Raw genomic sequence first — 280,465 nt, 5'->3', positions numbered from 1 at the left:
ATAAATGGCCACGGCAGACATTTAAAACGATTAACTGCCATCGAGCATTTAGTCTGGTCGAGTTGAAGACTGAACATGCTTTATTACAAGTATTCAAGAAGCTGGTCTTGGTGTCATTATGCCTGAACCTGACATATTTGGTTAACGATGTCAGAATAAAACAATCACCACATTGTCAGAATCCAAAGGAAGTTCACCAGAAACAAGTGATCCAAAGTGCTTTGCTTAATGACCCAAATCGCTTATCTAGGCAACAGGGAGGGAGTCTCAATTATGAGGCCTCAATACAACACGGTGAAATTGTAACCCAAATCCACTGCTGCTCAGGGTTTCTCTTTCACTTCGATGATTTCCTCTATTCTCGCCAGGACACTCTCCATCATGTCAAACGAGTGCAGTGCTGAGTGCAGAACCTAGAATGACAAATGGCAAGCATGAGATTAAAAATACATGTACATACAAAGTAGGGAGAGATGTATAGATCATGCTAATTCTCAAATTACCCAAAGACAGACAATATTTTTTTATACAGATGTAATCTAAATGTTTTACCTGAAGCTGCATCTCTGGCGTCATGTTTGGCATCTTCTCGTTCCCGACTGTCAGAGAGCACACTGACTCCTGGGTCTGGGGCTCTGCTCAGACAAACAGAAGTTACTATCACATGAAGAAAACATGGATCGAAAGCCAATTCGTTCCCTAAGGAACCAAAATAGACACCACAGAAGTAATGTCGGCAAAAAAATAAATGTCCTCGCACTGCCAACTGCGTTTATTTTCAGCAAACTTAACGTGTAAATATTTGTATGAACATAAGTTAACTGAACAAGTTTCACAGACTTGGCTATGAGAAATTGAATGTGTCCCTGAACAAAAGGCCACCAGCTACATTAAGTACTGCAGTGCATCTCATTAACTGCACCAGATTTGCGGTGAAATGTTACCCTACTTTTCCACCAAGGCACCTGCAAGTTCCCGGACATGTCTGATGGGAATGGCCCTAGCCCTCACCTTCCGATCCAACAGGTCCCAGACGTGCTCAATGGGATTGAGATCCGGGCTCTTTGCTGGCCATGGCCGAACACTGACATTCCTGTCTTGCAGGAAATCACGCACAGAATGAGCAATATGGCTGGTGGCATTGTCATGCTGGAGTGTCATGTCAGAATGAGCCTGCAGGAAGGGTACCACATGAGGGAGGAGGATGTCTTCCCTGTAACGCACAGCTTTGAGATTGCCTGCGATGATGCTGTGACAAACCGCCCCAGGCCATGACGGACCCTCCACCTCCAAATTGATCCCGCTCCAAGGTACAGGCCTCGGTGTAACACTCATTCTTTCAACGATAAATGTGAATCTGACCATCACCCCTGGTGAGACAAAACCACAACTCGTCAGTGAAGAGCACGTTTTGCCAGTCCTGTCTGGTCCAGCGACGGTGGGTTTGTGCCCGTAGGAGAGGTTGTTGCCGGTGATGTCTGGTGAGGACCTGCCTTACAACAGGCCTACAAGCCCTCAGTCCAGCCTCTCTCAGCATATTGCAGACAGTCTGAGCACTGATGGAGGGATTGTGCGTTCCTGGTGTAACTCGGGCAGTTGTTTCCATCCTGTACCTGTCCCGCAGGTGTGATGTCCGAATGTACCGATCCTGTACAGGTGTTGTTACACGTGGTCTGCCACTGCGAGGACGATCAGCTGTCTGTCCAGTCTTCTTGTAGCGTCCCACAGTAAGGACATTGCAATTTATTGCCCTGGCCACATCTGCAGTCCTCATGCCTCCTTGCAGCATGCCTAAGGCACGTTCACGCAGATGAGCAGGGACCCTGGGCATCTTTCTTTTGGTGTTTTTCAGAGTCAGTAGAAAGGCTTCTTTAGTGTCCTAGTTTTCATAACTGTGACCTTAATTACCTACCATCTGTAAGGTGTTAATGTTTTAACAACCGTTCCACAGGTGCATGTTCATTCATTGTTTATGGTTCATTGAACAAGCATGGGAAACAGTGTTTAAACCCTTTACAATGAAGATCTGTGCAGTTATTTGGATTTTTAGGGACGTTTCTTTTTTTGCTGAGTTTAGGAAGTTATACCAGCTGGCACTAGACGAGACTAAGTGGTTGTGTCTCACCTTTAGCATTGGTCTTCTTGCTGTTGTCTTTGGTGTTCTGGAGCTCAGCCTCGTAGTGTGCTTTGGACATGTTCAACCCTGTGCGTAGTGGCTTCATGTAGTAGTCCTCAATCTTATACAGCTCAGTCCAGATCCCCGTCTGGACACCAGAGAATGATTAGTGTGTGCATTCAATTAACTCAAAGGCAATAGTGTAAACATCCTCACTATATCAAAATTTCACTTTTTGTGTTCATAAACATTGCATGCATCCCTTCTGCAATATGGATAAGTGTTGTGGTTGAGGCAGTAGCTACCTGGTTCCTCCACGCTTTGTCTCTGATGAGTAAATAGCGCAGCAGGTTCAGAGACTCCATCACCCTGTCAGAAAGACCAAGGCGTTGAGTCTCACTACACCCTACTACTGCTCACTGGGCTAAACTTGTTTGAATCGATCAATTATTGTTGTGAATATTGCCTGGAAGGTGGGTGGAAAACATTGCATCAATCAACTACTGGTAGTTGGGTGTGGAGTGGACTGACCTGTCCAGGTTCTGTAGGAGGTCGGTCTCAGGACCCTGGGGGAGACACAGCACCTGACGCAGGAGAGGGAACAGGTGTGCCCCCATGAACCACTCGTTACCCTTGTCCGGCTGACGAGGAAAGATATGTACATTTACATAGGTAATATAGCACCATTGGTAAAGGTATAGTTCACTTTTTTGAAGTTTTAGCCCAAAAATGTAAAATCATTTACATTTGCAATCCATGTAAATCTGAAAAGGCACAAAACCATGAGCACCGTACCTTAAAGGCAAAGTCAATCTGGTTTTTGATGTTCTTGATGATGTAGCCCTCTACTCCTGCATGGTGACTTGTCTTCAGCATGCACCTAAAATGACATGAAAAGTTATCAGAAAGATGTCAGAACAAAAGAGCGGCCATATTGTTCTACAGGGGTGAACTTAACTGGAAGAATTTGTATTTGGCTTCCGTGTCAAATTTATCGATGCTCAACTGCAGTACTTTTAGTCCTTTAATTCTCTGTGAACAGAAAATAACATTTGACCCGCTAATGTTAGTAATACAGTGGGGCAAAAAAAGTATTTAGCCACCAATTGTGCAAGTTCTCTCACTTAAAAAGATGAGAGAGGCCTGTAATTTTCATCATAGGTACACTTCAACTATGACAGACAAAATGAGAAGAAAGATAATCCAGAAAATCACATTGTAGGATTTTTTATAATAATATATAATAATATAATAATAATATATGCCATTTAGCAGACGCTTTTATCCAAAGCGACTTAGTCATGTGTGCATACATTCTACGTATGGGTGGTCCCGGGGATCGAACCCACTACCCTGGCGTTACAAGCGCCATGCTTTATGAATGTACTTGCAAATTATGGTGGAAAATAAGTATTTGGTCAATAACAAAGGTTTATCTCAATACTTTGTTATATACTCTTTGTTGGCAATGACAGAGGTCAAACGTTATCTGTAAGTCTTCACAAGGTTTTCACACACTGTTGCTGGTATTTTGGCCCATTCCTCCATGCAGATCTCCTCTAGAGCAGTGATGTTTTGGGGCTGTTGCTGGGCAACACGGACTTTCAACTCCCTCCAAAGGTTTTCTATGGGGTTGAGATCTGGAGACTTTCAAGGTCCTGGAGTGGCCTAGCCATGCTTCTTACGAAGCCACTCCTTCGTTGCCCGGGCGGTGTGTTTGGGATCATTGTCATGCTGAAAGACCCAGACACGTTTCATCTTCAATGCCCTTGCTGATGGAAGGAGGTTGTCACTCAAAATCTCACGATATATGGCCACATTCATTCTTTCCTTTACACGGATCAGTCGTCCTGGTCCCTTTGCAGAAAAACAGCCCCAAAGCATGATGTTTCCACCCCCATGCTTCACAGTAGGTATGGTGTTCTTTGGATGCAACTCAGCATTCTTTGTCCTCCAAACACGACGAGTTGAGTTTTTACCAAAAAGTTATATTTTGGTTTCATCTGACCATATGACATTCTTCCAATCTTCTTCTGGATCATCCAAATGCTCTCTAGCAAACTTCAGACGGGCCTGGACATGTACTGGCTTAAGCAGGGGGACACGTCTGGCACTGCAGGATTTGAGTCCCTGGCGGCGTAGTGTGTTACTGATGGTAGGCTTTGTTACTTTGGTCCCAGCTCTCTGCAGGTCATTCACTAGGTCCCCCAGTGTGGTTCTAGGATTTTTGCTCACCGTTCTTGTGATCATTTTGACCCCACGGGGTGAGATCTTGCGTGTAGCCCCAGATTGAGGGAGATTATCAGTGGTCTTGTATGTCTTCCAATTCCTAATAATTGCTCCCACAGTTGATTTCTTCAAACCAAGCTGCTTACCTATTGCAGATTCAGTATTCCCAGCCTGGTGCAGGTCTACAATTTTGTTTCTGGTGTCCTTTGACAGATCTTTGGTCTTGGCCATAGTGGAGTTTGGAGTGTGACTGTTTGAGGTTGTGGACAGGTGTCTTTTATACCGATAACAAGTTCAAACAGGTGCCATTAAATACAGGTTACGAGTGGAGGACAGAGGAGCCTCTTAAAGAAGAAGTTACAGGTCTGTGAGAGCCAGAAATCTTGCTTGTTTGTAGGTGACCAAATACTTATTTTCCTTCATAATTTGCAAACAAATTCATTTAAAAAATCCTACAATGTGATTTTCTGGATGTTTTTTTCTCATTTTGTCTGTCATAGTTGAAGTGTACCTATGATGAAAATGACAGGGCTCTCATCTTTTTAAGTGGGAGAACTTGCACAATTGGTGGCTGACTAAATACTTTTTTGCCCCACTGTATATATATGTGTTATAAATCCAACCTCCAGAGGACAAAGTAGTCATAGTATATGTATACAGGTTACTTACCAAATGCTGAATTGGACACAATGTCATGACTTTCACCAAGTTCTAAAATGTAAAGGAAGGATAAAATGTCATTCTGATTCACACAGCGAGATGGGATGAAGCAATTCCTCTCTACTGACTGATAAAACACAAACTATCGCAAGTATTTGCGGCATTACATCAATATTGGATGTTTTGTTTTACCTGAGGGACACTGAAGAAAGATTTGAGCTCCATTAGCTGGACTGGGAGACTGTTGTCCTCAACCCTAACCAGGCTCTTTTCATACAGGTCCTTAGCAAAGGACAAACAAGCAATTAAGAGTTGTAGAAGGTCAATGAGAAAGTGTTACATGTACAGAATTGCTAGTCTTCCGACTTTTAAACAGAGGATCCTTACCAGTCCTTTCTGCAGTCTGGATTCTTCCGTTCTGGGGGGGGGGGACCAAATATATTGTTTGGATTTAGACACAATCAAAACCAATTTTCAATACTTTACAGAAGTCTATAAAATGCTATACTTTGTCATTTACATCAATTGGAAAAGAAAGTCAAAAGTAAATGAATATGTACCTGCTCAAGAAGAGGTTGATGTATTCCATATTACACTGAAGAATAAACACTGAACTGAAAGAAGAAAAGAGTGTTAGGACAATCAATACTGTTTTAGCAATACATTAAGAGCCAACCAACCCCAATACCACCGAGGCATACAATACAAATTGAATAAAAAAACTTCTTAGCCAGATGCAACAGTACTTTCAGAGTAATATGAACTGAAAACACACAGTTTTTATTCCCTACCTGAAGACTGTGGGGAAAGTATCCATGGCAATGTGCTGTACGAACAGCAGGTAGGCCAGGCAGGCCAGAGACTCTTTGGGGTAGCACACCTCTTCCTCCAGGAACCCAGGCACCTCTCTCCTCCTCAGCAGGCTGTGAGACAGTAGGTCAGGGAGGGACTCCCCGATGTCTGACAGGATGCCCTGCAAAACACACACACACAGGAGGAGCAGGGTTAACCTAAGTATAGAGAAGAGAGGGTTAGCCCTTTATTAGTTAGTTACCCTTATACAGGATGAAGTTTCACCTAGCTGTATGAGAACTCAGGTAGCCTAGCGGTTAAGAGCATTGAGTCAGTAACCGAAAGGTCGCTGGATCGAATCCCCAAGCCGACTAGGTAAAGAAATCTGTTGATGTGACCTTGAGCAAGGCATTTAACTCTGATTGCTCCTGTAAGTCCAAAGTGTCTGCAAAATGACTAATGTAAACACTTAAATGGAAGTGAAATATAATCTTCATGAATAGTATAAAAAGAGCTAGCTTGTGCTGTATTAACAGTCTCCTATAGTCGTTGTCAATGCCCATAGGATTTAGATATACAACACAAACAGATCTGGAACCAGGCTAGCTCTAGGAGCAATGGTCACAATCTGAGCAGGCATCTTACCAGAATCTCTGTGGCAAAGTTCCTGAGGGGAGATTCTGCTAGGGTTTCAGGATCCTTCAGCTGCACCTCCAGAAGAGGCTCACAAAGACTCTTCATACTGCTAGGGTGACAACACACACACACACACTCTATACACATGTTATAGACACACTCTATTCATGCACCTAGACACTTAATGCACCGTACTTAAACGTTAGAGCTCGGAGCCAAAGAATTTCGCTGTACCCTGCAATCACACCTGCAACCCTGTACATGCGACTATTAAACAATCAGAATCCAATTCTCATCTGCTAAGCTACAGTATGATGGTGTATTGTATCTGTCCCTATGTAAAAAAATATATATATATATATAAAAGAATACACATGCTAACTCAATAGCTCCCCAATAAAACATGTAGACCTACAACTTGAGCAGCTCAGTCCTCAGCTCATCCTCTTTGGGCGTCCTGCTCTGCTTGGCCTCCTCCACGAAGGGCCTGACAAAGACCAGCAGGGCCGAGCAGCAGCGGCACAGGCTGAACACGTCGTCCTCCTCCTGCTCCTTGGTCTGGGGCACGGGCAGCCTGGCCACCTGGTCCAGCAGAGTGGAGAGAGCCATGCCCACTGAGGAGGCCTTCCGGCTGCCCAGCCGCAACAACACTGAGGGGGAGGGTGGAGAGGTGGGGACAGTAAGGGAGAGGTTCAGTGTGGGGAAAAGGGTGGGAGTAGACAGGGAAATGTGAGTAGGGGCAAAGGGCATTAGGGTGGGAGTAGAGGAAGTGGGTGGGAAGGTGGTAAGAGAGTGGATAGGTGATAAGGGGTGTGTAGATTGAGAGAGTGGTAGCAGAGAGTAGGCATTAAGGCATGGGAAAGGGATACAGAAACTTCTTAATGGTCAAGAATGTGAAACAATATTGAGGGTTTTCCATTTAGCGGTGGAAAGGTGTTCCTCACCTTTCTGTAGTGGCTGCAGCAGGAGGATGACGGTCTCTGCGATGGAGTCAGGGTGAGCCTCCTCAACCTGCTCCAGCAAGCCAACCAGTAGCTCCTTGGGACTGCAAACCTGACCAATCACACACAAGAATATAGGGTTCCTTTTTCTGTGTCAATGCACTTCCGTGTCTGGACATGCAAACATGTAGCCTAATCTCAGATCTGTTTGTAATATCTTGCCAACTCCTATGGTGATCTGGGGCCAGACTAGCAAACATTTACATTTTATAACCAAAACAGCAATATGGCTACGTTTAGACAGGCAGCCCATTTCAATCAGATCAGCTCGGAAAAAGAGCTTATGTGAAAAGTTCTGATATGATTGGTCAAAACGCAGAGTATTAGACCTTTGTAATAACGTATAATAATTAGAACATGTCAACAGACCTCCAGCAGGTGTGTGAGGATGGCGAGGCAGTGAGGAAGATTATTTTCCTCCTTCTTCAGCAGAATCTGAACCAGAGGACCCAGCAGGTTCCAGCCCATACATCTCACTATGTTCTACAGAAAAACAATGGCAGAAGTAATATTACTTCACTATGTAATAACTAACATATACCATCATTATGACCCAGAGGTTTTCCTGGTCAGATCATGTGGTTAGGAAAACCTCAGGTTCCAACCATACATCCCTATAAAAGTACATATATAGGCTAATTTAAGAGAGAGAGCCTTTCAGCTGAGAAGCAGCACACCACATCCAAATGACCATCTGTTGATGTGCAAGGCACTTCACCCTAATTTGCTCCCTGGGCACCGTACTACTATGACTGACCCTGTAAAACAACACAACTCTTTTTCAACACATTTCACTGCACCTATCCAGTGTATATGTGATAATACAACTTGTATTTATTTTTTACTGTACACTTGGTATAGATGTCTGGTACAATCTTTAGTTCACCTTATTATCCTCATCTAGGACGATACTCAGAACCTGAGCACTCTCTCCATCCTCTAGACAGGTACGTCCAGCTATCTGGAACACAGAATAATCCTCAGTCGTATAGTTGTCATCCTGGATGGCTTGCTGCATGAGAAAGGGGTAGAGAAAAAGAGAGAGAGGGAAAGGGGGGTTGGTAAGTCTGTCCTTTACTAACCTTGTCCCCAAGCTACTGTGCACATGCTATACTAAGCATCTGAGCTTTGGGAGGACGTCTGGGTGAGCGAGACCAGCTTGGGGAGGATGCCTGGGTGAGCGAGACCAGCTTGGGGAAGACGTATGGTGAGCGAGACCAGCTTGGGAGGACATCTGGGTGAACGAGACCAGCTTGGGGAGGATGCCTGGGTGAGCGAGACCAGCTTGGGGAGGACGTCTGGGTGAACGAGACCAGCTTGGGGAGGACGTCTGGGTGAGCGAGACCAGCTTGGGGAAGACGTCTGGTGAGCGAGACCAGCTTGGGAGGACATCTGGTGAGCGAGACCCGCTTGGGGAGGACGTCTGGTGAGCGAGACCAGCTTGGGGAGGACGTCTGGGTGAGCGAGACCAGCTTGGGGAGGACGTCTGGTGAGCGAGACCAGCTTGGGGAGGACGTCTGGTGAGCGAGACCAGCTTGGGGAGGACGTCTGGTGAGCGAGACCAGCTTGGGGAGGACGTCTGGTGAGCGAGACCAGCTTGGGGAGGACGTCTGGTGAGCGAGACCAGCTTGGGGAGGACGTCTGGTGAGCGAGACCAGCTTGGGGAGGACGTCTGGTGAGCGAGACCAGCTTGGGGAGGACGTCTGGTGAGCGAGACCAGCTTGGGGAGGACGTCTGGTGAGCGAGACCAGCTTGGGGAGGACGTCTGGTGAGCGAGACCAGCTTGGGGAGGACGTCTGGTGAGCGAGACCAGCTTGGGGAGGACGTCTGGTGAGCGAGACCAGCTTGGGGAGGACGTCTGGTGAGCGAGACCAGCTTGGGGAGGACGTCTGGTGAGCGAGACCAGCTTGGGGAGGACGTCTGGTGAGCGAGACCAGCTTGGGGAGGACGTCTGGTGAGCGAGACCAGCTTGGGGAGGACGTCTGGTGAGCGAGACCAGCTTGGGGAGGACGTCTGGTGAGCGAGACCAGCTTGGGGAGGACGTCTGGTGAGCGAGACCAGCTTGGGGAGGACGTCTGGTGAGCGAGACCAGCTTGGGGAGGACGTCTGGTGAGCGAGACCAGCTTGGGGAGGACATCTGGTGAGCGAGACCAGCTTGGGGATGACGTCTGATGAGCGAGACCAGCTTGGGGATGACGTCTGTTGAGCGAGACAAGCTAGGGGAGGACGTCTGGTGAGCGAGACCAGCTTGGGGAGGACGTCTGGTGAGCGAGACCAGCTTGGGGATGACGTCTGGTGAGCGAGACCAGCTTGGGGAGGACGTCTGGTGAGCGAGACCAGCTTGGGGATGACGTCTGGTGAGCGAGACCAGCTTGGGGAGGACGTCTGGTGAGCGAGACCAGCTAGGGGAGGACGTCTGGTGAGCGAGACCAGCCATAACACAATGCTCTGGTGAACTCAGTTGTCATAGGACACGTGTCAAACTCATTCCATGCAGGGCTGAGTGTCTGTGTGTTGCTCCTCCCTTGTACTTGACTGATACATTAAGGTCACTAATTCATTTGGTACTCTCCTCGCCTGGTTGTCTAGGTCTTAATTGAAAGGAAAAAACAAAAACCAGCAGACACTAAGCCCTACATGGAATTTCACACCTCTGTCTTATGTGTACTCTTATAACTTACACATCTCTGGACGACATCACTCAGTTGTTCTAGAGCCATCCTCGTTGTCTCGGCTGTTCTCCAACAGAGGGTATCTCTTCACTAAACACTCCTGTGATGGGGAAAAAAATGTGTGTTCAGTAGTACGGGTTATTAAATAACACGTTTCGAATGCAGTCATCACAGTTTTGTTTTATGTATGAAACCGTGGCACACAAAACAGAGAGTCAAGGCAAAGTAGGACTATTTAGTATGCACCAGCTGATTTGCTGTGAGTGAGTGGCACACATAATGGATGTAACGTCAGCAATGTATCTTGGTTTATCTCCATCATTAGTGATTTAATAAAACTGTATTTTGTTTGTTTATGCTAGTGGCGTAGCTAGCCTAGTCTAAATCGCACATGAAATAAGCAAGAACGGAAGAGTCAAATCACTTCATTATTGTGGCTGCTTTGCCTTGAGGCGAGAAATCGAGGCAACAATAGACTCTAAGTGTAATTGTTTCATAAAGCTACATAGGATCTACAGCTTAATTTACACGATAAAGAATATAAGGCCATAGTTAAAGTATTAATCGGTTTAATTTATTAGAGGAATTGCTACTTACATGTCAATTATCTGAGACACTGTCAGTCGCGTGGATTCGGAAGTGTTTCTGCAGCGTTGACCCTGATGAATTGCCGTAGATGTAATACGTCACAGGTCAAAGTTGAAATTAGTACAAAACATTGGACCAGCATGAAGAAGGAGCAATGTAAAAGGTTTCGTTTTTATAAGGCATCATCAGACCGGTATTAATGTGTTTGGATATTGTTGGGTCTCTGTAGGTTCTCAAAAAGTAATGAAAATGGAGATATCAATCTTGCAGCTACAGTTGTGTTTACATATAGTTAGCTAACATGTTTCATAGCTAACCATACAACGTTAGCCTTTAATACTTAATTACAGTATAAGTTACAGCTAACTGTCTTATTACGTTCTGTCATGAGCACGGACACCTTATGTCACTTGTTCGACAGATGGGAAGAGTGTCAAAGCACAGACCTCTGCAGAGGAAGCAAGAATGTATCCCCCTGGAGAAGAGACCTCTGCAGAGGAAGCAAGAATGTATCCCCCCCTGGAGAAGAGACCTCTGCAGAGGAAGCAAGAATGTATCCCCCCCTGGAGAAGAGACCTCTGCAGAGGAAGCAAGAATGTATCCCCCCCTGGAGAAGAGACCTCTGCAGAGGAAGCAAGAATGTATCCCCCCCTGGAGAAGAGACCTCTGCAGAGGAAGCAAGAATGTATCCCCCCTGAGAAGAGACCTCTGCAGAGGAAGCAAGAATGTATCCCCCCTGGAGAAGAGACCTCTGCAGAGGAAGCAAGAATGTATCCCCCTGGAGAAGAGACCTCTGCAGAGGAAGCAAAGAATGTATCCCCCCTGGAGAAGAGACCTTTCTATCAGAGGAAGCAAGAATGTATCCCCCCTGGAGAAGAGACTCTGCAGAGGAAGCAAGAATGTATCCCCCCTGGAGAAGAGATCTGCAGAGGAAGCAAGAATGTATCCCCCCTGGAGAAGAGACCTCTGCAGAGGAAGCAAGAATGTATCCCCCTGGAGAAGAGACCTCTGCAGAGGAAGCAAGAATGTATCCCCCTGGAGAAGAGACCTCTGCAGAGGAAGCAAGAATGTATCCCCCTGGAGAAGAGACCTCTGCAGAGGAAGCAAGAATGTATCCCCCCTGGAGAAGAGACCTCTGCAGAGGAAGCAAGAATGTATCCCCCTGGAGAAGAGACTCTGCAGAGGAAGCAAGAATGTATCCCCCTGGACCTAGTCCTTCTGCAGAGGAAGCAAGAATGTATCCCCCTGGAGAAGAGACCCTGCAGAGGAAGCAAGAATGTATTGGAGAAGAGACCTCTGCAGAGGAAGCAAGAAGAGACCTCTGCAGAGGAAAGAATGTATCCCCCTGGAGAAGAGACCTCTGCAGAGGAAGCAAGAATGTATCCCCCCCCTGGAGAAGAGACCTCTGCAGAGGAAGCAAGAATGTATCCCCCTGGAGAAGAGACCTCTGCAGAGGAAGCAAGAATGTATCCCCCCTGGAGAAGAGACCTCTGCAGAGGAAGCAAGAATGTATCCCCCTGGAGAAGAGACCTCTGCAGAGGAAGCAAGAATGTATCCCCCTGGAGAAGAGACCTCTGCAGAGGAAGCAAGAATGTATCCCCCTGGAGAAGAGACCTCTGCAGAGGAAGCAAGAATGTATCCCCCCCCCTGGAGAAGAGACCTCTGCAGAGGAAGCAAGAATGTATCCCCCTGGAGAAGAGACCTCTGCAGAGGAATTGATAAGAATGTATCCCCCTGGTGAAGAGACCTCTGCAGAGGAAGCAAGAATGTATCCCCCTGGAGAAGAGACCTCTGCAGAGGAAGCAGAATGTATCCCCCTGGAGAAGAACCTCTGCAGAGGAAGCAAGAATGTATCCCCCTGGAGAAGAGACCTCTGCAGAGGAAGCAAGAATGTATCCCCCTGGAGAAGAGATCTGCAGAGGAAGCAAGAATGTATCCCCCTGGAGAAGAGACCTCTGCAGAGGAAGCAAGAATGTATCCCCCCCCTGGAGAAGAGACCTCTGCAGGTGGTGGAGTGTCTCTTGGAGGATAGCGTACTGGAGGACTTCCTGGTTGACTGTGTGAGTACCATAAAGATTGAGGTCTACAAATACACTGATCCAAATACAAGATTGCTCTTTTTATCTGTGGTTGGTGGCTAAGATGGTGACATGCGGATTTGGAAAGGTTCCACTTTTGAGTATTAGAAGAGGATCTATGACCTCATGGAAAGATTTTACAGTTTCTGTCAATAGATATCAGTTGATCGAGGAGCACCACATCGCTATTTCAGGTAGTGTGGGGTATCTGTCATGTATTCATGATGTTGTCCTTGATTTTCAGGAAAGCTTGATCACTTCTGCCAATTACAAAGTCAATGACATTACAGAACGCAAGGTCAGTGTACAGAATCAGATATTCTGTTGTGTTATGAAAGGCACCATTGAAGAACGTGACTCATGTAAGACTGAAACAATGCCCTTTTCGTCTCTGACCTAGTCCTTCTGCAGTAATTCTGCTACAAAGCCTCCAAGTCATTTGAGCTGCAGATTTCAAAGAGCCCTCTATGATTGAGGCAGCACAAGAGGTAATTATGTTCCGTTTCACTTTACATTGAGTCATGGTTAACCGCAGATATAGCCGTGCTCAGGTAGGCCGCCATTTTCCTATAGGTCCAGATATGACCAAAATGTTGACTCTCCTCCTCTTATGACCATGTTTTTCCTCTTTTTGCTTGCAACCCCCAGATGTAAACTTAATGAATAAAAGAGATTGGTATGTACATTCTTTTTTTTTTTTTTACAATTTCATATAGTCTCAATTAATTGATAAGATGTGTAGCTGTCATTCAACTGATTTATAAGGGATGGAGGGATGGATCCATTTATCAATCATTACAGCATAATAATTAAATAATTCACAGACTGTATACATCAAATTAAATTATAGATCCATTGATTTATTGATTGATTGGTGGCTTGACTGACTGACTTCCCCCCTGATTCCCTCTGTCTGTCTGTAGCGGTAGCACTGGAGAGGAAGAGAGGCTGACTGGGGTGTTTCAGAGGAGGATGTGAGGAACCTTCCCCTGTACTCTGTGGCCCCAGAGAACCCCAGATGATCCCGTACAGCCGGTCACAGCGACACAGAACAGCACTTTGTTTCCAGCGTAGTCTCCCAGCAACAGGGACCCAGGGTGCGCTGGGGCAGTCTGCCCAAGCACACCAATGAAGGGGAGGGGAGAGAACGAGAAAAGGGAGAGAAGGTCGGGAGGGAAGGACACAAAGATGCCAAAACAAACAAACAAGGCTGAAGCCAAGAAGGAAGGAGAATACAGAAGAATCACAGAAAGAACCAACAAAGACAATCAATGACATAGATGGACCCCAACAACACACAACAGATACAAACCACCCCAGTAAGCAGCAGCCTTTCCTGGAAGAGAGAGGCTCACCAGAGGGCCGGTCTATGGAGGATGTCGCAGCACTACTGAGCCAAGTCACAATGCAGGATAGAGATCCAGTCACGGTTACATCTTCTGTACTAACAACCGTCAACACAATGCAGTGTACAGAATCAAGATCCAGCTCCAACCCCCAACCCTCAGTGGGACTCAACCCCAGCACAGCCCACCCAGCCGGGCCTCAGGATCACCCAGTTGGGCATGAGCAGGAGGGGGACCCAGGGGCTCCTCAAGGGCCACGAAACTACTCCAAAACCTGGCTCGGTCTGACTGAACCTTCTAGAAGTCCTATGGAGTTCCTTTGACGAATGGTGGACTGAGGAGACTATGAAGTTCCTATATGGCCCAGACCACTTTAATAAAACAACAGTAGAAACGAAGAAGAAAAAAGAGGAGAAGAAGAAGAACTGGATGAAGATAACCTGGAGGATGTTGTAGAAGGGGTTGGGGATGGAGGGGACGGCGGGTCCCCAGAGGGTCAGGGAGTTCTACAAAGGGGAGGAAGCCCACTGGGTGTCAGGAAAACAGGCCCTGAGACTCAGAGGTGAGTGGGGGATAAGTGTAGTGTAGTAACTGTCAGTGTCCAGATGGGGGCACTATATATAAGCATTGGAGATGTTAAGCGTGATGATGATGGTCTTGTTTTTGAAGTTGGCTTTTACCATGAAGATGTTTTTTTTATGTCTCACCTCACTTCTTTCTCTCACTCTGTGTCTCCTCTCCTTTCCCATCTACGCTCTCTCTCCTTCTTTCACGCTCTCTCTCCTTCTTTCACACTCTCTCTCCTTCTTTCACACTCTCTCTCCTTCTTTCACACTCTCTCTCCTTCTTTCACACTCTCTCTCCTTCTTTCACACTCTCTCTCCTTCTTTCACACTCTCTCTCCTTCTTTCACACTCTCTCTCCTTCTTTCACACTCTTTCTCTCATGCTCTCTCTCCACCCCCCCCACCCACCCAGGACCAGGGTGGTTGGTTGATTCCCATGCCTAGCACCTCATACAGAAACACATAACGGTTGAGAAGCTCACTAAAGGGTGTGTGTGTCTGTATGAAAATGCTGCTACGGTTTTATGCAATGGAAATGTGGTCACTGATGTGCTGATAGTTGACAACCAGCAATATTACAGAAGCATTGGTAAGTACTAGCTCGGTCTTGTTGAACTTCGCATCTCAGCAACTTAAGAGATTAAATAAAGTTCTGTGTATATGCGTGTGTATTTATATGTCCGGTTTTCCTCATCTTGGGAAACGTCTCACCATGACTGACATCTCCAGTGACCACAACAGCCTGGTCAGGACCTTCAGGTCAGTGCCAATGTCAACTCTGAGAGTTAAAGGGCCAATCCTTAATTGAAACAATAAAAAACAATAAAAGGATGGGCCTGGAGAAATGTAACTCTTCTCAAATTCATAGACAGAGCTATGGATGCAAGGCCTGAGCGTCCTAGATTAGAGTTTCAAGCATGATTTGAGGCAATACAGTGTTTGTTTATATTTGAAATCTAATTGTATTGGTCGCATACACATATTTAGCAGATGCTACTGAAGGTGTAGCTAAATGCTTGTTTACTAACATTGGAGTGAAACAAGCTTATATTTTGGGCTCTGATGGGGTATGACATTTGAACTTAGCTAATAAAGCAATTTAATAGTTATATTCTTCAAGAATCAATGGGTATGTATTGTTAATTTATAAGTCCAAAAATGGATGTATTACACTGCAGATTGCTGTTTCAACACACCATTTCCTACTACAGTGTCCAATAATGTCTGGTAGAGAAACTGGACATTTTACACTTTTGTTTCAGTCAATATTTACCTGGTCCCGTAGTCATAAACCATCTTATCTGAAGTGCTGATCTAGAATCAGTATTGGCTTTTTGATCATAGTGAATAAGATTACATGGACGGGAGACGAGGACACACATGATCCTAGATCAGAACTACTACTCTGAGACTATGAATACATGCTCTGGTATTTATGGAGAAGTTATGTGGTGACAAGGCTTCCACGAACTGAGTGAACTTTTCAGGGTAGCCCCAAACTGCCAGAGGTGAACTCTGTTCCTGTCATGGGCACTAAACTGGGCTGTGATTGGCTGATTGAGGTGCAGTCAACAGGAAGTAGTGATTGGCAGAGTGCTATTGACTTCCTGTAGCTCTGATTTAATAGCGAGGCACTTGAGTCACACCTTCAGCAAGAGGCCTGTTTCCAGGAAGTATCTGCTAGCTACTAAGGCCTGCTGGAACAGCAGCCAGACATTACACTGCAAACTGTCAAATAAACACCTATAATTGTTCAATCTATATGATGAGGTGTCTCTGATATGGTTGGACATTAGGCTAATATGATTTAGAGTTTTTCAGTGCCAAGTTGAAGCAAAGGACAGAGACTGTTGTGTTTTCTCTTTCATGGAAAATCTGCGATGTCTGGCCTGGTGGCAGTGCGATGTCAGGCCTGGTGGCAGTGCGATGTCTGGCCTGGTGGCAGTGCGATGTCAGGCCTGGTGGCAGTGCGTGCGTGCGTGCGTGCGTGTGTGTGTGTCATGTGCTGTTGCAGGAACAGCTGGAGAGCCTGTGCCTCAGTAGGATCCGTCAGGGATCAGCAGAGGAAATCAGAGAACATTGTTTTACCTGGGGGAACACCCTCTCAACAAACTTAACCTAGTGATTTATCTCTACTTGTGTGTATCCAGGGTGCACTGCAATGTGTGTGTTCTTTTGGATGCTCTCTTTGGTACATTTTAAACATCACAAAAGTGAATGCCAACCTGTTAAAACTCATAATTTCATTAAGATATGCATAGAGTTAGAAATTGTATATTCATTGTTATGAAAAATGCATTTACATAACCACAGGCACAGCAATTCAAAGGTTTCCTTGTGTTTTATGTTGCCCTGTGAAATATACAGTGGTGTGTGTGTGTGTGGCATCTCCAATCTGCATTGTGTGCTTGCCCTTGCATTGTTTGACCTGTGCCAGATGGCGTGTGTGTGTGTGCACTACTTCCCCAGGCAGGTCGGTGGCAGGGCGTGAGCCTAGCAGGCGCTGTGTGGGACAGTTCCGTGCTGCTCCCGTCTGTGTACACACAGACGCCTCTCGGGCCTTATCTCCTCCACCTGATTACCCCCCCAACCCCAACCCTCTCTAGATCCGTGATGCAGCAGCCCGGGGCGACACACACGCCCTGGGAAACATTCCATTTGGTCCCTAACTGATCCACTGTGTACACCACCCCAGAGAGGAAACAGGGACATAACTTCAGCTCTGATTTATAGCTGTCTAAATAAATGTGAGATGACGCTTTCTTGAGCTGATATCACCTTATCAAGGCTACAGATGTTGTCTTCATCCAATCTGATAAGTAGATGGTAAAGAACATGCCTTTTTGAGTGAGGTTCTCAACAAATAATTGAACGTTGTACCTGGCTGTTGGCTGCAGTATGGTTTCAACTAACTCAAAATGTCTCGTATTTAGTCCTGCTCATAATGATGTATATTATAAGAAATTATAAGTTAGTCTTATGACAAGTCTTACATTGCATTATAAGCGCATCACAAAGCATACATACTTATCCGAAGTGTTATCCATATGTTTTTTTTTTACTTACTAATATATCTGCAGGACCATAGAACAGTACCAAGCCATTAGCATTTGAGTCAACTATCCAACTATCCATCTCATTAATAATTTGCAGTTGAGGCCTACCTCCTGCATGGCAGCTGTGTAATTAGTCAGGCCTCTGTTGTTGTTGTTAGGTGAATCATGTGAATAATGGATGGGCCTCATGCAACACTAGACCCAGGTAGCAGCATTGCCCCAGGAGACATACTCACTGTGCTCCTGTATTCCTAAAACATATTCACCAGCCCTCTGGTTAGCCTATTTCTGAGATACTTTTCCCATCACCAAAGGCAAATATATAATCTGGAATGCCTTACCCATCCCTACTGGCTATACAAAATAAAGTGTTCCCTTAAACACACAGCTTTGTAAACTTTACAAACATGTGCATTGTGCTGCTGAAGAGATTAGTCCTATTGCCACCCAGAAATCATATACATATTTACTATAGATGCCTGCGGAGATCTGCATGTCACGTCGGTGGCGATGAAACAACAGAAGCACGTTTATTTTCAATGACAGAAGCGAAGTGGGCGGTACCGTTGGGCAATAAGAACGTTGGCTAGGGACTTGAAAAGGGCGGGACCAAAGTTGGGGAATGTGGAACTTTATGCAAATACTCAGTGACATCTCGTTACCGTTGGCCAATCGAAGCTCATTAGTTTCAGCCCCTTCTGGATTGTCTGTTGATACCTAGTCTGCTTGCTACCACCAAAGGTAATTTACTATTGAGCCGACAGATGTATCATTTATGGAATGCGGTCCCAGCAAACGTGGGAACATTGCCTTTAATGTTTTTATTATTTAATCTTTGTTTAACTAGGCAAGTCAGTTAAGAACAAATGATTATTTACAATGACGGCCTACCCCGGCCAAACCCTAACCCGGACGAGGCTGGGCCAATTGTGAGCCGCCCTATGGGACTCCCAATCACGGGCAGTTGTGATACAGCCTGGAATCGAACCGCGGTCTGTAATGACGCCTCTAGACCGCTGCGCCACTCGATAACTTAACAGACCTCACTTTAAATTAATTTGCCTTGTTGCAAAAGTTGACCCATCACTTTAGAGTGGATTGCAGTCAAGAAGATTCCGTTGAAACTTTAGACCGCTGCGCCACTCGGGAGCCCAAAGGGTGCATAGCCGACAAGGTGCGATCTGCTAGAATCCAGGGGGGAATCCTATGAAGCAAGCTAGATCTACTCAGGGTTTTCTAAAGCTAATCAGCTTCAATTAGCTTCGCATTTCATAGGCTTCGTCCGTACTATGACGGTGGATATTGCTCGTCCGTCTGCTGCTAACTCTAGCAGGCTTGTAACTACGCGTGCATGTAGCACATGGTTGGTCGGACGATAAAACTCTTCAGTGACTTAATACTGAAACGTCAATATATGGGCGAGTAAGTGCCACATTTTCATTTGTGCTGAAATCAAAATTAAATAATATTTTTCTTGCAAATTCAGCAAGCTATGGCGTGAAATAGGATTTTCGAAGTGCCTTCTGTATTTTATTGTTAGTGCCGACTTTGGTTTGCTTTGGTGTGCTTATCAATGCACAAACACCTTTCCCACCCCTAATGCTTTCTGCCATTACTAAATGGGTAATGTGATATATTTTAACATTTTTATTTTTAAACACAGACATTTTAATAAAATATTTAATCAGTTGTCTTCCTCAAATGAAGGAGGGAATCTGATTTCATTGGTCCTCAACTCGTGGCTCAGTCATTTCATTCAGGGTAAATGGCATTGGCCGTGAGTTGCTCTTCCCCAGAGCAGGTTATAGTTCTGATTAATTCGTTGCATATACATTTACCAGACTTAAAAGGTGAGCCACTTTTGAATGACGGTTATCCCGAGTTGAACTCAAGAGTTGACCAAAGTTACCTCGCTAACTCCTCAAACCTGCTTTGTAGGATAACCCTTGGTTTTTTCCTGACCATGTTGTGTTTGTTGCAGGTTATCCGTGGTGTACGGGAGGCCCTGAAGAACCCGACCTCAGTCGAATACCTCTCTATTCTGATGTAGCAGCTGTCACTGCAGGACCTACAGAGCCTAGTCTAGCTACTCACAACCATAGCCATCCAGTATCCTCTACTATATACTACTTTCTTTACTGTTACAGCCAAATCTTTACATGTTTCCTATCAGAACGGCAAGGGCTTGGAGGTAATCGCGCTTCTGATATCATTGATTTACTTGTATTTGAAATCACTATTGGAGAACCTTGCCTTGCCTTTTTTGTATTACTTTGGTTTGGTTGATTTTTCAATTTTATTGATACAACTATTGAGAATTGAGAGAAATTACTTTTCATCTTCACTCGGGATATGGACAGTGCTTGTTGAGGCTTTAGTGCTCTGAAATGAAGACTGTAATTTCCAAGAAGATTCTGCAGACGTACTGTATCATCGAATTGGCTTGTTATTACACAGGTGCATAGTTTACAGCTTCATGGCGGAAATGTATACTCGTATTATGCCTCTCCTAATTTTCAAACAAACACTGATATACTGAATCTGATGATACTGTAAATGTCTAAATCAAATCTTCAAAGTTACAAGCCTCCCAATGTTTAACCCCATGCTTCTATACAACCAAATAAATCACACTCAGGTTTTCCACTGTGTATAAAAATGTCATGTGATCGACTATATTGCCATACTGGAAGAGGATGGTGCAATAAATGTGTCGCTGTTTATCCCGGCTTCCTTCACAGGAAGTTTATGGTGTTGTAATCTCATTTGTTCCAAGTGTGACAAGAAAGTTGTGTCTGAAAATATTTGTTTTGGACCAGGTGGCTCGCGCGAATTGAAACATTATCTGAGGAGCATTTTGGAGGGGATAAAAATATTTGATCGTGATTCTTTATGGATATTTTGTGTATTTTATTATTAAAAGATTTTAGGATGATGCGGTTACAGATATAACCTTAGTATATTATTTCTAAAGATTTTCGCGTGAAGCCAATAACATGTTAATTTTGTTGGTGCGAGTTTTCATTTTTTCCTTGTTCATTTAAACATTTGTGGAATTAAAATACTGTGCAATGGAATTGTGTCGAAGTTGTAAAAGCCTATAGGGTGAATTCAGAAAGTGGAACATCATATAAACTGGGACAGCTTAATCCTGAAGCATATATTTATTGGTCTGACAAGAGAACATCTAAATTATTGTTATGCCACGTTAAAAACAACTTGGAACTCGGAAATCTCCGACATCAGTGCGTTCAAGACAACTGGGAACTTGGAGGGGGTGAAACGTTTTGAAGGGTCATCAAACTCGGAATTCCAAGTCAGAAACTCTGGCATCTTTCTCGAGCTCTGACTTTCCGACCTGAAGATCACTGATGCCTCGTTTTTTTCTGAGTTCCCAGTTGTCTTGAAAGCGCCAACACTAATGCCACGTTCAAATATTACTAGAAAACTCGGAAATGCCACACTTGCAAACTGGTTGTAGTTATGCACGAGCCATGTTTAACTAGTTAGTATAGCGGACATTTCTAAGATTCCTAGTTTCGATTAATTTAGTTGCACAAATAGAAAGACAGTTTGTAACAGTAAATAAATGCCCTTGCAGAGAAACCATCCACATGATAAAAATCACATCACTTCGTTGGTGTGACATCATAGAGGGGGCAGATGCCACGTTCAAAACAACTGGGTACTAGGCCGAAATCTCCGACGTCAGTGAGTTCACATCAACTGGGAACTCCCGAAAGAAACTTGCTCTGAGTTGGGAAAATCGTTTTGAACAGTGATTCAACTCGGAATTCCAAGTCAGCAACTCTAACCTCTTTCTAGATATCCGATCTGGACGTCGTGATTTGACATATTTTTTTCTCTGAGTTCCCAGTTGTCTTGAAAGCACCAAGAGCAAACTTCAAACAGGAAGTTCACCTTACAATGCACAGTGACATATAGCTTTTTTCTGTTGGCCATACAACTCATAATGAACAGTGCCAAGTTGTGATGTAAATGTGCATACTACTGGTGCATCAAATACATTTTTTTTTAAAGTTGCCAATATTATGTTTACATTTTGTAATTCAGCACTTTTTTGTTGTCCCGCTTTAATAAACATAGCTAGCTAAAGTAGGACAGGCTTCTAGGCTTTTCCAATGGAGGAAAGATCCGGTTTACATTAGGGAACACCTGTACTTAGGTTAGGCAAGGTTCTGGTTCTTGTAGTACAATTTCTTGTTCATTTTGTCTTGTAGAATTGTTATTAGTACTGTTATTCGAAGGAATTCAGAAAAAATGTGACACTTTATCTTGCCAACATATACAACACATGATATATTTCTGAAATTCTCAGATGTTTCCTAATCACACAACATTGAATTGTTTTTAGGGTACAATTAGGACTGTAATAATGGTGTCCCAGTTTATCTAACCTGCTGTCTACCAAGTGAGAACTGAAAATAGGGTTTTGACTCAGTTTACACAAATGGGTGTGCCGCCTTCTGTGATAAAAATGTGTGTTTGTGCTGACAACAACTTTGGATGAAGGCCTATTATATATATATATATATATATATATATATATAGGCCTTCATCCATATATATATAGGCCTTCATACATATATATATAGGCCTTCATCCATATATATATAGGCCTTCATATATATATATGTATATATATGTATATATGAACATGTTTGGTTTAGATGTCTTCACTTATAAGCCTATCATTGTTTTTTTTTTTTTACAAAAGACAAGGGAACATTTAAAATGTATATTCAGACAAAAGAGCATAAATTCATCAACTCATGGATTCGGTATACACAGTAGATTGTAAAGCGACTGTGTTGGATAATTAAAGGCGTTAATTAATTAAATAGGCATTAATATTAAAATGTTCCGATATATAGCCTACTAAGCTATAGCATTTAACCAGCCGGTTTCTTCTCGAGAAGAAAACAAATAGGCTAGGCTAAAACGAATTATGCGCAAATACAATCCTTGTGGATCACAACCAAAACTTTTAAATCCTGTATTTTGTTGTGTGAAACGATATTCAGAATTTGCCTTGTAGCTAATGAAAATCTATAGGCCTATTTAATAAATACATGTTTAATTTTCAAAACAAGAATTCAAGAAGGAAAACAATTAGGCATAATATAGCCAAGCAATGATAGAATAACATAAACGTATTTTGAAAGGGACATATTTACGCTACATGTATTTAAAAAATACAATTCTCCAGCACAGTTTTTCGGTGTTGACAGTTTTTCATTTCAATCCATGTTGTGTTTCCTTGTGCCTCCTCATATCCACTTTCCTTTGGAATCCTTTGCCGCAGAGGCCGCAGCCGAAAGGTTTGAAGCCTGTGTGCTTGCGGCTGTGCGTGATGAGGTTGGAGCTCTGACTGAAGGCCTTCCCGCATACCTGGCACTTGTGCGGCTTCTCACCTGATAATGTAAACAAGTTGCATTATGAAAGTGTCCCTTTGAGCTTTCCATATCTGCTGTGATTGTTCTCGTGCCTAATTATCTGACTTTTAGAAGCATAATATGCATACCCACTGGGCACCGAGGTCAATTCAAGGTCTATTCCACGTTGGTTTAACGTAATTTAATTGAACTGACGTGGAAACAACATTAATTCAACCAGTGTGTGCCCAGAGGGAAAAGTTACTTTTGGTTTGGTTGACACTTTTAAATAACAGGCGTCTGTAAAATATTTTATATAATCTTTTAAAATCAGTAACTTATCTTTTGTGGTTGGTGCGGGATCTCTCACCTGTATGGATAAAGGTGTGTTTCTTCATGTCGGACTTCTGATGAAATCTCTTCCCGCAGTACTGACAAGGGTAGGGCCGCGTGTCCGAGTGGATAAGCAAGTGCGTGGACAGCGTGGACGAGCGCTTGAAGCTTTTGTCACATATTTTACAGTTGAAGCTCCTCTCCTGTGAACCAGGTAAGATGTGAGTACATGTGACATGTGGCCGTCTGCACCTTTTAATTTCATCCATTGCGTTTTTGTCGTTTACGCATGCATTACACGTGGTATTGATTCCCAATAGGCATAGGAGAAAGTAGGCCTAAAGGTCCAAATATTAAGTGACATGGGCATTTGGGCCTTACCTGTGAGTGAACGCCCTTGTGTTGTTCGAGGCTCACTGCATGCCCAAACGTTTTCCCACACAATCCACAGGCAAAGGGGCGAGTACCGCTATGCGACCGACGAACGTGAACCTCTAACCCGTGCGGCGTCGAGAATACCTTTAGGAAAGGATGAAAGAGATGGTATTATGTGTTAATAAGTGACAATCACCCAATTGAAACCGAACAATTGTTTATCGTTGCCATACGTTTTGATAGATGAGTGTGGCTAGGCCCACCTTGCAACACTTGATGCATTTGTACGATCCACTTGGTTCTATACGGGAACAGATGAGATCGGATTCAGACTTGATTTCAGAGGCCTTGGTCTTCAGCTTGAGGTCCGAATATAACTGGTCGGCGTCCCGCATTCTATAGGTAGGGAACACCGTCGACCCAAAGTCCCTATAAAATCCAGTGTTTGGGCCCCTCTGTGCGTAAATGAGGGAGTTGGTGGTACCATCCTCGGATCCATAGAGGCCCATCTGTATGTCGGGCTTCAGGGTTGTGGGGAGATTGTGTTGATATGTTCGCTGCACAAGGTGCCGGAGCTCGGAGCCAGAGTAGGCAATCCATGGGTAAGGGCGAAATGGAATGGCGAAAGGGTGAGCGTCGTCTGCTGACGGAGTGAAGCATTGTTCCGAATCTGGAAAACATTTGGACTATAAATACTATTGACAAAAATAGGTCATAGTTATTAAATAATACATCCTTTAATATTCTGGTAGCCTATATTGAAGGATAAAAGTGCTAAAATATGAAAAGGAGAGGGACAGCCTCAAATAACCATGTTTGGAGATGCAGTGCGCATATGCGTAATGATGACATCACAACAAACTATAAACACAAACCTGGTGATGCAGATGGAGATGGAGGGCGCCAGTAGTCGTCATAGTCCGAGAAGCGGTCGCACACGCTGCCCTCGCAGCTCAGCGGGTAAATGGGCGAGTGGTCAGCCGTGTGCACCAGACGGGATTCGGGGGAGAGGTTAGGTGCAACCTGCGCGTCACAGTTCCCCTCAAACTCAACCTGCAATTTGCTTTCTATAGCCACAGAGAAAGAGAGCAAGGACTGGCACTTATCTCAAGCTCACAATATTCGTCATAGTTTTATATTTTATTTGTGAATTCTAAAAAGTAAACATAAATATTTGACGCGAATTTAGACACATTTGAATCGTATCCATATCCAAACAGAGTTGTGTGTGACGTGCATAATGTATTATAATTAAGTCCAGGCCTAGGCAAGACATACGTTGAGAGCAGCATCACAGATAGACATACCTGCGCATATATGGGCTAAAATAGTATCCATTCTAATGTAGTCATCATCCAGGTATCGTGGTTGGTGGTAGCTATGTGCTCGTTTACTCTTCACCAAAAATGACCTCGGCATGGTTACTCTCTGCTGTGTGACTGTCAAGATCCCTGGTCACTTGTGATGAAATCCTCTTCGTCCACACGGACCTATTTTATCTCTGGAAAGATTTGAATACCATTGGTTGACAGGTTCATCCAGCATAGGGATTTTTTGGCAGGAGATGAAGCATGCGCATTGCCCAAAGGCACCTGCGCGTTCACCAGGTGTTGTTAGACAGGTGGCCAGAGGAACTTACTGCCCTCCACGGTCTGCGGAGTGTGTGATTGAATACCACAACTTATAATATTTCAAAAAGGTCATTAAGAGGCCATAGTAGTTGTTTCCTTTCATGACAGGTAATATTTGAGTTTCTTCAGAATCAGATGACATAATATCATTTGATACAATGATTGGTTTAAACGTGTGTGCATTGGGTTAAAATTGACATAATCTTATTGGAATTTCTTTGAGTATGATGTGGAGTCTTTAGAATATTTTTTTCGATTTAAAGTCCTAACCCTCCCTTCATTAATGGCCTATGCAGCTAGGCCCATGTCAATGTAAACGGATCCTGCGGTACCTTCTCAGAGCTCACCCACCGGCAATGATATCCCATTAATGACGCATGCACGGCAAGGTGACGAGCCCTCTCCATGCAACCGTCTGCATGTGCGGACCTGAGGTATCCCTTACTGAACCGCCGTCAGTTAACATGCTGGCTAATTCACCCGTATAGACCCAACAACTTCTTCCAAATGTATCTTATCCAAATGCGTAATGCAAAAGCATGTCAAGGCTCTATTGTTATATCAGTTCCCACTGGGCACACTGGTTTAATCAACGTTTTCACGTCATTTCAATGACATGAGACGCCCGTGCCCAGGGTTCGGCTCGCCATAGATTAAAAACAGTTGGAGTGAATTGAGATGTTGTCATTTATCCTATTCCAGAAATCACTAAGCTTCAAATTAAATCATTGCGAGGATTTTTGTGTTCAAAGTTGGTGTTCGACGTTGTCTGAAAGCAAAGTGATATCGATTTCTGGACGGTGTGGGAAAGAACGTTGTTAGTTGAACCTGCAAGTACAACTTGAGATAAGCAAAGTTGGAACACATGCTCGATACTCATAGCCAAAGTAGTTTACCCGTGCTTATTATTATTTATTTACAGAGCCTTTTGAGTAACAACTAACACCTCCAACACATTGCAACTGTAAGTAATTGATAAATCACTTGACATCAGAAGTATTGCCCCCCCCTCCCCCCAAAAGTATTTCATTCATTACCTTAAAACATTTGACACTCAATCAACCACACATAGAAGCATTAACATTTAGTCTACATTGTTAAAATTGTCAAGAAACAAAACAGTTTCAGTTACAATTTTTGTTATTTAAGTCTAATGCATTGAGACCTACCCGTACACGGTGTCCACATGCGCAATAGACGCCACTTGCAGCGTTCCTTCTCTCTCATCTGAACACAGCAGCTGTGCGGCTGTCATGACCTTTAAACAGCTGACAACTTCCTGAACTTCAGATTTTTTTGCACAACTTTCAGTAAATAGACAGTGATTAGGCCTGATCACTAATGACATAAAGGGCTATTCTAAATCATTTGTATGCTTACTTCAATTGTTCTACCTTGTTTGACAATCAAGTCATATGAAATGAATTCAACCAATTTGATTTGATGTTATAACAAAGTTATACCTCCTCATGAATTAATAACACAACACCCAATGAATCATCATTTAAAAATTCCCACAGACAACTCATGTTCCAAAGCAGCTTTTCCAGATCCCAATTTTACTCTGTTTGTCTATTTACAGCTCAAGGTAGGGCTGTGAGTTTGTAATGATGTTTCCAATATTAGACCTATGGGTTATGGGCTGGCTAGACTTATCCTTAGCTGTGACAGTGCCAATGCCCACACAGAAGCTGTGTAATGTCAGACAGATCCTAAACATTCCTTTAAATGGATCTCGCAACTATTCATTATCTGAACTATTTGTGTACTGAACTGACCAGTCATTTTGACTGACATGAATAGCTCATTGTTGTCTTCTCTCCTGGTTTTCACTTTCCTGCAGGTGGAAGTTCACTTGATTAGAGGGCCTCCACCCTTAAAACCAGACGGACTGTCACTGGATGGAGTTCACTGGAATAGAAGGCCTCCAACCTGAAAGCCAGACGGACTGTCACTTGATGCACCAATGCCTACTCTTACACACAGGGCAGGGCATAGTGGCCTTCAGTGTTTCTCTTTATGGATTTGATATCACATCTGGGTTCAAATAATTGAGTTGGCTTGATTGAGCATGCCTGGTAAAATTGAACCAATGCAATAGACCCAAGTGCAAACCTCTCCCATCTGGCACTCCATCAGACTCAATCAAACACTCAGAGGATTTGAAAGATAACAAATCAAATACTATTTGAACCCGGGTCTGTGAAATATGTATAATCTTTTGAGTTTTTGTTCCCTGAAGTTTTGATCTGCATCAAGATATCTGGAGGGAAAAATCCCATTTGCTTGGGACCTCAGTGGAGGATGCACCTTTATGTGCCTTTTAGGGTCTTGAGAATGAGACTGATTAGATAAATAGCTTGACATGTACAATACTGTACAGACTTAATATGGTGTGTGAGGCATTAAGAGCATCAAGCAAACTAAGAGCATCAAGTGCATCAAGCCCAACACTCTGTCTTGTCTATAATAATGACCATATAAGCCATTCCAAAAATTAAAAGGAGTGCAAATATCTTTGCATCCTTTTGAGCAGTCAATCACAATCACACTGCATTGAGGTAAAGGCAAAGCAGACTGACCTTGTGCAGTGTTGCAGAGTGATATCTATCTGAGCAGAGCTGAAGGAATTGGAGAGTATAAACTCAGAGCCAGAACAGGAAATCAAACACAGTGCAGAGCAGGCGCTATCAACGCTGCGGCAGGTCATCATCTCGTCAGCCGGGCTTTTTTTCTCTCTCTCCTTTTCTCACCATCCAGAGACCCTGGTGGTAAACGCTACAGTCTCTCAGCCAAATATGTGATTGAAATAGCTGCAAAGAGTCGCTGTGATAACAGCTTGTGGTTTTTTTCTTTCAACTTTCTCAAACATGCTATAGAAATAAACGTGGGCTTTGACTTGCTGTCTCTGAACCACCAGTCTATATCTGCAGCTCAAACTAATGTTCTTGAAACCATATCTGCACAGAGAGAAAGTATGTGACTACTGTTCCTGGAAAGTATATATAGTATTTTACCTGTGCAATGCTGTCGCTTCAACACCACACAGTCCCTGTGAATCTCTCAGAAGACAACTCAGTTCAAAACACTTGATTGTGCAATATGTTAGTTATTTGAGGGTTGCTTTCCAGACCCAGATTAAGTCTGCTACTCCTGGACTTAAAACATTGTGCTAAATGGAGATTCTCCATTGAAAGTGCTATTAAATCCAGGACTAGGCTTAAACTTGGTCTGGGAAACCAGCCCTGAAAGTTTCAACTGAATCGTCTTGACTGCAATCCACTCTAAAAGTGATGCAACAAGGAAAATTACTTTAAAGTCAGGTCTGTTAAGCTCTCGGGTGGCGCAGCGGTCTAGAGGCGTCACTACAGACCGCGGTTCGATTCCAGGCTGTATCACAACCGACTGTGATTAGGAGTCCTATAGGGCTGCGTCTCGTCCAGGTTAGGGAAGGCCGACGTTGTAAATAAGAATTTGTTCTTAAGGACTTGCCTCGTTAAATAAAGGTACAAAAATAAGCCTACCATTGATAGACTAATCTTATGTATCCGTGGGTTTTATAAAGCCGAGCAGGTATTCTCAGACATTATCAACAGCTCAGTGGACTGTGAGCCTCCACAGTCCATTTTGTAGCTCATAGAATATTAAGCTACACAGTGTATCAAAATAATCTCCCCAATGTACGTCAAGTAGTCAGAGGCAGATCATGGGGGCTGGAATCCAGTAAGACTGGAGTCTGTTGTGGAGCCTCCATCAGTGTTGAGACATCTCTATAAAAACCACACCGCTATCTAATCACCTCACAAGTTCCTCTGGCCCACTCACACAAACCACACAAACGTGAAGCGCTAAGGCAACACACACACACACACACACACACACACACACACACACACACACACACACACACACACACACACACACACACACACACACACACACACACACACACACACACACACACACACACACACACACACACACACACACACACACACACACACACACACACACAGCTAAGGAAAAAAACACATGGACACGCACACACAAACACACACACAAACCTTAATTTAACTTCACCCACTGCCTCCCCTCATTCAACCACAGCCCAATGGGAACAACAAGCCAAATCTGACTGAACCCCCAGCTGCCAACTGCTCCCTCCAGATAGGGCTGCAATCGAGAACACAATGCATGATTTACTGTGTCGCAGTCGAAACAAAACCACAAGACAGTTCTTCTCTCAGAGGGATAGCATCTTGTTCTCCCTTCAAATCTTGTCATCTGAACTAGTAAATCAGTGGTTGTGAGGAAGAAAACCCTATAGACCCCTTCTGTCCACACTATGTCTCATTTATTTTCCAACTGTCCTACACTCTTAGAAAAAAGGGTTCCTAAAGGGTTCTTCGGCTCTACCCATAGGAGAACCCCTTTTGGTTTCCATGTTGAACCCTCTGTGGACCGCGTTCTACCTGGAACCAAAAATGGTTCCTCAAAGGTTTCTCCTATGGGGACAGCCAAATAGCCTTTTTATGTTCCAGATAGCACCTTTGTTTCTAAGAGTGTATGATCATAAGATTTCTTCTTCAAATCAGTGTGTATCTTTACAGTTTCTCCATCAATGAGTCATGCATGCTTCTTCTTTTGTTTGGGTTCCCCTGTATTATATGTTATATAAGATTATGAATTACGAAGGTCAAGAAAGTGGACCAAACAGCAACTTGAATGTGCATTTTCCTTAAACTGCACAGAAAGCTAAACGATATACAGCTACAGACTGTAGGCCTATTTGGCTATATTTTGGCATGATTTGTCAATAATTACGTTTTTGAAAACACTCTCTCCTGGACTTGCTGGATGCTATAAACAGGTTACAAATCACCTCCTCAGAAAAGGAGTACCTCATCAATCTGATCAACAAGACCCCTTGTTAGCAAGCCGCCAGGCCAATTTCTGGTTGTAAATCATCCAAAGTGGGCAAATACTAGGAATCTCATGGAAACAGACGTGTGGAAATCTACTCAGAGCTTCCTGGTTATTGTGCCCCTCTTTAGGAGCATGTTGGAGTTTGTTGCTGAGAGGTCAGGGTTCACAACCACGCTCTCCGTGTCGTGTGATTTTCTGATACACTTGACTGCATTCAGTGCAAAGAGCTTATTGATAGGTTATTGATTTACAGCTCTGTGTTGAAGAGCAATGATTCATAGTAACATTGAAGTCTTCCTGGTAGCCACTGGTTACTGTCTCCTCAGTACATTGGTAGTTTTAATCTCCCTTGTTAAATATTCCTAACAGGACTGCTTCAGAGCTCATTGTTGATATTGATAAGATGTTTGACTTGTTTGGACAAAATAGAACCCATTTTCTACTTCATGCACGCACGCACGCACGCAGGCACACACACACACACACACACACACACACACACACACACACACACACACACACACACACACACACACACACACACACACACACACACACACACACACACACACACACACACACACACACACACACACACACACACACACACACACACACACACACACACACACACACACACACACACACACACATAGTAATGACTCCACGGATGTACTTTAATCTGTGTTTTGACTAGGATTGCAAAAGGAGGGTATAATATTGGAAAATGTCTCAGTTTACCAGTAAACCGCTAGATTTTGGTATCTTTTTAAGTTGTTTTGGAATTTTATGAAATAACATCTAGTGGCCTTTTTGGCTACTTTGGATTATCACATCTGTAACTATCTAAATAAAATGAGGAAGCTGGAAAACGTTCTCCTAAATACAGTGCCTTCAGAAAGTATTCATATCCCTTGACTTATTCCACATTTGGTTTTGTTACAACCTAAATTAAAAAGGGATTGTATTTAATACACAGAGACCCTATAATGACAAAGTTTTTTTGAAATGTTTGCAAATTTATTGAAAATCATTTACATTAGTATTCACACCCCTGAGTCAATACTTTGTAGAATCACCTTGGGCAGCGATTACTGCTGTGAGTATTTCTGGGTAAGCCTCTAAGGGCTTTGCACACTTGAATTGTACAATATTTGTACATTATTCTTTTTAAAATTCTTCAAGATCTGTTAAGTTGGTTGTTGATAATTGCTAGACAGCGATCTTCAAGTCTTTTCATAGATTTTCAAGCCGATTTAAGACAAAACTGTAACTAGGCCACTATGGGACATTCAATATAGTCTTGGAAAGTAACTCAAGTATATATTTGGCCGTGTGTTTTAGCTTATTGTCCTTCTGAAAGGTGAATTTGTTTCCCAGTGTCTGTTGGAAAGCAGACTGAACCAGGTTTTCCTCTTGGATTTTGTCTGTGCTTAGCTCTATTCTGTTTATTTTATCCTAAAAAACTCCCCAGTCCTTGCCGATGACAAGCATACCCATAACATGATGCAGAAAATATGAAGAGCGGTACTCACTGATGTGTTGTGTTGGATTTGCCCCAACATAATGCTTTGTATTCAGGATATTAAGTTGATTTATTTGCCACATGTTTTGTAGTTTTACTTTAGTGCCTTATTGCAACAACCTGCCCGCTTGACCCTATCCCCTCCTCTCTTCTCCAGACCATTTCCGGAGACCTTCTCCCTTACCTCACCTCGCTCATCAACTCATCCCTGACCGCTGGCTACGTCCCTTCCGTCTTCAAGAGAGCGAGAGTTGCACCCCTTCTGAAAAAACCTACACTCGATCCCTCCGATGTCAACAATTACAGACCAGTATCCCTTCTTTCTTTTCTCTCCAAAACTCTTGAACGTGCCGTCCTTGGCCAGCTCTCCCGCTATCTCTCTCTGAATGACCTTCTTGATCCAAATCAGTCAGGTTTCAAGACTAGTCATTCAACTGAGACTGCTCTCCTCTGTATCACGGAGGCGCTCCGCACTGCTAAAGCTAACTCTCTCTCCTCTGCTCTCATCCTTCTAGATCTATCGGCTGCCTTCGATACTGTGAACCATCAGATCCTCCTCTCCACCCTCTCCGAGTTGGGCATCTCCGGCGCGGCCCACGCTTGGATTGCGTCCTACCTGACAGGTCGCTCCTACCAGGTGGCATGGCGAGAATCTGTCTCCTCACCACGCGCTCTCACCACTGGTGTCCCCCAGGGCTCTGTTCTAGGCCCTCTCCTATTCTCGCTATACACCAAGTCACTTGGCTCTGTCATAACCTCACATGGTCTCTCCTATCATTGCTATGCAGACGACACACAATTAATCTTCTCCTTTCCCCCTTCTGATGACCAGGTGGCGAATCACATCTCTGCATGTCTGGCAGACATATCAGTGTGGATGACGGATCACCACCTCAAGCTGAACCTCGGCAAGACGGAGCTGCTCTTCCTCCCGGGGAAGGACTGCCCGTTCCATGATCTCGCCATCACGGTTGACAACTCCATTGTGTCCTCCTCCCAAAGCGCTAAGAACCTTGGCGTGATCCTGGACAACACCCTGTCGTTCTCAACCAACATCAAGGCGGTGGCCCGTTCCTGTAGGTTCATGCTCTACAACATCCGCAGAGTACGACCCTGCCTCACACAGGAAGCGGCGCAGGTCCTAATCCAGGCACTTGTCATCTCCCGTCTGGATTACTGCAACTCGCTGTTGGCTGGGCTCCCTGCCTGTGCCATTAAACCCCTTCAACTCATCCAGAACGCCGCAGCCCGTCTGGTGTTCAACCTTCCCAAGTTCTCTCACGTCACCCCGCTCCTCCTCCGTTCTCTCAACTGGCTTCCAGTTGAAGCTCGCATCCGCTACAAGACCATGGTGCTTGCCTACGGAGCTGTGAGGGGAACGGCACCTCAGTACCTCCAGGCTCTGATCAGGCCCTACACCCAAACAAGGGCACTGCGTTCATCCACCTCTGGCCTGCTCGCCTCCCTACCACTGAGGAAGTACAGCTCCCGCTCAGCCCAGTCAAAACTGTTCGCTGCTCTGGCCCCCCAATGGTGGAACAAACTCCCTCACGACGCCAGGACAGCGGAGTCAATCACCACCTTCCGGAGACACCTGAAACCCCACCTCTTTAAGGAATACCTAGGATAGGATAAGTAATCCCTCTCACCCCCCCCCTTTAAGATTTAGATGCACTATTGTAAAGTGACTGTTCCACTGGATGTCATAAGGTGAATGCACCAATTTGTAAGTCGCTCTGGATAAGAGCGTCTGCTAAATGACTTAAATGTAATGTAAATGTATGTTTTGGAATATATGTATTGTGTACAGGCTTCCTTATTGTCACCTTTTTCACTGTCATTTAAGTTAGTATTGTGGAGTAACTCCAATGTTGTTGATCCATCCTCAAAGCCATTAAGGTCTTTATCTGTTTTAGTCACCATTGGCTTCATTGTGAAACCCCTGAGCGGTTTCCTTCCTGAGTTAGGAAGGACGCCTGTATCTTTGTAGTGACTGAGTGTATTGATACACGACCCAAAGTGTAATTAATAACTTCACCATGCTCAAAGGGATATTCAATGTCTGTTTTTTTACCCATCTACCAATAGGTGCCCTTCTTTGTGAGACATTGGAAAACCGCCCTGGTCTTTGTGGTTGAATCTGTGTTTGAAATTCACTGCTCGACTGAGGGACCTTATGTGTGGGGTACAGAGATGAGGTAGTCATTGAAAAATCATGTTAAACACTTATTATGTGACTCATTAAGCAAATATTGACTTCTGAACTTTTACATTTTTTAAATGTGACCTTTATTTAACTAGGCAAGACAGTTAAGAACAAATTCTTATTTACGATGACTTATTTAGTCCATAACGGAAGGGTTGAATACTTATTAACTCAAGTCATTTCAGCTTTTAATTTTTAATGAATTTGTAAACATTTCTACAAACATAATTCCACTTTGACATTATGGGGTGTTGTTTGTAGGCCAGTGACACAAAATCTCAAGTTAACTTCAGACAACAAAATGTGGGAAAAGTCAAGGGGTGTGAATACTTTCTTAAGGCCCTGCATAAACCATCAACTTAGTGAATACCACTAATGTTTAATAGAAGTGTTTCAGCATGAAATATCATTAAAAAATGTTTTACACACTTGTATTTATTTTACTTTGTTAAAATGTCTTTAATGTAAATGTTTTGGTGTCAAACTGGTGGCAGCTGTGAAAAAAGTTAATAATTGGAAGAGTTTCAGAGTTAATGGAAAATAATGCCATTTTTTTTATTTTATTTCACCTTTATTTAACCAGGTAGGCTAGTTGAGAACAAGTTCTCATTTGCAACTGCGACCTGGCCAAGATAAAGCATAGCAGTGTGAACAGACAACACAGAGTTACACATGGAGTAAACAATTAACAAGTCAATAACACAGTAGAAAAAAAGGGGGAGTCTATATACAATGTGTGCAAAAGGCATGAGGAGGTAGGCGAATAATTACAATTTTGTAGTGATAAATGATCAGTGATAAATGATCAGATGATCATGTACAGGTAGAGATATTGGTGTGCAAAAGAGCAGAAAAGTAAATAAATAAAAACAGTATGGGGATGAGGTAGGTGAAAATGGGTGGGCTATTTACCAATAGACTATGTACAGCTGCAGCGATCGGTTAGCTGCTCAGATAGATGATGTTTGAAGTTGGTGGGGAGATAAAAGTCTCCAACTTCAGCGATTTTTGCAATTCGTTCCAGTCACAGGCAGCAGAGTACTGGAACGAAAGGCGGCCAAATGAGGTGTTAGCTTTAGGGATGATCAGTGAGATACACCTGCTGGAGCGCGTGCTACGGATGGGTGTTGCCATCGTGACCAGTGAACTGAGATAAGGCGGAGCTTTACCTAGCATGGACTTGTAGATGACCTGGAGCCAGTGGGTCTGGCGACGAATATGTAGCGAGGGCCAGCCGACTAGAGCATACAAGTCGCAGTGGTGGGTGGTATAAGGTGCTTTAGTGACAAAACGGATGGCACTGTGATAAACTGCATCCAGTTTGCTGAGTAGAGTGTTGGAAGCCATTTTGTAGATGACATCGCCGAAGTCGCGGATCGGTAGGATGGTCAGTTTTACTAGGGTAAGCTTGGCGGCGTGAGTGAAGGAGGCTTTGTTTCGGAATAGAAAGCCGACTCTTGATTTGATTTTCGATTGGAGATGTTTGATATGAGTCTGGAAGGAGAGTTTACAGTCTAGCCAGACACCTAGGTACTTATAGATGTCCACATATTCAAGGTCGGAACCATCCAGGGTGGTGATGCTAGTCGGGCATGCGGGTGCAGGCAGCGATCGGTTGAAAAGCATGCATTTGGTTTTACTAGCGTTTAAGAGCAGTTGGAGGCCACGGAAGGAGTGTTGTATGGCATTGAAGCTCGTTTGGAGGTTAGATAGCACAGTGTCCAATGACGGGCCGAAAGTATATAGAATGGTGTCGTCTGCGTAGTGGTGGATCAGGGAATCGCCCGCAGCAAGAGCAACATCATTGATATATACAGAGAAAAGAGTCGGCCCCGAGAATTGAACCCTGTGGCACCCCCATAGAGACTGCCAGAGGACTGGACAGCATGCCCTCCGATTTGACACACTGAACTCTTGATTAGATATTTTTTTCATTAATTAGGCCAAATAGTCTAACCTGTTAGACTGTTCACCAGGCGCCGAAGACGTGGATGTTGATTATGGCAGCCCCCCGCACCTCCCTGATTCAGAGGAGTTGGGTTAAATGCAGAAGACACATTTCAGTTGAATACATTCAGTTGGACAACTGACTAGGTATCCCACTTTCTCTTTCCCTATCCACTAGAAAGTAGACACAGATATTTAAAAAGATAATACTCTACATTAATATATTTAAAGGTTATTCAAGTATAAATTACCAAAGTTACCATATATTGCTATAGATTGCCTGCTAATTACCAAAATTACAGAAGATTATCTTTGGTAGATCAGTTATCTTAGCTTTGCAGACCTAGTTTTGGCAGAGAAATTTTCTTCTGAAAATAAACTCTGTCTGCTTCTCTGAATAAGGTGTGAGAAGTCTGGTCAAAGTGTCACATAGCTGACTGAGCACAAAACACTTTTTCAAACAGGAGTTGCTAGATCTCAGCACCATCTCCACTATTTCCGCTATATATTTGGCATGTAATTTACTTATTCATTGTAGGGTAATCTATCGTAATGAGTAAGCTTTGGACAAATTTGCCTTTTCCGAGCCAGACAGCCCATAGTAGGTACTGACACAAATGTGGTTTTATGTAGGCCTTTATTGTAATTAGGGCTTAAAAACACTTTTGTGTTGAATGGAAAAAACTAGGACTCCACTGAATTGACGTTCTGCATCCACAGTCATCCTATGCAAGATATGTCTGTTCTGCTGCAGCACCAGTCAACCATGGGTGGCTTCTCATTCAACCACCTAGGCCTATTACAGGCACTACAAGATGACTGGACTGTATTGGATGGGCACTCAAGGCACGTGCCCCAGGGCCCCAGGGCCCCCGACCTTCACGGGGGCTACCAACCAAAATATTTTTGAGGTTGGGGACGCCCAGATACCATAGGATAGCAAAATCTTTAGAATTACAAGAAAATTAGCTTTAAAACTACTAAATTATCACTCAGTTTCATGGAAAAATGTGTAGAATAGCAGGAAATGTGAACAATATCATGAGATAAGCTATAAAACAGCACATTCTTTCTCTCTGACCCATTGCAAAAAGTATAGAATTGCAGGAAATTAGCTTTAAAACTGTACATTTTCTCATAGCCTCTTGACAAAATGTGTAGAATAGCATTCTAAAACATTTTTTCAACACACAATTTGTTGAAGTGCATGAAGTTATCTGTTTTCACCCCCCAAAAAAGGTTGGTCCCCTGGGGCCCCAAATGGGGTAGTCCGGCTCTCCTTTCACAGTTGCTCTCTCTTGGGAAACCAGTTCTGCAGAACAGAGCTTGAGAATGGCAGTGACCTGTTCACTAGGACCCAATGTGACTGAATGACAGCAGTGATGTTCTCACTGAGAGTGAGAGAGAAAGATCTTATCAGTCATTTTATCCAGAAAAGGAGAAGACATTGGTTCCTTTTTAGGGGTTGAGTGATCTACAGATAGGGCTACATTTGAACAAACTCATAGTGCGATGAAGAAATCTAAATGTTTTATCTTTCTATATCCTGAGACCGGGGTTTGAGTCGATCGGCTAGGCAGTTGTTTATTATGTACTTGAACGGACATATCAAACTCTGGGAAACGTTATTTAATAGTTTATCCGTCATTGATGTGCTACTGTACTGTTATCTCTATATATATATAGATTATATATATATATAATTGCAAATGAGAAACACTGTAAAGTTTGCAATATAGTGCGAAGAGAACATAATTTGGCTAATCAGAATGCCGTAATGTTCTAAAAGGTTTTGAATGTTCTTCAAATGAACTGTCGACCTTTTGGATCTTATCTCAAAGTCAGTTTCACAAACATGACAAGGAGGTGTGGAAAAGGTTCATTTTTAGGAAGACGGGTAATGTGATTTTAACAATTTAATAAACAATGAATGATAGACAACTTCAATATGTATGGTAATAACATTTGTTTGGAATTTTCAAAGAGTCATCAATATTTCACCTTGTGAGTGAGGTACACACACACAATAGTGATGTTTAACATAAACATTTCAAGCACCCTGTCCTATAGTTGACCCCTGTGAGTCAGGACCTTCCCAAGGCTTGACTGCTGCATGAACTAGGTTGATTAATCAAAGCAGAGTGCTCATTGGGTGAGGTTACCACATATAGGTCAATGGTCTCTACTCATCACCACCGGCCCTACCAGGGAAGAGCTGGATCAGCAGACTGGGCATGGCTGCTTCAATGTCAAGGGAGACTCTGTCCCAATATATTCACACTAGCATACCATTTAGTATGAAGCAATGTATTGAACATGCATTCTAAGTGGTATACTTAGTATGGGTATTGCAATGTGGCCATTTTTTAAACTGCATTCCAATAGGTAACCAATTTTGGCAAACTTTAAATAATTTCTTATAGAGTTAGAAGTTACCCTTGCTTACTTAACTGGGTGTGGCTGTCCCTGACATCGGTCTTTAAGACAGCAGAGCAGATACCGTGGTTGTCCCTACCATCGCTCTCCAGGGCAGCGGAGCAGATACCGCGGCTGTCCCTACCATCGCTCTCCAGGGCAGCGGAGCAGATACCGCGGCTGTCCCTACCATCGCTCTCCAGGACAGCAGAGCAGATACCGTGGTTGTCCCTACCATCGCTCTCCAGGGCAGCGGAGCAGATACCGCGGCTGTCCCTACCATCGCTCTCCAGGACAGCAGAGCAGATACCGCGGTTGTCCCTACCATCGCTCTCCAGGGCAGCGGAGCAGATACCGCGGCTGTCCCTACCATCGCTCTCCAGGACAGCGGAGCAGATACCGTGGCTGTCCCTACCATCGCTCTCCAGGACAGCAGAGCAGATACCGTGGCTGTCCCTACCATCGCTCTCCAGGACAGCAGAGCAGATACCGTGGCTGTCGCTACCATCGCTCTCCAGGACAGCAGAGCAGATACCGTGGCTGTCCCTACCATCGCTCTCCAGGACAGCAGAGCAGACACTGTGACTCCACTGAATTGACGTTCTGCATCCACAGTCATCCTATGCAAGATATGTCTGTTCTGCTGCAGCACCAGTCAACCATGGGTGGCTTCTCATTCAACCACCTAGACCTATTACAGGCACTACAAGATGACTGTACTGTACTGAATGTGCACTCAGGGCACGTGCCCCAGGGCCCCCGACCTTCAAGGGGGCTACCAACCAAAATATTTTTGAGGTTGGGGACCCCCAGATACCATAGGATAGCAAAATCTTTAGAATTACAAGAAAATTAGCTTTAAAACTACTAAATTATCACTCAGTCTCATGGAAAAAATGTGTAGAATAGCAGGAAATGTGAACAATATCATGAGATAAGCTATAAAACAGCACATTCTTTCTCTCTGACCCATTGCAAAAAGTATAGAATTGCAGGAAATTAGCTTTAAAACTGTACATTTCCTCATAGCCTCATGACAAAATGTGTAGAATAGCATTCTAAAACATTTTTTCAACACACAATTTGTTGAAATGCATGAAATTATCTGTTTTCACCCCCCCAAAAAGGTTGGTCCCCTGGGGCCCCAATTGGGGTAGTCCGGCTCTCCTTTCACAGTTGCTCTCTCTTGCGAAACCAATTCTACAGAACAGAGCTTGAGAATGACAGTGACCTGTCCACTAGGACCCAATGTGACTGAATGACAGCAGTGATGTTCTCACTGAGAGTGAGAGAGAAAGATCTTATCAGTCATTTTATCCAGAAAAGGAGAAGACATTGGTTCCTTTTTAGGGGTTGAGTGATCTACAGATAGGGCTAAATTTGAACAAACTCATAGTGTGATGAAGAAATCTAAATGTTTTATATTTTATCTTATCTATCTTTCTTTCTTTCTGTCCCTGCCATCGCTCTCTAGGACAGCAGAGCAGATACTGATGGGCAACCAAATGGAGCAGTGGTTCAGTGTTCAGTTGCCAGAGTACAAACTGGCGGGCTCTATGAGGATGAAATCTAGCATAATTCAGCTAGCCAGCTAGATCAGTCACAGATAGAACAATGAAGCAGATTTTTCCCCGAATGATTAAATGTGAAGGATCCGGTTGGAGTTTTCACTCACCACCAAATATGGCGATGAGAGGAAGCCCAGTGGCCGACAGTGGGAGAAGATGGCGATGAGAGGAAGCCCAGTGGCCGACAGTGGGAGAAGATGGCGATGAGAGGAAGCCCAGTGGCCGGCAGTGGGAGAAGATGGCGATGAGAGGAAGCCCAGTGGCCGGCAGTGGGAGAAGATGGCGATGAGAGGAAGCCCAGTGGCCGGCAGTGGGAGAAGATGGCGATGAGAGGAATCCCAGTGGCCGACAGTGGGAGAAGATGGCGATGAGAGGAAGCCCAGTGGCCGGCAGTGGGAGAAGATGGCGATGAGAGGAAGCCCAGTGGCCGGCAGTGGGAGAAGATGGCGATGAGAGGAATCCCAGTGGCCGACAGTGGGAGAAGATGGCGATGAGAGGAAGCCCAGTGGCCGAAGATGGCGATGAGAGGAATCCCAGTGGCCGACAGTGGGAGAAGATGGCGATGAGAGGAAGCCCAGTGGCCGGCAGTGGGAGAAGATGGCGATGAGAGGACGCCCAGTGGCCGGCAGTGGGAGAAGATGGCGATGAGAGGACGCCCAGTGGCCGGCAGTGGGAGAAGATGGCGATGAGAGGACGCCCAGTGGCCGGCAGTGGGAGAAGATGGCGATGAGAGGAGGCCCAGTGGCCGGCAGTGGGAGAAGATGGCGATGAGAGGAAGCCCAGTGGCCGGCAGTGGGAGAAGATGGCGATGAGAGGAAGCCCAGTGGCCGGCAGTGGGAGAAGATGGCGATGAGAGGAATCCCAGTGGCCGACAGTGGGAGAAGATGGCGATGAGAGGACGCCCAGTGGCCGGCAGTGGGAGAAGATGGCGATGAGAGGACGCCCAGTGGCCGGCAGTGGGAGAAGATGGCGATGAGAGGAAGCCCAGTGGCCGACAGTGGGAGAAGATGGCGATGAGAGGACGCCCAGTGGCCGGCAGTGGGAGAAGATGGCGATGAGAGGAAGCCCAGTGGCCGGCAGTGGGAGAAGATGGCGATGAGAGGAAGCCCAGTGGCCGGCAGTGGGAGAAGATGGCGATGAGAGGAAGCCCAGTGGCCGGCAGTGGGAGAAGATGGCGATGAGAGGAAGCCCAGTGGCCGGCAGTGGGAGAAGATGGCGATGAGAGGAATCCCAGTGGCCGACAGTGGGAGAATATGGCGATGAGAGGAAGCCCAGTGGCCGACAGTGGGAGAAGATGGCGATGAGAGGACGCCCAGTGGCCGGCAGTGGGAGAAGATGGCGATGAGAGGAAGCCCAGTGGCCGACAGTGGGAGAAGATGGCGATGAGAGGAAGCCCAGTGGCCGACAGTGGGAGAAGATGGCGATGAGAGGAAGCCCAGTGGCCGGCAGTGGGAGAAGATGGCGTTGAGAGGAGGCCCAGTGGCCGGCAGTGGGAGAAGATGGCGATGAGAGGAAGCCCAGTGGCCGGCAGTGGGAGAAGATGGCGATGAGAGGAATCCCAGTGGCCGACAGTGGGAGAAGATGGCGATGAGAGGAAGCCCAGTGGCCGGCAGTGGGAGAAGATGGCGATGAGAGGAGGCCCAGTGGCCGGCAGTGGGAGAAGATGGCGATGAGAGGAAGCCCAGTGGCCGGCAGTGGGAGAAGATGGCGATGAGAGGAATCCCAGTGGCCGACAGTGGGAGAAGATGGCGATGAGAGGAAGCCCAGTGGCCGGCAGTGGGAGAAGATGGCGATGAGAGGAATCCCAGTGGCCGACAGTGGGAGAAGATGGCGATGAGAGGAAGCCCAGTGGCCGGCAGTGGGAGAAGATGGCGATGAGAGGAATCCCAGTGGCCGACAGTGGGAGAAGATGGCGATGAGAGGAAGCCCAGTGGCCGGCAGTGGGAGAAGATGGCGATGAGAGGAAGCCCAGTGGCCGGCAGTGGGAGAAGATGGCGATGAGAGGACGCCCAGTGGCCGGCAGTGGGAGAAGATGGCGATGAGAGGAAGCCCAGTGGCCGACAGTGGGAGAAGATGGCGATGAGAGGACGCCCAGTGGCCGGCAGTGGGAGAAGATGGCGATGAGAGGAAGCCCAGTGGCCAGCAGTGGGAGAAGATGGCGATGAGAGGAAGCCCAGTGGCCGGCAGTGGGAGAAGATGGCGATGAGAGGAAGCCCAGTGGCCGGCAGTGGGAGAAGATGGCGATGAGAGGAAGCCCAGTGGCCGGCAGTGGGAGAAGATGGCGATGAGAGGACGCCCAGTGGCCGGCAGTGGGAGAAGATGGCGATGAGAGGAATCCCAGTGGCCGACAGTGGGAGAATATGGCGATGAGAGGAATCCCAGTGGCCGGCAGTGGGAGAAGATGGCGATGAGAGGAATCCCAGTGGCCGACAGTGGGAGAATATGGCGATGAGAGGAATCCCAGTGGCCGACAGTGGGAGAATATGGCGATGAGAGGAAGCCCAGTGGCCGGCAGTGGGAGAAGATGGCGATGAGAGGACGCCCAGTGGCCGGCAGTGGGAGAAGATGGCGATGAGAGGAAGCCCAGTGGCCGACAGTGGGAGAAGATGGCGATGAGAGGAAGCCCAGTGGCCGACAGTGGGAGAAGATGGCGATGAGAGGAAGCCCAGTGGCCGGCAGTGGGAGAAGATGGCGTTGAGAGGAGGCCCAGTGGCCGGCAGTGGGAGAAGATGGCGATGAGAGGAAGCCCAGTAGCCGGCAGTGGGAGAAGATGGCGATGAGAGGAAGCCCAGTGGCCGACAGTGGGAGAAGATGGCGATGAGAGGAAGCCCAGTAGCCGGCAGTGGGAGAAGATGGCGATGAGAGGAAGCCCAGTGGCCGACAGTGGGAGAAGATGGCGATGAGAGGACGCCCAGTGGACGACAGTGGAAGAAGATGGCGATGAGAGGAAGCCCAGTAGCCGGCAGTGGGAGAAGATGGCGATGAGAGGAAGCCCAGTGGCCGACAGTGGGAGAAGATGGCGATGAGAGGAAGCCCAGTAGCCGGCAGTGGGAGAAGATGGCGATGAGAGGAAGCCCAGTGGCCGGCAGTGGGAGAAGATGGGGCGAGATTTATTTTGTACAACATTCTGCTAATTTTCTCATCGATGAAACATTTGATCTCAGTACAGTTTTCTGTTTCCAAAACTAGAATACGTTGCAAACAGAGTGGCCTAAGTTTGTAGACTTTACCCTTTGCCAAAGTTTATAAAAAAATGTGTTTTTTAGAAGGAGTGCAAGGGTGAATTGAGTTATTGCACACTCACACTTCACAGAGTTGGCGTTCCCTAATGAAATACAATTAAATCAAATGTTATTGGTCACATACACATGGTTAGCAGATGTTATTGCGAGTGTAGCGAAATGCTTGTGACCAATATGCAAATATGGAAATATGCTAATACTGTACACGCTAGAATGTGCCAATAGGCTCTTGCTAACTCATGCTTGGCTTTGCCCACCTCCTTGGTTGTTCTGCCCCCAGGGATTCATTTGCTCCCATTGGAAACTACAGGTTGGGGTCTATCTTGAGTTAGTTCTAAAAAATCCCACTTTTCATGAGTCATGATGTTTCACAATGCAGTTTACAAAGGAGCATGAGGTTGTGATTAATATCAAAACATCCTATTCAATTCAGATGGCTTATAGTCAGTCTATTTAAAAATGCCATTAACAACAAATAACTTTAAAAAAAAATTAAATATTTTTTTTACAAAATATGAATGAATTCATTTCAGAAGGCAGCATAAAAACAACTAAATCAAAGCAGTGGCAGTCTGGTCTGGTGGTAGTGCTGCCAAGTTGGGTCTACACATAAGCCCCGTTGGGCATGGGTTTGAAACCTGCTCTATGACCAGTAACTCTGTCTCCCCATCTTTATCTAATCTATACCTATCCAAAAAGGAAGAAGTACTCTCCTTTGAAACAGTACAAAGTATATAGGCTATTGGCCTCTCAAATTCAACTCATGACCTTGAAGCACTTCCACTGCTTTTTTTCATTGTTCCCCTCTAATAAGGGGGGACCTGGTTCACCAGTGGGTGCAATTACTTGTCAGGTACATTAGAAAACCAGCAGGCTTCGGACCTCGTAGGGTAAGAGTTGAATACCACTGTGTAGTAGAGGAGGCTGGTGGGAGGAGCTATAGGAGGACAGGCTCATTGTAATGGCTGGAGTGGAATCAATGGAATGGAGTCAAACATGTGGTTTCCGTATGTTCAATGTGTTTGATACCGTTTTATGGATTCCATTCCAGTCATTACAATGAGACCATCCTCCTATTGCTCCTCTCACCAGTCCTCTCTGATGCACAGCTACATCATTTTTAAACACTGTTATTGGACTTTCAGAAATGCCATGCCTAACATAAGTAGTGAGCAGTGGAGGCTGCTGAGGGGAGGACGGCTCATAATAATGGCTGGAAATTAGCGAATGCCCTCAGCATGTTTGATGTATTTGATACCATTCCACCTACTCCGCTCCAGCCATTACCACTAGCCTGTCCTCCCCAATTAAGGCGCCACGAACCCAAATGCCTCATTCCGAGATCACATACTGCAGGGCTGGGCTACTGTCCACTGGAATGGGTTGCTGCTGCCCTCTGCTGGTGTTTTGGTAAATGTCAGCCAGGACAATGACCCTTTGTTCCTTATTTCTATTTCTGGTGTGTTTTTACACTACCTGTTAATTTTTAGTGCTACATTGATATTGATTACTGCATTGTTGGGTTTTGGAGCAAGAAAGGCATTTCACTGTACCTGTGCACTTGTTTTGGCCGGTGTAGGCCGTCATTGTAAATAAGAATGTGTTCTTAACTGACTTGCCAAGTTAAATAAAGGTTACATTTGACATAAAAACTTGAAACTCTGTGATGGTTTATTATCATCACCCATGGTAAGAACATCCATGGGTGATGACTAATATTGTAGCCTCTGCCCAGTCATTCACCTGAAGCCGAGGCTAGCGATGAGATTCATTTTATTTTATATTTTTTGTTTATATTCATGCATTTCTCCTCCAATCCACTAGGTGGCGTTACAGTTTATATTCACAAGAACACATATCCTGTCTGAAACGTCAGCATATTTTACCGGCTCTCTGGAAAAGGCTGTCAACTGAGAAGTTGGAAAAACTGCAAAAATGGTAAATATACTCTCGTCATATACTGTCAACATTAAACATGTTATGCTATTACTTGTCTTGTGCATTTCTATGTCTGGTGTTTTGTTTCTTTTGAAATGGATGACGTTGGATTTGTGATATAAACTTGCATCGGTCAGCTAAACGCTAGGTTCCAGCGTGGTGATATGGTGCTGAAAGGCCTTACTTTGACATTTCCTAGTAATAAATAATTTCATGCATAACGTGTTTGTTGTTAATATATCGGCCTGCTTGTCTTCCATGCGAATGAAACTGGTCATTGTGTGAAGAAGTCGTCAGTCGATACTCTTGCTTGAAAGCCCTAACGTTACCTAGCAAGTTAAGTTTGCAAATTGGCGACCAGTCTGAAGAAAAGTGTTTCAACAGCTAGCTGTTTCATGGAGAACTTACACTGCAGTAATATGTATTGCACGTTAGGTGAGTGACACCCATGTCACCAGAAATATGCAATGGCAGCTGTCTCACCTCTCCTCTCCACAGGGCTTCGTGAAAGTAGTGAAAAGTAAGGCGTACTTCAAGAGATACCAGGTGAAATTCAGGAGAAGGCGAGGTGAATAATCATACCATTTTGTTTATGTAATGCACATTTACGAACCACGGACTCAATAGATTTGAAAAGTGTTTAATAGGCATATTTTAATGGTGAATACTAACCAGTGAACTTGTGCGTTAAATTCGCTGCTTCTTCATGATGATTCCAAGATCTCTGAGCAATATGTAGTTGGTCCTTCATTTGCGACGGCTGATGTTTTTTTGTTCTTTCAAGACGGGGCTGAGAGAAGCAAGTTAGTCTTGTAATTGTCAATGTCCTCTTGGCTAATGCTGGCATACTAACCAGTTGTGTGTTTGGTGTGATTTGTCTTTGACAGAGGGTAAGACTGACTACTTTGCCCGTAAGCGCCTGGTCATCCAAGACAAGAACAAGTACAACACACCCAAATACAGGATGATTGTGAGGTTCTCCAACAGAGATATCTGTTGCCAGGTGATTGCTGGTGGGCTGTTGTGTGCAGACTTGGTGTGATTTTCAACAACTATTTAGATTTGTAAAAAAACATCCTGGCCCTTACCACTTTCGTCAATTGCTTCAGATTGCCTACGCCAAGATCGAGGGAGACCAGATTGTCGCTGCTGCCTATTCCCATGAGCTGCTTAAATATGGCATCACCGTGGGACTGACAAATTACGCTGCAGCCTACTGCACGGGCCTTCTGCTGGCCCGCAGGGTAAGGGTAGCACACACACACACACAACCTATGACATGCTTACACATACTGAAGTCTCAAACAGAGAAGAATGCATAGCTACATGTCCTTGTACAATCCCATAGAGATGGCCACATATGCGTAAGTGTGCACACTCGTGCTAAGATTTTCTGCTTTTTCTCAGTTAATTTTTCTGATTTCATGAGGCAGATTGTTGACATCACTGTGATTCAACAGGCATGACTTCCCCTTGAGTGAAGTTGTATGTCAGGGTGTTGATTGCACCTGTGTAGCCATTCACCTGCAGTTCTGCACTGGCAAAGGATACTTCTTTTAAATGAAGGGAGAGGAATTGTTGCTGATGTTGGGTTTGGGGGCTTTTGACTAAAACCTTTCACCAGAGCCAGAACCAGTATCATTGTGCTGACAAAGCAAGACAGACCTGGGCTTTGTGGACTTTGTGTATAGATTTGATGCTAGCAAATGCTTATTTTTTTCTAATACACTGAACTCTTTGATTTTGTGGGGGTGTGTAAGCTGGTGTGGGGATATTCCTTAACTGAGTCTGATATCCAGCAGCACAGTAGTTAATGCAATGAATGTTCAGTTTATCAAGATTCTATCCATTAGACTATTTGAATTGTCAAAAGGGGTTGCTGCTAAATTTTAGACTATATTTCTCTAATTTCTCTTTGTCGTCTCAGCTGCTGAACAAGTTCGGCCTGGATCAGGTGTACGAGGGCCAGGTGGAGGTGACTGGAGACGAGTTCAACGTGGAGAGTATAGACGGCCAGCCGGGGGCCTTCACGTGTTTCCTAGACGCTGGGCTCGCCAGGACGTCCACAGGAAACAAGGTGTTCGGAGCACTAAAGGGTGCTGTCGACGGTGGGCTCTCAATTCCTCACAGGTTAGTTTGAGATTTTGGGAATTAAGTTCTTTATCTACCCCACCAGTCAGATGAACTCGTGGATATCATTTATCTTTTCGACTGAGAAATTAAAACTAGAATCCTTAATTTTTCTAGGCGCACTGGTGCTCCTAAATTAAAATTCCCAGGTCACAAAGCAAAATATTTAGGCGGATGTGCACTTTAGAGGCGGCAGGTAGCCTAGTGGTTAGAGCATTGGGCCAGTTGGATTGATGTATGTGTGGAGGAAGTTTTTAACTAGCGTTAGCGCAATGACGAAGTCTATGGGAACAGCTATTCCTGAGACCACCAGTCATTGCACTAACTAACACTGGTTAGCATTAGTCTGCAAAACTAACTCAACTTCCTTGATACTGGATGCAGAGATGTCAAAATGGTATCATGAGTTCATTGGACTCTGGGGGGGAGTAGATTAATGACTTCATGATCAAAATCACTAACTATCCCTTTAAGTGCAGCATAAAGCTGAATATGTATCCCCTTTTTTGCCCATCTAAGACTTGAAGTGTCCTATATGATCAACACAGAGGGGTAGAGGATGATAGTTCTCTCATAAACCTGTAGTGAAGGCTGAACACCTCACTGTGGATCCTGTCGGGAGATACATTGTGTCCATGTCTCTTCGCCGTGGATTTGTTTGTGTGATGAATGATCAAGACCAGACCATCGGCCCTGTAATAAGACATGGCCTTTGTCATTATACAATGTGATTCTGGAAAAACTTGTTTTTATTTGACTATTCAAAGTCATTAAATCAACCCAAGTAATCCAGTGTTGTACCACATCACCATCCTCTTCTCCTCAGCACAAAACGATTCCCTGGCTACAAAACGATTCCCTGGCTACGACGTGGAGAGCAAAGAGTTCAACACAGAGATGCATCGCAAACACATCATGGGCATGAACGTGTCGGACTACATGAGCTACCTGATGGAGGAGGACGAAGACGCCTACAAGAAACAGTTCTCGCGCTTCATAAAGAACGGAGTCACGCCAGACACAGTAAGTCCATTTGCACATCCCACTGAATTAGATATTAGAAGTGTAATGCTGCCAGACTGATGGTAGTTTCTCCTGGTGTGTGAGGGTATCAGTTGGTTTGGCAACTCCTTTCTCACAGTTTGCTGTGTAAATTTGCTGCTTCTTCAGGATGATTCCAAGATCTCTGAGCAATATGTAGTTGGTCCTTCAATTGCGACAGCTGATGTTTTTTTGTTCTTTCAAGACGGGGCTGAGAGAAGCGAGATTAATTACCAGTGCTGAAAGGTTGTCTGTGTTTTGTGACTCTCGTCCCGAAACCGTTACCCTAACTCTGTTTAAACAATGTGTCATTCTTTCAGGTAGAGGAGATGTACAAGAAAGCACACACCGCCATCAGAGAGAACCCAGTCCACGAAAAGAAACTCAAAAAAGAGGTCAAAAAGAAGAGGTGGGTTTGTCACTGTTGCTGGATTTCTGCTTGGGAACACTTTGGAGTAGTGCTTCTTTATGATGATTCAAAGTACGCTGAGCAAAATGTAGTTGGTCCTTCATTTGCAACGGCTGATGTCCATTGTCCTTTCAAGACGGGGCTGAGAGAAGCAACCTGTATACTGTATATCCACTTGTAGTATTAAAAACATTTGAGCGGTCTGCCATTTGTTTACTGTGCTGATGGTTAATGGGGGCATTGTTTGTCGCAGGTGGAACCGCGCCAAACTTTCGCTGGCACAGAGAAAGGACCGCGTCGCCCAGAAAAAGGCCAGCTTTCTACGTGCACAGGAAGCAGAGGCAGCGGACGGTTAGAGGGACGGGGACCACTGCCCGTTCCAAAGACAACCACTGCACATTGGCTTAATAAATTTATTGCAAATGACTTCACTTTGCTCTCTATGGAAATACTGCCAGTGTGGCGTGTGTGTGTTAGATATTTTGGGGAAATTCTGGTGTGGTTGAATGATAGACCTGATGGAAGACTTTATTTTTTGACAAGTAATTGGGTATGACAACATATTGGTTATTACATTTCCTTAGACTGTCACTGCATTCTACAGTCAGGATAATCCACAACTCTGACAAAGAAATTAAGATGAGACCACAGTGAGTGGTATGTGGTATCTGGTTTTGTTGTGCAAAATCATGCTGGTTCAAACCTCAAAACATACATTGTTCCCTCAATCAGCTGTGTGCTTCAGCTCCTTCAGAAACCGGACAGGGCTTCCTGTTTAAGAGTGACCTTCTCGTTTAAAAGTTGCAGAAACAGGAAGTTGAATAAAGCGAGCAGTTCATGTACAGTACCTCCTTCATACGTGGTTGACTAATTCCAAGTTTTATAGTTCTCTTGTATATGACACAAGTACTCATGAGACGCTACACGGTTAGTGGAAAACTACACGTGAAAATGTACATGGTAAACAAACCAAGAATAATGGCTCGTCATAGGCCGATTCAGCAATGCCATTAAACAAGTGAGGGTGGACGACACCTGGGTACATTCCAATGTCTCCTGAGGTGTACACTATCCGCTATTTCCCATAAATCTAAAAGCATTGGATTGGTTGAGGTACAGGGAGTTTCCACCATGTTTGTTATACCAGTCATTTTCTTTCAAATCAGAAGGGAACAAGTGCACACTGGAAAGGAGATAATTGGAACAATACCGTAGACCTCTATAATACTGTTTCGTCGGATAGATTCCTTGGTCACGTTGAAGAAACCGAAATGTGCAAGTATACTACTTCCAATGTGTAGTTCATAACTTACCACAAATGTTCCATCTGTTTTTTCCAAGAGGAAAACAAGACTACATGAGCCCTGTTGTAAAACAGCAGCTCTACAGTTATTTTCCAGCATCCTGAACAGGAATTATAATTATTATTCTTCCAATGAGTCAGGAAAACAAAACAATGTAGTACATCTTGAATGAACGATCCACCCATTTTGAATGTTATAGTATTTCTTGCCTGCTTGAACAGCAATAGCTCAGACACATGACCACATGAAATGACCCCTGGAATCAATAGAACATCACTCAGATGCACAAACACAATGTTCAAAATGGGTGAATCTTTCCTTTTAAGTATTTGAGGACTCTTGTGTTGTCCCCTCATGAGTCTTTAGTGTGGGATATCTGTCTCCACAGCAGGGCCTTGAGGTTGTTCAGAATCAGGGAGTGCTCCATGTCCATCTGTCCCGCCGAGCCTCTGAGGGCCATGCAGGCGTACAGCTGCCTCTCCAACTCCTCAATCAGCTCTGACGGCGCCCCTCTCAGAAGGTAGTCCCTCAGCGCCCCGCATGCCTTGGCCAGGTTGGGCTGGGTCACCACCTCCCTGCATCGTTTCTGAGCCATGTCACACGATGTCCGGCAGTCCGGCCCCAGCACACAGTCGTCGTCCTTCTCGCAGTGCAGCGCGCGCATGGTTCGCCGGAACGCGTCCTCAGAGACGATGGCCCTGGGGTCAGTGAGGCGGAGGTCGTGGCGGTCCGTGTAGCCGAAATGGTTGGCGCTCAGGTCACACATGATGAAGCTGCCGTAGTTGCCGTGGAAGATGTCCTCCACCAACTCCAGGAGACCCATGGAGATCTTGGCTTTGCGAGGCCAAGAGGGTGTGAACCACTGGTCCATGCTGCGTCGGGCCTCACTGGGGACCCAGGCCTCAAGTGGCCAGGGGAGGCCGAGACCGTACAGGGGGCCGTAGGGGACCCTCTCGGTCACGTACAGGTCCCCACAGAAGCCCAGCAGCCGAGGGGTGTGGCCCCGGTCCTGGAGGAGCAGGCCCAGCAGCACCTCATCCAACTGGAGAAGAGCCCAGGCTGAACGGGCCTCAGGGAGGGAGATGTGCCCGTCCTTGTTGCCGTCGGCGACGGTGAGGATCTTGGTCACCAGGCTGGCCAGGTTGGCCTGCTCGCCCAGCTTTGACTTTAGACGGAAGGAGTTAGGGAAGCGGAGGTAGGAAGAAAAGGAAAATAACTTAAGGTGATGTTCTCATGATCAATCTGGAGATTTTGGTAAAACTGATGGTGAAATAACAAAATCACTTTCAACAAAAGACAAATTTTAGTTGTAATGCTATGCTGTTGTTGCCATTGTGACACAGCATATACTAAAGTCAAAGCAGCAGGAGTTCCAGAACCTTGAAGTGATTGAAGACCATCTCTCTGAACTTCTTCACAGACGTGCCGCGGGTGGGTTTGTCGAAGACTGCAGCCTCCCTCCGGGGCTCCGGCTCTTCTCCTAGCTCATAGTGCAGCACCTCCCCCACCCGGCAGCGGATCACCCCGTCCACATCACCCCAACCACTTGTGTAAACCTGAGGGCCCAGGCAAGGGGAATGAGAAGGACAACCACACCCAAGTTAGTAGAATTACATTATTATAGAATGACATTATTATACACCTACAGTCGATAAGAAGAACCGATGGTTCTGACTTATTCTTCTGGACTGACTGCGTGGGAAATACTATAGTGAACTTCTACTGAAGACACCACATCCTTCAATAAAACCATTGGCTACATACTGGAACTTGCTAAAGTGCCTTCTTGAGTCGACATTAGGGCTGTAGGTCCCGGTTGTAGTAGGTTATCCCAAGATGCATTGATCTAAGGTTGGTTTTACAAAACCTGGATCTGTACTTAGAACAAACCAAGACTACTTGTACAGTACAGGGCTCTACAAGGCTCTACAGTGCTAACAACAGCTTGTACAGGGCTCAATAAAAAAAAACGTATTTAACTAGGCAAGTCAGTGAAGAACAAATTCTTATTTATAATGACGGCCTACCGGGGAACAGTGGGTTAACTGCCTTGTTCACTCCGCCCTTTCTCACCTGGACAAAAGGAACACCTATGTGAGAATGCTGTTCATCGACACAGGTCAGCGTTCAACACCATAGTGCCCATGAAGCTCATCACTTAGCTAAGGACCCTGGGACTAAACATCTCCCTCTGCAACTGGATCCTGGACTTCCTGGGCACCCTGTATATAACCTCCACACTGACTCTGTACCGGTGCCCCCTGTATATAACCTCTACACTGACTCTGTACCGGTGCCCCCTGTATATAACCTCTACACTGACTCTGTACCGGTGCCCCCTGTATATAACCTCTACACTGACTCTGTACCGGTGCCCCCTGTATATAACCTCTACACTGACTCTGTACCGGTGCCCCCTGTATATAACCTCTACACTGACTCTGTACCGGTGCCCCCTGTATATAACCTCTACACTGACTCTGTACCGGTGCCCCCTGTATATAACCTCTACACTGACTCTGTACCGGTGCCCCCTGTATATAACCTCCACACTGACTCAGTACCGGTGCCCCCTGTATATAACCTCCACACTGACTCTGTACCGGTGCCCCCTGTATATAACCTCCACACTGACTCTGTACCGGTGCCCCCTGTATATAACCTCCACACTGACTCTGTACCGGTGCCCCCTGTATATAACCTCCACACTGACTCTGTACCGGTGCCCCCTGTATATAACCTCCACACTGACTCTGTACCGGTGCCCCCTGTATATAACCTCGTTATTCTTATTGTGTTATTTTTTATTATTACTTTTTTTATTTTAGTCTACTTGGTAAATCTTTTCTTCATCTTGAACTGTACTGTTGGTTAAGGGCTTGTAAGTAAAGCATTTCACGGTAAAGTCCATTCTTGTTGTATTCAGCATTTCACGGTAAAGTCTATACTTGTTGTATTCAGCATTTCACTGTAAAGTCTATACTTGTTGTATTCAGCATTTCACTGTAAAGTCTATACTTGTTGTATTCAGCATTTCACGGTAAAGTCTATTCTTGTTGTATTCAGCATTTCACGGTAAAGTCTATACTTGTTGTATTCAGCATTTCACTGTAAAGTCTATACTTGTTGTATTCAGCATTTCACTGTAAAGTCTATACTTGTTGTATTCAGCGCGTGTGGCAAATACAGTTTGATTTGATTTACAGTAACCCCTGCAGGTCAAAGGTAGGGTCTGTTACTTCACCTGGTGGTTGGGGCTGGTAGAGAGACATCTTCCCAGGTAGAGGGTGTCTTTGTCACACAGACTGCTGCAGGCCGAGCCGTCAATGATGCCCCTCCTGTATTTGTCACACTGACAAGTGGAGGGTTGGTGTTAGTCTCTTCCTCTCCACTTATTTACTCAATACAACAATATGCTAGGTATTACAAAGTCAGAACCATAGCGCTTAAACCACTTGTGACAGATTTTAATCTTAGTTACCTCGCTATTGTTTTATTTCTATGGTCAGAACCAACAACACTTCACTCAAGATAAAAGTTAACTGCCACAGACTTCCCCAAAGACCTTTCACCAACTTCTTTCTCTGTTTGACGCTCGCATCTTACATGAACACTGGGTGGCAGTGTTTAGCCAAGTACGAATGAAATCAGTCTCGTGGTAGCAGTTCTGGTAACAGCAAGCGTCCGAATGCCAAATAGCTTGTCTTTGAGCCTTTGTGTCTGTAAGCTTCATAAGTCTCAGTGCTCTAACCCTCAACGGTTGAATGAGATGGATGATGTCAAAACGGTGGAGTATAAAAATGGGTGATGCTCTTTACAAGGGTCCCCCAACTGGCAGCCCGCGAGCCGAATTTGGCCCGCGTATGATTTTAAAAAACAAAAACATTTTTCGACATAAAAGACCATAAAAACACCAGCAAATCAGCTGCAAGTTATTTACATTTTGGAAATCTGTTCCAAAGTATTCCCATAAAAGAGAAACGTGATCATATACAAATGTAAGCAAGGTTTGAAATGCTGTTTCAGTTCAACATTAGGGGCTTCTTGAGGTCAATTTGCTCTGGCACCCTGACCATCCACTCAGGAAAACATAATCGTCCCGCCACTGAATCTAGTTAATGATTCCTGCTTTGCACTACATCAGTGCTAGTACAACTACTAAAAATCTAATCACATTTTATTAGTTACATAACACATATTTAGCAGATGTTATTGCGTGTGTAGTGAAACGCTTGTGTTCGCAGCTCCAACAGTCCAGTAGTATCTAACAATTCACAACAATACACACACATCTAAAAAGTAAAAGAATGGATTAAGAAACAGACACATGTTCCAGTATCACAGTAGAACTGGGTCGTGACCTGGCTGGTCCAGCAGTTAGTACCGCCGATCGGCCACCCCCATATTATGTAGTCATTCCAATCTGTCCCATAGCCTGTTTGACACACTCCTCCTGTCATTCCTGTTCCCCCTAACGACTGTCTATCAATTCAAGCATAACAATATGAAAGTCGGTCATGAATATGATATGTCAGATGTGTCTGTACTCACTATGGAGTTCTTGCACTCATGTCCTCGGCACAGCTCGGTGTAGTTGGAATACTGGACGTAGATCACCCAGCCTCCCACGAACACTGTCAGCCAGGTGAGGAACAGGTATTTCACCCGCACAAAGGAGATACGAGCCTGTAGGGATCAAACAGAGAAGGTCGGTTGGTTGATTGCTTCATTCCCTTTAAATGCATGAGCATGCGTCAACGAGTTCTACCATGTAATGTTATGAAATTATAGTGTGCCGAGCACCTACCCTACATAGTAAACATCACACCATGTGATATAACTATTTGTATATTAAGTTCAGTTGGTTGATGTTATTTGATTGTCAATGCATCAGAAACTATGGATTTTTCACTAATTTCATGATCTGGTTAAGGTGAGCTATTCTGTTATGACATTTACATTACATTTAAGTCATTTAGCAGACGCTCTTATCCAGAGCGACTTACAAATTGGTGCATTCACCTTATGACATCCAGTAGAACAGTCACTTATGATTTATAACAGTGATTCCCAACCAGGGGTACTTGGCCTTTCCACAGGGGTACTTGGCCTTTCCACAGGGGTACTTGGCCTATCCACGTACCCTATCCACAGGGGTACTTGGCCTTTCCACAGGGGTACTTGGCCTATCCACAGGGGTACTTGGCCTATCCACAGGGGTACTTGACTTATAATAATAATAATATGCCATTTAGCGGACGCTTTTATCCAAAGCGACTTACAGTCATGTGTGCATACATTCTACGTATGGGTGGTCCCGGGAATCGAACCCACTACCCTGGCGTTACAAGCGCCATGCTCTACCAACTGAGCTACAGAAGGACCACAGTAACCTATCCACAGGGGTACTTGGCCTATCCACAGGGGTACTTGACCTATCCACAGGGGTACTTGACCTATCCACAGGGGTACTTGGCCTATCAGGGATACTTGGCCTATCAGGGATACTTGGCCTATCAGGGATACTTGGCCTATCAGGGATACTTGGCCTATCAGGGATACTTGGCCTATCAGGGATACTTGGCCTATCCACAGGGATACTTGGCCTATCCACAGGGATACTTAAGCGTTGGATTGGCCGTAATGTAATAGAAGACTCGAGACATAGTTGTAAACCAATTGAGTTATGACTTCAGCTGTGGCATGTATGCAGACATAGGCTACGTTCAAATGTCCATACTAGCATACTAATGTTGCATACCCAATCAGGGATTAACGTTAAGGGCTGCCCCATTGCCATGACAATACATTGCTTCACACTAAGTGGTATGCTAGTGTGTGGATTTTGGAATCAGAGCATGTCTGAAAGGCAACTGCGACCAATAAGATCCTTATGAGGCGACAGGGACCAATCGCCTTCGACTTTCTCTGACTTGGTATTTCTAAATCAGGACTATGACCAGGGCTGGAGATTAAAGAGGTGTTGTTTTGGGATGAGAAGAATAAGCTTGAACAGTGACAGAGTTATGACTTAAAGGGGTGTGAGAGAGAGTGAGAGTCCTGAGTTGTGTCCACCAGACACGAAATGGAAGAAAGCTGTCGGACCTCTGAAACGGTGTGAAATGGAACTTGTATGAGAAACGCTCGTTTCCATTTTGTTTTGCCACTTTATGCCCCAATGAATCCGACCCACATCAGTGTTGTCCTCACAGAAAGGTGGTAACAGATAGGGATCAGATATTCCCCTCCCAAAAGCCTCACTAGCGGAAGGCACCAGGGGAGCTCACGCTGCTACACTATCTGATCTGACCCCTGTAGTGTATGTGTGTGTGTGTGGGCTAACACACACTTTAAAGATACAGGGCTCTGGTAGTCACTTAAGTATGAGGCTCCATGATGAGTCTGTGTTTGAAGACTCGAGACATCGGCCTAGTTGTAAAATCAATTGAGTTACAACCAATAGGCTAAAGCAGTGCTTGAATTGGACTGAAATAGGTGCCGGTACTGTTTCTATTCATGTGAAGTAACTCCTCAATACATTTGAGCCGATATTCTATAGGAGGTGCAGGAACTCCTTAATACTTTTGTGGTAATAATCCATAGGAGGTGCAGGAACCCAAGCAGAAGAACATTTGAGGTGCCAGTACTCAGCTCCGGTGATCTCCTGCCCAAGTCAAGCCCTGGGCTAAAGGCTATGTCACAGGGCTCATATCATCTGACAAGATAACTTTTAAAAACTTTATTTAACCTTTAACTTGGCAAGTCAGTTAAGAACAAATTCTTATTTACAATGACGGCCTACCAAATGGCAAAAGGCCTCCTGCGGGGACGGAGGCTGGGATTAAAAATATAAATAAATGTAATAAAAATATAGGACAAAACACACATCACGACAAGAGACAACACAACACTACATAAAGAGAGACCTAAGACAACAACATAGCATGGCAGCAACACATGACAACACAGCATGGTAGCAACACAACATGGTAGCAGCACAAAACAGGGTACACACATTATTGGGCACAGACAATAGCACAAACTGCAAGAAGGTAGAGACAACAATACATCACGCAAAGCAGCCACAACTGTCAGTAAGAGTGTCCATGATTGAATATTTGACTAAAGAGATTGAGATGAAACTGTCCCGTTTGAGTGTTTGTTGCAGCTCGTTCAAGTCACTAGATGCAGTGAACTGAAAAGACAAGTGACCCAGGGATGTGTGTGCTTTGGGGACCTTTAACAGACTGGGACTGGCAGAACGGGTGTTGTATGTGGAGGATGAGGGCTGCAGTAGATATCTCAGATAGGGGGGAGTGAGGCAAAGAGTTTTATAACTGCTTGTAGGCAGACAGAGGATGTCTGAAAAGTAATTGTGTGAGTGTCAGAGAGTAACTACCTCTACCTGTGCTTGTGTTTCGATGAGGAGCTGTGTGTGGGTGTGTGTGTGTTGATCGATGTGTTTGGTTTGCATGCAGTAATAATACTCCAGTCTCACAAGTTGAAACAGGTGAGATCAAAATTGCACATCTACTAGCTACCGTCTGATAAGTAAAACGGTTGCAGTCAATGAGGTGCCAAAATGCTAATTGTGTTTGTGTTATGCAACAATAATGCATATAATAACAGGTTTAAAAGACTTCACACCGTTGGGTTGCACTTTGACTCATAGACAGTTAGCGGCTGTCATGTGTGAGTAACATTTATCCTACAGCCCATTGCTCTTTGCTTCTAAGGGTCTACAGTATGCCATTTTCACGTTCCCTGACACTATTATGCAATAAAGGCTGTCATGATACCCTGCACCCCCCTACTCCAGGCCAGGGCTAGCTCTACAGTAAAAGCATCACTGCATAAGCCCGGCCTGCCACTTAAGTCACCACGGGTCACAACCACTAACGCATGTTTCATAATGCAGTGGCAGTAAAAATAGTAAAATCACCTTTTATTGTTTCAAACACCTCCTTTGCCGAGGGTTAGTCTGTGCAGCTTGCACATAGCACAGACTGTCTTTACACTGAAGGAAATAATAGCCCTTGCTATTGGCCTTGATCACTCAAACACTGCTCCTTACTATCTATTTCTCTGTTGCTCTCTCTCATAACTGCTCCTTACTATCTATTTCTCTGTTGCTCTCTCTCATAACTGCTCCTTACTATCTATTTCTCTGTTGCTCTCTCTCATAACTGCTTCTTAAGGGCAACTCTCAACTACTGAGTAAACACAGTATTTCCTTGCTGTGTTAGTGTGTTGTCAATAAACTTTTTTATAACCTTGCGTTGCTCAAAATAACTAGCCAGGTGCTAGCAAGTGGGGTTAACCTCACATCGGGGGGGGGCTCAGGAATTCACACAGGGTGAAACATCATTTGATGTGGCTGAGGACATAGGTTGTTAGATGTCATAAAGACCCTATGCCAGACAGTATTTCACTTCGCAATCAAATAGTACTGTGCCTATGGCAGCCAAACATTTAGCATTGTGAAGAACTTACATGGCCTGCCAACAAATAGCGTTGTTGCTATGACAGTCTGGCAACACAGAAAAGGGGTTTGGTACCAGCTAGGTGGTGGACTGAGTACTCTGTAAACCTCTCAACCCACTTGACTTGCATTAATAAGTAGTCAAGGATCCTTTTATATCTAAACTAGTAAAAACAACAGCTATACTCCAATCTCTCTGGCTATACTACATTTAAAGTGTCTGCAATCCTATGAAAGTACAGACAAAAGGTTGAAACTGCTCAACTAAAGTGCCTCTATGGGAAGAAATATATATAAATAGATGGATTTGCTGAGCCACGTTTACATTTCCGGTGTCTGGTCCGGTCAAGTCTGTTTGGATTTATGGTCACCTCATTAATCACTGTAGCAGGCGTATTCTGTTGACCGTCCTGCCAAGAGGCCACATTCTACAGAGAGTAGTAATCTTGTTCTAACACGGGTCTGTTCAGGAGGATGTAGTGTTACAGAACGTTCAGATAGAAATGTGTATTGTAGAACATATATGATTATCTGTCAGATTGAACAGGGAATCGTGTGTGCTCTATTCATTCTGATTATATCTGCAATGTTCAGAACATTTCCCCTCTCTGAATACACCACATGCTGTGTTTCAGCAGATGGTGGAACAACTGTTAAGTACAGCTAAACATGGAAATATAATATTATCATGTGCTATTGAATGCCCTCAACACACCCCTACAGCCAGTAGTCAGAAATGTATTCAGGAGCTTGAATAAGTTACATATTAGCTAAGTCTCCATGATATATGTAACAAAAGCAAAGCAAGCCTATCAGACATTGAGAGCAATGTCAACATTACCACAGTGATGGTTTGGGAACCATCGTGATAGGGCGGTGATGCAAAGCCTGAGTACACAAGCAACTCTATCACATCCAAGTGAGATAAACTTTTATACTATCCAACCCAAAACACACTAACAGATAGACAGAAACACATATACACACACTGGGTGGCCCCTCTCTCCCTCTTCCCACTAAGGGTTTTATGGTGTAGTGGAATTGCAGGCCCCGAGTGCCCAAAACCCTTAGTTCAGCCATATTATCCAGCACGTCGGATTATTCTTGCTGTCGCAGTGGATACACGTAAATCAAATATGCCGCTGGTGGCCTCAGGCAGGGACAAAGGTGACCCACATCCACCCCTTACTGTTGGACGTGACCTGTTGTTACGACATCACCAATTTGTAATGAAATATAAAACAATATTATGAAAATAGGATCGCAGGACTACATTGGGCCAATGAATTAGCCTACATTCAATAAGAGTGTATAAAGCTATAGTGTAGCCTATAGCCATAGTCTAAAATATCATATTACAGTCTGGCATAATTTACTTCTGACAGTTCTTTGGGGTAGCCTATTTTTCCAAACCAAATTGACGCACTTTGTGGCAGCATGCAAGAATATGCATTTCAGCAAAACAGTATTTTCAATCTCTAAATGTCTAGCTCGTGGCTGTCCTTGCATACATGGCCTTACTGTATAGGCTACTACAAAACCAACATTTGAGTCCCTTCATAATTTTAAGAGGGTGCACTGTGTCCCGCGTGCGTAAAATTGCTCGACAAATTGTAGACTGAGCCCAGTCAATATACAATTGTAAAACGATTTAGAACTGTTACCTGAAAATAGAACGATTTATTTATCCAGGCACGTGGAAACAGACGCCTCGCCATCACAAAAATAAATCATCTCCGTACGCGGAGCTGCGAAAGAGAATCCAAATAAATGGAGAATGCATTTCAGTGCATTCCTATGCGTTCGAGGCAGATTCTATTAACACTGAATATATCCGTTGCAGTTATTCTTAGTTACCCTTTCGTGTAGTTACAGCCAAAGTCTGTCTCTGAACGCATCGTTGCTGTCTTGTCCGTGCAGCTGCTGATCACCACCTCACAAGAAAGACCACAGAAAATAAAGGTGCAGGGACGATTTTTTGGCGATGCAAAAGCGTTGATCTCCTCCGTGCAAGCAATGCATAACCATCACATTTCCTATGAAATTTTCCCTATGAAATCATTTGAATTTCTATGAAATCATTATACATTTATAAATTATAACTCCTCTCTCTCACTAATTCGGAATTTCACGAATGCTTGGATTTGCCATCAAATGTAACTGTTACAGCAGCTCGCAGTCATATAAAGCAACAAGGTTTCAGCCTTTCATTGTTACACAATGTAACAAAACACAACGTTACAGGACTACTTATAGTAACAGAGGTGAATATGGTGTATGGTTCTCTATAGCGCCGACAAGTGGACGGTTGATTAATTAATATATTTGATTGGAATTAAAATAATATTACAAATATGAATAACTATAGGCTAGTCTACTACAGCTATACTTCAAAAGTATGCCAGAATAGTAGGTTGCCATGTCCACTATGCACACTAGAATTTAGTTGTGGGCTCACAAGCTGGATATGCAGTCTAGGTGGGACTAAACAATAAGTGTAGATCATAATACTTGGCCAGGTTCTGACAGTAAAACATATATATTTTTAAGTGGGTCGTGGGTGGAAAAGTGTCCTGTCTTCATTTTCAAATATATCGAGTTATATCGAAGATGATTGATATAGTGCCAAGATACATGTCTCTGCCTTTACAATGGGAGTCGTTGTCCACAAAGCGGCATTGCTGGCTGTCTCGCTCCCGCCTTATCCTTTCTTTGGATTGGTGGATACATCTCATCTCCTGTAATGGATACATCTCATTATTGTTGTCCTTTTTAAAATATTCGATGAGGGTTGTTGACATCAACTGCCTGTATTCAGTGGAGAGTGAAGCTATGCTTACAAGCCTCATTTAATGAACATGCATAGCCATCCCGAGACGTCTCCGATAATAAAGTGTTTTTTCTTTTAAGTTTCCGGGATGTCACCTTCCCTACTTATATCAGCATTATGAAACTTCTATTGGATCAAATAAATATCACGTAACAAATAAGACATACATTTGTTTGTTGTTGACCAAATTCGACTCTCTCATTGACCTCCATACAAAAACTCCTTGCTTGGTGGGCGAAACAACACTAACTGCTGGAGGGAAACAAATTTCCCGCCGAGTAGGGCCTCCCTTTCTGCCATGGTTGACCGAGCGCTTCCCATAATGCACTCCCATATCAGCGGGAAATAAAAATGGCGAATGTATTAGGGGAGAATGACCCGTTTGTTATTTTCTAAACAAAATTTATATTGTGTCATATTTTGAGAGGAGCATTTCAAAGAGATTTACCGATATTTGGACAAGACGCCAATCACCGGTTACGACCGAGCATTTCAATATATATGGCATTTTGACCCTCCTAACTGACCGAATGAGGTAGCTCGCAAACTTATCAAAATAACATGTTATTCGCTGAGGGTGCGCTCCAGAATCATTCCGTCTGTTATAGCTCGAAACCTGCGCCTGTAGACAACTGCTAAGACAAATTGCATACATGATGTATCCAGCTAGCCATTGAACTGAAAACGTATAAGTTAATAGTATCAATTCATTATTTTAGCCCGGATGCAAATGTCCAGACAGCTAGCTAGCAAACTAGCCCACGAACAAAAGGAAAAAGTGACGGTGCAGACAGTGGGATAGGGCTCTTAACACCCCAAGACTATTCATTTTCTCACAGATATCTAGTATGTTGAGTTACTTGACAGCTGAGTTGACGCAACCTGTCAAATTCTAGACAATTCTATATTGAGAAGCGTGCATGACTTGCTACTGTTACTTAAAAAAATGTGATTTGGCTTTCCAGTGTTCCCATTGAAATAATCCCCTTTTTAATATGTGTCTCAGATCTGCTGCTTTTGTCTAGCTTCAATACAATGAACTCTTGACAGTGACCCCTATTTTCTTGGGGGGGGGGGGGGCGATGTAGGAATTAATTCACCTCTCTCTTCCAATATGACAGAGACTCAACGGCATTAGAGCGCTTGCCGGTCCACCAGCAGAAAGCACATTCCCTTCGGCAGCAGTGCAAGACGCCAGTGTCCCTGACCAGCGTCCACTCTACCGAGGATAGACATGGAGGGGACACGGACACCAAGCTCGGCAACAGGTTTGACGAGGGACAAGAGGTCCTAGCCCGATGGTCGGATGGTTTGTTTTATTTGGGGACTATCACAAAGGTAAGCACCTGTAGTTACTAGGTGGAAAGTTTCAATTTGGTGTAAATGCAATTTCAGACACATCTTATGTCATTTTGCATTAAAGGATCTTGATATTTTTTTTCTCCCTCAGATAAATAAGGACAAGCACCGCTGCTTTGTTGTCTTTGAAGATCGGTCCAAGTCCTGGGTTCTGTGGAAGGACATTCAGACAGGCAAGTAGTTCTTCTGCACAAGACATGCTGCCATGTCAAGTTCCAGTTCCATATTTTTGATAGTCAATGCAATGGACTGTTTTATGCTTGCTTGATAGTATGTTGAACTTTCATCTTGTTGGATATTTGTGTAATATCTGTGTATTACACTCTAAAGAAAAAAGCCGTCTGCTAGTAAAAATTACACGCCTTTCTATATTCTCCATAGATACTGCCAATAGACCGTGGGCAGAATCCTTAGAATTTTGCTTTCAGAAAGTATAATTTCTTCTCCAGGATGTACAGTTTCAGTTAAATGTGTGTGTTCATTCCGTTAGGCTTGTCCTCAGTCATTCTATCTTCGCTTGTCTTGATATCCTTGGTTGAGATTTCTTCAATCTCCTCCTGGTTTATCTTTTGTAATTTGTCCCTGACAGTTAACAGACCACAGAATCTCCTACACCAACTGTAAATTCCCCACAGACAAGCATAGGGAAGGCACTCCTCAGCCTGTGTTACTACTGTGTTCATACAATGTTAATTTTATACATGTTAATGAGTCCCACTTCAGGGAGGGGCCTAGAAATTAATTGTCATCTATTAGCACCTATTTTTAGTTAGATGACTCATGACTGATGTTTGACATATTGGAATTGGACAATCATATTTATTCTAAGTGGCAGAAAATGTGATTGATATGTTGAACCTCAAACCCCCAGTTGTATTTGAGTAGGAATTAATTTAAGTTGGGCCTCTCAACTAAAGTCACCTAAAGTTATAAAGTTCATATTCTATGGCCTTTGCACTGATTCCCCCCCCCCCTTTTTTTTCTCGCCTTTATTTAACCAGGTAAGATAGTTGAGAACAAGTAAGATAGTTGAGAACAAGTTTTCATTTGCCACTGTGACCTGGCCAAGATAAAGCATAGCAGTTCGACACATACAACAACAGAGTTACACATGGAATGAACAAAACATATAGTCAATAATACAGTAGAAAAAAAGAAAACAAAGTCTATATACAGTGAGTTTTGTGCAAATTAGGTCAAATAAGGGAGTTAAGGCAATAAATAGGCCATGGTGGTGAAGTAATTACAATATGGCAATTAAACACTGGAATGGTAGATGTGCAAAAGATGGATGTGCAAGTAGAGATACTGTGGTGCAAAAGGAGCAAAATAAATAAACACAGTATGGGAATGAGGTAGATAGATGGGCTGTATACAGATGGGCTACCTACTCTGACCAGACTGTGCGTCCGCCATCGCCATTTTGTACACCTACACCAGACCCGATCAGGACACGCAGGTTGAAATATCAAAACAAACTCTGAACCAACTATATTAATTTGGGGACAGGTCGAAAAGCATGAGACATTTATGGCAATTTAGCTAGCTAGCTTGCTGTTGCTAGAAAATTTGTCCTGGGATATAAACATTGGGTTGTTATTTTACCTGAAATGCACTAGGTCTTCTCCGACAATTAATCCATAGATAAAAGGGTAAAAGTTTGTTTCTAGTAATCTCTCCTCCTTCAGGCTTCTTCTTTGGACTTTATATGGCGGTTGGCAACCAACTTTAAGGTGCACCACCGACTGGACTGGAGTGTTGACCTCAGTTCATCTTTCAATCACCCACTTGGATATATGCTCCTGAAAACCAATGAGGAGGTGGGACTTGCAGTGCGTCAAGCGTCACAAATAGAACCACGTTATATTTTAGCACCTTGCTACGCAGACACGCGCGAGCAGTGTGGGTGCAATGATTGAATAACATGCATTATTTTGCAGCGCACGAGACTGGAGTGGTGTGGTCAGCATGCTAGACTACGCCATTTTATTTTGTGAGGTTGCAGGTGTTGCAAAAAACTAAATAAAAGTGTTTAACTTCTATATTAAATGACATCCACTTCAAAAAAAAAAGGGTCCCTCTCTCTTTGGACTGGATATGAATGACAGATTCCTTTTTCAGTCATCTTTGGGTGAAAGTAGCATGTCTTGTTTGATTATGTTGGATTGGTAGCAGATGGGGATAGGTTTGTGGAGATAGGACTGCATATAGCACTGTGCACACATCACATTGGTGAAATGGAGACTTCCCAACATGGTCTCGCACCTCTGTTTGTCATTATAAAGTACAAAAGTGAACTGTTATGCGTTGTTGATCTTTCTGTCGTTTAGAGCAGAGTTCCCCAAACTTGGTCCCCCCCCCCACGTGTGCACATTTAGTTTTTTTTCCCTAGTACTACACCCTGACTCAAATAACCAATTCATCATCAAGCTTTGATTATTTGAATCAGCTGTGTAGTGCTATGTCAAAAAACTAGATATGCACCCAGGAGGGGCCCCAGGACCGAGTTTAGGAAACCCTGATCTAGAGGAATGACTCATCCCACCTGTGTTTTTTTTTAGGGGACGAGGGAGGAGAGGACATGGTCTGCACAATATGCCAGGATGAGTGCTCAGAGGATCCCAACGAGATTGTCATCTGTGACAAGTGTGGACAAGGTAGGGCTTAATCACCATCATAACAATGTGGACAGGGTAGGGATTAATCACCATCATAACAATGTGGACAGGGTAGGGATTAATCACCATCATAACAATGTGGACAGGGTAGGGCTTAATCACCATCATAACAATGTGGACAAGGTAGGGGTTAATCACCATCATAACAATGTGGACAAGGTAGGGCTTAATCACCATCCCAAGAGTGGATTTTCACCAACAACGAATTCGGCAAGAGATGTTCCAATCCCGTTAATATTCAATGAGGACATGCAGAGAAATTGTGGGAGGGTGAAGCCCTGCTAACAGAGGGGTGGAAAAACTTTATACAAATTTCAAGTGGAGCGACGCATTGTCAAGAGGGTTCCCCCTCTGGTCAAAATGTAACTTCTTTGTCCTGTAGCGCAAAGACAAGTTTGGGAAATTATGCTTTTGGCCAGATGTTTGTAGGTTCATATCCCATTTAAGGATTCCTTGTTTGCTATCTAGTCATTAGAGGTCCCACCTCTGGAAAAATGTATTGATACAATAGTAATTATCTCTTAACTGTGACCCGTCTTTACCTTTCAGGATACCACCAGCTCTGCCACTCACCCATCATCGACTCCAGCCTGATCGACACCGATGAGAAGTGGCTCTGTAGGGAGTGTGTGTTCGCCACAACTGAGGTACTTACGATACTATATTATTACTAACACTGAGTGTACAAAACATTAGGAACACCTGCTCTTTCCATGACAGACTGACCAGGTGAAAGCTTTGATCCCTTATTGATGTCACTTGTTAAATCCACTTTAATCAGTGTAGATGAAGGGGCGGAGACAGGTTAAAGAAGGATTTTTAAGCCTCGAGACAATTGAGACATGGATTGTGTATGTGTGCCATTCAGAGGGTGAATGGGTAAGACAAAATATTTCAGTTCCTTTGAATGGGGTGTGGTTGTAGGTGCCAGTTGCACTGGTTTGTCAAGAACTGCAACGATGCTGGGTTTTTCACTCAACAGTTTCCCATGTGTATCAAAAATGGTCCGCCACCCAAAGGACATCCAGCCAACTTGACACAACTGTGGAATGCATTGGAGTCAACGTGGGCCAGCATCCCTGTGGAATGATTTCGACACCTTGTAGAGTCCATTCCCTGACGAATTGAGGCTGTTCTTAGGACCAAAGAGGGGGGTGCAATGCAATTTTAGGACGGTGTTCCTAATGTTTTGTCAGTGTATATTGTCCATTTACTCTTTAGTGAGTTCAGCATGCAAGGTACACAAAAATAAATACACTAATTAAGCAATAAGGTCCGAGGGGGTGTGGTATATGGCCAATATACCACGGCTAAGGGCTGTTCTCTGCACGACTCGACGCCGAGTGCCTGGATAAAGCACTTAGCTATTATAAACTAGTTACCAATGTAATTACAGCAGTAAAAATACATGTTTTGTCATACTCGTGATATACAGTCTGATGTACTACTGTTTTCATACAACAGCATTCAGGGCTCGAACCATCCAGTTTGTAATACAATACAACATAATGCAATATGAAAACCCTGGAAAGTGAACACACACATAATATTCATATTACAGAACCACTGTGTGAAAAGGTTGTAGTAATAGTAAGGGAATGCTCCAACCAAATTGAGCTCACAGTCCGGTGTATGTGTTCTCTGACAGAAGGGTCCCAAAGCCCTGCAGGAGCTGAAGCAGTCTCTACCTTATTCCCTAGAGGACCTGGCGTGGGACCAGGGCCACAAGACCAACATCCAGCAATGTTACTGCTACTGTGGAGGGCCTGGAGAGTGAGTCATACACACACACACACACACACACACACACACACACACACACACACACACACACACACACACACACACACACACACACACACACACACACACACACACACACACACTGTTTTAACCCCTCTCTCTTTTAGCTGGTACCTGAAGATGCTGCAGTGCAACAGGTGTATGCAGTGGTTCCACGAGGCATGTATCCAGTGTTTTAAGACGCCCATGCTCTATGGAGACAGGTACTAAACAAGCCTCGTATGATAAGTCATCTCTCAGGAAACATGTGCCGAGTGACTACCTATGGCATGCAAGAAAATAAATCTACTCTTGTGCTTCTTTCTCATCAGGTTCTATCTATTTATTTGCTCAGTTTGCAGTAGTGAACCAGAGTACCTCAAACGACTGCCTCTTAGATGGTGAGAGAAACTTGTGTCGAATTGATTGGTGTACGAGACGGATTGATGTTATTCACTCGAGCTGTTGATCTATTGTTTCCACCTGTTGAAGCAAACAAGATACCCCAATGACACTGAATCAGTTTAACAGTAGTACTGTGTGTGTTTATTTATTTATTTATTTGATGAAACTGGAGTAGCAGTCTATCATAGTTCCCTCTAGGCAAAATGAAGTTATTCTATTCCACGTCAATCCCCATACTGAATCATTGACTTGTGGCTGTTCTGTGCTTCCTTCCTTGTTTCTGTCCAATAGGGTGGACGTTGCACACCTGAGCCTCTACAACATGAGTGTGATTCACAAGAAGAAGTACTTTGATTCTGAGCTGGAGCTGATGACTTACATCAACGACAACTGGGAGCAAATGCAGCTCGGGGAGGTAGGACGAAGCTTGACACAGTTGGGAATAGGGGTGTGAATGTTTAAATGTTAAAACGTTTAAACAAAATTGTGATCCTTGACAGCAAGAAAAAAATAGTCCCCCCCCCTAAAAAATTATCACAGTGCCGTTATCACAAACATATTATTTTCTGTGTTATAGCATAAGTAGATGATAGGCTATAAAGACCTTTTTGTTTTATTTATTTCACCTTTATTTAACAAGGTAGGCCAGTTGAGAACAAATTCTCATTTACAACTGCGACCTGGCCAAGATGAAGCTTAGCAGTGCGACAAAAATAACACCGAGTTACACATAAACAAATGTACAGTCAATAACACAGTAGAAAAATATATGTACAGTGCCTGCAAATGTAGAAGAATAGGTAGGTAAGGCAATAAATAGGCCATAGAGGCAAAACAATTACAATTTACCATGAACACTGGAGATGTATACAGAATGGTGTCGTCTGTGTAGAGGTGGATCAGAGAATCACCAGCAGCAAGAGCGACATCATTGATATATACAGAGAAAATAGTCAGCCCGAGAATTGAACCCTGTGGTACCCCCTTAGACACTGCCAGAGGTCCGGACAACAGGCCCTCCGATTTGACACACTGAACTCTATCAGAGAAGTAGTTAGTGAACCAGGCGTGGCAGTCATTTGAGAAGCCAAGGCTACAAATTACTATAAAAATCTAACTTTCATAAAATCACACATGCAAGATAGCAAATTAAAGCTACACTTGTTGTGAATCGAACCAACATGTCAGATTTCAAAAAGGCTTTTCGGCGAAAGCAAACGGTGCCATTATCTGAGGATAGCACCATAGTAAACCAAGCGAGAGAAGCATATTTAAACCCTGCAGGCTCGACACAAAACACAGAAATAAAAATATAAATCATGCCTTTGACGAGCTTCTTCTGTTGGCACTCCAATATGTCCCATAAACATCACAAATGGTCCTTTTGTTCGATTAATTCCGTCCATATACCCCTAACCCTAACTCTTCTTAACGAAGAAGTTACAGGTCTGTGAGAGCCAGAAATCTTGTTTGTTTGTAGGTGACCAAATACTTATTTTCCACCATAATTTGCAAATAAATTCATAAAAAATCCTACAATTTTCTGCATTTTTATTTTGTCTGCCATAATGTCAAAATACTTTTTTTCCCCACTGTATATCCAAAATGTCCATTTATTTGGCGCGTTTGATCCAGAACAACACCGGTTCCAAATTGTGCAATGTGACTACAAAATATCTCAAAAGCTACCTGTAAACTTTGCCAAAACATTTCAAACTACTTTTGTATTACAACTTTATGTATTTTTAACGTAAATTTTTAACATAAAATTGAGGATGGAATGATCTGTGTTCAATACAGGAGGAAAACAAACTGTAGCATGCTTTCTGGTCACGCGCCTCTATCTAACAGGACACTTCAAGTTACCCTCGTTTAAGATGGCCGTACTTTACATTTACATTACATTTAAGTCATTTAGCAGACGCTCTTATCCAGAGCGACTTACAAATTGGTGCATTCACCTTATGACATCCAGTGGAACAGCCACTTTACAATAGTGCATCTAAATATTTTAAGGGGGGAGGGGTGAGAAGGATTACTTTATCCTATCCTAGGTATTCCTTAAAGAGGTGGGGTTTCAGGTGTCTCCGGAAGGTGGTGATTGACTCCGCTGTCCTGGCGTCGTGAGGGAGTTTGTTCCACCATTGGGGAGCCAGAGCAGCGAACAGTTTTGACTGGGCTGAGCGGGAACTGTACTTCCTCAGTGGTAGGGAAGCGAGCAGGCCAGAGGTGGATGAACGCAGTGCCCTTACTTGGGTGTAGGGCCTGATCAGAGCCTGGAGGTACTGAGGTGCCATTCCCCTCACAGCTCCGTAGGCAAGCACCATGGTCTTGTAGCGGATGCGAGCTTCAACTGGAAGCCAGTGGAGGAGCGGGGTGACGTGAGAGAACTTGGGAAGGTTGAACACTAGACGGGCTGCGGCGTTCTGGATGAGTTGTAGGGGTTTAATGGCACAGGAAGGGAGCCCAGCCAACAGCGAGTTGCAGTAATCCAGACGGGAGATGACAAGTGCCTGGATTAGGACCTGCGCCGCTTCCTGTGTGAGGCAGGGTCGTACTCTGCGGATGTTGTAGAGCATGAACCTACAGGAACGGGCCACCGCCTTGATGTTGGTTGAGAACGACAGGGTGTTGTCCAGGATCACGCCAAGGTTCTTAGCGCTCTGGGAGGAGGACACAATGGAGTTGTCAACCGTGATGGCGAGATCATGGAACGGGCAGTCCTTCCCCGGGAGGAAGAGCAGCTCCGTCTTGCCGAAGTTCAGCTTGAGGTGGTGATCCGTCATCCACACTGATATGTCTGCCAGACATGCAGAGATGCGATTCGCCACCTGGTCATCAGAAGGGTGAAAGGAGAAGATTAATTGTGTGTCGTCTGCATAGCAATGATAGGAGAGACCATGTGAGGTTATGACAGAGCCAAGTGACTTGGTGTATAGCGAGAATAGGAGAGGGCCTAGAACAGAGCCCTGTACTTCTTCATTACACAAAGGAAGAACCTCAACCAATTTCTAAAGACTGTTGACATCCAGTGGATTAGATAGGAATGGCAAGAAGGTCCCTTAGAAATCTGGATTCCCAATGAAATCTCATTGAAAAGAGTGACCTCAAAAAAACAAAAAATATCTGAATTTGTCAAAATATCTGAATTTGTCCTCTGTGTTTCACCTGCTAAATAAGTTCTGTTATACTCAGAATCTCAGACATGATTCAAACAGTTTTAGAAACTTCAGTGTTTTCTATCCAAATCTACTAATAAATGCATATCTTATCTTCTGGGCATGTGTAGCAGGCAGTTGAATTTGGGCATGCATTTCATACGGACGTGAAAACACTGCCCCCTGTCACCAAGAAGTTAAGCATGTCCCAGTTTAGGTCACCTAACAGTACGATCTCTGAAGGTAGATGGGGGGGGCAATCAATTCACATATGGTGTCCAGGGCACAGCTGGGGGCTGAAGGGGGGTCCATAACAAGCGGCAACGGTGAATGACTTGTTTCTGGAAAGGTGGGTTTTTAAAAGTAGAAGCTTGAATTGTTTGGGCACAAACCTGGAAAGTATGGCAGAACTCTGCGGGCTATCTCTGCAGTAAATTGCAACTCTGCCCCCTTTGGCAGTTCTATCTTGTCGGAAAATGTTATAGTTGGGGATGGACATTTCAGGATTTTTGGTGGCCTTCCTAAGCCAGGATTTAGACACGGCTATGGCATCCGGGTTGGCGGAGTGTGCTAAAGCAGTGAATAAAACAAACTTACGGAGGAGGTGGCTTCTCATTTTAACATGCATGAAACCAAGGCTTTTACGGTTACAGAAGTCAACAAATGAGAGCGCCTGGGGAATGGGAGTGGAGCTAGGCGCTGCAGGGCCTGGGTTAACCTCTACATCACCAGAGGAGGAGTAGGATAAGGCTAAAGGCTATAAGAACTGGTCGTCTCGTGCATTCGGAACAGAGAGTAAAAGGAGCAGGTTTTTTGGCGTGGAAGAATAGATTCAAGGCATAATGTACAGACAAGGGTATGGTAGGATGTGAATACAGTGGAGGTAAACCTAGGCATTGAGTGACGATGAGAGAGGTTTTGTCTCTAGAGACATAATTTAGACCAGGTAAGGTCACCGCATGTGTGGGGGGTGGAACACAAGGGCTAGCTACGGCATATTGAGCAGGGCTGGAGGCTCTACAGTGAAGTAAGACCTTCACTAACAAAAGCAGCAATGGACAAGTCATTAGGGTAGCTAGGCAAGCTGGAGACACGGCAATTCAGACAGCTAGCGGGCCTGGGATAGCAGATGGTACGTCGCAACTGAGGAGCCTGTTGAAACCCCCTCGGACGGTTATGTTGGCAGACCAGTCGTGATGGCTCGGCTGGTCTCTGTTGGCAGTAAAAGAGTTCAGGCCAATGGCAAAATATGTCTTGAAGCACAAGAATTGGCTGATGGACCTCTTTGGCTAGCCAGGAGATGGGCCGAGCTCCAGGCTAGCTCTAGGCTAATTGGTGCTTGCTTCGGGACAGAGACATTAGCCAGGAGTAGCCACTCGGATAGCAGCTAGCTAGCTGCAATGAGCCGGTGCAAAGGTTCAGAGCTTGCGGTAGGAATCCTGAGATGTGGTAGAGAAAAAGCAGTCCGATATGCTCTGGGTTGATATCGTGCTGTGCAGAGTGGCAGATCCGTACCACATTGGGTGAGGCGGGTTGCAGGAGAGTATGTTCAGTTCGTAGATGGAAATTGAGATGTAAAAAATTATATATATTCGAAGAAATCAAGAAAAAAATGTATATATACATGGGACGGGACAAGACAACAGACTAGAGGTCGACCGATTATGATTTTTCAATGTCGATACCGATTATTGGAGGACCAAAAAAATCAGAAGCCGATTTAATTTTATTTGTAATAATGACAATTACAACAATACTGAATGAACATTTATTTTAACTTAGTATAATACATCAATAATTTTTTTGCCTCAAATAAATAAACAATTTAGTTTAAATAATACAAAAACCAAGTGTTTGAGAATAAAGTAAAAGTGCAATATGTGCCATGTAAGAAAGCTAAGTTTAAGTTCCTTGCTCAGAACATGAGAACATATGAAAGCTGGTGGTTCCTTTTAACACAAGACTTCAATATTCCAAGGTAAGAGGTTTTAGGTTGTAGTTAATATTGTATTTATAGGACTATTTATCTCTATAGCATTTGTATTTCATATACCTTTGACTACTGGATGTTCTTATAGGCACTTTAGTATTGCCAGTGTAACAGTATAGCTTCCGTCCCTCTCCTCGCCCCTACCTGGACTCTAACCAGGAACACATCGACAACAGCCACCCTAGAAGCATTGCTCCACAAAATCCGCGGCCCTTGCAGAGCAAGGGGAACAACTACTCCAAGTCTCAGAGCGAGTGACGTTTGAAACGCTATTAGCACGCACCCTGCTAACTAGCTAACCATTTCATATCGGTTACACAAGCCTAGTCTCGAGATTTGATAGGCTTGAAGTCATAAACAGCTCAATGATTGAAGCAGAGCGAAGAGGTGCTGGCAAAACGCATGAAAGTGCTGTTTGAATGAATGCTTACGAGCCTGCTGCTGCCTACCACCGCTCAGTCAGACTGCTCTATCAAATATCAAATCATAGACTTAATTATACCATAATAACACACAGAAATACGAGCCTTTGATCATCAATATGGTCGAATCCAGAAACTATCATTTCGAAACTAAACGTTTATTCAGTGAAAGTCTAAATATTGCTGTTACATTGTACAACCTTCAGTGTTGTGTCATAATTACGTCATAATTACGTAAAATTCTTCCAAATTAGTTCGCAACGAGCCAAGCGGCCCAAACTGTTGCATATACACTGACTGCGTGCAATGAACGCAAGAGAAGTGATTCAATTTCACCTGGTTAATATTGCTTGCTAACCTGGATTTATTTTAGCTAAATATGCAGGTTTAAAAATATACACTTGTGTATTGATTTTAAGAAAGGCATGGATGTTTATGGTTATGTACACGTTGGAGCAACTAGTCCTTTTTCACGAATGCTCACCACATCGATTATATGCAATGCAGGACTCGCTAGATAAACTAGTAATAACTACACATGGTTGATGATATAACTAGTGATTATGATTCATTGATTGTTTTTTATAAGATAAGTTTAATGCTAGCTAGCAACTTACCTTGGCTTCTTACTGCATTTGCGTAACAGGCATGCTCCTCGTGGAGTGTAATGAGAGGCAGGTGGTTAGAGCGTTGGACTAGTTAACTGTTAGGTTGCAAGATTGACTCCCCGAGCTGACAAGGTTGAACAAGGCAGTTAACCCACTGTTCCTAGGCTGTCATTGAAAATAAGAATGTGTTCTTAACTGACTTGCCTAATGAAATAAAGGTGTTAAAAAAATATATATATATTTTTTTTATCAGACAAATCTGTGTCCAAAAATACCGATTTCCGATTGTTATGAACTTGAAATCGGCCCAAATTAATCGGCCATTCCGATTAATCGATCAACCTCTACAACAGGCGTTTGACTGCTACGCCATCTTGGATATTTTGCCTGGGGAAAGTTGTGTAATTTAAATAAAAACCAGAGAGCAAGAGGCAAACTTTGGGCTACTTTGGTGAATTTGTGAGCCGTACAAGATATTGCGAGATACAGATTACCAAGATGTATGCACGCTGTTCTGCCTGCCCCTTCCTCTCGCTCCCTCATGCTGTTCTGCCTGCCCCTTCCTCTCGCTCCCTCATGCTGTTCTCATGCTGTTCTGCCTGCCCCTCCCTCATGCTCTGCCTGCTCCCTCATGCTGTTCTGCCTGCCCCTTCCTCTCTCTCCCTCATGCTGTTCTGCCTGCCCCTTCCTCTCTCTCCCTCATGCTGTTCTACCTGCCCCTTCCTCTCTCTCCCTCATGCTGTTCTACCTGCCCCTTCCTCTCGCTCCCTCATGCTGTTCTGCCTGCCCCTTTCTCTCTCTCCCTCATGCTGTTCTGCCTGCCCCTTCCTCTCTCTCCCTCCCTTGCCCCCTCTCTCTCCCTCATGCTGTTCTGCCTGCCCCTTCCTCTCTCTCCCTCATGCTGTTCTGCCTGCCCCTTCCTCTCTCTCCCTCATGCTGTTCTACCTGCCCCTTCCTCTCGCTCCCTCATGCTGTTCTGCCTGCCCCTTCCTCTCTCTCCCTCATGCTGTTCTGCCTGCCCCTTCCTCTCTCTCCCTCATGCTGTTCTGCCTGCCCCTTCCTCTCTCTCCCTCATGCTGTTCTGCCTGCCCCTTCCTCTCTCTCCCTCATGCTGTTCTGCCTGCCCCTTCCTCTCTCTCCCTCATGCTGTTCTGCCTGCCCCTTCCTCTCTCTCCCTCATGCTGTTCTGCCTGCCCCTTCCTCTCTCTCCCTCATGCTGTTCTGCCTGCCCCTTCCTCTCTCTCCCTCATGCTGTTCTGCCTGCCCCCTTCCTCTCTCTCCCTCATGCTGTTCTGCCTGCCCCTTCCTCTCGCTCCCTCATGCTGTTCTGCCTGCCCCTTCCTCTCTCTCCCTCATGCTGTTCTGCCTGCCCCTTCCTCTCTCTCCCTCATGCTGTTCTGCCTGCCCCTTCCTCTCTCTCCCTCATGCTGTTCTGCCTGCCCCTTCCTCTCTCTCCCTCATGCTGTTCTGCCTGCCCCTTCCTCTCTCTCCCTCATGCTGTTCTGCCTGCCCCTTCCTCTCTCTCCCTCATGCTGTTCTGCCTGCCCCTTCCTCTCTCTCCCTCATGCTGTTCTGCCTGCCCCTTCCTCTCTCTCCCTCATGCTGTTCTGCCTGCCCCTTCCTCTCTCTCCCTCATGCTGTTCTGCCTGCCCCTTCCTCTCTCTCCCTCATGCTGTTCTACCTGCCCCTTCCTCTCTCTCCCTCATGCTGTTCTGCCTGCCCCTTCCTCTCTCTCCCTCATGCTGTTCTGCCTGCCCCTTCCTCTCTCTCCCTCATGCTGTTCTGCCTGCCCCTTCCTCTCTCTCCCTCATGCTGTTCTGCCTGCCCCTTCCTCTCTCTCCCTCATGCTGTTCTGCCTGCCCCTTCCTCTCTCTCCCTCATGCTGTTCTGCCTGCCCCTTCCTCTCGCTCCCTAACATAATAATAATAATATAATATAATAATATATTCATGCTGTTCTGCCTGCCCCTTCCTCTCTCTCCCTCATGCTGTTCTGCCTGCCCCTTCCTCTCTCTCCCTCATGCTGTTCTGCCTGCCCCTTCCTCTCTCTCCCTCATGCTGTTCTGCCTGCCCCTTCCTCTCTCTCCCTCATGCTGTTCTGCCTGCCCCTTCCTCTCTCTCCCTCATGCTGTTCTGCCTGCCCCTTCCTCTCTCTCCCTCATGCTGTTCTGCCTGCCCCTTCCTCTCTCTCCCTCATGCTGTTCTGCCTGCCCCTTCCTCTCTCTCCCTCATGCTGTTCTGCCTGCCCCTTCCTCTCTCTCCCTCATGCTGTTCTACCTGCCCCTTCCTCTCTCTCCCTCATGCTGTTCTGCCTGCCCCTTCCTCTCTCTCCCCCCTTCCTCCTCTCTCTCCCTCATGCTGTTCTGCCTGCCCCTTCCTCTCTCTCCCTCATGCTGTTCTGCCTGCCCCTTCCTCTCTCTCCCTCATGCTGTTCTGCCTGCCCCTTCCTCTCTCTCCCTCATGCTGTTCTGCCTGCCCCTTCCTCTCTCTCCCTCATGCTGTTCTGCCTGCCCCTTCCTCTCTCGCTCCCTCATGCTGTTCTGCCTGCCCCTTCCTCTCTCTCCCTCATGCTGTTCTGCCTGCCCCTTCCTCTCTCTCCCTCATGCTGTTCTGCCTGCCCCTTCCTCTCTCTCCCTCATGCTGTTCTGCCTGCCCCTTCCTCTCTCTCCCTCATGCTGTTCTGCCTGCCCCTTCCTCTCTCTCCCTCATGCTGTTCTGCCTGCCCCTTCCTCTCTCTCCCTCATGCTGTTCTGCCTGCCCCTTCCTTGCGACATTATAAGCCAAGAACTTGCGAGATACAGCTTTTGATTGCTGATAGATAGGCCTAGTGCATGGTTCTGCCTATACTGTGCCCCTTCCCTCTCACTCCGTTCCTCGGTATGAAAATGCAGGTGTTTGTGTTCTCGGGAGTACGGCAACTAATCCGTCTCCTCCGATCCAAAAACACTTAATCTTAGGAGTCGATTCCGGTGTCTTGATACTCAGAAATGGGATTCGACACCGGAATTCGACTCCCCACCATTACGTCATTAACAATTGGAAAGGGGAAAGTGGGATACCTAGTCAGTTGTCCAACTGAATGTAGTCAACTGAAGTGCGTCTTTGCATTTAACCCAACCCCTCTGAATCAGAGAGGTGCGGGGGGCTTCCTTAACTTCTTATGGTATAGGGGACGCTTCCGTCCCATTCTGCCAAAAGCCAGGGAAAATTTGAATAAATTATATAAAAATCTAACTCATTAAATCACACACGTAAGATACTAAATTAAAGCTACACTCGTTGTGAATCCAGCCAACATGTCAGATTTTAAAAAGGTTTTCGGCTAAAGCATAAGAAGCTATTATCTGATGATAGCACAACAGTAAACAAAGAGGGTAGCATATTTCAACCCTGCAGGCGCTACACAAAACGCAGAAATAAAATATAAAACATGCCTTACCTTTGACGAGCTTCTTTTGTTGGCACTCCAATATGTCCCATAAACATCACAAATGGTCCTTTTGTTCGATTAATTCCGTCCATATATATCCAAAATGTCCATTTATTTGGCGCGTTTGATCCAGAAAAAAAACAGCTTCTAAATTGCGCAACGTCACTACAAAATATTTCAAAGGTTGCCTGTAAACTTTGCCAAAACATTTAAAACTACTTTTGTAATACAACTTTAGGTATTTTTAAACGTTAATAATCAATCAAATTGAAGTCGGGTCTATCTGTGTTCAATACATTAAGACAACAAACCAAGCTACTTTTCAAGTCTTGCGCAACTCTCAATAGTGTTACGCAGTTCCTAGATGGCCGTACTTCTTCATTGCACAAATTAATAACCTCAGACAAATTCCAAAGACTGGTGACATCCAGTGGAAGCGGTAGGAACTGAAAACAAATTCTTAAGAAATACCGTTTCCCAGTGAGAATTCACTGAACAGACAGAGACCCAAAAAAAACACAATTCTGAACGGTTAGTCCTCTGGATTTTGCAGGGTTTTGCCTGCTAAGTTCTGTTATACTCACAGACATGATTCAAACAGTTTTAGAAACTTCAAGTGTTTTCTATCCAAATCTACTAATAATATGCATATCTTATATTCTTGGCATGAGTAGCAGGAAGTTGAAATTGGGCACGCTATTTATCCAAAAGTGAAAATGCTGCCGCCTATACCTTAAGTTAATCGACACCCACGTCTTCGGCACCTGGGGAACAGTGGGTTAACTGTCTTGCTCAGGGGCAGAAGGACAGATTTATACCTTGTCAGTTCGAGGATTTGATCCAGCAACCTTCCAGTTACTGGCCCAACGCTCTGACCAAAGGCAAGTGACAGCAGCAAAGTGCTGTATGGAAGTACAGTACTTTGAGAAGTTAAATGGAAAAAATGTGCAAGCTGGATTTGAGGTACAAAAATGGTAGTACAGGTGCATTGCTTAACCATCTGAAAGTGTGACACCCAAAATATTGCTGGTAGCAGCTCAGCCTCTTTACACTTTTTTAATTGAAATTTCGGACTTTTTCTTATCGTTTTAATGGAAAACCAAAATAAATAAATGGGGAGCCAGGCCCAGGCAATCAGAATCAGTTCTTTTTTTCCCACAAAAGGGCTTTATTGCAAACAGAAATACTACTCAGTTTCATCAGCTGTCCGTGTGGCTTGTCTCAGACGATGTGGAGATCATGGGCTGGCGGAGTTACACATGGTCTGCGATTGTCCAACTGGCCTTACAATCTGCCAAGTTCTCTAAAATGACGTTGGAGGCAGCTTATGGTAGAGAAATTAACATTTAGTTTTCTGGCAACAGCTCTGGTGGACATTCCTGCAGTCTTCATGCCAATTGCACCCTCCCTCAACTTGAGACATCTGTGGCATTGTGTTGTGTGACAAAACTGAACATTTGAGTGGCATTTTATTGTCCCCAGCACAAGGTGCACCCGTGTAATGATCATGCCGTTTAATCATCTTCTTGATATACCACACCTGTCAGGTTGATGGATTATCTTGGCAAAGGAGAAATGGTCATTAACAGGGATGTAAATCACATTTCTGCACAACATTTTAGAGAAATAAGCTTTTCTTGCATCTGGAACATTTCTGGTATCTTTTATTTCACCTCATGAAACATGGGACCAACACTTTACATGTTGCGTTTTTATATTTTTGTTGGGTTTATTTTATTTGATACAGCAGTATATGACATTTTAACACTAAATAAATCTGACTTTTTCATTTTTCCAAATCCAGCTTTCAGCCACTCCTCAGTCGGACCGATATGAAAGTATTTTGGAAGCACTGAATAGCAACCACAGCATGTGAGTAACTCTCTCTGACCTTATGATTTCTGTCATGTTAGCATACAAATCCACACTCATTTGTCCATCTCTCTTAGGTTCATGTCAGGGAAGGAGATCAAGAAGAAGAAGCACCTCTTTGGGCTGAGGATCCGTTTTCCTCCGGGTCCCCAGAGCTCTGACCTGCTGGCCAACAGAGGGGAGCCAGAGAGGGCCTCCAACGAGATCAAGATCAAAGGCAGGAAGGCTATCAAGCCTCTTACCAACACAAGGTGGAACTCAAATTTAATAACTTCTTTTTTTTTGCATGCTAAAAACATTGGGGCAAAAACGTATTTAGTCAGCCACCAATTGTGCAAGTTCTCCCACTTAAAAAGATGAGAGAGGCCTGTAATTTTCATCATAGGTACACTTCAACTATGACAGACAAAATTAGGGGGGAAAATCCAGAAAATCACATTGTAGGATTTTTAATTAATTTATTTGCAAATGGTGGAAAATAAGTATTTGGTCACCTACAAACAAGCAAGATTTCTGGCTCTCACAGACCTGTAACTTCTTCTTTAAGAGGCTCCTCTGTCCACTTGTTACCTGTATTAATGGAACCTGTTTGAACTTGTTATCAGTATAAAAGACACCTGTCCACAACCTCAAACAGTCACACTCCAAACTCCACTATGGCCAAGACCAAAGAGCTGGACACCAGAAACAAAATTGTAGACCTGCACCATGCTGGGAAGAATGAATCTGGTTTGAAGAAATCAACTGTGGGAGCAATTATTAGGAAATGGAAGACATACAAGACCACTGATAATCTCCCACGATTTGGGGCTCCAAGCAAGATCTCACCCTGTGAGCCTACCATCAGTAACACACTACGCCGCCAGGGACTCAAATCCTGCAGTGCCAGACGTGTCCCCCTGCTTAAGCCAGTACATGTCCAGGCCCGTCTGAAGTTTGCTAGAGAGCATTTGGATGATGCAGAAGAAGATTGGGAGAATGTCAGATGAAACCAAAATACAACTTTTTGGTAAAAACTCAACTCGTTGTGTTTGGAGGACAAAGAATGCTGTGTTTGGAATGCGTGTTTGGAGGACAAAGAATGCGGAGTTGCATCCAAAGCACACCATTCCTACTGTGAAGCATGTGGGTGGAAACATCATGCTTTGGGGCTGTTTTTCTGCAAAGGGACCAGGACGACTGATCCGTATAAAGGAAAGAATGAATGGGGCCATAGATTGAGTTAAAACCTCCTTCCATCAGCAAGGGCATTGAAGATGAAACGTGGCTGGGTCTTTCAGCATGACAATGATCCCAAACACACCGCCCGGGCAACGAAGGAGTGGCTTCGTAAGAAGCATTTGAAGGTCCTGGAGTGGCCTAGCCAGTCTCCAGATCTCAACCCCATAAATCTTTGGAGGGAGTTGAAATTCCGTGTTGCCCAGCAACAGCCCCAAAACATCACTGCTCTATAGGAGATCTGCATGGAGGAATGGGCCAAAATACCAGCAACAGTGTGTGAAAACCTTGTGAAGACATACAGAAAACATTTGACCTCTGTCATTGCCAACAAAGGGTATATAACAAAGTATTGAGAAACTTTTGTTGTTGACCAAATACTTATTTTCCACCATAATTTGCAAATAAATTCATTAAAAATCCTACAATGTGATTTTATGGATTTTGTTTCTCATTTTGTCTGTTATAGTAATGTACCTATGATGAAAATTACAGGCCTCTCATCTTTTTATGCGGGAGAACTTGCACAATTGGTGGCTGACTAAATACTTTTTTGCCCCACTGTATCCTGGTAAGACTGTTTTGGTTTTTATTTCCGTACTTTTGGTTGGGTTTGGTTAGCCTGAAGTTGACTGGTAAGATAAGGGACCAGAAAAGAGAACTATCCTTTTCAGTAAACTATGATGACTCAATTTGACGGTGTAAATCTGGGGTTTCCAGTGAAGTAACCAATGGCGTGGTGAAGAAGGCCAAGAAGATGAAGAAACAGGGAGGTCACTCCCTGGCGACTCTATCCAAACGAAGTCGCTCCAGTGAACTCTTGGCCCAGGTGTGTGTGTTTAATACTACTTCTATTGATCAACGTTAACACCTTTACCCAAAGTTAAAACATTTTTAGAGTTATGTTGTTCATCCATTGAGATGTGTAATACCTTTTTATCCTCCCTGAAGGATATGAAGCCACCACCACCTCTGGATACCCAGTCCTTAAGGAGGTCAGCTATCCCCCAAAAATGTAATTTGTGAAAAGTTTGCTCAGTTTGTGAAACTGTTGAATGGTGGTGTTCTTCTTTACTCCCAGCAGCAGGAGTGACAGATCTCGTCCCTCCTCCAGTACCTCCGAGATGGAATCCATCAGTGCCGTCCGCACCACTGAAACTACCTCAACTAGCCTCTCCAGACAGTCCAGGTACATTCTACAATCGCATTATGGTACACCAAGTATGCGGACATCCCTTCAAATTAGTTGATTCGGCTATTTCAGCCATGCCAGCTGCTGACATATGTATAAAATCGAGCATGCAGCCATGCAATCGCCGTAGACATGTCTTAGCTGCGAAGTAGTAGGCCAAACAAGCTCACAGAACGGGACCGCCATGTGCTGAAGCGCGTAAAAATTGTCTGTCTTCAGTTGCAACTCTCACTTCCGAGTTCTGTACTGCCTCTTGAAGCAACACCAGCACAATAACTGTTTGTTGGGAGCTTCATGAAATGGATTTCCATGGCCGAGCAGCCTCACACAAGCCTAAGATTCCCATGTGTGTTGCCAAGCGTCGGTTGGAGTGGCGTAAGCTTGCCACCATTGGAATCTGGTGCAGTGGAAACGCCTTCTCAGGAGTGATGAATCAAGCTTCACCATCTGGCAGTCCGACGGACGAATCTGGTTTTGGTGGATGCCAGGATAACGCTACCTGCCCCAGTGCATTTAGCCAACTATGACGTTTGGTGGAGGAGGAATAATGGTCTGGGCCTATTTTTTTCATCGTTTGGGCTAGGCTCCTTAGTTACAGTGAAGGGAAATCCTACCGCATAGTGACATTCTAGACTATTCTGAACTTCCAACTTTGACAACAGTTTTTGGGAAGGCCCTTTCATGTTTCAGCATGTCGGTGCCCCTGTGCACAAAGCGAGGTCCATACAGAAATGATTTGTCAATCAGTGTGGAAGAACTTGACTGCTCTGCACAGAGCCCTGACCTCATCTACATCGAACACCTTTGGGATGAATTGGAACGCTGACTGCCCAACATCAGTGCACAACCTCACTAATTCTCTCTCTCGCCTCTCGCTCTTTCTCTTCCCTATTCCTCCCCAGCTTGTGTAGCTCCAGTAAGACGTTCACGGGTCGCCACTGGCCCATCGCCCAGCCCCCCTCTGAAGAGGAGACGGGGCCGGCCACGTCGGGCCCCCCTCCAGCCTCCCAACCCTGAGATCCCCCCTCCTCTCCAGCCAGACCCCCACCACCTCCCAGAGCCCCCCCAACCCCCTGCCGGGGCTCCACTCCACAGACATAGTGCACGGGCTGGGCCAAGGTGGTCAGCTGTCCCACCTGAAGAGCTCAATCAGTAGCTACTTTGGGGTGGCAGGCCGCCTGGAGTGCGGGGAGAAGTACCGCATCCTAGCTCGCCGGGTCACCCTGGACGGCAAGGTTCAATACCTGGTGGAGTGGGAGGGCGTCACTGCCTCCTAAACTTGTCATAGCGCTTACGTAGTTTATTACACATACGTAGCGCTTAACATGTTTATATAGCGTTTATAAAGCATTGTAAACTGGGTGGTTCTGAATGCTGATTGGCTGAAAGCTGTGGTATATCAGGCCGTATACCACGGGTATGACATTTATTTTTACTGCTCTAACTACATTGGTAACCAGTTTATAATAGCAAGAAGGCACCTCGGGGGTTGGTGGTATATGAACAGCCTAAGAACAGCTCTTAGCCGTGGTATATTGGTCATACACCACACCCCTTCTGCTTAATTGCACTCTCCTTCTGAGATCGGGCTTCCCCGTGTTGCCCAGTCTGGAACGGCACTTGCGTTTCCAATGATATGCTCCAGTGACATGGTCTTTCTGTGACTTGTCTTTTGTGTTTGAGATCTGTTTCGGTTTTGTAAACTGAAGAGGTTAAGAGATCAGCTTTGACATAATGTAAAATTAATGGTGTTTAGAGTGGCTAGGTAGGGGGTGTGAATGGTGTTTGAGTGTCTTTGCGCCTGACCTGATATGTTGAAAGTGTTTGCGAGTAGTTGATGTTCGAGAGGGACTCAAACAACAGAGATGATGTTGTGCTGCTGCAAACCCGTTTATTATTATTGTTTATTATGAATTATTATATATCTTTACTTTTCTAAATTTTTATTGATATGCCTCGAGTGTCTAGTGAGACGGTTCATTTTTTTACGATTTGGATTTGATTGCACATACTGTATCAAGTTCAGCCTGTTCTCAGCAATTCTCCTGAACCCGTTGTACCCAGGCTCATAAAATCACTTAGAGATATGAAGTTTCTCTTTTCTGTCTTGGCAGCTGAAAGCGTGTAACCTCTAGCTCTAACCTCTGCTTAATGTTCTGCAAATCATCTCACTATGAATAGTATTAATTTCACTGTGTTCTAGTCCAAATCTACACTATGTCAAGATTTTACTCAGACTTTTTCTAATGCATTATTAATGACTGGTAGAATTTGCTTTGAGGGCTGAGCTTGTGTGAAAGAACGTTAGTGACTGAATTCATGTGTATGTGGTAACTGGTACCGTTAGGCCTTGTTACATTTGAAAGGTTGAGTAATGTTCCCACATTTTTACTTGTGTTCTACAATATACAGTGGGGCAAAAAAGTATTTAGTTAGCCACCAATTGTGCAAATTCTCCCACTTAAAAAGATGAGAGGCCTGTAATTAAATAATTAATCATAGGTACACTTCAACTATGACAGACAAAATGAGAAAAAAATCCAGAAAATCACATTGTAGGATTTTTAATGAATTTATTTGCAAATTATGGTGGAAAATAAGTTGCACAATTGGTGGCTGACTAAATACTTTTTTGCCCCACTGTATGTTCTGAAGATATACATTTTTGCTGCATTTTTTAAAATATGCAATCATTGTACTTTTAGATATCTACAGTTACATTTATGAACCTTTTAAAAGGGACTTTGTTCCTTAATTTTCTTCCCTCTGTGCGGTTATATTTTATGACTTTGATCAGTGCGAACATTGAATGCTAAAATCTCATGGACCTTTTTACTTAAACAAATGAAACTGATTTCAGTTCTTAAAGCCGCCTATGCAACATAAGTCTCGAAAGACAATTGTTTTTGTATTTCAATCACTTGACCGCAAGATTGGCATCAGGAACAGACCGCAACAATATTTTGGTTTCTTCTGACTTGGGCCTTTTTGTTTTTTATTTCAGGTGCTATTTATTTCACCTTTTACTCAGAACTGCACTTAGCCAGACGTCTGCTGGTACAGTCAAGCTCACCTAGAACCCACTCAGGATATGCTCAGCAACTTTACTATATGTATGATGTACTCAAAGATTTGGAATATAACATGTTATTGATGGAACATTGGAACATTTTCTGTGGTGTCAGTATTTCATTGAAGTTCATTTTAAAGAAAATGTAGCGTTCATTTAGTCATTCCTCTGTGACTGGTTGTTTTCAAAAAGCTGCAGTTCAGTCCATTATGCTACAGGGTCACAAATGTCTTAGTTCATCTGAAAACATGATCTTCCACTTATCTCATGAAGTGTTTTTTAAATTGTTTATATTTAGTTCCTTACACCTCTGAGGGGTTAGGTTCAATACAGAAGACACATATTACATTTGAATGCATTCAGTTGTACAACTGACTAGGTATTCCCCCTCCCCTGTTTCATTGTAAGAGTTCAAGCAGTTAATGCCTCTTGCTATTGGATGTGTTTTGTTATTCTCAGAAAATGCCATTTTCCCCTTGAGGCAGTGGAGTTGGGTCTTGACGTTGATACCTCTTTATTTAAAAAAAGTTATTTTAAGCTTTTCTTCTGTATCAAACTTTATTGGTCACATACACATTTAGCGTATGTTATTGCGGGTGTAGTGAAATGCTTGTGTGTGTGTATGTTGTTCCAGTGTTAGACCCCTGGATCTTTATGTTTTCTACTGGCTTTGGGCAGGCTTCTTCAGCCAAATAATAAATATCTAAAAGCCTACTGATATCATTTATTTATTTTCTTCACATTGGCACTTTTGTTTTGATTCCAGTATGTCATCTTGCTGTTGAATATATATTTTTTTTCAAGTAAATGGATGGCATGTTACATTTCCATGAAGTAAGACAGTGTAGAGAATTAATTCAGGTCACACATTCTCACCAGCTAGTTAACATTAACCCAGAAATAATAATTCTTAGTGTTTATTTCACTCCAGTAGTTGGCTTACATCTCAGCTGTGTCATTATGGTCACGTGGTCATCTCTGGCGATCATCATTGACATGATACAAGGGTAGTGTATATGTATACGTTTTATTCCAAAGATGAATGTGTCCACCCTGAAGGGGGGGGGGGGGTCAAATCATGACGACGGTGATCTTCAGGTTGGAGATCTAGAAAGATGCCAGAGTTTCTGACTTGGAATTCCGATTGTTCCCAGTGTGGAGCTCGTTATGTTCAAGTTCCCATTGGTCTTGAACGGGCTGAAGTATGAGATTTTCGCGTTCAGAGTTGTTTTGAACGCGGCATATGTCCGAAGACACAAGGCAAGATGGTATACTATATAATAAGTGTAGCCTATTGTCGGGTGTTTTGTTTTCTTCTTTCGCCTATGACGTAATCTGGTCTAGAAATACGTCACTTGAATTTGAGCGTGACAGGCCTTCTTGGGTCAGTTCTTCATCAAGGAGTCAGTCAGTTTCAGGCCTAACTACCATCAGCTAGGAAAGGACACCCGCTCAGACTTCGTGAGGTCAAGTCTGTCACAGATGCTAATGTAGACTAATCCACGAGGTACATGTATGTTGATTGTAGACCACTGCGATTTGTCTAGCAGATGACCCGTCAATGCGTTGCCAGCCTCGGCTCCAGGCTTCACTCAGGAGACTGGCTGACGCTAGGAAAATGAAATACTGCCGTAGGTTTCTATGTAATGTTAAAAGGACACGAGTCACACGCAGGGAAATGTTTCTCTGCCCCTTCAGTAAGGAATTTTAACCTTGTTTACGCCTGAGTTTTCTAGATGTTTGATAAACGTGTTGCTAACAGGGCACTGAGGATTAACACCCATAAGGATGTCAAAGAAAAATAATGCTTATTAGTTTACGTGGTGGTGGGACTAGGCTGCAGGGTGGTTTGGGGTTAAACGCCCCCTCCTGTAATTCTCTCATAAACCACTATATGTCACCAACATGTATTTCATCACTTTCACTGGATGCCACTAGTCTTGTTCAACTAAAATTGTCATCTGTCTCATCTCAACTTTGTAAGTCACACCGACATAACGGTTTTGAGGTACATTGATTTTTTATTTTGTTATTTACAAGTTATATAGCTAAACGAATTAACAAAGTTAGAGCAGTTGCTAGACCCTACATCCATTTCCGGACTTATTAATATGTACCCATTTGATTCTTGAAAAACAACGTTTAAATTCCTCATGAGCTTACTTCAATTGTCATATCCTATTAGACTCCAAAATATAAGCTTGTTTAACTCCAATGTGTGTAAACAAAGTAAATGTAAACAAACACTATATACCCTCAAAACATGGTTCCAACTATAATTGTGATATAATGGACGGTAAGTCCTTGCATCCATATCTCTGTCTATGAATTTGAGAGCAGTTACATGTCTCCAGCCCCTATCCCCTCAGCTTTTTTTGTGAAACAACTGCTGATTTCCCCTTTAAAACCTGAAAACACATTCATTTAATTGAGTTGTGGGAATAAGATATATGTTTATCTTCAGACAACTTCATCCTAAAAATGTCTGACTACATTGTGAAGATCAATGGAACTGGTCCCGAGGAGTCCGAGGCATCCCCTGAGAAGTCCAGGTAACTATTTTTAAAGATCTAAAAATGGATCTATATAGGTGCTCAACAACCACTTAATAACCACTAAATAGGCTCAACAACCAAATCTCAATGGTTAACTCAGACGTGCTGTGGCCTACAGGGACCCGTCACCTGAGCCTGCTGTCCTGCCCAAGACAGATGTGTCCTTCCCTGGAGCAATGGAACACATGGTGAACAATTAATATTGAAATTGTTGAAGAAATCTTGAGCATAAATGTCTTCTAATCTGCTGGGTCTAGTTAAAAGCATAAAACATGATAGCAATCTAATCTACAATAGATGATCTAGTACCTTTAGCCTAGCAAGCTATTAATCAATAGATTTATATGCTCCCAGAATGAGATGCTTAGCTCCTTGGATCAAGTGATGGACAGTCAAACACAAGAAAATGGTGAACAAGTGGAAGCAACTGAAAGTCAGAGAAAGAGACTAAAGGTAGCAATCATCTATTGTTACTGTCGGTCCATTTCTCACAAATAACCTGCCAACATGCCTTCAAAGGCCAAGGGCACTCTCGTAAAACGTTATTAGCTCTTGCTCTTTTACCCAGTGTAATGGCTGCATTTCATCGTCTACTTCATGAACTCAATGTGCTATCAAATGTTATGAATGCTGCATTGCCTATATTAGTATATTTGACACGGTTTACAATTGTCTCGGAACAGGGAAACCTAGGTTCGTCCTCTGTTGGGTGTTCACTTGGATGTATTCCAAGCTTTGACTCAGGTCAGTGTATAATCTTTACTTGATTACTTTATTGTATCACTATGATGACACCAGCAATGTCCAATGTGTAAGATAAGTGTCAGACATTTGATCTCCTTTCCTCTAGTGTCCCTTACATCTACAGTCAACACAGATAACAACTCAGCGGAGAGCCTAGAGCAGCTGCAGTACCAAGGGGCCCTGAGGGTGGATACATGTGATGAGGTGGAGGTCAAGGTGCTAGATATCGACTTATCTTCATTCACCCTGAACCGGATTTCCTTCTCCAGTATTCTTCAGGAGGAGAACGACAGAGTGCTGGACAAGGACACTATGGATTGTCGCTCTCTGTCGAGAACAGTTCCCTTTGAAAGCAGCCCAATTCCGGAGAGGAGTGGAAGCTTGAAGACATATTGCAGTAGTGTACCCACCCCGTACCAGTCAAGATTGTATGTTCATTTCGTTTGACTATGTTATTCATTCCATTCTCATTCTTGTAAGAGTTTAAAAAATCTCCTAAACAGGTAGTCTATGACATCACTTATCTGATAGAGTTTTGTTGCAAAATGCAATATTCACACATTTTTCACCTTTGTGTGCAAATGATTACTTTTTTAATGTTAATAGTACTATTCTCAGAATTTGAATTAATATACTTTAGCTTTAAGATGAGTTTCTTTGTTAAACGCTATATATCCATTGTTTAACCCCTTACACTCATGGGAATTGGCCTATATGGATAGGGCTAAATGAAAATGTTTCTAACAGAAGAAATATGGAAAGTATATGCATAACCATGGTATCAATTTGGAGATTATGTGGAAATTATTAGACTAAAGATGAGGACACAATTGTTCACCTGACAAGACTGAATCCAAACATTACACTGTTGATATTATGCACATTTGAGATTTACTGTCGGCAACTTTTTGCTGCATTTGTTGATAAAGAAATCTGAAAACACTCTGGATACATTCAGTAACATAATACGAATATCCTTGATACATTTGAGCTTGGTGCAACATGAGACCATTTTTTTTACAAAGGTTCGAGTGAGAGGTCTAACTGGTGTTTCCAAGTGGCCACACATCTCTCCAAAGTGTGCACAGTTCCTTAGTAATTTCCATGCACGTTTATGACTCAAGAGTCTTCAACTATAAGGTGCCTTTTTAAAATCTCCTAGCTGTGCCTTTGAAGAATTAGACCAAGCACAATTGTAGTTGTTTTGTTTGGAACACAATTACTGTTGTTGTTTACGCAATCCTAAGAACCGTTCATTATAAATCACAATCTGGGTCAGGTGGGCATAATTTCAAAGCTTTTTCTATTGCCAACAAATTATAAAATACAATCTTACGGTCTTAGCCTTTCACAAGGCAATTCAGAGAAACAGATCGTAATTTGTGTGTGCATAGAATGGAGTCATGAGTGGAATGAAACTATTTGTATGTTCCAAACGGTGTCCTTCATTCTCTATTACAGATCCCTTACCTCCACTGAGGCACATGATCAGGTTGCACACAGCTCAGGCACACAAGTGAGCCTCCAAATCCCGATGGACCCTCTGGAGGAGCTTTTTGGTATCACTCAGGATATGATATACACAGACGTCCATGAAAGAGTGATTGAAGTGTTGCAGGACATCTACTCGGCAGCTAACCAGCTAGAGCAACAGCTATTTCAGAGTGTCTCTGACAGGCAAGCTAGAGCCATTGTAAAGGTGGTAGTGCAGCAGATCAATGCCGCCCTCTCCAGGGCTCTCCAACAAACCTGCTCGGGATCACAATTACTTACTATAGTGGGATCTGCCAAGCTCTATAGCAAAGATGGGTTGGCAGCGGTGGAGGGCCAAGGAGTTCCTTTGATCACCTCGTCAGCAGAGGGAGACAGGGATGGCAACAAGGAAGGAAGTAGACCATTGAAACGTTGTTTTAACAGCTTTGTTCGTGTTTTGTCAGCAAAAATGAGGAGTATCTCCAAGGGGATCAAACAGAGCAGCGAGAGTGCACAACAAGAGCACAGGCTAGTTGTTGAGCTGCCAGCATCATCTGACGAGGGTACAGAGCAAGAGGCAGCAGAGAAAGCTGGATCTAGTACAGTTTCTGAACCCGCTAGGGAGGAGATCACAGAGGTCACTGAAGTTCTTCAGTCGGAATCTGATGATTCTCTACTTCCCTCCATCGGGGGAATGCTCTTCCACGTTGGATCCATGCCTCATACAGAGGATTCAGTGGAACTATACGGCAAGGTCCCATCAAAGTTAACACCAGAAAGTATGGTGCAGGAAGAACGTGTTGATGAAGGCTTGTCTAAGGTTTGTTCCAGGACAACTTCTTCAACCAGCACCACTTTCAGCATGGACGATGTCCAGAAGACTGTTGCTACTTTGACCACTTCTGGAAGTGACAGGGGTAGAAGCATTATCACTACCCCAGAAACGCCAGAGCAGAGTCTGCACCACCAGGGAGGTGGACTGGACACCCCTGTCTCCTCAGAGACAAGAGTGGCTGAAAGTGTCAGAAAGAGCCCTGCAACTTGGTCAGACGTAGAGGGATTAAGTTATGCAAAAAAGTCTGTGTCGGAGTTAATGGAGAGGATGGTGCTCAGCCGTGAGGATGCAACGTCAGCAGAGAAGAGCCTGGACATCCTCCTCTCCTCTGGTATTCTTCGTCCTCACACTGACAAGTTAGTCGACCAGCTGCGAAAACTTTTGATGGTGAACAGCACACTTACAGCACAATCTGTGTCTGGCAGGTCAAAATCAGAATCTGCTCTGCCGAAGTCCAGCATGACAGGGGAACTCCAAAGGGAGATCTCAAGGAACGGTTTGCTGGAGATAGCATATACTATCACCGAGCGATCTATAAAGACCCTTTTGGAGCAGCTGCTCACTGCCCTCCTCCCTCCATCTGTAGTGGTTGAGGTTGCCAGGTCATGTCAGAACATCCGACCAGTCACTCCCTCTCAGGTGATGAGTTCTGAAGTTAGCCCAGGGTGCTGCAACCCTCTGTCAATGATTTGCCGTGTGATCATAGATGTCTTTACGATCACAAGACAGGTGGTTGAGACAGCCAGTGAAATGGATATGTCTCCCCCCGGAGAGAACATTGACGGAAGGCTTTGTAGCAACACAGCACCACTGCCCACTGATTCAACCCCACCTGTCCACCCGATCAACCGTGAGTGCAACAGATCTTTGGTGACCAAACCAACAAACAAAATCAAGAGCTTGACATTCTCATTTCCTAAGCTCCCAAAGATCAGTCTCATAAAGGTAAAACCCAGTCTTCATTATTTTGGGCAAGGCATTGAGATCAACTTGGACAGTAAATGTATTGGTATTTTGACTGCAATCAACAAATAAATGTTAAGCTTGTTTGACAATCTTTGAAATTCTTCTTTCCTCACGTTTAAACCACCAGTGCAAGAAAGTCAACCAAGGGGATATCGCTCCGCTTGAGACCACCAAGGATCCTGCTGATGTCAACTATAGTAGTATGTATCTAATAGATGACTATCTTTGCTTTCAAAAGCATACAGGTAGTACTGTGCATGATCAGTGTTTTCTTTTTTTCTTTGTTCACAGTATTCTGCACTACTCCAACACCAGAGAATGCACAACGACAAGAGGAAGATCTGGCCTCCTGCTCCTCACAGAGGAAGGAAAGGCCAAAGAACCCATTCTTTTTAATCCGGGTATACTCTGCCAAGTCTACGCATGAAAACAGCTAGCGTCAGTAGAAATGTCCTTTTGGTTATTTGGCAACACAACCAGAGGACCATCTCGCCACCTACTCCACAACGAGGAAGTAGAGGCTCAAGAAGTGTTCATTTTCACTGCCATAGCCAATCATTTCAACTCAGTCCTACTGACATCCCTCTGGGCAAAAAAAATGTTTAATCAACATCGCTTCCACATCATCTCAACACCCTAAAAAATCTACACGATGAACTGATAGGATTTACAACAAGTCATGAACCAGGGCATTTCGTATTTTTTTCACCCAACTTTTAATCTGAATCCAATGACATGGTGATTTTTTTTTGAACGTTGAAGTGACGTTAGTTGACAACTCAACCAAATGTAAATCAAAACTAGATGTTGAACTGACATCTGTGCCCAGTGGGATTTGCTGTTGTCAGTCTTCTACACGGGTTTTGCAACTACATCAGAGGACCATCTTGCCTCCTTACTCCCCAACAAGGAAGAAGAGGCCCAATAATTGTTACTTTTTTGTCAACCAGTCCTTTCAACTCTTTCAAAACTCATTTCAAAACTCTTCTTTCACCTATTAATCTCATTCACGAAGCTTCCAAAGAAATATCTCAACAAAAATGTAAGTGGATCTCACTCCCCTTCCGACCATCCAGAGGGAGACATGAAGCATGCAGTTAGTGTTGTGCTTGTTCAGTATTGGTTATAATCTGTTTTTTTTTAAACACCACATCCTCTTGTTCATAGTGTCTACACCACCACCAGAGGAGGAACTTGCCTCCTGCTCGCCAATGAAGAAGGAGATGCCCATGAAGCGTATATTCACTTGCTTCAATAATAAACTGCCACTTCATGCATTCACGAGTCCTTTAGTGAAATGTATATATTTTTACAGTAAAGTAGAGTGGAGAGATCGACAAAGAAGAGAATTCATGGGCATTCAAAGCTCAAAGAAATCCCTCATGACAGTCTTTGAGTCTTAATCCAGCGGTCGAGTTCAAAACGGACTGTATATAGGTCTGGCTGCCAAGTCTGTAAATCCTGTTCTAATCTATTCTCCCCTTTGGACTCAAATATTGATAAAGTCCCTGGCAGTCAGGTTCATGTTTGACAAGAATGGTCTGACAATACTTTTTGCTATGAGTAATACACCATTGCAAACCATGAGGCAATCTGACCATAAATAAATAGGCTTTGCATTATATACTGTGATCCTGGCTTTAATCACACATTCATTAAGTTGGTTGTAACAGATGATAAAACAGTATTGATTATTCAAATGTTACACAGACACACAAAGGTCACTATTACTGATGGTGCAGTCTTCTATCCACCCATTGGCTAATGTACAGTAGCTACATCTGTCATATAAACACACTCTAAAGCCTGCTTCCCATCAGAATGTGCCTTGTTGATCAGAGTCCAGTGGGAGTCATGGAAGTCTCAATGGGTGTTAAGGTAAATCAGGAGATGTGTGTTAGCTCTTAGCAGAGTGTAACACGCCTATCTATCATGTTTAATGCACTTGATCCATATTCAAGAGTTAATCGAATAGTCCAAGTAGTCGGTTCCACGGAATCTGTATATTAAATGTCTAACAGATGAAGCCACTTGTGATATAAATATAGGTATGTCGAATCTGGCACTCAAATGGTGGCATTTTGGGACACAATTTAATGTCTCACTTGTAGATACTATCCCCTTATGGCGTTTCTTCTCTCTTAAATTACCTTCAAAGTAATTGTATTTCTTTATGAAAATGCTGCTGTAAAAGTTTGTTCTCTCATCAAATGTCTGAGATCAATCTCATTTTGAAGGGAATTTAAAATGATATGTTGTCAACTACATGAATCAAAAGGAATGACCCAGTGACTTCATCTCCATGCATTATATTATTTGATCATTCTGCATATTTAAGAACAAGTGATACATTAGAAATCTCTGGCAATGTTTTCAATTGGGAGGTCTAATCGTGACATCATTCGTGGCATTTGCAGTTCACGACCTCTTTGTACAACCAATCACTTTTTAGACAGTTCCCTCTCGTCCAATCGGATGAGGTGATGTTGGAGCGTGTAGTTGTGTTGTTTTTAATTTGGAAGTGAGCGAATCAGGGAACTGTCAAGCGGTAAAAAAGAGCACCACATGTTTTCCAGAGTATCACAGTTGCTATAGCTTCAGTTAGCTAACTAACATAAACCCTAGCAACCTGTTGATTGATGTAAGCAGGGTAACGTTTGCTCGCTAGCTAGCGTGTGTAAAATAACAGCCACCAATGTTTAACAACGATGAGGATCTTGTAGATGTGGCCACTTTAAGGAATCAATTGTGATTGACGGAGATAAGTTTGAAAAGTTTGGGAGAACAATTATGGTAAGCAACGCTAACTTAGCTTATAATTGTCAATCGACATGGTTACTGGTGCAGGTCAGGTTGGCCATACAAATGCCATTTCATCACCCACATAGCTATCCTAATTGACTAACATTAACAGACGGTTCGGTCCTCTGAATGTCCGAAATGTGTGGCCCTCACGTTGACATCTCTCTTCCCCATCCTCCTAGTCAATCAGGACATAAGTCACAGTGAGTGATCTGAGCAGAGTACATCATGTGGGTTGCCAGGTCGACTGACTATAGAGCAGGGGTTCACAAACTTTCCAGCATTGGGGAACCACCCCACCTGGCAACCCAATTCTGGAGAGATCCCTCAGCCTACCTAGTACTGAGTCCAGGGTGAGAGAGATCACCAAAGGTTATATTGTATAAGTCAATGGAGAGAACCATCCCGTTTTTGTGGTGGACAGTGTCTGTAACTGTTTATCTTTGTGAATGTGTGTGGTTATTTGTGCACTAGTGTGTATCTTGTCCATGACTTTGTCTGTATAACATCAATTCAAATTTTATTAGTCACATGTGCCGAATACAACATTGAAATGCTTACTTATTAGCCCCTAACTGACAGTGCAGTTTCAAAAAATATGGATAAGAGTAAGAGATAAAAGTAACAACTATTTTAAAAAGGAGCAGTAAAAAATAGCAATATATAGAGGGGGGTGCTGGTACACAGTCAATGTGCGGGGGCACCGGTTAGTTGAGGTAGTATGTAGATCTAGGTAGAGTTAATTAAAGTGACTATGCATAGATGACAACAGAGAGTGGCAGTGATGTAGGGGGGGGCAGGCAATGTGAATAGTCTGGGTAGCCATTTGACTAGCTGTTCAGGAGTCATATGACTTGGGGGTAGAAGTTGTTTAGAAGCGTCATGAACCTAGACTTGGCATTCTGGTACCACTTGCCTTGTGGTAGCAGTGAAACAGTCTATGACTAGAGTGGCTGGAGTCTGACAATTTTCAGGGCCTTCCTCTGACACCGCTTGGTATAGTGGTCCTGGATGGTAGGAAGCTTGGCCCCAGTGATGTACTGGGCCGTTCGCACTACCCTCTGTAGTGCCTTGTGGTCAGAGGCCGAGCAATTGCCATACCAGGCAGTGATGCAACCAGTCAGAATGCTCTCGATGGTGCAGCTGAAGAACATTTGGAGGATCTGAGGACCCATGCCAAATCATTTCAGTTTCCTGAGAGGGAATAGGTTTTGTTGTGCCCGCTTCACGACTGTCTTGGTGTGCTTGGACCATGTTTGTTTATTGGTGATGTGGACACCAAGGAACTTGAAGCTCTCAACCTGCTCCACTGCAGCCCCGGTCGATGAGAATGGGGGCGTGCTCGGTCCTCTTTTTCCTCTAGTCCACAATAATCTCCCTGTCTTGATCACTTTGAGGGAGAGGTTGTTGTCCTGGCACCACACGGCCAGGTCTCTGACCTCCTCCCTATAGGCTGACTCATTGTTGTCGGTGATCAGGCCTACCACTGTTGTCATCTGCAAATTTTATGATAGTGTTGGAGTCGTGCCTGGCCGTGCAGTCATGAGTGAATAGGGAGTACAGGAGAAGGCTGAGCAGACACCCCTGAGGGGCCCCTGTGTTGAGGATCAGCGTGGAAGAGGTGTTGTTACCTACCCTTACCACCTGGGGGCGGCCCATCAGGAAGTCCAGGATCCAGTTGCGGAGGGAGGTGTTTAGTCCCAGGGTCCTTAGCTTATTGATGAGCTTTGAGGGCACTATGGTTGAACGCTGAGCTGTAGTCAATAAATAGCATTCTCACATAGGTGCAATAGAGACGGCACCATCTGTGAATCTGTTAGGGCATTATGCAAATGAACTGGGTCTAGGGTTTCTGGGATGATGGTGTTGATGTGAGCCATAACCAGCCTTTCAAAGCACTTCATGGCTACAGACGTGAGTGCTACGGTTCTAGGCAGGTTACCTTAGTGTTCTTGGGCGCAGGCACTAAGGTGGTCTGCTTAAAACATGTTGGCATGACAGACTCGGACAGGGAGAGGTTGAAAATGTCAGTGAAGACACTTGCTAGTTGGTCAGTGCATGCTGGCAGTACACATTCTGGTAATCCGTTTGGCCCTGCGGTCTTGTGAGTGTTGACCTGTCTAAAGGTCTTATTCACATCGGCTGCGGAGAGCATGATCACACAGTCTTCCGGTACAGCTGGTGCTCTCATGCATGTTTCAGTGTAATTTTCCTCAAAGCGAGCATGGAACTGGTTTAGCTCGTCCGGTCGGCTTGTGTCACTGGGCACCTCTCGGCTGTGCTTCCCTTTGTAGTCCGTAATGGTTTGCAGGCTCTGCCACATCCAAAGAGAGCCAGAGCCGGTGTAGTACGACTCGATCTTAGTCCTGTATTGACACTTTGCCTGTTTGGTGGTTCGTCGGAGGACATAGCGGGATTTCTTATAAGCTTCTGGGTTGAAGTCCCGCTCCTTGAAAGCGGCAGCTCTAGCCTTTAGCTCAGTGTGGATGCTGCCTGTAATCCATGGTTTTTGTTTGGGGTATGTATGTACGATCACTGTGGGGACGATGTCATCAATGCACTTATTGATGAAGCCAATGACAGATGTGGTGTACTCCTCAATGCCATTGTAGGAATCCTGGAACATATTCCAATCTGTGCTAGCAAAGCAGTCCTGTAGCTTAGCATCTGCTTAATCTGACCACTTTTTGATTTATCTAGTCACTGGTGCTTCCTGCTTTAATTTTTGCTTGTAAGCAGGAATCGGATAGAATTATGGTCAGATTTGCCAAATGGAGGGTGAGGGAGAGCTTTGTATGCATCTCTGTGTGTTGAATATAGGTGGTCCAGAGTTCTTTTCTCTCAGGTTGCACATTTAACATGTTGATAGAAATTAGGTAAAACTGATTTAATTTTCCCTGAATTAAAGTCCCCAGCTACTAGGAGCGCCGCCTCTGGGTGAGTGTTTTCTTGTTTGCTTCTGGCGGAATACAGCTCATTCAATGCCATCTTAGTGCCAGCTTCTGACTGTGGTGGTATGTAAACAGCTACAAAGAATATAGACTAAAACTCTCTCGGTAGGTAGTGTGGTCTACAGCTTATCATGAGAAACTCAACCTCAGGCGAGCAATGGCTCGAGACTTCCTTGGATATTTAGCCCCAGCTGTTGTTTACAAAAATACATAGACCGCCGCCTCTTGTCTTTCCAGGCGCCGCTGTTCTGTCCTGCCGGTGCATCGTATAACCAGCCATTATGTGTGAGATGAGTGTGTTTCTTAGATTTGTGTGTCTGTGTTGGGTTTGTGTGTGATTTATTTAGGTGTTCATTGCTTCTGTGTGTTTGTATATGTGTGTTTGTATATGTGTCTTATATATGCATTGCCATTTTGTCATATGTGTATGCCAGTTTTTCACCTGTCTACCTCATCCAGGGCTGTGGAGATGGAGGTTGCCCCCTCCTCAGGGAGAAGCTGGGTTGCCTGCGTCAAGAGAACGACTCCCTGGGGAACAGACAGCTCATTAGGGACCTGGAGGTGGCCCAGATTGAACTGGGCAGCTCCAAGACCAAGGTACTTAGTGAGAACAACCATGAATGTGAAGATTGTTGACGTTCACTAGGTGGGGATGCTAAATGGTTTCTCTGCTCAGATCCTGGGCTTGGAGGCCGAGGTTGAGGCCTGAACTTCTACACATACCGTTGCCCTGAAATTCTGAAAATGTTGTATTGTTCTATTTAGTTTTGTCACGATACCAACATTTCCCAACTTTAAAAACATTAGGCACCAAACAGAATTTAAGGAGCACCAGAAAGATAGATTTTTTATATACACTGCTCAAAAAAATAACGGGAACACTAAAATAACATCCTAGATCTGAATGAATGAAATATTCTTATTAAATACTTTTTTCTTTACATAGTTGAATGTGCTGACAACAAAATCACACACAAATTATCAATGGAAATCAAATCAGAGGTCTGATTTTGGAGTCACACTCAAAGCTAAAGTGGAAAACCACACTACAGGTTGATCCAACAAGTCAAAATGAGGCTCAGTAGTGTGTGTGGCCTCCACGTGCCTGTATGACCTCCCTACAACGCCTGGGCATGCTCCTGATGAGGTGGCGGATGGTCTCCTGAGGGATTTCCTCCTGGACTAAAGCATCCGCCAACTCCTGGACAGTCTGTGGTGCAACGTGGCGTTGGTGGATGGAGCGAGTCATGATGTCCCAGATGTGCTCAATTGGATTCAGGTCTGGGGAACGGGCAGGCCAGTCTATAGCAGCAATGCCTTCCTCTTGCAGGAACTGCTGACACACTCCAGCCACATGAGGTCTAGCATTGTCTTGCATTAGGAGGAACCCAGGGCCAACCCCACCAGCATATGGTCTCACAAGGGGTCTGAGGATCTCATCTCGGTACCTAATGGCAGTCGGGCTACTTCTGGCAAACACACGGAGGGTTGTGCGGCCCCCCAAAGAAATGCCACCCCAGACCATGACTGACCCACCGCCAAACCGGTCATGCTGGAGGATGTTGCAGGCAGCAGAACTTTCTCCACGGCGTCTCCAGACTCTGTCACATCTGAAGACTAACTCGAACTGGTTGGACCAATAAGCCCGGGGCGCAAGTTCCTAACCACCCTTTTTGTAGTGTTTATCGTATGCGTCCTTTGCTGGTACAAGCCTACCATACATCAGTTATAGGTGCTGTACTTCCAAACCTTTGGCAGTCACATTAACAATGACCTTTTAGCCATTAAAATCATCTAAGTTCTCTGTGCCATTCTTGTATTTATAACACTGGTACTCATCAGGAGTTAAAGTGAACCGAGGTGGGTTGGCCGAGTACCTCAATCTGGCCAACCCAATCCCTGTAAAGTTATTCGCTTTCCCAGGGAATTGTTTAATGTTTACCTTAAATCTTACATCTTGATCTTCTTTGACTCCCTATTCTGTAAGACACTCATCAGTGTATTATATAGTTTATATTTTACTTCTTATCAAAGACAATGGCATCATATAATTAGTACCAGCGGGTGGTAGATATGGATGTATCAGAAAGGTTACCAAGACTATGATGCAGCTCAGAGCCCCTACTTTTCCCAAAAACCGCCAACCCTCTCCTGCCCTTAGTTGGTCTGCTAGGTACCACCCCACACTCACACTTCTAGGAGCACAAACAGTTCTTCTCCTAACTGTGTGTGATCAGCCGTGCTCATATATGTACATACCTTCTTGCAGTGGGTAACGTAGACCCAAGTGACTCTCTCAGCTATTCTAATGGCAAAGTCGGTGGTTTAACAGAACCTGGTATGGACCTTCCCAACGGGGCTGATTCCATTTTATTCTCCTCAGGGAGAATAAAATGTTCCCCCCAATGGTGGAACAAACTCCCTCACGACGCCAGGACAGCGGAGTCAATCACCACCTTCCGGAGACACCTGAAACCCCACCTCTTTAAGGAATACCTAGGATAGGATAAGTAATCCCTCTCACCCCCCTTAAGATTTAGATGCACTATTGTAAAGTGACTGTTCCACTGGATGTCATAAGGTGAATGCACCAATTTGTAAGTCGCTCTGGATAAGAGCGTCTGCTAAATGACTTAAATGTAAATGTAATGTAATGGACTGGATCCACACCCAGTTTCCTGGTTGGATTGAGTGAATCACCATCTCCTGTAATTCACCTGTTGGACACAATCTTGGACATACGGGTTTGGTTAACAAATGTGTTCTGCTAGTATATCTTCAACTTCTATATCTACCTGTTCTGGTCCCTAACTCTGGCCTTCTATTTGTTCTACCTGATTAGCTAAACTGTCATCCATTATTTAAAGAAATAGATCCTAGTAACCCAACTCTTGGGATAATATCTTGACCTAATTTTTTAGTTACCATAATCGTGTCCACCAAGGAAGTTGGGAACTCTTCTATCCATTTGCTATTTATTTTATTTTACCTTTAATTAACCAGGCAAGTCAGTTAAGAACACATTTTTATTTTCAATGACGGCCTGGGAACAGTGGGTTGGTTAACTGCCTGTTCAGGGGCAGAACGACAGATTTGTACCTTGTCAGCTCGGGGGTTTGAACTCGCAACCTTCCGGTTACTAGTCCAACGCTCTAACCACTAGGCTACGCTGCCGCCCCTATATTTATCTATCACTAAAAAAAATGTTTTAAGTAGTTCGTTATCACATAGGCCACAATGTCTTTCCTAACCTACTCTATCATCCTTATTCTACAAAGTGTTGTCTATGTAGTAGTACGACGCCCCTGGAGCAAATGAAGTTCCTTGTCGGCCTGAGTATTTGAACCAGCAACCATTTCGTTACTGGCCAAATGCTGTATCCACTAGGCCAGTGGTTCCCAAACTTTTTAATAGTCCCGTACCCCTTCAAACGTTCAACTTCCAGCTGCGTACCCCCTCTAGCACCAGGGTCAGAGCACTCTCAAATGTTGTTTTTTGCCATCATTGTAAGCCTGCCACACACACTATATGATACATTTATTAAATATAAGAATGAGTGTGTGTTTTTGTCACAACTTGGCTCGTGGGAAGTGACAAAGAGCTCTTATAGGACCAGGGCACAAATAATAACAATATAATAATCAATAATTTACTTCTTTATTTAGCCATCTTACATATAAAACTTTATTTGTTCATCAAAAATTGTGAATAATTCACCACAGGTTAATGAGAAGGGTGTGCTTGAAAGGATGCACATAACTCTGCAATGTTGGGTTGTATTGGAGAGTCTGTCTTAAATCATTTTCCACACATAGTCTGTGCCTATATTTAGTTTTCCTGCTTGTGAGGGCCGAGAATCCACTCTCACATGGGTACGTGGTTACAAAGGGCATTAGTGTCTTAACAGCGTGATTTGCCAAGGCAGGATACTCTGAGCGCAGCCCTATCCAGAAATCTGGCAGCAGCGTCTGATTAAATTCAGTTTTCCCAGAACCGCTTGTTGCAATTTCTATGAGGCTCTCGTTCAGATATCGGTAAGTTGACTGGAGACAGGGCATGAGAGGGATAACCAATCCAGTTGTTTGTGTCATCAGTTTCAAGAAAGTAACTTTGTAATTGCGCAACCAACTCACTCAGGTGCTTCGCTATATCACATTTGACATTGTCCGTAAGCTTGAGTTCATTTGCACACAAAAAATCTTACAATGATGTAAAGACCTGTGTGCTGTCCTTGTTAATGCAGACAGAGAAGAATCACAGCCTCAATTTTGTCCCGCACATTTAATATAGTTGCAGAGAGTCCCTGTAATCCTAGATTCAGATCGCCCAGACGTGTGAGAATCTCGTCATCATGCAAGCGGTCAGACAAGTGAAAATTATGGTCAGTAAAGAACTTTAAGCTAGTCTCTCAATTTTAAAAAACGTGTCAATACTTTGCCCTTTGATAACCAGCGCACTTTTGTATGTTGTAAAAGCGTTACATGGTCGCTGCCCATATCATTGCATTGTGCAGAAAATACATGAGAGTTCAGGGGCCTTGCTTTAACAAAAAACATTTTCACTGTAGGGTCCAAAATGTCTTTCAAGCTGTCAGGCATTCCTTTGGCAGCAAGAGCCTCTCGTGGATGCTGCAGTGTACCCAAGTGGCGTTGGGAGCAACTGCTTGCACGCACGTTACCACTCCACTATGTCTCCCTGTCATGCCATCAGTACAGATACCAGCACATCTTGACCACCAAAGTCCATTTGATGTCACAAAGCTGTCCAGTACTTGAAAAATATCCTCTCCTGTTGTCCTGGTTTCCAGTGGTTGGCAGAAGAGGATTTCTTCCTTAATTGACCCCCCATAAACGTAAAGGTCATATACCAGGAGCTGTGCAAGGCCCGCCACGTCTGTTGACTCATCCAGCTGTAACAGACATATACCAGGAGCTGTGCCAGGCCCCCCACGTCTGTTGACTCATCCAGCTTTAACAGACATATACCAGGAGCTGTGCCAGGCCTGCCACGTCTGTGGACTCATCCAGCTGTAACAGACATATACCAGGAGCTGTGCCAGGCCTGTTGACTCATCCAGCTGTAACAGACATATACCAGGAGCTGTGCCAGGTCCGCCACGTCTGTTGACTCATCCAGCTGTAACAGACATATACCAGGAGCTGTGCCAGGTCCGCCACGTCTGTGGACTCATCCAGCTGTAACAGACATATACCAGGAGCTGTACCAGGCCTGCCACGTCTGTGGACTCATCCAGCTGTAACAGACATATACCAGGAGCTGTGCCAGGCCTGCCACGTCTGTGGACTCATCCAGCTGTAACAGACATATACCAGGAGCTGTGCCAGGCCTGTTGACTCATCCAGCTGTGACAGACATATACCAGGAGCTGTGCCAGGCCTGTTGACTCATCCAGCTGTGACAGACATATACCAGGAGCTGTGCCAGGTCCGCCACGTCTGTTGACTCATCCAGCTGTAACACATAGAATTCACTGGCTTGCACGCAAATCAGTAATTGTTTCAAAACATCTCCTGCCACTGATGCTTTGTGTAACTGTGTTTGATGAAGACATTGTCTGTATAGTTTTTTGGGCCTCTTTCCCCAGCATTGTCCCAGCCGTATCCGCGGCAGCAGGAATAATGAAGTCCTCCACAATAGTATGGGGCTTGCCTGTCCTAGCCACTCGGTAGCTCACCATATAAGATGCTTCTAGAACCTTCTTATTAATGGTACCTGCTTTTATACATGTCTTACTACTCAAAAGTTGTCTTAATTCTCGCTCAAAAAACTCCCGTGGCTTATTTTTCAAATTGACATGTTTTGTTTTTCAATGTCTGCGCAAGAGTGAAGGTTTCATCGAGTTGTGAGATAGTACTTTTGGACATATGTGGCTGAGGAAGGGCACTACTCAATGTAGCAGTACTACCAGTAGAGTTGGTATGTGTCTCTATGGATGCGGGCCGTAAATCATTTCTCAATTTTCGAGCAAATGAAATAAGCAGCAGCTACGTTTGGCTACATAAGGACCGTTAGTGGAATTTCTGCGAGAGACGAACGGTTAATGTGATTAGATGTTAATTATTTGACTAGGATACCTGTATTTGACATTGTGTTGTTATTTCACTGAACACTAGATGTTTTAATATTATTTTTGCCAGTGAAACGAGGCTACACAAGAAAGAAAAAACGTCACCCAAGTGTATAGCCCCCATTGGAAAATAGAAATGGACTGTTTAAAAATGTGAAGAAGAAAATAAAAACATTTAAAAAACTATATATATTATTATATTGTATTTTTCTTCATTAAACAGTCCACAATCATATTACACAATTATACAAACAGTATCATACTCACTCATTCATCTTATACAACAATTAGATGTAAACCCCTTCATCGTTCCGTCTTCCTTCTCCCCTTCGTCGTTCCGTCTCCCTTTTCCCCTTCGTCGTTCCTTCTCCCCTTCGTCGTTCCGTCTCCCTTCTCCCCTTCGTCGTTCCGTCTCCCTTCTCCCCTTCGTCGTTCCTTCTCCCCTTCGTCGTTCCTTCTCCCCTTCGTCGTTCCGTCTCCCTTCTCCCCTTCGTCGTTCCGTCTCCCTTCCCCCCTTCGTCGTTCCTTCTCCCCTTCGTCGTTCCTTCTCCCCTTCGTTGTTCCGTCTCCCTTCGTTGTTCCGTCTCCCTTCGTCGTTCCGTCTCCCTTCTCCCCTTCGTCGTTCCTTCTCCCCTTCGTCGTTCCGTCTCCCTTCTCCCCTTCGCCGTTCCGTCTCCCCTTCATCGTTCCGTCTCCCCTTCATCGGTCCGTCTCCCCTTCATCGGTCCGTCTCCCCTTCATCGGTCCGTCTCCCCTTCATCGGTCCGTCTCCCCTTCATCGGTCCGTCTCCCCTTCATCGGTCCGTCTCCCCTTCATCGGTCCGTCTCCCCTTCATCGGTCCGTCTCCCCTTCATCGGTCCGTCTCCCCTTCATCGGTCCGTCTCCCCTTCATCGGTCCGTCTCCCCTTCATCGGTCCTTCTCGGTCCTTCTCCCCTTCATCGTCCTTCTCCCTTCTCCCCTTCATCGTTCCGTCTCCCCTTCATCGTTCCGTCTCCCTTCTCCCCTTCGTCATTCCGTCTCCCTTCTCCTCTTCTCTCCCTCATCTTTCCATCTCCCTTCTCCCATTCTCTCCCTCATCAAATGTCTTACCATTATCGTGCCATTATCATACCATAGGCATCAAGGATCACGGATTGCATACAATACAAGGATGTGCATAAATGTTTGACATAAATACATAACATATTGCAGATAACAGGAGCGTTTCTGATTACATGAACATGTTTCGTTTCTGTGTGTCAAGTGAGGCAGCTGGAGACAGCGCTGGCCTGTAGAGATGTAGGCCAAGGATCAGTACCAGAGACAGCGCTGGCCTGTAGAGATGGAGGCCAAGGATCGAGGAGCCTCGAGGTGTGTGTGTTTTGCGGTGCTACATGTAGGTACCTCCCTGTTACTTGTACAGCATTGTAACTGTCTGACTGTCTCCACTACCATGCTTGTGTGTGTGTGCTTTTGACTGTTTGTACATGTGTGTTTGTATCACTTTGTGTGTGTGACCACCTATCCCTCTCCACTCCGTCGCCGGCTGTTGTCTCTGCAGGAGGAGTTGCGTAGCAGCACTCTGGTGTGTAGTCACTTCAGTGTCCAGCTCCAGTACTCCCTGCAGCAGAACATGTTACAGGAGAGCAGCACCCGCTGGCCGAGCTGGAGGACAGCCAGCTACAGGGACATGTAGAGAAACCTATGGAAGAGACAAGATGCATAGACAAATACTCTACCTAGATGGGAGACGAAGACAAATACTCTACCTAGATGGGAGACGAAGACAAATACTCTACCTAGGTGAGAGACGAAGACAAATACTCTACCTAGGTGAGAGACGAAGACAAATACTCTACCTAGGTGAGAGACGAAGACAAATACTCTACCTAGGTGAGAGACGAAGACAAATACTCTACCTAGGTGAGAGACGAAGACAAATACTCTACCTAGATGGGAGACGAAGACAAATACTCTACCTAGGTGAGAGACGAAGACAAATACTCTACCTAGATGGGAGACGAAGATAAATACTCTACCTAGATGGGTGTAAATGTGTCCTATAGAGGGACGTCACAAATAACGAGGTGTCGTGCCAACTTGGTAAAACACGGGCCATTGAGCCAGCTACAGGGTGGTAAAACCAACTAGAGAGACTAAGACAAATGGTCTACCTAGACGCCAGGTATGAATGTGTCTTACAGACGGGGAGAACCCTAACATTGCATTGAGACCTAAGGTAAAACACACATCTGTCAAGCAAAAGCTATTGCATAATACTCCATTTATTTGAGTATTTGACATAGCAGGGTTCTGTATGTGGTTCTAATCGTCTTAGCTAGTCATTTCAGAAGCTCTTGCCATATTGTTGTGTCACTGTTCTTTTTTTTTCTTGTTTTTCACCAAGAACACAGTATAAAGGACTCCATTGACCAAATCTAAATATCTACAGTTACGGGGATTAACATTTCTGAAAGCGCGGCTTGACAGGAGACATGAGATCTGAACTTCCCAAAGGCAACACTCTTTCTGTGTAAAATGTGAATTCTTAGGCTATCACCAAGTCTTCTGTTGTTTTAAGGTGAATCATGTTAACTGTTATTTTGCGGTAGTGGAAAGGAGTCTTTCGAGCAGCGAGGACATTCCCTATCATGGGGAATTCCAAAGGGACATATCTAGCAGACATCGTGATCTTTGTGAGATGCAGCGCTGTGGGTCAATCCCAACACAATTCAGGAAATTATCAAAGTTCCGTTCCTGACTTGACAAATCATTTTAAGACGTGCTATTTCTTATCCACAATGGTCTGCATTTGTTTCAACTTTAATGTTACGCCCACAGATTATCACAAATCAGAGTCGGTCCATAGTGAAAAATCATATGAGTTTTGAATTTAGCTCTGGTGATATGGACTCTGATCTAACTTGCTGATGTGGCCTGGTTTGTGTCTGTCTAATACTAGGATACAGACAGTAATAACACTGTTTTCCTACTGGAAGCAGCACTAGAAAAAGAGATTTGAATGAAAGTCTTGTGCTTCTTGAAATCCCTCCCATTGACGCACATACTATCGCCTACAGAAATAAATATTTATGGTTCATTTATCTGTGAACTGTACTTTGCTTATCTGACATTCAGTTCAAAATGTACAACTGTAAAAAAATAAGAATAATGTTAGTTTCCATGACTACACAGGGATGAAAGCATCTTAATGTGAATGAAACTTTTTCAACATTTTGTTATGTTAGAGGCTTATTATAATATGTCTTTTTTCTTCTCATCAATCTACACACAATACCTCATAACAAAGCAACAACTGTTTTTTGACATTTTTGCAAATAAAGAAAATGAAATATCACATTTACATAAGTATTCAGACCCTTTACTCAGTACTTTATTGAAGTACCTTTCGAGGCAGCGATTACAGCCTCGAGTCTTCTTAGGTATGACGCTACAAGCTGGGCACACCTGTATTTGGGGAGTTTCTCCCATTCTTCTCTGCAGATCCTCTGAAGCTCTGCCAGTTTGGATGGGGAGCGTCGCTGCACATCTATTTTCAGGTTTCTCCAGAGATGTTTGATTGGGTTCAAGTCCATGCTCTGGCTGGGCCACTCAAGGACATTCAGAGACTTGTCCCGAAGCCACTCCTGCGTTGTCTTTGGCTGTGTGCTTAGGGTCGTTGTCCTGTTGGAGCAGGTTTTCAACAAGGATCTATCTGTACTTTGCTCCGTTCATCTTTCTCTCGATCCTGACTAGTCTCCCAGTCCCTGCCACTGAAAAACATCCCCACAGCATGATGCAGCCACCACCATGCTTTGCCATAGGGAGGTTGCCAGGTTTCCTCCAGATGTGACACTTGTCATTCAAGTTCAAGCTTGGTTTCATCAGACCAGAGAATCTTGTTTCTCATTATCTGAGAGTCTTTAGGGGCCTTTTGGGAAAATTTCAAGTGGGCTGTCATGTGCCTTTACTGAGGAGTGGTTTCCGTCTGGCCACTCTAACAGGCCTGATTGGTGGAGTGCTGCTGCTAGAAGGTTCTCCCAACTCCACAGAGGAACTCTGGAGCTCTGTTAGTGTCCATCAGGTTCTTGGTCACCTCCCTGACCAAGGCCCTTCTCCCCCGCTTGCTCCGTTTGGTTGAGCGGCCAGCTCTAAGAGAGCTTCTTGCATTTAAGAATGATGGAGGCCAATGTGTTCTTGGAGACCTTTAATACTGCAGCCATTTTTTTGTTGCCCTTCCCTAGATCTGTGCCTCAACACAAAAAGTCTCGGGGCTCTACGGACAATTCTTTCGACCGCATGGCTTGGTTTTTGCTCTGACATGCACTGTCAACTGTGGTACCTTTTATATAGACAGGTGTGTGCCTTTCCACATCATGTCCAATTAATTGAATTTACCACAGGTGGGCTCCAATCAATTGGAAACAGGATGCACCTGAGCTCAATTTCGAGTCCCATCATAGCAAAGGGTCTGAATGATTATGTAAATAATTTATCATTTAAAAAAAATTATACATTTGAAAAAATGTCTAAACCTGTTTTCACTTTGTCATTATGGAGTATTGTGTGTAGATTGAGGATTTTTTAAATTATGTCTGTAATGTAACAAAATGTGGAAAAAGTAAAGGTGTCTGAATACTTTCCCGAATGCACTGTATGTTTAGGATTGTGCTTAAACTCATTATTAGTAATTTAATATGAATATGTGATATCACCCGGCTGCACAGCTCCCCCGGCTGCACAGCTCCCCGGGCAGCACAGCTCCCCCGGCTGCACAGCTCCCCCGGCAGCACAGCTCCCCCGGCTGCACAGCTCCCCCGGCAGCACAGCTCCCCCGGCTGCACAGCTCCCCCGGCAGCACAGCTCCCCCGGCTCCACAGCTCCCCGGCAGCACAGCTCCCCGGCAGCACAGCTCCCCCGGCTCCACAGCTCCCCCTGCTCCACAGCTCCCCCGGCTGCACAGCTCCCCCGGCTGCACAGCTCCCCCGGCTGCACAAATAAATATTCATACCCCTTATTCAATGTTAGAATCAGCTTTGGTAGTGATTACAGCTGTGAGTTTTTCTGGTTCAGGCTCCTGGATTGTACAATATTTGCCCATTTATTCTCTTCAAGCTCTTTTAAATTGGTTGTTGATCATTGCTAGATAACCATTTTCAAGCCTTGCCATAGATTTTCAAGCAGATTTAAGTCAAAACTGTATCTCGGCCACTCAGGAACATTCACTGTCTTGGTAAGCAACTCCTGTGTAGATTTGTGGTCCTTCTGTAGCTCAGTTGGTAGAGCATGGCGCTTGTAACGCCAGGGTAGTGGGTTCGATCCCCGGGACCACCCATACGTAGAATGTATGCACACATGACTGTAAGTCGCTTTGGATAAAAGCGTCTGCTAAATGGCATATATTATATTATTATTATTATAGATTTGTACTTGTGTTTTAGGTTATTGTCCTGCGGAAAGGGGAATTCATCTTCCAGTGTCTGTTAGAAAGCAGACTGAAGGTTTTCTTCTAGGATTTTGCCTATGCATAGCTCCATTCTGTAAATGTTTTATCCTGAAAAACTCCCCAGTCCTTAACGATTACAAGTATACCCATAACATGATGCAGCCACCGGTATGCTTGAAAATATGGAAAGTATTCACACCCCTTTTTAGACATTGTGGTGGTTCTGCGCCTAAATTTAAAATAGATTATTTAGAGATTTGTTGTTACTGGCCTACACACAATACCCCGTTGGTCCAAGCACACCAAGACAGTCGTGAAGAGGGCATGAGGGCAGGAGACTGAAAAGATTTAGCATGGGTCCTGAGATCCTCAAAAGGTTTTACAGCTGCACCTTCGAGAGCGTTCTGACGGGTTGTATCACTGCCTGATATGGAAACTGCTCGGCCTCCGACCGCAAGGCACTACAGAGGGTAGTGCGTACGACCCAGTACATCACTGGAGCCAAACTTCCTGCCATCCAGGCCCTCTATACCAGGCGGTGTCAGAGGAAGGCCCTAAAAATTGTCAAGGACTCCAGCCACCCTCGTCATAGATTGTTACCACATAGATTGTCTCGTCATAGATTGTTACCACACTCTCTGCTACCACATGGCAAGCGATACCGGAGCGCCAAGTCTAGGTCCAAGAGGCTTCTTAACAGCTTCCACCCCCAAGCCGTAAGACTCCTGAACAGCTAATCAAATGGCTACCCAGACTATCTGCATCAACGCTGCTGCTACTCTATTATCTACGCATAGTCACTTTAAAAACTCTACATGTACATACTACCTCGACTAGTCTGTGCCCCCGCACATTGACTCTGTACCGGCACTCCCTGTATACAGCCCCGCTATTGTTATTTACTGCTGCTCTTTAATCATTTGTTAGTCTTATCTCTTACTTTTCTTTTGGGTATTTTCTTAATGGCATTGTTGGTTAAGGGCTTGTAAGCATTTCACTGTTAGGTCTACACCCGTTGTATTCGGCGCATGTGATAAATAACATTTTGATATGATTTCATGTGAAAGTGGAATTATGTTTTTACTAATTTTTACAAATGAATTTTAAATGAAAAGCTGAAATGTCTTGAGTAAATATGTGTTCAATCCCTTTGTTGTCTTGTTGGTGGTGTGTTGTTGCAAACAGGAGGAATATTTTTGAATATTTTTTATTATGTACAGGCTTCTTTCTTTTCACCCTGTCAATTAGAGTAGTATTGTGGAGTAACTATGACGTTGTTGGTGTTTTAGAGTTTAATGGCTGTGACAGTAGAACACTAAGTGTTTTATAGTCACGACTGGCCTCATGGTGAAATGAGGGCAGTCGTGTGATTTCCTTTCTCTCCGTCAACTGAGTGGGGAAGGACGCCTGTATATTTGCAGTGACTGGATGTATTGATACACCATCCAGTGTCATTAAGAACTACACCATGCTCAAAGGGATGTTCAATGTTTTATTTCATTTATTTTTTTACTCCTCTACCAATAACTTCCCTACTTTGCGAGGCACTGGAAAACCTCCCTGGTCTTTGCGTTGAATTTGTGTTTGGAATTCACTGCTCAACTGAGGGACCTTACAATTCTCTGTATGTGTGGTTGTCATTCAAAAATAATGTTAAACACTATTATTGCATACATAGTGAGTCCATGCAACTTATGTGACTTGTTAAAAAAATCTTATTCATGAACTTATTTAGGCTTGCTATAACAATTGGGTTGAATACATATTTACTCAAGGCATTTCAGCTTTTCGTTTTCTTGACATTATGGGGTATTGTGTGTAGGCCAGTGTCAAAACATTCTCAAAATAATCTATTTTAAATTCAGGATGTGATACAATAAAATGTCTAACAGGTAAAGAGGTGTCAATACTTTTTGAAGGCGTTGTGGAAACCATCAGATAAGACCACAAAATAATTTGTTTGTAGACTCCAACTGTTCACTGTTGTATAATGGGAGTCATTTGAGTTGTCAGACAGAGCAGCTCCTACCCTATAACAAAGAGCGAGAGAGAGGGAGAGATATTCTTATTCCCTGAGGAGCTGACAGAAAGAGACAGCCCCATGACTAGTGCCTCCACAACCAGTGTTCTTATTGTGTCCAATCTCCTCCCACCACCCCCCATCTCCTCCCATCTCCCCCCTCTAACCTCCCATCTCCCCCTCTAACCTCCCATCTCCACCCCTAACCTCCCATCTCCTCCTCTAACCTCCCATCTCCTCCTCTAACCTCCCATCTCCTCCCCTAACCTCCCATCTCCTCCTCTAACCTCCCATCTCCTCCCCTAACCTCCCATCTCCTCCCCTAACCTCCCATCTCCTCCCCAACCCCCATCTCCTCCCCTAACCTCCCATCTCCTCCCCTAACCTCCCATCTCCTCCTCTAACCTCCCATCTCCTCCCCAACCCCCTATCTCCTCCTCTAACCTCCCATCTGCTTCTCTATTCTCCCATCTCCTCCCACCACCCCCATCTCCTCCCACCACCCCCATCTCCCCCTCTAACCTCCCATCTCCCCCTCTAACCTCCCATCTCCTCCTCTAACCTCCCATCTCCTCCCTAACCTCCCATCTCCTCCTCTAACCTCCCATCTCCTCCCCTAACCTCCCATCTCCTCCCCAACCCCCCCATCTCCTCCCCTAACCTCCCATCTCCTCCCCAACCCCCCATCTCCTCCTCTAACCCCACATCTCCTCCTCTAACCCCCATCTCCTCCTCTAACCCCCATCTCCTCCTCTAACCTCCCATCTCCTCCTCTAACCTCCCATCTCCTCCCCAACCCCCATCTCCTCCTCTAACCTCCCATCTCCTCCTCTAACCTCCCATCTCCTCCTCTAACCTCCCATCTCCTCCTCTAACCTCCCATCTCCTCCTCTAACCTCCCATCTCCTCCCCAACCCCCACATCTCCTCCCCAACCCCCACATCTCCTCCTCTAACCTCCCATCTCCTCCCCCTCACGCCCCCTCCCCCCACACCCTATCTCCTCCCCCCACACTCCACTCTTATGGGGTATATATATATATATATATATATATATATATATATATATATATATATATATATATATATATATATACAGCGCTCTGCTCTCTGAAGCATCGTTCCTAGGAAGAGTGAGTTTTCTGTGCGCAGGGTGGAGTTTAACAGCGGAGAATAGAGGAGCACTTTAGGACATTGCTTCTTCTATGTAGTCTATACAGGCGATGGAAGATGCTCCTAACACTTGTCAGTTAGTACTTAAGTTACTCAGTATTCTAGTTTTAAGTTACTCAGTTAGTACTTTAATTTGGTCCCAGGTCCTACAGATCCTGAGTTTTTTGCAGGTAGTGCAGTAGCATTATGGGGGCACGGTTGTGCACTGTTAGTTGGACGCCAGATGGAGGGTGTCTAGAATGTGTGTGAGTTCCCGGTGTGATCTCTGCATGTCTGTGACAGTGTATTTGATTTGATCTGTGTGAGGATATGCCTACTAACGTGTGTGTATTCCAGTCAGCTGTCGTCTGAGATAAATACGTGTCGTGGGGAGCTGTCATCCATGGAGCAGGAGCTGCAGAGGTTGCGGAGAGACACCAGTATGAATTCCTCCCAGCTCAGCTACGTGGAGGAGACCCTGCAGAAGACCCAGGGCCTACTGGAGGAGAAGAACGACACGGGTAGGACACTTGGGGGGGGTGTATTTTAGATACTTTTTTCTTCATTTCTTCATTCATTAGGGCCCATTTCCTTTAGACTTCTGTGATTCTAGAACTGAACTGAACAAAGAACGTTCATTGTGGAAACCCTCTCCTCCTCTTCTCTTCCCCTTCTCCTCCCCTCCTCCTCCTCTTCTCTTCCCCTTCTCCTCCTCTTCTCTTCCCCTTCTCCTCCCATTCTCTTCCCCTTCTCCTCCCCTTCTCTTCCCCTTCTCCTCCCCTTCTCTTCCCCTTTTCCTCCCCTTCTCCTCCCCTTCTCCTCCTCTTCTCTTCCACTTCTCCTCCCCTTCTCCTCCCCTTCTCTTCCCCTTCTCCTCCCCTTCTCTTCCCCTTCTCTTCCCCTTCTCTTCCCCTTCTCTTCCCTTCTCTTCCCCTTCTCTTCTCCTTCTCTTCCCCTCATCTTCCCCTTCATCTTCCCCTTCTCTTCCCCTTCTCTTCCCCTTCTCTTCCCCTTCTCTTCCCCTTCTCTTCCCCTTCTCTTCCCCTTCTCCTCCCCTTCTCTTCCCCTTCTCTTCCCCTTCTCTTCCCCTTCTCTTCCCCTTCTCTTCCCCTTCTCTTCCCCTTCCCCTTCTCTTCCCTTCCCCTTCCCCTCTTCCCCTTCTCCTTCTCTTCCCCTTCTCCCCCCTTCTCCCCCCTTCTCTTCCCCTTCTCTTCCCCTTCTCCTCCCCTTCTCTTCCCCTTCTCTTCCCCTTCTCCTCCCCTTCTCCTCCCCTTCTCTTCCCCTTCTCTTCCCCTTCTCCTTCTCCTCCCCTTCTCTTCCCCTTCTCTTCCCCTTCTCTTCCCCTTCTCTTCCCCTTCTCTTCCCCTTCTCTTCCCCTTCTCTTCCCCTTCTCTTCCCCTTCTCCTCCCCTTCTCTTCCCCCCTTCAGTTGTGGACTTGGAGGAGAAGCTCCACTGCTGTGAGGAGGACAGGCGGACCTCTGTGCAGCATGTGAAGGATCTGGAGGGACAGCTACAGGAGGTGCGCGATGAGATGCACGACACCCTAGAGAAACTACAGGAGCTGAGAGACCTGTTACAGGCCACGCAGCTTGGCGCAGATGAAAGACAGATTTCATTGGAGAAACTGTCCGCCGAGCTCAGGTGAGCCTCTCTGCCAACCGCCACACACACACACACACACACACACACACACACACACACACACACACACACACACACACACACACACACACACACACACACACACACACACACACACACACACACACACACACATGACCGGTGGTCTCCATTTGTTGCTTCATTGAAGAAGACAGGTTTCCCCTCAAACCTTTTAGGAAATGCTTCTTAAACAAAATCATCTCCAAACAGACAAAAGTTCCCCTCCCCAAGTACGGTCAGGGGAAAATGTAATAAAATGACTGCATGGCAATTTGAAGGTGAAGGTATTTCATTTCTAAAACCTATTTCATTACACATTTCATTGAAGAAGCGCTGCCAGCACACCGGAAGTAACACGTGCTGTCTATGGACAGTGTAACCATGGCAACCGCTGACCTGCCGAGCGCTGTGGATTTGTGTCTGCGACTTCGTTGACAGACCGATTTGGGAAGACTGGATCCAAAGTCCTGCGTTTTGTTTTGGTTTTAACAAAATTAAAACATTCTTTGGTCAGATTTAATAATCATTGATTTTGGATGACCTTGTTTGTCTTTTTACTGTGACTTTTTACCACATAAAAAAGGAAATATGATATGTGTAAAATGTATATACTATTTTTAAAAGTACATATTACATACTGTGCATAACTTATTTGTTGAGAATTAGGAGCAATGCTGAAAACGTAGCTCCTATTTACACTGAATCCTGACGTGATCATCATCATCATCATCAAGGGAAATCCTCCGTTTCAAGAGGAGGAGGCTAACTGTACTATACAGTGGCAGGCTGAGTTGGTCTCTGTCATTCATTATATGGATCATTCTATTTGTATTATATATTTCATAATGTATTGTTTTTAGAATGTATAAATTGTGTATTCTTTTGAGGCTTTGCGGAGAACAAAGAGCTGTTGCTTTGGACACACACACACACACACACACACACACACACACACACACACACACACACACACACACACACACACGGATATCAAGCACCCGTGATGAGTCATAAATCATTTGATACACATGATCTCTTTGTGTACACAGAGACACAGAACAGGATATTACATTGTACGTCCTGTTCTCCATTCCAAATACAATATCACTCTTGTCTGTCTGGTATGGAGTTAATACCCTCTGTTTGATACCAACCAGCCACTTCATCTTTGGTAAACATCTTTGTCAAATACACAGTTGTCCCCCAGCCAACATGACTTGATAAGTTGACAGTGTCGCCAACTGTCAAAGGGCGCGCTCTAACCGGGTGTATGTCATGGGGATTATTGTGAATCTTTGACATGTATACACGTGGGTCGTCTCTCATTCAAACATAATGACAACTACAGCAACACCTGATGATCTGTAAAATCCTATTGAACAGCTACTGTGCTGTAACTCCTCCCCTCAGGCATGGATGCAGTAGGATTGAAGTTAAACTAAAGGTGTCAAAAAGACTACGTTCTGTGACTGAGTACAGGCTGTCTGAGGGGATCAGAATCACTTATCTGGGTCACACACAGATTCATCTCTCCTGGACAGAACTACCTAAACATGAACATCTGACCAAATTGCGTGAGATTTTTTGTTATGGGTTAACTGAGATTACACACGGACTAGTTATTTAGGATGCAAGGTGATTTGTTGATCAGTGACTCAGACTGCGACGCAGTTCATCTGAAACGCACACAACATCTCTGCATTACAGTCACAAGTAGTTTTCCTTTGATTCCCTCGTGTGTCTGTGTGAAACAAAATGCCCTTTACACAGATGTGATCAGATGAGATCTTGAGTGCGCGTGTGTGATTTCACAGTTGTGCCGGTGCTTCTGGGTAGGTTCCCCAGCTCCACATAACATGCCTTCAGATCCACCGTGTGTGTGTGTGTGTGTGTGTGTGTGTGTGTGTGTGTGTGTGTGTGTGTGTGTGTGTGTGTGTGTGTGTGTGTGTGTGTGTGTGTGTGTGTGTGTGTGTGTGTGTGTGTGTGTGTGTGTGTGTGTGAGGCAACATTAACTGTGTGGCACGCCATAGTATATTTAATTTGAATGGCCAAAGTCTTAATAGATGGAATTATAAGAAATAAGGCCTTTCTCTCTCTGTGTGTGTCTCCCTCCTCTTCCTCAGCTGGGCCAGTTGGACGTGGTCATCAGAGACCATACCCTGGAGATAGACAAAAAGGGGCAGTCCCTACAGCAGACTGGACCAGAGAAAGAGGTTAAAGACTGAGACAGACATCATAAAGGCCACATTACACTCATTTGGAGTTGTTGTTGGCCCTGGAAACCACATACTCTCCATTCTGGTATAGTGATAAATGTGAAGGGCTGTTGACTATCACCTCATGTTTTGTCTCTACAGGTGGAGTTTTTGAGTGACAGGTTAGACCTGCTAAAAGCACAACTACAAGGGAAGGAGGATTCTTAGGAAGGTATGAGAGAGGGAAAGATGAGTTACAGTATTATTATACTGCTGGAGGGAGAGATGAGTTACTGTATTATTATACTGATGGATGGAGGGATGAGTTACAGTATTATTATACTGATGGATGGAAGGATGAGTTACAGTATTATTATACTGCTGGAGGGAGAGATGAGTTACTGTATTATTGTACTGCTGGAGGGAGGGATGAGTTATTGTACTGCTGGAGGGAAAGATGAGATACAGTATTATTGTACTGCTGGAGGGAGAGATGAGTTACGGTATTATTATACTGATGGATGGAGGATGAGTTACGGTATTATTATACTGATGGAGGGAAAGATGAGTTACAGTATTATTGTACTGCTGGAGGGAGAGATGAGTTACTGTATTATTGTACTGCTGGAGGGAGATGAGTTACAGTATTATTGTACTGCTGGAGGAAAAGATGAGTTACAGTATTATTGTACTGCTGGAGGGAAAGATGAGCTACAGTATTATTGTACTGCTGGAGGGAAAGATGAGTTACGGTATTATTGTACTAGATGGAGGGAAAGGTGATTTACAGTATTATTATACTGATGGAGGAAAAGATGAGTTACAGTATTATTACACTGATAGATGGAGGGAGAGGTGATTTATGGTATTATTATACTGATGGAGGGAGAGATGAGTTACAGTATTATTGTACTGCTGGAGGGAGAGATGAGTTACAGTATTATTGTACTGCTGGAGGGAAAGATGAGTTACGGTATTATTACACTGATAGATGGAGGGAGAGGTGATTTATGGTATTATTATACTGATGGACGGAGGGAGAGATGAGTTACAGTATTATTGTACTGTCTCTCTGTTGCTGTCTCTCTCTCTCTCTTTCTCTCTCTGTTGCTGTCTGTCTCTCTCTTTCGCTCTCTGTTGCTGTCTGTCTCTCTCTCTGTTGCTGTCTCTCTCTTTCTCTCTCTGTTTCTGTCTCTGTCTGTCTAAGAACAGCTCTTAGCCGTGGTATATTGGTCATACACCACCCCCCTCTGCTTAATTGCACTCTCCTTCTGAGATCGGGCTTCCCCGTGTTGCCCAGTCTGGACCGGCACTTGCGTTTCCAGTGATATGCTCCAGTGATATGGTCTTTCTGTGACTTGTCTTTTGTGTTTGAGATCTGTTTCGGTTTTGTAAACTGAAGAGGTTAAGAGATCAGCTTTGACATAATGTAAAATGAATGGTGTTTAGAGTGGCTAGGTAGGGGTGTGAATGGTGTTTAGAGTGGCTAGGTAGGGGGTGTGAATGGTGTTTAGAGTGGCTAGGTAGGGGGTGTGAATGGTGTTTAGAGTGGCTAGGTAGGGGGTGTGAATGGTGTTTAGAGTGTCTAGGTAGGGGGTGTGAATGGTGTTTAGAGTGTCTAGGGTGAAGTGGCTAGGTAGGGTGGTGTGAATGGTGTTTAGAGTGGCTAGGTAGAGTGGGGGTGTGAATGGTGTTTAGAGTGGCTAGGTAGGGGTGTGAATGGTGTTTAGCTAGGTGGCTGAATGGTGTTTAGTGGCTAGGTAGGGGGTGTGAATGGTGTTTAGAGTGGCTAGGTAGGGGGTGTGAATGGTGTTTAGAGTGGCTAGGTAGGGGGTGTGAATGGTGTTTAGAGTGGCTAGGTAGGGGGTGTGAATGGTGTTTAGAGTGGCTAGGTAGGGGTGTGAATGGTGTTTAGAGTGGCTAGGTAGGGGTGTGAAATGTGGCTAGGTTTGAATGGTGTTTAGAGTGGCTAGGTGAATGGGGGTGTGAATGGTGTTTAGAGTGGCTAGGTAGGGGGTGTGAATGGTGTTTAGAGTGGCTAGGTAGGGGGTGTGAATGGTGTTTAGAGTGACTAGGTAGGGGGTGTGAATGGTGTTTGAGTGTCTTTGCGCCTGACCTGATATGTTGAAAGTGTTTGCGAGTAGTTGATGTTCGAGAGGGACTCAAACAACAGAGATGATGTTGTGCTGCTGCAAACCCGTTTATTATTATTGTTTATTATGAATTATTATATATCTTTACTTTTCTACATTTTTATTGATATGCCTCGAGTGTCTAGTGAGACGGTTCATTCTTTTACGATTTGGATTTGATTGCACATACTGTATCAAGTTCAGCCTGTTCTCCGCAATTCCCCTGAACCCGTTGTACCCAGGCTCATAAAATCACTTAGAGATATGAAGTTTCTCTTTTCTGTCTTGGCAGCTGAAAGCGTGTAACCTCTAGCTCTAACCTCTGCTTAATGTTCTGCAAATCATCTCACTATGAATAGTATTAATTTCACTGTGTTCTAGTCCAAATCTACACTATGTCAAGATTTTACTCAGACTTTTTCTAATGCATTATTAATGACTGGTAGAATTTGCTTTGAGGGCTGAGCTTGTGTGAAAGAACGTTAGTGACTGAATTCATGTGTATGTGGTAACTGGTACCGTTAGGCCTTGTTACATTTGAAAGGTTGAGTAATGTACCCACATTTTTACTTGTGTTCTACAATATATGTTCTGAAGATAAACATTTTTGCTGCATTTTTTAAAATATGCAATCATTGTACTTTTAGAGATCTACAGTTACATTTATGAACCTTTTAAAAAGGACTTTGTTCCTTCATTTTCTTCCCTCTGTGCGGTTATATTTTATGACTTTGATCAGTGCTAACATTGAATGCTAAAATCTCATGGACCTTTTTACTTAGACAGTACTGTGCAGCCGTCTTCATCGACCTCGCCAAGGCTTTCGACTCTGTCAATCACCATATTCTTATCGGCAGACTCAACAGCCTCGGTTTTTCGGATGACTGCCTTGCCTGGTTCACCAATTACTTTGCAGACAGAGTTCAGTGTGTCAAATCGGAGGGCATGCTGTCCGGTCCTCTGGCAGTCTCTATGGGCTGCCACAGGGTTCAATTCTCGGGCCGACTCTTTTCTCTGTGTATATCAATGATATTGCTCTTGCTGCGGGCGATTCCCTGATCCATCTCTACGCAGACGACACCATTCTATATACTTTCGGCCCGTCATTGGACACTGTGCTATCTAACCTCCAAACGAGCTTCAATGCCATACAGCACTCCTTCCGTGGCCTCCAACTGCTCTTAAACGCGAGTAAAACCAAATGCATGCTTTTCAACCGATCGCTGCCTGCACCCGCATGCCCGACTAGCATCACCACCCTGGATGGTTCCGACCTTGAATATGTGGACATCTATAAGTACCTATGTGTCTGGCTAGACTGCAAACTCTCCTTCCAGACCCACATCAAACATCTCCAATCGAAAATCAAATCAAGAGTCGGCTTTCTATTCCGCAACAAAGCCTCCTTCACTCACGCTGCCAAGCTTACCCTAGTAAAACTGACTATCCTACCGATCCTCGACTTTGGCGATGTCATCTACAAAATGGCTTCCAACACTCTACTCAGCAAACTGGATGCAGTCTATCACAGTGCCATCCGTTTTGTCACTAAAGCACCTTATACCACCCACCACTGCGACTTGTACACTCTAGTCGGCTGGCCCTCACTACATATTCGTCGCCAGACCCACTGGCTCCAGGTCATCTACAAGTCCATGCTAGGTAAAGCTCCGCCTTATCTCAGTTCACTGGTCACGATGGCAACACCCATCCGTAGCACGCGCTCCAGCAGGTGTATCTCACTGATCATCCCTAAAGCGAACACATCATTTGGCCGCCTTTCGTTCCAGTACTCTGCTGCCTGTGACTGGAACGAATTGCAAAAATCGCTGAAGTTGGAGACTTTTATCTCCCTCACCAACTTCAAACATCAGCTATCCGAGCAGCTAACCGATCGCTGCAGCTGTACATAGTCTATAGGAAAATAGCCCACCCATTTTCACCTACCTCATTCCCATACTGTTTTTATACTGTTTTTATTTATTTATTTTTCTGCTCTTTTGCACACCAATATCTCTACCTGTACATGACCATCTGATCATTTATCACTCCAGTGTTAATCTGCAAAATTGTATTATTCGCCTACCTCCTCATGCCTTTTGCACACATTGTATATAGACTGCCCATTTTTTTCTACTGTGTTATTGACTTGTTAATTGTTTATTCCATGTGTAACTCTGTGTTGTCTGTTCACACTGCTATGCTTTATCTTGGCCAGGTCGCAGTTGCAAATGAGAACTTGTTCTCAACTAGCCTACCTGGTTAAATAAAGGTGAAATAAAATAAAATAAAAACTTAAACAAATAAAACTGATATCAGTTCTTAAAGCCGCCAATGCAACATAAGTATCGAAAGACAATTGTTTTTGTATTTCAATCACTTGACCGCAAGATTGGCATCAGCAACAAACCGCAACAATATTTTGGTTTCTTCTGATTCGGGCCTTTTTGTTTTTTATTTCAGGTGCTATTTATTTCACCTTTTACTCAGAACTGTGCACTTAGTGTCAAGACTCCCGCCGAAGTTGCGACAGGAGACGAGGAGCACGCAGGACTTTGCCCTGGAGTTCCGCAAACGGAACCCTCTTTAGCGTTCATAGTGGAGGTGGACGCGTCCGAGGCTGGGGTAGGGGCCGTGCTGTCCCAGCGCTCACCAAAGCAAAACTATGACGTGGGGGACAGGGAGTTGTTAGCTGTAGTCAAGGCTCTGAAGGTGTGGAGACATTGGCTTGAGGGGGCTAAGCACCATTTTCTTATCTGGACTGAGCATCGTAATCATGAGTATATCCGGGCAGCGAGGAGACTGAATCCGCGTCAGGCTAGATGGTCCATGTTCTTTACCCGGTTCCGCTTCACCATCTTGTACCGGCCAGGCTCCCAAAACACTGAAGCCGACGCGCTGTCCCGCCTATATGATACCGAGGAGCGGTCCATCGAGCTGACCCCCATCCTTCCACCTTCATGTCTCATGGCACCGGTGGTATGGGAGGTGGACGCAGAGATAGAGAGGGCATCACGGTTGGAGCCTGCCCCCCCCCCCTAGGTGTCCAGCAGGGGCTCAGTACGTCCTGCGGGGTATCCGTGACAGGTTAATTTGTTGGGCTCATACTCTACCCTCCTCGGGTCATCCTGGCATCGAGAGGACAGTGCGGAGTCTTAGGGGTAGATACTGGTGGCCCACATTGGTGAAAGACGTGAGGTTTTATGTCTCCTCCAGCTCGGTGTGCGCTCAGAGCAAAGCTCCTCGACACCTGCCTAGAGGGAAGTTACAGCCCCTCCCCGTTCCACAACGGCCGTGGTGACACTTGTCGGTGGACTCCCTCACCTTCCCCCGTCCCAGGGAAGTACCACGATCCTGGTTGTTGTGGATCGGTTTTCTAAGTCCTGCCGTCTCATCCCGTTTCCCGGTCTCCCTACGGCCCTGCAGACTGCGAAGGCCCTGTTTACCCATGTCTTCCAGCACTACGGGGTGCCTGAGGACATCGTCTCTGATCGGGGTCCCCAGTTCACATCCAGAGTTTGGAGGGTGTTTATGGAGAGGCTGGGGGTCTCGGTCAGCCTGACCTTGGGTTTCCACCCTGAGAGTAATGGGCAGGTGGAGCGAGTAAACCAGGATGTGGGCAGGTTTCTGCGGTCGTATTGCCGGGACCGGCCAGGTGAGTGGGCGAGGTATGTTCCTTGGGCAGAGCTCGCTCAGAACTCCCTTCGCCACTCTTCGACTAACATGTCTCCCCTCCAGTGTGTGTTGGGCTACCAGCCGGTCCTGGCCCCATGGCATCAGAGACAGACCCAAGCTCCTGCGGTGGAGGAATGGGTGCAGCGCTCAAAGGACACCTGGAAAGCCGTCCAGGAATCGTTGAGACTGGCTGGGGAGCGGCAGAAGAAGAGCGCTGACCAGCACCGCAGTGAGGGCCCCGTGTTCGCACCGTGGGACCGGGTCTGGCTCTAGACCCGAAACCTGCCCCTCCGCCTGCCCTGCCGGAAGCTGGTGCCACAGTGTGTGGGGCCATTTAAAGTCCTGGGGAGGATAAACGAGGTGTGTTATAGGTTACAACTTCCTACTTATTATCGTATTAACCCCTCGTTTCATGTGTCTCTCCTCAGGCCGCTGGTGGCTGGTCCCCTACAAGAAGGTGAGGTGCCTGAGGTCCCTCTAGACATCGAGGGGTCCCCGGCGTACACAGTACGTACCATTCTGGACTCGAGATGCCGGGTGAGGGGCCTACAGTACCTCGTGGACTGGGAGGGGTACGGTCCGGAGGAGAGGTGCTGGGTACCGGTGGGGGACATTTTGGAGCGTTCACTCCTGAGAGACTTCCACCGCCTCCACCCGGATCGTCCGGCACCTCGCCCTCCGGGCCGCCCTCGAGGCGGGGGTACTGTCATGACTCCCGCCGAAGTTGGCTCCCCCGCCTGTTCGGGTGGTGCTCGGCAGTCGTCGTCACCGGCCTACTCGCCGCCACTGACCCCTTTTTTCTGTTAGTTTTATCTTATTAGTTGCACCTGTTCCGATTTGTGTTTTCTTCATTTGCTTCCCTATTTAAGCGTGTGAAACCCGCCCTTTATTGTGCGGGATATTTTTGTGTTCATGTTTGTGTCGTAGGTGTTGTTGTGCTCCGGACCGTGTTACCCTGTGTTTTGGGTTGGTCAGTGTTTTGGGCCCTGTGTTTTGGGTGGGTCAGTGTTTTGGGCCCTGTGTTTTTGGGCATTACCATTTTTGTGCCGGAATAAAGTGCATTTTCCCCCTGGAACTCTCTGCACCTGATTCCTACCTACACACCTAGTAAGCCGTGACACTTAGCCAGACATCTGCTGGTACAGCCAAGCTCACCTAGAACCCACTCAGGATATGCTCAGCAACTTTACTATATGTATGATGTACTCAAAATTTGGAATATAACATGTTATTGATGGAACATTGGAACATTTTCTGTGGTGTCAGTATTTCATTGAATTTCATTTTAAATAAAATGTAGCATTCATTTAGTCATTCCTCTGTGACTGGTTGTTTTCAAAAAGCTGCAGTTCAGTCCATTATGCTACAGGGTCACAAATGTCTTAGTTCATCTGAAAACATGATCTTCCACTTATCTCATGAAGTGTTGTTAGAGGAAATTATGGTTGAAATGACTAATTATGTATACATTCCAATCAGAACTGACTAGTCCAAATGCTATAATGTACTGTACATATATTAATTTTCTCTCTTGCTCCCATTCCCAATTGTATATAATGTAGTCAGGAGTTTAGTAACAATGAAGGTCTGTTCCTTAGTTCATTCATTTGTACAATCTCCAGGTGGCAGGGACGGACTATCTGCAGACTGTCTAGAATGCTGATTTATACTGACTGACATTGACTTCAAGGGTGGAGCGAAGGCTCGAGAGCTATAGGTCCTCTCTACTGGTGAAAGAGAGAGAACGTTTAGAAAACGCTGACGTCATTTTCAGTTTATAACCTGTGGAAATATGTGTATGTGGCAGTACTCTCTTGAAATAAACGCTGTTACCTGCCTTTTAAGACTGGTCTCGATCTACTTCATGCATAATTAATGAATTTTACAACTCATTAATGAAATAGAGAGAGTGTGAATTTGATTTTGGCTATAAAACATATAGGAATATAGAATTCCACTAACAAGTGTTTTTTAATTTTTATTTATTTAGTTCCCTTCACCTCTGAGGGGTTAGGTTCAATACAGAAGACACATTTCATTTGAATGCATTCAGTTGTACAACTGACTATGTGTAACGGCATTCCTCCTCCTCTTCTGAGGAGGAGTAGCGAGAAGGATCGGAGGACCAATGCGCAGCGTGGTAAGTGTCCATAACGTATATTTTAAGATAGAAACTGAACACGATGAAAATACAAAACAATAAACGGGAACATGAACGAAAACCGAAACAGTACCGTGTGGCAACAAACACTCACACGGAAACAAACACCCACAACTCAAAAGTGAAACCCAGGCTACCTAAGTATGATTCTCAATCAGAGACAACTAACGACACCTGCCTCTGATTGAGAACCATACTAGGCTGAACTCAAAACCCCAACATAGAAAAACACACAGACTGCCCACCCCAACTCACGCCCTGACCATACTAAATAAAGACAAAACAATGGAAATAAAGGTCAGAACGTGACACTATGTATCCCTCTTCCCCCCTGCTTCATTGTAAGAGTTTTTTTATTTTAAAATGTTTAATTTCACCTTTATTTAGCCAGGTAGGCTAGTTGAGAACAAGTTCTCATTTGCAACTGCGACCTGGCCAAGATAAAGCATAGCAGTGTGAACAGGCAACACAGAGTTACACATGGAGTAAACAATTAACAAGTCAATAACACAGTAGAAAAAAAGGGGAGTCTATATACATTGTGTGCAAAAGGCATGAGGAGGTAGGCGAATAATTACAATTTTGCAGATTAACACGAGTGATAAATGATCAGATGGTCATGTACAGGTAGAGATATTGGTGTACAAAAGAGCAGAAAAGTAAATAAATAAAAACAGTATGGGGATGAGGTAGGTAAAAATGGGTGGGCTATTTACCGATAGACTATGTACAGCTGCAGCGATCGGTTAGCTGCTCAGATAGCAGGTGTTTGAAGTTGGTGAGGGAGATAAAAGTCTCCAACTTCAGCGATTTTTGCAATTTGTTCCAGTCACAGGCAGCAGAGAACTGGAACGAAAGGCAGCCAAATGAGGTGTTGGCTTTAGGGATGATCAGTGAGATACACCTGCTGGAGCGCATGCTACAGATGGGTGTTGCCATCGTGACCAGTGAACTGAGATAAGGCGGAGCTTTACCTAGGATGGACTTGTAGATGACCTGGAGCCAGTGGGTCTGGCAATGAATATGTAGCGAGGGCCAGCCGACTAGAGCATACAAGTCGCAGTGGTGGATGGTATAAGGTGCTTTAGTGACAAAACGGATGGCACTGTGATAAAGTGTTGTATGGCATTGAAGCTCGTTTGGAGGTTAGATAGCACAGTGTCCAAGGACGGGCCGGAAGTATATAGAATGGTGTCGTCTGCGTAGAGGTGGATCAGGGAATCGCCCGCAGCAAGAGCAACATCATTGGCCCGAGGATTGAACCCTGTGGCACCCCCATAGAGACTGCCAGAGGACCGGACAGCATGCCCTCCGATTTGACACACTGAACTCTGTCTGCAAAGTAATTGGTGAACCAGGCAAGGCAGTCATCCGAAAAACCGAGGCTACTGAGTCTGCTGATAAGAATATGGTGATTGACAGAGTCGAAAGCCTTGGCTAGGTTGATGAAGACTGCTGCACAGTATTTTCTTTTATCGATGGCGGTTATGATATCGTTTAGTACCTTGAGCGTGGCTGAGGTGCACCCGTGACCGGCTCGGAAACCAGATTGCACTGTGGAGAAGGTACGGTGGGATTCGAGATGGTCAGTGACCTGTTTGTTGACTTGGCTTTCGAAGACCTTAGATAGGCAAGGCAGGATGGATATAGGTCTGTAACAGTTTGGGTCCAGGGTGTCTCCCCCTTTGAAGAGGGGGATGACTGCGGCAGCTTTCCAATCCTTGGGGATCTCAGACGATATGAAAGAGGTTGAACAGGCTGGTAATAGGGGTTGCGACAATGGCGGTGGATAGTTTCAGAAATAGAGGGTCCAGATTGTTAAGCCCAGCTGATTTGTGTATGGGTCCAGGTTTTGCAGCTCTTTCAGAACATCTGCTACCTGGATTTGGGTAAAGGAGAACTTGGAGAGGCTTGGGCGAGTAGCTGCGCGGGGGGGGGGCGGAGCTGTTGGCCGAGGTTGGAGTAGCCAGGCGGAAGGCATGGCCAGCCGTTGAGAAATGTTTGTTGAAGTTTTCGATAATCATGGATTTATCGGTGGTGACCGTGTTACCTAGCCTCAGTGCAGTGGGCAGCTGGGAGGAGGTGCTCTTGTTCTCCAGTTCAAGCAGTTAATGCCTCTTGCTGTTGGATGTGTTTTGTTATTCTCAGAAAATGCCATTTTTCCCCTTGAGGCAGTGGAGTTGGGTCTTGACGTTGATACCTCTTTATTTAAAAAAAGTTATTTTAAGCTTTTCTTCTGTATCAAACTTTATTGGTCACATACACATTTAGCGTATGTTATTGCGGGTGTAGTGAAATGCTTGTGTGTGTATGTTGTTCCAGTGTTAGACCCCTGGATCTTTATGTTTTCTACTGGCTTTGGGCAGGCTTCTTCAGCCAAATAATAAATATCTAAAAGCCTACTGATATCATTATTTATTTATTTTCTTCACATTGGCACTTTTGTTTTGATTCCAGTATGTCATCTTGCTGTTGAATATATATATATTTTTTCAAGTAAATGGATGGCATGTTACATTTCCATGAAGTAAGACAGTGTAGAGAATTAATTCAGGTCACACATTCTCACCAGCTAGTTAACATTAACCCAGAAATAATAATTCTTAGTGTTTATTTCACTCCAGTAGTTGGCTTACATCTCAACTGTGTCATTATGGTCACGTGGTCATCTCCGGCGATCATCATTGACATGATACAAGGGTAGTGTATATGTATACGTTTTATTCCAAAGATGAATGTGTCCACCCTGAAGGGGGGGGGGTGAGGTCAAATCATGACGACGGTGATCTTCAGGTTGGAGATCTAGAAAGATGCCAGAGTTTCCGTATAGTAGGTATGTTGGGGGTTGTATAGTAGGTATGTTGGGGGTTGTATAGTAGGTATGTTGGGGGTTGTATAGTAGGTATGTTGGGGGTTGTATAGTAGGTATGTTGGGGGTTGTATAGTAGGTATGTTGGGGGGTTGTATAGTAGGTATGTTGGGGGTTGTATAGTAGGTATGTTGGGGGTTGTATAGTAGGTATGTTGGGGGTTGTATAGTAGGTATGTTGGGGGTTGTATAGTAGGTATGTTGGGGGTTGTATAGTAGGTATGTTGGGGGTTGTATAGTAGGTATGTTGGGGGGTTGTATAGTAGGTATGTTGGGGGGTTGTATAGTAGGTATGTTGGGGGTTGTATAGTAGGTATGTTGGGGGTTGTATAGTAGGTATGTTGGGGGGTTGTATAGTAGGTATGTTGGGGGTTGTATAGTAGGTATGTTGGGGGTTGTATAGTAGGTATGTTGGGGGGTTGTATAGTAGGTATGTTGGGGGTTGTATAGTAGGTATGTTGGGGGTTGTATAGTAGGTATGTTGGGGGTTGTATAGTAGGTATGTTGGGGGTTGTATAGTAGGTATGTTGGGGGTTGTATAGTAGGTATGTTGGGGGGTTGTATAGTAGGTATGTTGGGGGTTGTATAGTAGGTATGTTGGGGGTTGTATAGTAGGTATGTTGGGGGTTGTATAGTAGGTATGTTGGGGGTTGTATAGTAGGTATGTTGGGGGGTTGTATAGTAGGTATGTTGGGGGTTGTATAGTAGGTATGTTGGGGGTTGTATAGTAGGTATGTTGGGGGGTTGTATAGTAGGTATGTTGGGGGTTGTATAGTAGGTATGTTGGGGGTTGTATAGTAGATATGTTGGGGGTTGTATAGTAGGTATGTTGGGGGGTTGTATAGTAGGTATGTTGGGGGTTGTATAGTAGGTATGTTGGGGGTTGTATAGTAGGTATGTTGGGGGTTGTATAGTAGGTATGTTGGGGGTTGTATAGTAGGTATGTTGGGGGGTTGTATAGTACGTATGTTGGGGGTAGTATAGTAGGTATGTTTGGGGGTAGTATAGTAGCTTTGTAGGGGGTGGTATAGTAGGTATGTTGGGGGTAGTATAGTAGGTATGTTTGGGGGTAGTATAGTAGGTATGTTTGGGGGTAGTATAGTAGGTATGTTGGGGGTAGTATAGTAGGTATGTTTGGGGGTAGTATAGTAGGTATGTTTGGGGGTAGTATAGTAGATATGTTTGGGGGGTTGTATAGTAGGTATGTTGGGGGTTGTATAGTAGGTATGTTGGGGGTTGTATAGTAGGTATGTTGGGGGTTGTATAGTAGGTATGTTTGGGGGTAGTATAGTAGGTATGTTGGGGGTAGTATAGTAGGTATGTTTGGGGGTAGTATTGTAGGTATGTTTGGGGGTAGTATAGTAGGTATGTTTGGGGGTTGTATAGTAGGTATGTTGGGGGTTGTATAGTAGGTATGTTGGGGAGGTTGTATAGTAGATATGTTGGGGGTTGTATAGTAGGTATGTTGGGGGTTGTATAGTAGGTATGTTGGGGGTTGTATAGTAGGTATGTTGGGGGTTGTATAGTAGGTATGTTGGGGGGTTGTATAGTAGGTATGTTGGGGGGTTGTATAGTAGGTATGTTGGGGGTAGTATAGTAGGTATGTTTGGGGGGTTGTATAGGGGGTAGTATAGTAGGTATGTTTGGGGGGTAGTATAGTAGGTATGTTTGGGGGGTAGTATAGTAGGTATGTTGGGGGGTAGTATAGTAGGTATGTTTGGGGGTAGTATAGTAGGTATGTTGGTGTAGTATAGTAGAAAAGAAACATCCTCTCACTGTCAACTGTTTATTTTCAGCAAACTTAACATGTGTAAATGTTTGTATGAACATAACAAGATTCAACAACTGAACAAGTTCCACAGACATGTGACTGACAAAAATGGAAGAATGTGTCTCTGAACAAGGGGGGGTCAAAATAAGAAGGAACAGTCTGTGGCTGCATTAAGTACTGCAGTGCATCTCCTCCTCATGGACTGCACCAGATTTGCCAGTTCTTGCTGTGAGATGTTACCCTACTCTTCCACCAAGGCACCTGCAAGTTCCTGGACATTTCTGGGGGGGAATGGTCCTAACCCTCATCCTCTTATCCAACAGGTCCCAGACGTGCTCAATGGGATTCAGATCCGGGCACTTCGTGGCCATGGCAGAACACTGATATTCCTGTCTTGCAGGAAATCACGCACAGAACGAGCAGTATGGCTGGTGGCATTGTCATGCTGGAGGGTCATGTCAGGATGAGCCTGCAAGGCACAAACCCACCATCGCTGGACCAGACAGGACTGGCAAAAAGTGCTCTTCAATGACGAGTCGCGGTTTTGTCTCACCAGGGGTCATGGTCGGATTCGCATTTATAGCCTGCCTTACAAGGTGCCTGCAAACCCTCAGTCCAACCTCTCTCAGCCTATTGCGGACAGTCTAAGCACTGATGGAGGGATTGTGCGTTTCTGCTGTAACTCGGCCAGTTGTTGTTGCCATCCTGTACCTGTCCCGCAGGTGTGATGTTCGGATGTACCGATCCTGTGCAGGTGTTGTTACACGTGGTCTGCCACTGTGAGAAGGATCAGCTGTCCGTCCTGTCTCCCTGTAGCACTGTCTTGGGCGTCTCACAGTACGGACATTGCAATTTATTGCACTGGCCACATCTGCAGTCCTCATGCCTCCTTGCAGCATGCCTAAGGCACGTTCACGCAGATGAGCAGGGACCCTGGGCATCTTTCTTTTGGTGTTTTTCAGTCAGTAGATAGGCGCCTTTAGTGTCCTAAGTTTTCTTAACTCGGACCTTAATTGCCTATCATCTGTAAGCTGTTAGTGTCTTAACGACCTTTCCACAGGTGCATGCTCATTAATTGTTTATGGTTCATTGAACAAGCATGGGAAACGGTGATTAAACCCTTTACAGTGAAGATATGTAAAGTTATTTTGATTTTTAAGAAATATCTTTGAAAGACAGGGTCTTGAAAAAGAGCAGTTTTCTTTTTTTGCTGATTTTTAAAAATATTTATGTTATATTTTCAATTCAAATGAATGAATCAATTTTAGTAGAAAACTTTTGACCTGAACTTCACTTTGATGATTTTGGCATCTGTGTGCAGAACTGTACAGTCATGTTGCCAGGGGAAGAAGGTAACTTGCCAGCCCTAGGGAGAAATTAGTGGTCCAAACGATAGCCCAACGTTCTCATTTGGAATTGGCACTAGGAGAGGGGTTTACATAGCAAGGAACAAGTAGTGTAGAATTTGGATAGTTTTAGGACTCAGAGATGAAATGCGTGGGGTAAAGACAAATGTTCTGTACTCAAGTTAGAAACGAGGGTAAGTTAAAACTAGTGAAGTTATATATTTTCACTAAGATCATCAGCTGCATGATTGTCACTAATAGTCACTAATTTAATTAATATGCATACTTAATTTTTTACTGAGGAAAAGGTAGATTTGACTGAATTAAAGTTGAAACCTGCTATTTATGACCCTAGGTTAACAAGCCCAAGCTAGGTTTACAAGCCCAAGCTAGGTTTACAAGCCCAGGCTAGGTTTACAAGCCCAAGCTAGGTAAACAAGCCCAAGCTAGGTAAACAAGCCCAAGCTAGGTTAACAAGCCCAAGCTAGGTTAACAAGCCCAATGAAATACAGATCAAGATTATCGTGTCAAGGCATGACAGGCAAACATGATTTGAAACACAGACACACACACCGCAGGCTGCCACTACAGGGAACACAATACTTGGTGTGGGTTTTCTATTTGGAGACAGTATGCTACACACAAAGCTGTCTGGAAAGAACAGACAGGCCTGCTGAGGGTTTGCTGCTTACTAAGAGCAATAAACGTACATTGTGTGTGTGAAAGTCTGCCAGCATGCCTGTGTGACTGTTTGTGTGTGCATGCGTGTGTATGTGTGTCTTCCTGTATGTGTTTGCACAGACTCCCCCCACTGTCTGCCTGTACCATTGTATCTGAAAGTTATACAAAAATAAATGCAGTGTTTTCTCCCCCTCAAGTTATCCCTGATCAAGCTGTTTAGTGATGTGTATTTGTACTGTATTTGTATAGAAATGTCTGACATAGACATAGACATTTCAAATGTCATATTATTGCTCTCTTTTTGTCTCTCTTTCTTATCCTCCCCTTCTTTTTCTTTCTCTCTCTCAATTTAAATTTAAGGGGCTTTATTGGCATGGGAAGCATTTGTTTACATTAACAAAGCAAGTGAAATAGATAAACAAAAATGAATAGTAAACATTCCACAAGTTCAAAAAGAAGACATTTCAAATGTCATTATGCATATACAGTATACAGTGTTGCTGTCTCTCTCTCGCTCTGTCTCTCTGTGTCTCTCTTTCTCTCTCTGCCCCCCCCTGTCACCATCAGGGATCACAAAGGTTGAGGATGACCATGTATGTACTGTATCTGTTACGTTTCAGAGACAGTTTGAACCAATATATTGTAGGAAATAATGAGCCCTTTTGTTTGAGCTTGTATGGTTTATTAGGATCCCCATTAGCTACTGCACATGCAGCAGCTACTCTTCCTAGGATCCCCATTAGCTACTGCACATGCAGCAGCTACTCTTCCTAGGATCCCCATTAGCTACTGCACATGCAGCAGCTACTCTTCCTAGGATCCCCATTAGCTACTGCACATGCAGCAGCTACTCTTCCTAGGATCCCCATTAGCTACTGCACATGCAGCAGCTACTCTTCCTAGGATCCCCATTAGCTACTGCACATGCAGCAGCTACTCTTCCTAGGATCCCCATTAGCTACTGCACATGCAGCAGCTACTCTTCCTAGGATCCCCATTAGCTACTGCACATTCAGCAGCTACTCTTCCTAGGATCCCCATTAGCTACTGCACATTCAGCAGCTACTCTTCCTAGGATCCCCATTAGCTACTGCACATGCGGCGGCTACTCTTCCTAGGATCCCCATTAGCTACTCCACATGATGCAGCTACTCTTCCTAGGATCCCCATTAGCTACTGCACATGCGGCGGCTACTCTTCCTAGGATCCCCATTAGCTACTACACATGCAGCAGCTACTCTTCCTAGGATCCCCATTAGCTACTGCACATGCAGCAGCTACTCTTCCTAGGATCCCCTTGAGCTACTGCACATGATGCAGCTACTCTTCCTAGGATCCCCATTGAGCTACTGCACATGATGCAGCTACTCTTCCTAGGATCCCCATTAGCTACTGCACATGCAGCAGCTACTCTTCCTAGGATCCCCATTAGCTACTGCACATGCAGCAGCTACTCTTCCTAGGATCCCCATTAGCTACTGCACATGCAGCAGCTACTCTTCCTAGGATCCCCATTAGCTACTACACATGCAGCAGCTACTCTTCCTAGGATCCCCATTAGCTACTGCACATGCAGCAGCTACTCTTCCTAGGATCCCCATAAAAGTACAAATACATGACAAAGTACAGAACAGTTATAGACAAGAAAAACATAAGATATTACCTTAAATAAGGTTAGGTTGATGTTAGTGCAGGGCCCAGGGTGATTTGAGGTAGAAGTGAGAGAAAGAAGTGTGTGCCACACGCCGTCTCACCACAGCTGGCACCAGTTGTCCTGGTTATGAGGCACCACAGTGAAAACAACAACTCTAAACAAGAAGAACCTCTTCAGTTGTTGACACCATTGTTTTATATATCTGAATTCGTCTTACTGTGGATGTCACAATGCACAAGCATTTCGCTACACTCGCATTAACATCTGCTAACCATGTGTATGTGACAAATACAATTTGATTTGATTTGATTTGATTTGTGTGATATATGTGATATGTGTGATATGTGTGATATGAAGAGAAAAATACCCGTTCAAACTAAATGTACTAGCCTCGTCTTGAACCCTTCAGTGATGAGCACTATTTAGGGGCCATAGAAAGAGCATTTAGGCTCTGGACATGTCCATACGATCCAAACACTCTCTGTAGGTTTTGTTTTCTTCTAAAGGTGTGAAGTGACTGAGGTGAAAAGCAGTAGAACTGGCCCATGTTACTATGTGTTCCAGTGACTAACATGTTAGTAATGTAAAAGCGTTTAAATTGGTGCATCTTAGTTTGGAAAATGGTGTGCAGAAAAAAAAAAATTTGGCTCACATTTTTTTCTTCATGCTATCCCTAACCAAGCTGTTTAGTGATGTGTCAATGTACTGTTGGTTCTCTCTCCCCCTCTCTCTCACACACCATCATCAAACACTGAGGTTGAGGATGTGCGTGTGCAGCTATTAGTAAAGAGGATGTGGTTGTACTGGCATGTGGTGCAGATGCAGCCTGTAGGTCTATATTGAATCGCAGGTTTCAGAGGTATCCCTAAAATAATACTTCACTATTATTTTTTACTTCTCTAAACCCAGTGACTTAAAATATATTATTTTATGAGGAAAACATTCTGGTTAACTTGTTTTTTGTAGAAGATAAACCATTGTCATTGTCTTCTCTTTTGACTTCCTTCCTACTGTTGTCATTCTTTGACTATGTACTGTAACTGTCACATTTCAGACACTTTGAACCAGCGTAGCTATATATTGTAGGAAAATATTAGCCTATTGATTTGAGCTTGTATAGTCAGTTGATTATGCTTGGGTACAGTGGTTAGGTTAATGTAGGGTGAAGGGCCCAGTGTGATTTGAGGTAGAAGCGAAAGAGCGAGAGTGTGAAGTGTGAGTGGTTTCTGTGCCACACGCCATCTCACGACAGCTGGCATCGGTTGTCCTCGTTATGAGACACAACAATGAAAACAAGAAGAACCTCTTCAGGTTATATCCTTCCTGTTTGGCTCTGTTCGGGGGGTGTCATCGGATGGGGCCACAGTGTCTCCTGAGCCCTCCTGTCTCAGCCTCCAGTATTTATGCTGCAGTAGTTTATGTGTCAGGGGGCTAGGGTCAGTTTGTTATATCTGGAGTACTTCTCCTGTCCTATCCGGTGTCCTGTGTGAATTTAAGTATGCTCTCTCTAATTCTCTCTTTCTTTCTCTCTCTCGGAGGACCTGAGCCCTAGGACCATGCCTCAGGACTACCGGGCATGATGACTCCTTGCTGTCCCCAGTCCACCTGGCCGTGCTGCTGCTCCAGTTTCAACTGTTCTGCCTGTGATTATTATTATTTGACCATGCTGGTCATTTATGAACATTTGAACATCTTAGCCATGTTCTGTTATAATCTCCACACGGCACAGGCAGAAGAGGACTGGCCACCCCACATAGCCTGGTTTCTTCCTAGGTTTTGGCCTTTCTAGGGAGATTTTCCTAGCCACCGTGCTTCTACACCTGCATTGCTTGCTCTTTGGGCTTTTAGGCTGGGTTTCTGTACAGCACTTTGAGATATCAGCTGATGTACGAAGGGCTTTATAAATACATTTGATTTGACACCATTCTTTTATACATCTGTATTCTTCTTACTATGGATGTCACAATGTGTGATATGAAGAGAAAAATACTCTTTCAAACTAAATGTACTAGCCTCGTCTTGAACCCTTCAGTGATGAGCACTATTTAGGGGCCATAGAAAGAGCATTTAGGCTCTGGACATGTCCATACGATCCAAACATTCTCTGTAGGTTTTGTTTTCTTCAAAGGTCAGAAATGACTAAGAATTGACTTTTGTATTTGACAATGACAAATACTACTCAAGCCGTCAAAGATGGCGCCATCCCAACTTCACACAGCTCTCCATAGCCATTGTTGAAGGAGCCAAGCTTTCTACACTGAGTGTACAAAACATTAGGAACTCTTTCTCTTTCTATGACTTAGACTAACCAGATGAATCCAGGTGAAAGCTATGTGTATGTGTGTCTCCCTGTATGTGTTTGCACAGACTCCACCCACTGTCTGCCTGTACCATTGTATCTGAAGGTTATTCAAAAATAAATGCAGTGTGTTTTTTCTTCAAGCTATTCCTAACCAAGCTGTTTAGTGATGTGTCAATGTACTGTTGGTTCTCTCTCTCACACACCATCATGAAACACTGAGGTTGAGGATGTGCGTGTGCAGCTATCAGTAAAGAGGATGTGGTTGTACTGGCATGTGGTGCAGATGCAGCCTGTAGGTCTATGTTAAATCGCAGGTTTCAGAGGTATCCCTAAAATAATACTTCACTATTATTTTTACTTCTCTAAACCCAGTGACTTAAAATATATTATTTTATGAGGGAAACATTCTGGTTAATTTGTTTATTTGTAGGGGGGAGAGAGAGAGAGAAACTCTTTCTATGACTTAGACAAACCAGGTGAAAGCTATGATCCCTCATTGATGTCACTTAAATCCACTTCAGTCAGTGTAGATGAAGGGGAGGAGACAGATTAAATAAGGTTTTTTAAGCCTTCAGACAATTGAGACATGGATTGTGTATGTGTGCCATTCAGAAGGTGAATGGGTTAGAGAAAAGATTGAAGTGCCTTTGAACAGGGTATTGTAGTAGGTGCCAAGCGCACCGGTTTTAAGTGTGTCAAGAACTGCAAAGCTGCTGAGTTTTTCAAGCTCAACAGTTTCCCGTGTGTATCAAGAATGGTCCACCACCCAAAGGACATCCAGCCAACTTGACACAGGTGTGAGAAGCATTGGAGTCAACATGGGCCAGCAACCCTGTCGAACGCTTTTGACACTTTGTAGATCCCATGAATTGAGATATACACCGTGTTTATCTGACAGCTAAGAGTACAGCCAAGCGCCCGCCTGTCTGAAAATGTTATCAAAGCCTTCACACAATGGAGGCTCTTACAATGTCCCCACAACGTGCATACAACATTCTCACACTGTCTGGAACATGGACTCAATGGAAACGTAGGATGGTAGTGGTCCTTATCTCTCCCCCAGTTCTCCTAGCCCTACAGCCCTCTGGTCTTTAAACAACACTCCTGGTCAAACTGGAAGGACTGCCCGTTCCATGATCTCGCCATCACGGTTGACAACTCCATTGTGTCCTCCTCCCAGAGCGCTAAGAACCTTGGCGTGATCCTGGACAACACCCTGTCGTTCTCAACTAACATCAAGACGGTGGCACGTTCCTGTAGGTTCATGCTCTACAACATCCGCAGAGTACGACCCTGCCTCACACAGGAAGCGGCGCAGGTCCTAATCCAGGCACTTGTCATCTCCCGTCTGGATTACTGCAACTCGCTGTTGGCTGGGCTCCCTGCCTGTGCCATTAAACCCCTACAACTCATCCAGAACGCCGCAGCCCGTCTAGTGTTCAACCTTCCCAAGTTCTCTCACGTCACCCCGCTCCTCCGCTCTCTCCACTGGCTTCCAGTTGAAGCTCGCATCCGCTACAAGACCATGGTGCTTGCCTACGGAGCTGTGAGGGGAACGGCACCTCAGTACCTCCAGGCTCTGATCAGGCCCTACACCCAAATAAGGGCACTGCGTTCATCCACCTCTGGCCTGCTCGTCTCCCTACCACTGAGGAAGTACAGTTCCCGCTCAGCCCAGTCAAAACTGTTCGCTGCTCTGGCTCCCCAATGGTGGAACAAACTCCCTCACGACGCCAGGACAGCGGAGTCAATCACCACCTTCCGGAGACACCTGAAACCCCACCTCTTTAAGGAATACTTAGGATAGGATAAAGTAATCCTTCTCACCCCCCCCCCCCCTTAAAATTATTTAGATGCACTATTGTAAAGTGGCTGTTCCACTGGATGTCATAAGGTGAATGCACCAATTTGTAAGTCGCTCTGGATAAGAGCGTCTGCTAAATTACTTAAATGTAAAATGTAAATGTAAACTGACCATGTAAGGAAAAGGTCCTCTGTGGGCACCGTGGCAACAGATGTTGTGACATCATAAAGGGTTCCTGTTTGCTATGCCTGAGAGTGTGTTATTGGTCTTGGTAGAGATGTCACAAATACATTGGGTGTCTGTCTGCTAGAGGAGCGAACTGAAGTGTGTGTGTGTGTGCTCCTGGGTCGGCCATGTTTTGAGATGTTAAGTTGTCACATGTTGACCTACTGTGGAGTCTTCCCGGCTTTTGTGTCGTTTCTGTTGACTACAACACACTTAGTGCCTTCTTTCATTGCCTGGTTGTTCATGTCTTATTCCACATCTTGCATAGTTGGTAATATTAGATTGCTATCAATATCTATGTGTATAGCAGATGCATATTTTATGATGTAGGTGAACCATGTTGTCATTCAGTCAAGGAAATGGACTGTTTTGTTTTTCTTCATTGAAACAATCACATTTGCATACTTACCAGTTATCATTCTATCAAACTTCCATAAAAACATATTACTATTTTGCAGCATTTCTAAAGTCACATCGTCTGTTTCATGTTTTACTTCAGAGGGGGTTTATATCAGACTAACTGTAAATTGCTGCAGTTCAGATCTTTAAGAAGGGAACAGTTGTTTTTCAGAAATAAAATCTAAATTGAACAGTAAGGCCTTCAGAGGCCATTTTGAGAGGAAAGTCTTTAAGTTGAGCCAGCCCGCTGGGTGAAAATGGTTTGAATCACGGTGACATTTTTTGTTGTTGATTTCACGTTGAATTCACATTAGTTGACAACTCAACCACATATACAATAAATCCAAACTAGATGTTGAACTGACGTCTGTGCCCAGTGGGAGGGCACTGAAACCAAACACTCGTACTGGCATTGACCAACTGCTTTCCCATAGCATGTGTTTCAGTTTAACATGGTTTTGTATGAGTTTGCTTCTCCTGTGAGTTGTATACCTTCATTCACAAGTATATAACACTTCAATGTAGTCCTAACCAGCACGGGGCACATCTATTCCACATTACTCACTTCTAGTGTGGACATATGGAATCTTAAGAGTGTGTAAACATCTCTTTACTGTGAGAGGGAGTGTCAGTGGGTGTGAACTGGTAACATGCCTTTGGGCTTTAGTTGGGGTAATGGTGTCATGTTTTGTCATATATTGTCTTGTCCTTGTGCTTTCCCTTCTGTTCGTTTCCCCCTGCTGGTCTTATTAGGTTCGTTCCCTTTTTCTATCCCTCTCTCTCCCCCTCCCTCTCTCTCTTCTCTCTATCGTTCCGTTCCTGCTCCCAGCTGTTCCTCATTCTCCTAACTCACTCATTTAGTCTTTTCACACCTGTCCCCTATTTTGTCCTCTGATTAGAGTCCCTATTTCTCCCCTTGTTTTCCACTTCTGTCCTTGTCGGATCCTTGTATGATGTTCACTGTGCTGTGTCCTTGTCTCGCCCTGTCGTGTCTTGTCTCCTTCAGATGCTGTGTGTGAGCAGGTGTCTTAGTCTGCTACGGTCGGTGCCTTCCCGAAGCAACCTGCAGTCAATGGTCGAGTCTCCAGTCTGTCCTCGTTACTACGAGTGGATTTAAGTTTTTTCCTGTTTTGTTTTCGTCTTGAGTTTTCCAGGATTATTACTTTTGCCATTTACTGGAATAAAGACTCTGTTTTCGCTAAGTCGCTTTTGGGTCCTCATTCACCTGCATTACAGAAGGATCCGACCAAGAATGGACCCAGCGACTACGGATTCTCGTAACACTGCCGTCGAGATCCAGGGAGCTATGCTCGGCAGACACGAGCAGGAATTGTCTGCTGCTCGTCATGCCGTTGAGACCCTGGCCGCTCAGGTTTCCGACCTCTCTGGACAGTTTCAGAGTCTTCGTCTCGTGCCACCAGCTACTTCCTGGTCTGCCGAGTCTCCGGAACCTAGGGTTAATAACCCACCTTGTTACTCCGGGCAGCCCACTGAGTGCCGCTCCTTTCTCACCCAGTGTGATATTGTGTTCTCTCTCCAACCCAACACATACTCTAGAGAGAGAGCTCGGATTGCTTACGTCATTTCACTCCTTACTGGCCGGGCTCGAGAGTGGGGCACAGCTATCTGGGAGGCAAGGGCTGATTGTTCTAACAATTACCTGAACTTTAAAGAGGAGATGATACAGGTTTTTGATCGTTCAGTTTTTGGTAGGGAGGCTTCTAGGGCCCTGGCTTCCCTATGTCAAGGTGATCGATCCATAACGGATTACTCTATAGAGTTTCGCACTCTTGCTGCCTCTAGTGACTGGAACGAGCCGGCGCTGCTCGCTCGTTTTCTGGAGGGACTCCACGCAGAGGTTAAGGATGAGATTCTCTCCCGGGAGGTTCCTTCCAGTGTGGACTCTTTGATTGCACTCGCCATCCGCATAGAACGACGGGTAGATCTTCGTCACCGAGCTCGTGGAAGAGAGCTCGCGTTAACGGTGTTCCCCCTCTCCGCATCGCAACCATCTCCTCTCCTCAACCATCTCCTCCCTCCGGCTCAGAGACTGAGCCCATGCAGCTGGGAGGTATTCGCATCTCGACTAAGGAGAGGGAACGGAGGATCACCAACCGCCTGTGCCTCTATTGCGGTTTGGCTGGACATTTTGTCAATTCATGTCCAGTAAAAGCCAGAGCTCATCAGTAAGCGGAGGGCTACTGGTGAGCGCTACTACTCAGGTCTCTCCATCTAGATCCTGTACTACTATGTCGGTCCATCTACGCTGGACCGGTTCGGCTGCTTCATGCAGTGCCTTGATAGACTCTGGGGCTGAGGGTTGTTTTATGGACGAAGCATGAGCTCGGAAACATGACATTCCTCCTCACCGGTCGTATGATTGTAGTATTGATCTCCTTCCGGGGACCACTCCCCCTCGGGGTAGACTATACTCTCTGTCGGCTCCCGAACGTAAGGCTCTCGAGGATTATTTGTCTGTTTCTCTTGACGCCGGCACCGTAGTGCCTTCTTCCTCTCCTGCTGGAGCGGGGTTTTTTTTTGTTAAGAAGAAGGACGGTACTCTGCGCCCCTGCGTGGATTATCGAGGGCTGAATGACATAACGGTTAAGAATCGTTATCCGCTTCCCCTTATGTCATCAGCCTTCGAGATTCTGCAGGGAGCCAGGTTCTTTACTAAGTTGGACCTTCGTAATGCTTACCATCTCGTGCGCATCAGAGAGGGGGACGAGTGGAAAACGGCGTTTAACACTCCGTTAGGGCATTTTGAGTACCGGGTTCTGCCGTTTGGTCTCGCTAATGCTCCAGCTGTTTTTCAGGCATTAGTTAATGATGTACTGAGAGACATGCTGAACATCTTTGTTTTTGTCTACCTTGACGATATCCTGATTTTTTCACCGTCACTCGAGATTCATGTTCAGCACGTTCGACGTGTACTCCAACGCCTTTTAGAGAATTGTCTCTACGTGAAGGCTGAGAAGTGCGCCTTTCATGTCTCCTCTGTCACTTTTCTCGGTTCTGTTATTTCCGCTGAAGGCATTCAGATGGATCCCGCTAAGGTCCAAGCTGTCAGTGATTGGCCCGTTCCAAGGTCACGTGTCGAGTTGCAGCGCTTTCTAGGTTTCGCTAATTTCTATCGGCGTTTCATTCGTAATTTCGGTCAAGTTGCTGCCCCTCTCACAGCTCTTACTTCTGTCAAGACGTGCTTTAAGTGGTCCGGTTCCGCCCAGGGAGCTTTTGATCTCCTCAAGAAGCGTTTTACGTCCGCTCCTATCCTCGTTACTCCTGACGTCACTAAACAATTCATTGTCGAGGTTGACGCTTCAGAGGTGGGCGTGGGAGCCATTCTATCCCAGCGCTTCCAGTCTGACGATAACGTCCATCCTTGCGCTTATTTTTCTCATCGCCTGTCGCCATCGGAACGCAACTATGATGTGGGTAACCGCGAACTGCTCGCCATCCGCTTAGCCCTAGGCGAATGGCGACAGTGGTTGGAGGGGGCGACCGTTCCTTTTGTCGTTTGGACTGACCATAAGAACCTTGAGTACATCCGTTCTGCCAAACGACTTAATGCACGTCAAGCTCGTTGGGCGTTGTTTTTCGCTCGTTTCGAGTTTGTGATTTCTTATCGCCCGGGTAATAAGAACACTAAGCCTGATGCCTTATCCCATCTCTTTAGTTCTTCTGTGGCTTCTACCGATCCCGAGGGGATTCTTCCTTATGGGCGTGTTGTCGGGTTGACAGTCTGGGGAATTGAGAGACAGGTTAAGCAAGCACTCACTCACACTGCGTCGCCGCGCGCTTGTCCTAGTAACCTTCTTTTCGTTCCTGTTTCTACTCGTCTGGCTGTTCTTCAGTGGGCTCACTCTGCCAAGTTAGCTGGCCATCCCGGCGTTCGAGGTACACTTGCTTCTATTCGCCAGAGCTTTTGGTGGCCTACTCAGGAGCGTGACACGCTCCGTTTCGTGGCTGCTTGTTCGGACTGCGCGCAGACTAAGTCAGGTAACTCTCCTCCTGCCGGTCGTCTCAGACCGCTTCCCATTCCTTTTCGACCATGGTCTCACATCGCCTTCATTACCGGTCTGCCTTCGTCTGCGGGGAAGACTGTGATTCTTACGGTTGTCGATAGGTTCTCTAAGGCGGCACATTTCATTCCCCTCGCTAAGCTTCCTTCCGCTAAGGAGACGGCACAAATCATCATCGAGAATGTGTTCAGAATTCATGGCCTCCCGTTAGACGCCGTTTCAGACAGAGGTCCGCAATTCACGTCACAGTTTTGGAGGGAGTTCTGTCGTTTGATTGGTGCTTCCGTCAGTCTCTCTTCCGGTTTTCATCCCCAGTCTAACGGTCAAGCAGAAAGGGCCAATCAGACGATTGGTCGCATACTACGCAGCCTTTCTTTTAGAAACCCTGCGTCTTGGGCAGAACAGCTCCCCTGGGCAGAATACGCTCACAACTCGCTTCCTTCGTCTGCTACCGGGCTATCTCCGTTTCAGAGTAGTCTGGGTTACCAGCCTCCTCTGTTCTCGTCCCAGCTCGCCGAGTCCAGCGTTCCCTCCGCTCAGGCGTTTGTCCAACGTTGTGAGCGCACCTGGAGGAGGGTGAGGTCTGCACTTTGCCGTTACAGGGCGCAGACTGTGAGAGCCGCCAATAAACGTAGGATTAAGAGTCCTAGGTATTGTCGCGGCCAGAGAGTGTGGCTTTCCACTCGTAACCTTCCCCTTACGACAGCTTCTCGTAAGTTGACTCCGCGGTTCATTGGTCCGTTCCGTGTCTCCCAGGTCGTCAATCCTGTCGCTGTGCGACTGCTTCTTCCGCGACATCTTCGTCGCGTCCATCCTGTCTTCCATGTCTCCTGTGTCAAGCCCTTTCTTCGCACCCCGTTCGTCTTCCCTCCACCCCCCGTCCTTGTCGAGGGCGCACCTATTTACAAGGTACGTAGGATCATGGACATGCGTTCTCGGGGACGTGGTCACCAGTACTTAGTGGATTGGGAGGGTTACGGTCCTGAGGAGAGGAGTTGGGTTCCATCTCGGGACGTGCTGGACCGTTCGCTGATTGATGATTTCCTCCGTTGCCGCCAGGATTCCTCCTCGAGTGCGCCAGGAGGTGCTCGGTGAGTGGGGGGGTACTGTCATGTTTTGTCATATATTGTCTTGTCCTTGTGCTTTCCCTTCTGTTCGTTTCCCCTGCTGGTCTTATTAGGTTCGTTCCCTTTTTCTATCCCTCTCTCTCCCCTCCCTCTCTCTCTTCTCTCTATCGTTCCGTTCCTGCTCCCAGCTGTTCCTCATTCTCCTAACTCACTCATTTAGTCTTTTCACACCTGTCCCCTATTTTGTCCTCTGATTAGAGTCCCTATTTCTCCCCTTGTTTTCCACTTCTGTCCTTGTCGGATCCTTGTATGATGTTCACTGTGCTGTGTCCTTGTCTCGCCCTGTCGTGTCTTGTCTCCTTCAGATGCTGCGTGTGAGCAGGTGTCTTAGTCTGCTACGGTCGGTGCCTTCCCGAAGCAACCTGCAGTCAATGGTCGAGTCTCCAGTCTGTCCTCGTTACTACGAGTGGATTTAAGTTTTTTCCTGTTTTGTTTTCGTCTTGAGTTTTCCAGGATTATTACTTTTGCCATTTACTGGAATAAAGACTGTTTTCGCTAAGTCGCTTTTGGGTCCTCATTCACCTGCATAACAAATGGTTGCTGAGTTTTGTTTAATGAACTGAACTAGTTATTGTGTGGAGAATTCTCCAAATGTCCCAGCTAATATGTTAGGCTACTTCTATTCTGCAGGCCTTTAGACAGTCAAACACAGCCTAGACACTGCACCAGTGTGGTAGGCTTGCCTAATTACAAACAACGACAAGACAGCCTGCAGGGAGGAGGGGAAGGCCATGGCAGTGGTGCATCGACAGGGCCGAAAGTGGAGAGGGTGAAAAGCCTTGGCGTGCACATCACTGACAAGCTGAAATGGTCCATCCACACAGACAGTGTGGTGAAGAAGGAGCAGCAGCATCTCTTTAACCTCAGGAGGCTGAAGAAATGTGTCTGGGCCCCTAAGACCCTCACAAACGTCTACAGATACCAAGAAGATTATCAAGGACCTCAGCCACCCGAGCAACAGCCTGTTCACCCCGCTACCATCTAGAAGACGGAGACAATGCTGAACTTTAGTCACTGTTGCTAGCCGGCTACCACCTGGTACTCTACCCTGCACCTTAGAGACCAGCCTGGTCTAATAGACTAGACGTAACATAATACATGTAAATCCGGGACACTCAAATTAGTATGATATATTACGTTTGGTATGTTTACATAAGACAAATTGTTACTTAAGGCAAAAATGAAAGTAGGGTGGATGGTGTGCATAAAACGCAAAAGTCTAGCAACCCAAAGGTTGCGAGTTTGAATCTCATCACGGACAACTTTAACATTTTAGCTAAATACCTACTTAATACTTTTTAGCTACTTTGCAAGTACTTAGCATGTTAGCTATCCCTAACCATTTTAGCTAACCCTTCCCCTAACCCTTTAACTTAACTCGTAAACTTAACCTTAACCCTAACTTGACCCTAACTCCTAGCCTGATCAAATACTTATGTCATGCAATAAAATGCAAATTAATTACTTAAAAATCATACAATGTGATTTTCTGGATTTTTGTTTTAGATTCCGTCTCTCACAGTTGGAGTGTACATATGATAAAAATTATAGACCTCTACATGCTTTGTAAGTAGGAAACACTGCCGATGTCATGTATTGTATTGTCATGTCATGTCCCTGTGCTTTCTCTTCTCTTCGTTTCCCCCTGCTGGTCTTATTAGGTTTCTTTCTCTCTCTCTATTCCTCTCTCTCTCTATCGTTCCGTTCCTGCTCCCAGCTGTTCTTCATTCTCCTAACGACCTCGTTTACTCTTTCACACCTGTCCCCTATTTTGCCCTCTGATTAAGTCTCTATTTCTCTCTCTGTTTCTGCTTCTGTCCTTGTCGGATTCTTGTTTGCTGTTTGCTTTGCTTTTGTTCCGTCTAGTTGTATTCTGCCTCGTCATCAGATACTACGTGTGAGCAGGTGTCTCTATCCTCTACGGCCCGCGCCTACCCGAAGGGACCTGCAGTCTGTTGCCGCTATCCCTGCCACTCTCCTCAACAACTAGAAGGGGGACTCTCCTGTTAAACTAGAGGATTTGTGTTTTCCCTGTTTGGACTTCCCCTGTAATGATTGAGGATTTATGTTTTCCCTGTTTGGACATTAAAAGACTCTGTTTCCGTTATATCGCTTTTGGGTCCTCACTCACCTGCATAACAGCCGATTTACAGGTTATCAAATACTTGTTGTCCCCACTGTATATACTGTATTCTATCCTAGGCCCCACGCTCTTCGTAATTTACATCAACAACATAGCTCAGGCAGTAGAAAACTCATCTATTTATATGCAGATGATACAATCTTATACTCAGCTGGCCCTCCCCTGGATTTTGTGTTAAATGCTATACAACAAAGATTTCTTAGTGTCTAACAAGATTTCTCTACCCTTAAACTTGTTCTGAACACCTCCAAAACAAAGGTCTTGTGTTTTGGTAAGAATGCCCCTCTTCCCACAGGTGTTATTACTACCTCTGAGGGTTTAGAGCTTGAGGTAGTCACCTCATACAAGTACTGGGGAGTATGGCTAGATGGTGCACTGTCCTTCTCTCAGCACATATCAAAGCAGCAGGCTAAAGTTAAATCTAGACTTGGTTTCCTCTATCGTAATCCCTCCTCTTTCATCCCAGGTGCCAAACTAACCCTGATTCAGATCACCATCCTACCCATGCTAGATTACAGAAACATAATTTATAGATTGGCAGGTAAGGGTGCTCTCGAGCAGCTAGATGTTCTTTACCATTTGGCCATCAGATTCACCACCAATGCTTCTTATAGGACACATCACTGCATTCTATACTCCTCTGTAAACTGGTAATATCTGTATACCAGTCACAAGACCCACTGGTTGATGCTTATTTATAAAACTCTCTTAGGCCTCACTCCCCCCTATCTGAGATATCTACTGCAGCCCTCATCCTCCACATACAACACCCGTTCTGCCAGTCACATTCTGTTAAAGGTCCCCAAAGCACACACATCCCTGGGTCGCTCGTCTTTTCAGGTCGCTGCAGCTAGCGACTGGAATGAGCTGCAACAAACACTCAAACTGGACAGTTTTATCTGTCTCTTCATTCAAAGACTCAATCATGGACACTCTTACTGAAAGTTGTGGCTGCTTTGTGTGATGTATTGTTGTCTCTACCTTCTTGCCCTTTGTGCAGTTGTCTGTGCCCAATAATGTTTGTAAAAATGACGCTACACCGGCGATAACATTCGTAAAATATGTGTAAGCAACCAATACAATTGTATTTGATTTGACCAGGAGCTGGAGGTAGCACATGACATCATGAATACTTTTATTCTCTCAAAATAAGAATGTTTAGCTTGTAGTGATGTTTCAGCTGGCCGTAACCAGAGAGCAGCAAGTCACTTAAGTCAATATGTTACAGAACGAGACTTGCTTATTAATTTCTGACCTTACCTGACCATTTATCGATGGAAATGATTGGCTGCAGCCTCTCTCTCTCTGTGTGTGTATGTATGTGTGTGTGTGTGTGTGTGTGTGTGTGTGTGTGTGTGTGTGTGTGTGTGTGTGTGTGTGTGTGTGTGTGTGTGTGTGTGTGTGTGTGTGTGTGTGTGTGTGTGTGTGTGTGTGTGTGTATGTGTGCCTGCCTGCGTGGGTGTGCAAGAAGGTAAGTAGACTATGAATCCTACAGGACATGAACACAGCCTACTGTAGGCTACTGTATGCACTGCCTTACTATGTTACATTATGGTCGAACCCAAGAGGCCAATTTGTCTATAGTCATTGATGTACAGTTTTCTACAACCTCTCCCTCAACATCAGCAAAACAAAGGAGCTGGTCGTGGACTACAGGAAACGGACCTCATTCACATTGACGCGGCTGTAGTGGAACGGGTCGAGAGCTTCAACTTCCTTGGTGTTCACATCATTAAGGATCTATCATGGTCCAAACACCATAGCACAGTCGTGAAGAGGACACGACCATGCCCCTTCCTCGTCAGGAGGCATGGGCTCTCAGATCCTCAAAAAGTTATGCGGCTGCACCATTGAGAGCATCTGCTTGTCATCCGACCACACGGCGCTACAGAGGGTAGTGTGAATGGCCCAGTACATCACTGGGGCCGAGATCCCTGCCATCCACAACCTCTATACTGTACGTGTCAGAGGAAGGCCCTAAAAATGATCAAAGACTTCAGTCACCCAAATCACGGCAAGTGGTACCGATGTACCAAGTCTGGAACCAACAGAACCCTGAACAGCTTCTTCCCCAAGCCATAATAAGACTGCTAAATAGTTAGTTCAGGTAGCTATTTGGTTAACTATTTAACTATCTGCATTGACACCTTTTTTTGGCCAACTGTTCATCATCAAATATGCTGCTACTACACTTTACTATCTGTCCCTTTATTCCTACTTATATGCACGTCTACCTCATTTACCTCATACTCCTGCACATCGAATCGGTACTGATACCGCGTGTATATAGCCAAGTTATGGTCGCTCATTGTGTGTCTATTATTACTTCTATTATTATGTTTTACTTTTCTATTATTTTCTTTCTCTCTGCATTGTTGGGAACGGCCCATAAGTAAGCGTTTCACTGTTAGTCCACACCTGTTGTTTACGAAGCATGTGACGAATTACCTTTCATTCGATTTTCTGTACAGCTCTTTTTTTCATGGCTTTGATTGTCGACCAATCAATGCGTTGCTTCAATGTCAAACCCATAAGGGCTGAACACTCAACAAGCAATGAACAGGCGTTTTAAGAAGTTGTATTCGCGTCCACATCTGTTTCTGCTCACTTTGCACCCATTGTCTCATTTTCCATTACACATCTGTCAAACCGTGAGTTACTTTTTGATACTAATTAATTTTCTATTATAATTTGGTGCATTTTGATTCTTTGTTGCAATGCATTTTATTACAGTTGCGAGACTTGTTTGAATCTCCAATGGTCTGTATGGAAACTTTATTACGCCCAAACGTTTATCGAGCTTCGTCTAAATGATCGTGCGCAATCGTAGACACTGTTGAAGTTTGGATTTAATTATTCAAAAATTTGCCCAAAGTTCCAAGTGATTTCATATCCAGATGTGTGTGACCGACTGTGAATTCGGTCTATTCCTGTTTTAAATCTGAACAGAGATCGACTGTAACATTCTCTTCAACTCTTTACGCAGTTGACTAATAGCCAAACAAATGCCTTTATTTGACCATCTTTATCAATGAAGTGTAGATAGGCGTATCATATTGAGAGTTGTGCATGGGATCATTTATACTACTCGGCTTGATAACATTTCCCAGCACAGCCAGGCCATTTGGGGGCACAGGCTAGCCTATTCTGTTATGTTCCCTGCGAAGATGGAAAAATGTCACCATTAAGTTCGAAGTGCACCAGATTCATTATTATATGCATCAGATTATGCCAGTGATTTATTTTATAGACCTATACTAGTACACCAGATGAGTTATAGAGTATATATATGGGGCGCTGTTTTGAAGCCTCCCGTCTGCATTTTGGCACTCCCCCACCGTTGTGAAAATGTGTACTGACACCTTATTACAGACACCTTAATGCATACTTTTAAGTTATATTATGTGAGGTAAACATCAAAATAAAACATGAAAATAAATACTAAAAACATGTTCCTTAAAGTATCATTTTTTTCCACAACAAACAACAAAAATACTTAAAGATACACTATGCAGAAATCACTCCGAAATTTCCTGGTTGCTAAAAATTATAATAGTTTGCTTAATTTCAGTTTATGTGACAAAACAAGAAAGTGTAGTGTAGAGAATCATTGTACCATCTAAACCGCTGTGAAGTATATTTTCCATAACCAAAAATATTGTCTTTGCAGTTTTTGAAGCTGGTGTACAAAACCTGAAAGTAAAAAATGCAAAAAAACCAAATTTAAGAATGGGAAGCATAGAAATAGCACAAAAAGAACAGTGCTACTGCTTCTTAGACTTGCTTTCAATGAGAATGGCAGATCTATAACACACATTTCTATTTGAGTCTGGTTGAAGAAAATATATACAATTACTTATTGCAGCTTTAAATACAGAATTCCATTCATTCCTATGCTCCTTCTGGGGAGTGTCAGACTGGTGTCTGAAACATCTCTCATTGGCCAATACATATAGCATCAACAATCCAGCAGTGCAAAAATGTCTAAAAACCTGTTTTTTCTTTGTCATTATGGGGTATTGTATGTAGATTGAAGAGGGTGAAAAAACTATTTAATCCAAGACTGTAACGTAACAAAATGTGGAAAAAGTCAAGGGAGTCTGAATACTTTCTGAATGCACTGTACATTATTGGATTATCCCCACGTGGAAATGAAAAGACAAGCGTGTGTGTTGGTCTGTGTGAGAGAGAAAGGTATTTAAATATTTGGTCATAAATTTGTTTATCTTTTATTGTCACACACTGGATAGGTGCAGTGAAATGTGTTGTGTTACAGGGTCAGCCATAGTAGTACAGCACCCCAGGAGTAAATTAGGGTTAAGTGTCTTGCTCAGGGCACATCAACACATTTTCTTCACCTTGTCGGCTCGGGTATTCGAAACAGCGAGCTTCCGGTTACTGGCCCAACGCGCTAGGCTACCGTGTGGTGTCACCACATTTTATTTCAGTAGATATGATAACTATCTCAACTAACACATTTACATTGTCTCAAGGGTATGTTGTTGATTGAGTGCAAAGATAGATGAGGATCTATCTCAGTTAGAGCAGAACCAGAGAGCTAGTTAATTCACAGGCAGCACAGTTGGCTAAGGTTTGTAAGCTAATGAGTCACCCGCTGTTATCATATAATAATATCACTTCTGCTGATTTGTTATAGTAGTAGGCATCATTAGAAACAGTGGTTTTAGAAGCAGTTTGCCAAGCTTCCTGACATCCAGGACCTATATACTAGGCGGTGTCAGAGGAAGACCCCAAAAATTGTCAAAGAACCCAGTCACCCAGGTCATAAACTGTTCTCTCTACTACCGCACGGTAAGCGGTACTGGATCGCCTAGGACCAAAAGGCTCCTTAACAGCTTCTACCCCCAAGCCACAAGACTGCTGAACAACTAATCAAAAGGCCACCCAGACTATTTACATTGACCCCCCCCCCCCTCCGCCCTTTGTTTTTACACTGCTGCTACTCTCTGTTTATTATCTATGTATAGTCACTTTACAAATGACCTGGACTAACCTGTACCCCTGCACATTGACTCAGTACTGGTAGACCCTGTATAAAGTCTTGTTGTTGTTATTTACATTTATTGTGTTGCTTTTTGATTGATTAGATTTTTTTACTTTAGTTTATTTAGTAAATATTTTATTAACTCTATTTCTTAAACTGCGTTGTTGGTTAAGGGCTTGTAAGTAAGCATTTCACGGAAAGGTCTACACCTGTTGTATTCGGCGCATGTGACAAATACAATTAGATTTGATTTGATTCAGAATTGCTAGGCACATAAAATGTTATCCTTGCTTCTATTTTCTGTTTAAATCTCCCTCATCTTCCCTGTGTCATTTAAAAGTCAAGAAAGCATACCGAAGCCACGGTTATGTCAACACAATATTACACCGTGGGCTTGTGGTAGCAAATCTTGGTTCTGGGAAAGGAGCTACATAATCTGTAGTTGGCATAATCCCTACATAATCTCTCAATCTAGGTCGGTCAGTGTCAGATTCAGGGGTTTCCTCCATAGGTTAATACAAATTTAAAAGTCAAAGTTTCCCGACCCATACACTACATTATATTGAATATATTGACTGAATGAGTGACGACAAATAGTACAATGTTAGTTGAACTATTTTTGATCTGTGCCAGTAGTCTGAAGTTATGTATAAAATGTTTATTTTGTATGATCATTGACCGGTTTGACCTTACGTAACAAAATTTGAACTTGGGTTTTTTACATTGGATAAAAGTGGAGACTCAGAACTAGAAAATGGTATATCATACACTACATTTAAGGATCAATGGGAAAGTAATTCAAGTAATTCTTGACACTTGTAACCCCACTTTTGAGAAAATGGCACTTGAATGTTTTGGTGCACCTACTGGAGAGCTCCTCTTTGTCTACTCCCATTCAAGATCATTCTCACCCTCTTAAGCCTTAGCTCCAACCATCTCTTTAAGGATTCACGTGATGCCATGTGCTATACAGAGTGAGTACAGTAGTGTACTAAATAACCAAAGATTTCAAGACTGAAGGCTGGTTTATACTATGTCTATTGACATGTCTGTAGACAGTTGTCACGGTGACAACATCAACATTCTATTGTCATGTCTGTAGACAGTTATCTCGGTGACAACATCAACATTCTATTGTCATGTCTGTAGACAGTTGTCACGGTGACAACATCAACATTCTATTGTCATGTCTGTAGACAGTTGTCACGGTGACAACATCAACATTCTATTGTCATGTCTGTAGACAGTTGTCGCAGTGACAACATCAACATTCTATTGTCATGTCTGTAGACAGTTGTCGCAGTGACAACATCAACATTCTATTGTCGACGTCAAACTTGTCCTTGCCGTTATGAAAAAGTATAAACACAAAAACGACAGGATCATGACATCAGCAGCCAAAATAGCATACCAGGTGTATTTTGACACTTATTAACCCATCAGTTTAAAAATGAATTTAGTATATGTCAATCTTGCAAACCAGGCAACTAAAAGCAACTCTCTAAACAATGTTTTGGTTCGTTTCGAGCTATCTAACGTTCAGCTCATGAAACATGGGGCCGACATGTTGTGTTTATAATTTTGTTCAGTATAGCTAGGTTCAATGTTAGCTAGTTCACATTAGGCTATAACTATAAATAATATTATTACACAGATCATACCCGTAATGTTAGCTAGTGAGCCAGCCAGCTAACAGTATGCTTTAACTTGTAACTAAAATGAAAATGACTTTCTGACAGAATTAGAAACGTATCGAACCTCCAGAGTGGTGCAGTGGTCTAAGGCTGTGCCACTAGAGTTTCTGGGTTCGAGTCTAGGCTCTGTCGCAACCAGACGCGACTGGGAGACCCATGGGGCGGCACACAATGGGCCCAGCGTCGTCCGGATTATAGGAGGGTTTGGCCGGCAGGAATGTCCTTGTCCCATCGTACACTAGCAACTCCCGTGGGCCGGGTGCAGTGCACGCTGACACGGTCGCCAGGTGCACAGTGTTTCCTCCAACACATTGGTGCGGCTGGCTTCCGGGTTAAGTGGGCATTGTGTCAAGAAGCAGTGCGGCTTGGTTGGGTTGTGTTTCGTAGGATGCACGGCTCACGACCTTCGCCTCTCCCGAGTCCGTACGGGAGTTGCAGTGATGAGACAAGACTAACTACCAATTGGATACCACAAAATTGGGGAGGAAAAGGGGGTAAAAAAACAACAAAAAAACAATTAGAAATGTATAATATCTGAAAATGTAGCTAGCTAGACTCTCTTACCCGTATACATTGATGAATGGTTCTCCGTCTGTGTTGCGGATGCCATGGTTGCCCTTAGTTTGAAGATGTAATCTGGACACAGGTGTGTTATACAACAGACTTCTTCTGTGTGTTCTCTTTTTGACTCCCTTCACATTATTTGCAATCAAACGCCAGAATTTTCTCCATCTCCTTAGCTATCATACTGCTTCCACCTGGCATTCCACTGATTTCAAAACTTGGTCCTCCAGAAAGTGGAACATTATCAACACTTATGCAGTTCTTCGTGGAATCTTTCAAAAAAGAAAGGATTACCTACACATACTGAGCAGCTCATGTTATAGACAGAAAGAAGCGTGCTACATGACAGACGAATCCGAACTCATCTATTGGCAAGTCCAGCCCATCCATTATCTCAGCCAATCATGTCCCCCCAAAATACGCATTTTGATAAAAAAAAAAATGTTTACATTCAAATGCCTCTCCTGTGAAGTAGTGACGCGTGACATACACCTAGTTTCCTGAAACGAGTCAAGTTTATACACAAACAGAAGGTACAGTAGTTTTGAACCAATAATTCATAGGCTACAGTCATAGGTTACATGACACATGGAGCTCTATTTTCGGCTGGCATTAAGGCGGCACTAGTGTAAACGCATGTTAGTTTTCAATTTCGTTATGTATTTCGTTTCGTTAGCATTTTCCAGCCCTAACGCTAGGTTCGGCAATTTAACTGTCTTACAGTCGTATGAAAAAGTTTGGGCACCCCTGATAATTTCCATGATTTCCATTTATAAATAATTGGGTGTTTGGATCAGCAATTTCATTTTGATCTATCAAATAACTGAGGGACACAGAAATATTTCAGTAGTGAAAGGAGGTTTATTGGATTAACAGAAAATGTGCAATATGCATCTAAACAAAATTAGACAGGTGCAGAAATTTGGGCACGCCAATAGAAAAATCACATCAATATTTAGTAGAGCCTCCATTTACTAAAATAACAGCCTTTAGATGCTTCCCATAGCCTCTAATGAGTGTCTGGATTATGGATGAAGGTATTTAGGACCATTCCTCCTTACAAAACATCTCCAGTTCAGTTAGGTTTGATGGTTGCCGAGCATGAACAGCCCGCTTCAAATCATCCCACAGATTCTCAATGATATTCAGGTCTGGGGACTGGGATGGCCATTCCAGAACATTGTACTTGTTCCTCTGCATAAATGCCAGAGTAGATATTGAGCAGTGTTTTGTTGTCGTTGTCTTATTGAAATATCCAGCCCCGGCGTAACTTCGACTTTGTGACTGATTCTTCAACATTATTCCCAAGAATCTGCTGATATAGAGTGAAATCCATGCGACCCTCAACTTTAACAAGATTCCCAGTACCGGCACTGGCCACACAGCCCCACAGCATGGTGGAACCCCCACCAAATTTGACTGTGGGTAGCAAGTGTTTTTCTTGGAACGCTGTGTTCTTTTGCCGCCATGCATAACATCCCTTGTTATGACCAAATAATGCAATATTTGTTTCATCAGTCCACAGCACCTTATTCCAAAATTAAGCTGGCTTGTCCAAATGTGCGTTTACATACCTCAAGCGACTCTGTTTGTGGCGTGTGTGCAGAAAATGCTTCTTCCGCATCACTCTCCCATACAGCTTCTCCTTGTGCAAAGTGAGCTGAATTGTTGAACGATGCACAGCGACACCATCTGCAGCAAGATGATGTTGTAGGTCATTGGAGGTGGTCTGTGGGCTGTTTTTGACCGTTCTCACCATCCTTCGCCTCTCCGATATTTTACTTGGCCTGCCACTTCTGGCCTTAACAAGAACTGTGCCTGTATTCTTCCATTTCCTCACTATGTTCCTCACAGTGGACACTGACAGCTTAAATCTCTGCGATAGCTTTCTGTAGACTTCCTCTAAACCATCATGTTGAACAATCTTTGTTTTCAGGTCATTTGAGAGTTGTTTTGAAGCCCCCATGTTGCCACTCTTCAGAGGAGAGTCAAAGAGAACAACAACTTGCAATTGGCCTTAAATACCTTTTCTCATGATTGGATGCACTTGTCTATGAAGTTCAAGGCTTAATGAGCTCACCAAACCAATTGTGTGTTCCAATTAATCAGTGCTAAGTAGTTACAGGTATTCAAATCAACAGAATCACAAGAGTGCCCACATTTTTGCATAGCCTATTTTTCACATCTGATTTAATTTCATACAACATAATATTACTACACTAAAAATCTTTGTCTGGACAATACCCCAGTACTCAGCTTTTATTCGCAAATGAATGGCATGACACTGTGATCATTTTCTGTGACGACAGAGTAAATGATTATGCACGCTCAGAGGGGTGCCCAAACATTTTCATACGACTGTATATCCGCTCGCTTGCTTTCAGATGGGAGGGGTGGAAATATTTTAGGTGTGTCCTTAAAAACACGATCCAAAGTGCTAATTTCAGGCAGCGCTGATAGGGATATTTAAGACCAACCAAAAGTTGTTTTTTACAGGTAACAGAGTTGGTTTATGGCATTCATTTGTACAGTGGAAACGCTGCCTATCTAGACGAGACGCACACTGCCCTAATGCGCACGGAACAAGAGAAGCCTAATGTGCCTTTGGTTCCTGTATACTTTTTATATTTTGAAACATAAAAACTCATGTTTTTTTCCCCATTTTGATATATTTGGATAAAAACCAAACATAGCCTCCTCTCAATTAAGGCTTTTTTTGTCCTGCCCAATGCAATTGTGAAGTAGTCAAGACTGTCAATAAAGGGTTTGGCTTCTGAGACCGCTTGGAAAGCTTAGTTTAAGAGAAGTAAAACAGTGAGCTGATATTCCCTTTTTATCTATGCGTTGTAGGCAAGTCCACATGATTTTAGCCATCCAGGACCCGTATTGGACGTGCGTAAAACGCATGATGTAGGCTACGTGTCCATGCCCATCATGAAATGAGAGATGAGAACCTTGTGTAATACCGGTGAACCTCGTATTTAGAAGTTATCTCTAACCTGTAACAATTGCTTGTTTTCAGTTTCATATGTTCAAACCCGAGCCCTCCCTTAGGACCACTATAGTGAAGACTGGTTCAACAGCAACGCCTGGCTTTTTATCCTGGTGGTTGTATGATATCATTACATATTACATGTATTTATTGTTGTTGTTTAAAAAAATATATATATATTTAAAAAAAATCAATTTTATTTCAACCAATCATATTAGAATGATTCACCTTCCTGGTTTTATGGTTACAACGTCCGCGGCGCACTTGCAATGCAACTTCTGGAGATGTGTGAATGCGTTCTGATCTGTAAAATGGTTCTGATTATGTTCATAAAACAGGCCTATTTGGGAGCAGCATTAACAGAGTGGACATTGGGAAGCAGCATAACAGAGTGGACATTGGGAAGCAGCATATAACGGAGTGGACATTGGGAGCAGCATAACAGTGTGGACATTCTCCTTTTCTCTTTATGTTGGATCTTTGTCCAGTTACTGTGAAAAGTTTGAATGTGCCGTAAAACCCTCCATAGTCTCCATTGTTTTAATATTATATGGCCACGGGGAGAAATGATGGTGCCTGCAAGTGTGACATAGTACATTTAAAACAAGTTGTTGTTTCGTTTTGTTTAGAGTTTGATTAGAATTATTCGTTCTCTTTTTGGGCCATATTATAATGAATTTAGTCTTGCTTATTGACTATGGGGCGGTAGCGTAGCCTAGTGGTTAGAGTGTTGGACTAGTAACCGGAAGGTTGCGAGTTCAAACCCCCGAGCTGACAAGGTACAAATCTGTCGTTCTGCCCCTGAACAGGCAGTTAACCCACTGTTCCCAGGGCGTCATTGAAAATAAGAATATTTTCTTCACTGACTTGCCTGGTTAAATAAAGGTAAAAAAAATAAATAATGTTTGGCATGTCCATTCTCAGCCATAATGTAATGTACACTAGGCCTTGCCCCTATATCTCTGGGGATGCCCCTAGAACAATGTGGATTGCAAATCGGTTCAAGTTAACCTATTTAGCAAAGATAGGTCTACATTTTGTCATTTCGTTTCTGTAAGCCATTTATCAAACTATAACGGACTAACTAACATTGGAATTGGAATTGATTCCAAGGCAATACATAAATGGTTGGAAATACACAACTTGAAGCAACCACATATTTGGCCATGGAGCACGTTCTGATTGGCCAGTAAGGGGCCAAGCCTCCACAAGTGCACCGATCATTTCTGACACTTCCCTGAACCCATAGCGCTATCTCCTGTGCTTATATTTACCATTGCATTAGTTTTGTTAAAATAGAGCCCATAGGCTACATGACACTAGCAAACCACTTTCTGATCTGAAAAAGATTATGCAATGCCCCATGATAAGGGGTTATCTGTATTCGAGGCACATTAAGCCTTATGGTGCTGAGAGGGTAGAGTAAGGGCAGTGGGTTATCACCGTACGATGATTTCTTTCACGGTGTAATCAACCTCTCCCACTACTATCAACACACACCAAATTCACTTAGAAATTACAGATCTGTCATTCTCATTGAAAGCAAGTCTAAGGAGCGTAAGATCTGTTCTATGTGCAGTATTTCTATTCTTCTCTTTCTTAAATTTAGTTTTTTGCTTCTTTTACTTTTTTAAATTTTTTTAAACAAGCTTCAAACAGCTGAAAATACAATATTTTGGATTATGGAAAATATATTTCACAGTGGTTAGTACAGTGATTTGCTACACTACACTTGCTTGTTTTGTTACATAAACTGATAGTAGGTGAACTATTAGAATTTTAGCAACCAGAAAATGGAGAGATTTCTGCATATTGAACCATTAAGAGATGTTTATGACTTTCATGGTACGTCTGCCTCTTGAAGCTCCAGCTCTCTCTGCCTCTCTCTCTCAGAGCTGTCATGGTGTCACACAAGGAGTTTGTGACTGCAGGGAAGGAGAAAGGGCTGCAGGTGTGGCGTATTGAGAACATGGACCTGAAGCCTGTCCCCAAGGCCCTGCACGGCAACTTCTACACAGGAGATGCCTATCTGCTCCTCTACACAACTGCAGCTCCCTCCTACTACATACACATGTGGATGGGTAAGACTTGCGTACACACACACACACACACACATACACACACACACACACCTACAGACAAACAGACTACACTAGACTCCTATTAGTAACAACTGATTGGACATGGACTGGATCTGAGATATCTATGTAGTAGATTTCTTGCTTTCAACCAGTCATGTTAGATCAATGTTTAATTTGAGAAAGAGAGGGAGAGAAGAGCTACTTTAAAGTGTTGGAACCGGTTCAGGGAACAGAACAGAAAACCGGAAAATAATACATATTTTCAAGGAAAAGAATCAGAACCAGGAACTAAAGTGAACTATACTGTTCCAGAACAGAACCATTATTTTAAAAGCATGGAAACCGGTTAATAATGTTATTTTACATCCGGGCAACAAAGCGCCTATGCAAAGCCCCCCCTCTGTCAATCAGAAACTTCTGCCAGCTGAACATCTGCCTGCCGCCCCCTCCGAAGCTTAGCTGTAGCCTACTGACGTTATAAGCGTGATTCAGAAGATAGGGAGAGAGATTTTTAATTAGAGAACAATGGATAAACCTTTTCAATGCTTGTTAGGGATACTATAGTTATCACATTTCACACTGGATTTATTAACTACTAAAAGGTAAGATGTGTTTTTAATTCTGGTGTCGCTCTGCACACACAAGCTTGTTACCTAGCTAACTATTCTGGTCCAACGTTAAGTCAACTCTGAAGTTCAAAGACATTCAAAGTTCCTCCCTAGAAACCGCTCCTCTGTAGGTATAATTATGTAGGCCTAATTCAGATACTACATGTCATTACAAGATGCCAAGCGTTGCAAGCCAAGCCTCGTCCTCCACCCTCTCTCGCTCTCTCCCAACCCGCAAAATTTTAGTTGCATCTCACGCCCAACACTTATCTTTCCATCTTCCCTGTAAACAACTCACTGACCTATAGCTTGCCTGTAAACAACTCACTGAGCTATAGCTTGCCTGTAAACAACTCACTGAGCTATAGCTTGCCTGTAAACAACTCACTGAGCTATAGCTTGCCTGTAAACAACTCACTGAGCTATAGCTTGCCTGTAAACAACTCACTGAGCTATAGCTTGCCTGTAAACAACTCACTGAGCTATAGCTTGCCTGTAAACAACTCACTGAGCTATAGCTTGCCTGTAAACAACTCACTGAGCTATAGCTTGCCTGTAAACAACTCACTGAGCTATAGCTTGCCTGTAAACAACTCACTGAGCTATAGCTTGCCTGTAAACAACTCACTGAGCTATAGCTTGCCTGTAAACAACTCACTGAGCTATAGCTTGCCTGCTCCATAGCAAACGGTCTATCCGTACTGCATAATTGGTTAAGTAATTTAACATCGAACAAAATGTAAAACAATTACGATTTCAGAGATTTTCAAAGAACAGAAAGGAACGATATAAAACCGGGGCTTTGAACCGGCTCAGAATTGTATTTTGCTGGTTGGAACAGTGGAATAGAACAAACAAAATAATGGTTCAGTTCAGAACAAAACGATTGGAAAATCATAGATAGAGCAGGCATTACAGAGGTAAATAGACCCTATTGGTGGGAGATACAGCAGGCATTACAGAGGTAAATAGACCCTATTGGTGGGAGATACAGCAGGCATTACAGAGGTAAATAGACCCTATTGGTGGGAGATACAGCAGGCATTACAGAGGTAAATAGACCCTATTGGTGGGAGATACAGCAGGCATTACAGAGGTAAATAGACCCTATTGGTGGGAGATACAGCAGGCATTACAGAGGTAAATAGACCCTATTGGTGGGAGATACATCAGGCATTACAGAGGTAAATAGACCCTATTGGTGGGAGATACAGCAGGCATTACAGAGGTAAATAGACCCTATTGGTAGGAGATACAGCAGGCATTACAGAGGTAAATAGACCCTATTGGTGGGAGATACAGCAGGCATTACAGAGGTAAATAGACCCTATTGGTGGGAGATACAGCAGGCATTACAGAGGTAAATAGACCCTATTGGTGGGAGATACAGCAGGCATTACAGAGGTAAATAGACCCTATTGGTGGGAGATACAGCAGGCATTACAGAGGTAAATAGACCCTATTGGTGGGAGATACAGCAGGCATTACAGAGGTAAATAGACCCTATTGGTGGGAGATACAGCAGGCATTACAGAGGTAAATAGACCCTATTGGTGGGAGATACAGCAGGCATTACAGAGGTAAATAGACCCTATTGGTGGTTGATACAGTAGCCATTACAGAGACAAATAGACCCTATTGGTGAGAGATACAGCAGGCATTACAGAGGTAAATAGACCCTATTGGTGGGAGATACAGCAGGCATTACAGAGACAAATAGACCCTATTGGTGGGAGATACAGTAGCCATTACAGAGGCAATAGACCCTATTGGTGAGAGATACAGCATTTCAGTTCCTTATCGACATACGAAACTCCTACAAATACTTGCTATTTTGTTACACGGTTTCTACCATGAGAGGCCGTGTGAATTTGCATGATATAAATAATGTAGAAATACCTTTGGTAGCTGTGGTTAATCTACACATAGACCCTTATAGAAAACATTACTTTTGTCAGTGTACATGTGAATAAATACCCTATAGCTATGGTCAATTATACACGTATTGTAGACACTGAATCTGCATATAACAAATATTGCTTAGCAGGAAATGTTCCTCTTTCTCAACACACATACGTGAGAAAGCATTTCCACCCTGACACTGTATCTAAGTGTTGAGATAGCAGAAGTGTTGAAACTGTTGTGTGAAATTAACTTGTGTAATTCTATTTCCCCTCTTGTTTTCCTGTCATGTCTATTAGCTTGATTCAATTGTCAAAAAGCTGCACATCTTCAAAGAAAGCCCACAAGTAATTACGTGTAGGAGAGAGTGTATACTACACTCCCTCATCTCCTTCTTTCTGTCTCTGTCTCCTTTCCTCGCTCTCTCTCTAGCTCTCTTTCCTTTCCTCTCTTTCTCTGTCTCTCCTCTTCCCTCCAACTCTCCTATGTCTAGTTTGTCAGTTCGACTTTACACTGAGACAAACCAGAGTGAACACAGTGTGCATGCTGCCGGCTCTCACACATAGCATACCAGTGCCTGTTAGTCATTACCCAGCCACATTAGAGAGACCTGGGTCTGGATGGGTTTATGTGGTGCCTAGCTCTCCCTCTGATGATCGAGGCTTCAGTTCTTTGTTGTGGTGGCGGCCTTACTGATCTAACATTCTCTATCATTCCCGTTCGAGATCTGAGAGGGATCCACGCAGAGTTCCAAACAACTCCACCCCATTGTTTCAGTTTTCAACCACATGTTGGAGCCCCAGGGCAAAACTCAAACCATATTTAGCTGTAGTAAAGATAACTTTCTGGCTCTTGGTGGAGTTCTTGTTGAATCTGATCAACAGTTTTAAAATAAGTATTTATGTACATACTGTGCAGTACCCATTGAAAGTCTACAAACTCCTTGAAGAGTCGTCACATTTAAAAATGTATAAAATAGGATTGTTTTTTCCTACCATTTTACAATACCTACAACATTTTCAAAGTGAACATTTTTTAAATATATATTTTTTACAAAAACATGTCTTGATTGTATAAGTTTTCACACCCCAGAGTTTTTTTTCAGATATAAATCAAAGATTCTACCAACTTTGGATAACTCTTTGGGCAACATATCCTTTGTTTATGTAAACATTTCTCAGGCTCAGTACATTTGGCAAGGAATTATTGTACAGCAATATTCAAACCGTATATCTTTTTTTCAAACAGATTTAAGTCAGGACAGAGACCAGATCATTCCGGAACACTCAACACCTATTGGAAAGCCATTCCAGTCTGTCTTTGGCATAAACATTTGTGTAATTGTTCCGCTGAAAAGCAACCTATCCCAGGGTTAGATATTCAGAAGACTGACGCATGGTTTCCTTCAACTTTTTATCTGGTCTCCTTTATTTTTTTTATTCTGACAAACTCCCCAGTCCCTGCCGGTGACAAGCATACTCATAAAAGGATGCTGCGACCGCAATACTTGAAAATAGAGGATACACATTGTATTCACTCCACATTAATGGCCTGAATGACAGAAAAAGAAAGCCTGTGTTTAAAAATCCCATCAAAATCATCCATTCTATTTGCAACAAGGCCGTTAAGTCATATTGGAAAACAACATGGCAAAGAAATATATTTTTGGCCTAAATAAAAAATGACAGGCTTGGGTCAAATCCAATACAACACAACACAGAGTGAAATCCTTGAAAGTACAAAGTATTGTGGAGGCAGCATCATGTTATGGGAATTCTGCGACGTGTGGGGTTGGACCAAGGTGCAGAGAATGGAACAGACGCGGAATCAATGGTTTATTATAAAATTAAATACTTTACTGAAAATAAGGATCACAGTAATATTGGGGAAAAAAACACTAGGACTAGAAAACCTACTCAGGCAACAAACAGAGGCAACCGAAATCAAGCTTCTGCAAACAAGGACAGAAAACACACATTTAAAAAAAAAGAAAAATCATAAATGAAGTGATAAGCAACACCTGAGGAACAAAGAAAGCCTTTAGGACGGCATCTGCTGCCCGGAGGAACCATGACAGTACACCCCCAGGAGCGGCTCCAGCTGCGGAGCCCTGACGATCACCACGTACTCGGTTGAAGTCTCCTACCAGACCCGGATCCAGGATGTCCCGGGCCGGCACCCACGCCCCCTCCTCGGGTCCGTGCTCTCCCAGTCCACCAGGTACTGCAGGGTCCCTCAGACCCGGCGAGCCTCCGACTGACGTCAGACAGTGTAGGCCAGGTTGGCCATCCACAAGTCGAGGGGGCGGAGGAGCAGCTGGGGGGGGGAGGAACTGGCTAGAGACCGGAGACATGGAAGGACAGACAGAACCTCATGTACCTGGGAAGCTGGAGACGATAGGTATCCAGGTTGCTGCGACTAAGGATCTTGAAGTGTCCTATGTAGCGAGGAGCAAGCTCTCACAAATTCACCTTTAAGGACAGATCATGAGTGAACAGCCACACCCGTTGACCCAGTCGGAGGAGCTGAAGAGGTCTTTGGTGCCGGTTTGCCTGATGTTGATGTCGGGCAGGTGACGGTGACAGTCCAGTGGATGAGTTCGGCAGTGTGTTATGAGCATACTCCGCCCAGACGAGTTATCTGCTCCAGTTTCTGGCCCGAGTGTAGACGGAGTAACTTCCCTAGCGCCTGGTTAGCACGCTTCGTTTGCCCATTGAACTGTGGGTGGAACCCCGAGTAGAGAATTACCGATGCCCCCAACAGAGCAGAAGGTCTTCCAATAGCGTGCAACAAACTGGGGTCCCCGATATGAGACAATGTCCTGGGAAAGTTTGTAGTCGAAAGACATGACTAAATACTCATAGTGGTCACTAGGGGTGTTAAAGGCAGTTTTCCACTAATCTCCTTCCCTGGTGAAGAATTTGGCCCATTGGGCCAACTCTAAGGCAGTGGACATTCTTGATCGTAATCCGGTTCAGCCCTCTAATAATCGATGCACGGACGCAAGCCTCCATCCTTACACACAAAAAAGAAGCCTACATCAGATGGGGATGTAGAGGGTCGAATTAATCTTGCCTCCAGCGACTCCCGGATGTAATTGTCCAGGACTGCCGCTTCAAGGGTTGAGAGAGAGATGGCCCCGGGGAGGTGTGGAGCCAGGTAGGAGTTATGGCACAGTCATATGGACGATGAGGGAGAAGGGTGGCCTGTAGCCTCTTACTGAAGGCCTCCCAGAGGTCGAAGTATTCGGGAGGGAGAGAGGAGAGGTCTTGGCCTTTAATGGATGTAGGAGGACATGGCTAGGCCCTTGGTGGGTGTCTTAGTCATTTAGTCTGGCAGTCCTTACCCCAGTCTAGTAGGTGTCCCATGGACCAGAGAATCGTGGGTTATGTAGCACTAGCCAGGGGTACCCTAGGATAAGTGGGTTCTCAGGAGCAGTGATCAAAATAAAACTAAGTCTGAGTGGTTCGCCCCAACCTAAAGTAGAATGGGCTTGGTCTGATAGTCCCCCTGGCCAGAGCCAGTGGGGTGTCCATCGAGGGCTTCAATCTGCAGAGGGACGGGACATTTCACACAGGGGATCAATGTGGTCCCAGAGTCCATGAAGAGTTGAATCCGGTGTTGACGGTTTTCCCAGTGGAGGGTTGTGGGTAGTAACATACAGTGACTGGGTAGCCGGGAGGTAACTGCACAGCTTATCAGGGTCTCCCCTTGTCCTGGCGAGCACTGGTGTTTCCCGTCAACTCTGGACATGTAGCACGGTGATGACCGCAACCTCCGCAGTGGAGGCAGCAGCCTTCACGCGTGTGCCTGTCACTCTCCTGTGGGCTCAGACGTGTGTCCCAGCTGGATTGGCTCATCAATGCTGGGTTCAGGTGGGGCACTCAGAAAGCCGGGATACTGGGGTGGTGTCAAAAAAAACGCTCTCACCCCCATTCTCAGAAGCTGTTGTAAAAGCCTGATTTCCAGCGTTATCAGGGACTCAAGGTCCTCTCCCAGTTCCCAGGCAGCCAGATCATCTTTGATAGAGTTAGACAGGCCCTAGTGGAAAGCGGTAACCAGTGCCTCAGTATTCCACCTACTTTCGGTGGCGAGGGTACGGAACTCAATGGCGAAGTCAGCCACTGGTCTGGCTCCCCGTCCATCGACTGGGTAGTCAAAGACTCGACACAGCTCGGCAGCGAAGGCTAATATGGAGCTGCAGGATAGTGGCTGCTGTTCCTACACGGCCGTTGCCCACACCAGGACCCTGCCCGAGAGCAGAGAGATGATGTAGGCGATCATGGCCCGATCGGAGTGAAACAAGGAGGACTGTAACTCGAACACCAGAGAGCACTGAGTGAGAAAACCCTTACATCCTCCTGGGTGGCCGTCATACCGCTCAGGGGCTGGGATCTTGGGTTCCCAGTGCAGGGTCCCTGGAGGAACTACGGTAACGCCTGTAGCACTGGGCGATGAGACTTGGGCATTGGCTCCTCCTGGGTTGGGGTGTGCTGTGGACAGAAGGAATTGGTGAGTGCCCGGAGGATCTCGGAGATCTGGGAGAATTGTTCTTGCTGTCTTCCCAACAGTGCTCCTCTGTGGGTTATGACCTCTCATCTGGTTGATCTCTGCTGGGTCCATGTTGGGGCAGAAGCTTGCTGTGACGTGGTGGGGTTGGATCCAGGTGCTGGACCAGATGAGGAATCAATGGTTTAGGATAACTGTAAATACTTGACTGAAAATAAGGTAACAGAAGGACAACAGTAACACTGACAACCAACAAACACTAGATCTCTTACTCAGGGCAACAAACACACAGGGCAACCAAAATCAAGCTTCTGCAAACAAGGACAGAAAACACACCTATTTTAAAAGGAAAATAATAATGAAATGATAACCAACACCTGAGTAGCAAAGATAGTCTCTAGGGCGGTCTCTACCGCCCTCTGGTGCTCGGAGGAACCATGACATATGCTTGACACTGGCAGGGACTGGGGAGTTTATTAGGATCGACATACATATGAATGGAGGAAAGCCCAAGTAAAAAGGAAAACCCGCCTCGGTCTTCTGAAAACCTAACCCTGGGATGAAGTTACAACTCGGCACAGACTGGTTGAATCACCTTATTTCAATGAAATTTCAACAACATTTTGTTGTGTTACAGCCTGAATTCAAAAGAGATTTACATTTAGATGTTTTTGCCCGCATCTACACACAATAGCCAATAATGAAAAAGTGAAAATATGTTTTTAGAAATTTAAGCAAATTGATTGAAAATTAAATACAGAAATATCTCATTTACATAAGTATTCACACCACTGAGTTAATACATGTTAGAATCACCTTTGGCATTGATTACACCTGTGAGACTTTCTGGGTAAGTCTCTAAGAGCTTTGCACACCTGGATTGTACATTATTTGCACATTATTATTTAAAAAATTCTTCAAGCTCTGTCAAGTTGGTGGTTGATCATTGCTAGACAGCCATTTTCAAGTATTGCCATTACTAGGCCACTCAGGAACATTCAAAGTCGTTGGTAAGCAAATTTATTGTATATGTGACCGACCACCTCGATTTGTTCTTATGTTGCAAAATTAGAAAGTGTTTTTTTTACATTGGATAAAAGTAGAGACACAGAGCTACAAAATCATACACTGCAGTTGAGGAACAATGGGAACTAATTCTGCTTTGAAAGTTTATAAACTTGTAACCCCACTTTTGAGAATGTCCCTTGAATATACTTATTCAGCATTGTTCACACCCTCTTAAGCCTTAGCCCCACCCATCTCTTTAAGGATTCACATGTGAAGACATGTGCTAAACAGAGTAAGTTAGTGTAGTAAACAACCGAAGATTTCCAGACTAAAATTTGGGAAAATAGTAGCCTATAATAAGGGAAAAACACCAGGTAAAACTAAACTTTATCTAGTTGTTGGTCTATATCCTAATCTGACTGTGGTGCAGGTCATGTTGTTCTTCACATTACCATCTCTGGTAAACACACACTGTATCAAATACAATCAAAGTTTATTTGTCACATGCACAGGATACAGAAGGTGTAAACAGCACAGTGAAATGGTTTCTTGCATAGTAGCAATGTCAAAAATAGAAAGTGTTTAAATTATTAGATGGTGCTGACCCAGACACACATGTCTAAATTGATGGGTCATGTGAAAGAAATGTTATAACCACACCCCAGCCACATCTAGCTAAGTGGATGGTTCACTATTGTCTAGACATGTACACATGTTCATGAAATACAATAGAAGGCCGTAATCACCCACAGACACACCTACCGACCTTGATGGGTCATGTAATCATCTGGCGAAGTGGAGTATCTTGTTTAGACATGAAGCTAGCTAGCTAAAATATGAACCATAATCCCCACCCATACAGTACAAATGGATTGTCATAGCTAGCCACCATACATGAAATGCATTAATATGAATCTGCAGGTAGCTAAAGCTAACCAACTAGGTTCAATGTTATCTAGCTAACTAACATTAGGCTATAATTAGCATGGTAAATGGCTCTCTGAGATACAAATAATATTACACAGACGACACAGATCATACAAGTAATGTCAGCTAGCGAGCCAGGAAGCTAACGTTCGCTAGCTAGCCAACAGTACTCTTTAACTTGCAATGAAAACGACTTTCTGACTAAATTCGATACGCATATAATCTGAAAATGTACCTAGACTTTTCCCTGTATACATGGATGAACGGCAGACTGAACCACTTTAACTAAGTAAGACGTCCTGTGTCGTTTCCGTTTTGTTTGTAACTACTGCTTGTTTGGCCCGTTGTGTTAAATCGCCCCGGTTCACACTGACCGTGTGTAGAAAGTAGGCCATTGCAATTTTTCCCACTGATCTTTGTCGATAGCGTCTGCTAAATTCTGTGCAGCAATGTTGTTGAGAACAGTAGCAACACTTTTGAAGTTCTCCATGGCTAATGTTATATGTATTTTTTTTAAATGCAGTAGCAAAGATTATCTAAACATACTGAGCAGCGTGTTATAGGCAAAACCATGCTACCGGTCAGATTTATCCGAACTCATCTCTTGGCATCCAATATCCCAGCCAATCGTGGCTAACGGGAAGGTTCCTGTCTTTTTCTGTGGCTAAACCAACTAGGCTTGTAATTGAACAATTGTATTCGTATTTACAGATGGCAGTTTATTATTGGGGCACTTGAATGTTCACGTTTAAGAAGGCATTTCTGCAACAACAGCAAAACCCGCAAAAGAATGAACAAAACGTTCACATGCCTCTCCTGACCTCTGAATGCTCGGCTATGAAAAGTCAACTGACAGAGGTGCTGACCTGTTGCCCCCTCTACAACCACTGTGATTATTATCTGACACTGCTGATCATCTCTGAACATCTGAATATCTTGAAGAACAATCTGTCCTAAATGGCCACGTACTCTTATAATCTCCACCCGGCACAGCCAGAAGAGGACTGGCTACCCCTCAGAGCCTGGTTCCTCTTTAGGTTTCTTCCTAGGATCCTGTCTTTCTAGGGAGTTTTACCAAGCCACTGTGCTTCTACATCTGCATTGCTTGCTGTTTGGGGTTTTAGACTGGGTTTCTGTATAGCACTTTGTGACATCTGCTGATGTAAAAAGGGCTTTATAAATACATTTGATTGGATTCCTGTGTAGTGACATGCGACATACGCCTAGCTTCCTGAAAAGGGTTACATATTTGGCCTTGCATTTTAGGTTATTGTCCTTCTGAAAGGGGAATTCGTCTCTTAGTGTCTGTTGGATAGCAGACTGAACCAGGATTTTCTCTAGAATTTTGCCTGCGCTTAGCTCTATTAGTTTATTTTATCCTAAATAACTCCCTAGTTCTTGCCAATGAAAAGCATACCCATAACATGATGCAGCCACCTCCATGCTTGAAAATATGAACAGTGGTACTCAGTGATGTGTTGTATTGGATTTGGCCCAAACATAACTCTTTGTATTCAGGACTTTTTCAGGGCAGTTTTACTTTAGTGCCTTATTGCAAACAGAATGCATGTTTTGGAATGATTTATTCTGTACAGGCTTCCTTTTCACTCTGTCATTTAGGTAGGTATTGTTTATTAACTACAAGGGTGTTGATTAATCCTCGGTTTTCTCTTATCACAGCCATCAAACTCTGTAACTGTTTTAAACGCTGTAATTGGCCCCATGGTGAAATTCCTGAGCATTTTCCTTCCTCTCTGGCAACTGACGCCTCTATCTTCGTCGTGACTGGGTGTATTGACACACCATTGTATGTGTGGGGTACACAGATGAGGTAGTCATTCAAAAATCATGGTAAACACTACTATGGCACACAGGGTGTGTCCCTGCAACTTACTATGTGACTTGCTAAGCACATTTCTACTCCTGAACTTATTTAGGCTTACCATAACAAAGGGATTGAATACTTATTGAGTCAAGACATTTCAGCTTTTCATTTGTAATTAATTTATAAACATTTCTAAAAACATTATTCCACTTCCACATGATGCCGTGTTGTGTGTAGGCCAGTGACACAACATCTACATTTAATCAATTTTAAGTTCAGGCTGTAACACGACAAAATGTGGAAAAAATCAATGGGCGTGAATACTTTCTGAAGGCACTGTATGTTCTGAGAGTTGCGCAAAGTTGGCTGAATTTGATTCCAAAATGATTCACAGCTGTAATGGCTGCCGAAGGTGCTTCCCGCAAGTATTAACTCTGGGGTGTGAAGACATATGCAATCAAGACATGTTAGTTTTTTATTTTTTTGCTTTCACTTTGAAAATGTGGAGTAGGTAGTGAAGATAAGTACGAAATAAATCACATTTTGTCCCTTTTTTCCCATTTAATTTCAAGGCAGGAAAATGTGAAGAATGTGCAAGCGGCTTGTAGACTTTCACTAGTAAGCTTGGTGTACTGTAATTACAAAACAAGTTGGCTATAACCAAAACAGGCAGTCAACTATACCATACTCTACAGTTTGAATAAAGGCCTGGAAAGGCAATACTTAACCGCTATTGGTCAAAACAGGTTTTAGCAATTTCTCTGTGGATGATTTCTAACTTTCTCTCCTCTCTTTCCTCCAGGGGATGAGTGTTCTCAGGATGAGAGAGGAGCGGCGGCCATCTTTGCCACCCAGCTGGATGACTTCCTGGGCGGAGGGCCAGTCCAGTTTAGAGAGGTCCAGAACAACGAGTCCATCACCTTCTTGGGCTACTTTAAGTCTGGCATCAAGTACAAGGTCAGCTTCTTCTGCTAACAGCTGAAAGATGTAGAGTGGGAAGTGATTTGTCTTTTTATTCCAATTAATCATCCACTAATGACACTTTGAACAAGAGCAGTGGGTTCAAGGCTTCCCAAACCCGGTCCTGGGGCACCCTCTGGGTGCACATTTAGTTTTTTACCCTCGCACTACACAGCTGATTCAAATAACCAATTCATCATCAAGCTGTAATTATTTCAATCAGCTGTGTAGTGCGAGGTCAAAAACCTAAACGTGCACCTAGGGGGGCAGGACCGAGTTTGGGATACCCTGGGTTAGTTGATGGTAAGGAAGTGGTTTATTGTGCACTAGAAATGTAAGGGTTTGTGTTGTATTAGAAAGGTAACAGTTGGGGCAAGAGGGGTTGGTCGTAGCGATCTGCAACATCTCTGTTACAACCGCTCCTGTTTGTGGCAATGCGTTAGGCAATAGGAAGGAATACTCTTTGGACATCCATTGACGTACTCTATCAGTATAATGTCAGAAGGATTAAGTCATTATTACTGATCCAAAAATATGATATAGAAAATATTGAAAAAACGGGATAAAACTGGATAGAAAAACTGGATACGGTTTGGACGTCACTGGGATGTCACTAATGATCAAAGCACTGGTTTAAAGCACTGGTTTAATCATTTGCGACATCCCATAAACTTTGCAATGAAGTGAATGAGTCTGAAGTTCATAGACATCAACATTCATTCCTCTTAGCCTTTGTCATGTTTACATCCAAAGGTGTGACAGGCACTATAGTCACTGCAACCAGCATGTCAACGGCAGCCATTTTGAAATCCTTATAAATACAACAACTGTGGGATTTGAGAGTTTACCCTTTGCTGTTTCTCTCACCGTCTTTTTACATTTCCAGAAAAACCTCAGACCTTGGTTTAGATGGCAGTAATTAACCCAGTTCTGTTTACCATTTTGAAATGTTCGGTTTGTGGAAACTATGTTCCTTTTATTGTGGAGTTACACACAGTGTCCTTGAGAGAGAAAAATAGAGAGGGAGAAAGAAAGAGATGTGGATTATGAGGGAGCAGAACAAAGAGAGGAAAGGGTAACATGAGAAATTAATTAATGAGAAATCCTCTTTTCACTACAACACCACATTTACCCCCTCCCCACCCCCACCTCAAAACACACACGCTGATAAAAAAGCATCTGGACATTGAGAGAGAGGGGAAAGAGAGAGAGGGTAAGAGGGAGAAATAGGGAGGGGTGAGAAAAGAGGGAGAGGGGAACAGGGTACCAAGCTAGGGCTCATTATATGAAACCTTCATTACCCTGTAGACATAAAACATTCTTTCCATGAAAATAAACAAAGCTGCTTCTCTGCCATGGAAAGTTATCCGTCTTTCTCAGGAGAACTCTCTCCCTCAGAGTAGATCTGTTTCTCATTTGGGGAATTTTCATAATCACATAACATGGGAACACACTTTGTATGCCCTTGAGAGGAAAAGCAGAACCAGGATTTGCCAAAGTTTTTTCCCCAAACCAATGGACAAATTGTTTGAGTTTAATTGAAGTTTGGACAGTGATATCAATGTTTTGCAAACTTTTATCACGATTCAATATTTCCCTCTAACCTCCATATGCATGTTTTTGTGTGGCGGCTTACCAGGAAGGCTCAGCTGACAGCACATTAAGGTAGAAATCTGTAGTGTAGAACAGAAATTATTCTCTGTCTTGTCGAATAGGGAATAATGCAAGTTTTATGTAATACATTTCAAGCTGCAAGGTTTTAAACATTGCGCACCACCGAACAAGCCTCATCGTTACTCTTTGACATTATTTGACCCCTCCTATCACAGCAAGGGGGCGTGGCTTCAGGCTTCCAGCACGTTGTGACCAATGACATGAGCGTGAAGCGCTTGTTGCACATCAAGGGGAGGCGGACCATCCGGGCCACGGAGGTGGTACTGTCCTGGGCCAGCTTCAACCAGGGAGACTGCTTTATCGTGGACCTGGGCAAGGTAAAACTCTACACTACAGTACAGGTGAAATGTAGATCTTGCCTGTGTATATGTAGGCTACAGTATTGGAAAACTGTAGACTGGAATCAGGGCTACGAGCTAAGTAACATGAAAACTTATAGGTGCAGTATCTCACATCATAATCATGCATTGACCTCAATGGAATATTTGAATAAAATGTTAAGCTATGCATCTTAAGTTAGGATTTTGCCCTACAAGTGTCAGGACCCGGTTACGAACCCGGGTCTCCGGAGTGAGAAACAGTCACTAAACCATGAAAAGTCAGCAGAACCCAGAAGATGAGGCAGACACAGCAGTACTTGAGACGGTGTATTTAATGAAGTAAAAAGTTAAGTTCTTCAGGAAAACATGTAACTCCACAACCTCAAAAGGAATTCCAAAAGAACAAAGGCAATCCTCCAAGACAAAAAGGCAAATCCACAAGGTGGAAGGTAAAGCACAAAAAGCCTCAAAAGATACTCAAAAACAAACAAACAAGAACAAAAAACAGAATTCCACAAGAGAGTCCACTGGGATCAACAAGAGCTCACAGAGTACTAGGGCTGGGTGCTAACATACAAACACAGAGCAAAGAACTGAGTAAAACAAAGGGTTTAAATACAATCAGGGGAAACGAGGCACAGGTGCAAATAATAATGGGGATCAAGGGAAAACAAAAGGTCAAAAGGCACAATGGGGGCATCTAGTGACCAAAAACCGGAACAACCCTGGCCAAATCCTGACAACAAGCCTGAAGGGCTTTTGGCTAAGTAACATGAAAAGTAAAAATAATATACACCTGAAATGGATTATCAGCACACGTATAGAGGTCTTAGTCACCGAACAGACAATAATATCAGTACACGTATAGAAGCCTTAGTCACCGAACAGACAGTAATATCAGTACACGTATAGAGGCCTTAGTCACCGAACAGACCGTAATATCAGTACACATATAGAGGCCTTAGTCACCGAACAGACAGTAATATCAGTACACGTATAGAGGCCTTAGTCACCGAACAGACAGTAATATCAGTACACATATAGAGGCCTTAGTCACCGAACAGACAGTAATGTCTGTACCTACATGGTACCACTGGAAACCTAAACACTTTATGTCTTGTATTTCTTTTCCACCTCTTCTTCAGGATATCTACCAGTGGTGTGGCAGTGAGAGTAACCGCTTCGAGAGACTGAAGGCCTCCCAGGTGGCCATCGACATCAGGGACAACGAGAGGAACGGCAGGGCCAAGCTCCACATGGTGGAGGATGGTGCTGAGCCACAGGAACTCACTGAGGTGAGGGATAGGGATACACACAAGCATTCTCTCACACACACACACACACACACACACACACACACACACACACACACACACACACACACACACACACACACACACACACACACACACACACACACACACACACACACACACACACACACACACACACACGGTTGGTGTCGTTTAAGATTGGAGAGAAAATTATTTTTTTATGAGCATGGCCTTATTTCTATTACAGCATATTGGATGCCTTTCATTGATATTCCATTCACCCAGTTCAATGTAACGTCAATAGGTTTAGGCTACTACATGATACTGGAATTTTCCCTATACTCATCATGAGGTTGCTACAACCTAGCATACAAATGAAAGTTTACAACATAGGTACACAGGTCGAGAGACACATTGGAATAATCAAGGTGACAGACAATGACACATTCACTGCATACTTTTGCATCTCGCATCTAGCTTTTCTAGCATCAGGCATCTAGCTGATCTAGCATCTAGCATCTAGCTGATCTAGCATCAGGCATCTAGCTGATCTAGCATCAGGCATCTAGCTGATCTAGCATCTAGCATCTAGCTGATCTAGCATCAGGCATCTAGCTGATCTAGCATCTAGCTGATCTAGCATCAGGCATCTAGCTGATCTAGCATCTAGCTGATCTAGCACCAGGCATCTAGCTGATCTAGCACCAGGCATATAGCTGATCTAGCATCTAGCTGATCTAGCATCAGGCATCTAGCTGATCTAGCATCTAGCTGATCTTGCATCTAGCTGATCTAGCATCTAGCTGATCTAGCATCTGGCTGACCTAGCATCTGGCTGATCTAGCATCAGGCATCTAGCTGATCTTGCATCTAGCTGATCTAGCATCTGGCTGATCTAGCATCTGGCTGATCTAGCATATGGCTGATCTAGCATCAGGCATCTAGCTGATCTTGCATCTAGCTGATCTAGCATCTGGCTGATCTAGCATCTAGCTGATCTTGCATCTAGCTGATCTAGCATCTGGCTGATCTAGCATCTAGCTGATCTAGCATCTAGCTGATCTAGCATCTGGCTGATCTTGCATCTAGCTGATCTAGCATCTAGCTGATCTAGCATCTGGCTGATCTAGCATCTGGCTGATCTAGCATCTGGCATCAGGCATCTAGCTGATCTAGTTGATCTAGCATCTGGCTGATCTAGCATCTAGCTGATCTAGCATCTAGCTGATCTAGCATCTGGCTGACCTAGCATCTGGCTGATCTAGCATCTGGCTGACCTAGCATCTGGCTGATCTAGCATCAGGCATCTAGCTGATCTTGCATCTAGCTGATCTAGCATCTGGCTGATCTAGCATCTGGCTGATCTAGCATATGGCTGATCTAGCATCAGGCATCTAGCTGATCTTGCATCTAGCTGATCTAGCATCTGGCTGATATAGCATCTAGCTGATCTTGCATCTAGCTGATCTAGCATCTAGCTGATCTAGCATCTGGCTGACCTAGCATCTGGCTGATCTAGCATCAGGCATCTAGCTGATCTTGCATCTAGCTGATCTAGCATCTGGCTGATCTAGCATCTGGCTGATCTAGCATATGGCTGATCTAGCATCAGGCATCTAGCTGATCTTGCATCTAGCTGATCTAGCATCTGGCTGATCTAGCATCTAGCTGATCTTGCATCTAGCTGATCTAGCATCTGGCTGATCTAGCATCTAGCTGATCTTGCATCTAGCTGATCTAGCATCTGGCTGATCTAGCATCTAGCTGATCTAGCATCTAGCTGATCTAGCATCTGGCTGATCTTGCATCTAGCTGATCTAGCATCTAGCTGATCTAGCATCTGGCTGATCTAGCATCTGGCTGATCTAGCATCTGGCATCAGGCATCTAGCTGATCTAGTTGATCTGGCTGATCTAGCATCTAGCTGATCTAGCATCTAGCTGATCTAGCATCTGGCTGACCTAGCATCAGGCTGATCTAGCATTTAGCTGATCTAGCATCTAGCTGATCTAGCATCTGGCTGATCTAGCATCTAGCTGATCTAGCATCTAGCTGATCTAGCATCTAGCTGACCTAGCATCTAGCTGATCTAGGGTGAAATCAGTAGTCCAAACGGTTCCATTTTGCAACTAAAACAAGTTTCTAGCGTTCCTCTGTGTTTGAGTCAGGTTGTTGAAAGGCTACATTAGATGCATTACTGAAAGGTAAACTAAGGAGAATAAATATATTCTCGCTCCCCTCCCCCTGCCTCCCTCTTTGTGATTTTTATCAGCCAATATAAATGTAAAATAGGGATATTGTAGCTGTCATAAGGGCATGACATCAGCAGAAGGCAAGGCAGGTTGACGTGCTCAGAGTGTAGATTTATTTACAGGTGTTCCAATGGTGAAAGCGCCATTTCATACCAAATATACAAGTAGATTTACCAAATATACACGGCAACAACACAAAAGATATAGCCTCTGTATCAGGCTTAACCTGTCCTATCTTAATGGACACTGGTAGAGTGCAAGACTGTTCAGCCTCCCCTTGAAAAGCCAAATGGAATCTGTCTAATAGAAGCACTTGGCCCCGAGGACCATAATTGTAATTGACAATTAAAACTAATAAACTGGTTCTACAATGTAAAAGGCAATTTATTGCCATATCCATTGTTACATTTGTCTTAATCCGACAGAATTATTTTTAGGATATTTCAACACAATGCATACATGGAACAATAATTTTCTCTTGTTCAACGTTCTGACCCCAAAGCGTTCTACAGTGCACTCCTATTACGCAGAACTGTACTGTAGGACACAGAAACACAGAACTCCGACACAACCCGGGAAATGTGAACAAAGGAAACCATACATTGAATTAAATAAACCGAACTTCTACCTCATGACTCTTTCGAACGTCCATCTGCACTATAGGCCTCACGTCCATCTGCAATATAGGCCTCACGTCCATCTGCAATATATGCCTCACGTCCATCTGCAATATAGGCCTCATGTCCATCTGCAATATAGGCCTCACGTCCATCTGCAATATAGGCCTCACGTCCATCTGCAATATAGGCCTCAAGTCCATCTGCAATAAAGGCCTCACGTCCATCTGCAATATAGGCCTCACGTCCATCTGCAATATAGGCCTCACGTCCATCTGCAATATAGGCCTCACGTCCATCTGCAATATAGGCCTCACGTCCATCTGCAATATAGGCCTCACATCCATCTGCAATATAGGCCTCATGTCCATCTGCAATATAGGCCTCACGTCCATCTGCAATATAGGCCTCACGTCCACTCAGAGCAGGGTAAGAAATGTTTGGCTAAATGAAAATGTGTCGTAGGCCTATCAAACATGAAACAGAAATGTCTACATGTTGCAATTAACGGTACGGGATGCAATGATGAAAGGCTAATAATTATTTTTGTATTAAATGGAATATAGATTTATCACATAGGGCCTGTGAATGTAAACGTGTGAAAGCAACAGCAAACATTTCAACAAGACAAAAAAAGCGCTCTCCACTGGCGGGAGTTTGGAGAGCGTGAGTGACGAGAGTCTTTGCAATAGTAAGAATACATTTTAACAACAAATTCCAAATGCAAAGCTTCATAAGTAAATTATCAATTTCAAGAAATTGTTAGGCCTACATGCCAGAAGACCATTAGGCCTATGCTAGTAATTGATGCCCCATTGCAGGTGAGCTTGCAAAGTATACAGTTAATATTATTAATCACCAAACAAGATTTGGGGCATCATTTTTTTATCATTATGGCAAACCTCTCTCCCTCCAATTTGATGTTTGCGCCGCAACCGATCCTATAGCTGTACAGCAAATCTGTTTTCCAGCTCTCCCGACCTGTGTTGATTGACAGTTTGCTGGTTCAATCAGAGTGCCGAGGGTGTGTTTCTCTTGCCAATCTGTTCAAATTGGCATGTTATTTTGTATTACAAGGGTGATGCAGCGGTTACTGTCTCTGGCTGTGTGAATAATCCACAAAATGAGTGACAATTCAATTCAAGTCCCATGTCTACAGGCTCCAAGTCCAAGTTATTTTATTTTCTATCAATTCGAGTCATCAAATTTGTGACTCGATTCAGACTCGAGTCCAAGTCATGTAACTTGAGTCTACAACTCTGCCTAACCCTAATTCTAACACGAATTCTAACCTTAACCCTAAACTCCCTAGAAATAGCATTTGACCCCAATTGTTCAAATGTTTGCTTGTTTACTATTCTTGTGGAGACTTCTGGTCCCCACAAGTATAGTTAAACACGTTCACACACACACACACACACACACACACACACACACACACACACACACACACACACACACACACACACACACACACACACACACACACACACACACACACACACACACACACACACACACACACACACACACACACACACACACACACACAAATCAAATCCAAATAAAATTTCTACAAGATGGCGCTGACAGAGATGGTCGTCTCGCTTCGAGTCCTTAGGAAACTATGCAGTAATTTAGGTATTATTTCTTACATTGTTACCCCAGGAAATCTTAAGTCTTATTACATACAGCCGGGAAGAACTATTGGATATAAGAGCCACACACACACACAAACACAAGCAAGTTACTCGTACTTACACACCTACTGTATCCAAATAACATTCAAATATTCCATCGTTGGACGTGACGATGATACCATATCATAAAATGGTGCTATGCATTGAGAGAGAGAGGGATAGAGAGAGAGAGAGACAGAGAGAGAGAGAGAGAGAGAGAGAGAGACAGAGACAGAGAGACAGAGAGACAGAGAGAGAGAGAGAGAGGGAGAGAGAGAGAGAGAGAGAGAGATTGCTCTGTCTCTGTATGAAGCTAATCCTCCATTTTGTATCTGTCCTAGGCTCTGGGGCCCAAACCCAGTATCCCCCCTGGCACCCCTGATGATGAGAAGGTGGACACCTCCAACAGGAAGAAGGGTGCCCTCTACATGGTAACTGATGTTACTGCACCTTTGTTGTTCAACATCAGTATAATGATTTGTAATTGTTCCTATCTCATTGTTCTCTTCTCTTGATAATGGTGTTGTCCATCTCAGTGCTCACACATTGTTGATCTCTCAAGCTCATTCACATGCATTGTGAATCTAGGACATTATGTGTTTAGTTGTTCATAACATTTAGTATATATTATTTAAGGATCCATTTGAGAAGAACAAATTATTTTTTCAAGGGAGTACTGTCAATATATGTACAGTATAAATGTATGTATTTATTGATATCTCATCTCTGTGTATTTTGTAGATCTCCGATGCCTCTGGCTCTATGAAGTCGTCGGTGGTGGCCTCGTCCAGCCCCTTCAAACAGGCCATGCTGACTGCCGAGGAGTGCTACATCCTGGACAACGGAGTGGACAAGAACGTCTTCGTATGGAAAGGTAGACTAGTCCTCGCCACTGTTTTTAAACACTTGCCAGGTTATCAAACGTTACCTATGCAACACATTTCTTACATAGAATGCAGTTAAAAGTGATTCATATATAACATTTGTAAAACATATTTTCTACTGTGTAGGATAGTGCGAGATTCAGAATGAGAAGTCGAGTAAATGTTCACTAAATCCTTGTGCACAGCTGTGAGTTTTTAGAGTATTGTTGAGATGTGTTGATGATTGATCAACTTTATCTTACCTCCATCACAGGACCCAAGGCCAATGCAGCCGAGCGCAAAGCAGCCATGTCAGCAGCCCAGCAGTTCATCAAAGAGAAGGGCTACTCCGACAAGACACAGGTACGATGATGGAATAATGTGAAGTAACATTTTTAAATGAGCATGGATGAAAACATTTTGACCTTTGCTAGGTCTTGCTCAGGCACTACTAGGCTATGTTCAAAATGGTGTTAGCTATGTCCACTTTTTATTTATTTTTTAAGTTACTTAAAATGTTGAACAATAATCAATTGAAAACAAATATTGATAGTGAACTAGTCTCACATAACCACACTACTAAATTTAGATTATCAATTGGCTATTGGAATGCATGTGAGAGGAAATCGAGGTTCATGGTAAACAACAGAACAACTGACTCTTCCTATTTCTTCGGCCTTGCAGATCCAGGTACTACCAGCAGGAGGCGAGACCACTCTGTTCAAGCAGTTCTTCAGTGACTGGAAGGACAAGGACCAGACCACGGGCCCCAGTAAGGCCTACACCATCGGCCGCATCGCCAAGGTGGAGCAAGTGCCTTTCGACGCCTCCACCCTCCACTCCAACAACAACATGGCCGCCCAGCACAACATGGTGGACGACGGCAAGGGCAAAGTCCAGGTAAAACACACAACACTAGACTACAATGGAAATAACTAAGTGAGGGTTCTCATAGTAATTTTGCCCAGGGTCTGGCTGTTTATGTTTACAAAGACAACCACGTGCCGCACTAAATTGGCTAGGGGACCAGATGTAGCTCACTGCCCGTATGTTTCAGAACGCTGAAATAAGTCTGTATAAAGTGATGCAGGAGGGCTAAAAAGAATCGAACGATGCAGTTGGCTGTTCTAAGAGTGGTCTGAGGCAGGCGTTAGATTACAAGCTTTTTAAAGTGCAATGTTAATAACGCTGGTTTTGGGAAACAGCTCGGAGATTTAACAATTCTCCTACTAAGGTTCTAACAATGAACTTAGCCTTAAATGTCCCATGCAGCCATTTTTTTGTGTAACAATGAAGTACCTTACTTTGATTATTTTCAATTAAAATCGATTCTTAGAGCAAAGAGAAATTTCTCAAGCAAGAAATGAGCTAGGACCTTCTGGGAATGGTCTGAGTAGGGAGGGGGAAACTGAAAGCAAGCTTTTATTGGCAGAGAGGTTTGGAACTCTCTTTCTTATAGGTCACCAGGCAGACCAAAACTCCACCCCACCAAAACAGGCATACATTTCAGGCAGTCTTTTGAAACAGCTTTTACACTTAAAGGGCATAATCATTACCATAATTTTCACAATTTCACAGTATTACTTCTACCTCATAGTGTGGAAATATACTGTATATAAAACACAGGTAAATCAAGTGTTTGACTGCACTGGGCCTTTAAGATGCTTTTGGGAAAACTAGCCCTGGTAAATACAAGGTTTTGAAGCAAAGGGTCACTCAAGGTGCTGGGCACTTTTCAAACAGATCAGGGCAGCAACATACACGTGGAAAATTATACTATTGGTTTCAGATCTGGCGTGTTGAGGATGGTGATAAGGTGGCTGTGGATCCATCCTCTTATGGCCAGTTCTACGGAGGAGACTGCTACCTCATCCTCTACAGCTACAGGCTGGGAGGCAGGGAGCAGCACATCATCTACACCTGGTCAGTATATATGACATCATCCAAAAATATGCTATAAACATGACATCATTTATTTACACCAAGACAGTTAAAATGACATCATCTACTTTACACTTGGTCAGTACATACAGTGCCTTGCGAAAGTATTCGGCCCCCTTGAACTTTGCGACCTTTTGCCACATTTCAGGCTTCAAACATAAAGATATAAAACTGTATTTTTTTGTGAAGAATCAACAACAAGTGGGACACAATCGTGAAGTGGAACGACATTTATTGGATATTTCAAACTTTTTTAACAATTCAAAAACTGAAAAATTGGGCGTGCAAAATTATTCAGCCCCCTTAAGTTAATACTTTGTAGCGCCACCTTTTGCTGCGATTACAGCTGTAAGTCGCTTGGGGTATGTCTCTATCAGTTTTGCACATCGAGAGACTGACATTTTTTCCCATTCCTCCTTGCAAAACAGCTCGAGCTCAGTGAGGTTGGATGGAGAGCATTTGTGAACAGCAGTTTTTAGCAGTTTTCAGTTCGTTCCACTTCATGATTGTGTCCCACTTGTTGTTGATTCTTCACAAAAAATACAGTTTTATATCTTTGTTTGAAGCCTGAAATGTGGCAAAAGGTCACAAAGTTCAAGGGGGCCGAATACTTTCGCAAGGCACTGTATGACATCATCCACAACATCTTTATTTACATATAGACAGATCAAATGACATCCTCTACAAGGAAAGGGGATACCTAGTCAGTTATACAACTGAAATGTATATTCTGCATCTAACCCAACCCCTCTGAATCAGAGAGGTGTGAGGGGCTGCCATAATTGACATCCCTGTCTTCAGCACCCGGGGAACAACTGCCTTGCTCAGGGAAGACAGATTTGTACCTTGTCGGTTTGGGGATTCGATCCAGCAACCTTGCTGTTATTGGCCTAATGCTCTAACCACTAGGCTACCACACCTTATCATCTGCCACCTGGCCAGTGCAAATGACATGGAAACCCGGTGTGTGTACGTGACATCATTAATAACAAATCACACCAATGGGGTATTTTACCTTACCCCAACCTGTTCTGGAATATTCTGAAACCCTTAGATGTGTTCTCCTAGTCTAAGTTCATAAAGAAGGATGTATCTGAAATAATCATGGCAAAACTGACTCAGTACTTGTAGTAGTGTATGTTCGATACCTGTAGAAAGGTCTCAATAAGGTGGGCTTGACGTGTGTGTGTTTTTGTGTTTATTAATCTGTATCTGCGTGTGTGTCAGGCAGGGGCTGAAGTGCACCCAGGATGAGCTGGCAGCCTCTGCCTTCCTCACGGTGAAGCTGGATGACTCTATGGGAGGAGCCCCTGTTCAGGTGGGTCTCTATCCTCTCCATTTTATCCCCATGTCCCCAACACTCACAGTCCAAAAGCACCTGAGCAATAGGTACAACGGTGTGACATTTAGATTCGTAAGGTCACTGGACTAAGCACTATAAGTGAATAGGCCAAAGCTGTTTCATCTATCGTGTTTCATAAAGCCGATGGCATGATGGGTGATCTTTTGGCAAGGGCAGCGGCTGCATTGGTGTCCAGTCATTTAAGTCTCACAAGTGAGGTCATATTATTGAACCACGTGTGGATTTTGTATTTATAGACTGAATAGTTATGTGGAAAGTTTTTTATACTGTCCAGCAGAGGGCAGTCACACTTTGTTTTACTTCCAGTGTGTGTACAATTTTAATGGTTACCATATTGACACAAGGTTCCATCATGACAGTATATTATAATAAGGAAAGCAATCTTTGGCAATTTTTTTGATCAAATCACCAGAATTACCTGTCACTTTAGAATGGCTTTTCTTCTACATAGTTATCATTAAGTGTCCATTTTCCCCTCCAGGTGCGTGTGACCCAGGGCCAGGAACCCCCCCACCTGATGAGCCTGTTCCAGGGCAAGCCCATGATGGTCCATGTTGGAGGGACGTCCCGTAAAGGAGGACAGTCGGGTACTGGCAGCACCCGCCTCTTCCACATTCGTCAATCCTCCACCCGCGCTACACGAGCTGTAGAGGTGAGTTCTCCGTGTGTGTGTATGTGTGTCAAAGTGGGACCACACTTTGTACCTGTGTGTCTGATTGCTTGAGGAAGATTAAGTGTCTAACAATTGTTAGCCTAAACCATCAAAATGACTGAACAACTTCTGAGCACCTCGTTGTCTCTCTCTCTCTCTCTCAGGTAGAGCCCTCTGCCTCCTTCCTGAACACCAATGACGTGTTTGTGCTCAAATCTCCCACCGCCATGTTTGTGTGGAGAGGCGTGGGCGCCAGTGAGGAGGAAATGGCCGCCGCCAAGCACGTTGTGGGTTTCCTGGGTGGCAGTGGCAGTAATGTGTCTGAGGGCAAGGAGCCAGGTAAGGATTCCATCTAGTGTTACAGGTTTATTGTATTAAGTGGGGTGCATCTTAATATTATTCATTTGGCTCGATCTCAATAGTATGACATGGGGTGCATCTCAATAGTCAATGTGGCTTCTTCTTGTTGTCTTATCCTTTATCTACAGCCTGAAATCACAGGATATGGGAAAGCAACTTTTTCAGATGAGTGTTGATGAAGGAAAGGTTACATGAAGAGGAAACAACTTTAGACAATTGAAATGTGCCCCTAAATAAGACAGAAAAGAGATAACATCACACATCCTGACAAATCACAAGAAAACACTATATAGTGCCAAACAACCAAGGAGACTAATCCATGCCGGTCTTTTCTGTCCTAGCTGGGTTCTGGTCTGCCCTGGGAGGGAAGAAGGAGTACCAGACTTCCAAGAGTCTGCAGAACATGGTCAAACCTCCACGCCTGTTTGGCTGCTCCAACAAGACCGGATGCCTCAGTGTAAGTGATGGATTGTTGTTGAGTGTGTCTAACGTAACTAACTCTCTTGGATAGATATATTCTCAGTTCATCCCCAATGGGGAATTCAGTGTCACTCAGGAGGAGAGAAAAAGGCATAGGTAATACAAAGTACAATGCACAAGTCAAGTGTGGCCATGTTCCAAAGTGCTGTAACATATTGTAATCCTTCAATCATCAGGTGGAAGAGGTTCCTGGAGACTTCCAACAGACTGACCTGGCCACTGATGATGTCATGTTGCTGGACACCTGGGACCAGGTGAGTGAAGCTCCCCCATCCATATCATAACATTTACATTTACATTTAAGTCATTTAGCAGACGCTCTTATCCAGAGCGACTTACAAATTGGTGCATTCACCTTATGACATCCAGTGGAACAGTCACTTTACAATAGTGCATCTAAATCTTAAAGTGGGGGGGGGGGGTGAGAAGGATTACTTATCCTATCCTAGGTATTCCTTAATTCACAAGCGTGTTCATCTTCTGCTCTAAAAATACAATGCAGAGTGAATCTGAAAGTCTATAAGCTAACAGCATTTCTGGACTCCCGCCAGATCTTCCTCTGGATCGGCAATGAAGCAAATGCAGAAGAGAGAACTGGAGCACCCAAAATAGGTAGGACAAACACGCAGGGAAACAAACTTTCACAGTGGCCCCTACCCAGGACGAAGACTGGGGCCACAACTGATTAAGGAGAACATGAGCTCTAACTGTATCTATATACTCAAACAAGGACCTTTATATACAGTACCAGTCAAAAGTTTAGAAAAGTTTATACTCATTCAAGGGTTTTTCTTTATTTGACTATTTTCTACATTACAGTGAATACATAAACACTATGAAATAACACATATGTTATCGTGTAGTAACCAAAGAAGTGTTAAACAAATCAAAATATATTTTAGATTTTAGATTCTTAAAGTAACCACCAACTTATCATCTGCAGCAGAGGGAACTCTGGAACTGCCTTTCCTGTGGCGGTCCTCATGAGAGACAGTTTCATCAGAGCGCTTGATGGTTTTTGCGACTGCATTTGAAGAATCTTTTAAAGTTCTTGAAATGTTCCACAAACTACAAACTATTTTGTCTGTCATAGTTGAAGTGTACCTATGAAAATTACAGGCCTCTCTCATCTTTTTAAGTGGGAGAACTTGCACAATTGGTGGCTGAGTTTGGTGGCCCAAACTTTTGAATGGTAGTGTGTGTGTGTATATATATATATATATACACACTACCGTTCAAAAGTCTGGGGTCACTTAGAAATGTCCTTGTTTTTTAAAGAAAAGCACATTTCTTGTCCATTAAAATAACATCAAATTGATCAGAAATACAGTGTAGACATTGTTAATGTTAATGTCTCCCTCCCTCTCTAGCTAAGGACTATGTGGACTCAGACCCCTCTGGACGCAGAGGACTGTCCATCACCACCATCAAACAAGGGGCTGAACCCCCAACCTTCACTGGCTGGTTCCAGGCGTGGGACCCCAAAATGTGGGAAACAGACCCTCTGAAGATAATCCATGCCCGCTTCTAAATGCCAAACTCCACCCCCTTACCGATCTGGCACTTACACATACACATGTCATTCCCTCGCCCCGCTCTTTGGATCAGAGTACCAGTATAACACCCTGGACTGCTGTTTTAATTAGACTTGTTTTTATGCCGTAACGTTGTCTCTTTTAGACTCATACGAAACATTCACCTAGCATGCCTGTTTTATCTGCTGTTGGAGCACAGAAAAACCTTCTCTTTTGGAGCCTGTTTATTCCAGTAGTCTATTGAATCCAACGGGTATTTGGTTCTACTTTGTGAAGTCGTGATATGTGATAACCATTGAGACTTAGGTCTCATTTAAAGCATGCTGCATTTTAACAGGATTTCTCTGCCGGAGAAATATGTCTGCTCTTCTTTTTTTTTTTTTTTACATTACTTTCGATGATTCTGAAATGGTATTATGGCTTTTTCAATAAATTCCTAGTATTTCTAGAGGAACTCTAGAAACACGTGAGAACACATTGGTAGCCTATATTTTCTATGTTGACAGGTGGAACGACAGCAGACCAAGGTATCATATGTTTAACATCAGCACAACCTCTTCCATGTAACATTTATCTTTCCTCTGAAGTTAGTCAAATAGTGGAAAAAACTGAGAACAAACAGCCACAGTACCTCAACAACGGAAGACTCCCTCAAGAGGATGGTAATCTTTTTACACACCACCTGGCTAGGCGGAGTTGTCTTCCTTCTTCTCACCTTTAGATCTACAGTGGCAGTCAATGATTAATATAAACCCTGGATTGTTAATGCTATGTATTGTTTTTAATTTAACCCTTATTTTACCAGGTAAGTTGACTGAGAACACATGATCATTTACAGCAACAACCTGGGGAATAGTTACAGGAGAAAAATTAGCCAATTGTAAGCTGAGGATGATTAGGTGGCCGTGATGGTATGAAGGCCAGATTGGGAATTTAGCCAGGACACCAAGGTTAACACCCCTACAATAATTGCCTTGGGATCTTTAGTGACCACAGAGAATCAGGACACCCATTTAACGTCCCATCCGAAAGACGGCACCCTACACAGGACAATGTCCCCAATCACGGCCCTGAGGCATTGGGATTGATTTTTTGTTGACCAGAAGAAAAGGTGATCCCTACTGGCCCTCCAACACCACTTCCAGCAGCTTCTGGTCTCCCATCCAGGGACCAACCAGACCAACCCTGCTTAGCATCAGAAGAAAGCCAGCAGTGGGATGCAGGGTAGTATGCTGCTGGCTTTGGAGCCACTGGTCGGCCATATTGGTACTCCCCAGTAGGAGCAGTCCTCCATAGGAATGAATGGAATTCTACAGTATTTCAATTAAATTTTTCAAGGCAAAAATGACATGTAAACAAAAAAACATGGGGGACAGTAACAAAATTATATTTATTTTAGCTCAGATAATATAATTTAATGGCATGCATTAAAATGTCTATAATAGAATAAATGTGGCAAAAACAAATATAGACATTAATAAATGCATTTTTATAGCTTACAAAATATATTATTCCAAAGATGGGGGAGGTGCAGTGGCTTCAAAACAGCGCCCTCTTTTGGTCATCTAGTGTATATATAAATCATTGATAGCAGTGCCACATGGTGTGATTGACATGTGCCCTTCATCAAACAGCTCACCAGACAGTCTTGTGGGAGCTTTGATGGACAGCTCTTTCCCACCACCAGGGGCATAAGCACGGGTGGGCCTGGATGGGCACAGGCCCACCCACTGGGGAGCCTGGCCCACCAAAAGAGTTTTTTTTATGCTCTACTTGTCAGTGTTCCAAATGGGACATTATTTGTATTTATACCTAAGCACAGTACTTGACTTGGGCAGGAGATCACCGGAGCTGAGTATTGGCACCTCAAATGTTCTTCTGCTTGAGTTCCTGCACCTCCTATTATTACCACAAAAGTATTAAGGAGTTCCTGCATCTAAATATTAATGGTACCGGCACCTATTTCAGTCCAAGTCAAGCACTGGTCTACATGCATACACCATCAGATAGAATTCATAGAAAGCAGTAGGGAGAGGTGGGAAATGAAAGGGATACACACAGTTTATTAGGTACAGCTATCTTGTTCCGGGTCGGACCCCTCTTTCCCTCCAGAACAATCTGAATTATTTGGGGCATGGATTCTACAAGAAAACGGTGTTGAATTATGGTCCATGTTGACGTAATGGCATCATGAAGTTTCTGCAGATTGGACAGCGGTACACCACCAGCTTGTACTGATGAAACCAGGCAGGATGGGGCCATGGACTAATGTAAAATCCTGACTCTGCCATCAGCAACTGGGATTCGTTGGACCAGGCGATGTTTGTCCACTCCTCAATTGTCCAGTGTTGCTGATCGCTTGCGCACTGGCACTGATTCTTCTTAACTGATAGGAGTGTAAATCATCTGCTGCAACAGCCCATTGATGACAAGGACAAACAAGTTGTGCTTTCCGAGATGCACACCACTCTGTTTCTTTGCCTCTGTGTAAATTACAGTACATTCTGTTTGTGATATTAAGATTCTAACAATGATAGTGTGTTAGACTTATTTATGAAAAGTCAAGAACAGGGGGACATAACTTTTAAAATGGCAGAGTAATTTAAAAAGTGCATGTGTCTCCTATGGTTACATTTGTGGCCGTCTAGCCTTCTAATCTCCTGGTCATTGAGCCTAGCCTTCTATCTCCTGGTCATTGAGCCTAGCCTTCTATCTCCTGGTCATTGAGCCTAGCCTTCTATCTCCTGGTCGTTGAGCCTAGCCTTCTATCTCCTGGTCGTTGAGCCTAACCTTCTATCTCCTGGTCATTGAGCCTAGCCTTCTATCTCCTGGTCATTGAGCCTAGCCTTCTATCTCCTGGTCATTGAGCCTAGCCTTCTAACTCCTGTTCGTTGAGCCTAGCCTTCTATCTCCTGGTCACGGAGCCTAGCCTTCTATCTCCTGGTCACGGAGCCTAGCCTTCTATCTCCTGGTCACGGAGCCTAGCCTTCTATCTCCTGGTCATTGAGCCTAGCCTTCTATCTCCTGGTCACGAAGCCTAGCCTTCTATCTCCTGGTCACGGAGCCTAGCCTTCTATCTCCTGGTCACGGAGCCTAGCCTTCTATCTCCTGGTCACGGAGCCTAGCCTTCTATCTCCTGGTCACGGAGCCTAGCCTTCTATCTCCTGGTCACGAAGCCTAGCCTTCTATCTCCTGGTCACGGAGCCTAGCCTTCTATCTCCTGGTTACGGAGCCTAGCCTTCTATCTCCTGGTCACGGAGCCTAGCCTTCTATCTCCTGGTCGTTGAGCCTAGCCTTCTATCTCCTGGTCACGGAGCCTAGCCTTCTATCTCCTGGTCGTTGAGCCTAGCCTTCTATCTCCTGGTCACGGAGCCTAGCCTTCTATCTCCTGGTCACGGAGCCTAGCCTTCTATCTCCTGGTCATTGAGCCTAGCCTTCTATCTCCTGGTCACGAAGCCTAGCCTTCTATCTCCTGGTCACGGAGCCTAGCCTTCTATCTCCTGGTCATTGAGCCTAGCCTTCTATCTCCTGGTCACGGAGCCTAGCCTTCTATCTCCTGGTCGTTGAGCCTAGCCTTCTATCTCCTGGTCATTGAGCCTAGCCTTCTATCTCCTGGTCAAGGAGCCTAGCCTTCTATCTCCTGGTCACTGAGCCAGTGAGAGGTTGACAAGCCTATTGTGATTTTTACTGTTATTTCAGGGCATTATATTCTAGTCCCATAGTCTATTAATTACAGGCCTATGGTTTATTATATGTAAGTCTATGTGAGTCGCATGTTAAATGTAAGAGTCATGGATTTACCTAGGCCTACAAGACTATTTGGTCCGTAATGTGAAATCATATGTTAGATGTAAGAGTCATGGATTTACCTAGGCCTACAAGACTATTTGGTCCGTAATGTGAAATCATATGTTAGATGTAAGAGTCATGGATTTACCTAGGCCTACAAGACTATTTGGTCTGTAATGTGAAATCATATGTTGCATGATTTGTTGTGGGCAATAAATGACAGTAAGGGCATAGGATAGGCTATGCTTATATGATTATTTTATGATGATTTGAGTGCCCAAATTTTGGCCCACCTAAATGTTTGCTGGTCCTGCCATCAGAGAATTTCTGACTGTCAATCTTCGGAGGTTAAACTGGGTGGTTTTTGCCTCTTGGCTACAAAAAAATGACATGACAGCCTTTAAATAGGCTGAAAGCTTCTGGTTAGGCCACCTACACCAAAGTATGTGTTATTGTAGGCTTTTAATCTTATGTACGTCCAGTGCTTGATTTGTAAATCCGGAGGTGCTGGAACAAAAAGTGAGCCTTGAGCGTGAGAGGAGGTGACCTGCAGGTGACCTAGGGAGTTTTGAGGTCCAGGAACACATGAGAAAAAAAGTGGCATAGAGTCATGGAGTAGAGGCACTTACAGAAGTTGTACACATGGGGAATATTTTTAGTATCCTAAGGTCCTGGAAAATTGTAGCTTTTTTATAAATACATTTCATGCAATTCTACATAATTTTACCTGATTTGAGACTGTCAGAATCTTTTTTAATACCGCACAAATAAATGATTGAAATGGCAGGCTACTTTGACACTGAGATCAATGAAAACAACCTTGTCTTGAATCCATCAATATCCCAGGTCGAGGTGTGTGGAGACAATTGTATTGTAGGGTACAATATGAGGAGGAAATTATAGTCCTAAAAAATGCTCTCCAGTTTCGCCGGCTCACCCAATGATACTCAGCCCACTCTCTGGTGATGGCTGATGGGCTCATCCCGAAAGCTTATCTCAATTTTTATTTTGGTAGCCTACAGCATAGAATATTATCTTTTCAGCAGGAGCCATTTGCTTTCCAACCTGTGTTTTGCCTCGATTGTATTTGAAATATTGCTAAAGGCCTGTTTTGTCTGCATGCTGTTTTTTCACTGACAGATTTGCCTCGCATTCCCAGACTGTAGGCTACTCCTTGTTATTGGTCTACAATCCACAGCTAGCCTATTTGTAAAAATAAGCCATTTATCCTCTGTGGCTAAGTTATAGGCCTTATGGTGTTGTAGGCTATTCTGAATGATTTAATTGATTTCTGAACAGACAGCAGTAATTATATACATTTTGCAAATGTATTTAAATGTATCTGTAGTGCTGCAGTTCCTTCAGAACCCTTCGCCCGATTCTAGAAGGAAATAAATGATGAAGTACAATTAGAGCAGAGAGTGAGAGAGATCATAGAAAGTTCATCTCATTCTAGTTATGTGAGAGATACTGGCGCGCTTCTCACACAGCCACGGCCACACGTTGGTTTCAAACACAGGTTTTGTAAATCATGAACCCGGGCTGGCCCAACCCTGAATTAAAAAACCTTTGTGAAAAAGTAGATTTTCAGCACGGGCCTCGAGTCGATTAAGCCCGCACTGAAAATAAAAACATTTCACAACGTTTTTTTTTGTGTAGGCAGGATAATTAACAAACGAAGAGGCAACTCGAATAAACTTTGATCGATTTTGTTAGAATTTTTACATAGCAAAAGGTGAACATATTTTTTTATGCCAGGAGAGGTACCGGATCTGGCCAAATAGGTTCTGGAACAAAACAGTCCAAAATGGAGAGGTGCCAGTCCTGTTCTGGCAGGATAAAATTAAGCTCTGGGTAGGGCACCATAATATATTAGAACGACATGTATCCTAGGTTTCCTACTACAGTAGCTAGGACTCTTTCTGACCTCGCAAAATCCATAGGTGTAAAGTTGGCACACGCAACAAAAAAACATAGCTATCCTTGCACCCAGGAGTATCTGGGATTTATGTACAGAATAATACGAAATGCTCTGAGACCAGGTTGTGCACCCTTGTCACTGTGAACGGGGCTCTCACTGCAGCCTATATCGTTATTTGACTAGGCTTCTCTTTTCACCAAGTAAAGTGGCATGGGGACACAGTAAATTATTCGTCCTTACCGCCTGCGCCCATGCCAGATACGCCCACTCATTGCGCGCGCGCTGTACTGTATAAAAAATGTCTTGGGTACAGCCTACAGAGATGGGATCACACTACAAAACTGTATAGTGGGCATAGACTTTAATATTTGCATAAAGGGCTTGAGTCCATACTTTGCATTCAATTAATTTACATAAAATATCTTCATCCTATATTCATACATTTAATTTAGGAAACATTTTGTATAAGCTTATCCATTAAACGTCACACATTAAGGCTATGGACATTTATGAAGTAATATAGTTTTAACATTTCCAAAGAAGGGAAGAAACAAGTTAAGATCAGAACACTTTTCAAGCTTCCTTTGCATGGCCCTGGCACAATGGGGGCTATTATGATTCAGGCATTTAGTGACTCGGTAACCTGCATGATGAATCTCTATTGCAATGCGGCGGCGCTCCACAGATCCTTCAGTGTAGTGTTCCGCAGCGATAGGCAGGGGTGCTATTCCGTCATGTGATTCTGCTTTATTCCTTCGAAGTTGAAAGGCAAGCAAGTCAGTGCGGGGCTAGCCTTCCTCAATCTTGGTTGCTGGAGAACTAGCTAGATGCGGTGACTTTCTTCTCGATTTCTTACTCGTGATTTTTCTTCAACTTTTTAAGATGGCCGGGGCAATTATTGAAAACATGAGCACCAAAAAGTTGGTGATCGTAGGAGTGATTCTGCTTTTATTCCAAGCGTTTTCTTTTATGGTCGGAGGCTTGATTGGTAAGCATGGTTTTTCCCAATTGTATTCCTTTATGTTGCAACCTTTGGCTTTGTTATGCGATATATGCGGTGGAATAATCACGATTTATAGATCGTATATTTTATGTATCAAATAATGAAAACAACTTAGTTCTTTAGACTATCATTTTAGAGAGAATGGTAATTTTTAAAATCACTGCTATGTTTTGTTATAAAATGTAACACTATGGCGACTGTAGGGCTTGCCTTTAAGTTGTTCCTATAACTTTAACAATGTAGCCTTTAACGAAGTTTTGAACTCTTCAAAGTTTTCAGAAAAATAGAAGCTATTCGCCTCCAACTCAATCGTTTCCTCTGTATTGACGTTGCAAGGTTTAATGTGGTCTTGAAACTTTAACATTTGCCATTAATACACACACGACTTTCCTATTTCAGAAAACGTATTATAAAGTATCGAGTTAATTCACCTACTCATTTGTTTCTTTGTGTCTCCAATATTCCTGTGAAACACCATAGGAATTGGTGTGTATCTTTAACTTCACTTTGATTGAATACAGAATGTTTGCTCTCCTCCTTTCCCTCATTTGTCTCCGTGGCCGCAGGCAGGCAGGCAGGCACCATCTCTTCCCCCTGCAACCCCCTCAACTCCCAAACCCCTCTTAGCGTTGCATATTTCCTCTTCTCCTGCTGGTTCCATTTGCATGGCTCTACTCCCCACTCACACACACACACACACACACACACACACACACACACACACACACACACACACACACACACACACACACACACACACACACACACACACACACACACACACACACACAGCTGTCAAAATTGTGTTCTGCCTGAAGTACTATATCAGAGTTGCTGTCAGCTCCCCCCCCCATGTGCCTACACACTCACACAGATACTCCTACACAAGCTCAATGTCACAATAGTTGAGTCCTATGAGGCCTGTTACAGATTCATATCTCTAGTTAATTTGGGGGGAAACTTTCTCCACTCAGTCAGTCTCTTCTCCAGAGCTGGATGGCTACTGAAAAAAATGAGCTTGTTTGGGATGCTGCCTTAGATAGTTTTAATGAAGCCTGATGCTTTTGTATTTGCTCGGTGGCCGAGGCCAGCCAGGGTAATTGAGTAGAAAGGCGTTCGTCTCCCCGTTATTGGACAACTCCGACACAGCATGAGGTCACTGGGCAGAGAGGCAGACACACTAGGGTAGAAACTGGAGGAGCGGTGTGTGCCCGGAATCTTAGGGTCCCGGGATAATTGAACTCTGAGGGGTTCCGTAGAGCTGGTTTAATTCAATTTGGTGTGTCTGTGTGCTTGTTCCTTAGTAGTCCTTTGTGAGGTGATACAGGCACACCTAGTTAAGACACACACACACAGACACAGACACACACACAGAGATAGTTGATGGCCTGATTAGTTTTATGAAGAGGGTGCCAAAGGCCTAGCCTCGAGGGTGCTTTTATGCCACGGTATGTTTTTTCAGTTGCTCTATTGAGAGTAAATAAATTGGCTCGGCATCAGCTGGTAATGGAGACCATCTGCACAGACCAGGGCCTTGCAATCGGAAATGATTCCTTGTTTTAGCTGTTTTTATCGGTGGATAAATCATTAAAGGTGTATGATATTTGAGCACGTAAGTAACTAATGTGAAAATTGCATTGTTGTAGGTGTCTCAAATGACTTCCCTTTGAGCTAATCATTGATTATAGTGGCATGATGTAATCCTAGAGGGATTCGTGTATTATCCCTGGATTTAGGGGGATATATTGATGAAGGGAGAAGTCACGCATGCTTTTCTGGCCGTGGCTGACATCTTCCTCTAGCCCTGAGGGCATGGACCATGTTCTTACCTATTACCAATACATTACAGTATTGTGTACTGGCACATTTCCTGACAGCTTGCTTCAAAAGGATTGGACCTTGCTACAGGGTGTTCTGTCAACATGTTTGGAAATAATTGCCACTTTGTTAAAGCAGGATTTGGCTAGGTTTGATCTAAAATGCTACTTCATTTTTTGGGTGATATTCTATTTGACTGTTTGACAATAAACAAAAACCACAGAAAGATGTCTTCATGTGTGCCTACTTTGTTGATCTTTGATAGGTGTATGACACAACTTCATCTCCAGAACAAAGCTTTGATTATGAGTTTGGAAATGGATTGTTTTCAACTTTACCATCAGCCGAACTATGAATTCACTGAAAATATACAAACTTTGTCACACGTTATAGATTAACATTTAAAAAAATAAATAAATAAAAAACCTTATTTAACTAGGCAAGCCAGTTAAGAACAAATTCTTATTTACAATGACTGACGGCGCTGGGCCAATTGTGCGCCGCCGTATGGGACTCCCAATCATGGCCGGATGTGATAGTCTGGATTCAAACCAGGGACTGTAGTGACGCCCATTGCACTGAGATGCAGTGCCTTAGACCGCTGCGCCACTCGGGAACCAATGGACTTGAAAATGGCACTTTTCAGCATAATAAGAGAAGGTTACACACAGAGCGTTGAAATAAGAACTGCAACTAAATTGTGGAACGATGTGGTCAGCAACCAAAAATGACCATTTAAATCCCCCAAATACTATTTACTGCTAATTTCATCAAATATAGATGTATTTATTTTCCTACACAAAAGGTGACAGATAAATAGAACTATTGATGTATCTAGGTTAGCTACCAATGTAACCTAGCAAGCAATTACCCAGGCTAACGTCTGTTTTCCTCTCCCTGTAGCTCCCAGCCCCACCACAGCAGTCCACTACCTGGCTACCAAATGTGTGGACACGGTCAAACACCATCAGAGCACCAAATGGTTCATGCCCTGGGGCCCTAACCAGTGTGACAAGATCCGGGACTTTGATGAGGCCATGGCCAAGAAGATCGAGGCAAACAACATTGTATTTGCCGTCCATATCCCCCTGCCCAACAAAGAGATGAGCCCCTGGTTCCAGTTTATGCTGGTCATCCTACAGTTTGACATTGCCTTCAAGATGTACAACCAGATAGGTGAGTGACACTTCCATGTTAGATTTCAATATGGCTGCCGTTCATTGTGTCGATTGTGTTATTTCAGGAGTGACATTTTTACCTTGTTGTTCTTTGTCTGTCTTTTATTTTGTGTTCTGTCGTGTCTCCATCTTGTGTGTTTTTGTTGTCCGTCTGCCTGTCTATCTTTCTGCCTGGTTTGTCTGTCTATGTTGTATCATGACTCATGAGGACTCACCAGTCCAAGCAGTTCTATGACCACTGAAGTATGTGTCCTTTGTCTTCTACACTCTGTGGATCCAATTCTAAAGTATTCATGTGTCTATAGATGCTGTTGATATTAGTGTCCCTCTACATCACCTCAGGCTGTCGGCTGCTTTTGTCCTATCTATTGTGTTGACCGCATGAGGCCCCTGAGGAATGTTTCTCTCCTCTCAGTGGATTGCATTTTTCTCACGCTGAGAGGAAGGCCTGACAATGACTGATGTGCTGCTGGTTCTCCTTAGTGATACAAGCCTCAGGGATCCATGTCAGAGGCTTATAGTCTCTATAGAACAGGTAGTTGGGGAAACTCGGACTGTGGTGGGCTGTCTCAATTTGGAAGCTGATAGCTTTGCAATTCCCTAATATGAAGTGGAATAACACTCTGCTGGGCAACTTTGTCACATTTTCTCCTGGCTATCCTCAAGACGAATTGTAACATGGTACACGGTACGTCCCTCAGTGAGGGTTGGGGATGAGTGTCTCACTCTCCATTGTAGAGGTCAATGTAAAATTAGAAAACAAACATAAAAGCCCTGAAATATTGAGTCATTTTCAGCAGCAGGTGTTAGATAAAAAAAAAATGGAACCTTTATTTAACTAGGCAAATAATGATTATTTTACGAGGACTGCTTATTCCAGCCAAACCCTCCCCTAACGATGCTGGGCCAATTGTGCGCCTCCCTGATCTGATGAAGGCTAGTTTTTCCCCCATCCCTTTGCTTATCATAGCAGACATCCTGCACCTCCCTGAACCCTCTTAACATTCCTTTACGTTCAGACCAGGAATGTTTGGCCACATCCTTATCCGAACATGGTATCAGTCAGATCTGTGCCCAATTCCCTGTATACCTATTACAATATGGTCCTATATACATGGGAAAAGCTCAACATCGTTCTTACATCAATCCACTCTGTTCTCATAGATCTACCTGAAAATCCTAGGTGTAGGGATGAGAGTTTGATTTGGAGGTGTGCATAAATAATTCAGACATGGCAACCCTCTTCTGGCCTGGGATCAAGGGAAAGGTAATATGGATTTGGGCTTGCTTCTCCCTTCTTTGACTTCTTTACACTGTAGCAAGTGAAATATCTCTTAGTGTGTGGTTGGAAAGGAGGGGGCGACACTGACTGGGCAGATCGGCGCTTGGCGCCGCGCCAGGTCTGAGGCTGTGAAAGAAGGGATTAGAGGGATAACAAAGACAACTAATGAAGGGGGATCGGTGGGCCGGGCCGGCCTGGGAAAGTGATCAGAACACAGACTCTTTTAAGCTTCAGGAGCCCTTGGGATGGAGGGAAGCAGAGCCCAACGTCTTATGTTGTGTAACAGATTTCTATCTAGCCTAGCAGCGGTTGTACATCAACTACATTCAGCCGCGGGGCCGCAGCGGTTGTACATCAACTACATTCAGCCGCGGGGCCGCGGGCCTTTTTATTTTTCTTGAGTGGGTGGTCAGGGGACTGAAACATAATTACAAATGATTTGTTGACTGCAAATTGACCGCAAGAAGCCCAAACAGATATAATATTTGACTAAAACATAATAATTTCAAACCTTGCTTACATTTGTGTACGATCACAAATATCTCTTATGTGTGCGAATACTTTGGAACAGATTTTCAAAGTAAAAATCAAACAGAGCTGATTTGCTGGTGTTATGTCCAACAATAAAAAGTAATTTTTTTATTCTGAGAACATGGATGCCAAATAAGATCACCCGCGGGCCAAATTCAGCCTGCGGGTCTTCAGTTGGGGAACCCTGTTGTACAGCAGGGCATGAGGCACTCTGTAACATCTTCCTCTCACCAAAGATATGTTGTGAAAGTATGCTTGATTTGATTGAACCTTTATTAAACTAGGCAAGTCAGTTAAGAACATTCTTACTTATAATGACGGCCTACCAAAAGGCCTCCTGCAGGGACAGGGGCTGGGGTAAAAAAAAAATATATATATATGAATGACAAAACACACATCACAACAAGAGACAACACTACATGAAGAGAGAGCTAAGAAAACAACAGCATGGTAGCAACACATGACAACAACAACAACAACGGCAGTAACCTGGCAGCAGCACAACATGGTACAAACATTATTGGGCACAGACAACAGCACAAAGGGCAAGAAGGTAAAGACAACAATACATCACGCGAAGCAGCCACAACTGTCAGTAAGAATGTCTGTGACTGAGTCTTTGAATAAAGCGATTTGAGATAAAACTGTTCAGTTTGAGGGGTTTTGCAGCTCGTTCCAGTCGCTAGCTGCAGCGACCTGAAAAGAGGAGCGACCCAGGGATGTGTGTGCTTTGGGGATCTTTAACAGAATGTGATTAGGAGAACAGGTGGAGAATGAGGGCTGCAGTAGATATCTCAGATGGTGAGATTAGTGAAGCTGCATTTTATGACAATAAAACTTAAATTCTGAGTGAGGTTTATACAGTTTTTCTCATATAAACTATAGTCATGTTTCAGTGTGTACTCATCAATGTGTCGTCATAAAAATAAGTTAATGTCCCAAGCATGAAATTATTGTTGTTTACAGCTTGCGTTGCCAGATTAGTCTGATTCACCACCCCGTCCCACAATTCCACCCAACCAGATGCTGTGGAATGGGACTGTTATCCACCCCACTCTGAGTCACTGGGGCCAGGCAGACTACCTCTGATCATCTGCCAGCAGTGTTATTGTGCCTGGCCCCGGGCCCTGAGGCAAGGGCCTAATGATCACCCTGATGTCAACAGTTGTCTATGACCGAGCAGCGGAGGAGAGCTAGACAACCGGCTCGGAAATGTCAAGCAGCTGCATATCAAACCACGTATTTAACTTCAGAGCTGAAACGTGTAGCTGTAGTGTCACTGATCGCAAATCCAATCCAGGTTGTCTTTGCAACTCAAGATCATATTAGCTTGCTGAGCTCTAGGTCTCTTTTTGGTCTAAACAGAGGTCAGATAGTCTCAGGCAGGAATACTCTTCATGCAAGGCTAGCTCTGCAAACAACCTCTGTTACATTAATAAGGTGCAGAGTGCTAATTTCATCAAAGAAAATGAGTTCCAGCAGTCTATTGACGGATCTGGGTTGAGGAAGGAGTCCCAGCAGTCTATTGACGGATCTGGGTTGAGGAAGGAGTCCCAGCAGTCTATTGACGGATCTGGGTTGAGGAAGGAGTCCCAGCAGTCTATTGACAGATCTGGGTTGAGGAAGGAGTCCCAGCAGTCTGACGGATCTGGGTCGAGGAAGGAGTCCCAGCAGTCTGACGGATCTGGGTCGAGGAAGGAGTCCCAGCAGTCTGACGGATCTGGGTCGAGGAAGGAGTCCCAGCAGTCTGACGGATCTGGGTCGAGGAAGGAGTCCCAGCAGTCTGACGGATCTGGGTCGAGGAAGGAGTCCCAGCAGTCTGACGGATCTGGGTCGAGGAAGGAGTCCCAGCAGTCTGACGGATCTGGGTCGAGGAAGGAGTCCCAGCAGTCTGACGGATCTGGGTCGAGGAAGGAGTCCCAGCAGTCTGACGGATCTGGGTCGAGGAAGGAGTCCCAGCAGTCCCAGCAGACTGACGGATCTGGGTCAGCAGTCTACTGACGGAAGGAGTCCCAGCAGTCTACTGACGGATCTGGGTCGAGGAAGGAGTCCCAGCAGTCTGACGGATCTGGGTCGAGGAAGGAGTCCCAGCAGTCTGACGGATCTGGGTCGAGGAAGGAGTCCCAGCAGTCTGACGGATCTGGGTCGAGGAAGGAGTCCCAGCAGTCTGACGGATCTGGGTCGAGGAAGGAGTCCCAGCAGTCTGACGGATCTGGGTCGAGGAAGGAGTCCCAGCAGTCTGACGGATCTGGGTCGAGGAAGGAGTCCCAGCAGTCTGACGGATCTGGGTCGAGGAAGGAGTCCCCCAGCAGATCTCGAGGAAGGAGTCCCAGCAGTCTGACGGATCTGGGTCGAGGAAGGAGTCCCAGCAGTCTGACGGATCTGGGTCGAGGAAGGAGTCCCAGCAGTCTGACGGATCTGGGTCGAGGAAGGAGTCCCAGCAGTCTGACGGATCTGGGTCGAGGAAGGAGTCCCAGCAGTCTGACGGATCTGGGTCGAGGAAGGAGTCCCAGCAGTCTGATCGGATCTGGGTCCCAGCAGGAAGGAGTCCCAGCAGTCTGACGGATCTGGGTCGAGGAAGGAGTCCCAGCAGTCTGACGGATCTGGGTCGAGGAAGGAGTCCCAGCAGTCTGATCTGGGTCGAGGAAGGAGTCCCAGCAGTCTGACGGATCTGGGTCGGGAAGGAGTCCCAGCAGTCTGACGGATCTGGGTCGAGGAAGGAGTCCCAGCAGTCTGACGGATCTGTCCCAGGTCGGAGGAAGGAGTCCCAGCAGTCTGACGGATCTGGGTCGAGGAAGGAGTCCGAGGAAGGAGTCCCAGCAGTCTGACGGATCTGGGTCGAGGAAGGAGTCCCAGCAGTCTGACGGATCTGGGTCGAGGAAGGAGTCCCAGCAGTCTGACGGATCTGGGTCGAGGAAGGAGTCCCAGCAGTCTGACGGATCTGGGATCTCGAGGAAGGAGTCCCAGCAGTCTGACGGATCTGGGTCGAGGAAGGAGTCCCAGCAGTCTGACGAGGAAGGAGGATCTGGGATCTGGGAGGAAGGAGTCCCAGCAGTCTGACGGATCTGGGTCGAGGAAGGAGTCCCAGCAGTCTGACGGATCTGGGTCGAGGAAGGAGTCCCAGCAGTCTGACGGATCTGGGTCGAGGAAGGAGTCCCAGCAGTCTGACGGATCTGGGATCTCGAGGAAGGAGTCCCAGCAGTCTGACGGATCTGGGTCGAGGAAGGAGTCCCAGCAGTCTGACGGATCTGGGTCGAGGAAGGAGTCCCAGCAGTCTGAGGAAGGAAGTCCCAGCAGTCGAGGAAGGAGTGAGTCGGATCTGGGTCGAGGAAGGAGTCCCAGCAGTCTGACGGATCTGGGTCGAGGAAGGAGTCCCAGCAGTCTGACGGATCTGGGTCGAGGAAGGAGTCCCAGCAGTCTGACGGACGAGGAAGGAGTCCCAGAGTCTGACGGATCTGGGTCGAGGAAGGAGTCCCAGCAGTCTGACGAGGAAGGAGGATCTGGGTCGAGGAAGGAGTCCCAGCAGTCTGACGGATCTGGGTCGAGGAAGGAGTCCCAGCAGTCTGACGGATCTGGGTCGAAGGTCCCAGCAGTCTGAGTCCCAGCAGTCTGACGGATCTGGGTCGAGGAAGGAGTCCCAGCAGTCTGACGGATCTGGGTCGAGGAAGGAGTCCCAGCAGTCTGACGGATCTGGGTCGAGGAAGGAGTCCCAGCAGTCTGAGTCCCAGCAGTCTGGATCTGGGTCGAGGAAGGAGTCCCAGCAGTCTGACGGATCTGGGTCGAGGAAGGAGTCCCAGCAGTCTGACGGATCTGGGTCGAGGAAGGAGTCCCAGCAGTCTGACGGATCTGGGTCGAGGAAGGAGTCCCAGCAGTCTGACGGATCTGGGTCGAGGAAGGAGTCTGACGGATCCAGCAGTCTGACGGATCTGGGTCGAGGAAGGAGTCCCAGCAGTCTGACGGATCTGGGTCGAGGAAGGAGTCCCAGCAGTCTGACGGATCTGGGTCGAGGAAGGAGTCCCAGCAGTCTGACGGATCTGGGTCGAGGAAGGAGTCCCAGCAGTCTGACGGATCTGGGTCGAGGAAGGAGTCCCAGCAGTCTGACGGATCTGGGTCGAGGAAGGAGTCCCAGCAGTCTATTGACGGATCTGGGCCGAGGAAGGAGTTCCAGCAGTCTATTGACAGAGTTCTAGGTTATTACTTTCTCATGGCATCTAAATCTCTCTGGCTGACTGGTAAGCAAAGAAGCAGAGCTCTGTGTGACAATATGGCCTCTGTCTGTAACTCAACCAGAACCACTTTCTTTAGACAGTACCATACCAAAGGTAAGGGGATTCTACTCCTCAGTCATATGACTATTGCGGAATGCGTAAAGAAGCCCCCCAACAGCACCTTGCCCACTTGGTGTTATAAAGCTGGTCCCTGAGATGAATTGCCCCCCTTTCTTCCCACCCCACTCTACCCCGGCAACAATCACCCCTGGCAGGGGTCCAGCAATAACACAGCTGTTGAGCAGGCTTAGTCACTGTGGCGATGGCTGCTGGACTGGGGTGGAATGTTTGTGTGTGGTAAGCTGACATTCAGAATCTTTGGCAGTGTTCGCTTGAGAGGGAAGGGATAGAGGGGTTTGAGGAGACAGTAGAGGAGAGAGAGGACTGCCAATACCCCCCTCTCCCGGTCAGGCCACCGGGTTTCTTTCGGTGCGCTCCAGCTTGTTTCATAACTGCACAAGAGTCTGTTTGGAAGGAGGAAGTACAGAACACTTTGTCTTTGCAATGTGATCTAAATGGCATTCTGACTCCCATTTAGGTTCTCAAATCACTTAAAACCAGGTTCAGCTCTGAAAGGTTTCACCTTCAAGTCAGCACTATAGTATCATTGCCTATTGTGTAGTAGACTGAACTTGAGGCCTTACGTACATGTACGTAAAATAGCTTTAAACCCCTCAACAGGGAAATGTTTCAGGTCATGAATCATCCCTGGACTATTTGTGGATCAACACAGCACGCCGATGTGAGCCTTTGGTGCATCTGTTCTGATAGTGTTTTGGATGACATGGTTTCTTTCCTGCAAACTTTGAAGGTTGATGGAACAGTTCACGCCAACTTGAAAGTTTCTCTGTTTTCATACTTCAAATTAGTAACTTTAAGGACATGAACTGGAGTGGCTACGGATGTGGAGTTTCTGTATCCTAATTTCCCAAGGCAACAACAAATATATATGGATATTTCTGCACATGTGCAGGATAAAACATTTTTACGTAGCTGAATGTCCACTCTGCTGTCTACATAGCTGCTGTCCTGCCCCTCCTTGATCTTCTTTGGTCACTAGTGTAGCCTACTAATGTAATGTTGTACACGACACTGTTCAAACAATTGCATTCCATTTCCCTGGTAATCATCAGTGTGATTTCATGTCCTTTTTTCAGGAGCGGAGTAGACTCCATCCAGCTATTTACATGTTTTACACAATATACATTTTCAACTTGATCGTACAAACTTTGCCAGTATTTGAAACATAAGAAACATAACACTCTACTCAGCAAACTAGATGTAGTCTATCACAGTGCCATCATCTGTTTTGTCACCAACGCACCATATACTACCCACCACTGTGACCTGTACGCTCTCGTTGGTTATCCCTCACTACATATTCGTCGCCAAACCCACTGGCTCCAGGTCATCTGTAAGTCTTTACTAGGTAAAGCCCACGCCTTATCTCAGCTCACTGGTCACCATAGCAACACCCACCCTTCTGTAAATTGCACACCCAACTACCTCATCCCCATATTATTACTTACCCTCTTGCTCTTTTGCACCCCAGTATCTCTACTTGCACATCATCATCTGCACATCTATCACTCCAGTGTTCATGCTAAATTGTAATTATTTTGCCTTTATGGCCTATTTATTGCCTATCACATTTGCACATACTGTACATAGATTTAAAAAAATATATATTCTACTGTATTATTGACTGTATGTTCATTCCATGTGTAACTCGGTGTTGTTTTTGTGCCACTGCTTTGCTTCATCTTGGCCTGGTCGCAGTTGTAAATGAGAACTTGTTCTCAACTAGCCTCCCTGGTGAAAATAAAACATGTCACTGGGCGACGCAAAACTAACTTGTCCATTGTCAGATATTTTTTTTATCGATCTGGATACATGCCCGGCTGCCTAGAAATGTTCGGCGGCAGAGTTGGAAGACAATTAGCGATTGAATGTTATTTTTTCGTCATCATTGCAAACATTGACTAAGCTGCGCAAGAGGCAGACAGGCAGTCAAGTAGTGTTGTTTTCAGCAACTGGAGCCTTCATAATATACATGACAACAGACAGACCGAGAAGGCTGCAACCTTCATAATATACATGACAACAGACAGACCGAGAAGGCTGGAGCCTTCATAATATACATGACAACAGACAGACCGAGAAGGCTGGAGCCTTCATAATATACATGACAACAGACAGACCGAGAAGGCTGGAGCCTTCATAATATACATGACAACAGACAGACCGAGAAGGCTGGAGCCTTCATAATATACATGACAACAGACAGACCGAGAAGGCTGGAGCCTTCATAATATACATGACAACAGACAGACCGAGAAGGCTGGAGCCTTCATAATATACATGACAACAGACAGACCGAGAAGGCTGCAACCTTCATAATATACATGACAACAGACAGACCGAGAAGGCTGCAACCTTCATAATATATGTTTAATTCAAATCGCCTCAGGATTTGAATTTCAGCTGTTCAGAAATACATTGCTCAAAAAAATAAAGGGAACACTTAAACAACACAATGTAACTCCAAGTCAATCACACTTCTGTTAAATCAAACTGTCCACTTAGGAAGCAAAACTGATTGACAAATTTCACATGCTGTTGTGCAAATGGAATAGACAACAGGTGGAAATTATAGGCAATTAGCGAAGACATCCCCAATAAAGGAGTGGTTCTGAAGGTGGTAACCACAGACCACTTTTCAGTTCCTATGCTTCCTGGCTGATGTTTTGGTCACTTTTGAATGCTGGCGGTGCTTTCACTCTAGTGGTAGCATGAGATGGAGTCTACAACCCACACAAGTGGCTCAGGTAGTGCAGCTCATCCAGGATGGAACATCAATGCGAGCTGTGGCAAGAAGGTTTGCTGTGTCTGTCAGCGTAGTGTCCAGAGCATGGAGGCGCTACCAGGAGACAGGCCAGTACATCAGGAGACGTGGAGGAGGCCATAGGAGGGCAACAACCCAGCAGCATGACTGCTACCTCCGCCTTTGTGCAAGGAGGAGCAGGAGGAGCACTGCCAGGCCCTGCAAAATGACCTCCAGCAGGCCACAAATGTGCATGTCTGCTCAAACGGTCGAAACAGACTCCATGAGGATGGTATGAGGGCCCGACGTCCACAGGTGGTGGTTGTGCTTACAGCCCAACACCGTGCAGTACGTTTGGCATTTGCCAGAGAACACCAAGATTGGCAAATTCGCCACTGGCGCCCTGTGCTCTTCACAGATGAAAGCAGGTTCACAGTGAGTATGTGACAGAGTCTGGAATCGCCGTGGAGAATGTTCTGCTGCCTGCAACATCCTCCAGCATGACCGGTTTGGCGGTGGGTCAGTCATGGTGTGGGGTGGCATTTCTTTGGGGGGCCACACAGCCCTCCATGTGCTCGCCAGAGGTAGCCTGACTGACATTAGATACCGAGATGAGATCCTCAGACCCCTTGTGAGACCATATGCTGGTGCGGTTGGCCCTGGATTCCTCCTAATGCAAGACAATGCTAGACCTCAGGTGGCTGGAGTGTGTCAGCAGTTCCTGCAAGAGGAAGGCATTGATGCTATGGACTGGCCCGCCCGTTCTCCAGACCTGAATCCAATTGAGCACATCTGGGTCATTATGTCTCGCTCCATCCACCAACGCCACGTTGCACCACAGACTGTCCAGGAGTTGGCGGATGCTTTAGTCCAGGTCTGGGAGGAGATCCCTCAGTAGACCATCCGACACCCCATCAGGAGCATGCCCAGGCGTTGTAGGGAGGTCATACAGGTACGTGGAGGCCACACACACTACTGAGCCTCATTTTGACTTGTTTGGGTTGATAAATTTGATTTCCATTGATCATTTTTGTGATTTTGTTGTCAGCACATTCAACTATGTAAAGAAAAAAAGTATTTAATAAGAATATTTCATTCATTCAAATCTAGGATGTGTTATTTTAGTGTTTATTTTTTTGAGCAGTGTATAATGCAGACTACATCATGATTCAGAAGAGGTTGCACGGCCACTGCATGGTCAATCCGATATCTGCATTCATTGTGATACGACCTCTGCAGAATTAAGGGAATTCATACTTCTTGCGTTTCACATTGAAGAGCTGTTGCGAATGAAGTTGTGAGTTTGTGTTTATACAGGACCTCCCACCTTCACCTACTGTCAACCAATCATGCCAATGCGGAGCTGTACGGAGCCCTTCGCATTGTTAGAAAATTTGAGAGGGACACGGCGATGCGGTACAGAGCTCGCCCTTTGGTGGAAACGCAATTGCGTCACACCCTCTGTACAGAGCCTCTGGTTCACATTGCCTGAGCTAAGTTGGCTTTAAAGAGCTAAACGTGAAGGGAGGCGGAGTGTGAACAGCAGCTACGTTAAATAAAAAAAAATAAAAAATAACACATGAGTTGAACTATCCCTTTCATCAGCCCAATGAGCCCATTGTCACATTTGTAGCCTTTGGAGTAGTTTAGACTTGCACTCATTGTCTTTAATGGTTGTTGATGCATACACCTTGGGAAATTTATAACATTTCATTCACACGAAGTGAAATGAATGATGTGTCAACTGATTTGACAGCCATAAAATTACCCAGGGTTGCTATTATCAGATCTTATGTTTAGCAGAGATGTGCGTCCTTTTCATAGCTCCAGACATTGCTCCTCCTCTGGCCTCTCCCTACCCCTTATCACGACTCCAGTTCCATTGGGGCGGCAGGGTAGCCTAGTGGTTAGAGCGTTGGACTAGTAACCGGAAGGTACAAATCTGTCGTTCTGCCCCTGAAACAGGCAGTTAACCCACTGTTCCTAGGCCATCATTGAAAATAAGAATTTGTTCTTAACTGACTTGCCTAGTTAAATGAAGGTAAAATAAAAAATATGGGGTCATATGCTGCCAGAGGCAAATGCTCGATGCTGTCTGACTCTAACCAAATACTCTGTCGCAAACGCAAATATGCCTCGCAACGCAATACAGTTTTGGAAACATTTGTAGTTTTCCTATAGGCGAGAAAAAATATTCTAATACAAAATATGCTCTTACTGTACCCAGTTTAGTAAAGTTGCATCTGGCTGTATTTTGAGAAACTCATGCTATCCAGCTAGAAATGTGGAGTGGAATGGTTCAATGGAAATGTGGAGTGGAATGGTTCAATGGAAATGTGGAGTGGAATGGTTCAATGGAAATGTGGAGTGGAATGGTTCAATGGAAATGTGGAGTGGAATGGTTCAATGGAAATGTGGAGTGGAATGGTTCAATGGAAATGTGGAGTGGAATGGTTCAATGGAAATGTGGAGTGGAATGGTTCAATGGAAATGTGGAGTGGAGTGGTTCAATGGAAATGTGGAGTGGTTCAATGGAAATGTGGAGTGGTTCAATGGAAATGTGGAGTGGTTCAATGGAAATGTGGAGTGGAGTGGTTCAATGGAAATGTGGAGTGGAGTGGTTCAATGGAAATGTGGAGTGGAGTGGTTCAATGGAAATGTGGAGTGGAGTGGTTCAATGGAAATGTGGAGTGGAGTGGTTCAATGGAAATGTGGAGTGGAGTGGTTCAATGGAAATGTGGAGTGGAGTGGTTCAATGGAAATGTGGGAAATGTGGAGTGGTTCAATGGAAATGTGGAGTGGAGTGGTTCAATGGAAATGTTCAATGGAAATGTGGAGTGGTTCAATGGAAATGTGGAAATGTGGAGTGGTTCAATGGAAATGTGGAGTGGAGTGGTTCAATGGAAATGTGGAGTGGTTCAATGGAAATGTGGAGGAGTGGTTCAATGGAAATGTGGAGTGGAGTGGTTCAATGGAAAATGTTCAATGGAAATGTGGAGTGGAGTGGTTCAATGGAAATGTGGAGTGGAGTGGTTCAATGGAAATGTGGAGTGGAGTGGTTCAATGGAAATGTGGAGTGGAGTGGTTCAATGGAAATGTGGAGTGGTTCAATGGAAATGTGGAGTGGTTCAATGGAAATGTGGAGTGGTTCAATGGCAATGTGGAGTGGTTCAATGGCAATGTGGAGTGGTTCAATGGCAATGTGGAGTGGTTCAATGGAAATGTGGAGTGGTTCAATGGAAATGTGGAGTGGTTCAATGGAAATGTGGAGTGGTTCAATGGAAATGTGGAGTGGTTCAATGGAAATGTGGACGTAAGGTTAGAGGTTGTGTCCTACCTCGGCTGGAGGCCTTGTGTGAAAACAGTCGGATGCAACTTTGCTGAACTCTGTACAGTAAGTGTATCTTTTTGTATTTGAATTTTTTTTTCTTGCTGGTATGAAAGTTGAAATCCAAATAGTTTCCAAAACCGTATCGCAAGCAAGGATTCTTAACTTTTAAAAGTTTATAACAGTGTCTCGATTGTAGTTCACATGGAGCCAGCTGCAATCCATATGTTCAGTTAATGAACCAGGATGGGAACCACTGTAAGCCCCCTTGGATAATTGAGAGCTAGCCTCTTACCAAAATGACTCTGTCACCAGAGACCTATTTCATCCCAGTCATCGCTGGTTTACACAGATGTATTGATGTCAAAGCTACAAATTTAAATTGAGCATATGTAAATAGAGAATTTGATTAACTAGTAGAAAGAGGCTGGGAAGCGCTGCTAAGGTACACAATAGTACATTTTGGTAGATGGGTGGGTGCTCTTTGGTAAAAGGGGTGAATTGGTCATCAAAAAGAAATGAGGACCAAGGCACTATTCATAATGAATTAAGATGCCTTTTTGTATGGCATGTTCAATGGAAACAAAGTTTTAAAACTCTGGCGCGTTTTGGCTGCGTCGGATTTGATTCATTACATTTAAGAGAATTTGATTAATTGCAAATTCCCCCTTCAATGCTGATCTTGCTTGTTCAGACCTGCATAGATCAAACACAGGATACATTTGTAATGAAGTCTCCATAACTGGTATCTATGTGAAGTTTGGTAGTTGGTATATTTGTGAACCTTTGAACATTCAGATCACCCTAAAGTGTGATATGTTGACGTTTTCCCCCTACAGAGGATGGAGCACTGGCCACCATCGACGTGGGTTTGGCCTACAGAGATGACACGCTCAGTGAGTGGACAGAGATGGCCCACTCCATAGAACAGAGGAAGCTCAGCTGCAACTTCACCACCACCAAGGTAAACAATTCCATTCCTCAATCTGTTGTGCTTCTGGCTTTTGCTTAATTTTCAGCTCTTAATCAGTCTCTCAAAGTCTCATCGTTTCAGCTCATCAGATTTATTTTTGTGTAAAAGAAAAAATCCATATAAGTTTTTGTTGTCCAATTGGATATCTCTTACCATTTATCTTGTGTTCTGCAGACGTATGAGAACGAGGGGCGCTACTATGAGTGTGACCTGCTGCCCTTCATGGAGCTGGGCAACGTGGCCCACAAGTACTACCTGCTCAACATCCGCCTGCCTGTCAGCGAACGCAAGAAGATTAACATGGGCATCGGCGAGATCAAGGACATCCGTCTGGTGGTGAGCATTCTCTACTACACATCTCTTCCAGATCGCTCCGTCTCCTCTCGGTTGGGAGAGACTATAATACATCCTTTACTATGGAGTCTAAACACAAGGTCGAAGTGTGAAAATACTTTGGTTAGTTTTTCAAGTTTGTCCAAACCGATGGTCAAAATGGGCAAATGAGATGTTGAAATTAACTGTGTGAAGGACTGTGGCTGACAGTTTAATTTCCTATCCTATCAGGGTATCCATCAGAATGGCGGGTTCACCAAGGTGTGGTTCGCCATGAAGACCTTCCTCACACCCAGCATCCTCATCATTATGGTGTGGTACTGGAGACGCATCACCCTGATGACACGACCCCCTGTGCTGTTGGAAAAGTAAGGCCGGGCCATATTGTTTATTGGACTGTAAACGGGATGTTTCTTTGTTGTTTATTCAAATTTGGCGTCAAAATAGTTCAGTTGTCCATTGACATTGGTTGCTTTGTGGGCTTGTGCACCGTCTGTGTGAATTGAGAATTGATCTCTAATCCAAAATGCATGGGTGTCTTTTGTCCTAGCGATACACAAGTCAAAACCTTCAGCCAGTGTAACGGATGTGCAATGGCTAGCTAATTAGCAGTGGTGCGCACTAATAGTGTTTCAATCGGTGACGTCACTCGCTCTGAGACCTTGAAGTAGTGGTTCACCTTGCTCCGCGGCTTTTGTGGAGCGATCTGTAATGATGCTTCGTGGGTGACTGTTGTTGATATGTACAGAGGGTCCCTGGTTCGAGCCCGGGTATGGGCGAGGGGACGGTTAAAGTTATACTGTTACACCAGGGTAAAACCCAGTAACCCCAGTGGATACCAGTTAGGCCTAGTGCTTATGGTAACATTAGTACAGGAGGAGACATGTCATTAGATTAACTATGGATGAACTGTGCATCTAGGTCAGATCTCAGTGTGCAGTGTCCTGGGTCCGTATTCACAAAGCATCTCAGAGTAGGATTGCTGATCTAGGATCAGCTCCCCCTTGTGCATGCATTCGTAATGATCTAAAAGGCTAAACTGATCCTTGAGCTGCAGTTGGGCAGCTACACTGTTAAATAAAAATGAGTACCAAATGTAGCTTTTTCAAGCAAAAATGATAACGGACACCAGATTGAAATGATTTACCAATGTAACCAATGAACGATACCCTATGCAGAGAGCTATGCAGAGAGCTAAACGTTTAGTTTAGTTTACCCCCTGCAGTGAGGGGAGAGCGTATCAGTATGTCGCTGCGTTCGAAACCACAGGAACATTCGTCGAGGCGTAAAGCGTGTAACAGTCTTTTAGCACTCAACTAACGCTTCCACCTCAGTGTTTCCTCGCTCTCTCCATCTTGTCCTTGGTCTTCGGCTCAGAGTCATCCTTCCCAAATGACTGCAGAGTTTTCAGGAAATGGCCCTCAAACTCTATTTGTGGAGAGGAGATTATTTCATGCTGTAAAAGCTTTGGTGAAGCCGTTATGCTATTCCTTAGAGGTGTCAAGATGGTAATCTTTTTATTTCTAAAGCTAACAAGAGATGTAATGGGGAAATGCCTCTCATAGGTACTTAAACTCCCTGCTGTCGCTCTGATGGTGGGATTCCTGGGAACTGGACCAAGGTTACGTTATTGTCTATGTAAGAAAAGTCAGTTGTCTGAATGCGCAAGGCGGTTGAAACCGGATTTGTTTAAAGCACTTGACTGTTTGTGTAGTGGATTATTAGGTTTTATTAGAACTTTTGAAAAACAGAACAACTCAATGACCACCATGCCTCAGGATATGGTTCTCTTTCCAAACCGAAAGTACATTCATGCCATTGTCAGTAGTTAACTGTTAATTGCTGGTGGACTACTTGGCAAGGTTTCCTGGAAGAGTATAAAACACTGGAGGAATAAGTGTATCAATGGCAGCAGTACACACTGACTAAGTCTATGCCTGAAGTTTGTTTCCACTAAAGCAATTTTTGATTCTATTGAGTTAGTACTTTTATTTCCCCAGGATGTACTGGAGGTTGATGCCTCTTATCTGGCTCTCTTTACAGGATGTACTGGAGGTTGATGCCTCTTATCTGGCTCTCTGCAGCTTGTTTAGTTGCTGTGCTCTTTATACACACCTCTCTCCTGACTGTATATTCAGAGTGCAGGACATTCCCTGCATACCAGCCCAATGTGGTCTCGCACTGTTCACTCGGTAGAACATGCCGGAACGGTTCTCGCTGCCGACTCTTCTGGAATGTGATTAATGTTTTTAGAGTCAATTGCAAACCGTCATCCACACACAATACACCCACCTCTCAGCCCGCACTGCACCCCTCATTCTCCCTGCAATATGCCCACCTCTCTATCCCGCACCCCTCCCTTCCTCCCGCCCCTCTTTGCAATTATCCTTTCATCTTTCCCAGCATGCAGGGACTTGCAGCAATTGAACAGAGAAGCCTTATTAGGTTGATATTTTATTTATTTTACCAGCAGTGATTTATCAAAGCCTGCAATGCGGTACAGTGGCTGGGGAGGTGGACTATGGAGTCTCCCCGGTGGACTATGGAGTCTCCCCGGTGGACTATGGAGTCTCCCCGGTGGACTATGGAGTCTCTCCGGTGGCTGGGGACATGGACTATGTCTGACCCCATGTTATGAGTTCTCCCGATACATTTCTGTCCAATGGCTATGTTGAGTTGAAAGAACATGTTAAATTATCTGAACCCAACCATTTAAGAATTCTGCTGAATTATAAAAAAGTAATGTCCATGATCATTTATATTGATTGTGAGCATTATGTTAATGCAGTATGCTATTGATTTCTATTTCTATCTATGTTGATGATCATGTTGATCATGATGATGGTGGTGATGATAATGATTTTGATAATGATCCAGTTGATGGTGTGTCCTCCAGGGTGATCTTTGCCCTGGGCTTGTGCATGACCTTCATCAACATCCCGGTGGAGTGGTTCTCTGTGGGTTTCAACTGGACCTGGATGCTGCTGTTCGGGGACATCCGGCAGGGCATCTTCTACGCCATGCTGCTCTCCTTCTGGATCATCTTCTGTGGAGAGCACCTCATGGTTTGTCGCTTCACCTTATCACAGACTTGGTATCCATTGAGCCAGTGACTTGGTATCCATTGAGCCAGTGACTTGGTATCCATTGAGCCAGTGACTTGGTATCCATTGAGCCAGTGACTTGGTATCCATTGAGCCAGTGACTTGGTATCCATTGAGCCAGTGACTTGGTATCCATTGAGCCAGTGACTTGGTATCCATTGAGCCAGTGACTTGGTATCCATTGACCCAAATCTTTAGCACGGAAGGTCCCCGTTGTAGCGTGGTTGACATTTCTTTCCAATGAGCTGATGTTGAGTTGAAAGTGGTAACATTGTTAAATTAAATCAAACCATTTATTAAACCTGCTTTTTTCATTAGCAGAAAAAGTGCTTATACAGAATGATCAAACCCCAAACATCAAGCAATTGATTGCATGAGCATTAGGAAAAACTTAGGAAGAAACCTAGAGAGGACCAGGCTATTGATTTCCTCTTTCTATCTAGAGATTGATGATCATGGCCATTAAGGCCAGATCGTTCTTCAAGATGTCCAAATGGTCATAGATGACCATCAGGGTCAAATACACTGAACAAAAATATAAAGTAAAGTGCTGGTTTCATGATCTGAAATAAAAGATCCCAGAAATGTTCCATATGCACAAAAAGCTAATTTCTTGCAAATGTTGTGCAGAAATTTTGTTTACATCACTGTTAGTGAGCCTTTCAACTTTAAGACAATCCATTCTCAGGTGTGGGTTTCAACTGACTAAACTGCATGATCATGTGTGCTTGTTGGGGGCAATAAAAGTCCATCTAAAATGTGCAGTTTTGTCACGCCATGCAATGCCACAGGTGTCTCAAGTTTTGAGGGAGATCATCTTCTGCCTGCAGGAATGTCCACCAGAGCTGTTTTGCCAGAGAATTGAATATGAATTTCTCTACCATGATTAATCAATGAAACTGATTTATAAAGCCCTTTTTACATTGAGCCAGTGACGTTTTTGAGTTTCCATTGAGCCAACTGCAGACTTGGTATCCGTGTGGGCCAGTGACTTGGTATCCATGGACTTAGTATGACTTTGTATCCATAGTCCTAAAACCTTTTTATGCTGCTTAATGTCTTGCTATCTGCTATGTTAAATAAAGGTTATTGAAGGAAAGGTCTGTCATGGCATTGTGCCCTTTGTGGTATACACCAAATTAGAATGGTTAGCTGTATGGCCATTGTAGATTTGTTTCATTTGCATACATACATACATACAGTGTCTTCACAAAGTATTCATACCCCTTGACTTATTCAAAATGTTGTTACAGCCTGCATTTATTGAAAATAAAATACAGATCTCATTTACAATTTACATAAGTATTCACACCCTTGAGTCAATACTTTGTAGAAGCACAGTTGGCAGTGATTACAGCTGTGAGTCATTCTGGGTAAGTCTCTGAGTGATTACAGATGTGAGTCATTCTGGGTAAGTCTCTGAGTGATTACAGATGTGAGTCATTCTGGGTAAGTCTCTGAGTGATTACAGATGTGAGTCATTCTGGGTAAGTCTAAGAGCTTTGACATCTGGACTTTGCAACATTTGCCCGTTTTTATTATGATCATAATTCTTCAAGCTCTGTCAAGTTGGTTGTTGATCATCACTAGACTATTTTCAGGTCTTGCCATAGATTTTCAGGTAGATTAAAGTCAAAACTGTAGCTCGGCCACTTAAGAACATCCACTGTCTTCTTGGTAAGTAACTCCAGTGTAGATTTGTCCTTGTTTTAGGTTATTGTTCTGCTGAAAGGTGAATTCATCTCCCAGTGTCTGTTAGAAAGCAGACTGAACCAGGTTTTCCTCCAGGATTTTGCCTGTGTTTAGCTTCATTCCATTTCTTTTTATCCCGGCAAATTCCCCAGTTCTGAAAGATTACAAGCACCGACAACATGAGTCAGCCACCACTATACTTGAAATATTGGAAGTGGTACTCCGTAATGTGTTGTACTGGATTTGCGCCAACATTAACACTTTATATTCAGGACATATAGTGAATTGCTGTGACACATTTTTTACAGTATTACTTTAGTGCCTTGTTGCAAACAGGATGCATGTTTTGGAATATTTACATTTTTTTGCAGGCTTCCTTCTTTTAACTGTCAATCGGGTTAGTATTGTGGAGTAACTACTATGTTGTTGATCCAGCCTCTGTTTTCTCCAGTCACAGCCATTCAACTATGTAACTGTAAAGTCACCATTGGCATCATGGTGGAATCCCTGGACAGGTTCCTTCTTCTCCGGCAACTGAGTTAGGAAGGAGGTCGATCTTTGTAGTCACTAGGTGTATTGATAAACCATCAAAATTGTAATTAATAACTTCACTATGCTCAAAGGGATATTCAATGTCTACATTTGCTTTGCCTCATCTACCAATAGGTACCATTCTTTGTGAGGCATTGGAAAATCACCCTGGTCTTTGTGGTTGAATCTGTGTTTTCAATTTCACTGCTCAACTGAGGGACCTTACAGATATTTGTGTGTGTGTGTGGGTACAGAGATGAGGTAGTTATTCAAAAATCATATTCTACGCTATTATTGCACACTTATTATGACTTGTTAAGCCATAAAAGGTGTTGAATACTTATTGACTCAAGTCATTTCGGCTTTACATTTTTATTCATTTGTTTAAAAAAAAATCTAAAACCATAATTCCACTTTCACATTATGGGGGTGTGTGTGTGTGTGTGTGTGTGTGTGTGTGTGTGTGTGTGTGTGTGTGTGTGTGTGTGTAGGCCAGTGACAATCTAAAATGAATGAATTTTAAATTCAGGCTGTAACACAACAAAATGTGGGAGAAGTTCAGGGGTGTGAATCCTTTCTGAAGGTGTTGTAGATGCAGGGTTTAGTTTAGACCAGGATACTGCTGTTTTCTAACTCTTTTATTATTCCATCCCTCCTCTCTTCTATTTCTGTTCTTTGTCCCACCTTTTATCATTACCAGGACCAGATGGAGAGGAACCATTTCTCAATCTACTGGAAGCAGGTGGGACCCATTGTCTTCGGCTCCTTCTGCCTGTTTATCTTCGACATGTGTGAGAGGTGAGGCTGAAACACACACAACACACACACACACACACACACACACACACACACACACACACACACACACACACACACACACACACACACACACACACACACACACACACACACACACACACACACACACACACACACACACACACACACACACACACACACACACACACTTCATCACACTGTCAAAATAAAACTTGTTTAGAAGTTACCACCACCGCAGGGACCATTTCTGAAATATTTTTTTTTCCCACCAGGGGAGTCCAATTGAAGAACCCTTTCTACAGTATTTGGGCTTCCGACGTGGGGACTGAGTTGGCTGTATTCTTTAGATTAATATGATTAAACTAGGGATGAAGTCTTGTAAGTCTGAAAATAATGTGTCCATGTTATTGTACTGTATATTCCAATTTCATCCCCAATGTTTCCTACTATTAGTTTTTCTCTGATCTCTCTCATTTCATTGCAACATAGGGCCAGATTGTATATCAATATTTGACAGAGACATACTAACATTAATCAGAGCACTTCTCCTCCATCAGTCACAGGCTGTCCCCGAGGTCCTCTCCACTGTTCTGTGCTGCAGTGAGGAATAATTCAGTGTTGCTGGCAGTGCCTACTCCTGCCTTGGGCCATCTCTCTTCTGGGTCTTCCCTCTGCCTTCCCTCTGCCTTCCCTCTGTCTGTCTGTCTGTCTGTCTGTCTGTCTGTCTGTCTGTCTGTCTGTCTGTCTGTCTGTCTGTCTGTCTGTCTGTCTGTCTGTCTGTCTGTCTGTCTGTCTGTCTGTCTGTCTGTCTGTCTGTCTGTCTGTCTGTCTGTCTGTCTGTCTGTCTGTCTGTCTGTCTGTCTGTCTGTCTGTCTGTCTGTCTGTCTGTCTGTCTGTCTGTCTGTCTGTCTGTCTGTCTGTCTGTCTGTCTGTCTGTCTGTCTGTCTGTCTGTCTGTCTGTCTGTCTGTCTGTCTGTCTGTCTGTCTGTCTGTCTGTCTGTCTGTCTGTCTGTCTGTCTGTCTGTCTGTCTGTCTGTCTGTCTGTCTGTCTGTCTGTCTGTCTGTCTGTCTGTCTGTCTGTCTGTCTGTCTGTCTGTCTGTCTGTCTGTCTGTCTGTCTGTCTGTCTGTCTGTCTGTCTGTCTGTCTGTCTGTCTGTCTGTCTGTCTGTCTGTCTGTCTGTCTGTCTGTCTGTCTGTCTGTCTGTCTGTCTGTCTGTCTGTCTGTCTGTCTGTCTGTCTGTCTGTCTGTCTGTCTGTCTGTCTGTCTGTCTGTCTGTCTGTCTGTCTGTCTGTCTGTCTGTCTGTCTGTCTGTCTGTCTGTCTGTCTGTCTGTCTGTCTGTCTGTCTGTCTGTCTGTCTGTCTGTCTGTCTGTCTGTCTGTCTGTCTGTCTGTCTGTCTGTCTGTCTGTCTGTCTGTCTGTCTGTCTGTCTGTCTGTCTGTCTGTCTGTCTGTCTGTCTGTCTGTCTGTCTGTCTGTCTGTCTGTCTGTCTGTCTGTCTGTCTGTCTGTCTGTCTGTCTGTCTGTCTGTCTGTCTGTCTGTCTGTCTGTCTGTCTGTCTGTCTGTCTGTCTGTCTGTCTGTCTGTCTGTCTGTCTGTCTGTCTGTCTGTCTGTCTGTCTGTCTGTCTGTCTGTCTGTCTGTCTGTCTGTCTGTCTGTCTGTCTGTCTGTCTGTCTGTCTGTCTGTCTGTCTGTCTGTCTGTCTGTCTGTCTGTCTGTCTGTCTGTCTGTCTGTCTGTCTGTCTGTCTGTCTGTCTGTCTGTCTGTCTGTCTGTCTGTCTGTCTGTCTGTCTGTCTGTCTGTCTGTCTGTCTGTCTGTCTGTCTGTCTGTCTGTCTGTCTGTCTGTCTGTCTGTCTGTCTGTCTGTCTGTCTGTCTGTCTGTCTGTCTGTCTGTCTGTCTGTCTGTCTGTCTGTCTGTCTGTCTGTCTGTCTGTCTGTCTGTCTGTCTGTCTGTCTGTCTGTCTGTCTGTCTGTCTGTCTGTCTGTCTGTCTGTCTGTCTGTCTGTCTGTCTGTCTGTCTGTCTGTCTGTCTGTCTGTCTGTCTGTCTGTCTGTCTGTCTGTCTGTCTGTCTGTCTGTCTGTCTGTCTGTCTGTCTGTCTGTCTGTCTGTCTGTCTGTCTGTCTGTCTGTCTGTCTGTCTGTCTGTCTGTCTGTCTGTCTGTCTGTCTGTCTGTCTGTCTGTCTGTCTGTCTGTCTGTCTGTCTGTCTGTCTGTCTGTCTGTCTGTCTGTCTGTCTGTCTGTCTGTCTGTCTGTCTGTCTGTCTGTCTGTCTGTCTGTCTGTCTGTCTGTCTGTCTGTCTGTCTGTCTGTCTGTCTGTCTGTCTGTCTGTCTGTCTGTCTGTCTGTCTGTCTGTCTGTCTGTCTGTCTGTCTGTCTGTCTGTCTGTCTGTCTGTCTGTCTGTCTGTCTGTCTGTCTGTCTGTCTGTCTGTCTGTCTGTCTGTCTGTCTGTCTGTCTGTCTGTCGAGGAGAGCTGCAGTGGGGAACCCACAGGCTGGGGTGATGTACTATTCATCAGTATAAACCCCCCCGCAAAATCTAGTGGCAGCAAGAGTCTCTTGGTTCGTCTCTCGCTCTCCTTCACTCTTGCGTTCTCCCTCTAGCGTTCTCGCTCTCCTTCACTCTTGCTTTCTCCCTCCAGCGTTCTCGCTCTCCTCTTTCTTGCTCACTTTCCTGTCTAGTGGGAGAGAAAAAAGGCCTGTGAAAAGACATCAATCTCTATCAAGCCTAGAAGTAGACGATGGCATATTCACTAGCTTTTAGAACCTGTCAGCCAAAGAGGGTTCCATGTTTTATATTTAGTGTTCCTAGAAGTAGACGATGGCATATTCACTAGCCTTTAGAACCTGTCAGCCAAAGAGGGTTCCATGTTTTATATTTAGTGTTCCTAGAAGTAGACTTTGGCATATTCACTAGCTTTTAGAACCTGTCAGCCAAAGAGGGTTCCATGTTTTATATTTAGTGTTCCTAGAAGTAGACGATGGCATATTCACTAGCCTTTAGAACCTGTCAGCCAAGGAGGGTTCCATGTTTTATATTTAGTGTTCCTAGAAGTAGACGATGGCATATTCACTAGCCTTTAGAACCTGTCAGCCAAGGAGGGTTCCATGTTTTATATTTAGTGTTCCTAGAAGTAGACGATGGCATATTCACTGTCAGCCAAGGAGGGTTCCATGTTTTATATTTAGTGTTTAGAACGATGTCAGCTTTAGAACAAGGAGGGTTCCATGTTTTATATTTAGTGTTCCTAGAAGTAGACGATGGCATATTCACTAGCCTTTAGAACCTGTCAGCCAAGGAGGGTTCCATGTTTTATATTTAGTGTTCCTAGAAGTAGACGATGGCATATTCACTAGCTTTTAGAACCTGTCAGCCAAAGAGGGTTCCATGTTTTATATTTAGTGTTCCTAGAAGTAATGCCATGTGTTTCTAAATGTACGCTGAGCTAAGACTGGGTGTTCATATGTAAAGTAAGGGCAGCGGTTCCTAAATGGTGCTTCAGTTACGGTTGGTCCTATTTCTCCGTAATTGTTGGAGTCTAGCCCTTTTCAGTTTGTTGAGTAACATTGTAACTATTTATTAAGCTATGCTTTTTTAGCATCACCATGCTAGTTCCCTCCTTGACTGAGGTTGATAACAGATGGCGTTCATCATTGTGGCGGGGATCTGTGCCTGTCTCTACTTCCTCTTCCTGTGCTTCATGGTGTTCCAAGTGTTCCGCAACATCAGTGGGAAGAGGTCCTCCCTGCCCGCCATGTCCAAGGCCAGACGCCTGCACTATGAGGTGTGTGTATTTGAGTATACATTTGTGCACCTAAAATTGTGTTATCGTACAGTACCAGTCAAAAGTTTGGACACACCTACTCATTCAATTGTTTTTCTTTATTTTTTACTATTTTCTACATTATAGAATAATAGTGAAGACATCAAAACTATGAAGTAACACATGGAATCATGTAGTATGCTTGTCCAACAGTCTTGAAGGAGTTCCCACATGCAGAGTAGTTGTTGGCTGCTTTTCCTTCACTCTGTGGTCCAACACATCCCAAACGATCTCAATTGGGTTGAGGTCGGGTGATTGTGGAGGTCAAGTCATCTGATGCAGCTGTCCTCCTTGGACAAATAGCCCTTATACAGCCTGGAGGTGTTTTGGGTCATTGTCCTGTTGAAAAACAAATGATAGTCCCACTAAGCACAAGCCAGATGGGATGGTGTATCGCTGCAGAATGCTGTGGTAGCCATGCTGGTTAAGTATGCCTTGAATTTGAAATAAATCACTGACAGTGTCACCAGCAAAGCATCGCCACACCTCCTCCTCCATGCTTCACGGTGGGAACCACACATGCAGAGATCATCTGTTCACCTACTCTGAGTCTCACAAAGACACGGTGGTTGGAACCAAAAATCTAAAATTTGGACTCCTCAGACCAAAGGACAGATTTCCACCGGTCTAATGTCCATTGCTCGTGTTTCTTGGCCCAAGAAAGTCTCTTCTTCTTATTGGTGTCCTTTTGTTGTGGTCTCTTTGCAGCAATTTGACTATGAAGGCCTGATTTCACGCAGTCTCCTGAGGAAACAGTTGATGTTGAAAAGTGTCTGTTACTTGAACCTGAAGCATATATTTAGGCTGCAATTTCTGAGGCGGGTAACTAATGAACTTATCCTCTGCAGCAGAGGTACCTCTGCATTCCTTTTCTGTGGCGGTCCTCATGAGAGCCAGTTTCTTCCTCTCTCAGGGGATCATCTTCATGGATAGTAATAGTAACTGTAATTTTCCTCTCTCAGGGCCTTATCTTCCGGTTCAAGTTCCTCATGTTGGTCACTCTGACCTGCGCTGCCATGACTGTCATCTTCTTCATCATCAGTCAGGTGAGTCATGTCTGTGTGTTTGACTGCAGGGGTATCCCAGAATCCTCTGGAGAGGATTAGGTATTTAAGCATGTTCATTAGGGCACTCCGTAGCTAAATGTTTTTCACTGGAAAAATGAAAACAAGTGTTTCTTATTGGACATGGTTTTGTAGTGTTTTTGCTTCCATTTCGTACCTATTGAACACAACCCATATTGTCTAGGTGAATGAGGGCCACTGGCACTGGGGAGACTACACGGTGCAGGTGAACAGTGCCTTCTTCACGGGAATCTACGGCATGTGGAACCTCTACGTGTTCGCCATCATGTTCCTGTATGCTCCCTCACACAAACGCTACGGAGATGAGCAGTCCAGCGGTGAGTCCAACTAACAGCTTCCTCTAATGATCAACCGTGTCAGTAGGTCAAAAAGGAAGTCACATTTTGAAGTGTATCATAATAGTCTTGATATACTTTGATGTACAGAAAAATAATAACACACACCTGTGTCTCTTGTGACGGTTAAGGTCAAATATCTTGAAAAATATCTTACGTTTTTATGTTTGTTATCTTACATTTCAAAATTCTATTTAAATTTATCTTAAAATAAGTTGACCAATGACTTTAGATAATTTATCTTGGTAAGCAAAACATATTTTAAAAAACACATCACTCAATGTCAGATATTTAGGCTTGCTTAGATTTCCCTTTTTGCATTGCAGTTTCAACAGACATAGTAATAAAGTATACTGCCTTACTTGAATCAGAAGGAATGAAATGACAGGAAAATTGGATCTATAAAAGATGTTCAGGAGAAAAAAAGTTAAATGAAAGCCGTCTTGAAAAGTTAACACATTGCGGTGGATTCAGACAAAAAACATGTCAAAGTTTTGGACTATTTAAAATGCTTTTCAACAGAAATGGTTTTCTTATTGACTTCAGGTTTAGGTAGCCGCTCCCCAGGGCCGGTTCCAGACATAAGCGACATAAATGTTCACTTAGGAGCCCCTGGCCCCAAAAAATATGATACGGTGCCTTCAGAAAGTATTCATACCCCTTGACTTATTCCACATTTTGTTGTTAGTCTGATTTCAAAAAGTAGATTTTTTTCTCTCTCTCACCCGTCTACACACAATACCCCATAATGACAGCGAAAACAACATGTTAGAAATTTGTGAAAATTTATAAAAAATGAAATACAGGAAGAGCTAATTTACATAAATATTCACACCCTTTGAGCCAATATGTTAGAATCACATTTAGCTGCAGTTACATCTGTGATTCTTTCTGGGTCAGTCTCTAAGAGCTTTGCACACCAGGATTGTATAATATTTGCCCATTTATTATTTTCTAAGTTCTTCAAGCTCTGTCAAGTTGGTTGTTGATCATTGCTAGACAACCATGTTCAAGTCTTGCCATAGATTTTCAAGGAGATTAAAGTCAACTGTAACTAGGCCACTCAGGAACATTCGTCTTGGTAAGCAACTTGTGTTTTAGGTTATTATCCTGCTGAAAGGTGAATTCATCTCCCCAATGTCTGGTGGAAAGCAGGCAACCATGTTTTCCTCTAGGATTTTGCCTGAGCTTATTTTTTAAATTTTATTTCACCTTTATTTAACCAGGTCAGCTAGTTGAGAACTTGTTGTCATTTACAACTGCGACCTGGCCAAGATATAGCAAAGCAGCGCGACCAAAAACAACAGAGTTACACATAAATAAACATGGTCAATAACAAAATAGAAAAAGCTATGTACAGTATGTGCAAATGTAGAAGATTAGGGAGGTAAGGCAATAAATAGGTAGTTAAAGGGTTTAGCTCCATTCCATATTTTTTTTTTATCTTGAAAAACTCCCCAGTTGATAAACGATTAGAAGTATACCCATAACATGATGCAGCCACGACTGTGCTTGAAAATGTGGAGAGTGGTGCTCCATATTGTGGTGTATTGGATTTCTCCCAAACATAACACGTTGTATTCAGCACAAAAAGTTAATTGCTTTGCCATATTTTTTGCAGTATTACTTTAGTTCCTTTTTGCAAACAGGATGGATGTTTTGGAAAAAGTATTATTCTGTACAGGCTTCCTTATTTTCACTCTTGTCAATTAGGTTAGTATTGTGGAGTAACTACAATTTTGTTGACCCATCCTCAGGAGAAAACTATCGCCGCCATTAAACACTGTTTTAAAGTCACTATTGGCCTCATGATGAAATCCCTGAGCGGTTTCCTTCCTCTCCGGCAACTGAGTTAGGAAGGACGACTGTATATTTGTAGTGGATGGGTGTATTGTTACACCATCTAAAGTGTAATTAATAATGTCACCATGCTCAAAGGGATATAAAATGTCTGCTTTTTGAATTTATACCCATCTACCAAAGGTGCCATTCTTTGCGAGGCATCGAAAACCTCCCTGGTCTTTGTGGTTGAATCTGTGTTTGAAATTCACTGCTCAACTGAGGAACCTTACAGATAATTGTAAGTGTGGGGTACAGAGATGAGGTAGTCATTTAAAAATAATGTTAAACACTATTATTGCACACGGAGTGAGTCAATGCAACTTATGTGACTTGTCAAGCACATTTTTACTCCTGAACTTATTTAGACTTGCCATAACAAAGGGATTAAATACAGTGGGGCAAAAAAGTATTTAGTCAGTAACCAATTGTGCAAGTTCTCCCACTTAAAAAGATGAGAGGCCTGTAATTTTCATCATAGGTACACTTCAACTCTTTGACAGACAAAATGAGAAAAAAAATCCAGAAAATCACATTGTAGGATTTTTAATTTATTTATTTGCAAATTATGGTGGAAAATAAGTATTTGGTCAATAAAAAAAGTTTATCTCAATACTTTGTTATATACCCTTTGTTGGCAATGACAGAGGTCAAACGTTTTCTGTAAGTCTTCACAAGGTTTTCACACACTGTTGCTGGTATTTTGGCCCATTCCTCCATGCATATCTCCTCTAGAGCAGTGATGTTTTGTGGCTGTTGCTGGGCAACACAGACTTTCAACTCCCTCCAAAGATTTTCTATGGGGTTGAGATCTGGAGACTGGCTAGGCCACTCCAGGACCTTGACATGCTTCTTACGAAGCCACTCCTTCGTTGCCCGGGCGGTGTGTTTGGGATCATTGTCATGCTGAAAGACCCAGCCACGTTTCATCTTCAATGCCCTTGCTGATGGAAGGAGGTTTTCACTCAAAATCTCAAGATGCATGGCCCCATTCATTCTTTCCTTTACACGGATCAGTCGTCCTGGTCCATTTGCAGAAAAACAGCCCCAAAGCATGATGTTTCCACCCCCATGCTTCACAGTAGGTATGGTGTTCTTTGGATGCAACTCAGCTACATTCTTTGTCCTCCAAACACGACAAGTTGAATTTTTACCAAAAGTTATATTTTGGTTTCATCTGACCATATGACATTCTCCCAATCTTCTTCTGGATCATCCAAATGCTCTCTAGCAAACTTCAGATGGGCCTGGACATGTACTGGCTTAAGCAGGTGGACACGTCTGGCACTGCAGGATTTGAGTCCCTTGCGGCGTAGTGTGTTACTGATGGTAGGCTTTGTTACCTTGGTCCTAGCTCTCTGAAGGTCATTCACTAGGTTCCCCCGTGTGGTTCCGGGATTTTAGCTCACCGTTCGTGTGATCATTTTGACCCCACGGGGTGAGATCTTGCGTGGAGCCCCAGATCGAGGGAGATTATCAGTGGTCTTGTATGTCTTCCATTTCCTAATAATTGCTCCCACAGTTGATTTCTCCAAACCAAGCTGCCTACCTATTGCAGATTCAGTCTTCCCAGCCTGGTGCAGGTCTACAATTTTGTTTATGGTGTCCTTTGACAGCTCTTTGGTCTTGGCCATAGTGGAGTTTGGAGTGTGACTGTTTGAGGTTGTGGACAGGTGTCTTTTATACTCATAACAAGTTCAAACAGGTGCCATTAATACAGGTAACAAGTGGAGGACAGAGGAGCCTCTTAAAGAAGTTACAGGTCTGTGAGAGCCAGAAATCTTGCTTGTTTGTAGGTGACCAAATACTTATTTTCCACCATAATTTGCAAATAAATTCATTAAAAGTCCTACAATGTGATTTTCTGGAATTTGTCTCTTTTTCTCTGTCATAGTTGAAGTGTACGTACCTATGATGAAAATTACAGGCTTCTCATCTTTTTAAGTGGGGGAACTTGCACAATTGGTGGCTGACTAAATACTTTTTTTGCCCCACTGTACTTATTGACTCAAGACATTTCAGCTATTGATTTTTAATGTATTTTTTTACATTTCAAATACATAATTCCACTTTGACGACATGGGGTATTGTGTGTGTGTGTAGACCAGTAACAAAAGATCTCAATTGAATCCATTTTAAATTCCGACTGTTATAACAAGTGTGTTATAACGAGTGTCAGCTAACAATTTTTAGATTGCCAGCTATCTAAAATACTTCTAGTATTCATGGCCAAATACCGACCGGGGACCCTGACCTCCAGGGGCCCCAATGGATTTTGTTAGTACTTGGGGCGGCAGGGTAGCCTAGTGGTTAGAGTGTTGGGCTAGTAACCGGAAGGTTGCAAGTTCAAATCCCCGAGCTGACAAGGTCCAAATCTGTCATTCTGCCCGTGAACAAGCAGTTCAGGGGCAACCCACTGTTCCTAGGCCGTCATTGAAAATAAGAATTTGTTCTTAACTAACTTGCTTAGTTAAATAAAGGTAAAATTAAATAAAAAATTAAAAGTACTTCTCACTCAGATATTAAGATGGCATAAGTCATGACAAAATATGTAGAATTGCAGGGAATATGTTTTAAAACCGCAAAAATGTATCTCCACCCCATGGCAAAATGTGTACAATAGCAGGGAATTCGCTTTAAAACGACCAATTTTTCACCACTGTCAAGATGGGGGACACTAAAATGTTGTGAGGCCCGCCCAACCAAATTTTGGTTAGGGCCCCCGAAAGGCTGCAGCTGGCCATGCTCCTCCCTGTTTCAGTTTTGTTTTGTTCCATTTGGTGCCTAATGAGCACAAAGCAGATGACCCATATGTACTGCTGTCTGTGTTTACTATACTGGCGTGTGTTGGTCTCTGTGCAGGAGACGCAGGAGCCAGTGGCGAGGACATCCAGCTGACCACCACCATCACCCACGTGGATGGACCCACCGAGATCTACAAGATGACGGGCAAGGAGGCCCAAGAGTAGACCCCCCCCCCCCTTGACATCAAACCACCTACAACACCCCTCCCTCAAACCTGTACGGTGCTTCCTTTAGCCCTACCCTACTACCCATGTGCCCCACATTGTCCCAGAAGTTCAAAGCAACTTTCTCTGTAGCCCTTTTAGTCCTTTCATTTCATTGCAGACATGGGGCCAGATTGTATATTCATTTTTGACATTTGACATAGTCTTTTAACTCTGTTTGTAATGTTGTTGTTGTTGAACAACTGTACTCTTATGAAGTCCAGGTTGTGAAAATCTGCTTTGCGATGGAATGGAAGGATGTAGAACAGCATCTGCTGGTCATGAGGTAGTTGGGGAGGGAACAAAACACTCCAGGTAGATGTTGTCTTCACAAATCTAGGATCAGCATACCATCCCTCAAATCCTAAACCAAACCATTAGGGATAAAGTGCAAATCTGAAATTAGATCAGTGTCCAGTGGCAACGACATCCAACTACAGGAAAAACATTGTGGGCTTTCAAGGCATTATATTGTGGTGTAACTGGTTGCCTCACTGAAGACAACATTACTTGGTTCTTTAGAGAGAACTACATTTGGATGACTGCTGTTTTTGGCACTGCCTCTGCAGTTGTAGATTGAAACAACCAGTAGGACAAATAAGTGTATGTCAATGGTACAAGGTCCAAGATGACCACATTCTGAAGATCTGTCAAAAGAAAGCATATCTCTGCACGTTGTCAGTCATATCTTTGTCTTTTTTGTCACTTCTGGCCGCACTCACGTTCAGCTGTACACATCCATGGAACTTTCTAGAGACTACTGTGTTCTCTTGTCTATCACTCTCCCAAGTGGGGGGGATAATACCTTTTTGTATTGTGGGGGGAAAAAAGGACAAACCACAGGGCCGTTTTGGGAAACACCAAGTTCATTATGTTACGATGTAGATATATATATTTTATAAAGTGCTTATTTTCAACTGTATGAAAGATTTGCATATGCTGTATCACTTACTGTCTGTTGGCAAAAATAATAATAATTGAGATTCGAAGATGACTGTCGTGGTAGTGTAGTATTGTGCTTTTTATGCTAAATTAAATCAAATGTTTACTTTATGCCTAGTTTTAGAATATTTTCAAAGTATATTCACATGTTGTAGGGAATTTCCTTGTGGTCTAAGAAAAATGCAACTAGCATTTCTATTGTAGGCTAATTGTTTTATGTGCTTACTGTTATCCAGGCTGTATCACATCTGGCTGTGATTGGGAGTCCCATATGGCAGTGCACAATTGGCCCAGCGTGGTCTGGGTTTGGCCGGGGTAGGCCGTCGTTGTAAATAAGAATTTGTTCTTAACTGACTTGCCTAGTTAAATAAAGGTTAAATAAAAACTAATTAGACGGTACTGAACTAATTTGCAAAGAAATGGCAAGTTTACTGAACATTTTTCTTCTCCTAAATAAATGGAAATCATTCCTCTTTTGCTTGCCGGAGTTAATCTTCTCCCGTAGCAGCTCTGTGAGACTGACGAAGGGAAAAAAACATCTTCAACTTCTGTGTTGACAGTGTTTTGCTACAATATTAGAGAACTGAAATTCACGTAGAATGGAGTGACTAGTAATGCTTACAGGCTTCTTGTCCTTTCCTCAGTCCCCTCAGTGCTCCATCGAAGCAGCTAGTTCCTCCAGCCTACTTCCTGCCTATAGCCGTGGACAGGCTGGAAGAGGACAGTTCTTTCTCTGATTCCTTGGTCTCCCGTTCAAGGAGCATAGTATTTCCACCGGTGGTTTGCACCTCATAACTGATGGGCTGCTGCTGTGAGGCCTCAGCCAGTACAATGCCCTTCACAGGGTCCACAGAGCTCACTGACTGCTGTCTGTGGGAGATGATGGTGTTTTCTCTGTGTTGGAGAGGTTCAGAAAATATCAGTCGGCTGCAGTTACAGCACTTACTGCAGTTTCAAAACTGCAATTTTTTTTTCCTAAGGGTGTGAATGAAACAGGAACCAAATTCGCCATTCAGGTATACAGTGGATATGTACAAATGAATGTTATTTGAGTCTCTCTCGCACTAACTGCAGTTAATACTCCACTCTGACTTCAATCTTTTTTCGAAAGGGCAACTTTGGTCACGTTTGCAAAAGCACCCTAATGACTGGTTGACAATCGAACCTCCAACAATTGTATTTTTTGATTTTACCTTTATTTAACTAGGCAAGTCGGTTAATAACATTCTTATGTACAATGATGGCCGTCACTAAGGCCAATTGTGCGCCACCCTATGGGACTCCAAATTACGGTCAGTTGTGATGCAGCCTGGAATGCAGGCGGCTGCAAGTTGAAGCTGGTAAGGTGCAAGTGCATAAAATTGCAGCCGATACTTCATGACCTTTGATCACATGGTTGTTGCAAAGTTCATGCAGCCTACATAAGGTGCAAATCGGACAGTTTAAAAAAAAATGCCCATAATGGCTCAGACTTTGAAAGGCAGTGACCATTTTGACAAAAGCAATATGCTCGAACGAGCCCATTGCCTTTGGAAGGTAAGTTGAAACCACTCAATATCGCCATCTGCCGGCCTTTGGGCTAATATGAAGTATAGCCTAGTACAGGGCCCCCCACGCGAGTGGGTTTATTTATTATAATAGACTAATAAAACATCAGGAAATCAGCTCCAAGATATTTTAATTGAAGAAATCTGCAAGTATTCCCACTCATAATAGAGATAAATGTGATCGTATGATGTAATCAAGGTTTGAAATTATTGTTTTAGTCAAACATATCTGTTTGGTCTTCTTGCGGTCAATTTGCCGTCTACAAATGTTCTTGTAATTATGTTCCGGCGCCCCGCCAAATCCGCTCAAGAAGAAAATCGACCCGCGGATGCCTAGTACATATTGTATTGAAACGCTTTGCACAGAAAGAGGGCGCCTGGGAGGCACCAATAAATACAGGAGCAGAGACTGCAAAACAACAAATTCTCGTAACACCCGCTAGTGTTCCCACTATTCTGTGACTCCACTTCTCTATCTGGCTGTGATCGTTCGTTTCCGTCACGAAGCGGACGAGGGAGTGTAGCCTAGTCATACGGGCAAGTAGGTGGAGAAAATAAAATAATCAACGATATTTACGATAAGCGACAGCCAACACCGTGAGAAAGTGAAAGTGGCACCAGTTGGCAGTCCCAAAGACCGTCGTTTGATCTGCTTTTCATAGCTGTCAACTGTTATTGAGTGAGGTCTCCTCCTAGTTGGTGACGGATACAGTAGGCGACACGGGGAGACCAGCTTGTATTGCCCTCGCCAGGTAAGTGTGTCGTGTCAGTGTTCCTAGGAAGTTAAGGGTTAATCAATAGGCCTATAAAACACATTCCCTGTTTTAGTTCTTCAAAAAAACGTTCAGAAAGATAACTTGCCATTACAGTGTATTTGTATGATACTCCAGATAGATAACATAAAATATTGACATTGTTACCAATTTTGCTTACATTGGGACAGAACCTGTCACATTAGTAGAGTGCGTGATAGGCCATGCGCGTAACATAAGTGCATTTTGTAGTTATTACCGTGATAATTGTATGCTATGCCTTTGGGTGTCGACGGTAATCGCCCTTCTGACCAAGAATGAATTGTACTACGCCTATTGTGAAACAGCTGAAGCACAACGTACAGTGCCAGTATTTCCATTCGTGTAGGCTACTTCTCGTCAGGCCTTCCAGAGACTGGTCGACTTGTTCGTGCAACAAGTCATAGGCTACCTGTTCATATCAATCCTTCTCCATACATCTAGATGTGACAGGCCAGGCACACATATTGGGCTCGAGGAGTGTGCAATTTTTTAAAATACCACCTTTAATGGAAACCTATCAGAATAAAATATATCCACATGCATGCAGTAGATAATCAAATATGGCAATACTGTAGTAAACCAGTTACAAAGTGAGGATGTTCTATTGCTACTATTTCAATGAGAAGTCTAGCAACCATTAGGCTACACTGCATATGACAGCACAATGGCCGGATTCCACATTTTTATCCCGATAGAAGAAAGTGTATGATTACATGTTCTTGGCTCCTGAAGGTCAGCTTGACCCACCTGTGTCTTCAACTCTGTCCAATGTGTAACTTATTGTAGCCAGTGGCACCTACTGGCCACTATGAGATGAGGTGTACGATTTGCATAAATACCTGAAGCGAAACGTTCAGGGAAAGAGAGTGTTGGTTCCACCCGGGAGCGCAAGGAACAGTGCACATTTCCTGTTCACTCCATGGGAGTATCTCAAATGGTTTTGCTCGCCTCCTCTCCTCTGTCCTCTCCACCTTTTTGAAAAATGTCAAAGGTAATCAAGGACATGAGTCGAGGAAAGGAAACGTGGAAACAACCCATTGGTTGAATTAACGTTGTTTCCACATAATTGCAATAACATTACGTTGAACCAACATTGAATAGATGTTGAATTGACGTCTATGCCCAGTGGGAAATGACTTATATGAAATGAGAACCACCTCCACTTGCGTGTCATCAGGCAAATGGAGTTTACAGGTGTGGAATCCCAAAATATATGTGTAAAGTGGTAACATGAATGTAGCTAGTTGTGCAAGACATTTTATCGACAAAAAGACAAGTAGCATATCATTTTTAAACGTTTGCATTCTTTTCTCCTTTGGGAAAACAACAGCTCAACAGCTGATTTAAAGGGGGTGTTGCGGATTGTTAAACCCTTCTGCCTAGACGCTGCGAGGATACTCTCGCGCATCCTCTGCCGAAGTAGGTTTTCGAGGAGGGGAGCAGACTCCTTCGTTCGCATACAAACACATTTACTCTTCTCGACCACTTATTGGTTTCCGGGTCACGGAGGAGAGGAGGATGGAGAAGTCGAAGTCTAAAGTTTATTGAACTTTTGTGACGTTTCCGACGCAGTTGGAGGGAAGTGTTCAGTGCTGTTGGGAGAAGTGGCTTTGACAGCGAGTTATGGTTGTGGAGACCAGGAAAGAGCATGGCTTGCCAACTTCAAAGTGAGCTTGGGAGAAGCCTTTCACTGCTCTGACTATTATTGAGTTCCTTACATTAGGTAGGCAGGGTTTGGTATTTTGTTTAGTCTGGTATTTCAGGCAAAATATTTGGGGATGCATTGGCGGGCTGACTATTTATTTTAAATGTTTGTTTGTCTACAGTACCTGTTTATTTGGTCACCACTTTCCTAGATACCGCCACATCTGACTTTACTTAGGAGGGAACTATTTAGTCAGAGAGCAGAAGCTAGTCTTATTCATCCACGTGTGTGTTTTGTATGCTAATTATTATGTGTTTTATCTAAATACGAGTGTTTCATCATGGGTGTGCTGTCTTACAAAGAGTGTGATTACTTGTGATTATTTCTTGCCCTGCTGCGAACTCATTGTGTGTCTTCTAAGAAATAGCCCCAGCCAGTGTGTGTCCTTCTGTGGTGTATTGTGACTCACAATTTTATTAACTTCTGTATTGCCCTGTGATTGTTAATAAACCGTGGCTCTTTGGAACTCTGTTTGTCATTTATTTAGCAGACCTGTGCTTAACATGTCGCGAGGACCTCCTCGTAGTACAGTTTACATTGTGATCATCAACTAGAGCGCTGACTGAGAGAGTGATGATGCAGCAGAATTACGACCAGCCAGGGAGGCCCAGCCAGGGAGGCCAACCAGGGAGACCCAACCAAGGAGGCCCAGCCAGGGAGGCCCAGCCAGGGATACCCAACCAAGGAGGCCCAGCTAGTGAGGCCCAGCCAGTGAGGCCAGCCAGTGAGGCCAGCCAGGGAGGCCCAGCTAGTGAGGCCCAGCTAGTGAGGCCCAGCCAGGGAGGCCCAACCAAGGAGGCCCAGCCAGGGAGGCCCAGCCAGGGAGGCCCAGCCAGGGAGGCCAGCCAGGGAGACCCAACCAAGGAGGCCCAGCTAGTGAGGCCCAGCCAGGGAGGCTCTAGGCCAAGGCGTTTATACACAGACAATAAGCCGCCCTGTGTTCTGTCGCCCCATCACAGAGTCAACACAGGCACGGCATTGATTAGACCAACTCATTAGTACCCTTATTTACTCTCATGAAAGCCTCACTCTACTATGCCCATTAAAATGAAAGGCAGTCTTGTCAAAACGCGTGGTTTTATCATAAGGCTCCCCGGCCTGTTTCTTGGCATATCGGTACAGTTACCGCTACAACAAAACATTACTATATGAATTGCCATTGTAATCATTTCCGGTAACTTACAATTTCAGCTTTTTATGACGACATACACTATCAGTTTTTGTTCTAGCTTTTATTTCGAAACTTTACATTTACATTTGAAATGTTAGTTATTTAGCAGACTCTCAAATCAAATTTTATTGGTCACATACACATGGTTAGCGGATGTTATGCTAGTGTAGTGAAATGCTTGTGCTTTTAGTTCCAACAGTACAGCAACATCTAACATGTAATCTAACAATTCCCCAACAACTACCTAATACACACAAATCTAAAGGGATGGAATACGAATATATATATACATATATGGATGAGCAATGACAGAGCGGCATAGGCAAGATGCAATAGATGGTATAGAATACGGTATATACATATGAGATGAGTGATGCAAGAAATGTAAACATTATTAAAGTGGCATTATTAAAGTGACTAGTGATTCATTTATTGAAGTGGCCAATGATTTCAAGTCTGTTTGTAGGTAGCAGTCTCTCTGTTAGTCTTATAAACAGTCTGATGGCCTTGAGATAGAAGCTGTTTTTCAGTCTCTCGGTCCCAGCTTTGATGCACCTGTACTGACCTCACCTTCTGGATGGTAACGGGGTGAACAGGCAGTAGCTCGGGTGGTTGTTGTCCTTGATGATCTTTTTGTTCTTCCTGTGACATCGGGTGCTGTAGGTGTCCTGGAGGGCAGGTAGTTTTCCCCCGGTGATGCGTTGTGCAGACCGCACCACCCTCCGGAGACTCTTTCGGTTGTGGGCGGTGCAGTTGCTGTACCAGGCGGTGATACAGCCTGACAGGATGCTCTCAAATATGCATCTATAACAATTTGTAAGGGTTTTAGGTGACAAGCCACATTTATTCAGCCTCCTGAGGTTGAAGAGGCGCTGTTGTGTTTTTTTCACCACACTGTCTGTGTGGGTGGACCATTTTAGTTTGTCCGTGACGTGTATGCCGAGGAACTTATAACATTCCACATTCTCCATTGCTGTCCCATCGATGTGGAAAGGGGGGTGCTCCCTCTGCTGTTTCCTGAAGTCCACGATTATCTCCTTTGTTTTGTTGAGTGTGAGGTTATTTAACTGACCCCACACTCCGAGTGCCCTCACCTCCTCTCTGTAGGCTGTTTCGTCGTTGTGATCAACAGAGATGCTGTTAATGATCGGCTATGAAAAGCCAACTGACATTTACTCCTGAGGTGCTGACTTGTTGCACCCTCGACAACTACTGTGATTATTATTATTTCACCATGCTGGTCATTTATGAACATTTGAACATCTTGGCCATGTTCTGTTATAAGGGAGTTTTTCCTAGCCACCGTGCTACACCTGCATTGCTTGCTCTTTGGGGTTTTAGGCTGGGTTTCTGTACAGCACTTTGAGATATCAGCTGATGTAAGAAGGGCTATATAAATACATTTGATTTGATCAAGCCCACTACTGTTGTTTCGTCTGAAAACTTGATGATTGAATTGGATGTGTGCATGGCCACACAGTCATGGGTGAACAGAGAGTACAGGAGGGTGCTGAGCACGCACCCTTGTGGGGCCCCAGTGTTGAGGATCAGCGAAGTGGAGATGTTGTTTTCTACCTTCACCACCTGGGGGAGGCCCGTCAGGAATCCAGAGTGACTTATAGTTAGTGCATGTACATTTGACAGCAATAAACCTACAGGGTACTCACACAGTTTGACTTTTGAGCCAACTTGTAATGATTTCAGAAGCAAGTGTCTTCTTTGAAAGAGAAGGCTGCAGAACTTGCTCGGTAGCCGTGGCTACAGTCTTGAATAAACTCAGGTTTGTATATGAGGAAGGAAGAGCTTAGACGCAATGCAATCTTTGCTTGTGAGTTTCTGTGTGTTCTACTTGTGAGGCTTCAAGTCGTTCTTGTTGATACAGTTTAATACCAACTGTCTTGCCAGTGATTAAAATATGTGCGAACACACGCACACACACACACACACACACACACACGCACACACACAGTCACTCACTTCCTCTGTTTTCTCTAGTCCATGTTTATGTGGGTGATTGAATAACCTTCTCAGTAATGAACTCAGAGGATATGACTGCTCACTCCACATTGATCAACTGGTGTCCCCAAGACAATATCATAATACACTAATACACTAATACAACATAGAACATAATTGTTGACATAATGTGGAAATTAGCTCTTTGTCATCGCACACAAATTGCATTGACAAAACAGTGCAACATCAATAACACTTTGTTATCTTCACTAGTCTAAAATGGGGTCTGACTTGAGTTTAAAAATGAATCCCCAAAACAATCCCAATAAATCAAAAAATAGAGTATAACTGTGTATTAATCATTTGACAGTGTAGTTTGCTAGTAAATACCTGGTAATTTCTGTACTTAAAATGAAGTGCTACCAAACAAATATGACTTTATTAGTGCCGGCAAATCCAGAACCATGTTTTGTCCTGTTGTTTGTGGTGGTTGGTTCAGCCGTATGTTAAGGAAAGTTTGTCCACTTGACCCAAGAACATACACTAAACAAAAATATAAATGCAACATGTAAAGTGTTGGTCCCATGTTTCATGAGCTGAAATAAAAGACCCCAGAAATATTCAATACACACAAAAAGCTTATTTCTCTCAAATTTTGTGAAGAAAATTTGTTTACGTGTCACTGTTATTGAGCATTTCTCCTTTGCCAAGATAATTAATCCACTTGACAGGGTTGGCATATCAATAATCTGATTAAACAGCATTATCATTACACAGGTGCACCTTGTGCTGGGGACAATAAAAGGCCACTCAAAAATGTGCAGATTAATCACACAACAGGAATGTCCACCAGAACTGTTGTCAGATAAATGAATGTTTATCCTTCTACCATAAGCAGCCTCAAGTCATTTTAGAGAATTTGGCAGTACATTCAACCGACCTCACAACCGCAATGTGTATGGCATTGTGAGGGTCAGCGGTTTGCTGATGTCAACATTGTGAACAGAGTGCCCATGGTGGCAGGGGGGTTATGGTATGGGCAGGCATAAGCTACGGACAACGAACACAATTGCATTTTATCGATTGGCAATTTAAATGCACAAAAATAATGTTACAAGATCCTGAGGCCCAATGTGAGGCCCATTTATTTTTAAAGGTATCTGTGACCAACAGATGCATATCTGTATTCCCAGTCATGTGCAATCCATAGATTAGGACCTAATTAATTTATTGCAATTGGCTGATTTCCTCATATGAACTGTAACTTGTTAAAATCTTTGAAATTGTTGCACATTGCGTTTAGATTTTTGTTCAGTATCGATTAACCAACAAGAATGTTGACATTACCGATGTACAGTAGCCACACCCAAAACGGATGATTCAGCAATAGGTTGATGAATTTATGCTTTTAATTGTATAACTGGAAAACAAAATGCACAAGATTGGGTTATGACAACCTTAGTGCCCTGGGAGTTGATTCTTTAAAAAAATATATATTTTACCTTTATTTACAGTTAAGAACAAATTCTTATTTTCAATGACAGCCTAGGAACAGTGGGTTAACTGCCTGTTCAGGGGCAGAATGACAGATTTGTACCTTGTCAGCTCGGGGGTTTGAACTTGCAACCCTCCAGTTACTAGTCCAACGCTCTAACCACTAGGCTACCCTGCTGATCCACTCTTCCTAGACCCCCCCCCCCCTTAAAAAATACAACTTTTTTTTATTTTTATAAAGAACTAGATATTACTTCACAGGAAATGACATATAATAGATAAACATCTGTGCCTCTCTGCTTTCCTGCACAAAGTGTGTCTGTTAGGACCTATATTTTAATCTGATTTGAATGGGGATCAAACGTGTGCGTCAATAATTTAATGGTTGTCGTAGCAACTATCTGAGATGGAAGCGGACTTCCACCTAATTTGTGTAGTCATAAACTCTGGCAGTGTATAACATGTTGTGTCTCGTCCTTACAAGCCCAGTGTGACACACTAGTGTAAAGTCTTCCTTTCTAGCCGTTTCTCTCTCTACCTCTATCTCAATCAGCTACACAGTGAATACTCTGTTTTGGTCATGCATCCTGGAGGCTCATTCAATCTCTTTGTTGTACTGCTGTAGTGAAAATACTTTCATTCAGATGAAGTGAAGAGGATTGTGGATAAGATAGATAGATAGATAGATAGATAGATAGATAGATAGTCATTGTATTCTTGAGGAGTCCATCAAGTGGTTTAACCACCCGACAGATCCTCATTCTCTCTCAGGTTATCGAGGGTCAATCTCCAAACATTTCCAGATTTTCCGATCAACCTTAAAACATTCCTAGATTTCCCCATACGACAAGCAGAATTCCAACTAAAATCCCCTTCAAAAGGAATTTTAAGATGTCCATTAGTAAGGGGGATGGCAGGAAGAGAATGGATGAGAAGACAACAAAGAAGGGAGGGATATGACAATGGTTTATTTTTGGATGCAGGCAGCCTTGTGCCACATGCCGTCGTCGTGACCACGTGAGTTGTTACCATGTAGAAGCTGTCATATGCAGAGACCTCTTCAGTGGACGAGCTTTGTCTTCCACCTGGTGCTCACTCTCTGTCTCTCTCTCTCTCTTCGCACGCACGCACGCACGCACAGACACACACACACAGAGAGACACACACACACAGAGAGACACACACACACACAGAGAGACACACACACACACAGAGAGACACACACACAGAGATACACACACACACACACACAGAGACACACACACACAGAGACACACACACACACACAGAGACACACACACACACACAGAGAGACACACACACACACACACACACACACACACACAGAGAGACACACACACACTCAGAGAGACACACACACACACACAGAGACACACACACACACACACACACACACACACACACACACACACACACACACACACACACACACACACACACACACACACACACACACACACACACACACACACACACACACACACACACACACACACACACACACACACACACACACACACACACACACACACACTTGTATTCTTATGGTGAAGCAATTGTTTTCTCATGAATTTACACATGCACTGATGCACACCTAGTTGATATAATTGAATTAAAGTCAGTTTATGGGAAGCTCAAATCCAGCCCTAGGCACTCATAGCCTGGCCTTTTGAATCCATCCCAGTGAGGTTAGCAGCTGTTGATACTGAGGGTGATGCCACTGATTGCTTGTCCAAACCCAGGGAGGATGTAAATCATACTTTCTTAGAAAAAAAGGTGCTATCTAGAACCTTTAAGGTTTTTCAGCTGTCCCCATAGAAGAACCCTTTTAAGAACCACTTTTGGTTGCCAGTAGAACACTTTTGGGTTCCAGGTAGAACACCTTTTACAGATGGTTTTACCTGGAACTAAAAGTGTTCTAGCTGAAATCAAAAAGGGTTCTCTAGTCGAATAACTTTTGGAACCATTTTTTCCTAGGAGTGTTATAATACAGTATTACAGTTATTAATTTGAGCTATTTTGTTACAGCAGGAAAGTTAATCCTACAGCAACAAGAAATGTGGATTATAATTCATGTAAAGTTTTGTAGAAGTTGATACAGATTTACTCAGGGCAAATTAAGTCTGGAAATTACAAACTTTAGAAGCCTTTTTAAAACTCAATTACACTACGTTTGCACTTCCTGTTATGCAGGAAATTTCTCTGCAACAAAATTGATCAAATGAAAAGCCTACATACAGTGGGGCAAAAAATTATTTAGTCAGCCACCAATTGTGCAAGTTCTCCCTCTTAAAAATATGAGAGAGGCCTGTTATTTTCATCATAGGTACACTTCAACTATGACAGACAAAATGAGGAAAACAAATCCAGAAAATCACATTGTAGGATTTTTTATGAATTTATTTGCCAATTATGGTGGAAAATAAGTATTTGGTCACCTACAAACAAGCAAGATTTCTGGCTCTCACAGACCTGTAACTTCTTCTTTAAGAGGCTCCTCTATCCTCCACTCGTTACTTGTATTAATGGCACCTGTTTGAACTTGTTATCAGTATAAAAGACACCTGTCCACAACCTCAAACAGTCACACTCCAAACTCCACTATGGCCAAGACCAAAGAGCTGTCAAAGGACACCAGAAACAAAATTGTAGACCTGCACCAGGCTGGGAAGACTGAATCTGCAATAGATAAGCAGCTTGGTTTAAAGAAATCAACTGTGGGAGCAATTATTAGGAAATGGAAGACACAAGACCACTGATAATCTCCCTCGATCTGGGGCTCCACGCAAGATCTCACCCCGTGGGGTCAAAATGATCACACGAACGGTGAGCAAAAATTCCAGGGGGCGACCTAGTGAATGACCTGCAAAGAGCTGGGACCCAAGTAACAAAGCCTACCATCACCAAGGGCATTGAAGATTAAACATGGCTGGGTCTTTCAGCATGACAATGATCCCAAACACACCGCCCGGGCAATGAAGGAGTGGCTTCGTAAGAAGCATTTCAAGGTCCTGAAGTGGCCTAGCCAGTCTCCAGATCTCAACCCCATAGAACATCTTTGGAGGAAGTTGAAAGTCTGTGTTGGCCAGCAACAGCCCCAAAACATCACTGCTCTAGAGGAGATCTGCATGGAGGAATGGGCCAAAATACCAGCAACAGTGTGTGAAAACCTTGTGAAGACTTACAGAAAATGTTTGACCTCTGTCATTGCCAACAAAGGGTATATAACAAAGTATTGAGATAAACTTTTGTTATTGACCAAATACTTATTTTCCACCATAATTTGCAAATAAATTAATTCAAAATCCTACAATGTGATTTTCTGGATTTTTTTTTCTAATTTTGTCTGTCATTGTTGAAGTGTCATAGTTGAAGTGTATGATGAAAATTATAGGCCTCTCATCTTTTTAAGTGGGAGAACTTGCACAATTGGTGGCTGACTAAATACCTTTTTACCCCTCTGTATATATTGAACTGCTGTTGCTCACTTCGTTAGCCTATAGATTTAGATATTCAATTAAAAGATTCAGTAAGCACTGAAAACACAGCCAAGCTGGCCTATCCATTTAGAAAGACAAAGTGGTTAATGTGGACATAACAGCATTATCTCTGACACCATACATGTTGTGATATTGTTAGATGACTAGTAGTAGCTGAGAGTGGAGAGGATGGCTGTTTGACATGATATAGTACAATAAGTAAATTGACTGTAAGCTATGTATGGCAGTGTTTCTATAGTAGTGATTTGGAATCACTGAGGCTGATACAGTGAATCCAATCCCAAACCAGGGAGCTCAGGAAGTGTGATGTTTATTCCCTAAACCAGTCTGAGGATGGGATAAAATATTGCTTTTTAATTTGAGGCTCCTGTCGTAACTGTTGAGTCTCTCCTCAGATGAGCGGCTCAGGCTAATGTCAAGCTAACGTTAACTTCCGTTGTTGATATGAAGCTCTGGCCTCGGTCACTCTGTTCTAATGCCGGGATTCAATCCAAGGCACGTTAGAGAGTAGCGCATTGCTATTGACTTTTAAAGGTAATTTACGTTTGAGCTGACATTCAGCATTTACCGTTAATGCGATCTCCACGAACTTCCGGGCTGCAAATCCTGGCCTAGTAGTACTAGTAATTGTTTGAATCATAGACATGCAGTGAACAAATGTAATGTACTGTATGTGTGTTAAGCTAAGTATATTAAATGTGTGTGCAGTACAACGTGTTACTCATTGTATTAAATTACTTAAAGAGCCACTGCCTTTAAAAAGCAAACAATCCATTTGAAAATGGCCCATGTGGCATTGATATCTGTCAGAAACATTTATTCGAGTCAAAATTGTCTACAAAGTGTACATAGGATCATTTTTGTCATAAAGTCAGTCTCATCCAAAACGGAGTTTTGAACATCCGTGTGTCACAACGGGTAAATGAAGGTTGGGTTTTGTTTTGACGATGTCCATTTGCCCACTAACCTGGGGGTAAACAGCTGCGGGAATTGCTCTTAATACAATAGCATATACAGTGAGGAAGTTTACATGAAACAGCATTTTCTTTTTTTGTTGACAAATATCATTAACCAAACGTGGAATAGGTCAGGAAACACACCACCAAGACTGAAATCGAGTGCCAATCAGCGAGTTCAGGGGCTCTTTGATATGTTGGAAATTAGATACCAAAGACAGATTGATGCATACTATTATTAAATATAGTCATAACTTATGAAAATGCAGAGAACACGTTTGTGTGTAGGCTACTGTACGTGCACAGAGCTCATTACCCCCCAAATAATGAAGAATCCTATATTCTGCTGTCCCCTGCTGCTGATATGGTGGGAATGCAGGCAATTTATCACAACTTGGATTTTCCTGTTGAAACCAAACACCTGAAAACATTGGATAGAAAAAAAAACGTATTATATGGCAGAAATTCCTATCAGAGGCCTAGCTAGGGGTGATTTATGTCTCTGTCAGTTAGCTAGGTAGCTAGGGGTTATTTATGTCTCTGTCAGTTAGCTAGGTTGCTAGGGGTTATTTATGTCTCTGTCAGTTAGCTAGGTTGCTGATTTATGTCTCTGTCAGTTAGTTAGGTTGCTAGGGGTGATTTATGTCTCTGTCAGTTAGCTAGGTTGCTAGGGGTGATTTATGTCTCTGTCAGTTAGCTAGGTTGCTAGGGGTGATTTATGTCTCTGTCAGTTAGCTAGGTTGCTAGGGGTGATTTATGTCTCTGTCAGTTAGCTAGGTTGCTAGGGGTGATTTATGTCTCTGTCAGTTAGCTAGGTTGCTAGGGGTGATTTATGTCTCTGTCAGTTAGCTAGGTTGCTAGGGGTGATTTATGTCTCTGTCAGTTAGCTAGGTTGCTAGGGGTTATTTATGTCTCTGTCAGTTAGCTAGGTTGCTAGGGGTTATTTATGTCTCTGTCAGTTAGCTAGGTTGCTAGGGGTTATTTATGTCTCTGTCAGTTAGCTAGGTTGCTAGGGGTTATTTATGTCTCTGTCAGTTAGCTAGGTTGCTAGGGGTTATTTATGTCTCTGTCAGTTAGCTAGGTTGCTAGGGGTTATTTATGTCTCTGTCAGTTAGCTAGGTTGCTAGGGGTTGTTTATGTCTCTGTCAGTTAGCTAGGTTGCTAGGGGTTGTTTATGTCTCTGTCAGTTAGCTAGGTTGCTAGGGGTTATTTATGTCTCTGTCAGTTAGCTAGGTTGCTAGGGGTTATTTATGTCTCTGTCAGTTAGCTAGGTTGCTAGGGGTTATTTATGTCTCTGTCAATTAAATTAGCTAGGTTGCTAGGGGTTATTTATGTCTCTGTCAGTTAGCTAGGTTGCTCGGGGTTATTTATGTCTCTGTCAGTTATCTAGGTTGCTAGGGGTTGTTTATGTCTCTGTCAGTTAGCTAGGTTGCTAGGGGTTATTTATGTCTCTGTCAGTTAGCTAGGTTGCTAGGGGTTGTTTATGTCTGTCAGTTAGCTAGGTTGCTAGGGGTTATTTATGTCTCTATCAGTTAGCTAGGTTGCTCGGGGTTATTTATGTCTCTGTCAGTTAGCTAGGTTGCTAGGGGTTGTTTATGTCTCTGTCAGTTAGCTAGGTTGCTAGGGGTTATTTATGTCTCTGTCAGTTAGCTAGGTTGCTAGGGGTTATTTATGTCTCTGTCAGTTAGCTAGGTTGCTCGGGGTTGTTTCCGTCGCTGTGCTCCTCATGGAAAAGCTGTATTTTTGCTGTGGAATTTTGTTGCTGAAACTTTTCTTATATTTGTTGTGGCTGTACTGTTAGATTATAAAATAATGTATTGGATTATAAAAGAATGTTTCGTTGCCATGGTTTTGTCATTGACATTTCATCCCTGTTTTACAGCCCTCGAAAGGGCCACTTACTCAAAGTTATTAATTCCTTAAACATTGTCCTGACATGAAATTAACAGGAGAAACATAGGTAATAATTAAATGACAATTTTCTTAAAATTACCTGAAATTGGCGCACGATTGTTGTCATGGCATATGGAAGAAAAAATGAAGGGCTCAAATAAATAGCAATTCCTCTTTATGGACGCTAGGTGGCGCACTAGACTACATTCCCAGCTCTCACATTGTCTTTCCTCAGGCGGTCTAAAACTTTCCTGAGGCAGAGCATACACTTGTATCCTGCTTTTAATGGGCTACTTACAAACAGTGACATATCCAAATATTGATATTGTGCGTATGTGAGGGTTTGCCACTTTGGCAGAGCAGTGTCTTCTCATATTGCAGTGTGTATTGTGTTACATGCGGTTTAAAGAATGTAAATATACTTAAGTTGCAACCTTAGACTAAATACTGAAGTAAATACTTGAATGAGCAAAAGTTTCCAACACCCCCATTCCTGAAACAAAGCTGCTTTGTTTGGTAGAGGACAAAGTTAGGGTAATGTGTGTTAGCTAGTACAATGCACTCGGTCTGTAGGGTAATAGGGTCCTCACTTGCAGGTGCAATTATGGTTCTGCATTAGCTACAGATTGAAGGAGAACTTTCCTGCAATGCAGGACATTTTAAACTTGTAGTGTATTTGAGGTTTTAAAAGGCTTCTGAAGTCTGTAATGTACACTTTGACATTTCAGACCTGTTAAATAAAGGTTAAATAAAAAATAAAATAATCCTTTACAAAAAATGTATCATCCCCTACAAAAATGTCCATCAATTATAATCCACATAATAATTCAAATGTCCTGTTGCTGCAGGATTATTTTCCTGCTGTAGAAAACTGGCTCAAATTAAAATACCACATCTGTAATGACTCAGATGGGAAGAGATGCATCGTGGAATTCCTTAACCCCACGTCACGTCTTAACATGGAGATAGGGACGAGGGGCCTTACTACAAGGTCCAGGTGTCCTGACAGTGACCCCCCGCCCCTTTTCTGCCAGCTTGGCATTGCCAGGTGGACTAACTACAACCTTTAGTGAGTAGACTTATCCACTGACCATTGATATAGTTTTCTCTTCTGTTGTATATCTCCTGTGTGTGTGTGTGTGTGTGTGTGTGTGTGTGTGTGTGTGTGTGTGTGTGTGTGTGTGTGTGTGTGTGTGTGTGTGTGTGTGTGTGTGTGTGTATGTAAAACAACAGTTGGGTCACTGAGGTAAAGTTACTCTGTCTGTGTCTAGCGGGTGGCCTGGCCCCATTGAAGTATCCTCTAACAGCTCCACAGAGTGTGTGGAGTGTTTATAGTGTCATACATGTGTGTGGTTTTTTTTTGCAGAGGATTCCCCAAGCTCCTAGAGATATGCTTCTCGCTTATTGATCCCACTATGCTGTCAACAGCTTTGATAACAGCTCTGTGGGTTGCTGGGGGACCAAATGGCGTTTTGTTTACTCTAATAACAGACGTGTACATTGAACAGTAGGCCAATAGCTTTGTGGTTTGCTTGAGAAAACATTGGCAGGTTTTGTTGTCTATTTTAGAACTATATCATATTTCCAATGATAACGTTTACGTGAAATGTGTTAGGCTTCTGTAATTTTCCATAAAACTCCTGTCAGGGCAATACAGGAAGACACGCCTTTCATAAAGACGCCAACTCTCTTACCTGAACCAATATTAATATTGACCCTGACCTATACTCTACAGCATTTCATAACCATACTGCACTTATATGGGTTATTTCCCCCGGCCTAAGGAGAGGAGGCTCCACCAGCCCACGTCAACTTCCTGCCGGACGGGTGAAGGGGAAAGTCTAAGCGGAATTCTTGGAATGTCCCAACTCTGACATCACATCAAATTTGAAATGGTTTTGGTTAGGGTTGAGGTTGAGGTCAGAGTAAGGGTACGGGTTATGGTTGAGGTTAAGGTTATGTTAAGGTTAGAGTAAGGTTAGGGTTGAGGTTAGAGTAAGGGTTAAGGTTAGGGTTAAGGTTATGGTTGAGGTTAGAGTAAGGTTAGGGTTAAGGTTGAGGTTAGGGTTAAGGTTAGAGTAAGGGTTAAGGTTAGAGTAAGGGTTAAGGTTAGGGTTTGGAATAGGGACGTCCCAAGGATTCAAGATAGCACTAATCTAGGTAAAGGTAGATGTTATACAATAGATATGACTTCCTCTGGGTGGAGCCCCCCTTTAAGATTTAGATAAGATAAGAGCGTCTGCTAAATGACTTAAATGTAAATGTAAATGTAAAGTGGTATCAATAATAAAAAATGACAATGCATTTTTTATCGCTCACATTCAAAAACAAAGGAAGCACAAGGTGCTCCCGAGTGGAGCACCGGTCTAATCCATTGCATCTCAGTGCAAGAGGTGCCACTACAGTCCCTGGTTTGAATCCAGGCTGTATCACATCCGTCCGTGATTGGGAGTCTCTTAATAGGGCAGCACACAATTTTTCCATCGTTGTCCGGGTTTGGCCGTCATTGTAAATAAGAATTTGTTCTTAACTGACTTGCCTAGTTAAATAAAGGTTCAATAAATCAAAAATAAAAAGTGCATGAAACACAGTCAAGTTGATAAATGCATGAGCGATGGAAGTGATCGACGGGGCTGGAGTGGAGCGGGTCGAGAGCTTCAAGTTCCTTGATGTCCACATCACCTATCATGGTCCAAACACACCAACACAGCCGTGAAGAGGGCACAATAATGCCTCTTCCCCCTCAGGAGGCTGAACAGATTTGGGGTCCTCAGATCCTCCAAAAGTGAGTAGGCCTCTTGACTGGCTGCATCGCTGCTTGGAAGGGCAACTGTTTGGCATCCAATCACAATGCGCTACAGAGGGTAATGCATACAGCCCAGTACCTCACCGAGCTCCCTGCCATCCAGGACCTCTTATACCAGACGGTGTCAGAAGAAGCCCCTAAAAATGGTCAAAGACTCTAGCCACCCAAGTCATAGCCTGTTCTCTCTGCTGCCACATGGCTAGCGGTACCGATGCCCCAAGTTTGGAATCAACAGGACCCTGAACAGCTTTTATCCCCTAGACTTAAGAAGGCTAAATAGTTAGTTAAATAGTCCGGGTAGCTATTTGGTTAACTATCTGCATTTACCCTTTTTTCACAAACTTTTAGGCCTCATCACATGCACTGCTACTACTATTTACAGTCACTGTATTCCTAGTTATACGTGCATACAGTATCTACTTCAACTACCTTGTACCCCTCCCTGTATATCCACTCTGTACTGGTACCCCTTGTATATGGCCAAGTTATCATTACTCATTGTATCTATTATTATTTGTATTATTACGTGTTTTATGTTCTATTATTTCTCTATTTTCTTATTCTCTGCATGGTTGGGAAGAGCCGTAAATAAGCATTTCACTGTTAGTCCACAGCTGTTGTTGTCACGGTTTTCATGTGGTGAAGGAGAGTCGGACCAAACTGCAGCGTGTATATTGCGATCCATGTTTAATCACACAACGTAACACGAATCCAAAACACACTCTACAAAACAATAAACGTAGTGAAAACCGAAACAGCCTTAACTGGTGAAAACTACCACAGACTAAGGACATCAAGACACTCAGGACAATCACCCACGACAAACTCAAAGAATATGGCTGCCTAAATATGGTTCCCAATCAGAGACAACGATAAGCACCTGCCTCTGATTGAGAACCACTCCAGACAGCCATAGACTTTGCTAGATCACCCCACTAGCTACAATCCAAAATACATACACACCAAAACCTCAAGACAAAACACACCACAATACAAAAACTCCATGCCACACCCTGGCCTGACCCAATACATGAAGAAAAACACAAAATACTTAGACCAGGGCGTGACAGTTGTTTATGAAGCATGTGACTAATAACATTTTATTTGATACAATAACGAGAGGAAATAGAAGTTTTTCTTGTGTTTCCAAATGGCATCTTCTGTAATCTGTTAACTGTTGTCTTTTTGTGGAGCTCAGGCTTCAAAATGCTCAGAACTGATGTTGGTTTGATGGATTGTTTCATTTCTTTAGAGTCCTCAGGGAAGTTGGCTGGCAACCCAGACAAAGGGATAGATTGTTGGTCATTTGTGGGTCCTTGTTCAGTCTTGGGATAGTTTTTAGTGCCTGTGTGGTGAGAAATTAACTGGGAAACTATGGAGGAGGGTTGTGGTGTGTGTGTGTGAGCGAGCAGAGACACCACCCTTTATGCTCTCTCGCTCCTTGGGCCCCAAAGTTTTTGTCTCTTGTTCCACTGTGTTGAAGAGGCACACACAGGTGTCAGGGAGATGCACAGACACACTCTTTGTCCAATTCACCCTACACCAAACTCAGGTGCTGCATTCACATTCAAATTGCACAAAACTTTATTTGCATCTCATTTCACAGTCCACAAATCCAGAACAAATTCCAAGAAAACGTACAGAGAGCCATGACTGCATGGAACTCCCACCCATCAAAGATTGCTCAAGTGAACAGCAAACCTGGGTTCAAATAAGAGATACATGTCTCCCTTTTTAGACCAAGATATTGTGTGGTATGTACTGATATGTAGGCTATGTGTGACGTTTTGCATTTATGTAGTTCTGTCCTTGAGCTGTTCTATCAATGTTCTGTAATTATGTCATGTTTCATGTTTCCTGTGGACTCCAGGAAGAGTAGCTGCTGCTTTTGCAACAGCTAATGGAGATCCTAATAAAATACCCAAAATGTACAGCTAATGGAGATCCTAATAAAACACCCAAGATGTACAGCTAATGGAGATCCTAATAAAACACCCAACATGTACAGCTAATGGAGATCCTAATAAATGTACAGCTAATGGAGATCCTAATAAAACACCCAAGATGTACAGCTGATGGAGATCCTAATAAAACACCCAAGATGTACAGCTGATGGAGATCCTAATAAAACACCCAAGATGTACAGCTAATGGAGATCCTAATAAATGTACAGCTAATGGAGATCCTAATAAAACACCCAAGATGTACAGCTGATGGAGATCCTAATAAAACACCCAAGATGTACAGCTGATGGAGATCCTAATAAAACACCCAAGATGTACAGCTGATGGAGATCCTAATAAAACACCCAAGATGTACAGCTGATGGAGATCCTAATAAATGTACAGCTGATGGAGATCCTAATAAAACACCCAAGATGTACAGCTAATGGAGATCCTAATAAAACACCTAAGATGTACAGCTAATGGAGATCCTAATAAAACACCCAAGATGTACAACTAATGGAGATCCTAATAAAACACCCAAGATGTACAGCTAATGGATATCCTAATAAAATACCCAAGATGTACAGCTAATGGAGATCCTAATAAATGTACAGCTAATGGAGATCCTAATAAAATACCCATACAGCTTAACGGAATCCATTCTGCTGCTTTAACCTTTTTAAAGAGAAAGTGCGCTAGTAAACTAGCTCTTTGTGTTGGCCACTTGTGTGAGTAGACACTCACTCAATCTCATTTTCTGTAAAGGTCGCAATCTTTTACTTAACTAAAAAACTAAACTGACAACACATCTTTATGGTAGTGTGACTGGGCCAGCCTAGACCCAGACCCTAACCCAGACCCTGACCCAGACCCAGACCCAGACCTTGACCCAGACCCATGTATCTGTGCAGAGAAAATAAGACACGAGAGAAAGTCTGAAGGGAGAGGATGTAAAGAGGGGTATAGGATAATTGACAGATATATCAGGGTGGCCTCTCCAGGAAGTGACCTCAGTTTGACCCTGCGGTATCCGTCCCCAGTCCCTTGGATCCCTGACGTCTCAGACAGATGGAGTTACTGGAGGAGGAGGAAGAGGAGCCGGATACAGAACCACACAAGCATTAATCTGGGCCCCGGGGCTCTACCTACCCTATCCCACTCTGTCTAGCTTACTGGCTGCTTACCTGTGTGTGTCTCTCTGTCTGTGTCTGGTTTAGAGAATAAACTATATGGATTTTTTTTAGGCCCGATGCCGATGTTTGGGGGTCAAGGAGGCCAATGGCCAATATTTTAGGCCGATATTCAATATCATTAAATTAGGAAATGTTGATGACATCATTTCCCAGAGACAGTCACGTATGCTTTAATGCATGGATTTAAAATCAAACAATACATTTCACCAACCTAACTACATAACAACATAATGGTAATCATTTTATTTGAATGGTAACTCTCTTGATAAACTGGGACTATTATTAAGATGGCATAGGCCTACTCACAATACAGGTGAATGCATATTCAATAGGAGTGTGTGAGCACAATGAGTTATTGAGCTTGTTTGGGCTGATCAGTGGAATCAATGGTGCTACAGATGACAAACAATCTGTTTTCCTTCCATGTGGGACTGATATTAGCCTACTGATCAACAACATTTGCATAAAAGATTCACTCCAGATTGTCGCACCTGACTGGAAAGACATATCATATAGGCACTGCTGTTAGTTTGAGAATATAAAATAACATACAGTACCAGTCAAGGGTTCTTCTTAATTTTCGCCAATTTTCAACATTGTAGAATAACACGGAACCCAAACCAGCTTTGTGCGTGCTCCATCGTGCATACATGTATTTTGTCTCCCCACACCAAACACGATCACGACACGCAGGTTAAAATATCAAAACAAACTCTGAACCAATTATATTAATTTGGGGACAGGTTGAAAAGCATTAAACATTTATGGCAATTTAGCTAGCTAGCTTGTACTTGCTAGCTAATTTGTCCTATTTAGCTAGCTTGTACTTGCTAGCTAATTTGTCCTGGAATATAAACATTGAGTTGTTATTTTACCTGAAATGCACGAGGTCCTCTACTCCGCCAATTAATCCACACATAAAACGGTCAACCCGAATCGGTTCTAGTCATCTCTCCGCCTTCTAGGCTTTTTCTTCTCTTGACTTTATATTGCGATTGGCAACTTTCATAAATGAGGTGCATTACCGCCACTGACCTCGTTCGGCTTTCAGTCACCAACGTGGGTATAACCAATGAGGAGATGGCACGTGGGTACCTGCTTCTATAAACCAATGAGGAGATGGGAGAGGCAGGACTTGCAGCGCGAGCTGTGTCACAAATAGAACTGACTTCTATATTAGCCCTTGGCAACGCAGACACTCGTTGGCGCGTGCGAGCAGTGTGGGTGCCAAAATGTAATAATATAGATTTCTAAATGAATTTTGCAACGCGAGCAGTGTAGTCAGCCTGTTATGGACTATGAGCCTATGTCAATCTACTATCCCCCAATGTAGAAAAGTTTACCTATTCTATTGGTCAGCTTGTTGAGGAAGAAACGTTCCAAACAAATTCATACAACAGTTGGCCCAGGCTACATTGGGAAAAAAGGAATGTTACAAAGCAATGAATCTGATGCATCGGATCAGAACTTCGTTTAGCGTAAAATGTTGATACACTATAATTTCTTAACATTATTAGTGCAGTAGGTGACGCGCGAGAGTGCATTTGCCTACCAGACAATGAAAGACATTTTAAAGCCAATAGAACCTGAGAGAAATAGGCTACTGGTTTCAATGGCATAATCGAAGTCTTTATAAAACAAAAAGCTACTGGTTTCAATGGCATATGGAAGTCTTTATAAAACAAAAAGCTACTGGTTTCAATGACATATGGAAATCTTTATAAAACAAAAATCTTTATAAAACTTTATAAAAAAAAGCTACTGGTTTCAATGACATATGGAAATCTTTATAAAACAAAAAGCTACTGGTTTCAATGACATATGGAAATCTTTATAAAACAAAAAGCTACTGGTTTCAATGACATATGGAAATCTTTATAAAACAAAAAGCTACTGGTTTCAATGACATATGGAAATCTTTATAAAACAAAAAGCTACTGGTTTCAATGACATATGGAAATCTTTATAAAACAAAAAGCTACTGGTTTCAATGACATATGGAAATCTTTATAAAACAAAAAGCTACTGGTTTCAATGACATATGGAAATCTTTATAAAACAAAAAGCTACTGGTTTCAATGACATATGGAAATCTTTATAAAACAAAAAGCTACTGGTTTCAATGACATATGGAAGTCTTTATAAAACAAAAAAGCTACTGGTTTCAATGACATATGGAAGTCTTTATAAAATAATTGCCTCCACGGATATGTAGTAAAACATGTTGTAAAACATTCAGGTTTCGAACAATTAAGTAGCTATATGTTTTCAAAATGCGTACTGCCTCCAGCTCATTTCAAAGTGATGTGTGACGTGCTGATGAAGCCTGCCTTCTGTTGGTTATGCATTTGAATGGTAAGTGCTTCAATTAGCAGTTGAGAAATACAAACAGTAGCTCTTTTTTAATCGTCACCCCAAAAAAATTGTTTTATCACACAATTGCATTTAGTATCATTACGCAAAGATGGGTCATATATAAGTGCTTTCTGATAGATCTTCCGCCCAAAGGCTCTGTATCTGTGTGCTGTACATGTGTGATAAATAAGATGCATAACGAATATGCACACGAGCCAATTTAATTCCACACAATTATGCAAATGAACCCATAGATGAATAGCATGACTGGTCAGATGTATTTCCATCATTCCATGTTTTGCTGCTTTTTGTTCTATGTTGCTCTGTCTGTATGCTATGTCTTGCTTGTCCTATGTTGCTATGTCTTGCTTGTTCTATGGTGCTATTGTCTATATTGTAATTGTTTTTAATAACCTGCCCAGGGACTGCGGTTGAAAATTAGCCGGCTGGCTAAAACCGGCACTTTAACTGAAACGTTGATTAATGTGCACTGTCCCTGTAAAAATAAAATAAACTAAAACTAAACTAAATCACCTGGTGTTTAGAACTTGTCTATCTGAGGTCCTTGTCTATTTGAGGCCCGTGTCTATCTGAAGAACTTGACTATCTGAGGTCCTTGTCTATCTGAGGTCCTTGTCTATCTGAGGTCCTTGTCTATCTGAAGAACTTGAGTATCTGAGGTCCTTGTCTATCTGAGGTCCTTATCTATCTGAGGTCCTTGTCTATCTGAGGTCCTTGTCTATCTGAAGAACTTGAGTATCTGAGGTCCTTGTCTATCTGAGGTCCTTGTCTATCTGAGGTCCGTGTCTATTTGAGGCCCGTGTCTATCTGAAGAACTTGAGTATCTGAGGTCCTTGTCTATCTGAGGTCCTTGTCTATCTGAGGTCCTTGTCTATCTGAGGTCCGTGTCTATGTGAGGTCCGTGTCTATCTGAAGAACTTGAGTATCTGAGGTCCTTGTCTATCGGAGGTCCTTGTCTATCGGAGGTCCGTGTCTATCTGAAGAACTTGAGTATCTGAGGTCCGTGTCTATCTGAAGAACTTGAGTATCTGAGGTCCGTGTCTATCTGAAGAACTTGAGTATCTGAGGTCCGTGTCTATCTGAAGAACTTGAGTATCTGAGGTCCGTGTCTATCTGAAGAACTTGAGTATCTGAGGTCCGTGTCTATCTGAAGAACTTGAGTATCTGAGGTCCGTGTCTATCTGAAGAACTTGAGTACGCACAGAGAGCCAAACCCTGTCTGCCTATTATCATCACACTTGTTCAAATTATTGCCTTTCTACGAGCAGGTTTTTATCATTAAGTGAGTTTCGGTTGTAAAAATGTAGGAGAGACTTTCCTCGTTTTTGAAGGTGTGTTGAAAGCATCCCGTCTTGCTCAAGTCATCTGTTTTACTACACACCTCACTATCACTAGGAAGAAGCGTTATATACAGAACTTTCAACCGGTGTTCAGTTAGTTAGAGAGTGTGTCTGTGTCTTTTCTTATTTGATCGTTGCCACATCTAGCAGTGTCAGAACATGGCGGGTGGCAGAAACAGATATTCAGTCTGGTCCACTGAGAGAGTTAAACACTGACCTGTAAGCAAAAGGTCAACAGACTATTGACACTTGACCCAGTTGACACTGATGTAGTATGTGCAGCATCTCGAATGTCCCTTCATTGAATGATGCCTTTAAATCATGGTGGTAGTGATCTAGTCTAGATGTATTTAACACACGTGCACACATTCTCACACACACACACACACATATACATGGCACACACACATTCTGCAAACTTGTAAATTGCAGTGCTGGGATATTATCACGATACTTAGGTGACGATACAATATTTATTGCGATTCTCACGATTCTATATGTATTGCGATTCGATACTGTGATTTTATTTGCGATTCAATGTTCCAAACATATTGCTCACCATATGTCTGCTGCAGAAGGACAATAATTCTTTTTTATTTATCCAATTGCGATCCAATTACGATCTTGTCTCATCGCTGCAACTCCCCAAAAGGCTCGGGAGAGGCGAAGGTCAAGTCATGCGTCCTCCGAAACACCCACCACTTAAACTGGAAGTCAGCTGCACCAATGTATCAGAGGAAATACCATTTAACTGACGACCGAGGTCCGCCTGTTGTGACACAGCCTGACCGCTGTGCCACTCGGGAGGCAAGAAAATGAGTTTTGATCAGTCATGAAAATAAAAGGGCTGAAAACAAATTGTCTCCCTATTTAAAAACCTCTTAAGGATCATACCCTTTTTTTTCCATTTTCTCCTAAAATGACCCAAATCTAACTGCCTGTAGCTACAGCCTGTAGCTCAACTTTGTAGTTTGTGGAAATGTGAAATTAATGTAGGAGAATATAACACATTAGATCTGGTAAAAGATAATACAAACAAAAAATTGTGTTTTTTTCATCTTTGAAATGCAAGCGAAAGGCCATCCTTTCAGATAGGAGTCTAGGTGTTATTTAGATTTTGGCCACCAGATGGCGGCAATGTGTGTGCAAAGTTTCAGACGGATCTAGTGAAGAATTACATTACTGCACAATATTTTGTATCAAGTCTGCCAGGAGTTTGCCCAAATGTGCCAAATTGGTCAATTGATTCATTTTCAAGTACATAATTAGAGAGAACATACAAAACTGCTATGGTAATACAAAATTCAACTTTTACACACTCCCATGAATGTCATACATGATGGATAATTAGCTTATACACAAACTTTCACACATCTAGATGGCGGGGTGGGTGTGGAGCCAGAGACTGCAAGGGGGTCAAACTGTAGACACCAGTTCCTACATTTGAACATAAAAAAGGATTTTATCAAACAAAACTATGCTACATTTAATCTCTGGGACCCCAGGAAGACAAATCAGAGCAAGATTACTGATTGTAAGTACACTATTTACCTTCAGAGGTGAATGTAACAAACCAGTTGCTGTGATAAAACTGTTTTGTTGTTGTGCACTCTCCTCAAACAATAGCATGCTATTTTTTCACTGTAGTAGCTACTGTTAATTGGACACTGCAGTTAGATCAGCAAGAATTTAAACTTTATGCCCATATAAGACATGTCTATGTCCCAGAAAGTTGGCTGTTGTATATAACATCATTCTAGTCACGTTAGCAACAACCGTCCCGTAGAGGTTAAAAAGGAGATGGAGAACAAGCTATTAAGGAAGAATACTGGAGCATTACTGCAATTACAGCCAACTAACGCAAAAATAATGTTGCAATATTGTCAAAACAATACGATACGATATATCGTCAAAAATAATATTCCGATATTGACCAGTATTGACCCCCCCCCCCCACACTAGTAAATAGGTTAATTTACTTCTCGACCTTTACCTCTTGCAGATGATATGGTGCCAGCATGGAAACGTGCCATACTTTTTTGTTTTTGATCACCAATTAATTTGTCCTGTTTCATAGAGTTATGGAAAATGATTGTTTACAGAGGTGAGGTTTGTTACTGAATCCCTTTTTATTGTGTTTTTAGTGGCCCAGCGGTGTGCTTAGTGCTTGTCCATTGTTCTTTTAACGTTTGTCATGATTGTGCTTGGCAGAGGCGGCAGATGAAGTTGTCTTATAAAAAGTAACGTGGATAGGTTACACCCCCCCCTCTCTCTCCCTCTCTCTTCTCTCTCCCTCTCTCTGTTTTCTCTCTCTTTATCTCTCTGTCTCTCTCTCTTTCTTCCCTCCGTGTTTCTCTCTCTGTTTCTCTCTGTTTCTCTCTCTGTTTCTCTCTCTGTTTCTCTCTCTCTCTCTCTCTCTCTCTCTCTCTCTCTCTCTCTCTCTCTCTCTCTCTCTCTTTGTCTTCTCTCTCTTTATCGCTCTCTTCTCTCTCTGTCTCTCTCTCTCTCTCCCCTCTCTGTTTCTCTCTCTGTTTCTCTCTCTGTTTCTCTCTGTTTCTCTCTCTATATCTCTCTCTCTCTCTTCTCTCTCTCTTTGTCTTCTCTCTCTTTATCACTCTCTGTCTCTCTCTTTTTTCTCTCTCTCTGTTTCTCTCTCTGTTTCTCTCTCTGTTTCTTCTCTCTCTTTCTCTCTCTCTCTCTCTCTCTCTCTCTCTCTCTCTCTCTCTCTCTCTCTCTCTCTCTCTCTCCTCTCTGTCTTCTCTCTCTTTATCTCTCTCTTTGTCTTCTCTCTTTATCACTATCTGTCTCTCTCTTTCTTCCCTCTCTGTTTCTCTCTCTCTCTGTCTTCTCTCTCTTTATCTCTCTCTCTCTTTCTCGCTCTCTCTCTCTGTTTCTCTCTCTCTGTCTTCTCTCTCTTTCTCTCTCTCTGTTTTTCTCTCTCTCTGTCTTCTCTCTCTTTATTTCTCTCTCGCTCTCTGTCTCTCTCTCTCTCTGTCGCTTTCCCTCCCTCTCTCTCTTTCTCTCGCTCTCTATCTCCTCTCTCTCTCTCAATTCAATTCAAAGGGCTTTATAGGCATGGGAAACATATGTTTACATTGTCAAAACAAGTAGAATAGATAATAAACATAAGTGAAATAAACAATAAAAAATGAACAGCAAAGATTACACTCAAAAATGTTTCAGAGGAATTGAGAAATTTCAAATGTCATATTATGACTATGTTCAGTGTTATAACGATGTGCAAATAGTTAAAGTACAAAAGACCCATATGGTGTGCTGATGTGCATTAAAGTCTCCTGTCTCCTACTGTATTCTTGTCTGTGTTCTCCTCCCCTCTCAAACCTGTTCCACCTTTCTAGTAAGCCGACTTCCTCTATGACGCTCCCTTTGCTGTCCTCCGCTTGGTGTGACGTGCTTATGCCATTATTCCTGTCCCTGCTGCCTCGCTCTGTCTCACTCCTAGTCCTGCCCCGGATGGATGGAAGAGGACGAAGAGGGCGGAAAGCAGTGTGCACCGTGGACCTTTAGCCTTATAAACTCTCTGGAAACAGTAACGCAGTAATGTATACGAAGCTGGACTAGCTCTGGGACTGGACAGAAAGAATACTTTGTTTATTGTTCCATACAGGCAGGGTTCTGTTAGGGCGAGAGATGGAGATGCATCATGAATAACAGTATTCAGTAGAGGGGAGGCGAGAGCATGAGGATACAATAGCTTTAAGTTTTATGGTGCTACTGTTGCTGGAGCAGATTTGGGCACGGGGCCTATGGAAACACGCACCCAGCTGCGGGGCATGCTCCCCCCCCCCGTTTTCTAACGCTCCCTCTCTTTCTCTGCTTCTCTCGCTTAACATCTTCACTCTTATACACATTTTAACAGTGTCTCTAGTCTATTTCATTGTCTCACAACCCCGTACTTTTTAAAATCTCTTTTAACCCTCACTTTGTCAGTCCTCTCAACTTTCCCTATTTTCTCTCAAAACCCCCATCCAACACATCCAAGACCATTTCCAGACCAGCTCTTTCCTCTGAGCCCCAGGTATATATGCCTAGTTCTCACAACAATGCCATTTGCTATCCAAAGTGCTGAGGCACTGCCTGTGCTACTCGGCCGCCTTGACTCCTGCATGTCACCCCCTTGCGTCTGCGGTGACGTCTGAGGGATATTATCTTCCATAAGCCTCTGTTTGTTTTGGGCCACCCAGTGGCTGATAATGGCCCCATTACTGGAGAATAAGGGCTCCTGTGCACTTTGCTGGAAGACCCACTGTCTACAATCTGGATCCTACCCAGCTGGCAACTCCCCCTGCTCCCTGCATCCTGCTTCCTGCTTACTCCAAGGTAGCCACTGGCCAGGTTATTTTTAGGACCTGCTGCATGGGACTGTTAGTGCTCATGATGTCATCGCGTTGGCTGGGTTTTGTATCAGTGTTTCACAGTGTAATAGGACACTTGACATGCTGTGTGTGAAGCTGTGGGATATGTCTGAAGATTTGGTGTTCTGAGGAGACTTTACAGTCATGTACTAGGTTTCTGTTTATTCTAGGCCTAATCCATGGTGCCTAGCCCGTTCTCTAGAAAGACTGAACAACTCAGATGACAGTTGCACCAATAAAAATAGACAGGAAAATTCCATTTCCAGTGTCATTCTTTCTTTCTTTCTTTCTTTCATTCTCTCTCTCTCTCTCTCTCTCTCTCTCTCTCTCTCTCTCTCTCTCTCTCTCTCTCTCTCTCTCTCTCTCTCTCTCTCACTTCCTTCTCTCTCTCTCTCCTTGTTATTGCAGTCTTGTGATGTGGGGCAGGTGCCTGAATTCCCCTTCACTTAGATAATGGAGAAGAAACTGTCAGTTGACACAAGCTATTAATAATTAAATTCCATGAGTGGTTCAATAGGAACATTCTGTACTGTTTACGCTGAAGCAGAATTCTAGTTTAATGATTCAATGGCCCAAAAGTCCCCTCCTCTACAGTCTGGGAAAACGATCCTGCCAGGAAATGTAGTTCTTCTAGTAGGCCGAGTGCCCTGCCAGGGCAACACTGTGTGTCCAGTCTCGAGTGCCCTGTCAGGGCAACACTGTGTGTCCAGTCTCGAGTGCCCTGTCAGGGCAACACTGTGTGTCCAGTCTCGAGTGCCCTGTCAGGGCAACACTGTGTGTCCAGTCTCGAGTGCCCTACCAGAGCAACACTGTGTGTCCAGTCTCGAGTGCCCTGTCAGGGCAACACTGTGTGTCCAGTCTCGAGTGCCCTGCCAGAGCAACACTGTGTGTCCAGTCTCGAGTGCCCTGTCAGGGCAACACTGTGTGTCCAGTCTCGAGTGCCCTGTCAGGGCAACACTGTGTGTCCAGTCTCGAGTGCCCTGTCAGGGCAACACTGTGTGTCCAGTCTCGAGTGCCCTGCCAGGGCAACACTGTGTGTCCAGTCTCGAGTGTCCTACCAGAGCAACACTGTGTGTCCAGTCTCGAGTGCCCTGTCAGGGCAACACTGTGTGTCCAGTCTCGAGTGCCCTGTCAGTGCAACACTGTGTGTCCAGTCTCGAGTTCCCTGTCAGGGCAACACTGTGTGTCCAGTCTCGAGTGCCCTGCCAGGGCAACACTGTGTGTCCAGTCTCGAGTGCCCTACCAGGGCAACACTGTGTGTCCAGTCTCGAGTGCCCTGTCAGGGCAACACTGTGTGTCCAGTCTCGAGTGTCCTGTTAGAATATGTTAAACAATGCATCCTTCCTCTTTTCTTGAAGAAATCACTTGTTGAAACGCTGAAACGGTGGAAACTGTTTGCATTTATCAGATGCTTCGGCCTACATCAATTACAAAAGGACTAACATGTTTATTTTATGAACGGGGCCTGGATTTTCTTTTTTTTTCGTGGTATCCAATTTGTTTGTTACAGTCTTGTCTCATTGGTGCAACTCCTGTACCGGACTTGGGAGAGGTGAAGGTCAAGAGCCGTGCGTCCCCCGAAACACGACCCAGACAAGTCGCACTACTTCTTGACACAATGCCCGCTTAACCCGGAAGCCAGCCGCACCAATGTGTCAGAGGAAACACCGTACACCTGGTGACCGTGTCAGCGTGCATGCGCCCGGATTGCCACAGGAGTTCCTAGAGTGCGATGGGACAAGGACATCCCAGCCGGCCAAACCCTCCCCTAATCCGGACGCCGCTGGGCCAATTGTGCGCCTCCCATTGGTCTCCCGGTCGCGGCCGGCTGAGACAGAGCCTGGACTCAAACTAGGATCTCTAGTGGCACAGCTAGCAACTGCGATGCAGTGCCTTAGACCACTGCACCACTCGGGAGGCCTCAGGGCCTGGACTTGTTACTCTGTATGTAGTCAGAGTCCCAGTGTGTGAGGTGAAATGGGCAGAGTCCAGTCTGTTACTGTTTATGCACGGCTAAGTCATGAGTCAGACTGGATTCAGCTTTATCCACACATACCACATATCCCTGTGTTATCATGTTATCTCTTCAAGTCCGTCTGTCCGTCAGACTCCAAACACATCCTGTGCTCTTCAACTCTGTACCTGCCTAGCCCACTACTGCTGGATGTATAGCACAGTATTGTACTCACACAATCATGGGTTGCTGCTAATCATTGCATGCGAGAACATCAAAACCTAGTTTTATCATGTTGAATATGAAGCAAGAACAAGATGAGTTTGGATTGACTCATGCGTTTTATGAAACCTGGTGCTGGCCCCTTCCTGCATTAGCCTATGAGACATTTTCATGCCAAACATGTAGAATGCAGACATTGCTGAATGTAGAAATAATCTAGGCCAGCATTCTACCTCTACAGGAAACCTCTATGGCTGCTCTGTCAGTATAGAATCAACACGGGTAAGAGAGAAGGTTAGAAATGAGACTATAGTAATTACATGGGGATTTGGGGATTCCTCAGAAATGAGTTCAGTGTAGAGACGACTGTCTAGACAGAGCTGTGCTCTGCTGCTGAAACAGAGCTTATAGAGTGAAAGCTGTGAAAGCAACAGGACCGTTTTCAATAAAGCCTGTGTGTATGTATGTACTGCATGTCTGACGGTATGTGGGGACAAGGGAATGACTGTATGTTTACAGTACTGGAAAAGTGTATTTTGCATGAGAACTTGTCCATTCCTTTTGTGATTATTCTGAAGAAGGACATTGAAGGCTGAAACGTCAGTCTTTTAAATGTATCAAATAAAAGGATGCATTTTTAACGGGGAGCGAGCGTTGATGAGCAAACAGGTCTTAAGACCTGGAGACTTGTGTTGCTGGTAATTTAATATAGATAACATAAAGACTTAAAGCGATACTTCAGGCATGCTAGCAGATACTCATAGACTTCCAGTCATTGTGCTAACACTAGTTAGCATGGACTCACTTAACTACCTCTATAACTTCCTTCATACTGGACACAGAGACATTAAAGTGGTATCCACAAGTTAATCTGACACTGGGGAAGTAGATAATGGGCCTTATTGCTAAAATGCCGAAGTATCCCTTTAGGGTCAGGAGGCTAACATAGTCTTGGTGTGGTTAGACCCAGGGACATAGTGATTTGGAGGCAGCTTCATTAAATAGTACCCGCAAAACACCAGTCTCAACATCAACAGTGAAGAGGCGACTCCGGGATGCTGGCCTTCTAGGCAGAGTTCCTCTGTCCAGTGTCTGTTCTTTTGCCCATCTTAATCTCTTTTTTTATTGGCCAGCCTGAGATGTGGCTTTTTCTTTGCAACTCTGCCTAGAAGGCCAACATCCCGGAGTCGCCTCTACACTGTTGATGTTGAGACTGGTGTTTTGGGGATACTATTTAATGAAGCTGCCAGTTGAGGACATGTGAGGCATCTGTTTCTCAAACTAGACACTCTAATGTACTTGTCCTTTTGCTCAGTTGTGCACCGGGGCCTCCCACTCCTTTAATTCATTTGCAAATAAATTCATTAAAAATCCTACAATGTGATTTTCTGGATTTTTTCTCTCATTTTGTCTGTCATAGTTGAAGTGTACCTATGATGAAAATTACAGGCCTCTCTCATCTTTTTAAGTGGGAGGACTTGCACAATTGGTGACTGACTAAATACTTTTTTGCCCCACTGTATATATACAGTGCATTCGGAAAGTATTCAGTCCACTTGACTTTTTCCACATTTCCATTCATCAATCTACACACAATACCCATAATGACAAAGCAAAAACAGGTTTTGACATTTTTGCTAGTTTATTATTTTTGGGGGCGAAATATCACATTTACGTAAGTATTCAGACCCTTACTCAGTACTTTGTTGAAGCACCTTTGGCAACGATTACAACCTTGAGTCTTCTTGGGTATGATGCTACATGCTTGGCACACCTATATTTGGGGAGTTTCTCCCATTCTTCTCTGCAGATCCTCTGAAGCTCTGTCAGGTTGGATGGGGAGCGTCGCTGCACATCTATTTTCAGGTCTCTCCAGGAATGTTCGATCAGTTTCAAGTCCGGGCTCTGGCTGGGCCACTCAAGGACACTCAGAGACTTGTCCAGAAGCTACTCCTGCATTGTCTTGGCTGTGTGCTTAGGGTCGTTGTCCTGTTGGAAGGTGAACCTTCGCCCCAGTCTGAAGCCCTGCGCGCTCTGGAGCAGGTTCTCCTTAGGGATGGTGCCAGGTTTTCTCCAGACGTGACGCTTGGCATTCTAGCCAAAGCGTTCAATCTTGGTTTCATTAGACAAGATAATCTTGTTTCTCATGGTCTGAGAGTCCTTTAGTGGCCTTTTGGCAAACCCCAAGCGGGCTGTCGTGCCTTTTACTGAGGAATGGCTTCTGTCTGGCCACTCACCATAGTGGCCTGATTGGTGGAGTGCTTCAGAGATGGTTGTGCTTCTGGAAGGTTCTCCCATATCCACAGAGGAACTCTGGAGCTCTGTCAAAGTGACCATCGGGTTCTTGGTCACCTCCCTGACCAAGGCCCTTCTCCCCCAACTACTCAGTTTGGCCTTGTGGCCAGCTCTAGGAAGAGTCTTGGTGTTTCCAAACTTCTTAAAATTAATCATGATGGAGGCCACTGTGTTCTTGGGGACCTTCAATGCTGCAGAAATGTGTTGGTGCCCGTTCCCCAGATCTGTGCCTCAACACAATCCTGTCTTGGAGCTCTACGGACAATTCCTTCGACCTCATGGCTAGGTTTATTGGTTTTTGCTCTGACATGCACTGTCAACTGTGGGACTTATATACAGTCGTGGCCAAAAGTTTTGAGAACGACACAAATATTAATTTTCACAAAGTCTGTTGCCTCAGTTTGTATGATGGGAATTTGCATATACTCCAGAATGTTATGAAGAGTGATCAGATTAATTGCAAAGTCCCTCTTTGCCATGCAAATGAACTGAATCCCCCCCAAAAGATTTACACTGCATTTCAGCCCTACCACAAAAACAATCTGACATTATGTCAGTGATTCTGTCGTTAACACAGGTGTGAGTATTGACGAGGACAAGGCTGGAGATCACTCTATCATGCTGATTGAGTTCGATTAACAGAATGGAAGCTTCAAAAGGAGGGTGGTGCTTGGAATCATTGTTCTTCCTCTGTCAACCATGGTTACCTGCAAGGAAACACGTGCCGTCATCATTGCTTTGCACAAAAAGGGCATAACAGGCAAGGATATTGTTGCCAGTAAGATTGCACCTAAATCAACCATTTATCATCAATAACTTCAAGGAGAGCGGTTCAATTGTTGTGAAGAAGGCTTCAGGGCGCCCAAGAAAGTCCAGCAAGCGCGAAGACCGTCTCCTACAGTTGATTCAGCTGTGGGATCGGGGCACCACCAGTACAGAGCTTGCTCAGGAATGGCAGCAGGCAGGTGTGAGGGCATCTGCATGCACAGTGAAGCGAAGACTTTTGGAGGATGGCCTGGTGTCAAGATGGACAGCAAAGAAGCCACTTCTCTCCAGGAAAAACATCAGGGACAGACTGATATTCTGCCAAAGGTACAGGGATTGGACTGCTGAGAACTGGGTTAAAGTCATTTTCTCTGATGAATCCCCTTTCCAATTGTTTGGGGCATCCGGAAAAAAGCTTGTCCGGAGAAGACAAGGTGAGCGCTACCATCAGTCCTGTGTCATGCCAACAGTAAAGCATCCTGAGACCATTCATGTGTGGGGTTGCCTCTCAGCAAAGGGAGTGGGCTCATTCACAATTTTGCCTAAGAACACAGCCATGAATAAAGAATGGTACCAACACAACTTCTCCCAACCATCCAGGAACAGTTTGGTGACCAACAATGCCTTTTCCAGCATGATGGAGCACCTCAGGGAACGAAACATCGATATTTTGGGTCCATGGCCAGGAAACTCCCCAGACCTTAATCCCATCAATCCTCAAGAGGCGGTGGACAAACAAAAACCCACAAATTATGGCAAACTCCAAGCATTGATTATGCAAGAATGGGCTGCCATTGGTCAGGATGTGGCCCAGAAATTAATTGACAGCATGCCAGTGCGGATTGCAGAGGTCTTGAAAAAGAAGGGTCAACACTGCAAATATTGACTCTTTGCATCAACTTCATGTAATTGTCAATAAAAGCATTTGACACTTATGAAATACTTGTAATTATACTTCAGTATGCCATAGTAACATCTGACAAAAATATCTAAAGACACTGAAGCAGCAAACTTCGTGGAAATTAATATTTGTGTCATTCTCAAAACTTTTGGCCACGACTGTAGACAGGTGTGTGCCTTTCCAAATCATGTCCAATCACTTGAATTTACCACAGGTGGACTCCAATAAAGTTGTAGAAACATCTCAAGGATGATCACTGGAAACAGGATGCACCTGAGCTCAACTTCAAGTGTCATAGCAAAGCGTTTGAATAGTTATGTAAATAAGTTATTTCTGTTTTTTTATTTATCAGAAATTAGCTAACTTTTTTTTTTTTAAACAACAACTGTTTTTGCTTCATCATGGGGTACGGGGTATTGTGTGTAGATTGATGAGGGGAAAAAATTATTGTAGCAATTTTAGAATGTTGAAATGGGGAAGGGGTCTGAATACTTTCTGAATGCATTCTGTGTGTGTGTATATATATATATATATATATATATATGTATTTATTTATATTTATATATATTTTTTTTAATACCGTGGAATTACCCGTATACCTTTACTTGGAAATGCCCTGTTCATTTCCAGTCATTTGTTGGCTCAATACCGGGTTATTAACACAAGTCTCGTGACACTTGTGGGGTCGAAGAGCAAAACGGAGAACCTCATCATGTTTGTCTTTCCATACTAGTGTGCAGCCCAAACGGTTCTTACACTACGACACCTCCTGGTCTGACAAACACAGCTGTAGATTAGCCACCTTCCACCACAGATGCAGAAAGATGACATCGGCAGATGCTGTGGATTGAGATGCAAAAAAATATCTCTAGTTGAAACAGACGGATTTTGATGGGGGCATCAAGCGGATAATTTATTTTTAATTTTTACTTAACAATTAATTAGCATTCAAATCTCCAGTCTGACACCAATGCTGACACCGGACTGGGTGGGGTCACCCTAGCGAAGTTATCTTTGTAACCATGCCCTCTCCTTTGAGTAGTTTGCTTTTCTCACTCTCCTCTTACCCCAGAACTGAAGTGACATATCTCTCACCCCTGTAGCTTTCTCTCGTGAAGCCAATGACCTACTACTGGAACAGCTCAGATAAGCACCATGGTTTATAAAGTTATGATGTATGTCTATGAAGTCTATGATGTAATGTTTGTAGTTTCAACATCCACTGACTACTGTTTGAGTTGTCTAAGCTGTCTGATTATCCTAGGTTACAAAATATATTCAACAGAAAGACTGGACCAATGCAGTCCCAACCAATGTGCATGACAACAGTTGCTTGCCAATCTATCTAGAACCTTAAATGGTTATTTGGCTCTCCCCATAGGAGAACCCTTTAAAGAACTGTTTTGTTTCCAGGTAGAACTATTTTGGGCTCATATAGAACTCTTACCACAGAGGGTTCTACATGGAACCTAAAAGGGTTCTTTCTACCAGGGTTATCCTACGGGGACAACCGTAGAACCCTTTTGGAAACCTTTTTTTCTAAGGCTTAACAACTCTGAGCAGCTTTTCTGGTGGGATTGGAATGATGTCATCCTCTCTAGTTCTTCAGTGCCTCAATGTTTCTCACACATTAGCAAACATAAGCTACCACCATCAGCAGCTTCTCTGTTTCTCTCTCACCGACTCATAAACGTATCCTAGTTTACTCAGCAAAACCAATGGCATCTTTGTTATGGAGGTTCATAGTAGAAAATTGTTTGGTTTTATTCACAGACTCAGATGGAAAGTGCTGATACTGGCAAAAGAGCACGGCTCCAGCAGTGTGAACAGCTACTTTTAGCTTTCGCCCTGCAGACAAGAGAACTCCTGCAGCAAGCGTTGTGTGTGTGTGTGTGTGTGAGTGAGTGAGTGAGTGAGTGAGTGTGTGTGAGAGAGACCAATTCTGGCTGCAGCCCAGGGCTTTGAACTCTGGAAAGTTCAAAGAGGCAGATCTGTCTAGACTCCAAATATCACTTTACACAAGAGTGGCGACTTTGGCCTCAGACGATGTCTATAGACAACCCATATGAACACATTTTAATAAGCCCATAGCCTTCTTTAGATATAATCATGCGGACTTTATATGACCTGCAAAAATGTTTGTTTATGAGTCCTGACTTCAAGCAAAGATGTACAGCTGCAGCCATAGGGGGACATTTATTATTGCATGCTACCTACTTTTTGCTAACTTTCACACTAAAGGACCACACAACCAGTTGACACGGTCCATTATGCACTTAACATGTATTAGTCAGTGGCAAAAGACTTCACAGTGGCCTGATTATATCACATTAATTAACACAGACCCTATTCATAGAAAACTCGATTCATTCTAGTGACTCACAAAGGACTCTCCAGCGTTGTGCTTTGAATGTCATGTTAATTAATCATGTGTGGGTGAGTGTGTGTAAGGTACAGTAGAGTAGTGGGCCTGCTGTATTCAATACTGTTGGTGGTCCTGTTGAGGTTGACATGTGGGTGCTGGAGAGTGGTGGCGGGGGGCGATGGGGTGGGCTATGTTATGGGGTGGTCTCTCTCTCTGATCCTAGGTGGTAGAACTACTGTATGGTGGCTGTGTGGCCCCCCGCCTTGGAGTTACTGCAGGGGGATGGGGGTGCCCCTCCCAAAGTCAATTCGGATGGTGGTGGTGATGGTTGGCATCAGATCAGAGGACTTGCTAGCCTGACTCACTTGGGTTGGGCTGTTTAAAAAATCACTAATGTTGAGCGGGTCAGAAAACTCCCTTTCACTTCAGACTGATTGAACTGGTCTTTTGAAGCCACAAAAAGGTTTCTATGGTTCGGGGGCGACAGTAAATACAGGCCTAACATCAGTGTACGAGGCTACGGTATCCAGGACCAGCTTACCTCTGCTACACACTGTCATTTAGTACCGTAGTCTGTTCTTTGTAAGCATGCACTGTGACCTTTATTCAACCCTAACTTCTATGAATTTCAGGTTGAATTTAAAATGTATATATATATATTGACAAGTGACAGCCAACATCAACTGACTGCAGCTCCATCAGAACCCGCGGAGCCCAGTTTGACCCAGGTTCTAATGCAGCACTCTCTTCCTTCTGCTAGAAACAGCAGAACACATGAGCTCCTCAGGCCTGTCTTCTTTCCAAGAAGAGGAAATAAATATCAGGTTGCTGTTTAATGCTCTTAGGAGGGATCTTTACTTCAGTCTGTGATACCCTAACGACGTTCTCTATCACATTGACTTTAAACTTCAGCTTGATTAATTTTGATTGTGGCACGTCATCATGGTGCGAAGCTGGAATATTGTACACATCTTTACTCTTTATGAAGTTAAGAGAGAATCAAGGAAGCTGGAGGAATTTGGAGGAATGTATTATGTATAATACAAATAAATAAAAACAAAAAAAATATAAACAACAAAAAATATCTAGTTAACAGAAGAAAGGAAGACAAAATAAGGACAAAAGAAGGACAGAAGAAAAAGGAAAAGAAAGAGGACAACAAAGTGAAACAGTCAGCACTTCTATTGCAACTTCGTATTTCGTCGTCCTAACGTAGTCTACACTGCTATCTGCCCAGCAGCTAGCCAGCTAGCAAACGTCCACCGTCTACCGAATAGCAGCACTGTAGAAACTATTACACTCAACTGAACGACTTGATTAGTGTAGTGTTAGCTAGCTACATAGTTGTCTTTGCTGTCTTCGTATCCAAGATAATTGTGTAGTTTAGAGCGTGTAGTCTTAGAGTGATTATCTTAACTTACCGAGGTTAGCTAGCCAGCTATTTGTCGTCCTTAACGTAGGAGACACTGCTAGCTAGCCAACAGCTAGCCAACGTCTACTGAATAGAACTTCCGCACTCAACAACCCGGTCGCATTCCGATTCGCTCCACAGGTAGTATCACATTTTTCATTTCATTTCATTACAGCACAACGGTTTGATTTGTTTGATCGTAGCTAGCTACATAGCTAGCTACATAGCCGTCTGTGTATCAAAGATAATTGTGTAGTCTAGAGCGATTTTCTAGGTTAGCTAGCCAGCTATTGTCGTTCTTTTAACGCAACGTAACGTAATCAACACTGCTAGCTAGCCAGCTAGCCCCCGAATAGCAGCACTGTAGAAACTACTACACTCAACGGAACGACTTGATTAGTGTAGTGTCAACAACGCAGCCACTGTCAGCTAGCCTACAAAGTCAACAACGCAGCCACTGCCAGCTAGCCTGCTTCAGCAGTACTGTATCATTTTTAATAATTTTAGTCAATAAGATTCTTGCTACGTAAGCTTAACTTTCTGAACATTCGAGACGTGTAGTCCACTTGTCATTCCAATCTCCTTGCATTAGCGTAGCCTCTTCTGTAGCCTGTCAACTATGTGTCTGTCTATCCCTGTTCTCTCCTCTCTGCACAGACTATACAAACGCTCCACACCGCGTGGCCGCTGCCACCCTAATCTGGTGGTCCCAGCGTGCACGACCCACGTGGAGTTCCAGGTCTCCGGTAGCCTCTGGAACTGCCGATCTGCAGCCAACAAGGCAGAGTTCATCTCAGCCTATGCCTCCCTCCAATCCCTCGACTTCTTGGCACTGACAGAAACATGGATCACCACAGATAACACTGCTACTCCTACTGCTCTCTCTTCGTCCGCCCACGTGTTCTCGCACACCCCGAGAGCTTCTGGTCAGCGGGGTGGTGGCATAGGGATCCTTATCTCTCCCATGTGGTCATTCTCTCTTTCTCCCCTTACCCATCTGTCTATCGCCTCCTTTGAATTTCATGCTGTCACAGTTACCAGCCCTTTCAAGCTTAACATCCTTATCATTTATCGCCCTCCAGGTCCCCTCGGAGAGTTCATCAATGAGCTTGATGCCTTGATAAGCTCCTTTCCTGAGGACGGCTCACCTCTCACAGTTCTGGGCGACTTTAACCTCCCCACGTCTACCTTTGACTCATTCCTCTCTGCCTCCTTCTTTCCACTCCTCTCCTCTTTTGACCTCACCCTCTCACCTTCCCCCCTACTCACAAGGCAGGCAATACGCTCGACCTCATCTTTACTAGATGCTGTTCTTCCACTAACCTCATTGCAACTCCCCTCCAAGTCTCCGACCACTACCTTGTATCCTTTTCCCTCTCGCTCTCATCCAACACTTCCCACACTGCCCCTACTCGGATGGTATCGCGCCGTCCCAACCTTCGCTCTCTCTCCCCCGCTACTCTCTCCTCTTCCATCCTATCATCTCTTCCCTCTGCTCAAACCTTCTCCAACCTATCTGCTGATTCTGCCTCCTCAACCCTCCTCTCCTCCCTTTCTGCATCCTTTGACTCTCTATGTCCCCTATCTTCCAGGCCGGCTCGGTCCTCCCCTCCCGCTCCGTGGCTTGACGACTCAATGCGAGCTCACAGAACAGGGCTCCGGAAGGCCGAGCGGAAATGGAGGAAAACTCGCCTCCCTGCGGACCTGGCATCCTTTCACTCCCTCCTCTCTACATTTTCCTCCTCTGTCTCTGCTGCTAAAGCCACTTTCTACCACTCTAAATTCCAAGCATCTGCCTCTAACCCTAGGAAGCTCTTTGCCACATTCTCCTCCCTCCTGAATCCTCCTCCCCCTCCCCCCCCTCCTCCCTCTCTGCAGATGACTTCGTCAACCATTTTGAAAAGAAGATCGACGACATCCGATCCTCGTTTGCTAAGTCAAACAACACCGCTGGTTCTGCTCACACTGCCCTACCCCGTGCTCTGACCTCTTTCTCCCCTCTCTCTCCAGATGAAATCTCGCGTCTTGTGACGGCCGGCCGCCCAACAACCTGCCCGCTCGACCCTATCCCCTCCTCTCTTCTCCAGACCATTTCCGGAGACCTTCTCCCTTACCTCACCTCGCTCATCAACTTATCCCTGACCGCTGGCTACGTCCCTTCCGTCTTCAAGAGAGCGAGAGTTGCACCCCTTCTGAAAAAACCTACACTCGATCCCTCCGATGTCAACAACTACAGACCAGTATCCCTTCTTTCTTTTCTCTCCAAAACTCTTGAACGTGCCGTCCTTGGTCAGCTCTCCCGCTATCTCTCTCAGAATGACCTTCTTGATCCAAATCAGTCAGGTTTCAAGACTAGTCATTCAACTGAGACTGCTCTTCTCTGTATCACGGAGGCGCTCCGCACCGCTAAAGCTAACTCTCTCTCCTCTGCTCTCATCCTTCTAGACCTATCGGCTGCCTTCGATACTGTGAACCATCAGATCCTCCTCTCCACCCTCTCCGAGTTGGGCATCTCCGGCGCGGCCCACGCTTGGATTGCGTCCTACCTGACAGGTCGCTCCTACCAGGTGGCGTGGCGAGAATCTGTCTCCTCACCACGCGCTCTCACCACTGGTGTCCCCCAGGGCTCTGTTCTAGGCCCTCTCCTATTCTCGCTATACACCAAGTCACTTGGCTCTGTCATAACCTCACATGATCTCTCCTATCATTGCTATGCAGACGACACACAATTAATCTTCTCCTTTCCCCCTTCTGATGACCAGGTGGCGAATCGCATCTCTGCATGTCTGGCAGACATATCAGTGTGGATGACGGATCACCACCTCAAGCTGAACTTCGGCAAGACGGAGCTGCTCTTCCTCCCGGGGAAGGACTGCCCGTTCCATGATCTCGCCATCACGGTTGACAACTCCATTGTGTCCTCCTCCCAGAGCGCTAAGAACCTTGGCGTGATCCTGGACAACAAACTGTCGTTCTCAACTAACATCAAGGCGGTGGCCCGTTCCTGTAGGTTCATGCTCTACAACATCCGCAGAGTACGACCCTGCCTCACACAGGAAGCGGCGCAGGTCCTAATCCAGGCACTTGTCATCTCCCGTCTGGATTACTGCAACTCGCTGTTGGCTGGGCTCCCTGCCTGTGCCATTAAACCCCTACAACTCATCCAGAACGCCGCAGCCCGTCTAGTGTTCAACCTTCCCAAGTTCTCTCACGTCACCCCGCTCCTCCGCTCTCTCCACTGGCTTCCAGTTGAAGCTCGCATCCGCTACAAGACCATGGTGCTTGCCTACGGAGCTGTGAGGGGAACGGCACCTCAGTACCTCCAGGCTCTGATCAGGCCCTACACCCAAATAAGGGCACTGCGTTCATCCACCTCTGGCCTGCTCGCCTCCCTACCACTGAGGAAGTACAGTTCCCGCTCAGCTCAGTCAAAACTGTTCGCTGCTCTGGCTCCCCAATGGTGGAACAAACTCCCTCACGACGCCAGGACAGGGGAGTCAATCACCACCTTCCGGAGACACCTGAAACCCCACCTCTTTAAGGAATACCTAGGATAGGATAAAGTAATCCTTCTCACCCCCCCCCCCCTTAAAATATTTAGATGCACTATTGTAAAGTGGTTGTTCCACTGGATGTCATAAGGTGAATGCACCAATTTGTAAGTCGCTCTGGATAAGAGCGTCTGCTAAATGACTTAAATGTAAATGTAAATATAATGTGATGTATTACCATAAGATGTAAAAAGGACTTTATAAACACATTTGATTGATTGATTTGATTGACAAATCAGTTTTCTGATTTACACATTGTCTTTTTTTTCATTCTATTGTTATGGTTCACTTGAAAAGCTATCGTGCTTCTGTTCTGTCGGAGGATGATGTTACATCCTTTTTTCCCTCGGGTCAATGACTGTTCAGCTCTGTTAGCTTGACTCCTTGTGTTAGTTTAACACCAGGAACTGACCCACCAAAAACCTGACATGGTGGCAAATGGGCGGGGCTTTTCTCAGAACTCTTGGCTAGAAGTGTCTCTGGAAGAGTATTTTTGATACATATTTGCAATGGGGGTTTGGCGTTTCAGGTTGATTTGGCTTGACTGGAATGCAGGGTAGGCAGAGATTGCACTTGTGACACAGAATTTTCCTTTGGTCACATTGTACCAGGGAAACTAAATCAAGAAAGTCTTTGAAAGTATCTGACATGTATTTTACCCAGGGCTAAATGAAAGTCTTTGACAGTATCTGACATGTATTTTACCCAGGGCTAAATGAAAGTCTTTGACAGTATCTGACATGTATTTTACCCAGGGCTAAATGAAAGTCTTTGACAGTATCTGACATGTATTTTACCCAGGGCTAAATGAAAGTCTTTGACAGTATCTGACATGTATTTTATCCAGGGCTAAATGAAAGTCTTTGACAGTATCTGACATGTATTTTACCCAGGGCTAAATGAAAGTCTTTGAAAGTATCGGACATGTATTTTACCCAGGGCTAAATGAAAGTCTTTGACAGTATCTGACATGTATTTTACCCAGGGCTAAATGAAAGTCTTTGACAGTATCTGACATGTATTTTACCCAGGGCTAAATGAAAGTCTTTGACAGTATCTGACATGTATTTTACCCAGGGCTAAATGAAAGTCTTTGACAGTATCTGACATGTATTTTACCCAGGGCTAAATGAAAGTCTTTGACAGTATCTGACATGTATTTTACCCAGGGCTAAATGAAAGTCTTTGAAAGTATCTGACATGTATTTTACCCAGGGCTAAATGCAGCAACAAAGCTTTCCAGCTTCATCATTGTCCAGCTATGTTTTGCTCTGGAACATTGTGCTTTAATCAGTCATCCCAAAGCAAAGGCCAGGAAATTAGAGTCTTCCCTCCTTCCTGGACACAAAGAGAAATACAGTGGACGCCTGTCGTAGCATCAAAGACTTTAGAAGGAATCGCATCCTGTTGGGCACAGGGGTCAAACAAAACAACCCAATCACTCTAATGGAGGAACAGGATCATTTGAATCCTAGCTCTGGTCCTGTGCACACTGCACACTTCTCTAATGGAGGAACAGGATCATTTGAATCCTAGCTCTGGTCCTGTGCACACTGCACACTTCTCTAATGGAGGAACAGGATCATTTGAATCCTAGCTCTGGTCCTGTGCACACTGCACACTTCTCTAATGGAGGAACAGGATCATTTGAATCCTAGCTCTGGTCCTGTGCACACTGCACACTTCTCTAATGGAGGAACAGGATCATTTGAATCCTAGCTCTGGTCCTGTGCACACTGCACACTTCTCTAATGGAGGAACAGGATCATTTGAATCCTAGCTCTGGTCCTGTGCACACTGCACACTTCTCTAATGGAGGAACAGGATCATTTGCATACTAGCTCTGGTCCTGTGCACACTGCACACTGCACACTTCTCTAATGGAGGAACAGGGTAATTTGAATACTAGCTCTGGTCCTGTGCACACTGCACACTTCTCTAATGGTGGAACAGGATCATTTGAATCCTAGCTCTGGTCCTGTGCACACTGCACACTGCACACTTCTCTAATGGAGGAACAGGGTAATTTGAATACTAGCTCTGGTCCTGTGCACACTGCACACTTCTCTAATGGAGGAACAGGATCATTTGAATCCTAGCTCTGGTCCTGTGCACACTGCACACTTCTCTAATGGAGGAACAGGATAATTTGCATACTAGCTCTGGTCCTGTGCACACTGCACACTTCTCTAATTGAGGACCAGGATCATTTGCATACTAGCTCTGGTCCTGTGCACACTGCACACTTCTCTAATGGAGGAACAGGATCATTTGAATACTAGCTCTGGTCCTGTGCACACTGCACACTTCTCTAATGGAGGAACAGGATCATTTTAATACTAGCTCTGGTCCTGTGCACACTGCACACTTCTCTAATGGAGGAACAGGATCATTTTAATACTAGCTCTGGTCCTGTGCACACTGCACACTTCTCTAATGGAGGAACAGGATCATTTGAATACTAGCTCTGGTCCTGTGCACACTGCACACTTCTCTAATGGAGGAACAGGATCATTTTAATACTAGCTCTGGTCCTGTGCACACTGCACACTTCTCTAATGGAGGAACAGGATCATTTTAATACTAGCTCTGGTCCTGTGCACACTGCACACTTCTGTATTTTGATCATTAAGTTGTGTGTAATTACATTCATATTCTTTACTGATATTACACAATGTTTCTTACATTTCACTCTGCTTTAATTCCTCTGCAGTGTGAATGAACATAGGACTTTTAACACTGGATGCTGATTGGCTTGGTTGAAGATTTAATAAGGCCTACCTTATTGTGGGCCTCGTTGTTGCACGTGTGGTGTTTCTGTTTATTACACAATATGTTCTGAGAAAAGTGCTCAATGTTTCCCATCTCTTGCAGTAAAAAATGAAGTGTGTATATGTGTGTGAGAGGGAGGGAGAGGGAGTGAAAAAGACACAGAAACCAGAGATCCCAGGAAGCAGAGGAGAGGATGTGTCCAGGCATGTTCCCATCATCCCTGTAAATTATTACCAGGAAGGGGAATTAGAGCTCAGAGGGAATGACTCCTCTAACTGACTGTGAACTTTACCCCACTTTACTTCACTCCGGACGCTACTCTCAGGACTCTACTCTCAGGACTCTACTCTGCACTTAAACTATATTTGCATATTTATTTACCTTTTCGGCTGGGGATTCAAATCAGAGACCTTTCGGTTACTGGCCCAACACTTTTAACTGCTAGGCTACCTGCCACCCTCTCTTATATACAGCCTGATTTTGTAGAAGATGCTCTAGGCATGGATGTGCGTGTATGTTTGTCTTAACTGTGTTTAATACCCAAGCATCTCAATAAGGTGTAACTAACTAACTGCAATCTGCAATTCGGGCCATTCCTACGTGTGAGCATTCCTGCAGAATGCCCCCTCTCCCAGCATTCCATTGGTTCCTACATGAACTCCTCCCCCCCCCGAGCACGACATCTTTATGCTTGTGTGACACTTTTGAATGTTGGTCAAAAGGGAAATAAAAGCATTATCTGATTTTTTTTGTCTCCGCCTAACGGAGTCCTCCCTGCTAGCAGTAGACAGTGTCCTTCGCTCCCACCTGCTGAACACCTACCCTCACCATCATTAACAGAACTGCGGGAAAACCGTGCCTGACAGACGGGGGCGAAGGACACTGTCTACCGGTCGTACCTGCCTCCCGCTAGCATGGCAGACGGGAGGCTAGAGCGACACTGTGTACTAGCTAGCTTGATAGTAAGCGACACCGTGTGCCAGCTAGCTTGATAGTAAGCGACACCGTGTGCCAGCTAGCTTGATAGTAAGCGACACCGTGTGCCAGCTAGCTTGATAGTAAGCGACACCGTGTGCCAGCTAGCTTGATAGTAAGCGACACCGTGTGCCAGCTAGCTTGCTAGTTAGCTAGCACACAGTGTCACCCCCTCCTCCCACCTGATGTATACCAGAGTCCTCCTTAAAATTAGCTGGCTAAGCTGTCACAGAGTGTCCTTCGCTCCCGCCTGCTGAACACCTGCCCCCGCCGTTGTTAACAGAATTTCGGGAAAACAGTGCCCTTCTTCTATGAGGTTCTTCTGTGAGGCATCCAAGGTTATTGTTGTGCATTAATGCCGCATAATGTACTGGAGCATTTACCAATATAAATATAAAGAGGGGTCCATACAGATACAGGAATATCCCAAATTGCACCGTTCTCAAGCATCTTGGTAGGCGACCCTGGTGCGTCAGGGTAGCCTAGTGGTTAGAGTCGTGGCCTAGTAACCTAAAGTTGACCAGTTCAAATCCCCGAGCTGACAAGGTACAAATCTGTCGTTTTGCCCCTGAACAGGCAATTAACCCACTGTTCCTAGGCCACCAGTGGAAATTAGAATTTGTTCTTAACTGACTCGCCTAGTTAAATAAAGGTAAAATAAATAAAAAATCTTGTGACTGTGCATGATGAGGAAAACCTTGTGATGTCACTTAAGGGAAAGGTCTGTGTGTGAATGGAGGAAGTGTGTGAACGGAAGGTGTTGACACTCATGATTACCCTTGTTGCAATGATATATTATTGAAATATTCAAATAGCATGGGCGACTGAGAAAAACAAATTGGTACAACTTAAGGCCAAGTGGCAAACAATAATGTAGGCACTAGGGATGGTGGTGTGAGCATGAGGGTCTGGGCAGATGAGATGTAATAATTATTTGTGTCTGTAAGTTGTTGTTCGTATTTATATGTTTGTTTCAGGAGTGTAAAAAATAAATAATGTATTTAAATATATATATATATATATATATATATATATATATATATAGTACCAGTTAAATGTTTGGACACACCTACTCATTCAAGTTTTTTTTAAATGTTACTATTTTCTACATCAATACTATGAACGCATATGAATCATGTAGTAACCAAAAAAGTGTTTAACAAATCAAAATATATTTAAGATTTTAGACTCATCAAAGTAGCCTCAAAGTAGCCACCCTTTGCCTTGATGACAGCTTTGCACAATCTTGGCATTTTCTCAACCAGCTTCACCTGGAATGTTTTTCCAACCGTCTTGAAGGAGTTCCCACATATGCTGAGCACTTGTTGGCTGCTTTTCCTTCACTCTATTGTCCAACTCATCCCAAACCATCTCAATTCGGTTGATTTCGGGTGATTGTGGAGGCCAGGTCATCTGATTCAGCACTCCGTCACTCTCCTTCTTGGTCAAATTGCCCTTACACAGCCTGGAGGTGTGTTGGGTCATGGAAAAACAAATGATAGTCCCACTAAGCGCAAAGCTGATGGAATGGCGTATCGCTGCAGAATGCTGTGGTAGCCATGCTTGTTAAGTGTGCCTTGAATTCTAAATAAATCACAGGGAGTGTCACCAGCAAAGCACCTCCACATCATCACACCTCCTACTCCATGCCTCACAGTGGGAACCACACATGCGGAGATCATCCGTTCACCTACTCTGTCTCACAAAGACACAGTGGTTGGAACCAAAACATTTGGACTCATCAAACCAAAGGACAGATTTCCACCGGTCTAATACTCGTGTTTCTTGGCCCAAGCAAGTCTCTTCTTATTGGTGTCCTTTAGTAGTGGTTTCTTTGCAGCAATTCGACCATGAGGGCCTGATTCACGCAGTTTCCTCTGAACAGTTGATGTTGAGATGGGTCTGTTACTTGAACTCTGTGAAGCATGTATTTGAGCTGCAATTTCTGAGGCTGGTGAACTTGTCCTCTGCAGCAAAAGTAACTCTGGGTCTTCCTTTCCTATAAGAGCCAGTTTCATCATAGGTATTGATGGTTTTTGCGACTGCACTCGAAGAAACTTTCAAAGTTTTTGAAATGTTGACTGACGTTCATGTCTTAAAGTAATAATGGACTGTCATTTTTCTTTGCCTATTTGAGCTGTTCTTGCCATAATATGGACTTGGTCTTTTACCAAATAGGGCTATCTTTTGTATACCACCCCTACCTTGTCACAACACAACTGATTTGCTCAGACGTGTTAAGAAGGAAAGAAATTCCACAAACAAACTTTTAACAAGACACCTGTTAATTTAAATGCATTCCAGGTGACTACTTCATGAAGCTGGTTGAGGGAAAAAAAACTTGAATGAGTAGGTGTGTCCAAACAATTACTGGTACTGTATATAAAAATATATATATTACCCTTGTTGCAAAGCGCTACCAGCTGCACTGCCTCTTAAAGTATACATGCCTCCAATAAAACATATGGTTATATCAAGCAAAAATACAATGGAGAACTGATTGAATCACACTTTGTTGACACAACAGCAACGTTCCATTATTTGTTTACTGTACATTTCCTTCGCAGACATATGAATGGTTTTGTAATGACATACTGCGCCGTGATTTGTCAAGAGGCTTGCAATGTGGCCTAACTGCTTCCGATGCGTCAAAGATGGGTTGGTCTTTACCGTCAGATAGCAGGATGTATGTCTGGAGAAACATTGAGGGGGGGGGGATGTTCTGTCCCAATACCCGTTCTAAAGTGAGTGGCTTTTAATGCAATGATTGCCAGTTGTTTAAAAAAAACTTTTTTTTCTTTCAGATTTCATAAGATTAGATTTCAAAATATTTGACGAGGTAAGTGTTGTCAAATTATCTATAAAAAGGCTATTTATATTTTTGCCATATCTGTTGTGTTTCATGACAAATTCTATAATATTAGCTTTTCTCTTATGTACTTCCTCCATGCAGTGGTGTGGAGGCCAAGATGTCATCGAAGATGCCAAGCTCCAACAACGTAACTCAGGCCAGAAGGACAGTACAACAGCTAAAGATAGAGGCCAGTATTGAGAGGATAAAGGTACGGCATGCTGAAAGTAGAAAGGAGTGCTGAGTAACAAAGTAGATTTTACTGGTCCTTACCTAAATGTCTTACTAAATGCACACCATCTTGCCATTAAGGATAGCCCAATGATCTATTGTTAGTGTGTGTGTCTGTGTACAGTATACACATATATGGGTACTTGTGAGTGTGCGTTAGGCTTGGGCGGTATCCAGATTGTCATACCTTTATATCGACCTTGTGCCTTACCAGGATATTCGGTAATACTGACACTGAATACAAGGGTTGCTTTTTCCTCTGTAATCCGAAGGTTAGCAATGCTAACAAGTACATGTAGATTCACATAAAGAATGCTAACTAAATGCTAACAAGCGTTGCAAACACTTTCTACGGTCTCTGACCGAAAGTATTTGCAGGACAGACATCCTAGCTCATAAAGTTATACAAGTAACAAAAAAATGCAGCATCAGTTAGCTGCATGCACAAAATAAATATTAGACAGGGAGGCTCTTGATCCAGGAGGGATATCTCAGCTATTACCAAACAAAGCTTGATTTTGGAAGAAACTAACCACTTAGCTAGATATACAAAGATAGCTAACTAGCTACTAAATTAGCAAACCAAATGCACAACTGCAGAGCATTTACAACATTTTAGACAGTTAACTTATTAATTATAAGATATCTAACTGACAAATATTTAGTTGTGAATTCCATACTGTAACTAAATCATCTGGTGCGTGCTGTGTAACGGATGTGAAACGGCTAGCTTAGTTAGCGGTGTGCGCTAAATAGCGTTTCAATCGGTTACGTCACTTGCTCTGAGACCTTGAAGTAGTAGTGCCCCTTGCTCTGCAAGGGCCGTGGCTTTTGTGGAGCGATGGGTAACGATGCTTCGAGGGTGACTGTTGTCGATGTGTGCAGAGGGTCCCTGGTTCGCGCCCGGGTATGGGCGAGGGGACGGACGTAAAGTTATTCTGTTACAGCTGTTGTGCAGCACAGGGTCTGGTCTCTCATCGTTGTGTGCTTATATACAAACACCACTTGACCGGTAGTAATCGTCATAATGAAGAATTATTTGACAGGTGAAATGAAGAACACAATCTTCTTTAATCTCCTAGCATATTGCACAAGTTGACTGCGAGTATTTACTTAAAAAGTAGCGACAAATATTAAAATTTAGTTTAAAAAAAGGTACAAATAAATAGTTTCAATGGTATTGAAAAACCATCCTGAGGCTATTTCCAAATACCTCACTACATGGTATATATGGTATACAGCCCAAGCCTAGTGTGCATACTGTACATGTATGTGTGTGAGCAGAGACTCCTCTTGCCCACACACTCATGCACCCTCTCTTATATCACCTGTAGGTATCCAAGGCCTCAGCGGACCTCATGCACTACTGTGGCGAACATGCCAAGTACGACCCTCTGCTCATGGGCATCCCTGCCTCAGAGAACCCCTTCAAGGACAAAAAACCTTGCGCTATATTGTAATGACCCCTTTATGTATCTGTTGGCTTTTTAATGTTCCTGTATGTCTTTTTTTTCTACTCATCCACCCGTCATGCCTTAAAGCCTATAACCTTACCCTTTAATGAAAATGTTGTATTTTATCACTCACGTTGAACATACTTACAGACATAACATACAGTGCATTGATACAGGACATCGTTCAAATGTACCTTGGGACACTGACTGTTAATGTGTGTCTGATTTAGCTCAGTGGATTTAGCCGATGTTTCCGACCAGCCCTTTAACAAGTCTGTTTTAATCGTATCTTCTGTCATCTGTATTATAATGACCTAATTTAATATATTTCAGGTTTTGGAGTCATGGTTGGGACATGTGGCTGTATTGTCTTCTTCCCATTGACTCATCATTGACCTGTGCAGCGTTCACGTGCTAGTTGGAACTAGGAAACTCTGACATGTTTGACTTGCTAACCGGTTGAACAGGGCATGTGTTTAACTACAACCAGTTAGCAAATCAAACATGTCAGAGTAACCTAGTTCCGACTAGCATGTGAACGCAGCTTCATGCTGTTTATTAATAACTTCCTGGTTCAGCAGGATGGCATCTGGACTGTCAGTGAGCAATGGAGGAAGTAGACCCAGGGACAAATATTTTCTAAAATAGACATCATCAGAGCCCTCAACCTTCTATTAATGTAAAGAGCATAAGTTTTTGATTAGTGCTGAGGGTATTTTAACTCACTGCCAATTTTCAGATGGGAAACTGCAGTGTACAGCTAAGACAGGTAATTCACAACCTCAGTATACAGCACTCCACCCAGCCATTTAAACCAGGTGTTACATAACAGAACACTGTGAGCCAAGTCACCTTAACATATTTACGATAGTAATCATGTAATCAATGTATAGGTTGGTATTTTAAAGAGGGGGTTCAGGTACAAGTATTCTGTTGGGAGTGACCATAGGAGGTGCACCAGCTTGGCACATGGGTTATTATTAATGGTGTAATAAATTATTTTCACTCCAACTATGTGCACTATACCATGTATTTGAGTAGACTGGTCTCATAGACTAGAAGTAACATAGTAAACGTACATCCGGGACACTCAAATTACACTGAACAAAAATATAAATGCAACATGTGAAGGGCTGGTCCCATGTTTCATGAGCCAAAAAAAAAATCCCTGAGATATTTCCCTACGCCCAAAAAAGGAATTTCTCTTAAATTATGTGCAAAAAGTTGTTTACACCCTTGTGAGCATGTATCCTTTGTCAAGATAATCAATCTACTTGACAGGTGTGGCATTTCAAGAAGCTAATTAAACGGCATGATCATTACACAGGTGCACCTTGTGCTGGGGACAATCAAAGGCTACTCTAAAATGTGCAGTTTGGTCACACAACGCAATGGCACAATGCTCATGTTTTGTGGGAGCGTGCAATTGACATGCTGACTGCAGGAATGTCCACCAGAGCTGTTACCTACCGTAAGTCACCTCCCACATCCTTTTAGAGAATTTGGCAGTACGTCCAACCGGTCTCACAACCAGAGACCACCAGCCCAGGACCTCCACATCTGGTTTCTTCATCTGCCGGATCGTCAGAGGAGAAAGGGGGAACTATTTCTGTCTGTGGTGAAAAACTAATTCTGATTGGCTGGGCCTGGCTCCCCAGTGGGTCGGCCTGACTTCGAAGTGGGTGGGCCTATGCCCTCTCAGGCCCACCCATGGCCTCGCCCTTGCCCAGTCATATGAAATCCATAGATTATGGCTTAATGAATGTATTCATATTGACTGATTTATTTGTATGAACTGTAACTCAACAAAATCTTAGAAATTGTTGCATGTTGCATTTATATTTTATTTCATTATAGTATATGACATGTTACCTTTGGTATGGTTACATAAGATAGAAAGTTAGTTAAGGCAAAAACAAAAGGAGGTTGGTTGGTTGGGATGGGATGGGAGTATAATGCGAATGTCTAGCAACACAAAGGTTGCATGCTTGAATCTCATCACGGACAAATTAAACATTTTAGCAACTTGGCAACTACTTACTACTTTTTTTAGCTATTTTACAACTATTTAGCAAATTAGCTAACCCTAACACTTTTAGCTGTCCCTTCCCCTAACCCCAACCTTAACCCTTTTAGCTGGCCCTTCCCCTAACCCTAACCGTAACCCTTTTAGCCCAACTCCTAACCTTAACCCCTAAGCCCTAGAGCTAACGTTAGCCAGCTAGCTAATGTTAGCCACCTAACCAACGTTAACCACAACAAATTGGAATTCGTAACATATCATCAAAAACTTATGATGGACATCCACAAATTAACACATATCATATGAAACATGACATATCATACTAAATGGAGTGTCTCAATTTACAAACAGAATAATACTAAATGCTCTGAGACCACGTTGATTTGAAGCTGACCCCAATGTCCTGTGATAGTACTAAGTATCGTATTTGGGGGGGCAGGACCAAGTTTGGGAAACTCTGTCCTATTGAACAGTAAAAAAAATAGAATGTCCCGTATGCCCTGTCGGTTAGCTGTTGGGAACATGTCTCGATAAAACGAACCAGCTGTATCGATGTGGTTAGCACAGATAGGTTGGAAAGTATAATTATGTTTGCATTCACAAAGCCTTACAAGTGTTTGCATTGTGGTGTGAAGATTATTCTTTTTTAAATTGTTAAATGAAATGGATCTTTCTGTGCTGATTTCCTGTGATTTCTAATTGAATCGTGCCATCGTCTTGTCACCAGCAGAAGAGAAAAGAAAATATCTGATTGTATACACCTGGTGCTACTGTTTGTAATGTTTGTGTTAACCTCCCTCCAAAAGGTACTTCATTCATCATAAAGGTCTTGAAATCAGAGACAGGGAGACCCAGTAACCCATTATGAATTCTTGAGCGATGACAATTGTATCTCGACGACTTTTCTCTCTGACAGTGTATCTCTCTTATATGCTCAATCTGGCTACTGTTACTTTGTGTGACATCACCAGACAATTCTGATTCAACCAGCATACCAGCAATGGCCTTTATATACCTTTGTGAGACTCGTACGTGACCTTTCCCTGACCCTCTGTGAAGACAGTGTGAACCTGGTGGATTAAAGACATCTGTATGTGGTTTTGTTCATTATATCAAGTGATGGAGCCTTTGTTTCTCTCTCTCTCTGCTGAGTACAGTCTTTCCTGTTGTTATTAAACATACATTTAGAGTTGCACCTTGTCTCCTCGGCTTCTTTATTTTTGTTACTTTCTCACTTGATTGTTAGTCTGATGGTGGGTAATATGGTCCAGTGTGGCTCAGTTGGTAGATCAAGGCGCTAGCAAAGCCAGGGTTGTGGTTTGAGGGACCACTGCGAAAAAGCATGAAAAATGTATACACTGTATAAGAGCATCTACTAAATGACAAAAATGTAATTATACTACCACGTGGAAGAATCCATTGTGTTAAGACAATCTAACAATGAATTGAAACGTATTATAAAAATGCAGCATTCAATATCACTCATATCTAAAGGGAATAATTAACAAATACAGGTCTTAATTTGAGGCAGTTTGCTACAGCACAAAAATAATCCTGCAGTTACAGGTTATGTGGATTATAATTAATGGACATTTTTGTAGAGGTTGATACATTTTTGGTAAGGGAAAATCAAGTCTCAAATTTCTATGTGGAAATTACTAAATAAAATACACTATAAGTTTTGCATTGCAGGAAAGTCCTCCAGCAACAAGATCCTACATCTGTACAAAGGGGATGCAGACCAAGCTCAACAGTTTGATTCAACTCCAGCCATGTGGCCTAAAGAAAGCTACTGTGAGTTATCTATAGCCTAGCCTTGTTTCCTCTCATTACGTGGGGTCCAGCGAACATGTGTTTATACCTCACCATGGTGAGACTAGAATAGGCCTCGGCCCACAGTTGTCTGGGCCAATGAACTGGAGAGAGCTAAAAATAGGTGCTGAAACCCTGGTTTCCACTTATCGAGAGATGAGGCGCTATTTTAAGGATTTGTAAGCCTGAAGCTTGTTCCCCTTTATTTTCTGACCTTGTCTTCGGGCAGCTAGTGGGTAAAAAAAGACAAAATTCAGTATGAGGAAAATGTTGGATAGTAACCAAAAGAGACATCTTGTAACGAGTGTGCTGAGAGTCGGGAAGCAAGTTCAGGGAGTGAGTGTTTTAATAAATAAAGGAAACAATAAACAGGTTATACAAACAACGCACCGACATGAAAATAGAGTCAATAACACCTGAGGAAAGAACCAAGGGGAGTGACAGATATCGGGAAGATAATCAAGGAGGTGATGGGAGTCCAGGTGAGTGTCATGAGGTGCGCGAGACGATGGTGACAGGTGTGCAGGATAATCAGCAGCCTGATGACCTAGAGGCCGGAGAGGGAATTTACATGACACATTTTAGATATTGTTCTCTCTTGCACATGGTTCATCTCTGCAGCTGGGAAAGCCACAGTAAGTACAGTCTTTTACTGTGGATGTCTTTAGGCGCCGTGTCCTGCAGAAGGCTGGCTGCCCAGTAACAGTGTATTGATATCGGTGCAAAGCAGGCATATTGGACGCGAAGCACACAGTGTAATCCTGGCAAGCACAATGTCATTGTGTTCCAGGGCGAGCCTGGTGGGCACATTGCTAAGGCCTGGCAGGCCCACTGACCTCGTGCCTCCCTTGGTGAAAGCCTGGCAGTCACAGTGTCAGTGTGTTGGAATGTGCTGATGTGTGGGAGACGGGGAGGGAGGGGGCAGCGTTGAACCCATCCCAGCACAGTCCTCTGCACTGTTGGTGGTCCCACCCCCGCACAGCCCCTCGGTTAGGCCGAGCCACTCATTCAACCCCATTCAGCAGTGCAGTGGACCATGCCAAACCATGACATCTGATCTACTGTCTACTACCCCAAGTGTTCCCTCAGGATGTTGTCACACTGTTGTTACACAATTTATTCAGCAATTGTATTTGATTTATTTTCTCTAGTTATATATACTGATATTTTGCAATATTTATTGTATTATTAGTGTAATCTGTTGAGAGTAACATGTTGAGTGTAATCTGTTGAGAGTAACATGTTGAGTGTAACATGTTGAGTGTAATCTGTTGAGTAAGTGTAACATGTTGAGTGTAATCTGTTGAGTAAGTGTAACATGTTGAGTGTAATCTGTTGAGAGTAACATGTTGAGTGTAATCTGTTGAGTAAGTTTAACATGTTGAGTGTAATCTGTTGAGTAAGAGTAACATGTTGAGTGTAATCTGTCGAGTAAGAGAAACATGTTGAGTGTAATCTGTTGAGTAAGTGTAACATGTTGAGTGTAATCTGTTGATGTTGAGTGTAATCTGTTGAGAGTAACATGTTGAGTGTAATCTGTTGAGAGTAACATGTTGAGTGTAATCTGTTGAGAGTAACATGTTGAGTGTAATCTGTTGAGAGTAACATGTTGAGTGTAATCTGTTGAGTAAACTGTATTACACTCAGTGAAAAATATGATTCTGATTATTTTGATGACCTGAGTATTTATTGTCCTATACAACCTCCTTAAACCCCCTATACAACTTTTGCGTATGTCGATGGTAATAACCAGAAAACACAGGGATACCCAAGGAGTCGGTTGGGTAGTTACTAAGGGCTGGGGAATGTAAAATTCCTCCTGTGACTGACTTGAACTCCTCCAGTACCAACATAAACCTTACATCACACTTCCCCTACTTGTATCTAACCTTTCCCCCAAACACCACCAACACAATACCACATGACATCAGTGCCACACCCTCAACTGGTTGCCACACACCTTAGTTACGACATGGTAACCTTTAACACAGTGCTGTTGGGAGGGTCTACCCAGTCGTGTTATTAATATATAATATACATTATTATTGATGAAAATATCATAGAATCCATTTAAATTATTTGCAGTCAGAGTACAAAAATATGAAAAACGATTAAAAAACACCAATAAAAATATTAGCAATATTGGAGTTGTTAATCATTAAACACATTCTATAAGATAATTAAAGCCATCTACAATGAAACGTTGTTTTCCTGTGCAAAGGTGACAAGCTCTTGTGATCATGACAAACCAGGGGAAAGCCTGCTGTGCATCAGCTCTGACATCATCCACACCCAACGCCAGCGTCACCTGTGAGCATGTAGAGGAAGGACTGGGGGAGAGCGTGTTAAACAACCTACACGCACGGCAGTGTCTACCTTACACAACTCTCCAAGGTCGTAAAGTCATGCGCTCTCTACCGCACCTTCCATGCTAAATGCTAATAAACAGCAAGCAGCATGTGTTTGATAATTGTGGGAAAGTTTACGCTATAACCTTTATTCACCTGAGCACTCACTATTGTCTTGTTCTGCAGATAGTT

At 43.9% G+C, this 280,465-nt stretch overlaps 9 protein-coding genes, 1 long non-coding RNA gene, 1 other non-coding gene and 1 pseudogene across 20 annotated transcripts in view; 9 read left to right on the top strand and 3 right to left on the bottom strand.

The window, feature by feature from the left end:
* The window catches only part of glmna (glomulin, FKBP associated protein a), a 10,893-nt gene extending 77 nt beyond the window's left edge, over window positions 1-10,816 (bottom strand). The window contains exons 1-19 of one of the 2 annotated variants that reach the window (XM_046360325.1): window positions 10,704-10,816; window positions 10,116-10,206; window positions 8,321-8,446; window positions 7,804-7,917; window positions 7,378-7,486; window positions 6,849-7,083; window positions 6,443-6,542; window positions 5,797-5,978; window positions 5,566-5,619; window positions 5,393-5,423; window positions 5,198-5,287; window positions 5,015-5,056; window positions 3,075-3,148; window positions 2,912-2,996; window positions 2,648-2,757; window positions 2,422-2,485; window positions 2,126-2,264; window positions 553-635; window positions 1-413 (exon numbers count right to left, since the gene is read on the bottom strand). The exon at window positions 1-413 is cut by the window's left edge and continues 77 nt beyond it. In XM_046360325.1, the coding sequence (XP_046216281.1) occupies window positions 324-413; window positions 553-635; window positions 2,126-2,264; window positions 2,422-2,485; window positions 2,648-2,757; window positions 2,912-2,996; window positions 3,075-3,148; window positions 5,015-5,056; window positions 5,198-5,287; window positions 5,393-5,423; window positions 5,566-5,619; window positions 5,797-5,978; window positions 6,443-6,542; window positions 6,849-7,083; window positions 7,378-7,486; window positions 7,804-7,917; window positions 8,321-8,446; window positions 10,116-10,154 (1,767 nt within the window). In that variant the 5' untranslated portion in view covers window positions 10,155-10,206; window positions 10,704-10,816 and the 3' untranslated portion in view covers window positions 1-323. The remainder of the gene's footprint in view (window positions 414-552; window positions 636-2,125; window positions 2,265-2,421; window positions 2,486-2,647; window positions 2,758-2,911; window positions 2,997-3,074; window positions 3,149-5,014; window positions 5,057-5,197; window positions 5,288-5,392; window positions 5,424-5,565; window positions 5,620-5,796; window positions 5,979-6,442; window positions 6,543-6,848; window positions 7,084-7,377; window positions 7,487-7,803; window positions 7,918-8,320; window positions 8,447-10,115; window positions 10,207-10,703) is intronic. The other variant, XM_046360326.1, reaches the window with a different exon arrangement.
* Window positions 10,817-12,604: 1,788 nt separating this feature from the next.
* LOC124040996 lies at window positions 12,605-16,310 on the top strand. Of its 2 annotated transcripts, XR_006839834.1 has the most exons (6): window positions 12,605-12,754; window positions 13,017-13,070; window positions 13,173-13,260; window positions 13,421-13,448; window positions 13,696-14,680; window positions 15,096-16,310. It is a non-coding gene; the product is annotated as an uncharacterized LOC124040996 (long non-coding RNA). The 2 variants fall into 2 exon arrangements; XR_006839833.1 differs by lacking the exon at window positions 15,096-16,310 and having other exon boundaries at window positions 13,696-14,931.
* Window positions 16,311-22,820: 6,510 nt separating this feature from the next.
* On the bottom strand, window positions 22,821-27,347 carry LOC124040995 (zinc finger protein Gfi-1-like). The gene is made up of 7 exons (XM_046358143.1): window positions 26,644-27,347; window positions 25,151-25,344; window positions 24,719-24,910; window positions 24,107-24,513; window positions 23,850-23,987; window positions 23,506-23,671; window positions 22,821-23,174 (listed from the first exon to the last, which is right to left on the bottom strand). Exons 2-7 carry the CDS (start codon window positions 25,260-25,262, stop codon window positions 22,996-22,998), a joined length of 1,194 nt encoding a protein of 397 aa, XP_046214099.1. The 5' UTR covers window positions 25,263-25,344; window positions 26,644-27,347; the 3' UTR covers window positions 22,821-22,995.
* A 17,771-nt stretch (window positions 27,348-45,118) lies between these two features.
* On the top strand, window positions 45,119-49,247 carry LOC124042043 (60S ribosomal protein L5-like). Its single transcript, XM_046360323.1, has 8 exons — window positions 45,119-45,241; window positions 45,740-45,809; window positions 46,129-46,244; window positions 46,351-46,485; window positions 47,169-47,371; window positions 48,217-48,394; window positions 48,733-48,821; window positions 49,075-49,247. Exons 1-8 carry the CDS (start codon window positions 45,239-45,241, stop codon window positions 49,175-49,177), a joined length of 897 nt encoding a protein of 298 aa, XP_046216279.1. The 5' UTR covers window positions 45,119-45,238; the 3' UTR covers window positions 49,178-49,247.
* LOC124042389 lies at window positions 47,878-48,001 on the top strand. The gene has a single exon (XR_006840143.1). It is a non-coding gene; the product is annotated as a small nucleolar RNA SNORA26 (small nucleolar RNA).
* A 73-nt stretch (window positions 49,248-49,320) lies between the features above and the next one.
* On the bottom strand, window positions 49,321-60,843 carry LOC124042042 (divergent protein kinase domain 1A-like). The gene is made up of 6 exons (XM_046360322.1): window positions 60,465-60,843; window positions 60,272-60,355; window positions 54,677-54,811; window positions 53,370-53,477; window positions 51,505-51,681; window positions 49,321-51,290 (listed from the first exon to the last, which is right to left on the bottom strand). Exons 2-6 carry the CDS (start codon window positions 60,323-60,325, stop codon window positions 50,478-50,480), a joined length of 1,287 nt encoding a protein of 428 aa, XP_046216278.1. The 5' UTR covers window positions 60,326-60,355; window positions 60,465-60,843; the 3' UTR covers window positions 49,321-50,477.
* A 938-nt stretch (window positions 60,844-61,781) lies between these two features.
* LOC124042041 lies at window positions 61,782-84,079 on the top strand (annotated as a pseudogene).
* Window positions 84,080-87,090: 3,011 nt separating this feature from the next.
* LOC124042038 lies at window positions 87,091-92,817 on the top strand. The gene is made up of 8 exons (XM_046360314.1): window positions 87,091-87,172; window positions 87,294-87,363; window positions 87,530-87,628; window positions 87,859-87,919; window positions 88,026-88,347; window positions 89,381-91,172; window positions 91,321-91,393; window positions 91,485-92,817. The coding sequence occupies exons 1-8, from the start codon at window positions 87,102-87,104 to the stop codon at window positions 91,628-91,630; spliced, it is 2,634 nt and encodes an 877-aa protein (XP_046216270.1). The 5' UTR covers window positions 87,091-87,101; the 3' UTR covers window positions 91,631-92,817.
* Window positions 92,818-93,711: 894 nt separating this feature from the next.
* On the top strand, window positions 93,712-123,133 carry LOC124042039 (coiled-coil domain-containing protein 18-like). Of its 7 annotated transcripts, none has more exons than XM_046360317.1 (5): window positions 93,712-93,741; window positions 97,406-97,543; window positions 111,990-112,153; window positions 113,061-113,274; window positions 121,726-123,133. In XM_046360317.1, exons 2-5 carry the CDS (start codon window positions 97,416-97,418, stop codon window positions 122,102-122,104), a joined length of 885 nt encoding a protein of 294 aa, XP_046216273.1. In that variant the 5' UTR covers window positions 93,712-93,741; window positions 97,406-97,415; the 3' UTR covers window positions 122,105-123,133. The 7 variants fall into 7 exon arrangements, with proteins under 7 accessions (XP_046216273.1, XP_046216272.1, XP_046216274.1 ...); XM_046360316.1 differs by lacking the exon at window positions 93,712-93,741 and adding an exon at window positions 96,998-97,231; XM_046360318.1 differs by lacking the exon at window positions 93,712-93,741 and adding an exon at window positions 104,280-104,386 and having other exon boundaries at window positions 97,251-97,543.
* Window positions 123,134-146,306: 23,173 nt separating this feature from the next.
* LOC124042037 (gelsolin-like) lies at window positions 146,307-183,358 on the top strand. The gene is made up of 17 exons (XM_046360313.1): window positions 146,307-146,451; window positions 155,949-156,136; window positions 167,718-167,872; window positions 169,705-169,866; window positions 171,015-171,164; window positions 176,033-176,122; window positions 176,433-176,565; window positions 176,829-176,917; window positions 177,239-177,454; window positions 178,344-178,477; window positions 179,723-179,813; window positions 180,340-180,510; window positions 180,675-180,849; window positions 181,212-181,327; window positions 181,527-181,604; window positions 181,902-181,962; window positions 182,721-183,358. The coding sequence occupies exons 2-17, from the start codon at window positions 155,956-155,958 to the stop codon at window positions 182,879-182,881; spliced, it is 2,163 nt and encodes a 720-aa protein (XP_046216269.1). The 5' UTR covers window positions 146,307-146,451; window positions 155,949-155,955; the 3' UTR covers window positions 182,882-183,358.
* A 5,964-nt stretch (window positions 183,359-189,322) lies between these two features.
* On the top strand, window positions 189,323-223,380 carry LOC124042035 (protein wntless homolog). Its single transcript, XM_046360309.1, has 12 exons — window positions 189,323-189,583; window positions 192,320-192,592; window positions 205,667-205,791; window positions 205,975-206,136; window positions 206,365-206,501; window positions 209,030-209,198; window positions 212,161-212,258; window positions 212,513-212,576; window positions 215,878-216,021; window positions 217,023-217,106; window positions 217,309-217,462; window positions 222,182-223,380. Exons 1-12 carry the CDS (start codon window positions 189,478-189,480, stop codon window positions 222,286-222,288), a joined length of 1,623 nt encoding a protein of 540 aa, XP_046216265.1. The 5' UTR covers window positions 189,323-189,477; the 3' UTR covers window positions 222,289-223,380.
* Window positions 223,381-223,662: 282 nt separating this feature from the next.
* On the top strand, window positions 223,663-274,189 carry LOC124042036 (guanine nucleotide-binding protein G(I)/G(S)/G(O) subunit gamma-12-like). Of its 2 annotated transcripts, none has more exons than XM_046360310.1 (4): window positions 223,663-225,568; window positions 272,359-272,393; window positions 272,508-272,616; window positions 273,971-274,189. In XM_046360310.1, exons 3-4 carry the CDS (start codon window positions 272,524-272,526, stop codon window positions 274,094-274,096), a joined length of 219 nt encoding a protein of 72 aa, XP_046216266.1. In that variant the 5' UTR covers window positions 223,663-225,568; window positions 272,359-272,393; window positions 272,508-272,523; the 3' UTR covers window positions 274,097-274,189. The 2 variants fall into 2 exon arrangements, with proteins under 2 accessions (XP_046216266.1, XP_046216267.1); XM_046360311.1 differs by lacking the exon at window positions 223,663-225,568 and adding an exon at window positions 259,541-259,655.
* The last annotated feature ends 6,276 nt before the right edge of the window (window positions 274,190-280,465 follow it).

This window comes from Oncorhynchus gorbuscha, linkage group LG08 (genome assembly GCF_021184085.1).
Source record: "Oncorhynchus gorbuscha isolate QuinsamMale2020 ecotype Even-year linkage group LG08, OgorEven_v1.0, whole genome shotgun sequence".
NCBI lineage: Eukaryota > Metazoa > Chordata > Actinopteri > Salmoniformes > Salmonidae > Oncorhynchus > Oncorhynchus gorbuscha.
This window is presented reverse-complemented; position numbering and strand designations above follow the sequence as displayed.

What these genes read in the sequence shown, in the direction of transcription:
- LOC124040995 (XM_046358143.1), bottom strand. Translation starts at nt 25,262, where the DNA reads ATGCCGAGGTCATTTTTGGTGAAGAGTAAACGAGCACATAGCTACCAC. An exon ending in ATCTCCATCTGCATCACCAG is followed by an intron (nt 24,514 to 24,718) that starts GTTTGTGTTTAT and finishes AATGTTTTCCAG; the next exon opens with ATTCGGAACAATGCTTCACT. An exon ending in AATGCATCAAGTGTTGCAAG is followed by an intron (nt 23,988 to 24,106) that starts GTGGGCCTAGCC and finishes CCTTTCCTAAAG; the next exon opens with GTATTCTCGACGCCGCACGG.
- LOC124042043 (XM_046360323.1), top strand. An exon ending in ACAGAGATATCTGTTGCCAG is followed by an intron (nt 46,245 to 46,350) that starts GTGATTGCTGGT and finishes CAATTGCTTCAG; the next exon opens with ATTGCCTACGCCAAGATCGA. An exon ending in GGGCTCTCAATTCCTCACAG is followed by an intron (nt 47,372 to 48,216) that starts GTTAGTTTGAGA and finishes CGATTCCCTGGC; the next exon opens with TACAAAACGATTCCCTGGCT.
- LOC124042042 (XM_046360322.1), bottom strand. Translation starts at nt 60,325, where the DNA reads ATGGCGAGGCGTCTGTTTCCACGTGCCTGGATAAATAAATCGTTCTAT. An exon ending in ATAAATCGTTCTATTTTCAG is followed by an intron (nt 54,812 to 60,271) that starts GTAACAGTTCTA and finishes TGATCCCTACAG; the next exon opens with GCTCGTATCTCCTTTGTGCG. An exon ending in ATGAGTGCAAGAACTCCATA is followed by an intron (nt 53,478 to 54,676) that starts GTGAGTACAGAC and finishes TCCACTTGTCAG; the next exon opens with TGTGACAAATACAGGAGGGG.
- LOC124042038 (XM_046360314.1), top strand. Translation starts at nt 87,102, where the DNA reads ATGTCTGACTACATTGTGAAGATCAATGGAACTGGTCCCGAGGAGTCC. An exon ending in GTCAGAGAAAGAGACTAAAG is followed by an intron (nt 87,629 to 87,858) that starts GTAGCAATCATC and finishes GTCTCGGAACAG; the next exon opens with GGAAACCTAGGTTCGTCCTC. An exon ending in CAAAGATCAGTCTCATAAAG is followed by an intron (nt 91,173 to 91,320) that starts GTAAAACCCAGT and finishes TTAAACCACCAG; the next exon opens with TGCAAGAAAGTCAACCAAGG.
- LOC124042039 (XM_046360315.1), top strand. Translation starts at nt 97,335, where the DNA reads ATGTGTCTTATATATGCATTGCCATTTTGTCATATGTGTATGCCAGTT. An exon ending in TGGGCAGCTCCAAGACCAAG is followed by an intron (nt 97,544 to 111,989) that starts GTACTTAGTGAG and finishes TGTGTATTCCAG; the next exon opens with TCAGCTGTCGTCTGAGATAA. An exon ending in GGAGGAGAAGAACGACACGG is followed by an intron (nt 112,154 to 113,060) that starts GTAGGACACTTG and finishes TCCCCCCTTCAG; the next exon opens with TTGTGGACTTGGAGGAGAAG.
- LOC124042037 (XM_046360313.1), top strand. Translation starts at nt 155,956, where the DNA reads ATGGTGTCACACAAGGAGTTTGTGACTGCAGGGAAGGAGAAAGGGCTG. An exon ending in AGTCTGGCATCAAGTACAAG is followed by an intron (nt 167,873 to 169,704) that starts GTCAGCTTCTTC and finishes CTCCTATCACAG; the next exon opens with CAAGGGGGCGTGGCTTCAGG. An exon ending in TGCTGGACACCTGGGACCAG is followed by an intron (nt 181,605 to 181,901) that starts GTGAGTGAAGCT and finishes GACTCCCGCCAG; the next exon opens with ATCTTCCTCTGGATCGGCAA.
- LOC124042035 (XM_046360309.1), top strand. Translation starts at nt 189,478, where the DNA reads ATGGCCGGGGCAATTATTGAAAACATGAGCACCAAAAAGTTGGTGATC. An exon ending in CCCCCTGTGCTGTTGGAAAA is followed by an intron (nt 206,502 to 209,029) that starts GTAAGGCCGGGC and finishes TGTGTCCTCCAG; the next exon opens with GGTGATCTTTGCCCTGGGCT. An exon ending in CCAGACGCCTGCACTATGAG is followed by an intron (nt 216,022 to 217,022) that starts GTGTGTGTATTT and finishes TTCCTCTCTCAG; the next exon opens with GGCCTTATCTTCCGGTTCAA.
- LOC124042036 (XM_046360310.1), top strand. Translation starts at nt 272,524, where the DNA reads ATGTCATCGAAGATGCCAAGCTCCAACAACGTAACTCAGGCCAGAAGG. An exon ending in CCAGTATTGAGAGGATAAAG is followed by an intron (nt 272,617 to 273,970) that starts GTACGGCATGCT and finishes TATCACCTGTAG; the next exon opens with GTATCCAAGGCCTCAGCGGA.